Source organism: Syngnathus scovelli, chromosome 6 (genome assembly GCF_024217435.2).
Source record: "Syngnathus scovelli strain Florida chromosome 6, RoL_Ssco_1.2, whole genome shotgun sequence".
Taxonomy (NCBI): Eukaryota; Metazoa; Chordata; class Actinopteri; order Syngnathiformes; family Syngnathidae; genus Syngnathus; species Syngnathus scovelli.
In genome coordinates, this window is record NC_090852.1 from 7,995,957 (window position 1) to 8,278,177 (window position 282,221).

A 282,221-nucleotide genomic window follows, 5' to 3' on the forward strand; every position below is an offset into this window, starting at 1 on the left:
TCAACAGGCGGCGCGATCGCTCCTCTTCTTCCATCGCCATCTCCTTCAGGGCCTCCTCCTCTTCGCCTGCTCTGGCTCCTCCATCTGTTTCAATTATGGGGACTGTGGGGCGGAGCAAAGAGCTCGATAGCACGTGCACGACGATGCAGGTGTGCCTCCGGTAAGAAAAACAAGAGCTGTGTGTCTCTCCGGTGGAGCTGCGCCGTTGGATCTGGACGAGTAAGACAAGGCAGCTGCCACGAGTGTTTGCGAGATAGCAATTGGGCCCACCGTGACAGGCAGTCGGCAGCAATCTGCATACGAAACACCCAGATACTTTATCTGCAGCCTTGCTCGCGTTCTGTATCTCTTCTCGCCTTTTCCAGCTTTCCCTCATACGTGCTTGACTTCCAATCCCTCATCAGTGCATTGTTGTTCGAGGGTGTTTGTCACCTACTCTGTTCATTGGATTAGTGGAAAATGCATTGGCAAGAGCTTTGTTCTGGTGTTACAGTATTGCCAATTAGGAGGCACACTGGTAAGAGCAGGAGAAAATTTGCTATTTTGCTTTTTAGCCAACCTAAGCATCATGTTTACGTTCTTACGCAAGCATACTGATGAAAAGTCTCCCAACAAATTAATTTGCACAGTAGCGTAAGAGCATACATTTTCATGGCCTACAAGTGTTTTATATGCATATTTACTGTAGTTAAAAGTTTACAATAACAAGGTCAGTCCATAGATGGCCGCTTTCTAATGCACAGATGTTAGAGGCAACTTGAACAAGTGAATCAAAACAGCAGAGCCGATCGAGCCACATAAATAATCTCTCAGATTGATTGACGTATGCTTGGATATTGTTGCCTATGCAGTCCTACTGGGAGGTCTAAATGTTAAAATTGTGGCATATAGAGACACAATCTTTTATTTACAGTCTTTTGAGCAAATTGTGTGCATTCTTTTAATAATAGCCATCCATTTGATTTACCGTAATTGCCGGACTATAAAACGCACCGGATTATAAACCGCACCAGCTAAAATTCAGGGATATTTCAGTTTTTTTCTTACATAAGCCTCACCGGACTACAAGACGCACATGCACACGAGTTTTTTACAAAGAAAGACAGTACATAGAAAGCCTTTTTAACGTTTTAATAACATACTTGAACATGTCTTTCTAAACATTGCCTGTGACGCAGCAGTAGTACCGCAGCAACGCGGAAGTGTGCACGCGAGTTATTAGCAAAGAAAGACTGGGCACAGAATTTTTTTTTAAAGCTTTAATAACATACCTTAACATTTCTTTCCAAACCCTGCCTGCAACGCGGCAGTAATACCGCAGCAACACGGAAGTAACACAGCAAAGTCACTGAGACGCGGCGGTAACACAGCAGCAACACAGCGGCAACACGGTAGCACAGCACTAACAGGGCTGGTTAAAAAAAAACATACCAGTAAAAGTAAAAAAAGAGCCGTCTTCATCTTCCTCCTGTGCACTGAAACCATCGAAGTCTTCCTCCTTAGTGTCCGATTGGAATAGCGTTAGATATCCTTCGCCTCACACTTTCTCAGTCTCTCTTTCGTCGTCGGTTTTATGCATTTCTTCAAGTGTGAAGAGGTTCTGTTCATGCTAATCTTATTCATGCACGAAGCGCTAAATTACATTAAACAAGCGAGCGACACGTATAGCTTAAAAGCGGCATCATATGCATTTCTTTTGTCCCCCATAATGATGGTTTGTGTTTAAAAGCTTCCTGTCTTTGTGTGAATGCGTGTGTGTGCGTGATGCGCGAAATGTAAACACAAACTAGCACGTCTTCTTCGGCGCATTATCTCTTCTTCGTCTGTCTCGCTCTTGCTTCCTGCTAGAGCGCCCCCTGGAGACCGGAGGCTGTAAAAATCCATAAGTACGCCACGCCGCCGTTTAAGGTTCAAAGTAACCTTCTGAACAAAATGCATTAAACGTTCACATTCATTACAACTTGTTTTTGGTGAGCAAAATGTCAGAACAATTGAATTTAAATGCTGATTGATTGGGTTTTAATACAATGCAGATGCTCCAAACAGCGCCACTGCTTTGTGTAATCTCTGAGTGACATGGCAGAGTAAGAGAAAGGGTTTAGAGCACAGGTGTCAAACTCAAGGCCCGGGGGCCAGATACGGCCCGCCACATCATTTTATGTGGCCCGCGAAGACAAATTGTGCATCAAATTCGTGTGTCATTACTAGAATTGCAAATTGTCTTCACTTTTAATAATATCTTTTTTTAAAATATTTGACCAGTTTTTACTCGTCTGATTTGAAAACGAGTTATTTGTCAGTTTGTTTTGTAGCTTTTACTGTATATAATAGTGTTAAGAGTAAAAGTGATCAAGTCAAAACAAAAATCACGAAAAAAATCTTATATAAGCCGCACCTGTATAAGCCGCAGGGTCCAAAATTTTGAAAAAAAAATCGCGGCTTATAGTCCGGAAATTACGGTAGTTTTAAAACCCCAGTTCGACATTAATCACAATTGTCTAATTCTGAATAGTTAGTCACAGCAGTTGAATAAATATTATGAGTGATTACTTTGTCTCAATGTAATCATTCTTTGTTTTCTAAACATATTTATGACAACAAACTCAGGGCCAAGTGAGAGTAACTATAATTCAGGAATGTAATTTAACATGAAAAAAAAAACTCAGCAAGGTCTATCTTTCGATTTGAGCATAAGAATTCATTGAAATATCTCTTCATACGGCAAATAGTCTTTGCTGGTGTTTTGCTCAAGTAGCAAAGTGCAAATTGAGACGATACCTCATTTTGTAGCCCCTTCCTCTGCAATGATAACAAGATTGTGCAACTATGCAAACACCCAAATGGAATCACGGAGGAATGATGTGCTTAACTCTTTGCCCTCATCAAGTAAAACAAATCATTCTGTCGCATTCCAAGAAACTCATTTAAGTATATGTCGAACATGAGCCATCTTTTGCTACCGGTACCGACCGCAAGCAGTCACGGAGGTGCTGAATAAGACTACGTGTGTTCGATCGCCCAGACAACCAAAAGGGCCCGCGTTGACCCGTTGCTCAAACAAAAACAGCCGACCTCTTCATTTGTGATCCGACCTTATCTCAGCTGGTTCCCTTGTGCCAAGGCGCTCCAGAAATGAATGACACGAGCGCATGGAAAGCAATTGAACCAGTGCAAAGGCGCTTTTGACATAGGCTGCAGTGCTAATGACGTTCCCTCAAGCACAGAGGAAATATGGAATGAGGAACACTAATGACTTTTACTTCTCTAGCCACTCACAAGCCTGCAGACAGCTTGTTAAATATCACAGTGGAGGCAAACACCATACGAAATGTCTGGCAATTAAAGGCTAGGCTCTTAATAAATAAAAATCCAAAACTGTCCATTACTTGTTTGAAGGAAACATCTACATTAACAATTTTATAGCTTTTTAGTTGTAAATATACATTCATAAAAGGTGGCTATTTTACTTCCCAAACGGCACACCTTTGGGGTACAAAAGAACATCATGTCCTGTATGATGCAGCGGACTTTTTAAGCTACCCATCTCCCAAACTAATATCTGTCACTGCTAACGGCAGAAGGTGGGGTAGTTGGCTTTATTAGAATACCTTCCTGTGAGAATCCCCCCATGATTAAGAAGATTACCTCGCCCCAGCAACAAAGATGCAGTGTGTGAAGACAAGATAGCACGTGTATTGTGCAACTGTCATTAAACCTTTATTTGCGCTGAAAGTAATTTCAGCCATGAAATAATGTTTACAATTATTGCCACACATATATAATATTTGTTTTTTATTTTTTTCAAAAGAAGGAATTTGGTCGAGGGCCTCAATAAAAAGAGAAGAACATTATTTTCTTTTGGACGCATTTTCTGTTAAAATGGAAGCGGAAAAAATCCATTCAGCAAGAAACATGAAGATACGCTTGATTGTCTTTGGTGATGAGACAGAGCTTGCCTTGAGTTTGCCGGGGCCTGAGGATTACCCAGATGACCATAAGACGAATACATATGACAGTAAGAAAGGAAAGGTTCTTTTGCTGTGAGGGGGCTGCACTCCTCGACTACAATGTCATTGCGACAGCTGCCTTGGTATAATTATAGTCTTTTTGTAATGGGCTTGAGCAATTTTGTTAATTCACATCCGCGGTGCTATTTGAACCAGTTTTTGGGGATGGAAGTCCAAGCAAAAGTGGTACTTAAGTCACAAAGGTCACATTGGCTGTGCTCTGAGGTGTTGAGTGTCTCCACCCGTCACTTCAGCCCACCCACCAATGCAGCCATCGCGGAAATGACAGTGGTGACTTTGCCTCTGGCTTTGCTTTGCTCTCCGCTTGGTTGTCACCTTTTTCCCTCTCGTTTTTGTGATCCAGATTATTTTTTGTCCCCTTTATCCAGTTTCTATTATACTTTGTGATTGACCATCCCTGTTATCCTCCTATGGCAAGGTCTACAACGGAATGTCCAAACTTATTCCTCCGAGGGCCACACACAGCAATATCAAACACTAAAATGGCCATGTTGACATTCTTAATTTATCAAACAGGCTAAAACATCATGTATTTACACTCCCGTTCAAAAGTTTAGGGTCACTTTATGTGGTAACCAATTATTCTGGCTACAAACGTCTGGTTTTTGATGCAATATCTACATAGGTGATATTGCATTAAAAAACAGACATCCATTCCATTATGTTTGCAAATTGTGTTAGAAGGCTAATGGATGATTAGAAAACGCTTGAAAACCCTTGTGCAATTATGTTACTTTTCATGAAAAACACTACATTGTCTGGGCGACCCCAAACTTTTGTACGGTAGTGTATATCCTGCTCTGAAATTAAGAGACTACTGCAAAATTAGAGAGCTTTGTGAGCAAGAGTGCCAGGATGAGTCAGCCGTACTAAATCCTGTTTTGTTCATATAAAAGCCACATCGGACTATAAACTGCAAGTGTTTTAATGCTTTAATAATTAATTTAATGTAAGAGAATATGCACAATTTATACAATATCATCAAAATAATGAAAAGTCCATAGATTAGCCGCGCTGGACTGTAAATCGCAGGCTTCAAAGCTTGTTCAACAAGTAGCAGTTTATAGTCTGGAAAATACGGCATATGGATTGGATGTTATAAATGGCTCACGGGCAGGACTTTATGGAGTCCTGGTCATGTTAGAAGTGCTCTAGATGAATACACATGGATAAGTTCCAATCAATATTTCAAACACACCCTGTATTAACATGATGTATAGTATCACTTTTGGTAGATGAGGGATGCTTGCTTGCAGGTCATCTCACATGGAGATCAATAAACACAAGCGAATAAATGGAATGTATTATTTTGCCATGTACTGTAATTCCCATGCGATCGCGTCAGGGGATCGCCATGACATCATAGACAACTGCCGTCAAGGGTCGGGCTTGCGTTCTCCATCAAATAACATGCAATCAAAAAGGAAATGCAATAGCTTTTCTATTAGTTGGGTAGCATTATAGCATGGTTTGAATACGCTATGGGAGTACTTCTCTTCCTTGTCCAACATGTTTAAAATACAGCGAGCATAATTTATTATGGTCATAACAGCTTAGCCTTATTATAGTTTTTTATTTTTATTTATTTATTCATTTATTTTTATAAATGAATCACAGTTCACACAATAATTTAGGTAGGATTTCGCACAAAATGTCCAAACACTTGATTTACTATAACAAAAAATATTTTGCCTTAGGTAATTTGTGTTTTCATGATTGAACTTTATGAAATTATTCTACCCTGAGTTCAGCTGCTTTGTCATTATTGCAAAATACTACAGAGGGTTTTTGAAGCAGTGTACTTCACACTACTTGACTATAACCAGCAGAAGTTCCATTGACTCTCAATCTTCTGTCATCATGCACTTATTCCTGGCTAAATTCCTCTGCACAATATAACACTGGAATTGAAATACAAGTTTAAAAAAATCAAAGAGAGGGATTCAACCAGTCCATTAATATATTACAAAAAATGAACTGACAAATTGTGCCGCAAACCCTGTAGTGGGGGGGACACTCGTTGATTCCAGCAGGGCATCTATGCAATTAAAGCAAAAAACAATATCAGCCTTGACTTGTAAATATGATTTCTCGTTTACTCTCGCTGATATCACAAGTTGTACAAATGTTAACTTTTCTATTATGTTCATCACAAATTCATTTATTCCAAATATCTGGAGTGGTTAAATCTCATGTGGCTCCATTATAATCAACGTGAGTGCCATTGGTTGTCAATGTGTGGATGGAGGGCCAACTCTCAGCCACAACCTGCTGTTTAGATGCAAGAACTCATTAGCATCCACGTGGTTGGCCTTGCCGATAGAAGATGACACAGTTGGACATTGATTGAAAATGTGCAATTTACGTGCCGCTGAGGTATTGAACAAGTTCTCTCTGTTATAAACACACACTTTTGTCTGCGGTTTCAAGCGAACACCATGTTTCTCTTTCACCAAAATGGCCTCCAGAGAATGCTTGTGACAGGGCTAAGTTGAAGGTTGGAACCAGCTGCTGATGGCTCTGGCAGACACTGTGCCTGTTGTGATACCAATGTGACATTAGACAGATGTTGATCCAAATATAGAAATACTACAATGGTACTAATTAAGAGTGGGAAACATTTCACTCTAGAAGCTTAATGAATACTAACTATTTACAAAAGTTAGGGAGACTGGGCTTTCAGATCAATTTGTAGATCTTAAAATGCACCCTAACTTCATCCATCCATCCATCCATCCATCCATCCATCCATCCATCCATCCATCCATCCATCCATCCATCCATCCATCCATCCATCCATCCATCCATCCATCCATCCATCCATCCATCCATCCATCCATCCATCCATCCATCCATCCACCCAGTCACCCACCCACCCATCCATCCATCCATCCATCCATCCATCCATCCATCCATCCATCCATCCATCCATCCATCCATCCATCCATCCATCCATCCATCCATCCATCCATCCATCTTCTTTCGCTTATCCGGGGTCGGGTTGCGGGGGCAGCAGCTTCAGGAGGGACTCCCAGACTTCCCTCTCCCCAGCCACTTCATCCAGCTCATCCCGGGGGATCCCAAGACGTTCCCAGGCCAGCTGAGAGACATAGTCTCTCCAGCGCGTTCTGGGTCGTCCCCGGGGTCTCCTACCGGCGGGACATGCCCGGAACACCTCCCCAGGGAGGCGTCCAGGAGGCATCCTGATGAGATGCCCGAGCCACCTCATCTGGCTCCTCTCAACGTGGAGGAGTAGCGACTCTACTCCGAGTCTCTCCCGGATGACCGAGCTTCTCACCCTATCTCTAAGGGAGAGCCCGGACATCCTGCGGAGAAAACTCATTTCGGCCGCTTGTATCCGGGATCTCGTTGTTTCGGTCACGACCCATAGCTCGTGACCATAGGTGGAGGGTAGGAGCGTAAATCGACCGGTAAATCGAGAGCTTTGCCTTTTGGCTCAGCTCTCTCTTTACCACGACGGACCGGTACAGAGTCCGCATTACTGCCGACGCTGCACCGATCCGCCTGTCGATCTCGCGCTCCATCCTCCCCTCACTCGTGAACAAGAGCTCAAGATACTTAAACTCCTCCACTTAGGGCAGGACCTCATCCCCAATCCGGAGAGGGCATTCCACCCTTTTCCGATTGAGGACCATGGACTCGGATTTGGAGGTGCTGACCCTCATCCCGACCGCTTCACACTCGGCTGCGAACCGCTCCAGTGAGAGCTGGAGATCACGGCCTGAAGAAGCCAACAGCACCACGTCGTCTGCAAAAAGCAGAGACGCAATGCTGAAGTCCCCAAACCGGACCCCCTCAACGCCTCGGCTTCGCCTAGAAATTTTGTTCATAAAAATTATGAACAGAATCGGTGACAAAGGGCAGCCTTGGCGGAGTCCAACCCTCACTGGGAAGGAATCCGACTTACTGTCGGAAATGCGGACCAAACTCTGGCATTGGTGATACAGGGACCGAACCGCCCTTATCAGTTGGCTCGGCACCCTGTACTCCCGAAGCACCCTCCACAGAACCTCCCGAGGGACACAGTCGAACGCCTTCTCCAAGTCCACAAAACACGTGGACTGGTTGGACGAACTCCCATGCACCCTCGAGGATCCTGCTGAGGGTGTAGAGTTAGGGTGTAGAGTTAGGGTGCACCCTAACTTTTACAGGTGAACTTACTGTATTTTCCGCACTATAAGGCGCATCGGATTATAAGGCACACCTTCAATGAATGGCCCATTTTAAAACTTTGCCCATATATAAATCCATATATTTGGACACGCCTGCTGTAGTGGCTCAATATTGGTCCATATATAAGGCGCACCGGATTATAAGGCACACTGTCGGCTTTTGAGAAAATTGGAGGTTTTAGGTGCGCCTTATAGTGCGGAAAATATGGTATTTGAACCTTCTCCAAACTTTTGAATGCACGTTTCCCACTTTTTGGATTTTCAGCACTTTCCGTATAACATGCAAGAGCTGAATGGCAAAATTTACAAGTTTTTAATCCATGAAAATTTTCGTGGATGTCAGTGACGCTTGCAATTTGGATGCTGTCACGTCTTGTCCCCAGCCGTTCCACTATGTGTCGGTTGTCTTGGTTTCTGTTTGTGTGCTCGCCCCTCCCCTCCTGTGTGCCCATGATCAGTTTGATTATACCTACCTGCCTCTTGTTACCTGTTGTGTATATAAGTCCTGTCTGCCCCTCACCCCTCGTTGGATCATTGTTGTTTTGTTGTCGTGTCGTCCTCATGTCCTTTTGGTTCCTGTCGGTTTCAAGTATGTTTTGGTTGGGAAGTCATGTCAGTTTACCGAGTCTGTATTTTGAGTTCCGCCAATAAACCCTGGTCCAAGCTGCACTTGGTCGCCATTTCCATCCGTTCGTGACAGAATGATCCAACCATCACAGCGACCAGCGCTTGGACCTTCCTCCATCGGCTCCCGCTGCGACGCCCGATCCACGTCCGTCGTCCGAGCATGTTCCAGCGCCATGGGCTTCGCAGCCGCCATCGGATCTTGCTCCAGCGACGCCGGACTCAGGGCCGCCATCGGAGTTCCTCCCGGCACCATCGCCTCCGCGACCGTCATCGGACTTCACTGCCGCGACGCCGGACCCGCGGCCGCTATCGGAATGCCTCCCGGCGCCATCCCAGCGTTGCAGGACCTGCGGGCGTCGCCAGATTTCAAGCCAGCTGCGCCGGACCCGCGATCGTCCCTGGCCCCACTCCTACTGCTGTGGCGCGTGGTGGCTCATGCTGCTGCCACAGCTCCGCCTTCCGATTGCCGCTGATTGCGGTCTGGACTTTCAAATGCCGCCGATTGCGGCGCTGACTTTCGTATGCCGCTGATTGCGGTTCTGTTTCCCCGAGTCGCCGCAGAGTGCGGTTGTGTTTCCCCGAGTTTCCGCCGATTGCGGTTCTGTCCTCGAGTTTCCGCCGATTGTGGTTCTGCTCCTGAGTTGCTGCCCGAGTGCGGTTTTGTCCCTCAAGTTGCCGCCCGAGTGATTTTCTGTTCCCCAAGTTGCCGCCCGAGTGCGGTTCTGTTCCCCAAGTTGCCGCCCGAGTGCAGTTCTGTTCCCCAAGTTGCCGCCCGAGTGCGGTTCTGTTCCCCAAGTTGCCGCCCGAGTGCGGTTCTGTCCCCTGAGTTGCTGCCGATTGCGGTTCAGGTCCCCGGTGTGCCGCGATTGTGGCCCTTGGGCCCCTGAACGCCGCCGAGTGCAGTTCTGTCCCCCAAGTTGCTGCCGATTGCGGTTCAGGTCCCTAGTGTGTGCCGCAATTGTGGCCCTGGGCCCCTGAACGCTGCCGAGTGCAGTTCTGTCCCTCAAGTTGCTGCCGATTGCGGTTCAGGTCCCCCAGTGTATGCTGCGATTGTGGTCCTGGGTCCCTGAACGCCGCCGAGTGCAGTTCTGTCCCCTGAGTTGCCGCCGAGCACGGTTCATGTCCCCGAGTTGCCGCCGAGCGCGGTTCATGTCCCCGAGTTGCCGCAGAGCGCGGTTCATGTCCCTAGAGTTGCCGCCGAGCGTGGTTAGGACTTTGCCATGGCCAGTGAGGTCGCTTGAACCGGTGCGCTTACCTCCCCGCCCCCCTTTCGCCACGTGGGGGTTTCTGTCTTTTTGGGACGTCGGGAGCCGTCGCTTGTGGGGGTGGTTCTGTCACGTCTTGTCCCCAGCCGTTCCACTATGTGTCGGTTGTCTTGGTTTCTGTCTGTGTGCTCGCCCCTCCCCTCCTGTGTGCCCATGATCAGTTTGATTATTCCCACCTGCCTCTTGTTACCTGTTGTATATATAAGTCCTGTCTGTCCCTCACCCCTCGTTGGATCATTGTTGTTTTGTTGTCGTGTCGTCTTCATGTCCTTTTGGTTCCTGTCGGTTTCAAGTATGTTTTGGTTGGGAAGTCATGTCAGTTTACCGAGTCTGTATTTTGAGTTCCGCCAATAAACCCTGGTCCAAGCTGCACTTGGTCGCCATTTCCATCCGTTTGTGACAGATACATCTCTGTTGCAACCTGCTGATGACACGCAGCTTCGATCCATGAATGGACCAAAATATTTGGCGGTTGATTAGAATTGGTATTTTAACAGTCACCTTCATCATGATAATCGATCGATACAGTTCCTCCACGTGTCATCGGCAGGTTGCAACGGACTTGAAGAGTCTCCGAGAGGTGAGAATTGGATGTCCTTGACTGTTACTGTTGGTCTTACCTGCATCATTCACTTACCAAGAAAAATAAGTGATCCTAAAAAGAACAGATTGGAGCATTTGAGAATCCTTTAGCTACTATTGCATTTAGTGCTGGTAAATTCTTGTTTAATTTTAAATACTCTCTGATTATGTTACCACACTGTGCCCAATGTAAAACCAAACAGGATAATAAAAACAACAACCAATGAACCTAAAGCTAAACTAGTCATTACACCTTACAAACGATTGCAAAGATGCTCATCTCAGGTGGAAAAAAAAAGGTAAAGTTTGACTACACTATGTTCTGGGACACAGCAATCACGCAGCGGGTGACGGTGCGGTACAGCCAGTCAGCCAGCCTCTAATGGAAATGAGCAAAATTCAGCCGTCATGCATAAAGGCACTCCATCACACACATACCAAAGCAGACAAACATATTGCTGTGCCACATTGCGCTGTTACATATTGGAGAAGATGACAGGATGGAGTGGATAACTGCAGTCTGTGAAGCACAAGATGGTGTGCGGTTGCCGTGCAACTTGAGCCAAATGTGAGCAAACAATATGTCATCTTTCGTGTAGTGCAAGCAAGTTCAACACTGATCACGATTCAGCCATTGGGCAATATAAAGTGAGAAAACTGAGAATCTCATTACTTCTTTTCTGGCCTTTCAGTTAAATTTGTGGGTGAGGGAAATGCTATGTGTCTGTTGTTATGTAGATGCAGGTCGGTGATATTAGTGAAGCTTGGCTGTTTGTCAGATAGTAGTGGGGTACCTGGACTTTTGAGTGCACCAACTTTAGAATTTTCCAAGCTGTTATCTGTTATCTGGCGTCTCGTGCGGTTTTTTTGAATGTCGAATTTTTTTGGGGCCAATTTAGTCATAGATCAAACTTGTAATGGAACAGAACTCAACCTGAGTCCACAGCTACCCAGCAAGTTGGTTAACAACCCTATGAGTCAGGAAAACAGCCCCTTTTTTAGTTTTGCAGGGAAACTGGACATGCACATTTCAAATTGATGGGAGTCCCAAAACACCTCATTGTTAATGGGGAATGTGATGAACACAGATAATCTGTCTGGGGAGCATATAAATGGAGATCTTAGTTGCACTACCCACAAAATAATCTTGCCTTTGTTTCCTTTCAGTTCTGAATGTTTATGTAAAAAAACAACAACATCCTTCTAACACTCTTCAGAACTAAATTTCCAATCCCCATTTCTATTAGGTCCTATTGTCAACTTAGTCACCAGCCAGAGAGAACAAACATGCAAAAAAATTGCATTATATTTTCACGTTTTTTAAGGACAAAAAAATATATTTGTCGTGCCATTGAGAGGAGCTAAGACGAAGAGCCGAACACCAAGACTTAAATGTTCAGTGACAGAGTCCACAAAATTTGCTGAAATACACCGTATGATAATGTTTTAAACATCTAAGTTTTATTTGAGATTCCAGTATATTCCACAAGTGCCCTTTGTGAAAAGATCAACTTATTTCCATACAAACTGCACAGAGGGTTTCAACTCATTATCGGTTGCAGTGAATATGTTCTGTACTCAACAATGACAACTTTATTCATATTCAAGTCCACAATTCAAAACGCTAACAATTGCAATTTGACAACCAATTCTCCAATCTCACTTTATGCCCAAATTGCCCGCTCGGCTCGGGGGTGATTAGCTTGCCGTGCAATAGCACTTTATGTGCTAGTCTTTGTGTGAAACAGAGAGGGGACTCGTCCTCACGGAGTCGCCGTGCCCCTTCCTCGATTGAAACTATGAAAAAAGAAAAAAAAAACGGATTGCATTCGGGTGGTTTCCCAGACCTCATTAGGTTACACATCAAAATTCGGGCCAAGATTCTCTCAGGCTATGGCCACCATACGCAATTATAACGGCTGCTGTCGGTGAGAGGATACACAAGGTTCCCTTGCAAAACAAATAGTCTGAGGGAACTGTGAGAGGTTTTTTTTTGTGTGTAGGTCACAGTGTCTTTTATGAAGTATTGTCTGCCGCTCTGCTTGTGTCCACTCAGTATTCCCAATGGTGATAGTTGCTAAGTGACAGTTTATTTAGACAGCAAGGTCAAAGAATAGTAAAACCTGTTTTGTTTTGACTTTCCTAAGGCCTCAGAAAGGACTTGTAATGTTACATTTTGCAAATTTTGATTGTCTGATTGAATTCTAAGTAACTATGCCTTTTTAGAAATAAATGGAAGTTCCTCATGTGTACTGTATTGTATGTGCTGGTTATAGTCATACAGGCTGTGGTAATCTGGAAACGTGAATCATGCTCTAATGATCTTGATTTAATGATCCTGTCACAATTTAATAAGAAAATCAACATTCTCGAGCCACAGCAAAGTGTTGAAACAGCTTCACTCTGAGCTTAATCAAAATTCATCTCATTGTATACAAATAATGAAGCATCCTTCAAATGAATGTCACCGATTCATGATTCCTGCAATACTAGTAATTTCTCCTGCTTGTTGATAGTTGAAGCATGAGCCATCAAACAATGCACCGTAAATCCTTCATTATCTCAGGCTCATTTTCCATTTGAGTTTGATGGTTTTTAATTGTTATCCATGAACCCCCCCCTCCCCGCAACTTTGAGACAGGCATAGGTGAAAACAGGAAATGGCGCAGTTGAGCACGAGTGGGAAAAGAGGAAATTAAGAAAGAACGAGTGTCAATTGTGGTGCAGTGAAAGTGGTTTTGGCAGGAAACCGAAGTTACCATAGCGACGAGAGAAACCTCTGCAGCAAACAAGAGGCGAGAGAAGGGGGGGGGGGGGGGGCAGTGTGGACCTTGAGGTTTTGTGTCCCTCTGTGTTCTCGTGTTGTGCTGAGACATGTTCTGTGCAAGTGTAAAATGACTTTAAATGTTGTGGTTTGGTGTTTTTCACCTACTCCGGGTTCTTTAGAGGAGAGAAGTCAGGTTAATCAAAGCACTATTAAGCTCATCAGTGCTTTGCGTCAATGGATGAGAGCCCCAGTTGAAAGGATATGAAACGGCACAACATTAATTTACATGAAGGTGCTGTGTGTTATTTCGACAGTGATTGTAGCTTCCGATGCCCCGAACTGGAAGAGGATTTTTTGTTTTTTTGGAATCAGCTGTGCGTGAGGCATATGATATACTGTATGCAATGGCTGCATAGAATTTAACATATATAAATAGATTTTTTTTTTTTTTTTATTCTAATGTGACTTTACTGATGATATCGCCATTAACTATAATTTTAATGGTCAAGTCAAGTTCATATGTAGAGCCATGAATCACAAAAGTCTCAAAGGACTTCACAAGCCGACTGATTATAAATATTAGCAACGCTGTAAATCCCCAACCCAGTAGATTGTAAATTCTTGTAAACCGAGGATAAGGATAACCTAATTTTTCATGGCTAAACGCTTCGGGTAATTGGTCACATGGTGTTTCCCCTTTCGTTTCCCTTAACTGGATAGTTGTTAGGATAAACACATCCAACAGTTTTTCCGTACAGAGGGAGTTATCAATTGACACATATCCTATTTTAAGGCGACGTTCAAAGTCAAAGCAAGAAGAGCAAAAGTATCTCATTAAAAAATACTAAAAGATTGTACGCTAACAACAAACATATTTACAAACCAAAGACGAATCCGTAGGTATAAAATAATCTGTCCCGACCACGACATAAAACATATATCTTGCTATTTGGAACGCTAACCAGATTGCTTCCACCACATACATAACAAAAATAAAAATAAACATTGCAAGTGTAGTGAGCAAGTTGAGCAACAACTAAGTATGAGCTTTATTTTGGTTTACCGTCTGCTATTGTCATTTATCTACAAGTTTAACACCACTATTAAGATCAGTTCCCAGACAAATGAGCCGGTGAGAAACTTAACAAGCGGGTTTGTCAACAGTGTTTTAACGGGCTTTAATGGACAAATGGGAGTCATTGATCTCTGCCTAGTTATCCACACATATTCCCCCGCTGAAGTCTTTCTCGCTTATCCCCTTGTGAAGTCGGCATGCAACAACGTTCCTTGGCAGTCGCCATCACTCTTTGCATGATCTGGGATGTTTTGGCACCTGACCGAATCTGGTGGGCATTGTAGTGTGTGCCGGGCTTTGTGCTGCATCATCTGGTCCCATGTGGAAAAGAGATTAACAATTTTGCAGCCCCCCCCAACACCACCACCACACACAATAATTGGCATTTCTCTCCACTACTCTCTTCCTAAGCGTTTGTCACCATCGCAACAAGTCAAACAAAATCCCACAGAGGAGACACACACATCTCCTCACAAAACTGTGTGAGTATTTGAACATGGTTTAGAAGTCAAACTTTTGACGCTCATGCAAACACTGAGATGTCCCTCAAATTTACATCTTGCCAGCTGGTATTCATTGTACGTCTCAAACAAACAATCTGGGTACATCATTTCGAAAAAAAAAACCCAACCTAAAATTGATCAGAAAAAAAATTCATTTTTGTCTCCAAGGTTACAGGCAGACACTCTCTTTTCTCGTCTTCCCACGGGAGTAAATCAACACTGTTATTTCCCATAGGCTGAAACAGAACCTCTTCATTCTGACACTGTCCACTTTTCTTGATCTTTTGTCATTACACTGATGTCATCTGGATGATGCAAGCAATACAAATACTATAGTGCTCTTCAATGGAAATGACCTTGAATCCTAAGCACGCATGTATGTTGTAGCTGTGCACGATTAATCTTGAAAATTTACATCTGCAAAAAAAAAAAAATCTAAATCAAAACACAGACACTCGTACACTGTGAGACTGAGAACATAAGTTTCTGTGTGCTGTCGGTTAACGTTAGCTTCTCTTTCATTAGCAAGCGTTTGTTTTTATGTCAATTAACAAAGCAAGGGTTTAGCTGAATGAGGCCAATGAGGACACGCAGTATTTACCCTGCTGGTTGAAAGCTCTGAACAAAACGTTCATTTGCCCACAAAAGCACATTTCCATGAAATGAGCCCTTTTTTTTCTTCCACATTGAAGATTTGATACATATTGGGAAAGGCGGGACACTGTGACACAAACGTAAAACCACTAACACAAGCGCAGGATTCAACAAAAGAAAATTTGAAGATTTACAGCTTCATTCAAATTGGATTAATTTTGGTTTTACCCTTGAATAAAATAATGCTAGTGTAAAAAAAACATTTTTTCTAGAGTTTCTTGAAACATGCCACCTACTTTTTAGGCACACACAAACAATACCGAAAGTGTATACAATACAAAACAAAAACTTTATGAAAACGCACAACTCGCGTTATGTTTTGTCACCTCCGTCACCATAAGTTATAATAATAGATGTAATCACAGTGGTCTTTTTGCGGCTGATGATGAGTGCACTCCATTTTCATTTTCGGCATCATCATCATTATCTATTTTCCCTAATCTACCTCATAGTGATACGTACATTCTGAAGATATTTAACCCACTCAAAAAAGGATCCTGACAAAATCCTGTGCCTGCTTTTGGTGTCAAAGTTAATCTCCATTGGCTTCACTCCCTCCCGTGAGCTATGATCACCTTTTGCCATCTAACAAAAGAGGCATAATTATTTGAAATTACCCCCAGTTAAAATTCTTGTCAGGTAGGACTCTTGAGGGGTTCCTGCTCTTCTTTATTGGCTTGGGGAGCACCGTTGTCATTTCCATGATGCCCTTTAACATGAGATTATAGGTTAAGTGCAATCTGTATCTGTAGGGAAACACAGCAAATAGAGCGGCTGGTGTGGTGGTGAAGGTGGATGTTGTCAACATACAGTGGAAACTCTAAACTTGACCACAGACTATTGAGTGATTTTTAATTAATCCGAGGGTTGCATGTTGTCCTGAACTTTTTCTACATGCTTGCATGAAATTCTTTATGGCAGACCAGAGACTGAAACCGGTCGAGTTTGATCGCAGGTGTTCCAGTTTTGGGTCACGGTGGTTTGTTTTTCCGCCTCTGTTCGATTGCTGTTTCTGTGTTATGCATGACTGGACCATGAGCTCCACAGTTCCACTTATCTATGTTGCTACCGCCCAGTAAACACACATGCGTACACACAAAACAAAGTCGTCCAATTTATTAACACCACCAGCTGTTTCAACCACCAAACTGGTTGCTATTGGCAACTCTGCAGTGTACATGAGACACAAAGAAACTGTAATATTTAATCAGATAGGTTATGAGAGATGTAATTACTTGGAAAATAATTTGTTTTTTCAACTAGTTATTTCTATTAAACTAACAGAGAGGTTGAAATCATCGCAACATTGAGGTTAGTTGCTTGTCACATTAGTTTGCTTGTCACAAATTAATAAACCTGAAATTCCTGACAATGCTGCTCAGCAAGCTGTTTGGCCAAAATGTTCCCTCCTGTGGTCTTAGTTTCGTAAACCTTTATTAACTACAGGGAGTCCACCCACGTTTTATCACGTTGAAACTACGGTGACAGTGAATAAGGCTATAAATCTGCATTCAAGCTGTTTTGTCAATTGATCTCTAGTGATTTTCCAGTTCGGTCAAATTCAGCACCATTGTGCGGTGTGCGGTGGGTCTTAGTCACCGCAGTGGCTTGAAAGCTACTACTAAATAAAGATGAAGTGAGGTGACGTCATGGTCATTTGAACATTGACATTCTCCCCAGCGTGCAATGATTCGCGACTTTATGTTGGTGGTGAACAAGCCATTTGTGTGCTCTCTCTCTGGGTGTCATTTATCGGCTTGTGTGTTCAATCCAGCACTGTACACACATTCCAGCCTGGCAGCATGGATGTGGGAACAGTTGGATTAACAGAGGAGGACACTGGGGTTTGTCTAAAGCCAGGAGATGTGATTGCATTATGCGTGCCACTCTGTCCAAATCTGCTGTTCTTTTGCTTTGGACATTACTCCGTTCACCATTTAATGTCAATAAAATAAAATAAAATAAAATAAAATAAAATAAAATAAAATAAAATAAAATAAAATAAAATAAAATAAAATAAAATAAAATAAAATAAAATAAAAGCCACCCATCTCATTCAACCTCTTAACTTCACCCATGGTCGTCTTAATTCTTGATCGTTGGATCAAGCGTGTCATGAAAATGTTATTATTGTTATTGTTTTTTTTTTATAAACAATTCAGCTGCTTTAAGTGCATTTTGGTTGTTCTATTCGCTCTGCTCTGATTAGTCTTATATTAAATGTAATTTGTCTCCTTTCTCATAACCAAATAAGTGATGAGGGGCATAACACTTCTTAATCTTGCTTACTGTCTAACTGGAGAAGCAAACCTTCGCCTCACACACATTACTGGTAATGTCAAACAGTTTCTTTGTGCGTGGGTATACTGAATTTCTCCTTCTCACTTGTGAGCATTACTAATGGCTATAATATCTGTAATGAACAACTGAATATTTTGTGGTAAAATCTCTGACTTATTTTTCCCTTGACATTTTCAGTGTGTACCTCACTTACATGTAAATTGCTTTGCGAAGAAAAGACTTCCTAATGTTTTTAGTTTGTTTTTCTGCCCTGTGTTCAGTGTGTCTTGTTTCTATTGTATTCTAATTCTTCCTGTTTCTATTGAGCCCTCATAAAATTATCCTTGTCCTTACTCATTCGGTTCAAGTGCAGTCACTCTCCAACCGTATACAGGTACTGGCTGCTCGATAGCAATTATTCTATTTCATTTATATGCAATGATGGGATCACTCTATGATTTTGTTAGGTTGATGCAGATGTCCTTGCATTAGTGTGTCTGTATAATTAAATATTTAGCGGAAAGGCATCTCATTAAGTATACTTAAGAACATATAATGTGCACATAAGTGTTCAAATGCTGTGATTTTTTTAAAATACAAACAAATGACACCAAGACAAATAAATAGCATGACCCCCCCCCCCCCAAAAAAAAAATAAAAATAAAATATAGACAAAATAAACAACGAAGCTCGTGGTGGCCTAAACATTTTACAGTCATATGAAGAAGGAAATTCAATTGAAACGACTTAATTCAGAGAACGCAGCAGAAGGCAGCGGCCTCTTAAGACACCAAACAACAAGAAGAAAAGAAAAGGGCTGGATAGGAAAAGTCCAAGGATATGAAAAACAAGCAGACACTTTAGCCTAAAACTAAATAGCCAGGAAGTAATTTGTATCCAGTAGCCCTTATCTTAAATAAGAGTCCAAACAGCGAGCTCTGGCCTTTCTGAAAGGGCTTTCCAAAGCATGCTGGGAAACAGTCCAGCCAAAGTCTTGAGAGATGGCGACACAGAGGATGAACTGAATGGGAGGGGGGTCCGTCTGCCAAGGCGACACAGAGGACGACATCAATCCTCATCTGTTTGCGTTAGTGCTCCCTTCGGCCTGAACGCACGTGAACGTCGCTTTGCCACATCACACAGCCGCTGATGAGGCAAGCGTTGCCAAGATGGCAGCCACGCACAGGTCTCTATGAAAGCCCTCTCAGTGCTCAGCAGTTCAAATCCAGTTAGCAAGCATTGAACACTGAGCATTTCAATCTTTTTCACTAACAGTGAACCCTCCCACATAACCGTGGTTCATCGTTTGCGCCACTGCTATAAATCTTTTCACCATGATGATGACACCTTTTAAAAAGAATCAGAAGGTCAAGCAGTCATTAACAGCATCTGGTCAGTAGTCAACCATCTGTGTGTTGTCTGATTAGTGAGGCATTTCAGGCCGAGGGCACAAAAAACTTTACTGATTGACTGTAATTGTTTTATTATTCCGCATAGTATAACTCACCTCATATTTACCTGATTGCACTGTACCTACTGCTCAGTATTCTTTTTACTTTGCACTTTACTGCTTTTTGCACTTCTGGTTGGATGTCAAAGTTCTTTTCGCTGTACTGTACTTGTGCTGTACATTGACAATACATTTGAATCTAATCTAATCTAATCTAATCTAACCTAATCTAATTGTTAAAAATTTGACATCCAGTATAGCCCCACTTCAATGCAAGTGATTGGAACAATGTGGGTCCCAACATTCCAAGACGCTGGTCAACTTCATATCCTGGGTCAAGCTCCAAGAATTACGCACTCTGGTGATTTTAGTTGGAAAACAAACAAACTAGTCGACTCAAGCGATTTTTGCAATTTTGAAAGTTAGTTTGCTAACATTGTTTGCTATTTTATGCTCAATCTGTCGTGGTGCTCACTCAATGTTCTAGTGAAAGGTAATTACAAAACATGCCACATGAGCAGCACTCATTGTCAATTGTAGGAGGTACAACATAATTAAGCAAAAAAGCAGCAAAGGTACCAAATTCAAGTAACCCAAACCCAAGTTCCCCAAGGTCACTCATGCTTGGCACACATTTTGGGTTTGTGTATACAGATATTAGTATCATTACTCTTGCTATCCCACTTTGTTATTTCAATGTCATGGACACTAAAAATAAATGTATTCAGCCCTGTAAACACACTCACACACGCATGGTTGCACACCAGCGCCAGTGTACGCCGACACACACTTTAGCAAGAGCCATGATTTTCGATTTCCGTAGTGTCAGAGTTAATTTTTCATAAAGAAAAGCCTTGAAAGTGAAGTAGGATCTTTTTTCTTCACTCTCCTGGAAACACTTTGCACTCATTTTCCCCTCCAGCACTCATCTTGATACAGTCCAATGCACTAAGAGGTTTTTTTTTTTTTTTTTTGCAGGCTTGTACATTAGAGTAATACTAACTGAAAATCGGAAAGACGTGACCAGTGATGAATGTACAAGTTTCACATCACTCTATTACCATGACCAAATTTAGCATGATTAGTATTATGACAATATTACTGAAAGAAAAAAAACACACGATTTGAAAACATTGCATGTTTTAATTTGAATCGGAAATATTTGCCAACATTTGCAACCCTAAGATATTTTTTACTAAAAAAATTAAATAGCAACAAGGGTTAAGATATTTTCATTTTTAAATTTGCCCTATAAATACTTGCGCAATACGGTTTTTACCATGCTTTGTAAATTATAGCTATGATGTTTCCCCAAATTTTTCAATTTCTCCTGAACCTGCTACTCTTTTCATAAAATATTACAAAATATAATACTATATTACATAATTGTATTATTAAATTATTATGGAGAAAACCTGATGTGCTAGCAAGAGAATAAAAATGAGGTGCAAATCAGTGCAAAAATCCAATCCGGAAAAGTGTAGGTACTTGAATTTCCGATCAAAGCATTCAGTAATAATTTGTTGACCAGTGTTATATTCTTATTGCATGATTGCTAGATTTGAAGTTGGTGTTAAAGTATTTAAGGACTTTTCATCAACCCAAGAAATTTATTGAGGGTTTATCCTCTTCTGATTAAACTGAAACACACTTAATCTGAACAAAAGAAATTTTAAACTTATTCCTTAGCACCTGTTCTCACTCTCAAAGTGTGAAGAGATGGGAGAATATTATACAACATCCTTTTGAGGAAATGAAAAAAAAAACTCTTTTACACATCTCCAAATAAAAGGCACAGTATGCTCACTCCCAATTACATTTTTACTGAAAAACTGACTCATTACACATTGTGTATTTAAAGACCAAAATGTTCAACCAAACTACAGGGTATAATTTCTCCAAACAGTCTTGTATCCAAATGCTTGGATCTAAAATGGAACGCCAATGACGATCTAGCAAAAAATTAGCATAGACATTATGTTAATAAACCTTCAAACAACTTTTACTCAGACACAAGTGGTTGCTCTAAATCAGCAATAAATCTATTTAGAATTAGCACACATTTATAATGTTATATGCATTTTTACTGGTGATGCTCAACGCATTGCATTGTTGGTGTTTCGAACACAAACAGTTCATCAACATATTAACGACATCCGTTACAGCTGTGACTAACTCCATCTGGAATGATACAGTATTATAATGAGCTTTACAAACATCAATGTAATTAAGCGAAACATTATTATAACAGTGTCAAAATGATAGCCAGATGTCAGAGGGTTTCTGAACATATTGGCGCGTCCTGTCACAGGGTGCCAAAGCTGATTAAGAAAATAATGCATTCCACATCATTACTTCTCCCTCAGCTCAGTACAGTGTTACATGTACGACAGTTTCTCGCGTCTTTACGGTGGGGTCAAGGTTTTAACGTTCTAAGCCAGTCGCTTTCAGATGCCAGCAGCTTTGAGAAAGAATCTCACGAGCCTCGTCCGAGTTTTTGCGGGATTTTATTAGCGCTTGTAAACTGACAGGTGGATGTCTTTACTGCTCAATTACTCCTGAATTTGCCAAAATACGACTTTAAACCGCACTGTTTGTATTATACTATACTTGAGAGCTTCCCTGATGGTACAACTCAAATCAAAATTCTCTATTGAAATGAACTGAAATGACATTAATCCATCCTTACAGTATGTAAGCATTATTTCATTTATTTATTTCCACTTTATATTTGCTTAAATTGATATAATCCAGCTATGGGTAATTATGTACTATATTTTTGGTGGGCCAGTTTTTGCAGCTCAAAATTGCGAGGATTCACTGTATACAGTAAGGCACCGAGTACCTTTCGTGTTTGCTAGTTCCCCCAGTGGGCTCCAGTTCACATTTGCCATTCTCTGTGTGCAGTCCTTGTTATCGTATTCCTATGGAAGCTATTAGCATTTGACGTCCACACAGACACACTCACACACAGACCAAAGTGTGCTGCAGCATGGTGGATCAAGTGGCTCACTCAGCATTCATCTCCTCTTCATTTTACTTGTGACTCTCCCAAGCCTGAGACACAAGATGGAAACTCAATCTTACGTTTTTTTTTTTTTTTTTTTTTGATAAAGCATTGGAAGATACTTTCTGGATAGAAAGTTGCTTTGCTCATTTGTGTGGAAGCGGGATGCTACTTGACATCTGTCAGTGCACATATGATGGACACGAGCGCAGCCAGGCTGCAGAAGCTTTGCCGGAAAAATCAACCACAGCCTGTAAGGATTCCGTGCCACTGACAATCATCAGTCAACATTACCTTGAATAAGATGGATAGCTAGATTAGCTGAGTGGTGATGGTCTCCCTGAAACTGTGGTAGATTAAATGGTCTATTTGCTGCCTTTGGCCTGCTGTTATGGTGCAAGTAAAATTGTAAAGTGTATTAAAGGAGATGCGAATGGTTAATTTGATCTTATATTGAAAGTTAAGCAGGGCCAGACCTGGGAACTGGAAATTCCAACCTCATATACTTTAAATAACGAGGGGTAGAGAAGGAAATCGCTCTATTAGAAATAAAAAGGCAAAGGTAATTCTATTGGCACCATGAAGCAAAAATCATTAGTATTTGCATGGGCAATTACGGGAGACATATGGGGTCTTCAAGTATTTTGCTAATAAGCCAAGTGTGGTTATCAATTTCAAGGATGTATAACATCTTTGTTTTCGAAGATCTCTGGATTTGGGGGAGGCGTTAAGGTTATTGTACAATGAAAGTGACAGTTTCATGGACAAGCCATGACAGGTTTTAGTTTTCCGAGTTCTCTATTTTTTTTTTTTGTGAAAGCAAAAGTGAGTACCTGGAAAAATGTTGGTGGTTATGTGTAGGTCTATACTGAGTAACAACAAATTAATTTACATGGTCAATCCATGATTATCTGAAATGAAAATGATATTGCAACATCCCGAATATTCCTCACATATTTTGAGCAATCTCTGGTCACTGAAGATAGCATAAGATGGGCCCCATTCAAAAGAGGCCTCCCACTGTGTAGTGTTAATGCTGCCGGTCAAGTGGGGGGCAGTGACATGTTGAACCGCATTCAAGCTGAGGTTCAAGAGTTCATACTTGGCGGTTTATATCTCCTGCTATAATATCAATCAGGCACTACCAGGAAAATCTACATTGTGGTGACATGGCTCAAATACAATCAATCAAAGCTTCGATGTGATACAGTCGCCTAATAACATTATTTTAATCTATTTATAGTCTTGTGGCGCGTGTCAGCAATGAGGCCAGCCTGTGATCCTATTACGTCTTTACCTCTCATGGTAGGAGAGGCGTTAACCTTCTCAAAGGCTACACTCTGACACTACAAATAACCAGATGAGCTTTTCCTACTCATTGACGACCCGTTCATCCATTCAGATTGAAGCACGGTACGTGTTGCAATTCTTGGTGTAGACATGCACAGTTGCGAGATAGATGGTAGATGATGTCCTTAAGGTGGCATACTCGACTTTTGTGTAGCTGACTTGAGATTTAAGACTTGCTGTGTTTGTTGTTGTAAACAACCACCAGAAGAACCAGAGGTGACAGTATGTTCAAGTCATAAAAAGTATTTCCCAAGTTACTCTGGTTACAAGAGGTTCAAATGTAAGTAAGTCACATTTACAAATCGCTGGCGTAGTGCCGAAACCTCTTCAGTCACATTTTGCTGAATTTCATATTTTTCCAAAAATGTTTCCTTTTGGTCAGTCCACACGTGTTATTTTCTCAAATTATAGACGAAGCTGAAGTGTGGAAAATGGCGTAGTGTATTTTACGATGCATTGTTAATGATTGACTCAGTATAAGCACGTATCATTAAAGCTATCTGTACCTTAATTAGTTACATATACTAGCACATTCACAATCCAGTCTCTATATTGTCTATTATTATGATTATTATTATGATGAATCTTGCCAGTTCGCCAGTCCCACACAAAGGACAACCTTTCTTAAAAAAAATTAAAAAATAAAATAAAGACACTTTCTTGAGAATGCTATCAACTGGCAAGACCTTTTGAGACATGTTGTCAATTCCAGTCCCCTGAATAACAAAGTCAAAGTAAAGTTAAACCTTGCACAAGATTTAGCCAAGCCTAAAATTCTTAACCCAAGTCAAGTCATGTGACTCAAGTCCCCATCTCTGACTGAACTTCCTGGTTGTTTGACATATTTACCCGCACCTTGGTTAGTTAAATCTCTGGCAGAGTGTCCCAGTATTGAATCGCTGGTGGGAATAGTAAATGTCAATATATCTTGGATAATCAGACTTGTGTGATTGAGACTCTTTTTAGATTGATTTCATGTAATGGGTAAGACTGGACTTTGTTCATGACAGTTCCAGCTGTACCTTTTGAAACAAATTGCAGGCAATTACTTCCTGCTTTTGCTTCGTGTTCGCAATTTCCAAACATAAGATTCCAAACAAATAAATACAATAATACAAGCTTCTCGTTGTGTTCTCCATACTCATGCCAAATAAGCAAGTGAGCTTCCTGGCATCATTGATCGTGACCCATACACAAACTCCTCAAGTGAACTTGATTGCCAGCTGCGCTCTTCGTCATCCGTGCATGAATGAGCAGGAACTGCTACGTTTTACGGCGCTGCTGAAAGGCAAAACGTGCATTTAGGGATGAGCATAAAATCTCATAAAAGTTGCCATTTGCTAGTTAAGGCATGACAGGTGCAAGCGGTCGGCTGCCTTCACTGTGCGTGATGAGGCTCGTCACCCGAGGAAGCGCCACTTATAGCTCTTCATAAGCGAGATGCAACCATGCAAATCAGGTGTGATGGGTCATTGATACGTGGGACAATCGCTAAGACCTTTGATAGTAGCATGCAACATGCTCACGCCAGTCACACTTTGATTTTAATGAGAGAGCAAAAATATACTCTGATTGTGGGTGATGCCTTGACTTTTTAGTCGTCACTAGACAGTCTTGCATACCCCACGAGAGAAAAAAAAGCACGAAAACAGCCAAAGAAAATTTTGGCATTCATCCTTTAAACGCTGAGTGAAAGTCTGCTGACTGGCTAACTGCCATGAAGTTGGTCTGCTTCCAAATTCTAGAGGTCTTTAAATGTTATGGTGCGCTGTATCTATATATATTTTTTAAACATCAATCCATCTTTTATATAGCACTCCAACCATATTGACTAAAAATAATTGGACAATATATCTATTGACATGATGCCAGGTGATGATATGAGGGTAACAAAGCCACAAGTGCTATTTCCACCCAAAGCATTTTCAAGTGTGGAGAGACGCATGGAGAGGATGGATAACACTTCCTTTTATTTTAATAGTCTGTCTCTGCCGGATATACAGGCACGGTTCCAAGTTTAAAATGAGAAAGTGCGAGCTTGTGTAGATACCCAGTTGGAAATGGCTCAGACATGTGTGCATGCTGCTTCCTGCTTGATATCATCACTTGCCATTCACTCCATTTTTCAAAACCAGTGCAAGCATCCGTTGAAGCATACAGTAAACTGAAACAGAGTAATAATGTCAGAGCCCATGAAATGTAAGTGTACCACTCGTAGGGGCCCTCATCTTGTCTTGTGGCTTGGCATCCTAGTCAACGCTTTACATACTAGCAATGCTGAGATTAGCCTTAATAAGAAGAATAGTCAATGAAAACCCATTATAATGTAAAATGACACATTCATTAGTTTAATCTGTCATTAACTGGTGACCTGTCCATCCTCTAACTCCAATTTTATTTCTGGCATTTTGGAGGTGAGTGCATGCAGGTGGAAGTTTGTCACATGTTGAAATATATTGAATTTAGGCAAGCAAGAGATGAGCAAATGACATGTTCCTTTCGGGATCCTGATTGTGACCTGGGAGTACATTGCCCTCTTAAAGTAAATGGAACAGTGAGGAAAATTATTTTTCATTGAAGACTGAAAACAAAAGGTTAATCTGAGACAAGAGATCAATACTTACAGTATATTTTTACTTACACATGTGTCGACAGCTAAAGTAAAGGGATTGGCTTTGCCATAATGATACTTTTGCGGGGAGTGTGAGTTCAAAATCAATAAAACAATATAAATTTCCCATAGGATTAATATAAAACATGCTTTAAAAAAATGCTGTTTGACTTCATTATATTGAACAAAACATGGCCAGTTTTCAGAAAATGGATGATTGATTTTTTTTCCGACAGTGTTTTTGTTCTTGTTCTTCTACTTGAACATGACGTTGATTACTAAGGTCTATAAGCAACCCTCACAACCAAATGAATGACATAAATAAGATGTGTTTGGTTTAGATGGCTAAATGTGCAAAGAATATTACATTTTAACAAGGACATATCTAGAGTAGTTGTTGGGGATAAGGGAAAAGTTATTGTTGGCTCACAGTATTGACATTGTTGAGGGAGAAATGAGCGGAGATGCCTGGCTGACTTATTATTACTGACTCTGTACAAGGCACCTATGGGAACCACTGTGTGTATTGGTTCAGCTTGATTTGCATTCATTTCCTATCTTTGGGCCACGTTTTCAAAGAGAAAGCTGTTTGTTTTTAGCTTCAAGAATCTTTAAACAATATTAGGACTTTCTTTTGTGGGGTTCGTAATGTATTTTGTCTATATAGTCTTAAAAATGCGGACAAGATGGTGTTAAGGCACTCTTGAAATCATTGTTTATCATTATTCCAACAAGCAAATATTGCTTCTTGGGGGGCTGCAAAATGCCTGAACAAAATGCAAGGGACATGTCCCTGATGAACACAATTCCCCAAAGTTAAATCAGGAGTGCTCTCTGGAAAGCCCAAGACAAAGTACAGCCAGGGTGAGTGGGTGTCTCGTCTTGTCTTGATCTGTTTACGTTTTTGTATCGGCATTGGCTTTAGATGCTGTACTCGGAAGAGATATCAAAGTTTTTATTTGTGTCATAAACTTCCCTCGTGAAAAATATGATGGTGGCAGCAGGTTGTTGTGGATAAGCGCATGTGGCTCACAGTTGAGAAGTTCTAGTCTTGGATCTCTTTGTGTAGTTTGCATGCGCTTGGGTGGGTTGTCCCAAGTACGCCGGCTGCCTCCCTTCATTCAAAAATGTGTATTTTATATTGTGATTTGCTGGTGAACAGCCCAGCTCAGTAAGGACTCACCCTATAGAAAAGGGGAGTATGGAAGATGCAATGGCCATTAATCTAAATGGGTTGCATAAGCAGATGGGAGGTAGTGTAGAGAGAGTGTTCGAGGTATGTTGATGATGGAGGCTCGTGCATAATAACTCTGGCCGCTGGTCAAGAAAATGACAATGCTTTGGATTGGAACTGCCAAAAACAGGAAGGCTCTATTATCATCCGCAGAGCGACACTCGGGTGTTTTAGAGCAACACGCCAGCCAATTTAGCACACGAGCAACTGTTCAAGAAAGATGAGCTCTTTTCATTGTATTTAAGTATCTGAAAAATGTGAAATGAGTTCACGGTGAATTGACAAAGTCCTCGATCCACCCTGGTACCGTGTTGCCATGGCGTTAGCTGTCTTTGCCAACTATGGACTTGGCAGCCACTATAAGTGAATTAGAATTTGATATTAACATTGTTTTCAGGGCAGCCACTGCAAGTGAATTTGATACTAACATTGTTTTCAGGGCAGGTCAGCCCCAATGTTTCTGTCTGTTGTTAAGAGCGTGTTGTCCTCATTATATCACCCCGAAGAAGCTAACGCCTTTATGCAGTAAACGTCTGGCTCAGTGGCTGCTCCGACGCCATTGCGAGGTCATTGCTTTTATTCGAGCCTCATTGCAAGCTGTCTGTCTATTGAAATGGCTTGCACTTTGCTTTCTCTCTCTCATTACACAGTCACTTTTATCTGCTCGTCCACTTTTTCCCATAGACCCTTTGTTGCATTTATTTCTCTTGAGACGGGAATCAGATTTTCCTCCGTTGGCTCTTAGATTGAAAGAGGGCAATTTCAAATGCAGTGCGTGTACATTTTCGGTCATTCACTTGGGCTTGCATACAAATGTATACACAAGGGCACCTTTTACATCCCTCTGGAAGCTTGGGGTGTCATTATTGTAGAAGAAGTGATAACATCATATTCATGCCTTCTTTAGAGATTTTGATCTGACTTTCAAATACCCAGGTGTATTTTAATGAATTGCAGCATCACTAATGTATTAAAAGAAGGTTCTGAAACATTCAACACCAAGCAACACCTCAAAAAAATACTTTTCAAGTGCCCCCAGTGAATAACATTAAAGTTGGCCTGATTAATCTTCCAAAATTTGAGGTTTTTTTTCCGTTTATTCTTATTTGAAATGATTGTAATCCACAATAACGTTAGAGACAAACTCTAGTTAAATAATAAATTAAAATATATAGCACATGAAAGTTAAACAGAAAATTCAAGATTTCAAAAGTTCCATGCAACACCTCAAAAAAATACTTTTCAAGTGCCCCCAGTGAATAACATTAAAGTTGGCCTGATTAATCTTACAAAATTTGAGTTTTTTTCCCGTTTATTCTTATTTGAAATTATTGTAATCCACAATAACGTTAGACACAAACTCTAGTCAAATAATAAGTTAAAATATATAGCACATGAAAGTTAAACAGAAAATTCAAGATTTCAAAAGTTTCATTACAAATCCATTGTGGTGATGCTGACAATATGAATTGACTCCATGCCCGAACATTTATGGACTTAACTGTATAGAGCTAAAAAAAAAAAAAAAAGGTGAAATTGAGATATTAGTGATAACCTCATATTTTTAATCAGGAATTCAAATGAACTCAAAGGAAAAGACAAGTATCCTGGCCGCATGCCGTCGGCCTTTCCATTCAGCCTGTGTGTGAGGGGAGGGGGGGGGGTTGTTCTGACACTAGTTTCTCAAATTGATATTGGATGTACATGTAAAAGGGAAAATGAACGACTGTTCCTCACTGCTCCCAGTGTTCACCCAGGAATTATAGTTGGAGGCCTTGTTATCCCTCAACCGAGGTGGCTACAGAGAAGTGACAATAATGGATGGATGACAATAAGACACGGAGGCGGCGGTGGTCGGAGATGTGTAATCGAGAAGTACATTTATAAGAGCTTTGTGTCCCCGTATAACTATATTTCTGCTCCATTGGCGCAAATGCTGTTTCCTTTATAATGTCAGAGCCCATGAAATGTGACAGACAATGTACCACTCGTAGAGGCCCTCATCTTGTCTTGTGGCTTGGCATCTTAGTCAAGGCGCTTTTGATAATAAAGTTATTTTTAAGGAGGAATATTTTCCCAAACATCATAAAGCATCCACTGCTTTGGGCCGTATGACAGCATGACCGGAGCGACGTAATAGGTAATACATCAACTCTGCTGTGTGTGTGTGTGTGTGTGTGTGTGTGTGTGTGTGGTGTGTGTGTGTGTGTGTGTGTGTGCGTGTGTGTGTGTGTGCGTGTGTGTGTGTGTGTGGCATGGGTGAGAGAGGGACTGAGAAAGCCAGAGCGTGTGAAACCTGCATTTATTGACAAATTTTGCAGCCCGTGTAACAGTGCTTATCTTATCATTGCGCCGACAGTGTTGTAAAAACGATTTTCTCACAGGAGCTGATCGGCAGCCTGTCATTTGGCTGCCCCCCAAGCCGTAGTTTGGAGACCACTCATCAAAACATGTGCTGACAAGTCACCAAGCCACAAATAGATAGAGATGTTTTTAAATATATACCCAGTGACGTCTCTGCGGGTAGATGGTGTAGTAAGTGCCTCTAGTTTACATCAGCCCACATCTGGGCTCTCCACAAGCACGCTGTGCCAAACAGCAGCAAAAATGATCCTGCCAGTGTTTCAGAATAGAAACTCCGTAACCATCCCAGCCTTCTCAGGTGTTAGCAGATGTTTCTTTTTATCTTTTTAACCAGCTAAACCGGCACACACTCGCAGTGACAGTCTCTAATTAGCGGCTATTCAAACACAACAAACGCAGCCCAAATGGCAGTTGAGCACATTTTCTAACGTAAAGTGTGGTTTGCTATTGATGTGAGTCCAAGGAGAAATTTCTCCTTACTTAATTTAGATTTTCAGCGAAGCTTTGTAATATGCTGTCCGATGATCTGCTGGGCTTTGCTGAGGATATGTTCTAATTCTGAATCTGAAACAGGAAATGTATAGAAAGGCTCGGTCCTTATTTTTTGCATTTTTTTATTTTTATTTTGTGCAGCTAAAAGCCCATTTACAATTTGTAAGGTATATGACACTCATTGTGTTTTAATACCAATTGTTTTCATTTGCTAGCGTTCCTGTGCTTTGTCTATATGGAGTTTGAATTTGTTTTTTTTTGTTGTTTTTTTTAGCCCAATCAGAATTCGGTCTCTTTGTGTTATCATGTCAACCTGGCTTTCAGAATCAGTTTTGTTGCCTCCTCTAACTTGAACTATATTAACAAGAGGACTTATTTAAGGCTTACTCAACCAATCAGATTTCAACTTCATCCGCACAGGGCGAGTACCTTGATGATGTTGACATTTTTTTGTCATCTGATTAGATGATCAGAGTAAAGCCAAATTCAACCAACAAAACCCGTCTGGGGTCATCTGCACTCATAATACATTAAATAAGATATTAATTAAGAATGTTAATGTAATGAAAAAGCTTTTGTCATTATTATTCATCAATATTGATTCTGAACTGCTCCAGATGCGTGCGTGCATGCTGTTATACTGCATTTTCTGATGGTCTTGATTGGTTTTGTGATTGCAATGTGAAAATGGTGGTATCAAAAGGCGCATCAAGTAAAACCCCCAGCAAAGGCCCGGGTGCCAAAGGCACGGCTCACGTTGATGAAACTATTATATTCCATGGACCCTTGCATTGTGCTCTCCTTGCACAAATGACCGATCAATAGCCCTAAAATGCCAGGAGTAGATGACTTTGCAAAAGCTTATGTCACCATTTAACAGGTATCAAAGAAGCTGATCTTGATGTAATAACGAGTAGCCTATCTTGATTCCACTGTGTTTGCTATGCTAATAAGGGACACAAGCCCTTTTATTGTTACCGCTCCTCTCATTAGTGTGGCAATGCCCCTGCTGCAAACTATGGTAATTATTTTCCTCAATTTTGTACGGATGCTATAAAAGGCGGGACTCTTTGTGCTGTTTTAAGACAGTAACAGAGGAAACAGTGAAATATTTACACAGGGAGAGGTTTGCAAATCATAGCGTCAAAATTGGAGGCAGATGTAATGAATGGAAATAGACTTCAAAAACGCTCCTCTGTTTCCTTCTTAGCGTTCACCAGTGTCTGGTGTGTCCTTGTTCTCATTGTGATTGATCAGCCTCATCTTCAGCCGTAATTTGATCAGAGATTTTATGCTGATTTATCTTTTCATCTAATTACTTGCTCATCACTTGTGTGGCCCTTAGAGCCCGGCGGTGGATTTGTCAGGAGATTGTGCGGCTCTTCATGTTAAACCAGCTTCTATTATCTGATAGATGAGGAAGATCACTTCTGGAGTCAGAGTGAGACGCGCTTACAAACAACAAGTAAGACCTGTATTGTATATGTATATACAAGGTCAAATGAGGGCTGCCATAGTGAAGTGGCATATAAAAATGCAGCATCAAGAGCTAAGGCACACTAGCTTGGGTCTGCAACAGGGTGAAGGTGACGGCGCTTGCTGCACTGACGTCAATCAACCATTGCAAAATTAAAACTAAAAAAAGAAAAAGAAAACCAACAAAATATATAGTATATAATGCAAAATAAGAGTAAAAAAAATACAAAAAAAGGATTAAAAATTAAAATATACATACAAAAAAAGAATGTAGAACTAACTAACTAAATAAATGAATAAAAATATATATACGTATTTTGTAATTATTTCTTTGCGTTTTCACTTTTATTTATTTTTGTTTTGTTCCTCCATACCCACACAGGACAAATTCTCAGCATAATCTTTTGGAGACATCCAAGATTCAGGTCTTTGCTAACTTTGACTTAGAAAAAATAAATACAGACGATAATCTGTAAATTTGTGTATCTTAATTTACTTGGCTGACACATTTATTAACTTCTCTGCTGAGAGACTCATCGATCATTAATAGTCATTTGCATCAAAGAGCCAGCTGCTACGCAGTCGATTGTTCTGTGCATTTGCACTTTTTTTTTGCACAAACAGTAGGAATTTAGCATTTACAATTTATTCATGAGCCACACATGCATTTTTTCACTTTGATTGTAAGCATTTCACTCTTTCTTTTCACTTGCTAATTGCCGCTGTTGCTTCATACATGCAAGCCCTGTGTGCGTGTGTGTAAGCCACATGCTGCGTCAGAGCATGCGAATGGGATAGAAAATGTGGTTTTAGGATGGTGGTTCGGTTTCTGTAGCGTATTGATTTCAAAAGCTTTCAGTGCGTGGCTAATTTTTCATATGAGGTGTGTGCATGTGGCCCCGGGATTGAGGTGTGTAGTATAGCTAATCTTTGTACCAATTATATAAGTGTGTGTGACTGTGTGTGTGTTTAAGAAGTGTATGCATGTTTTCACACACAAGCCGGAGGATTTTCAAGTCTAATAGCACTTTTTTTTTTTTTAAACAGCTGGATGGGCATATTTTGTTGTGCTTGGTGATGCATGCACGCTTCTGGAGTGGATTGAATACACAAAATGGCAGTAAAGCAACACAATCAAATAACACTCAATAAAACTTATATTGAAAGAGCTTGTGGGATTTTAGCTCAGTGAGCATCTGAAGGATTAACTATGCAAATGTTCTTTGTTTTTTGTTTGTCTTTGTGTGTGAGTATCTTTTTTTTAGTAGGTGGAGGGGAACTGAGGCCGTGGAAGACTGAAGTGTTCTGATAACCAGAGAACCAAAAATTAAAATGGCTAGCTGCACAGTACAATATAAGACATTATTTTTTATGCCATGCTAATATAATGCATAAATGGCCAATAATTGGCACGATACTGGAAGCTTGCAAATAAATGGCATCTTTTTGCCATGCATTACTCTCGATTAAGTGTCTGCCAGTACAAATTTATCAAAATCCTGATGGAGCTTGCTTTTTTCCAAACGAATGGGATATATTTCAGCCACGAAAAACTTTAAGGAGATACATTTTTGTGGCTTGACCATGTAGAAATATGCAGCCATAAGAAAGTTGCTGTACAAATTCGCATTTATTTTTATCAAGGCGTGGTTTCCTGCATTCAGTGCTTTCGAGACAAGGGCTTTTTTTTTTCATGATTTTGAAGCCACATTATATTTTAGACCTTCAAATTTGGCTGGATTGTTAACGACACTCTTCTACAATGGGCCTTAAATTTACTAGACATTTATTTTCATATTTATTTCCAGAGTATTGCATTGGAGCTTTCCTGTAAAGTGATGATATTTAAAATCTTGAGTAATTGAGCATGCAGTTTAATGGTTTACATTCATTGGTGCCCCATTACTTTATTGTGTTGCGGACAACATACGATAACAAAGTATAAATATTCATAATATTCTACCCTAATTGTCAGTGCCATTCGTCAAATTACTGCTGCTGAACTATATTTAAAGCTGAGCTCGTCTGGGGAGCCATAAGCCACCAATTTACCATAAACAAAAGAAGCCACACTATAGCCACATTGTCCCTTGATTTTTAATGCCTCTCCGCCTGTCAAATCAATTACCAAATTCACGCTCAATGAGAAGGGATGTAGCACCAAAAAAAAAAAAAAGTCTATGTAGGAGCACGGGAAAGAGAAAAATGTGTCCCTGGAGGATCGGCGTTGGTGTATGGCCGTGACATTTGCTTTACAAGGTCTCGAGAAGCATGAAGCATACTGTTGCAGGTTATCACATTTACTCCTGCTTTTCAAGCTCTGTGGTTGGCTACCCGTGAGGGACTGACACTTCACCTCCACGAGTTGCCGTTTCACTCCATCTGAACATCAGAGGTTGTGAGTCTGGCTCTCCAGCAACTGGATCCATGCTCGCGCAGCTTTGTATGCCTCTAAATTATTCACTTGGCTTTAGCTGTGCCGGAGTGTAAAAGATGGGGTGAGACGAAGGTACGCTGAAGCTACGAGATAATAGGAGGTGAAGCGTGGAAGATGATTAATCTTGTGATTCCACTCTCCGCTCGCTTATTTTCCCAGGTGCAGTGAATAAGACTTAAAAAAAATTATTGATTATATAGAGGAATTACATCGTGATTGTTTTGGTTTTGTTTGGATCAGGTTTGAATTTTGTGTGATTTTAACCTGAGATCTCAACATAGGCTAAATATGGTGTCCAATCTGAGACAAAACGGTCAAAATATTTTTTTTCTGCGGTGTCCTTGGTTATGTAATTAGATATTTAGGATTTGAGACGGTAAAAGCGCAAAATGGTGAGTAATGACTGTAATTTAGTTAAACCTGTCAGTGAGGCGAGTACGGCTATTTTACGTTAAATAGTTTCACAGAGAAGATATGAAGGTTATGAAGTACAAACAGTATAGTTTTTTGCATTTTTTGTTTTCATCATTGCGGCGTTTTATTTTTGGTCCATATTTGTAATTTATAGTGACTCAACATGAGAACCAAATGAAAAACTGTAAAGCTGAGAGATGGTGCAAAGTCAGTTGCCTGTATGCGACAACCGTTTGGAATGTCTTGAAGAAGCGGGAAACCACTGCAATGGTGTACTAAAAAACACATGTCGAACATATTTTAGCAAAAAATAAATAAATACACAGCTGTACTGTGGATTCAAATGGATGTCTGATGCTTCAAACCGATATGTGCTTTTAAATTTTGTCTCGAGTGACGATCTCCCCCTAATTCCTGATTTAGCAGCATGATGCAATATGGATGAAACAATCCATTCAGGGAATTTCTGTTCATTAAAAAGTGTCGATTGACTCATTTTTGCTTCTGAAGGCCTTGCACTGTATTTGCCACACACAAAGAAACTTTAATTGAGACGGAAAGGAAGGGTGAATACAAATAATTTAGAATAGAAAGATTGGTTGATAAGAAAATCATTCTGGCCTTATGGCAGACTCCAAGCTGGAGTGTTATGCTAATGCATCATGCACTGTTCTTCATCGACATTCAGCTCAGTGCACAACGTTCAAATCTCTCTATATTGCAGTGAAAGTAGCCTTTCAACTACGGGGAAAATAACATTCTCCTTTGCAAAGGATATGACATATTCATATCCAAGTAAATCCAACGAAAAATGTCACTTTCTCATTGTTGAATAAGAAACACTGAAATAGAAATAATGATCGTCCACAGGTCACTGTCACTGATGTCAGCAGTGTATCGATTCAATTTGCTTTTTCGCCTCGTTATCAGGTTGGTTAAACATTAACACAAGTTAATCAACTCCAGCGGACCTAGAAAAACATTCCCAAAATGTTCCACATTTTGGACATTTGACTTCCTTCTTGTTTTTACGTAGCTCATCATAAGTGTGCGACTCCAATTCTGGCTGTGATCTTCTTTGTGTGGTGTTTGCTTTGGTTTTCCACTGCACGTACTAAAACATGCATGTTAATTTAATTGAAGACTTCAAATTGTACATTTGTGGGATTGATTGTATGTGCCCTGTGATTAGCTCCTCAGATTACTTGCTCCCCTAATTAGAACACAAAACAGATAGATTGGATAAGTGGATGATTCTTGTTAATTTGTCAAGTGTGTTGAGGATTCACTTTTGATTCGTAATGGTAAACATTGTTTTCCGCCATACTAAACAATTGTGAGTTTATTTCTTCTAATATGTGGATCAATACAATCTTCTTCTAATAATAATAAGGGGTGCAGTAGACAAGGTAACGTTCTGGTATTAGAATTATAGGTACAAAGCAAAACTCAACCTTTCATATGAATTTTCAACCACTTAAATGAGACAAATTAAAACTCGGTGCCCTGTTCAAAGCAGCTAGTTTTAGAAACTGTCGTGTTCTACCTCATGCGGATAAACCATGTCTTACCCCACCCTACTGTGGGATGTGCCAAGGCGAGTGTGGCGTTGCGTTACCATGACGACTAGTGAGAGTGAATTCTGGCAGAAACATGGCAGCCGAAGAAATTGCATTGAATGCTTGAGTCTCGAACAACTTGGAGAGTTTTGGATCATTACTGCTTTGTTCTTTTCTCATCCTGACATGTAGGTGGATTATTTTCTGGTGGCTATGCTACCCTGTAGCTTTAGTGTAATAGTGTGTGTTTATGTGGCAGTTTGCAGATCGCTGATAGCACTCTGCACCCAACAAGAGTCTTTGAAAATGATTGTGCCTCTGTTTAGTTTTTCTTTGAACAAGAAAAAAAGGACAGATTTTTGCTTGTGGCTGCAAGTGTTTTCCAAATGGGGGCAAACACCGTGCAACTTGCTTCAAGACATATTTCCTGGCATAGGAAGCTCACTAAAATGGTTTTGGATTTCACACTTGATGGGTGGGCAGAAACCTTTTCATCATGACATCATTTTTGGATGGCATTAGTCTTCATTTGCTGGTAAACAAACACATGACCAAGATCATTTGAGTGCGTGGCTTGACTGATGATTTTAGTCTTCTTCTCTGCTGCCGTAGTTTAAATGTCTGAAGTTTCAGAGGAAGGAAAGATTTTCCATGTGTAGAATGCTCAAAAGAGAAAGGCAGAAACAGTTCCATTATCTTCATTCAATACTGATTAGACCTTGTGGAAATAAGATAACACGAGCAATGAGAGAGTGAATATTCATAAACAGTCTAGCGATCTTGCTATATTTATGACATCCACTTGATTTTATCAGCCTCACCAATTTTTTTTTCCCCAAGTACCCTGTAAAAAATGTGGTTGTCACCTACAATCTTCCAGCTGGAAGTACCCTGGTTCCAATTGTTTACATCTTGTTAGATGTGTTTTGAAAGTCAAAAGGCAAAATAACTTGTAACTGTGGCTGTCAAGCAGTGGAGGACGATAACTTCCCGTCTCCACCATCCAATTGTTGAACAGCAGCAATGTTCGACTCTTGACAAACTCTTGACAGGAATTTATTGTGGCTTGAGATGTGATGTGAAAATACACAGAAACTTTGATTGCTACAGTGCACAGCCAATTTTCAGTTTTGTCAGCTACAACCTGTTCCTCCAAATTGGGCAGGTTCGTACTTGGAAACACAACGGCAAGCCGTGTGGCGCAACTGTGCTGAAATTATGTCGACCACGTCTTCTGTAATTTATATTTTACATATCTTTGCCATCTTTTCTGTGCACTCCGTCCAAGCACATTATGCTGTGTAGCAGCAGTTGGATTACTTCACTGTTGATGCATACAGTATGTTAAAAATTCCAACCAATCAGATTGTTCTTGTCCTGAGGCTGCAGGGACAGCGTGGACAGCGACAGCGAATACTTTGGAGCACAGCACTGACTTAAGATCACACGTAATAATTCAAGAACCTGCCAGAAATGTTGTATGGCCCATTTTCCTCCCATCAGAATCTCACTTGTTCAAATTGCAAGGTTTCAAGTAATACTCAAAGCCTTAAATTGTTTATTTTACACTACATGGAGTTCATGTCCTGATCTCTTCTCGTGAATGTTCCCTTTGGTGTCTTAATAATAAACAATTCTAATGAAACAGCATTATTTTATTTCACAAAGACATGTCCAGTTTTGATAAAACTGGTGCCATTCAATTGTCATTGTCCAGGGGTTGCTTTGCAAACTAATGCCAATTAAAATCACAATGTCTTCAACTCTCTGTGATGAGGAAAATGTATTACATTTGTTCAATCGCTAGCATGGCCTTTGGAGGACTTCATGAAAACCCCAAAGATTGCAGGGATTTCTTTATGTCCTCTCAGAATCTTTGCGTGTTGGTTTGGGCTCCTCTTCAGTGCTTGTGCAGTTCTGATCCGTTTGTGTTTTCCCCCTCTGTCTCCCTTCTGTTGCTTCCCCTCTTCACCCCTCCCTGGCTCTTCTCCCCTTTCTTCTTTTTTTTTTTTTTTGTTTCCCAGATGAGAGATGCATGATCCAAGAGGTGTGTGTGTTCCGGCAGTGTTTGTGTGTATCAGTGTGTGAATGTGAGAGAAAGAGAGCGAGACATAGTCCAAGTCCCTAACACAGAGCATGCCTCTGCGTCCGGCAGCCGGCAAGCATGAGCTACCCAGCCCTCCTCGGCAGGACCACCACCACCAGCAGCAGCAGCAGCAGCAGGAGCAGCAGCAGCAGCGCGCGCGCACACAACGGCGCGTGCACACACCACCGTGCGCGCACTCCTCTTACGCACACACCGCAAACGGCAGCCAGGGAGCCAGCACCGACAGCGGCGGCAGCTCCCTGGAAGAGGACAACAGCAGCGCCAGTAACGGTGACAACGGCAGCGGTGTTCCCGTTCCCGTCTCGCCGGCTTTCCTACCCGGTGCCACTGCACCCATGGAGGAGCCCACGGGCAACACGGTCGTGATCCGCATTGGAATTCCAGACCTGCAACAGACGGTAAGAGACACAGTGGAGAGGAGACTGCATGGCCTCTCCCCTCTCTATGAATATACTTTTTTGCTTCATTCATCTACTAGTTTTCTTACTTTCTTTCTTCTATACCTTCCTTCTTCATCACTCTGGTTCTTTTCCTCCCTGGGAATATTCATCACGCCCCCTAATAAATCAAGCTCTTCATAAACTGGGCTGGAGCTGACTTTGACAATTGGGCACTTAACCCTTACGCAGTGTTCATTCTTTTATGCGCATGTTCCGAGGCAAGTTTGACCAGGTCCAAGAATATCTTCATAATGATTCTCTAAATCAAATCGTACTGCTCTATTCAAATTGTGTTAAAAGCTTGTCTGATGTTAATATAATGGATGATCTTTTCTTAATCTATTTAAAAAAAAAAAAAAAAAACACCACTGGTGATTGTCTCACACTTGTATCAAGGCATGGACCCTCTGACCTCTGTATGACTTGTCTTCCTCATGTATCCTGTGCTGTGCGACTCTTTCACCGTCTCGGGATATCCCCATGACGTGTCAATGACCAACAGGTCCATGTGTCTGCGGCAACTTGTGCATGTGGTGGAAACGGACTGTTGCATTTGAACACCATCCCTCAAAAATGCACGCACATGACTTGATCCTGATAGCATTTCAAGATTCCCCCTTAACCATTTAAAGACGAACCGGTGCATGTTTCTGCCGAATGTGAAAATGTGGTGGGAACACAGACAGTTCTCTCTACTGTTTCAAGATTATTTGTGAACAATGTTCCCCCTTTGTCGTAAAAAAATACACATTTGTGGCATGGGTAGTTTTAGTTTTGAGATTCCTACAATTTTAGTTGTTTTAACACACACTGCTAAATCCATTTAAGTGAACGTGGTCAGACCTGGGGGCGGCACTGTGGCGCACTGGTTCGCACGTCCACCTCATAATTAGGAGGGTACAAGTTCGATTCCACCTGTGTGGAGTTTGCATGTTCTCCCCGTGCCAGCGTGGGTTTTCTCCGGGCATTCCAGTTTCCTCCCACATCCCCAAAGCATGCTTGGTAGGCCGATTGAGCACTCCAAATTGCCCGTTGGTGTGAGTGCAAATGGTTGTTCGTCTCTGTGTGCCCTGCGATTGGTTGACAACTGGTTCAGGGTGTCCCCGCCTACTGCCCGGTGACTGCTGGGGTAGGCTCCAGCATGCCCGTGACCCCCGTGGGGACAAGTAGTATAGAAAATTATTGGATGGATGATGGATGGATGGTCAGACTTGACCCTTGAATAAAAACATTTGTCGCACCTGTACAAAATAATGACATTTCTAAACTTTCATTTTAGTTTAAGCAGTATAGAAGATGGATGGATGTATTAAATGTCAAGTTCTCAAATTTTAGGGTAAAAGAATGACATTTTGGGTCCTTAATTAAATTTGCTGTCAGATGTCAAAAGGAGTGAAATTTGCCCCAGACGGTCGGTATATAACGGTTAAAGCAGGAGCTGGAAGTGAGGAAAGGCAAGGGGGTGGGTACAGAGAAGAGACAGAGGTGGTTGTGAAAAGGTAGTTATGACCCAACTGGGAAACTTTCCATTCTTCTCCATAAAATAGTTCAATCCATTAGTCTGTGGCATTGATTACATCCACAGAATCCAGTAAATGCATGCACGGCCTCTTTTCGTCTCAAAATGCACAGCCAAGCACATCTTTTTGTAATATAAAAGCAGGAAGTGTCACATCGACTCGTCCATTTCCATTTTTTTAGCAAAATGGCAAGTAGGTATTTATTTGATACCTATAGCTCCCAACATCAGTCGCAGATCTCATTTGTTATTCAGATGAATTTTTGCGCGAACTCGATGGCTAAATCTTAAAATACGATCGCTGTCTGGTTGAGATGAACTCAATTCACTTCACAATAAGCAGCAGTTTGGAAAATATTGAAAAAGTCATCAAAAAAGAGACTTTAACCAGTTTTTTTTAACCACTTCCAGGAGAAGTTTGCTGTCAGACCAAACATAAAACTAAGACAACTACACGTTGTGTATTTAAAAACATCACGCAACTAGCGTAAAGCATCGATAGTCAGTAGGTGTTAAAACCACTGTAAAGCAATGGTAAATTAAACAAGATTCAAGATTCAAGAGTTTTTTATTCGCCATGTTTGAGCGTGCCAAACACAAAAGGTGAAGCAACACATGTAGACAGTTAATATTTTGATGCTCATAAGCATATAATCTTTCTCCTTTTTTTCATCTTTGTGAGTCATTGCGAATTCATGTGAGATGTCTCTTCTTTATTTTTTGTTTATTTCTTCATTACTTGTTTATTATTTCTATTTCATCGTGTTTGTACTCTGTTTTTATAATGGTCAATATTGTGAGTGCTCTTTGGTTTATTATAAAAGGTTGGGTTTCTATGAAAAAGGAAACTCATAGTTCATTTTATAATGGATAATTAGACCTGGATGAGATTGACACCTGATTTAACCTGTATGTTTGCCATATTTGTTTTGCTTGTTTCAAACATAATGACCTAAAACATAATCCAATGTTATCTGCCACAAAACAGTGGTGACCCGTTCTTGTCCTGATCTGTCCTCCTAAAAAGAAAAGAAGTCAGTGCTCTGAAGATAACTCAACTACCTCTTTTGAAGGACATCACTTGTGGGGACGCTTGTTAAAAAAAATACGGCATTGCAAATCATTGGCTTCACACTGTTGAAAGTACAGGGAGTTCTTGGTTTATGATCGAAGCATGTTCCTTTCGAGTGCGATGAAACCGAACAATGCGAATAATAATTAAATTGCAAATAATTGAGGCTCGAAAAAAAAAAACACTAAGGGAGAATTCACAAATGTCTAAGTGAATCAGTACGCTGTAAATATTTGTATGAAAACTAGTTTATTGCATGCCGTTCTTACTAAATCGATTTGTATGTAAACACTTAATCATTTATGCAAAACAATCATCATAAAATGAACACGTGTTGTATTCTTTAGATCTAAAGTTACATTGTGCATAAAACAAAAGTTTTTCACGCGACCTAACATATCAAAATGTCGTACTTATGTCACTAGTCCTTTTGCTACTACACACGAGCAAACTGCTGGACAAATACCTGGTGACATTTCCCGGTGTAACGATACAACACACACATACACACAAATGCACACGCTTACTATTTGTCCATTCTAATGGGCCCTTGTCATCTGTCCTCGACTCACCTTCCCTCACATTTCCTCGGGAGACCTTTATCCGCTAATGGTGGTGCAAAATGCAGATGAAGCCTTTTACAGGGTGTCGCTTTGCAGTCTTTCCTCTGTTGTCTGTTGTTTTTATTCTGTCGTCCCATCCGTTAATTATTATTGACTATCCATCCATGGTGAGCATCTTTTGTGAAATGTGTGCTAAGCATATGAAAGTAGCAGCAGTAGTAGTTGAGGAGAAAGCAGAGAATTCCCCAAAGGTGCTGCGGAATCGCCGTCTGTGAACCAAAAAAACATTTTTCTCTCGTGATGGCTGGCTCACACATACAGTACACACACAAACGCACACAGTGTTCAAACTCACACACATCTACACACACATCTACGGGTAGTACTGAGGAGCTTGGCTTCAAGATTTTGATCTCTTTTTCCTTGCTTCATGCAAAGTGATAGCATTTTATGTCAGTTCAAGGTCTAATAGCCGTGTACACCATGGCTTACTGCCATGTGTCCTCCAGAGGGTGTGTGAGATTAAATAAATATTTTCACAAAATACAAAGGTTAAATTTGGGCAGCTTCTCACTAAATTCTAATTCTTAACCAAAAGACAGGGCTTTTTTGGAAGTGTTTTTTTTTCCTCATTGTGTGTAGGGTTCCAAAGGCATGGACCATTTGTGGTACATTATTTTTTATTTATCTATTTATTTACAATGAATCAATTAACCATCCATCCATCCATCCATCCATCCATCCATCCATCCATCCATCCATCCATCCATCCAGCCATCCATCCATCCATCCATCCATCCATCCATCCATCCATCCATCCATCCATCCATCCATCCATCCATCCATCCATCCATCCATCCATCCATCCATCCATCCATCCATCCATCCATCCATCCATCCATCCATCCATCCATCCATCCATCCATCCATCCTTCAACAGACATGTGCTTCCAATACTTTTCGTCTTTGTACTAGCCCCAAACCACACAACTCACTCTTCCAACCACCAATCACAGAGACTTTCATGGATTTTATAAAACTCCTGCAATAATCCATGTAACAGAGATGTAGGTTTGCAACGATATAACATTGAAAAGCTTTCTTTCTTTCTGTTATTATTTAAAAATCACATGTAGTTTATCATGTTGTAGTGCGTAGCGAATGCAGTCGCATTACGCAAATTGCTCTTTATAAGTTCCGACGGTCTGCCAGACAACAAAGGCATTGTATCTGATGTGATTGAACGAGCCAATGTCTGAATGCGATTAGATGAACAATTCAGGAGGGCGGGTGAGAGTGAAAGAGTTAAATTTTGGCGCCAAGCGAGTCGACAGCTGGAAACAAATATCAATGATGTCATCGATTACACCGAGTCAACTTGATTTTTATCAACTACAAAAAATCTTACTCTCAACACTAATAAAGTGAGCAGCAGAAGACAAAAGCATCGCTTCTTTCTTCATGCAGTCACACTGTAAACAACTGGTGTGCACCAAGCACACTTTAGACTACCGTTGGAAAGAAGTTCTCAAGGAGGCTTACGTGTCTCCCGCTGCATTTCAAGCACAGATCAGCATAAGCGACCTGCGAGGACAACACCGGGGACCCTTTTGTCTTTTCAGCAGGAAGCAAGAAAACCTCCTGCAGGGTTAAGCTTCAAGTCCAAAGTGGCTTAGTTGAAACTCTGGTTCTTCACTGACGATCACATAAAATGCTGGCTCAAGTATGATATCAAAGCAGGAAGTACTTAACTCCTAAGCATTCCCGTAGGACAGCGCTCACTCTCGCTGTTCTGTGTTCAGGAGTCGAATGTGATCAAAGCCATTGTCATATTTCTAGTAGTAATGCAACATTACAGGACTCTCATTACTTGTCCATTTTTGGAGAGTCCACCATAACTGGGTTGTGTTCATTGTCTTATTCAGTGTACCCATGTCTGAGATTAGCAGCTTAAGATAAGACTTGTACATTTAGGTATGGCCGTCTCTGTCAATTGTTTTTGGAATTGATTATCTTTGATCATTGCATATTTATTATATATTCCATTATATTCCCACAAATAATCAAGTGATAGGGTGGTTTTAAAATGATCATGAGGAGTTAGAATGCAATATAGTGGAGTTGTATGTAGACTGGAATTGTCTGTCAAAATGCCTTAAAATTGGGGGGAAAATTTTGTGTCGAGCTATTTTTGTGGTCGACTCGAAAATAGCTTGCGTTTATTGAGTTGTTCTACTTTTTTTATACCTTCAGTGTAATTAAAAATTTAGTTTTCATTCGAAACACTTATTGTGTGCACTTGAACATTTTAGCTATCAAATTTGTACTCAGGGTTAGTTTTGGACTCTTTCAGTTTTTTATTTCATTTTGACATTTGAAATAAGTTGCCTTCAATAATTTTTCAGAATTTTTTTTCTAAAATGCTTCTATCTGGTTTTGTTTTTTGTTGTAGTTATTGTTTTTTTTAAGATGATTCAAATCCCTTTTGGATTTTTGCTTGTGCTTGAATTGCTTTTCTTATATTTATGTATGGCTTCCTCCCACAGTCCTAAAACATCCACGTTGGGTAAATTAAGTTGACCATGAGTGTTATTGTGAGTATGAGAGGTTTTCTATTTTCGTTTGTCCTGGATTGACCAGCGACCGAAGTCATTTGCAACTTTAATGAGGACAAACACTATCGAAAAGATTGATGGATGAATGCACATTTTTGCTTGGGCATTGAATATGAAATAATTCATTTATGAAAAGACCATAACCCTTTCTCTAGACCGTTTAAATGTTTGAACCTGAATAGAAGCATTTGTGTTTTTGTCGTATTAGCAATTAATAGCATCCCGTTCAGACCTTTGGGCAGATTATTTGCAAAACGATTGTTGCCGTATTTCTTTCTTTATTTTTTTAATAGCTGGGTATTCTCATTCATCATCTCCAAGTCCACCAAAAACTCAATTTCTATGATTGGGCCAAAAAAAGACAGCTTTCCAATTCTGTTAATGGCTGCTATTCATCTTTCAACAGAGCCAAGTGAGACACTGACATAAACAGTCTGGCCCAGCGCTCACGAACCGCACGCATCTGTATTCTCCATTTGCGCCTCGTCTTGCCTCTTTAGCAAGCTCACTTTCATCATTCACACACTTTGCTTCATTAGTTTGTTTAAATGAACCACACCCTGTACGTCCTGAGGTGAATCCCCACATCTTCTTTCCAAATTCTTCAATTGTTACTGCTTTAAAAGAGCCAAAGCCACTTTTGTGAAAGCGGGTACTATAATATTTTAGTTTGTGTTTGCAGTCGTTGCGTAGCTGGGTGTTCCACTGATGTGGGATAATGCAATCATTGTGGATTAAGAGCAATATTTCGGAATGTACAGTAAGTAAAGGCAGAAATTAACACACATTCTTACGTTATGTGACTGCTCCATCTCCAGCGCTCGATTTTTTGCTTCCTTGGAAAAAATGTATTGATATGCTAATATTAGTTCATCCTGTGGCTTCCATTTTGCTTTATCTACATATGGATAGCCAGTCAAGAAAGGAGATTGTAGTTGACCTCCATCCATTTTGTTAAAATTTCTTGTTGAATGTTTTGTGTATGGTTTGGTTTTCATGGTGTCCCATTGAAGTAGACTCCCCCATTTCCCCCCAAAATATTGGAAAGTGTTTCGGAGTTTGATACTACTTGTGTGTTGTCACATTCTCAACATAGGCCACAGACTGTGTGGGCAGATGTATTCAGTACTGCAGTCGGCCTTGTTGTGATCACATAACAATAATGAGCCAGTCAACCCATTTTGTTTACCAAACGGATTTGCGGAATTTGAGATATATGGTATTAAAACGTTGGGAAAGTAGTCTCACAAAAATGAATGGATAGACCATGCATCTATCATTACTTGTTTTTAATCCCACTGGAAGCCAGTGCGAAATATTTTGTTTCGAAATCGGGGCTTTAACAGAATACGCAAGCTAAGCAAACGGAGAGCTCAGCAGAGATACATGACTGATCACTCACTCGCTTTACAAAGAGACAAGAGAGAAATTGATTTCTTTTTCTTTTTTTTTTTTTTTTTTTTAGGACATTCTGCCTGGAAACATGTTTTCCGGTGGGCATCATTGCTGTGTGTTTTGCGTCTTTGATGTCACTTTTAGCAGATGGTGGTTCTTATGTGACTGCATCACTGCACTACAGCAGACTTCGGACTATAGCCTGTCCTCCTGAGATCCCAACATTCCTGATTTTTTTTTTTTTTTTTTTTTTAAATCTTGGCAGCGTTGTTGAGATTTTGTGCTGCAGTGGGCAAATTATCATCTTGTGCGCAGGTCTGATTGATTATGCAGTGGGAGAGGTCTTGGAGTTCATAATTGAACCAGATTTAATATGGTTGCGATAAAACTCAAACCAAATTCTGAAAGAAGTTAATCTTTGACAGTTCAATCTAAATTCCTCTTCTTTGCATGTATAAAGATACTCTTTTATGTAATTCCCTTGATTTAACCAGTCAGGCGCGATTTATCTGTTGTCTCTAATGAGGTTCCTTAAAGATTATCTTCTGGTGTGAGGTGTGAAGATTGCCTGTGAGGTGTGAATCCCTCACCACTCAATAATTCATGATTCGATTATGATTCATCTTGAATGCGAACACTTTGCTCTGGTGCTGTGTTGTCATATTGTTATTGTCACGTGTGTAGTCGCTTCACATTTGAAGTCCTTTGTGAGAGTACCCCGCATCACATGCGTATTTGTAGCACATCTGCGTGTTAGTTTTGAGCTTCATTCTCACTATAAGACCCTCCCGCATGTTCCTCCCCTCTCAGGGAAGAGTTGACTGTAGCGTAACATCCCTTTCCAAGTGTCCTTATCTCACTCGTACCGCATCCCTCCTCTCCCCGAGCATCTGTTCTTGGGCCCTCCCAAAGAGTGGTGAAGCAGAAAGGGAAGAGTCACGTTTTTGAAATGGGATTTTTGCCTCAAGGCAACTTAAAAAGGCTACAAAGTTGATCCGTTTAAGGCAAATATTTAGATAAGTAATTAGGGCAAATACTTAAGGGTCGGCAAATGTTATCGAGGGTTTATGTTTTAAGATAATCAGGCTAAATTCAAATCAATGTCAGCAAAGGCCGGATTATCGGACGTGTCTGAAAGAGCATCATGAGCGATTATTTTATAGTTTGGGGTATGTTAATGTGATTTTCCCCCTCCCCCCCCTTTTCCTCAATTTGATCTGAAAACCGTCTTGGTGAGGTTCGTAAATGTTAAACTTGTGCAATAGTTAAGTTTGCAGATCCTTAAGTGTGTGGTCAACAATGAGTTGGGCTGAGCCATGGCTTTTGGGAATATATAGAGTATTGACACATTTTAATATACAATGCATATAAGGTTGTAATGTTACAACAGAATAGGATGGCATTCGTCAGACCTGCTAAATTTTCGTGTAAATCACTTTGCACACTATGGCAGGAGTATAGTATTGCTGGTGTCTCGTGAAATCCTTGTACTTTCAAGATCATCACTTTTCGGGAGACAACGCCAAAGAGGTCTCAGCCCGATGGATTTGTTTTTTGTAATTCAGTAATATGTTTGTTTTGTATAGTATCTTCCACTGACAATCGGAGTTCCATTACTTGAAACTCGAGTTGCCGCTCGTGGTGCTCTCCGAGATGTTTGATGGTGACAGTATTGCAAAACCCTTTTTTAAATAGAGTGCTCTCGACCACTACTTTACTTGTCGCCAACAGCACATGCGATCTGTTAGTAAACACTCAATTTACTGCCCACGGTTTGGGATCTTAGTAAAAGACTGCAATCTTAGTAGATCATTCGCAACACACCCACCACTAGCACGCAAGAGTGAACAAGTAATTTATCGCCCACTATTTATAACAAATCAGGCCTTTTAAGAGCAGTAAGAACACACTTGCCAATTTGTTCCTCTTCATGTGTGGGGTCTCTTGCATTTGAAAAAAATCGGTATGCGCATTCATCACTCGTGATTATTTGATTGATCTGTTCACTGGCTACTTTACAAGCACAAGCTTTTCAAACATCCCTCTTCGGTTTCTTGTTTTCCTCCATCTCCCGTTACATAACTATTTCCCCAGAGAGGCTTTGACGTTGATGGAAACGTTAATATTGGTCCAATCGCAGAAAGCTTGTGTATGTCTGGTAAAGACACCTTGTGTGCATGGTCAGCATCACTCTTTGTTGTACTATAATATTGACAACCTCAAATAGGAGAGAACACTTGATGGTAATGTATGATTTTCTTTCCTGGATGATGATGTGGTCTCCACTGGGAGATGGAGTCATCTCATGAGAAATGTATGATGAAATTGCATGGTAAATGCAAGAAAAATATTTTTCTTTAGTAGATGTTTCGACATTGCCCGTTGGTTCTCCTGTGCAATGTATTTGTGGATTTCCTCATTCAGAAATGAACTCTGTATTTAATGTCTAAATGGAGCTTACTCGTTCATCTGAATTAAATTAATGTATGCGTGGTATGACATAAAAAAAAAAACATAATACGCCGCTTGCAAAAAGTTAGGAATACTAGACCTTGGGGTGAAATTTATCTCATGAATGTCAAAGGTACCGTAAGCTTTATTTGAAGTAATAAGGTGTGAGTAGAATGCCGACGTGCAGTCACAGCGGGTTGGCCGTGTCAGATCTACTGGTGGTAAATCGTCTGGACCTGGAACTAAGTTGCTGCCTAATTATTTGAAACACTTGCTTACAAAGTATGCAGCCAGTTGATGCGTCTTTTGCATTGTGACACAGAGGTCTGTCACGATATATATTGCATTAACATGCCCATGTGACCTTGACAACCATGACCTGAGCCTCCAAGGAACAGTGGCGTTACCGCCAATGTTAATACTGACACAACAGGTGTCCTGGTTGCTCCAGCAATATTACACACTTATGCTTCTCACCTTCATCCTGTCCGTGATGGCTGAGGAGGGTTTAAAGTCCACCCTCAGCATTTTTGTTTTAAAGTATATGTTCAAGTGATGTTTTTCAAGGTGTCTGATTCTCTGTGCTAGACCATTAATCTAAGTTAATTGAATCAATGCAGTTTCCACCACCTTGTCTCAGGGGTGCGTTGCCACAGCTCAGATGTTAACCCTTTGGGGAAGTCAGCCAGAGAGGGAGTGCAACTGTGCACCTTTTAATTTAAGTCAGGCATGTTTGTTCATGTTTGTTAAAGCGATGCGATTTCTCAGTGAACTGTTCAGCTCGACTGCAGTGTACGAGTGCCAGAAGGGGTCTGGCTGCATTATTGTTCTTCTGCGAGATGATTGTGCAGATGACGGTGATGAGCACAAATGTACGCCATGCTGTGCTATATTAATTTGTCTGTAGCCAGATGTGTCCTCATGACATTATCAAAGTTTCTTCTTGGAGTCATGTGATCAAAGGAGAACATCATGACAGCTGTAGAAAGTGTTGCGAGTTGTAATTTGTACAATTTGTGATGCTGGTCCAACTTCCATTTGATCTACTTTAAACACATTTGGAGAATATATATGAAGAAGATATACACGTCTTTTCTTTTCTAAGCGCTTGGATTCCAGTTGATGAACATTGTCCACGGCAATAAATGAGTTGGCAAATATATTGATCAGAATTTATGTAAGGTTTATGTAATAAATTATCCAAATGAAGAACAAAATTGGTAGCATTCTATTCTATTCTATTCTATTCTATTCTATTCTATTCTATTCTCTCTCTCTCTCTCTCTCTCTCTCTCTCTCTCTCTCTCTCTCTCTCTCTCTCTCTCTCTCTCTCTCTCTCTCTATATATATATATATATATATATATATATATATATATATATATATATATATATATATATATATATATATATATAATTTTTTTTTTTCTCTCTCTATCAAGTGTTTTCAGATATGGAGTTACTTTATATCATATTGTAGTGCTTAATCTATCATCTAATATGCTGTTATTTGCAGCAAAAAAGCTGTCACTTTGTCTTCCTGTTGGACTCCAGCCTGAAAAAAAATGCAGTTAGCGTGTCCACGAGCCATTTCATAGCCATATGTAAAAATCACAACAGCAAAAGGAGTGTCCTGGAATGTTCCCTTCAGGAAACTAGTTTCTGTCCTTTCTCAGTCACACACTCCCAAGACTTCATTTTCACATAACTCATGTGGCCAAGATTGAGTCATGGCAGTGCGTTAGAGTCATTACCCTCCATCATCTGAACATCCTTATCTTCTTTCTTTACTTCTTCTGTCTTCCACCCGTTGGGGCCCCTCTTTCAGTACCTCCAGTGACTTTGCAGATACTGCAGCGGCAACCTCCATGTATCACCCTTGATTGCGCAAGTAGACAACAATGCGTCCTAATTAGCGGGTGCGTGTTGCGAATTCAAAGTACTCCTGACATAATTACATGTCATTGCGGATTTGTTTCCATTTAGGTACAACCCTGAGCACTTAGCACTCACGTGCGGGCCTGTGATGCGTATGTCCCACCGAAGTAACCCCATTAAATTTACTGTACAGCCTGGAGAAAGATAATTCTAGTATGCTTGTTCTTTTAATTAGTATGCTTTGGATACTATTCCCACCTCAAGGCCACATTTTTTTTTTTTTTTTAATGGAAGCGTTGAAAGTGCAGATTGTAATGTGATCAGATTATCTCCATAACATCTATAAGCAACCTTTAAAATGATTGTCCCATTTTTTGTGCTGTTCAAATATGTGGTAAATTCAGGTTATCATGAATAATCTCATTGTGATATCACACTTCCTGGTGGCAGAAGATGGAGCGTTCATTTAGTAAACAGAGACTACTGTATGTAGTGAGGCTTGAGTGATGATTCGCTGAACACCTAATGATTGAACGATTGAACGCCCACCCCATAGTAGGTTTGGATTATGTATCAGTATCTATTGAAGCACAAGAATATGGGAAACTTTGTCAAGGATGAAGCTGCTTTCCACAAAGAAAGGAATAAAGGCAATAAAATAGAGAGTGTGGATCTGCATGGTAAAATTATAGATATAGTCAAGTCTAACTGTAAAACATCATCAAAGTTTCAAGTGCTTTGCATTGTCATTAGCTGTTTCAATAAAAGATGTGGTGAAGTTGCCATAGTTATCGCAATGATTGAGGAACTGGCTGATTAATCGATTTTTCTGTTGTTTGGATTAATGGCACAGAGGTGTGCTCTTTTGCATCTAAAATAGATAGCGTGCTGTAGAGCTGACGTTAGCTCGCAGGCTAGCTAAGAAGCAATAACAAAATTATACTCATTTATGGATTTTTGGATTGGCAAACTGTGACTCAGTGGTGGTAATTGGACTGCAAATAGTGATTAGAAGCATTAAGGTAGCAATTGCCGGACATTGCTCAGTCAGTATGATATGGTCATTATCATTATGGCTAATCTGATGGTAAAGCAATGATCCATTCAGTATCAAACATCATTCTATCCTGTGGAGAGCCTGTTGCCAAATGATTTGGAGTCGACCTGATTCTGAGTCAGTGTTTTGGTTTTAGCAAAGCAGCTTCTTTGTTGCACTCTAGTCATGCTTTGCTAAATTAGTTCTTCCAACCCACTCAAGCATTTGATCCAGATATATGGGAAAATGTCTTCCACACACCCAATGATGGAGATTTTGTTATATGGCTACTTTGCTTCTAGCCAGACTTGCAAGCTTCACTGTGCAACTATTTATCATGTTCAATCCGTTTAGCCTCCTTTATCACAGGTTCCGCTGGGTTAAATCTGAATTTTGAAAAAGAAACTGAAAAAAAAACTCTTTGGCAAATGTTTGCCAATGCAACCCAAACACTACAGCCGATGGTCACCACAAAAGTGATACATCCCATTATACATTTATACAATTGTTCCAAAAAAATCCTCCCAGAAATCCATGAATAGGGGAATGTGCAAAAATGTGGTGGTTCACTATACTGGAATAACAATTTTCAAAATTGCTTTCGAATTGCATAGCTATTATTCTGTTGTATGAATAGCAGCAAGTGGCTACACAAGTTTACCTGGACCTTCTGCCATTGTGTGGAAAAGCATATAATTGTTATAGTATATGTCGCTGCCATAGTATATATTATTAGTAGGAAATGCATTTTCAACATTGGTTGATTTTGTGCAGCAGATCTGATAATCTTTGGCTGTGAATCCCTGAATTAGAGGATCAGTACCCGCTTCTCCGCTAAAGTATCTGCCATTCCTTGACCTGCAGTTTATCACCTCCTCTCCCATCCAATCATCTTTCAACGTAGCCCCAAATTGAGGAGACTAGCAGGCCTTTGATATAAAAAAAATTAAATGATGAGAAGAAATGAAGTGTAGAAGAGCTGGGAGGAAGACTGAAGAAGAAGGCAATGTCACAGTCGGGTGACTCTCCCCCAGAGTGTGAACTAGTCTGACACGTCGGGACACTGATTAATACGCGGAGCACGCTGCGCGGTGAGCTGAGCATGTAAACAATGCCGTGGCAGCGGGAGGAAAGCAAGGGAGTGAGTCAGCATTGCTCGTCAAACATCGCTACGCTGGGCAAGGCTGTCCAAGTGGAGAAGACACGTTCTTTCAAGTGTAATTGAACACCTTATAAACACAAAATGAAAACGGGTCTGCCCACTCATCGTATTCTTTAATGTGAACTTGTACTGTGATTGCACTGCATATTTGGATCATGTCTGTCATGATATCAGGAGGAGAACCACGGGAATGTCTCTCGGACACTGTGAAACCAACGAGGAGTCTGGCATTCTGGCGGTTGTCTCTAATTACTTCAAAGACAAACTGACTCAAGAGTTTGTCTGATTGGTTTGTCAATTTGAACCGTTTATCCTGAGTCTCCCCCCCCCCCCCCCCCCCCCCCCCCACACACACACACACACACAAAAAAAAAACAGGCTTGGTTTGAGAATGCCATTTTAGGGTCATGCCATTTCGAAGCCTCCATAAGAATACTTCACTTGCATGTCAGTCTGTTTCCTTTAAAGTTCATCATGCGTTATCTGGTGGGAAAACTGACAGTGAGTGACTGACGCTGCCCTGTGGTTCCGACAGAAATGCATGAAATTCAACGTGGACGCTTCCATCTGGCGCTCCAAGCAGCGGATCTTGTGCACACTCAACCAGAGCCTAAAGGACGTGCTCAACTATGGCTTGTTCCAGCCGGCATACAATGGCAAGGCTGGCAAGTTTCTGGATGAGGAGCGACAGCTGAGGGAATACCCCTTCCCATCCATCGCCCCCGTACCTTATCTGGAGGTAGGCCACCGATCATGTTTATGGATGACACGTTACAGGCGGGCTGAGTGGTTGTGAATGATCAGCAGTGTCAAAAGTGACATCCTGGAAATATATGCGGTATATGAGGGTAACACTTGATTGTTAGCAGAGATGGAGAGCAAAGATGAAGGCTAATTAACACAAGACTTACTGAAAGATAAAAATACATTGAATAGAAAGAGAAATGACAGGATAAGAAGAACATGAAAGAAATTCATGACTTAAAAAAAAATGAGACCAAGTTAATCATTTTGAACCATTTTTCCTTAATGTTTGTAACCGTGGAAATGGTAAAAAGCCTACTAGAACATCTGAACTTCTTTTAGGGATTTATCAGGCGCTTTTATAATTGTAGCAGGTATGTGCTGACGTTTGAATGTGACTGATAATTCTGAACACAGAGCACAAATCAAAGAGGGTGTGCACACCTCTGCAACCATATTATCTAAATTGTTACATTTTAACTTCTACTATTGAGAAGATTTTGCACTCTGCATCAACCACGAGATGGCCATGGACCGTTCCCGGTGGAAGAAAGCCATATCGAGAATCCAGTCCAACCCAGCGGCGCCTGGAAAGCGGACGTTTAAACCAATGATGATGATGATGATGATGACTATTGAGAAGGTTTTATTTTCTAAATTGAATTGAGTCCATCACAACGGGAAACTTAGCGAGTATAACGACGTGTCACGACTGCGGAATAAAAACGTCACATGCTTTTCTGATCTCCCTGCAGCTTTTTACAACCAGGGGCTAAATCAAGATGAATATCACGCCCTCATCTTTTGAGATATGGCGCCGATGTGTAATTATTCACTCATCATTATCGTTCACTATCATTGTTGCTGATAGTGGTCTGATCTTACATTGTAAATTAGGGACTATAAGTGTGAAGGTTTCTTGTCCCTGAATCAGTAATTATCTCTCAATCCATCAATCAGTAATTAATCACATTATTGAGATTCTTTCTATCTTTATAGAATGTGGGTGTGTGTATTTTTATTTATTTTTAATTATTTTGTATTTATTATTATTTTATTTTTATTTTTGAGTTTGTATTTGCGTCAATTAACGTGGCAGCACCCAGCTGTATGAGGAAATATTTTTACACTGTTGATTCATGCAAAATGAATGATAGATGGCTGGATGTAGAAAAGTGAGTGGCATAAAATTATCAAGACATCCAATACATGTATCGTTTATTTACATTTATCGTTGCGTCACATTTCTACATCAGTTTTCCTTTAATTGTTGTGTGTGCAAAAAGCATCCATTCAAGCCTCACAGCTGCCACTGTGTGTTTTACGAGTGTTAAAGTGTTGTCGTGCTGTGTCATTGATTGACCCACACTTACTTCCCCGAGGCGGCGTGCTGACTGACAGGATGAGATCAGTTCAACACCATTTGTTCCATGGAGTATTTTGCTGGTGTTGACTGGTGGTGTAAAAGACGTGAAGGCCGGATTTGCGCGACAGGTTCAAGTGCACAATTCCTATTTAATGGCTATCTCACAAAAGTGAGTAACACCCTCATGTAAATACTTTATCCCACCTTTTCATGGGTCAACATTGAAGAAATAGCACACAGTTTACAGCTTGCATACGTGTCAATATACTGATCCCTTAAAATAACTCAACACGCAGCCATTCGTTTTTAAACTGCTGGCAACCAAAGTGTGTAAAGCCCGACATAAAAATGTATTTATTTTTTTAACGCCACCATTATTATACAGACCTTAACTTTAAACTACGGTCTTGTTATAGTTTTCTTTATTCTAATTTCTAAAAAGAAGCCATGAAAAGATTGTGCACAGTTTGAACAATAATGCTGCAAAACACTTTAAATGTAAATTATTTATTTATTTAATTAAGTGATTATTTTTGCGTATCGCTTGAGGGAGCTTTCGTATCTCCAGTGTATTGATGCTTTTGCAGTAATTGTTTCGGAGGGTATTTATTTGTCTTGGTTAGTTATGTGTATGGCACCCAATTGGTGTATTTTGTTGACATTGAAGCTAACATCCACGCTGTTGTTCATTATTGTATTAAGTCACCTCTGTTTGCATTTCAGTTCCGCTACAAAAGACGTGTATACACTCAGTCCTACCTGGATGAGAAACAGCTATCCAAGCTCCACACAAAGGTAAGAGCCCACTGCTGTAAAGTCATTGTTGGTGTTGGAATCATTGCATCCTGCCTGGGGTGGTGGCACCGTGCTTTGTCGCTATTATTCTTTATCTGTAACTGGGACCTTAGACAACAACAACAGTAACTAAATGTTAGGAAAAGCCTCCTAAAACATCACAGTTTGAGATTGGTATATTGTGAACACACTTCCTCAGTTACAATGGGGTGTGCACACTTGTGCAACTCCATTATCTCAATTGTCTATTTCTTTTTTCTCTCAAACTGATTTTTAAAAATTGAGTTGTTCAACTTAGAGGCTACATTAACAGTGAAGAAATTATTTATCTTGGTCCCTCATGTTTTATCCCACATAAAGACACCATTTGAACAGGGGTCTGTTGACTTTTTATATCCATTGTATCGATGCATTTACATTGCATTTGCAATGACAGAGATCGCCATAAGTATCAGACTTTTATCCATATTTGGAAGGGGTGGGGGGTGATACCGATTTGTTTTTCTCTACTCACTGTATTCACATTGTGGCACAAAATTACAGCGTAAATGCAGCCTAAAACACATCAGTGCGCATCAGAGATATTTTTTTCTGTTAAAAAAACGATAGTTAAAGTTCAGTGTGCCCCTGAGTATATTCATTTGTACTTAAGCAGTGTTCTTCATTAACTTGACTTTAGGCAGAGTGAGCTCCCCCACCCCCACAGAGAATTGTTTGAATGTTTATGAACAGACACAGCAGGCGAGACCATTTTAGTAAAATTATTATTTATTTTTCTAGCAACAAGAAGGCAACAGAAGTCAAGGCGGGACAGATGGTCAGAAATATCTGCTCACTGGGGTCAACTAGTGGACAGATATTGAACTCCATACAAGAATGCAGAAAAGGGATTAACTTCAGTTCTTCAACTAAATCTGTTGCTAATATTTTTTTTTTCTGCCTATAGCTTCTTCGATTTGCATTGAATTCAGTTTAAAGCAACTTTGAGAAACTCATTTACTGTCTTCAATGTTTATATTCGGCAACTGAAGTTGTGAACCGCTGTAATTTTCCACTTCATTCTTTCTTTACTTTCTTTCCACCAAAAGCTATTTTTCCCCTCTACTGTTTTTTTTTTTTTTTTTTTTTTACCAGAATCCAGTGTTTTGGGTGAAACTAACCCATGTTCCACCAATGATTACTACAGAATGCAAAGAAGTATAAATTCTTTTTTTATTCTGTCTTTAGGTAGGTTTTAATTCTGTCTTTAGGTAGATTCAGCAACAGAACACATTTTTCTTTGGGTACAGTAAATTAGTTAAGACACTCGGGATTTTTTTTCACCATTATGGAAAAAAAACCTCACATCTTTTTTTTAGCATTTTGACACTATGCAATTAGTGATGACACAAGTTGTGAGCAGCTACGTTTCATGTAAAACTCACTCATGAATTTTTCATAGAAACTGTATTTTTTTTCCATCGGTAATACATTCAGTAGCACAAACGTACTTTGAAAAACAGCAGGAAAAGTAGCACTTCTCAACATTCATTCCCTAATGGAAAAGATCAGCGCCCCAGGCCAATTACATTCGTGTGGCAGCGAGTGGGATATTTCACTAAGTACATTATTTAAATGCTTTCCAGGAAAGTTAAGTTCATTTATGGGCCCATTTTTTATCCATCACTGGATAATGTATGTTTTTGTAGCAACTACAGAATGAATGGGCTATGTAGAAAATGTGCACATTCAAAGCTGACCTTATGTGTTGGCAGCTGGGAAGTTACAACGCGTGAGGCGTGACCGTGTGAGGTTTCTGGAGAGAGCTGTGGCAGCATTGTGTGGAGTTGTGGATAAACAGACCAGAAAGACAGACCAGAAAAATGCTTTAGCAGTGCATTGGACCGTCTTTCTCCCACCACTCAGTCCCCCCCACGTGTGCGTTTGTGTGTGTTTGCAGAGATAGTTTAAGTGTCCAATAAAGTTACTTGTATTTCAAGCTATTCTCAATACTATTCATTTATTAATAATGTCTAAAAATAACAAACTACGTGGGGATAGACCAATTTGTAAAACAAAATTCAATTGACCATATTTGGACATCCAGTTTCCGCTTTGCAGTGATGTGAAATTGTTATCCTTATTTGGATAAGGATTTATTCATAGTGAAAGGCATTATAGAAAAACATGAATGGCTGAAGAAAAATAGTCAATGTGAAACATCTATGGCAAGATCCGTCCAAGCTTTTGGGATGTGTCATGAAAGACTTTTACTTTTATTGAGCAAATGATATGCAGTACCATAATCAATTGCTGGATGCCCGCTGGCACGGCGTGAACATCTATCCAGAGTGGCCGAGAATGCAACCAGCGTGTGGGCATTCACCGTCCGAGCATTTAGCCTACTTTGCCATCATGGAGTTAATTCGCCGCGGGACAAAGTTCAAAATGAGGTCATAATTAATAGGATTTTTCTTTCCCCTCCATACCCTCCTCACCCTTCCTGCTGTCCTGATTAGCCAGCAGGACAATAACATGGAATATTAGCGCAACATAAATGGGCATTCTGTTTATATGCTAAGCTTACATAAAAGTGGGCGGCGCAGAGAGTAGAACGTAGAAAGCCGTTTAGTAACGCACTATTTGGCAACGTGGTCATGACACCACGCCACCCCTTCAGCCTTCAACCCTACTACGCACTCTAATATTATTATTTCCACCGCTTGCAATAATTAGCAGCATCACAGCGTAAACAAACATTGTAGCTGTGCCAAGTCCTCAAGAATGCACAAAAGGCAATATTCTAATTGAATATCCTCATATTTCACTCACGCTGTTCCGCCCACTCTTGAATGTTCTAAGAGCTTCATTGTGCCTCTGAATGAAAATTCCCACATTGTTTGCATCATAAGAGGCAATGTTTTAGCGAATGCACACAATACACAAACACATAGTATGGGATCCCTCTCTTAACACACAACCGTTGTTAGTGTATGGTAATAAAAAGAGGTGGGCACGTCAATCTGTCTGTCAGCATGCCGTCATTATTAGGCCCAGTCCGTCCTTTGTCGCAACAGACAATCAACGTTGAGAGATTACTTCCTACATCACACACAGGCGCCGCACAAGTAGACACATAGCCAAATAAATAAATAAATGAATAAATAAATAAATAAATTACAAATATGAAAAAAAGACACGCACATGTGGTGATTGGAGAAATAAAAATAATTTGGAACAATGTCATTGCTGTCAGTGGGACGTAAAACTGTGATTTACTCATTCATTTTTTTAGTACCAATAAGTACATTCTTGACGCCGATTAGCTGTCGCCGATAACTCCGATGGACTGGGCCGGCCTGATTGTATCAAACAATAGTTTTGCCTATGAATGTGAATTTACACATTTATTACTGTCTTTGGGTCCAAACCTCCTATGTCACAATTTGGCATGGGTCAATATTAAATTTTGATGGTATGATAATCGAAAGCAAAAATATTATCAATGGGAAAATTTACAGTACGTGTAAGTGAATTGTTTTTGAACACATTAGGTGAATTTTGGATAAGTTGTTGGTGCTCACTGAGGACCCATCCTTGACGACTTGCAGGTTTGCTTCCAAATTGGGTGAGGGTCAGCTAAGGAATTTTCTTTCAAAGGTATCACTGTATCTCATGCAATCCCTCCCTCTTGTGCCACTCTCAGCTTTGCCTCCCTCTCACCCAGATCTCTCCAGCATCCCGTACTCTTCCCCCTCACCCCCTCATCTCCCCGCCTGTGCAGCGCATGCGTTCATGCCGGGGTGAGCTTGTGTGTGTGTTTTCGTGTGTGAGTGAGACCATGTGAATGTCCATGTGCTACTTTGACAAGCCCAGTGAGAGAGCGGGCAGCGAGACGGGAACAGGTCCGCGGCAGGATCGGGAGGACGCGGCGGACATGTGGAAAGCGTTCGGGCTCAGGGAGCGCAGATGACCCACGGGGTTGCGTGTGTGTCGCCGAGTGTGTGCGAAATGGGTTCTGCTCTGGGCCGAACACGAGCAAGCGAGAAAAAGGAAAGGAGAACCAAAGAAGCCAGGAAGGCCAAAGTCAATAGCAAGGTAGCCCAATCATCTTTCTCTTTAATCTCCGTTCTGCATGCTGACTTTTCATACACTTTCTGTCAGTGATTATTTGCAGAAACTCTCCAAGCATCCCAGCTACCTGTCAAGCTGCTCTCTCACTTGCTCCCTCCCTCATCTTGGCTTGCCTTCTGCTGTTATGCTCTGCTGCATGTTGGCTGTGCGAGTAGTTGGTGCAGTCTTGTCTGAAAGCCTGCCAGAATGCTAATGCACCTCTGCCGGTTCACTTTGCCAACCACGGCTGTGGATCACTGTGGATTTGTCTCGTGTGTTAATAACAAGTGCGGATCGGCGCCGGTTGTTTGTGAGCAGACATGTTGGCACAGGGAGGGTCCCTCGGGGGGTTCCAAACGTTGTCACAACTGCTGGCTTGAGTGTGTGAAATTCCGGCCGTTGATGTCACATTTGTGCAAGAGTGTGAGCTGAATTGCTCACCTCACACCATTCACAGCCCAACAGTCTGTCTAGATGCCTTGAAATACCAGAAACTAAGTTGCTTTTTATCTTTTTTTTTGCTTTGGCTTGAGAGCAAAACTTTGAAATGCGCGGTACCTCTCATGGAACGTGGGATGCAAAAGGATGATTGCCCAAGTACAGTTCAGTTGTATTTAACATTTCAGTACATTGCGATCTTTACGAGCTGGTTGTTTTTTAACTTTTATTTGGGGTTGTTTTTTTTTATTTAACTTTTATGAGCAATAGATTTTTAATTGAATCATTATTGAAGTTGTTTTATTTATTTTTCTTAAAATATTAGAATATTGTGTATAGTGTCCGAGATCCAACACCCACAAAGAATTTTGGTGCTTTTTTTCAGGGGTCGTACTAGAGCCAACTCTGCCTCGTTTGCAAACACATGGTGGGAAAGATGAAATGCATTCACGGGCCGCATATGGACCATGCGACCTAGCTTGCTCACCATAGCTATACATACAAGTAAACATCAATCCATTCAATAAAACTAATCAATACTTTCCTGGTTCACTTCTAAAGCACAACATTTGCCTTGCATTCTTTGAACTATTTACCCAGTGGTACTTGACTCTGAGAGTGTTATGGCACCACAAGAGCTTATGTCCTGTTTAAACACTTCAGTTGGGTGAAGATTGGTACGTGTGTACTGTGTCTGTGTGTATGTATGTGAGAGTACAAAGAGGAAATTGATTGTTTGTTCACCACGCTCTGGAATCAGGCCATACGGAAAATAAGGCCTTGGGTGCTTAATGATACACCCCAGTCACATCTACAAAGTAAATTTGTGCGATAACAGCAGTGACACCATTTGAAACCAAACTAGTGTTGTGGTACGGCTGATTATCATAACAGTACACAGCCCATGATTACGAGGGATGTGCTGCGGATCCACCTACGATCACTGAAAGTCTGCAATATCGGGAGGAAAGAGTTCAAATTGATTAAAAATAGTTCTACCTTTTCTGCGTGCTTTAATACGTTATTTATTTAAATACACAGTTTAAAGTTTGACATGGGATAAGTTTTCACGTGGGATAACCACGTTCCCATTGAAATAAATCGAAAATCGCAAATGCCATTAGTCCATTCCAGCCTCCCCAAAACATCAACGTAATAGAACTCGATGATGTACAAAATAATGTACTTCGTAAAATAAACTTACAGGAATGACATTATGAAATTAAATATAAAGAATGAAACAGTTTTGGGCACATTCTTTTTTCGATTTTGTGGACCTTGTTCTGCTCCTTCTGCTTTAAAAAACCCTTGTCACCAGGGGGCAGTATAGTACAGACATGCATATACACATGGAGACGTCACAAGTTCCTCCTCAGTAAACCATCATTCTTTGCAGAGTTCCCCAACGTTGGTTAAAAAACTTCTGGATAATAATTATAATATTCTAATATTTTAATGCATACTGTTATCACAGTATAGCTTAGCATAAAAAAAAGACATCACTCGGCCACAAATATAAAATAATCACACAAAAAACAGTAAATATGCGATTAACCAACTGTGCCTTGCTGTATTTGTAGTTTCCTTTCTGTTTCGTAACCTTGATACAACTTTACCGTCATATACCGAGGACCCTTGTTGTGTATAGTCAGTCATAAATGTATCAATCCACTGATCCATCATCACTCATCCAGGCCGCTATAGGACTTGAAGCTTGGCCTTGAAAGTCCTCCGCCTTGTTGCCTAACTTGGTCTCACATAATTCACATCATAAAGCTCTGGGCACATCGGCCCACTCGCATGAGACTTTCTGGGTCAGGAAGTTTGAATAGATGGCCGTGGAATGAGATGCCATAGGCGCACACAAAGCACAATGGAGTTCTAATAATCATCAGTCTGAATAAATAGACGACACACATCGCTCCTCTTTTAGCCGGCAGTTTTTGTCGTCTGCCCTCTTGTGTTCTCCGTTTGTCGCCCGCAGCCCCCCTCGTAGCCCAGGTCCAAATATAGTGGATCATAGATTTTCCGGCCATTGTGTTGCCTCTGCTGCACTGCACCCAATGTTGTTCTCGTTCTTCTTCTGTGCTGGTGCAGCAAAAATAGGCTGCGTTCACCCTATGAAAGTATTGTCCGATTAATCACGCAACCTCTCGTCCACATTTAACACATTTATATGCCATTCATTTCTTATGGATACTGCCAATTTCCACTAATAATTAGCAGTAGACCCAAAACACCAGTTTCTGACCAAAACATGGAGAAAATAAAAATATTAGTTTGTGAAAATAATCATTTATTTAGCTGTCAGGGCTTTTAGCACAGTGGCCCTCACACTCTCGTGAGTTTCAAGCCCATAGGATGCTGCAGGATCATCACTGTTACATATACAACCCAAAAATAACGTGCCATGAGCAATATTGACCCACTGCATGTCTCACACTGAAGATCTGTGACATTTTTTTACATTAATTACATTAATTAAAAAAACTATTTATTCATCACTTTATTTATCTAGTTAACATTTTTGTTGTATGGGATGTTGCTCTGTGTGTGCTAAGTAGCAGTTAAAGGTTTATAATTACTTCAAATTAAGTTTTGTCTCTTGTGTGTGGGGTGGGGTGTATGTGTGTGTGAATTTGGGAAAACATCTGACCAATCCTGAATCAGCATTCTCCTTTCTGTTGATTGTGATGACACCATGCATTCTCCTCATCCCTGCTGCCTGCGTTCTAATGCATTCAAAAAACTGTTGTCATATTTAATGGGAGGACAATAGTTGTATTTTTTTTATTATTAGTCCAGGTAGTTAGTTAGTTAGTTAGTTAATGAATGTTATAAAATATATTACATTAGAACTTTTAAAATGCAGTAATGGCATAATTATCATAATTTGTACCTAATTAAATAATTATATTCAAAATACACATATCAGCTCCACCCTTCAGTGTAATGCTTCAATTGCATAACCTCATCCAACTGAATGTTGCACACCTTATATTCATCACGTTCATATTTCTTCCGTTGAGGTCTCTTTGGCCAAATGAGCCTGGATGCAATTGGAAGGACACAACAAAGCTGTCCTACCATTGTGGCCGCTCGGGTGGGTGGAATTAGTTGAGAGTGGAGCGGAATGTGTGCTTTTGGAGGGGGGCACATACAGTAAGCTGGGTGTGTGTGTTTGTGTGTTGGTGGCGCTGGGTGGCAAAGAGGCTCTGTGCTTTGTTGTGGCCTTTAATCAAGCCAACACTGCTAGCTAAAAGGAGACTACCTCCTGGCTTGCCAGAAATACAGCAAAAATAATATTCCTATCTATCCTGTACATATACATAATACATAGCACCTTTTGAAAAGTATTACCCGGGAGGCATCGTGATGCTGCATTCGGAAAGGGCTTCAAGGAGCAACGCCACTGAGGTTAGACGCTACACTTATGCAATCGTGCACTGTGCTGCTAAACTTATTGTTCTGCTTTTTTCTCCCTTTTGGTTTGGCTGTTCTATGCTTTCTTATATTTTCATGAATGAAAAATAGGCATATTGGTCCCAAGTTATACGGCCGTTTTAAAAAGCCACCATCACCACTCAAACTTTCCCCTAGCGGTATTGGCCATTTTTTGTTGTTTTTATTTTTTTGTTTTGTTTTGTTGAGTCATCAATGCAGGCAAAGTGTCCACTCAACCTTCTCATTAGTGGTATGTTGTCAGTCAGTGAGCCAGACAAGTTTTCCTCTTGTAGAGATGAAGTGTGCCTTTAAGGGTCGTGGCGAGTCAGATTGACCACTTAGTTCGGTGTGTCTACTCCTTGTGCGGTTGTCATATTGTATGTGTATACCATTCAGTATACATCAGTAACTACGGCTCTCTTGCCCAATTGTGTGAGAGCGAGAGAACGAGAAAGAGAAACACACACACACACAGAGCGAAAGTAAAGGTGCACATTTTGAAGCGACTCTTTATATCGGGCAGCCTAAGGCACATCTGCTCATCTTGAAATGCCACATCTGTGAGGTGAATGGTTTATTTTGAGGAAGGAAACGCACTCGCTTTATACAGATTTGTGAGTAATATTGGAGAGAAATAAGCCTTTTGTGTATACATTCATAAGTCATTGATGTTTAAGTATAAACAAGTGTTGAATTCATAATTTCATTCAGTATATTGAGTCCAAACCAGACACATATGATATTGCTTGAAATGTAACACTTATGGCTAATGATGGATGCGGTTGCTATAGTAACACCACTCGTTTTTATTTTTTTTATTTTTTATTTTTTACGCTGTGGGGATGTTTTCTTTCTGTGCTCATGAATATTACATCCAGTGTGTTCATCTTAAGTGCAATGAATTATGAATCTGCGTGTGCCCGCGCGAGTATTTCTGTCTGTGTGCGTACTCAATGTATGTGAATGAGGTGTTGCTTCCTGTGGTTGTCTATGACATGTTGTTCAAAGCTTTTAGTCATTACAAAAAATAAAAAAGAAAAGAAAAAGTAACCCTCCCCCCAAAAATTATTTCTTTGGCTGCACAATGAGTAAAAGGATAAAGATTTTTCCTCACAAAGTAAATCCTATTCATCGGGACAAAGTCCCTAAGCTGTCATAGAGTCTAGTTGGTCTCTTCTGTACCAGGGAGCTTTACAATACAATCCTGTTAGATGAGGATTGTGGCGATTATAGAAATTCACTATCTCAGGCCAGCTACATACAACATAGAGAGAGAAAGTGAGAGTGCAAGCGTCATAGAACAGATCTAGTTGAGTGTGTGTGTGTGTGTGTGTGTGTGTGTGTGTGTGTGTGTGTGTGTGTGTGTGTGTGTGTGTGTGTGTGTGTGTGTGTCTGTGTCTGTGTTTAATGAGAGTTCTAATCACACAGTTAACTGCGTAATTAATAGGATCCTTATTGGGCAGCGTACTGATTGCAATTTAGGCTGCCTCCTTGTTTTGCATTTATTTAGTGAATCATTTTAAGTAACAATGGACAATCATAGTATAGTATTGTGTGGGTTTTCTCCGCATTTGCAAGCCTTGTTGCTGGATGAGCGTGTGCTCACACCATGCAGAGAAATGATGAATAGCAAGGAGGTGGGACAGCCATAGTGCGTACCTGGGTTTGAAGCCGGCGTGGCCATTTTTGTGTCTAGTTGGCCTGCATGTCTGTGTATGAGCGTCTGGCTGTGTGTGGTGGCCTACAGCAGCTACAACAGCTTCTTCCAGTGTTGTCATTTTGGGTTTGGGATATTCTTGGTACCATGGCATACATTTAATTTGGATAATTTGTGGTGATATTATTTGCTTCATGATGTCAACTGTATTGAACACCTAGAGTCCAGCACACACTCTATGCAATGATTTTGATTGTGTGGATCCCCTCTCAGAACTTTGAGGGCATATTTTTCCCAAAAACTTTTTTGTCAGATGGTTGTTGTGTAATCACAGTTGTGTAATCTTGCTGGCTTGACAGCAGGCCTTTTGTGTATTGGTGGGCTCACACTCAAATCCCGAGCTCTTCTACCCCAAATGTTTAGTCTGTCTCTCTGCGTCTCGAAGCAGCGCGTGCATCTTCCTGCGCTCACATTTTGGCCGAACGCCTTGTACTAGCACACATTCATGTTAAGACATTTTTGTCAGGTCCCAGGGTGGCACAAAAAGTTTAAATTTTGCAAAAACTTGTTATACCTGGGGCTGATGTACCCTGAAAGTTTTTTCGCCCATGTATGACAACAAAAAGCCCATTTGTTATAATCAGTAGAAATGATGACGGCCATTTTCAACGTTCTTTCTTTGAAGCGATTTACCTGATCCATCATTATTTTTTCGACTAACTTTCCTTGTCCAAATTGGGGCGGTAGAGAGGCCAAAATCATACTTAAAATCACTCAGCCTGCTGTGGCAATCGTTCCAACTCGGTGAAATGGCATGCAAGCATTTGTTGACTAGTGGTGCAGTCAAAAGTTTTTGCCACCCTGATGTACTGAGTTGTATCTGTGACATCATGGTGAAAAGGTCTATACGAGCATCCTCGCCAATGACTACTCATCCGTGCTGGCAAGCTGCGAGGCACCAGAGGCGAAGCGGCCGTCCTGATAATGAGTGTCAATATAGGCCAGTGCGAGTGTTTGACACACTTAGCGTATGTACAGCACACGTACGTGACGCATGAATGCACAGGCCTGTATTTAACTGCCAACTGAGTAGGAAAAAAAAATAATAATAAATGGCTGCAAAGGAAGCCGATAAGCTGCACTGGTAGTTGCGTCCGAACAACCAGCATCATGAAGTGCTTTAATGGGGTCTCTTTCTAGGTTAGGTGAGCTCTCGATGTTTTCAACTGAAGTGAGGATATTTTTTTTTTTTTTTTTTTTTTTTTTATGATCTGCATTTACACAATGCAAAGCACCATAGATGTGTTTTGATTGATTGATAGAACTTTATTCATCCCACAGCGGGGAAATTCACTTGTCACAGCAGCGCATATGAGTGCAAGAATAATACAAGTGCCACAATAAAACAAGTGCCAAATTTTCAAAAAAGGGTAAATAACAGACAAGTAAAATGTTAAGTAAAATGATTGGTAATAGCACTTTTATATTCCTTTAAACAACAGATGCTTGAGCACACATGTAGACAGTTACCAACAATACTCAAAGGTATATATTCTTCATCCTCTGCAAAAAGTCTTAAAGGGCATTGAATCAGTGAAACTAAAAACAAGAACTTATGTCTTCAATCAGTTCTTCAAAGGCTAATAGTGTTAACATATAATAAGTAGGATTTTATGAGTGAAAAGTATAAAATAAATCACGCTGCACTCAAATTAGCATGCCTCTGAATTTTTAGTGTTGTTGTTTTATTCATATGCTTATTATACCAATTAAAACCCTTCAATTAAAACTCTCAATTAGGTCTCAAACCATGCACTCTCAACTCTCAATTGGGTCTTCTCAACCAAACATCCCCCATAAAAATAGTACATACATATGTAGACCTCAGGGTTTCTTATTTGTCTTCATAGGATATTTTTGGTGCGATATTTGAGCCAACCCATTTGCAACCATCTGTGCAAAATTGTGTCGCAGGGACCAAAATAAACTATCAAAGCCAGCCCTAATCAAAAGGTGCAATTGAAAGGTAGTTTTGGGAAGCAGGTGGCTACATTTTAAAGGGGTGCTATTATGTAAGATGGGCTGTAGTAGTGTATATACAAATAATTGTGTCTCGGGGTAGAGCTGCCACCTCAAGGAAATGTGCAAGCTGCCAGTTTTCCAAAATGCATCTGTGAGCAAACCTTTTCAAATTGATTTGGAATGTAAACAATCCCACTCGGCCCACATCATGGAAGACCGGCCGGGTGAAGAGTCACTATTTTCGAGTGTCAAAGCTAAGCTGTGCTACAATGTTAAACCCTTAAAAAGGCTGGGTTAGTATTTAACAAAGTTTAACCCTTTTCCTTTGTATTTTATTTTATTAAATAGTTTTCTTCCATATATATTTTATTTCATTTTATTACTTGGCTCCATCATGCATATGTTTTATGCATATTCATATTTTTCGCAGCCTTCAAAGTTTGAAATTGTAATAAAATGCAAACTGCTGCATGACATTTTTGTTGTTGTTAAAGAAAATGCCGTATTCCACAACTTTTATCAAGAATAAGTTCCTGATTTGAAAATAATATGAAGATGTGCATCAGCTAGTGGCAATTTATTTATTATTGTTGACCACCCACAAAGATCACACTGAATAAATGAGTACAGCAAAGTACAGTGATGCATTAGTTGTGTTCACATGGCCCGCATTGAGACTGACGATGTCTATATCATAATGCCGCTCCAGTGCCTCATAAGTCTCTGTCCTTGCTTTGTTCACTTGCGGTGTTTGTAAGTGATGTGCAGGTGCAGCTGTAATTCACTGGCGATGTTTGCTAATGCTTTGTTTTGACCGCTTCTTGAATGCATATGCCACGTATATTGCCCCTCATAATGTGGCGTTTAAAAAAAAATGCTGACTCGGCATACCTCCCGTCTTTAAGCCTGCAGACATTATATACTAGTTGTCAGTTGGCTCAGTCGCCACTCCTCTGGTTTGAATGAGATGAGGCCCTGTATACTGAAAATAACTAAATAGTCTTCTTAAGTTTACCCATTATAGAGAAGAGTGTGGTTAACTATCTGAATCCATCACATTAAGTATATAAAATGAAAATTGTGAAAAACCGAGCAGTTGTCTCCGCTGTCTAATGTGCGAAAACTATGCCTTACTTAACTGTAAAATGTCAAATACTATTACTGCAACCTGGAAACATGGAGACTACTTTTGTCCAGCATCTTTCTAAATGATTTTTTACTATATGACCCAGTGTGATACCTCAAAGCTTTGGGTGACATACTAGAAAAGGGAGACGAGTTGGTTGTCAGGCTGTCCACAACCCACAAAAGTCATAGCTCAAAACCTTTTGTAAACCTGCGGACCTCCTTGCACTGCATTCACAAAGACCGCCATAGTTGCGAATCCTCCACTTGCGAGCTGTCTTTATATCCCATTGCCATAACAACTGCATCTGCCAACATCTGATGATCAGCAGGGGGGGGGGGGGGGGGGGGGGGGGGGGGGGGCGGTGTAGACAGAAAAAAGCTACAGAGTATTTTGCTCACTCGCCTGGAGATGGTGAGAGTAGCAGGTTGTGGCGTCAGTTTGTGGCGGTGTATCAGCGAACAGTTCCGGGGGTCATGTAATGGGGAGCCTGAGCGGGGTACAGGCATGTAGAGGCAGGCAGGTGGGACTCGAAGTGAAGACAAATGCAGCTTGGAATTGAGGCGAGGAAGAGCATACAATACAGTGTATGATGCTGCACAAGGTGAGCGCCTTATCGATTGTTACTCATTGTAAGTGTGAATATGTGTTGCAATGTTACATAATGGCTGCAAGCTTCTTGACTACATTAGTTGTGAAAGTTCATTTACCGGTAAATATAAAATAGTATTTGTTCAGTCACAGAAGCACGACAGCGTAGCAGTCTGATTTTGGAGTAGTGGTTATCAAGTCTGCCTCACAGTCAGGAGATCTGAGTTCAAATCTCTATTGGAAGCTTTATTTCCAGCTGCTTTATCTTCTTACCTCATTCCAAAACCTTGTTCATACTACATTAGCCCCATTTGGAAAGCTTCCTTTGTGAGTTTGCATTTATAATGAATGTCAAACAGAGTGGGGTTGCTTGTATTTGTTGATGAGCTCTTCATGCTTGCTGATTGAAATGCCTTTTGCAACATCCATCCATCCATTCATCCATCCATCCATCCATCCATCCATCCATCCATCCATCCATCCATCCATCCATCCATCCATCCATCCATCCATCCATCCATCCATCCATCCATCCATCCATCCATCCATCCATCCATCCAATAATTTATTTTCTTGTAAGGTCTGTGAATCGGCCATGTTGCGTTGCATCATGGACGTATTGGTCATTTCCCAGGGGGTTCATCTGTCCCTATTTCTGTGGACTTTATATTTTGTTAGCCGAGTGCTGCACTTGTGTGAACTACTTGACTTTGTTTAATGTTCAGTGAGCCCTTTTATTAGTTATCTACGGTATTTCACATTGTTTTATGTTTTTTCAACTATAGCTAAAAGAGTGATCAAATTCCTTTTAATTTTGTCATGTGAAAATCTTTCATAATACAACTTTTTTAATATTAATGGTCAATAATATTAGTCAATCTCGAGTCTTTCGTGAGCCTACGCTACTATGCATGTTTCTGAAATGTGAGAGAAAGCTGGAGTAAAACCCCCACAACTAACATACAGTGCTGCCCATTTTCAACATAAGAAGAGTAAATAAAACTTTATTGCCATGTCAACTCTCCAGACCTTTTTTTCCCTTGCAGTTGTCTTTGTCTCAAGCTTATCTACGGCCGCATGCTCCATTTGTTTGATGTGATGACAGAAGAGACATAAACTCTTCACGCGCCGCCAAAGAGCAGCGCGGTGAATTAAGCTCTCATCTTGCCACTGCATTATTAAACGGCGTCAGCCACATCAGTCTGCCGTGGGCCAATCACAGCTGTCTCTTCCTTCTCTGCCTCCACAACCCCTTCTCCCTGCTCGTTCCCTTGTCTCCCTCCATTAGGCCAACCTGAAGAAGTTCATGGAGTATGTGCAGCAGAGGAGCATTGAAAAGGTGTCCCGGTTTCTGGAAAAAGGCTTGGACCCCAATTTCCACGATCCTGACACAGGAGGTGAGGAAGTTGGAAGGATAAAGTCAATAATGTGCACTTCGTTTGTGTCATTTTCTTGAATTTTCTACACATCTGCCCCTTCACTCCATTGTTGTATTTTTAACAACAAATTGGATTAGGAATCAGATGGTTTTTGAGAAATTGTGAAAAGCACTGGGTGCCCTTGCTCTAAAAACAAAACTCCATTCACTTCAATCAAAATGAAGCAAATTAACAAAATGTGCCTACATTTATGACTATCACATGTCACAATATGACAGAATTTGCAGGTTTTTAAGAGCATCTTAATAAAAAAAAGAAACGGTCAAAAATTTCAATCATTCAGTTTAGCAAATGACGCCACGAGTAAAGATGACTTGATCTTTTTCCTAATCTTCTCATATTTATTCTGAATGTTTGTCCATCCCTAATAGAAATTTGCATGCTCGGTGACCTGCAAGTCTCCCAGCGGGAACGGGAGAAAAGTTTCTGTTGACGCCAACAGGAAGTCGTTAATCTTGCAGCTATTAATCTGTCTCACACGGGCAGTTTTGCGTTATTGTGGCTCCTTGTTTCTTCGACGACCACAGTACAGTTCATTTGTGTTTTGTCTTTAAGGTCAATGCATTTGCATTTAATCTTTTAAGACGTGTTTTGTTTTATAACATTTATCTAGGTACATTTGTCAGTTAACATTTACGGTTTAAATGAATTATACTTATTATTATCATTATCATATCCTGCATTTAAGATCAGTGTTCTAACTATGCTTAATGTTAATATATAATATTCTATTGGGAGTCAAACCTTGATCTTGTTTTTGGTGACTACTGAGGTCTCCTGTACAATTCCAGTTCAGCGCTTTAGAACTAACGGCCTTTACTATAAAGGCCATAAAGTGTTTTCTAGTAAGCCAAAAAATAGGTCATTTTTTTTTAAATGTGTCTACTGAGGAATGAAGTGACATAGATGTTGTTATTTTTAAGTGCGTCCTTGTGCTTGCATGGTGTAGAATGTCCTCTGACGCTGGCGGTCCAGCTGGAGGGATGCGCAGAACTCATCAAGGTGCTGAAGAGCGGCGGCGCTCACCTGGACTTCAGAACAAAGGACGGTATCACTTCCCTGCACAAGGCAGTGCGCAGCAAGAACCACACGGCGCTCATCGTGAGTGTTTTTGCGCGTATATTTGTCTGTCCCAGATTTTAAAGCTGAATGTCAGGAAAACAGTAAATGATGAACAATGAACACACGCTGCTGTTGGCCACAGCTCAGTCTAGGCACTCACACACAGATTGGCTAACATTACACATGTATTGCTTAACCATTTTTGTTCCATTGCTTAAATGATTCTAAATTCGCAAATGCTGCTAATACATCGCCCATCAGTGGCACTTCGCATTATAATTTAGTATTAATCGTCAGTTTTTAAGGCAATGTTGTTTGGTTGTTTTAAATACTAAATGTATAATATTCTGTTATATGTTTAGTTTGACAGTAAACTTCAGCTTGAACAAGCATTAAACAGCTCAAAACCTCTGTTTGCCAAAGTGCGGCTGATTACATCGCCCATATCTCAAGCTCGGAAGACAAAGCAAAAAAAAAATCATCCTAATCATGGCGCTTTCCTTGAAAAGTGTGTTTTAATCAACCGAAATGTGTTTGACTCAGTTTTTATTTCTATCTGGAAGGGGTAAAACTATCCATTTAAAAAGTAGCCCCCGCTATGAACTGTCACTCTATTGGCAGCAGAAATGGTGACTCATCTCTTTCATTCATTTCTCCACAACAATATACTCGCTGGGCCAATTTGGCAGATCAGAGGTTTGTGAGCAGGCAATCTCCTCCGCTGGAGTATACTTGAGCAATTTTTCTTTGAATGATGTGACATTTACTGAAGGCTCTCTCTCTTACGGCTTCCGTCTATGCTGACTCAGATCACACGCATGACTCATGTTATTGATTTCCACAAATGTTGCTCCTACAACAATAGGTTATCTAATCTGTGTTTATTATTTTGTGCACAACATATGGACAAGCTTTTGTCCCTGGGGTTTCCATTGTTTCGTTTTACGTCACGAATGACCGATTTCCAAAGTAATTTAAAATAAATAATAGAAATCAATAGAGCCAAAACTAAATGTGGCCCTCCAAAATTTCCCCAACCTGATTACACCTGAATTATGTCAGTTGAATGATTTTATAAGTCGATGATCACCAAATTGGTGACAAAAAAGCTGTTATTGTACCTTTAGGGGGTAAAGAATTTTTTTTTTTTCCTGCCAGTGAATATATAACTGAATGAACTTCACCATTAAATAGCAACAGGCTACTTTGTTGGATATGATAGGTTATACGGAAAAAGAAGTAAATGTGAAAAATATTGGTTGAACTCAAAATTTCATATCCTTCAACATAATTTTAAGATGAAAAATTCAACTTTCACACATTTCACACATTTATTTCACAACATAGAAACACAAATTTACGGAAGGCCTACTGCTTTCCCAACCATTTTTTTCCTCTTTACCCTTCAGACGCTGTTAGACTTGGGCGCATCTCCTGACTACAAGGACAGTCGGGGGCTAACTCCCCTCTACCACAGCTCTATGGTGGGGGGGGATCCTTACTGCTGTGAGCTGCTGCTTCACGACCATGCGCAGGTCGGCTGCGTGGACGAGAACGGCTGGCAGGAGATTCACCAGGTGACATATCGTGCCAGTTGAGAAAGGGACAATACATCTTCTCCATTCATGTAAACATTTTGGAAATGCCAGAAACAAAAATCATTGTGACTTATCATTTATTCAGTAATTTCGGAGCTTCTGGGTCATTTCAGCCCACTCTGACAATTAGTGCTTGACCCTCCCAAAGCAGTTTTTGCCCCAACTTTTGAACGCAATGTTAGACAGGATGGGCAGGGATATTTAAATCCCACACACTGTGGTTTTTGTTTGGTTGCTCTTCTGTAACTAAAGACTGTTCCAATTCCATCACTTCAAACTTGATTTTGCGCGCGCGGTGTTTTCTTAAAATTTCTATAATGATGGTTTCAAAGTTATCTAAAGCGTAAAATATGTTGGTCTCCACCACTTTTGTACCTAATGCCAATTTTGCTCAAATCTGTACTTACCACCCATTATTTGGGATCTTAGTAATTCAGGTCAAATTTGGCTTATTTGTAACTTTGCCACTTTGATTTCATCCTGTACCTGCAGTCCTGCCGCTATGGCCACGTGCAGCATCTGGAACATCTTCTGTTTTACGGAGCGGACATGAGCGCCCAAAACGCTTCTGGGAACACGGCCCTGCATGTGTGTGCACTCTACAACCAGGTATCGCTTTTTATCATTTACAACACTCCGCTACTATCTTGCAGTTTATCAACCGTGCCTCCGTGATATTGGTTCCTTTTTGTGTTTTTTTTGTTGTTGTAAATAGTAAGTTTTAAGGGTTTTTATAGTAACTTATGCTCCTTTACTTGAACATACTCACAAGTGGAAAGTAGAACCACAGCGTATGCACATTTCATTCATTTATTGAATGTTGGGAGAACCGTGAAACACAAGCACACTCATAACTCACACGGATGAAGGAATTATCGATACATGCGGTATCGTTACACCTGAATCAAAAGTCGATATCATGATAAATGCTACCATTTTCTGACATGTTACAGCTTGACTACACAAAACATTAATATCGTAGTATGTGTAATATCGTATAGTATGTGAAAAGATAGCCTTCCATATTGATAAAACAGTATCAAATCTCAATATGGTATATCTGTCACACCATCATCACATCGTCAATACCTGTCAGGATACATTACATTACATTGCATCAGATTGAAACATCGATATCACAATGTAATATTTCTCACTCCGTCACCATACAGCATTGACCCATCAGCATCAAACACCAGAGTTTCTGTCTTCTGTAATACGATCAGTACATCAGCATTCAAATTCTTCATTCTGATACAGCAGCATCAAAGATTGATACTCTGCCGGATTGTGATGTATCCTATCATAGTTTGTCATGATACGATAACCATGCACAAATGAGTGCCAGTTAGTCACGATGTCTTATTTTGGTTGTTTTTGTTTTTTTCATTCAGAGGAAATCATACAGGGAAATCCAAATCATAGAAAAATGCAATAATGCATGCCCAGGAAGTTAATGAGCCTTTGCGCAATGACTTACCCAAGAACCAGTGAAGTGAAAATAAACATTGATTCTGCTCGCTGACATGTCAGTGAATGCTGTGTCGTGATGTGCTTATGATACATCATCGACCACCCCCTTCTGTTGTGTTGCGGGTCAAATTGACCCATGTTCATTCATTCTTATAAAAATGGTCTTCTTGTCTTCTTCTTTTCATTCTTGAAAAATAGTATTGATGTACTGTCGTTTCATTTGTATTCTGGCCGTCATCTTATTGACTTGAGTAAAAAGAAGTTTAGGCTCTTTGTGTGTCCTCCATTAGAGAAAAGTCCCCGTTCTTCTCCCCGTGGAGGCGCAACACAGAGATGAGCAGATTGATCTGTAAAAGTTCAAGTCCGCAATCACGTTTCCGAATAGGCAGGCGCAATCTATCTGAGATCAATACATCCGTAGTCGGACACGCAGGAGGATGCCAAACTGTGAAAGATGAGCAATGTCCTACATGTGTAGCAACAGGAGGACTTTTTGATTGGTGGCGATCACAGGGTGACACTGTCTACTCACGTAAACTCGATGGATGTTCAAGATCTTGTCTGGCGAGAGAGGGGGTCTGCTAGTGCCGTCCGTCTCTGAGCTCTACAGACAACACAAAAAAAGTCACGCATAGGCACACTCCACTGCAATGGATATGTTTTTGCGACTTCAACAAATCTTTTTGTGAAGGCACAAAAGACACCTGGCAACATTTCCCAGGTTATGGTTTGTCAAGCTTAAAATACATTATTTCCACATTACAGGTACTTCAAATGTAGTCAAACGTGTCAGTTCCACATATGAATATGATCGTTCCACTTACTAGTCACTGTCACCTTGCATAGAAATAAACAGATGGACTAGAAATAATGAAGAAAAAGTCGCATAATGAATTGGCTTCTGCATCATCCGATGTACAAATATGGATGCGACAGCAAGCATCTGTCTTTTAAAACATGACTGGTCAGCAAGTGACTATCACGTCACGCCATGCTGAAGATATCATGGAATAGTATTGCAAGTGATTCACTGCAGGAAGACTGATGGTGCAGGCGCTAATTGGCTTCTCCAAGTCTCTTTGTGCCGAGTCTTTGTAAACAAAAAGGAAAAGGTTTTTTTTGAGTTGGCACCATGGTGTCCAAAATATGCATGCACACCTAAATGACAACCACAATGTTAAATGTATTTTGTATTATATGGACTTAGAATAATTTTGTAGAGTTAATTTACTTGCGCTTCACCTTTTGCAGAACCCTGTTTTTGGGCATCAATGTGGAGGAGTTAGATTTCCTCTCAGACATACAAAGCATGCACACGCTGGAGGATGTTTTTGGATCAATCTTACAAGGTCATAGCTCAGTTAGCTCCAGAGTTGCTTTTAATCTGCTACGGGCGATTTTCTTTCAACTTTTCTGAAGGTTTGTAAAACTGGTTGGTGTCCACTTATATTTACATCTCTCATTCTTTAACGGAGATCATCTAATATTTGTGTTTCTTAAGCTATATGACAGGATTTTACAACTGGGTTTGAGAAAACATCGTGGAGTATGCGGCATTAGCACTTGAACCCAATCTTTTTTCAAAAATATGGCTATATATGGAGAAGAAGAATCTTTTCAAATGTGCAGGATATTTAGTTCAGTTTGTTTTAATACTTTATTACTTATATTATTTTCTTGGGTTTTGTTTGTTTTTGCTTATTTTTGTCATTGTATATTTAATGTATAATTTTGTTTATTCATATTTTTATTATTGAGTATTTGTTTCATAGTTTTCTTATTTTGTTCACATTTAGTATTTCTGTTTGTGTAATTTGATTTCATTTGTTATTTTTCATTTATTTTATCTTTGTTTCAGTATTTGTATTTTTATATTTATATATTTATATGTATTTATATATTTATATTTGATTATTTTTATGTTTTATTTATACTTTTTTTTTGTTTCATGACGTTTATTATTCGTATCCATACATATTTTTTTCTGTTATTTCCTGATTTTTTTTTTTTTTAATCAATCAAATTATGTTGGAGATGGACATTTGAACATTTAAGCTTTTTATATTTTATGTCATTTCTCAATTTATTCAGTCATTTCTAAATGTTTGAATGCCCTGTAATGTCACTCAGTGAGCTTGGTGCCTCTGCACTTGCTTGGAAAAAAGCTTGTCCTGTTCATTCTGTGCTCCGAGTTAAATTACATATCGATCTCCCACCACCAACCCTCAACCCCAAAGCCGAACAGCCAGGTCCCTCCCTGCACGTGTGGGCCAGTAGATGTGTCCATCAATCTACTTACTAGTGGATTTTACCTTGCCTTAGGGCTCTGTGTACAGTTACACTAAGTACATGGCAGTGAGTTGGAAAAGAAAGACAGCTTGGCCTTCCGCACACTTGAAGATAATAATAAAAAAAGAAAACATGTTGCCACCCTATTGAAAAATACAAGCCATGCTTTTACAGTTATTTTTCCTTCTTTATTTTCCTCGTGGCCCTGCAGTAGATTAATGAGCAGTAATTCTTATGTATGAGGCACAATAGCAGTTACTGTGCAGTAATTCTTGGTCTTTCATTCTTATTATTAAGACTGTTTTATGTAATTGTGCAAATTAAAGTAATACATACATATGTCTCCCTTAAAGGACAAAAATAAGGGATTTGGCAAAGCTTCCAATTGTGCTGGTGAATCCAACGTGTACGCTACATACTGGCGGTTGCTGTCTTTGTTCAAAAAAGTACATTGTGTTAACAAATAAGTCATTTTTTCACCAAATTCCACATACAGCCAGGATGAGGATTTTGCGCTGAACATACCCTTGGGCTTTTCCCTCTTTATACGCTTCCTTTTTGTTTCTGCAAGAGCTCCTGTATTGATCCCTTCTTTTCTTGAGTGTTTCTCTTTCTATCCAGCCAGACGATAGTGCTATTTGTAAAAGGTGACATTTAAAAGTCTGCAGCCATGCGACCTCCAGCACGCCTGTCTAATAGGCAGACCAATTAAAAGTTGAGGGAAATAGCGCCTGTTCACCCGAGTGCATGATTTTGGCTGCTCAAATCACATAAGTGTCTGTGTTGTCATTCAGGACAGCTGTGCTCGGGTTCTGCTCTTTCGGGGGGCCAACAAGGAGATCAAGAACTACAACAGTCAGACTGCCTTTCAGGTATGACACTTCTGCTTAAATGGGGTACATGCATACAAGTTTTTTAACATTTTAAAAGTGCTAACATTGGTTGGTATAATTCCAATCAACGTCAGTAAAGGCTCACTTTTCGGGATGTCTCTAATAGACCATCCTGAGAATATTGAACAATGTTATTGTTTATGATTGCTCGACTTTTTCTAAGCAGATTGGTGGAGGAAAAAAAAAATCATAAGACACATATTGAGTAAATATAATAAAGTAAATATAGAACACGTTTAATTATGGATTGTCACATTTTCTGTGCACGCTGAAGAAAAATCATTCACAGCCCACATCCCAGGATAATCACTCAGGATTATCTTTCAGGCACATCTGACAATTGGGCCTTAGCTGACTGAAGAGACTTTCACATCGCATTAGTCATAGCGAGCAATAAGCATATCCATACTGCTAATTAATCACGTGAACCCTGCAATGAATGTTCTCTACTGTTGAACTCAACAATACGCTATAATATGTCTGTCGTCGCCCTCCAGGTGGCTATTATAGCAGGGAACTTTGATCTGGCTGAAATCATAAAGGTCCACAAAGCATCAGATGTTGGTGAGTAAGTGACTCATATTTTGCCAAAACGTCCTCCAGGTTTTAAGGTTGTGACGGTTTCAGATGGAAAGATGTTAGGAGGGGAAGTATAAAGAGACACGGAGTAAAAAGCCAAGGAGATGAAGAACATAAGATTAAAGAGATACAGAAAAGGTTTCGGGGGGGTACTGGGTCCCCCATCCAACCCGTGCTGAGCTGATCTGGCAGCTGCTACATGTAGGGAAACTATGCCATCTAGTGTGCATAATCCTATGCCTATACAGTACACACTCTACTGCACAACACAGCAATACCATGCATATATTACACTTTGTGCATTTTCCAATGCAACAAAATGGAAATTTGACTCATCCTGATAAAGGCGTTAACATTAATAGTAAATCATTAAAACAGTCCAGCTTAGTGACATTGAACCACATAATAACATATAAATTTAATTTCTTTATGTCCCTTAATGTCTCCCAATGTCCTATACAGCCACCATGGCCCAGGTGGTCCTACAATGTCCTCTATTGCGTCCTATTTTGTTCGACAGTGTCGCATCGTGTCACTTCTTGTCTAATAATGGCTCATAATTTCCTTTATTGTGTCTCATCCTCTCCCACAACATACCCCATTAAGGCTGTTAAGGTCTTATCATGTCTCATTTTGTCATATTCCGTCCCTCTGTGTCCCATTGGCTCCCTACGTGTTACGTTGTGTCCAATTGGGCCGCACAATGTCCCTTCTTATGTCCAATTTTGTCCCAAGAGTACAGTATTAGGTCTCATCACATCCGGTTTTATCCTATAGTTTGTGATATTGTCCCATTTCTCCCACAGTGTCTCATAGCCCCCCCACATCCACAGTGTCACATGTCCCGTTATAGCACATATGTCCCGTTATAGCCAATGTCCCCCATTAGGTCCCATTCTATTATTTGTTTTAAATGGGGATGTTATGGGACACAATTTCTATTGCTTTGAAATGAATGATTAAGTTCAACCTCAAGTTGAGTTTTGTGTCATTTCAGTGCCTTTCCGAGAGACGCCCTCCTACACCAACCGTCGCCGAGTGACGGGCCCCACCCCGTCCCCCCGCTCACTGCTGCGCTCGGCAAGCGACAACAACCTCAACGGGAACGACGGTGCCCACGCATTCCGGCAGATGCCTCGAGAGTCTCGCGGACGCCAGCAGGGTCATTCCCCTGTGCCGTCGCTGCGTAGTCTGCCTGCCTTCGGACAGCAGCAGGGAGGTAGCCTTGGGGAGGTAAGACAGTATACTGTGCTTCTGTTCTATTTTTTTTAACTACACAAAAAAGAAAATGACCCAACAGTCTTATATGAATGATTGGACAACTTGAATGCACAGATTGATAATTGCTATTGAAATCAACTGCACGAGGTTTTGCATTGTCAACTTCATGTGATCAACTCCAGAACACAATCAAGGCCCGAGGTCACTTTGATGTCAGTTTTACTTGACAGCAGAGGTCAGTATAATGCTAAACGCAGGCCCTCAGATGAATGAAATGTATTCTTCGTCCACCAACGCAATATTAATCAGGATACTGTGTTTACAATTGTAGATGGGTAGATGCATGGCTAGCTGAATGGATGGCTTGATTTTTATAAGCTCAAATTTATTTAATGTGAATATGCACTCCTTTGCTGATGTCCAGAGTCGTCATGGTGACTTCCCCGACAGCAGCCTTCAGAGCACGGGCAGCTCCAGGTCCTCTCATTCCCGCTCGCCTTCCTTGCATCACTCACATGATGACGACAGACCGGTACCCAGACGTTCCCACAGCCACGGCTATCCCCATGGACATCGGGGAAGACTCAGGTCTGTGATACATACTTTGGCTTTCAGGCTGAGAGCTGTGTGTACATGTAGATGCGACAAACTATTCATCCTTTGAAAACACCTGGCAGGCAATCGCCCTTCCTCCCTGTCAATCAAACGCTAGCGCTTGTTGGGAGTGAGAGCAAAAGGCAGACCGGATTTGGTCGGTCTTATCATGTTAGCCGAATCCTGGCCTAATTGGCCTTCTGCATACGTAGAGTTAAGACCTTCCTCCTTGTGCGCATTACCCTTTAAAGAATTACAGAGTGAGGTGAATGCATAAAGGTGCATAAAAGCATAAATGCATAAAAGCTGCTGGTTTGTGCCAGCTGCTCTTTATGGGCCACATGCGCACCCTTGAATATTTTCCCTCAATAATACGAGGATCGTTTACTGACCTTCTGTTTATGGCTCAGTTTGTATCGGACGGTTGACCTGTGCGATATGTTTTATTCATATTGTGCTAAAACATGCCAGAAAGGTTGGTTATGAGGTGAGCACAAAGTTTCTTGGGAACAACAATCATGCATCCAGGGTTAATTGGACTCATTAACCCTCAAAGAAATCCCAACATGTGTACATGTGATTATGAACTACTACATTGCTACTTTTGATTCATATATATACTGCATTATGTCTCAGAGGATAATTGTTTTCTCATTAGCCATCCATTTTCTGTACTGCTGATTGTCACAAGGTTCACCGGTGTGCGGGAGTCTACACTGTCGCCAGACAGTTTTTTTTCCCATGAAAATGTTTTTTTTTCAACTTTTGAAGACTCCCGGCACCACTTTCCTTTTAGTGATATAAGTATCTGTACTTCTACTCAAGTACTAAGCGTGAGTATTTTTCCCACCTTTGAAAACACGTCAGCTGAGACAAAGCTGTTGTGCATGCTGATAAACTTCTGCATGAATGCCATTTTGTGACATTTTCACATTCAACTTCGGGTCATAGCCACTCGCACCGGGGCGGCAATATTGACTTGTTATCTGCGTGTTAACCTGTCGAGTGGCCTCGCCAATCCAATCAAGCGCATTATCCTCCTCGTGTGATAGGAGTAATTTATTTGTAAGTGTTAAGTCAATTCTGATGCGCTTTCGAGGCCAAAATGGCAAAGGAGCCTTTTTGGTCATGCCCGCATCATGCTTGACAGACATTAGCGTCCTCAGCTTTTTTTATTCATCTACTCCAGTACTGTATGAATGGGGAATAACAATCAAATGTAATCTTGCTCCTCTAAATGTTGTATCATTGGTGTTGATGCTCACTGGTTCCCATCCCCAATGCTGTTCAGTGCAGAAACCAAGTAATTGTCCTTGGTTACTCCCCTGCAAATACCGTATTTTCTGGACTATAAGGCGCACCGGACTACAAGGCGCACCTTCAATGAATGGCCCATTTTAAAACTTTGTCCTTATATAAGGTGCACCGGACTATAAAGCGCACCATTAATGCATCATGTCAGATTTGTAATCCAAATCAAATCATTCTCCATTTTATCTTTTTTATTTCAACTTTAGACTCAACAAATTACTTTATAATCACAAAATAATAATCCATAGTATTTTTGATTCATGATTCATAGTCTTCAGCGGGCCACTTATGATTGATTTCATGACACAATGCTTCGGGCCAGTTTAGATATAGGAATTTGGTCCATATATAAGGCGTACCAAACTATAAGGCGCACTGTCGGCTTTTGAGAAAATTGTAGGTTTTTAGCTGAAAATTGTAGGTTTTTAGCTGCGCCTTATAGTCCGGAAAATACGAAAAGTTTACATATGAATGTTAAAACACCTGTTACCTGCTACGCAGTTACCTCTAAAATTCCACAATGCATTTCACACGCGGAAGGCAGTAGGTAGAAAAGAAGCTCTCACCAAGGAATCGTGTCTTTGTGCATCCTCGTGTCCCCTGCCTCTCATTCCCCCTTTTCTCTCTGCTTGGTGTTGTTCCACACTGCCTTTCAAACATTAGCATGCGAGAGTCGTTCCCTTTGGTCGCCCGCTACCATCAGCCCCCATAGTAATTGGAAAGCCGTCAGCAAGCTGTTGTTGCTTGTAGATGGGGATGGAGAGAGAAAGGTTTGTGTGTGTGGAGAGGGAAGTCATGGATAAGAATAGAGTTGAGGCGGAAGGGAGCAATCAAGTAAATGAAAGTTATAATGTGAGTGATACAATTTGATGGGGCCAACACACTGAGAAAAGGAAGACACACGTGCTCAAAATACATCAGTGCAATATACTGCATTGTTCTGGGTCAATATCAGTGAGAGGGCTGGTCCTCTAAAGAGATTTTTGAATGAAAATAAACGGACATTTTAGTTAGTTAACACATTTTCCCCATTGAAAAGAATGGACATTAAACGCCTTTATTAACTGTACAAGCAGTGTGTGAAGTAACATTTTCAACTTTGATACATGAATATATAATTCATCCTTTGTAAAAAACAAAAAATGTTAAAAGCAGCATTGTGGCAGAAGGGAGGAACACGTCTTTATTCCATGACTGTTTGCCAACAACTGTGGCCAGAGAGAAGTCATGAAAGATACAAAGAGAGTGTGACATCACAAAGGACAAATACATCACCTTAACTCGTGAGAGGCTTGGTACTGAGGTCCGCCACAGCATCGGTAATTTCGCAGAAAAGCAAAGGCCGGCAGCTCTGCCACTGTTGGAGTGGTCACAGTCAACATTCAGCGTGGCCAGACAAAGCAGCTCCTTTCATTCATTTTCAAAGCGGCACTCTGAAGTGTACAAAAATGCCACCCAAGCACCCTTGATCATGTTTGAATGAAATCTGGAAAAAGAAACAGTCCATTAAAAAGATTATCCATGATAACAGTTTAAGCAAACAGAACGGCAGAAGCACAATTTTGTGCAGCATGACTGCAACCAAAAAAACGGCACGTTTTTCTTCTGTTCTATTTCATTGAATTCACATGGCTAATATTGTAGTTACTTATGATAGTACTCAAGTAATTTACTTCGTTTAATGGGCCACTAAATTGAAATTGAATTTCAGCAATCTTTGTGACTTCATTATTCTTCAGTCAAACACTAACATTTATACAGGGAATTGCTACGTGCATTAGTGTTCATTTGTGTGTGTGTACCGTAATTTCCGGACTATAAGTCGCGCTTTTTTTCATAGTTTGGGTGGGGGGGCGACTTATACTCAGGAGCGACTTATATATGTTTTATTTCACAAATTTTTACTTGAGCATTAAGACATCACTTACTTACAAGTATAGTTGACCACTTCCCATGTTATTTTTAGTATAGTTGATCACTTCACATGCTTTTATATCTTTATCTTGATTCAAAACATAAAAAAATGGAGAAAACATCAAATAAAGCTATTAACACTTTAAAGCACCATATCCAAGTCCACTGTCTGCTGTATGTACACTTGCTCTATTTTTGCTCCTCTTATATTTATTATTATTATTTATTATTATTTGGCCTGTTCTCAGCTCTTTGTTTGTGTTTGTCACGTTAGCATACCTATCGTTTAGCCTGTTGTTGCTATTTAATGAATTGGAGTGACACCGATGGTTTTATAAACATGTTATTCATGTAATAGTTGTCCTTAATCACTCTATATGTTACGTCAGGCCCGTTCTCAGCTCTTTGTTTGTATTTGTCACGTTAGCATACCTATCGTTTAGCCTGTTGTTGCTATTGTTTAGCCTGTTGTTGCTCGTTCATGACTGTTTTTGGTGTGGGATTTTGTCGAATAAATTGCCCCCCAAAATGCGACTTATACTCCGGAGCGACTTATATATGTTTTTTTCACTTTTTGGGGCATTTTATGGCTGGTGCGACTTATACTCCGGAGCGACTTATAGTCCGGAAAATACGGTATATATATATATATATATATATATATATATATATATATATATATATATATATATGTATGTATGTATGTATGTATGTATGTATGTATGTATGTATGTATGTATGTATGTATGTATGTATGTATGTATGTAGGTAGGTAGGTAGGTAGGTAGGTAGGTAGGTAGGTAGGTAGGCAGGCAGGCAGGCAGGCAGGCAGGCAGGCAGGCAGGCAGGCAGGCAGGCAGGCAGGCAGGCAGGCAGGCAGGCAGGCAGGCAGGCAGGCAGGCAGGCAGACAGACAGACAGACAGACAGACAGACAGACAGACAGACAGACAGACAGACAGACAGACAGGAAGACAGAAAGAAAGAAAGAAAGAAAGAAAGAAAGAAAGAAAGAAAGAAAGAAAGAAAGAAAGAAAGAAGCCGCGAGGTGTGGTATTGTCCCACCCCGCCTCATTTTGAGCCAATCTTGCTTGTTGTTTTCGGGTGCATTTTAATTCCATTAGCATGGAGAGCTTTACACATTTATGTTGTGGAGTATTAAATGTGTTTGAGCCCGAGAGGCGAAGCGAGAGCAAGAGGAGCAGGATGTCGAGAGCACGTGGCTAGACTTGTGGCGACGGAGGAGGGATGAATGAAAACTAGGTGGAGCTCTGCCACTGCTGTAGTTTGCCAGCTTTCACCTTGCATGTGAAGAGATGCTGAGTGGAGGAATGAACGCCAGGGAAGGAGGGGAGGAGCAACAGTTCAACCACATGGGCTTGAGCTGTTCACCCCCCCCCCCCCTTACCCGGTTGCACAAGCCAATATTTACACATACACACATATATACACGCGCACAAACACTCGAGATCAATTGTGTGCATTGGGAACACTAGTGCAATATGTCGGAGGGGGTTGCGTGTGTAAGGGTAGCATGCTCATAGAGGGGCTTGTGCGAGCGGTCAAAGGGGAGGGAGGGGTGCAACACAACAACAGAAGCAGCGGCAGTAGTAGCAGCAGGATTGACCGAGTGTGTAAAGGAGTGGTGGAAGGAGAGGAGGAAGGGGGGAGGAAGGACGGAAGGCGGAGGGGTTCCCGAAGAGAAAGGGAGCAGAAATCCACACGCTCCCCCCCCCCCCTCGACAGGAGGGATCCGTCGGTGTCGAGATTCGTAGTCCCACCTGCCATCGGGGAGACATGCTGGATACGCATCCCTCCTCTCCGCAGGGGGCTTCTGCCAAGTTGGGATGACTAAGAAGGAATTCCAATGGGATATATCTACCTGACACTCTTGCTTTTGCTTCGGATGTCACTGGATCCTCTCCCGTGGAACGGCTATCGTTTGAACGCAGACCTTTTATGAATCTCTCCCTGTCCTCCGCAAAGATCAGGGGCCGTCGCCCGCCGGCGGCCCCGCGGACCGTCATGTCCGTGACCACGGGCTTTGGCTATCAGCTGCCGGGGATCACCACGGTAACCTATGTGTTTGTTTACAGCCCTGGCTCGGTGCAGCGAGACCCCAGCCCACCTCATCACACACCGCCGGCGCTAATGAGCGCCCGCGGGCCCAAGCGGAAACTCTACAGCGCCGTCCCGGGTCGCACCTTCATCGTGGTCAAGCCTTACACGCCGCAAGGGGAGGGGGAGATACAACTCAATCGGGGAGAGAGGGTCAAAGGTAAGATTCCCTCAACTGCACTGTTTCTCGACCGTTGTTGACATAAGGAAAAATACTATGGTGGACCGACAAACAAAAATTGCAAGAAAAAATTAATTACAATCTAGTAGCAGAGCATTTAATTATTCTGCCCGTCACTATATGTCCCTGACATGGATGGATGAAAACATTTGAACTTTTTCCTCTACAGAGACCAGCAATATGCAATGTTTCTGTATGGGAATTTTATATCTCAGACATTTCTATTTCTTTCTGTGTTTTATTTTCAAAATAAAGTCAAGCCAAATCAAAATAAGAACAGTATTTATAGTACATAAAATAATCTTTTCAACAATTTGCGTAAAATTAGGCAATTTCCTGAGGCAAACCTGATCTCTCACTGCATCCTGTTTGAGAATTGCTGCTGTACTGTTTTCTGTGTGTGTGTGAGGGTGTGTTTGTGTGTGTGTGTGTGTGTGTGTGTGTGTGCGTGTGTGTGTATGTGTGCGTGCGTGCGTGTGTGTGTGTGTGTGTGTGTGTGTGTGTGTGTGTGTGTGTGTGTGTGTGCGTGTGTGTGTGTGTGTGTGTGTGTGTGTGTGTGTGTGTGTGTGTGTGTGTGTGTGTGTGTGTGTGTGTGTGTGTATGTTCCCATCACTACATCAGACTCAATTAAGTGCACAGCTAAAATGGACAAACACTATTAGAATGCCACTTAGTAGAGTGAAGACCAAACTTGAGCTGTTCCTTAAAGGGATTTGTATGTTAGGATGCAACAGATTCAAGACAACAGGACTGTACCATTTTCTCTCTGGGGCGGGATAGAAAAAAGTGTGAATAAGTTCCTCGAGCAACGTGGAGTGTCGTATTTGTGTTTGGCCGTTTCTATCTTAGCATGCTGCTGCTGCAAGGTCATTGGATTGTAACATTTTTTATTCTGGGGGTGGGATAAACTGTTCTTTAATCAGTCAAACAGCAGAAGCTCAAAATAATTTTCTCAAATGACAGAGTGTTAAATTGAACTAGTAAGGCTGAGCCATTTTTCATTCTCAAGTGGAATTAAATGTCCCGTTGTCAGTCAAACACTGAAAGGGAAAAATAAATACTTGAACAAAACTGCATACAAATTTGTGAAGATTTGTTTGTCTATTGTATTTGTACTGATCCGACTGATGTAAGACAACAGGACCAAACGTACCATTTTTTTGTATACAAGCGGAAAGGAAATGTTTAAATCATGTCACATTTTTTTGTTTTGTTTTTTTTATTAGCATGTTACCATGAATCAGTAGCAATGTTGTGTGCTAATCTTTCCACATTTGTTGGTGTGCAAAAGACATAACAATAACGTTCATGTGAATGTGAAATACCACCTAACCCAGTGTCCAAATGGTACTGTCCTATTTGTCATTAAGAAATCGTCAGTGCCACGACTGCACAAAATAAAAATTGTCATTCTTCCCGTACAGCATAGTGCTATGTAGCTTTCTGCCTCGTATTGCGCTCCACTCATGCTACAAATGTTGTATTTATTTTTTTCTGCTTTGTACAGAGCTGCAATGGCTCAGCTTTTCATCTGTATGTATGTGTGTGCGTGTTTTTTGTCTCCATCCATGCCTCACTCAAGACTTTGACTGTAATGATGTAGAAGGTAAACACCATTCTGTTCTTCTCCACGTTTTCCTCCCGTGTCACTCCTCCTTGTGCACCGTGTAGTACACCCGTGTAACTGCCCTGTTTGAATCACCACAAGTGTGTTTGCTGTCGGGATGGGCATGGCACTATAGCAAGCAAGCAAGAATAATCAGTTTTCTATCCAAGCCAGGGGCTTCACGATTTGGCAGAAATCAGGAGTGTTTGAGGATAATTCTGACGCAACATTTTAGCTACCTGTAAGCAAGGATCAGCAACATACTGTACGTGTTTGATATGGTAGGATTGGGGCAGGAGATAATGGCAGCATTCTTATCTCTTTGTTTACTTTAACATCTGTGACTTTAGAGGAGAATGATCATTCCTTAAACTGCAGTCCAAAAACTCATTTTGGAATTTTCTTGTCTAAGGCGAGTGCATGCAAATTCAAACAGGTCTTGTCAAATTCCTCTTGTCCGGTAGTGCTCTCCCACTTGAGCATGCAACCTTTTTCTTCCCCATCCCGTCACCTTTACATGGGCATACCCCAGCTCCACTCTAGAGTCCCCACACCCCCACTTTGCATCCATCATGGTGGTTCATACCCACATTAGCTTAATGAAAACACTTCAGAGAGTTGCTGCACTCTGGTTGCGATCACTCACACTTTCTTTACATATGCCAGGAAGCTTAGAATGAAAGTATTTGGTCTCATATATGATCCTATAAAGACACCATACGGTTACAAAAGGTATCCTTTCTGGCTCGATATCCTTCTGCACACCTTAGCCAGTGGATATTCTTCCATATGCTCTCACATGTTCCTAATGTAGTCTTTTGTCTACTTTATAGTAACAATGTTGTCATTTGCATTCTTATTACTGATACAAATGGCAAACAAGCCAGACCTGTTACGCATAACGAAACCCAATTATAGAACATAAGCGTAAAACCATGACAAATACAAATGATGTGTCAGGTCGTTCTGAAGGCAGATGAGGATTCAAGGGCAGCCTCGTGGATAGCGGTTAGCCCATCAGAGTTAGAGTCAAAAGGTGCTCGGTTTGAATCTCATACTGAGCATACTGTATGCTGTTTTTGGAGTGAAACTTTATCTTCTTGAGAGACCCACCAAATGAATGGAAAGGTCTCGCCTCCATTCCTCTTTGATAGTTAATGTTTGCATCGACTCGCTTTGGTGTGCATACATTGGCCTCCAGGAAGCTGTATAAAGCAATTCGGATATGTTCTATTTATGTTGTTTTGTGTCCTGTGTTAGCATAAGCTAGCAGAAGCCAGACTTGTGTGGCTGCTCCAAATAAACAACTTTTGATTTTGAGAAAATTCAGCTAGAAAATTGAGGAAACTCATATTATGAATATATGTTTTGTCTGTATGTGATCAGTCCAGGGTGTACTCCATGTCTTGCCCAAAGTCATTTGGGATAAGATTCGGCTCACCCGAAACCTGAGTGGACGATTACTAAAGAAAATAGATGGATCAGCCATCCAGTTACTTTTCTTGTCAGCGCAGACCAATCCTTCATCCCTAATCCACTAATGGAAAAATGTGTTCTCCTGTGTTGTTCTATGCAAGGAATGGATTCACAAATGCTTCCATAGGCACGTGGCTGCCAGGATCTTGGTGGGCCATCGCGGCTAAACCATCTGGTTCTGTTCTGCAACACTGGCTGTCACATTGCGTGCCATTTGCCAGCGCCTATGTTATCTTGGGGACGTAAACATTTGAATGGTTGTTTGAGTTAAAGTTAAACTAGCAGTACCTAATAATTTGGTTTCTAAACAACAGCTGGTACATCATCTTATGATGAAGGGGGAATATTGTTTGTTTCATTGTGACGCCAAATTAAGCACTTAACGCTGATAGTTATTGACTTTTTTATTGTTTGTGTACAGATGGTTGGTTTTTCTAGAGAATTACTGAAATTAAACAACCAAGTTTATCTTTTGTGAGCTGTCGCCCTTCTGACTTTTGCCGGATTGTGATATAATAGTCCAGCTAATTTACGTAGTACAGCCTCCACACTAAAATTCTCATATAGGAACTCCTCATCACAAAGGCAAAAGATAATCAGAGACGTAGTGTTGGATGCACAGCTTACCGTCGCTGGTATTATTCTCATGTGCAGCACATATTCAGTTGTTCACCAAAATCGATGATGTTTGTGTTTTGTGTGTCACCACATGCATGGAATCGCTCCACTAATTGAAAAGTCTAATCTGGTGGCAAGGTGACAAAGTGCTTCCTCCTCGAGTGAAAATGCACTTCATGCTCTGACTGTCTTAATGCTAGATCTTTCTTTTTTTTTTTTTTTTTTTTTCCATACCTCGGGCGAGTTGACGCTCGCCTTGTCGCACTCCATAGCTCTCCCTGTCATCATGGTAATGGAAGCCGTATTCGGTACTGGTCTCCAGTTGAGGGGGGTCGGGTTAGCAGTGGCTCATTTGCACTAAAAAAAAGTATTAGGGGAAGCTTGTGCTATAATTGTTGATCCTCGAGGTGTTTTGTTTTTTGTTTGTCACAGAAATGTTATTACGACACGTGCAATTTTAAATTGCAAGAAAGAAACACATCGCCATTAATATTCGGGAGCCACCATCGACAAAAGTTGGGAAAAAAATGTTCCCTTGTAGCTTATTTATTGCATTCAATGAGTCTTAAGCAGAGAATGACCAGTCCCCCTTGAGCCATCAGAGAAGCTATTTTAAAGACGTACGACCCTGTCTTTACTACATAATTCATTTCGTCACATCTGTATTCATAAATGGATGGACTCGTTAATAGTAATAGTGCTAATTTGCGACAGAGGGCGAAAAGAAGTCAAGCTGACTTAAAAGCGAAGAAAGAAGACAGCATCCTGTTTCATGGGACAGCATAAGTGAGCCTGATTAAAGCCAGAATTTCTGATACTGCTCTTGTATTGGGCCTCATTGAAGCGTACAGGTGTACCTAATGAAATGTCCGGCGGGTGTGTATAAAATATTGACACAATGGACTGGTTGTACCTTGAAGCTAACTGTCATATTACTTTGCATTACAAACATGACAGTGATTCATTGAAGTATAATTAGTGTGTTAACAACCTCACAGGCCACCACACACGCACACACACACACCCTCATCTGTGTGTTCTCGTTAACATCTTTGTTAATCACTATAGCTTTGCCAGAGGAGCATCCTTATGATGAGATCACAATAGGTAACTCTAATTAGAATGGTGTAGTATGTTGGATGTGCATGTAGACCTTTTGCTCCCAATCATAGAGTCTTGGAGACATAGTGGTGGTGGTAGTAGTAGTGTCGATTGAACTAAATTTACGGAATTTCGTTTTGAGCTCCATGAACAAATTCCACTCATGTATGGTTTTGTTTGTTTTTGTACACTTTTATAGTGAAGGACGACGGTTCGGATTTGGCCAGTAAACATATCAGTAATAGAGTAGATCCCACCATACATAACTGTATGTGTTGTAGAAAGTTTAGTCAATGTTGCTGTCAAACAAAAGGCAGATGTGTCAGTTTTCTTGAAGGATCTGCAGAAAATTTGCAGAAAACTGCGTTTTATTTGACAATGACGGTAGTTTGAATGTTGCACAAAGTAATCATTCTTTTTTTCTTATATTCCAAAGATGACCATCTGGACTCGGATGGTAACTAACACATTTCTTTCCAGTCATCACTGTGTCTTAGCAAAATATCACAGTATGTTATTTAAATACCTGAAGAATCCTGCAAAAACTATTTTGAAGTTTTCAGTGAACAGCATCTGCATTTCCCCAAAAATTAACATGGTTAAATAAGTTATTGATTAACGGCATTTGGGAGTTCATTTCAAAAAGTGAATATCTGCATATACTCTATCTACGTTTCACTTTTTGAACTGATGCCTTTTTCTTGCTAGTCTAATTTATTGAGCTGCACCTGTACTAAAATTGTACATTTGTTGTATTCACTCATGCCCTAAAGCTGACACTGTGTTTAATGAGGAGGACGAGCATCCCATTTTCATCGATGACGGTGAAGGTAAAAGTGCATTGTTGAATTGAACTGAGGATGACAAAGTGCTCTAGAAGAAGTCAATTGTGCTGCCCCTGTTAACGATGTGTGTGCCTTAGGCTACAGTATGTTGTTAATAGCTCTGGATGGTGAATAAATAAATGAAAAGCTCATTCGAGCTGAAAAAAATGAAGGTAATTCCATATTTTTCCCCATCCCTCCTGTTAATGGATGATTCACATCCAACATATTCAGCCAGAGTAGTCTCCTTTAAGTGTTCATAGTTTGTACATAGTTTTCCTATATTCTTAAAGCTTCTCTCCTCCATCAAGATGAGTGACTCACTTGGAAAGGCTCCTCCAGTGATTGAAGGCTGAGTTTGAGATGAGTGTATGTAGTTACTCTTTGTCCACAAAGACACACACGCAACGTGCTTGCCTTCCGCCGTTCAGCAGGGTCGTCCGCATCCAGCTCTTTTAAGCGTACAGTCTCCGGGTAATGAGCTTGGCTCGCTTTTGTGCATTCATTGACCATCGCTGGAGCACACGCGAGCATGTACTACGACGCAACACTGTATCTTTTTGTGTGTGTATGTGTGTGTTTGCGCACCTTCTATTTATGTGTGCACAAATGCATTCCCCTTTTGCACATCCTCACAATAACCTCGTTCTCCGATTCTCTCTCTCTATTGATCTAATCTCATGGTCCAAATGACCATCTCTTCTAAAAGGCACTCACTGTCGCCAGGGTAACCGCAGTAATCACCACAAACTGGCTAACCTGGTTTTGCAGTCAATGTTTTTTTTTTTTTTTTTGTATGCAGTGGTCTGTGATGTTAGTGGAAGAGCTCAGGCACCTCTTTTGTGCTGTGTTCGTATTAGCATTGCTAACATCACAGTTCTGGCTTGTACATACCCTGTCACATATGCAATGAAAGGTAAAAGTAGAGTGAATGTCGGCTTATTTGGGAATCACCATTTGCAAACTCAACCACTCATTTTGTTCTATTTTATTTTATTTTATTTTATTTAACAGCAAAGGTTTGTGACTTGAGGCAAACTTCTCAAGAGGGTGCAGAAAAAAGTACGGAGTGCTGTTGGTAGTGGTAGAAGTTGCGAATCAGCTGTTACAGACTAGCTCCTCAACGTAAGGCTGGAAAAAAACAAACTTAAAAGACTTTTAACCCACAACAGAGAAGAGAAACTGGGACTAACCTTTTAAAGACATCCGACAATCGATTTCGCTAACTTAGATCAGAAGGTGCAGGTTGTTCTACCGTTCTAGTTCTACACTGCTTAAACATTTCTGATTGGAAATATTGAACCTGTTTGAACAATTTATGATTGCAGGACCAAAGGTTGCCACCCATTTTTTTTCTGAAGTCAACATGGTAATCACACAGAGTTCTTTCTCTTCCTCGGCAAAGTGTCACATAGTACCTTCATCAGCTTGTGAGCCTTCTCTCTCTCTCTCTCTCTCTCTCTCTCTCTCTCTCTCTCTCTCTCTCTCTCTCTCTCTCTCTCTCTCTCTCTCTCTCTCTCTCTCTCTCTCTCACTCTCGCACACATGCACACACATACACATCACATGCAGCTCTCCACCCAACGCCATTATAAATCTTGCAGACAGCCGTGAAAACGAAAAGCAGCGCAAGCAACGTTGCGATTAGACATTCACAAACATGATTAATGGGCTTGTTTTGGGCTCCCACTATGTGCGGAATATTAACGTCGTCTTGGTTTCCGCTACGACCGGCAACACAGATTTTTGATTCCATTTGCTCGCTCGTTTTACCGCCTCTTGGATGACTGAGAATAAACATAGCATCTGTAGCCATTGGTTAATGTTGCAATACAGCCAGGGAAAGGCTAAAAGCTATTTTTGTTGTTGTTGTTGTGGCTGTCATCACATATGATTGCACATACTGTACAATTTGCACTGTAGAATGCTTTCCTGCTTTCTGGCCCATGTTAAAAGCCAGTGGACTATGGAAATGAATTATACATGATGTTATTTGGAGCATGCAAGTTGTTGTTTAGACACCAATGCATGTATGGCGTTATCAAGCAACGGGCTCAAAGGTGCTCATTGCGGACAAATCCATTGATTTTCTCTTTTGCCATGGTTGTGTGATACTTTGTGAGGTGGCTCGATTTTTTGCTGTTTAGTGTCAGCTGGCAAATTAGCGATAGCCTGGGTGCTAATCGTGGCATTAGATAGCAGAGGTCCTCGCTTTGTGTTCCTATGGTGAGGACATAACTCGGAACAATCTGACATCATATAATTGCTAATTTTTGAATAGATATTTTGTTATGCAATGTGTGTGCGTGTGTGTGTGATCAATATGCAAAGCATACAAATACCCTGTATGGGCAGTTCCTCTACAATTTTTAAATTGCAGCAAAACGTCTAAGTGTTTGATTTTTTTTAAAAATCATAGCTTCTGTTAATCAAAAGTCAATTTAATTCTGTGACTTTCAAAGCATATTTCTTCGTACAAGGAAAAAAGAAACAAATGGTTGATGCTCAGAACCATCTGGTCAGTGCGGCGGCCCTGTCGTGCTCTCAACGGAGCATCCTTGGCTCCATCTGTATTAGCTCATGGTTATGCATGATGCTCTCCCTCTTCATGTTTATTACCTCTGCATTTGCTATTTTGGCTGTTAAGTTAAGACGCTTGTAGGGTTGGCGGGGTGGCCGCTGCACATTTGAAAAAAAAAAAAAAAATGTGTGATGGAAGCTGGGGTTTTAATTTCTGTCACAGTTAAGTGCTAGTCTAAAAAACAGAAAGACACGGCAAAGTGTGCGTGAGGGCAGAATAGAAAGACAGGTGGTGCAATCTGCAGGGAGCAACAAAGTGTGTGGGAGGAACTTTGCTCCCTGCGGACACTCTGATTGGACAGCAAGATGGTCAACTGCGACTTCTGCGACCTTGCCTGAAGGGTTTCGAGAGTGTCTCTACATTTATGCCAAATATAATGGGAAAAAAATACTACAGTTATGTGGCTGTCGATATACTAGAAGACAATCAGCTTGGAGACATTGCAATGTCTGTGAAACTGAGAAAGTATGTAAGAGCGCTTTAGACACAAATCTGTTAATATCCTTAACTTTTTAAATATGACACAGCAAAACTAGATAAAATTCATTGCATGATGTTAAATTGACTTATTTTCATGCACCTTAAAACATAATGTTCATTATCTTTGCACTACTTGTTTTTTGGTGAGGTTGAAACGACGACTTTGAAAAAACATCATGGTAGGAACTGGGAATGGTTTGCAATGATCTATTTTAGCATCCCTATAGTTGTGTTACATTCAATTCTGCTCTTTCGCTCACTCAGCTTGTACTAGCTTCCGGCAATAACAGTAGCGCAAATACTGTCGTCACAGACATTATCAATCGGCATACTCCTCCCACGACTGTGATGAGAGAAGGCCTCGACAGCTTTGTTCTTATTTGCTTCTAAAGCAAGGAACGATGTTATAAAAGTAAGTCAGCCGCCTGTGAGGGAGGAGGAGACAAGCAGAGGAATCCCTCTGAGTCATTCTTTGAGTTTTCCTCCGTGTGTAACACTCACACCCTCCTCTGCTTTTCCTCTTTCTTTCTTTTTTTTCTTGCTCTGACTTGGATCGTCACTCACCAAAAGCTTTTTGTCGCCGCCATCGCCTGCTTTTGATTTATTTACCTGTCTGCTCCTCATCCTCCTCTCTGCAGAGCTCGGATGAGGCTGCTCCACCTTCTTCATTCTCTCCTAGTGGTGGGAAGCAACAGAATGCAAATGTCTCATTAATGGATTTCTGTTCTTTTTTACTCATGCTCATTTATTATTTTCTACTGCTCTGTGTCTATAAAATGTTCCAACAAAAACACATAAGCTTAGTTGAGATCAGGTCTTAGTTTCACCCAAGTATCTGTACTTCTACTTTTGTCATCTATGTTCTCACCAGCAGCATGGAGGCCTCTCAGTAGAACATTAAGATGTATTCACACATTTATAACTAATTACTGATTGACGTTCTCTCACTCTTCATATGTCTGGTTCTGTCCCATTAATACGTGACTCTGCTCTGCTCTGTGTGTGTGCGTTTAATAAAGAGAGCAGGCAAGCAAATCAAATAACAGCCCCATTCTGCTTATTGGATTTCGCTCTCCTCACTCAAGGCTCGCGCACACTTTGTTTCACACGCGCATGAGGCGACATAGGATCAGCCATGTACAGCTAATTGAGAGCAGCCTGACTCAACAACTCCTGTTCCCACACAGCGGTGAATGACACAGGTGGTATCCACTGGCGGAGTTACAAGGGGGGCTTTGGATGCACCACCCCCTGAAATATGCTTGGAAACCCCATTTGCCAGGTCAGATAATTGACATTTTTCCCACATTCCCCCAATGCCCTGTGGGGAACATAAGAGTAAATATTTATCAGCTTTTTATTTAAAGAATTTTTGGGGTTTGTAAAAAAAAAAAAAAAGTTTGTTTTGTTTCGCGGACCCCTGAGATACCCAAACGTATTCTTCAAAGGGCCGGAAATGGGACAGTTGCATTGTGGGCTGCGATGATCACGCATTTGCACGCCTTTGTACTGTGTGACAGGCGCAAATGGAAAGGGTTTGACTCTTGCTTATTGTACTATTGGAAAAAGAACTAATTCATGCGAGGCAATTACTCTGGCATTGTGTGAGTGTGTGTGTGTGTGTGTGTGTGTGTGTGTGTACAAGTAGATGTGCATTTACAGGAACAAAGATGCTGATCCTGCTGGGAATAAATGAGTGATTCAGCCTGATGCGATAGGCAAAATTGAAATGAGCTCCGCCAGTTTAAAACGAAATAAAATCACACTTGGTCACTCACTCACACATGCACACACGCAACACACACACACAATGGGGATGCATCGAAGCTTGCAGCAAGATAGGGCGTGTGATTTATAAATAGCTGCACAACCTCACACAAGTGCTATTTCTGAACCTGCAGAGTCGTGACTGACTTAAACAAGGGCAAAACTCAAAGTAACAACTTGGCACACACAGAGGAAAACCTCCAAACGTTTCATCACACCCGACGGAGATCCACATCTTTTTTCTTTCCCTCTTTTTCAGCTTGTGTCTGTCTTAATCGCATATGACATCTCCCTTTGTCACGGCGCTATTGAAGCTTCAGTCACATTTCAAATCCTTTGTTTCATTCTCGGGGGGATTTTCTCTTTTTTGCCATCGCTGCTATTTCTATTCACGCTTCCTTATTGCCATTAACTGTACTGTGAGACGCCTCACTCTTTGTCAGTCCATAAAGCCTTGAAAATACACATTCCGAGTATACGTGTACATGTCAGTAGAAGCCGTGACACTGCATAGACTCAGTGACTCAGTTTATATGTTGGCGTATTTGTGATTATGTAGCTCCGTGTGTGTGTGTGTGTGGTGTTTACGCTGGCCCAGTTCACCTGTGGGATGGTGATTATGAGTCAGAAAAGCAGACCATGATGCGCTTGACCTCTCCATGCAGACCTCCGAGCAAGCCTAGTGTCTGCTGAGATGTTGATTGGCTTCCATGGCAAGCTGTTGTTGTTTACACAGTACAGTGCTGGGAGGTCATAACCAGGAAAGCCATCTATGCGTGAACACAAGGCAACATTTTGGGGGAAATAACATTTTGTACGTGTCCCCTGTACATGCTAGTCTTATTCATATTTTGTTGCTGCAATAAATATTTAGCAGATGGGTTCAACTTTTCAGCAACCTCTGGGCACTGCAGTTATATCCTGTACCACTCTTGAGTGGAATTGACCACAATTCAATTGAAATTGACATCGCAGTGTCCTCAGGCTCACATTGTGACGATCATGTGACCAAAGCCAGAAAATGAATGGGTGGAATAATCTGCTTCATTTTTAGTCCACAAAAAAATGCTTTTTAAAAAATACTCAAACAAGAGTACAAAGTATATTGGATTAGATCTGATAAGCACAATTCAGCCAAAACGTGATGTCATTAAATACAATAAGGCAAATCTCTGCTTTGGACCCAAAATGGCCCCTGTGTTGTACTTTGGACATCCCTGTTCCAAATCCTGCCAGGATGCATTTGTGAGGTTACAAATCTGCGTTTATACGAAAAAATCTGCCTGGTAATGTTACAACATTGGTAGCCCGCACCAGGAATCGATTGAGGGCAGGCCCATAGAGGGACTAAGGGGTCGTTGGTGAGGATCAATTGGAGGTTTCACCTTCGCTGTCACTGCTGTCAACGAGAAGTGGTGAGAACATTCAAGAGCCGTCTCTGAACATTTACTCGCCTGATCGTTGACAATTGTGCAGAAGTAACACAAGTGTGTACTAGCGAGAGATTCAAGCTTTTGAAAAGGAGGGAGAAAGGGGTTTTCCCGGGAGACTGGCACGGTAAACTTGTGCTAAGATGAGATCACAGAGGGCGGATGAGCCGGTGCTGACTGGCGTCTCTTATATTTTTTCACTTGGTGGTCGATACGCAACATGGTGTGCTTCCCGACGGTTCTCCATTGATAGAATTGAGGATAGCCACACTGTGCTCGCCAGGCACAACATTTCAAATAATCACTCTTTAAGTGGTAAAAATGTTTTCATTTTACGCATTAAGCATTTTAACCTCTAAGCGTGATGGTAGATTTTGTCATTTAAAACAGGATACACTCCAGACACATCTTATGACGTCACTAATTGAGTGCTTTGTGTGACTGTCTCGGGTTGCATCACCACGCCGGAGGAAATATACTGCATCATTTAACAACCTGTCTAGCGGCCGGTTGCAACATCATACTGCCGTATCCTAGCAACCGGCTGGAAGGAGCACACACTCAGTAAAAAGCTTCACTTCCAGCTGGTGTGTGTGTGTGTGTGTGTGTGTGTGTGTGTGTGTGTGTGCGTGTGTGTGTGTGTGTGTGTGTGTGTGTGTGTGTGTGTGTGTGTGTGTGTGTGTGTGTGTGTGTGTGCGTGTGTGTGCGTGTATGTCCGCGTGTGTGCGTGTGTGTGCGTGTGTGTCCGCGTGTGTGCGCGTGTATGTGTGTATTAGCTCGACGGGATAATGGATGAATGTTGTAGAAACGAGCGAGCCGGCTGAGTCCTGCGGGAACGATCAATATCTGCTCTACATTTATCTCTAATTACCGCAGCGCAAGTTCTCTCTTTCTCCTTTTGACTTTCTTAACTCTGCCTGTTTCTGTTTTTTTGACATCGTTTTTGTGCACATCATACACTTCAGCGCTGATAGTTCCATTAGTTGCAGAGCCTTCCCGCACCTTGGAGTGCTGTGTTTAATCATTAGGAGCGGGTCAGCAAACTCCCTCGAAAAATTCACTTGCAATTCGGTGCAAGATTTGTCTCTGTGCTGTCTTGCCTCATTGCACCAGTGTGTCCACACAGGATGAGTCTTTACATACACCTGCACAATCTAGTGAGTTGTCATGCAAGAATATTAGGGTCACAATGAAATGATTAAAACATTATACGTAAATAAAGTCAGGATATAGTTATCTCCCCTCGATCTGAATCACCCCCACAGTATAACTGAAATACTCTCAAGGCATATTTTCATAACATTTACTGCCTAAACTTTTTTAATGCCTTTAAACACACTTTTAAACAATGGATACAACAACAAGAGCAATGGATAACTCTTGCACGGAATGATAAATATTGTCCAGTGTAATAGTGTACCGATCCCTCTTTGTTCTTCGATCTCATATTTCCCAAACTGACAAACTCAATAATCATTGCCCAAAGATGAACGTTATAAAATGAACCTACAGTCATTGTTTTCTGTTGACATAAAAAGCAGGATTTAAGAGGATTTTACAGTCAATCATTTTCAAGAAAATACAGGCTGTGCTGAAATATACAGTACTTCCCTTTTTTTTTTTTATTATTCTTTCAGATTAACATGGTCTCTCTAAATAAGTGTGCTCCCTTCTAGTGGTCAACAATAGATTAAATTGTACAATAAAATGTGAAGGCGTAAAATAAATGTATTATGAATAAAGCCATGATACATAAGCAGACTCAATGAAATTGTAATACTGTATTATGAAAATAAGGTTGTAATATTAGAATAAAGTTGCTAATTTGCCCAAAATAAAAGTTATATCATTCATTCATTCATTCATTCATTCATTCATTCATTCATTCATTCATTTATTCATTCCTACATTCTTCTATTTATTTATTTATTTATTTATTTCATACATACTTTACTTTATATGCTTATGATGTAAACTGTCCATCCAGTCACAGACAATGGTGATATGTTCAAACCTATCACTTGCCTCCCCCACCAAGAGGAATGCGTAATTCCTATGTGAGTTATAATATGTCTTTTGTCCTTTCCTGTCCTTTGTCGCTTTTCCACGAGGAGTGCTCGGCCTTCTCTCTTCGGCGACGTTGACCATTCTTGTTTTATGAACGCACGCGTGCTAATTTATACCGCGTCTTTCTTCCCGGCAGTGCTAAGCATCGGAGAAGGAGGCTTTTGGGAAGGCAACGTCAAAGGGAGGACAGGCTGGTTTCCTGCCGACTGCGTGGAAGAAGTTCAGATGAGGCAGTTTGACCCTCGGCTAGGTAAGGCACGCCTACGAATACTCAATTGTGAATACATTAAAGGGGCACAATTAGTCTTTATTTCACACTAGTATCAGTACTTCTATTTAAGTAAATACAGTGAATGCATTTACCACCTTTGCTAATGGTAAGGATGAAAAGGAGTCATAGTATCTGAGTAGCAATATTCACAGTAAAAGTGTTTTTTTTAGAGGGAGGATTGCCATTTCCCCTGTTGTTGGGTGTAGAGCGATGAGAAAAGGGCAGAATCCCTAAATACTCCATTTAAATGCATTGTTAGTTCGGAAAGGATTTGAGGGTAGCGAAGGCAGAAGGAAAAAGAAAGAAAAGCAGAAAGCAGCGAGATGTATAGTGGTGACAACTCTACAGGACAGCAAAGAGATTTAGCCAAGCATAGCTTTCTAAAGAGGGAGTCGGGAACTTTTTTTTCCCACTCACTCATCAGTGTATATGACGTTGTATTTGACTTCACATTCAGAATCTTTCAATGTGTCCAGGTAATAGGATGAATAAATTGATCTCATGTGAATGGGTAGAATTGTGTTTTCCTCCATGAATGCTTTGTAATCATTTTTTTTCTTTGGAGTACTACACAGTGACATTCCAAAGATGTAAACGTTAGAGAAATTGATGCCAATTTTGACATAAATGAAACTGATATTACGAAAGACGTTGTAAATACTTTGCACGGTTGAGTCTCATTTATTATGAGCTTTCTGTTCAACAGAACAACAGAGATGAAAGTATTGAAGTAACTGTTACGCATTATCTATGCAAATTTCTGTTAGCCCATCTATGACGTTTCACATTATGTTAGCATTAAGTTTACAAACATTCGTTAGATTAATTTGACATGGTTTCGTTTAACAGTTTAAATGTACGCTTATTTTCCTTTTGTTTTATATGTCAGCGATTTGCATCTCATCTTTTCGTTGCTTCACAGGGCTTTCATGCATGAAGAGGTATTGTCTGCCATTACTTGACAGTGAGAGTCTGTATATTACAGATTTTCATCTGATTAATTTGAATTGATTGTATAATTAAATACTTCCACAACCTTACTCTATCCCATTTTAGTATTAGTGCAGGGTGCAGTACCAAATGATAGAAATGGAATGTCGGTGTAATCTTTTTACTAAATATCAGGCTAATTTGTGAGGAACACTGGGGCGTGGATAAATTAATCTCTTCCCCCGACTCATCAACTTCAGTCTACACACACACACATGCGCGGCTTTTGTTTACCCGAAGCTAAGCATTGAGGCGTCATTGACAGCGAGGCCAATACATCTCAGATTAGTGAAGCATGCAAGACGGCACCATCTACAATTGAGTTGCAGCCGTGTTCTTGCCTTTTTTTTTTCTTTTTCCCTCTCTGCCCTCTTATCAGTCATCCCTCTGAGGGCTCCATCACTCTACTCTCAAAATGGACCCTGGAAAGTCCCAAAAAAAAGTAAAGATTGCCTCGGCGCAAGGTGGCAGCTGCTGGTGAGTCGGCGGCCGTTTATCTTGACGCAGGTGAAAAATGATGGTCACAACGTTGCAGGGAGAAAAAGGACGAAAGAAGGTGTGACAGAGCTGATGGGGAACATGAGGCTGCAAAGCAAAAGCTATTGATTAAAGTCATTAGGAATGATGCAGGGCTGAGATTGTTTTGAGTCACATGTCGTCTTTCTGGAACTTTCAGAGGACCCTTGTGGTTAGGATAATACCTTATTGATCCCAGGAAATATGGATCATTGCTCTTGGGCAATGGGAGCTATTTTCTAATTTTATTATGGGGTAACTGATTGGTGCCAAAAGTAAGTCATCTTGGGGGGCGGGGCTAAGCAATTGAAAGCTTCAGGTACGTTGGCATCAATTTCTACAGCATTAAAGATGTATCTGGTTAGATGACTAGTGCTCAGGGATTTCTGTAGTAATTTGTATGTGTGTGTGTAATTGTGTGTTATGCAATGACTGTTATTTCATAAACGTGCTTATTTCTGTAGATCAATGGCCCTAGTGCAAAGTGCAAAATAATCTTAGATCTTAGTGTGCGCAAAGATGAAGTTTACTTTATTTGGGTAATTTCGTAGATAGGCGCAGTTAGAAATGGGCATTTGCGCCATTGTGGGCGTGAGCAAGTCTAAATGGCCCCCCTCAATCCCAACACAAGAGATGCGTGGTCTACATAGCAAAAGCCTAACAGACTCACTGGAGTTGGTCCAGGATATCGTCCACTTAACTATAGTTGGTACCAATTTACTGGTACTAGTACCACATATTGAATGTCACTCACTGATTGATGGGATTCCTGATGATTAATAAAAATAGACCAATATATAGATCATCTCAGTATTTCACTTTTCTTCTTGTGGGTCTGTACCGATTCGATTAGTTGTAAAAGTAAATTCATACAGTGAAAAACTGCACGCAATTGATTCCCCTCTACAAGAACATCTTCATTAAGAGCACAAAGAAAAGAATAGCCACCAAATAGCCACAGGAAAAAAATGTCTATAGGTGAATAAGTGGACAGTGTTGTGGAGGATTAGTCTGCTTTAAATTACACTGATCTTAAATGGTTGTAAGTGGCCATACCCTCAATACATGCATTCCATCTCACTCTCTCTCTGTCACACACAAACACACATGCACTCACGTATGAGGCTGTTTACATGTGCTAATGGAGGAGATAATGATGTGAGCCCTTCTTTGCCTTTCTAATGACATTACTCAAGGACCGTGAGATGCTCATTTTCACCAATAACTCTCTTGTTAATCCCATGTCTGCAATTGATTGGGATTTTACCCACCCTAAAACGTGCCCCTCATCCCAATGTCACCCAGAGGTGGCAAAAGCACTCAGTACCTGAGTGGAAAATAGATACTTGAATAAATAAACGTGTATGCAAAAAAAAAAAAAAAACAACACCTGTGGCCATTTAAAGGCGCTTATTTCTCCGCGATAGAAAAAGCTATATGGTCGATTGGGCGCTGGTTTCGTTTTAAGAGGCACCTGCTTCTCATTGACCGGCGTGCTCTTGACTGACTCACAGCTGCATGAATCAGCTCTGTCGTTCCCAGTCGGTGCTATTTTTAGTGCAGCCATTAAGAAGTTTGGAAATGTGTCTGCACACCCTCGGAATGCTTAAACACCCGCGTGGCTGCGGCAGTGTGGATGGAGGGAGAGAGACAGAGAGCGATGATGCAATGCACTCGTGAGGGAACACCTGCTGAAAACACTCGCCGGCCATAAAATTAGATACGCGGAAGTTGTGATTCGGTTGAGAATGTATTATTATTATGTTGCCATATTTGACTCAGGTATAGAGGTTTTAAGGGGTAAGGTTTAGGTTTAATAGTAAAAAAAAAAAAAAAAAAAACTTATTCAGGCACCTCTACTATATGTAAAGTTTAGGGCAGAATGGCCATTAATTCAATGAAAGCATTTCAAGCAACTTCAGAAATGTGCTTAACATAATATAGCATTTATTATTATAAGATTAGAATCAATGTAATCATAATTTCCATTCTATAGATAAGGCATCACAAAAATATGGACATTTCTGGGACTCATTTGAAATATTCTTTTTAGTCTTTAATTATGTAAACATGTTTCTCAGGAATTACTTTATGAACAGCATCTGCATATATGCAGTATTTTGCAGAAATAACCGTTTGAAATATTTCATTATATTTTAGACTCATGCTGTAATTCTATTATTATTACTATTATGTGCAAAGAGCACATCACTGTATTAAACGGAGTGCTGTTAAACTTAAAAAAAAGCATTTAATCTTTAATATGTTAAATGAACACTGAAAAGGTGTGTGTCATTCTTGCCTTCCCCTCTCTATTCATTTTCCTCTCTTGTCATGTTATCAGACAAGTCCAGTCTTTGCCCTTCACACTTAAAATGTCATGTTAACACATCTGACATTAAGGCCTTTTGTGTGTGCACACCCTCAGTATGCCTGTCACCATTCTTATCCCCTCTCTGCCGCTTCTTGCAGAGACACCAAATATCTGTTTGCTGTCCCCTCAAAAAGACATGCATGAAACTTGCATTCAGCTGCAAATTTTGGTTGCAAAAGCAACTGGTGGCTGTAAAAATGGAGAAACACACTACACTGATGGTCTCTGTATGGTGTGTAGCGTCAACACACACATTAGCGTAGCCAACTAATCCATCTTATTATTAGAAAGGGGTGCCAGGCGCAGACTGTAAAGCACAGTTTGGAAGACGCGTCTGGTATTAAAGTTCAGCTGAGTCGGCAATATCGGACCGGCAGCTCAAGAAGCGCCCCCTTTTCCAAGTCTGTGTGTGCATGTAAGTGGCTGCGAGCATTTCTGTATCAGTATGTATGTGTGTCGAATACAAACTGCTTTTCATCAGAAGTCAGTCAGGTGCAATGCGAGGCATCTCTAACGCAAGCCATATCACATGGTAATAGACGGCGGCGGCATGATGGCAGGAATGAATCACCGCCAAGCTGCTCCGCTAAAGAAGAAGACGTATCGCATTTGACAAGGGAGCCTGATTGGAGGACAGCAGGTCACTTGCACGTAAACGCACTTGTCTTCTAGGCATACGCCAGCGTGCGAGTCCCAGGGCACGCTTCACTGTAAATCGCCTTCATTACTGTCCTTCATACTTTTTTCATATACTTTATACATTCAATGCCTGAAGCTTGATGTCTGCCAAATTGGCAAACACGCTAGCTTCAAAAATCACTGTGTTCATCATAACACAGAGTATTGCCAAATCGAAATGTCCCATGACATGTAATAAAGAGCTTTCCAATTAATTCTTTCTCATTTTTGTTGCTCACCGGAATTGAATAGCCGCCCGCCAAGAGTCTCCTCAGTCTGGGCTCAGCCATGCCTTCTGTTTCTGCAATCTCAGATTGGTTAGTTTTAGTCACAAAGGCAAGAAATTAATTAAATTAATTCATTACATCTAGTAAATGGATGGATACATGAATTAAATTGATTCATTGATTAAACATTACATTAAAGGCATATGATGAGGGCAGAGAAGGCAGATTTTCCCGCCGAAATATTTCAATCACATTCTATATTACTGGAAAGTCCACTTTTCAGTTTTCAGCTGTCATCTGGCAGTTTTAACTCAAATCATTGCTTACAAATACAGAAAAAAAAATCAGCCCAGCGACGAGAAAGTCACTCATAAATAAATATTTTTATTTCAGTCAATTTTGTATCACGAGTTTAGGGTGACTTCAAAGTTGTTTTTATTACTCTCAAATATCAAAAATAGGTCAAATGTGACCTGAGATTTATTGAAGGCTTGAGATGTGTTAACATTATCGTCACAGTAAGAAGCGTTTATCATTGAGCCACTGACTTGGTGTTAGTCAGCGGGCTTCGCAGGGTTCGGCAAGCTTGGACAAAACCCTCTTGTTGTTGTGAGTGCATTTGTACTGAATTATTCAAGGCTCCCTCCACTTTGACAAGAGCCGAGGTATTTTCACTCCATGACGACACTCGGGTGGTAACGAGGAGCTCTCCAAAGGCTCTTTGAGCCAACCCACCAAAATCTGAATGAGCAAGAAAGGGAGCGAGGGAGAGAAAGAGAGAGAGAAAATGGAAATGAGAAGCGGTTGTTTGCTGGAGGCTGAAAGAGTCTGACACACTTTCGGCTGTTCGTGAAGGAAAAATGTGGGAAAGGCGAGCGTGGAAGGCCGGCATCTCGCAAGGTTCATCTCAGGGGACCAACCCCTGCGTCAAAAAATGAACTGCTGGTGTCCGAGCTGCCTGTGGTGTGTAGCAGGATGGACTGGGTGATGACGATGGTGAAGGCGGAGCAAGCCGGCATGTTATGGCGTGATTTTTATTGGGGTAAGTCCAGTGGTGGGACGTAACCAAGAACAAATATGTTGTTACTAAGTCGATTTTTCGCTAGTCACTCGTTGTCACTAGCTCCTGGCAAATTGATGGCCTGGTGCTAAGTTCATGGAGCAGGTTGCCTAGTGACTAAATTTTCGACTGTTTGAATCTTGACTGTTTTAATTTGCTATTGCTGCTGGTCTTGCTCGTACGACCAGCCAGACCAGTACAAAACCACAACAAAACCATATGCGTAACCCCAAACAAAACAAGTGTTTCTCATCGTTTTTAGTTCCTGACATCTACTGCTAACAAACATTATGACAAGGTTTCTATTTTTACAACGCCAAATCCTTGTGTGGTCCAAAAAGGACTTTGTCCAAATCACGGACTCTGTGATCACGACATCTGTTTTTTTCCAGGAAGGAACCAACCTGAACCAACAAGCTATTTTGTCATTTAGCTGTCAGGACTGTTTGACAGGAAGCCTCTCTTCTCTCTCAATGAGATGTCTCTGACTGGTAGACAACACCTCACCTCCACCTTCACTCTTTACCCTGAACACTGTGACTAAAAGTGATGTGCACTTTGGAGGATTTCTGCTGACTTTCTCCACTTGCTGTCCCTTCTCTCACCCTCTACTATTGTCAGCAGGCTAACTTTATCCTGAACTAAGCAGGACTTTTGGTTCAAAAAATCTTCTTGTCAACAGTTTAGGGTTAGACGAACAAATTGGTTTCATAGGGATTTGTTTTGAGGAAGTGGGGGCCAGACCGATTTTTTTACATCTAAATCGATTTGAGAAACCCCACACATGACAACGAAAAAAAAATTGTCTTTTCTTACTACTCTTTTTGATATCTTCACACCCACAATCATGAGTCTCCTCCCCAAACCAGAGTCTCTCATCGAACCATGACTGACCTGTGAGAGGCAGCAAGGATTTACCCTTGCAATTGTTAAACTGGTTTAGCATTTGTGATTGTTGGCTATAACTATATTCTGAGTAGATAGGGAGAGAAAAAAACTCTCATAACACACCCCACACTACCAGACAACCAAATAGGATAATGTTCTCGAGGCATCTGACAAGCATGTCTTTCCTGACTTTGGTCAGAAAGAAGACAGAATTCTCAAATCGGACCTGATTATCAGCATGTTTGTCCACTGCTTGAGGCCCTAATTTACCTAGTTTAAGAGGTTAACATTCCCAGCATGAGCGGGGAAAATCAAATGAGTCAGGGTGTGGGAGGAAAGTCAATGACTCGATAAGTGTGCAATTGTGCGTGTCTGTGTGTGTATGTTTGTCTGCAGCTCTTATCTATCGGCGGCAAGACAGTGTAGGTTAATTCCCATTTCAGCAAGGTTCAGAGAATGGCTGTGTGTGTGTGCTGTGTTTGACCTTGAGAAAAGGGCACCGAAGATGTTGGTGTGTCCAGGAGCGCATCGTCCATAAGAGTTGCCCGTCGCTGTAACGCTTGCAAAACGACCCCTGGGTGCCTTGCAATGACTTTTGTGCTAAACAGGCTACGTAGTGATACGTTGTCATCCTGTTTGCCGAAACATCATCAACTGTAGCACAGATAACAGGGCTAAGTTTGGTCTGTTTGTGTATTATTTGACAGGCTTATTATCAAACACCTTTTCTGCCTGCCTTCTGTCCCGGTTGATTTCTATTCACCCATCCTTACCTGCTTCTTTCTGTGGTTTAAAGCTGCTTTTCTGCTTGGCTTTCTTATCTTCAACCTTCAACATGATTTACTACTTCCCTTTCTGACCACCTACTTTCCTACTTTCCTTCCTTCCTTTATTCTTCATTCCTTCATTCCTTCATTTTTTCCTTCCTATTTTGCATCCTTTCTTCCTTTTCTCAGAACTACTTTCCTGCCTTCCTTTCTTTTGTACCAGTTCAGTATTGCATTAAAATCAACATTTTGTTATTAATTTCTTTGCCAATATTCACGGTGCCTGTAAACATTCATTTCAAAAGTGCATATATAGTTTTGCTCGACCCTGGTGACTGTAAGTGTGAGCGAGAGGTCTTTTTAATATAAATCTTGTCCATCTTCACACATCAAACAGACGTTAAAGCAGTTGCTAAGTGTATACCGTATTCTCTGAGGGGTTAAACTGGAAATACAAGTGACAGCCGACACAAGAATAAATATTCTAAATGCTACAGTACAGTGACCGGGAGGTGACGGATGATGTGTCAGACTTGAGCGCAAAATGGAAAAATTTGTTGGCATGGGCAGGTTATATTTAGTCTCACATACATCCACACGTACATGCGCACACTCAGGCACGCTTGCACACACACACACGCACGCACACGCACACACACACACACACACACACACACACACACACACGCACGTGCACACACGCGCGCACACACACACACAGAATCAAATAGACCGAATGTGAACTAAAATCCACTTGCATAGTAGAAAACAAGGCAGATGAAATAAGAATGAATTGGAAAAAAAAATATGGTTTTGTAAAATATTCAAAGCATGTTCGTAAGTCACTTCGATTATGTAGAGTTTGAACATTAATACTATAAAAATTGTTACCTAATAATGTAGTAGTGATGCAAATATGATCAATTCCAATTGGATTGAAACATTTGAAAAACCATAGTTCTAGAAAAAAAATGAACTTAACAAATATACCGTACTACATCTGAAAAAGTGAGGTGGTTTAACATTTAATTCTTTCACATTTGGCTGTATTGAAAATTCCTTTGACTGGGCAAGCCATGCAATAAGTAACAATTGAACATGTCATACAAATGTAGAAAGCAACTAACAATAAAGATGAAAATAATCAGAACCAATATTCTGATGCTGTGAAAGTTTTTTTTTTTTTTATTGTTATATGTATATTGCCAACTCTATGGAAATATTAGAGTATCAAAATCATGAATGACAGCAACATATCATCTTTGGTAACAGTCGAGCTGTTGTTTTAAGGAGTAGGATTAACATTTTAACACATCATCTAAGTCTAATGTATGACCATTCATGATAATGAAAATCCTTGTATCATTGTGGTGGTGTTTTGTTTTTCAGAGACTCGAGAAGACCGCACCAAAAGACTGTTCAGACACTACACTGTGGGATCCTATGACAACTTCACCTCATACAGGTACAGCCTTGCTCACGTGTGCTAAAATTTTGTTCATTTAGACCGGGTCAGTGCCGCTGGAAAGAAAAATCTGTTGTGGAATTGGCTGCCACCTAAAGGCAACAAGCCGCCACAGCACTGGTGGAATTTGAACTCGCTCGGTCCCCCACAACAGTACACTGGATCTGAAGCAGTGTTGAGTTGATTTGCTTTAATTTATTAAGCCTCCTCTAATGTTCTTTGTCAAACTGCCCTACTTTAAAGTCATAAAAACAAAAATACAGATTTTTTTTTCTGAACGTTGTATTCAAATTTGCTGTGGTGGTATATAAAGGCAACGTCATTAGAATGCAAATATACTATGTGGGCATAACTTTCTATGAATTTGTCCAAGCTGTCATCGCTTGAGCTGCCAATATTACAAACATTTCGTTTTGTATTTATTGCTTTTAGCTTGCAGGTAATTTCAATGGAAAAGCGACAGTTTTAATATGACTCTGCCACACAGACATTGTTTCGATAGCTTTCCCTGCCTTTCAATGAAATGTCAGCTTTTCATTTATTTCTTCCCTGCTTTTTGAGTTTCTAAATGTCATTTGTGTCGCCGGAGCTCCGGGTTTTATGGACTTGCATGGTACACTTGACAGTCGACAACCATAAGCATCCAATATGTAAACGTGGCCGTTGTCAAGGCACAGAAAGTCTGACACTGAAATCTAAATTACATGTTAGGGACCAAAAGAAGCACATCCTAAAGGGCAGATGTAGATTTTTTTTTTTTTCTGGTACACTGGACTTGAACATTTCTTAGTTAAATGAGGTTAGTGACAGTTCATTAATCGTATTCAACCAAAAATTGTCATAAGTAGACATCCCAGCAAAACTGAAAAGCTTCACATCTCAACAGTTTTATTTTCTTTCATTTTAAAATGAATTCTGAAATACCCATTTTATGGTTGTAATACAAACTAAAAAGTACTAGAATTAGATGAAAAATAATTTTGTTTTTATAGCTAATACTAAAACTAATTTTTAAAACTCAACTTAACTAAAGCAAAACATTTTTAGAAAAAAAATAATCTAACAGACCCGCTCCAAAAAATAATTAAAACGAACTATAAAAAAAATCACAATTGAAATAAAAGCTAATTATTAAAAAGAAAATCCAAAACTCTTAACCCCGCGAAGCTGCAGCGTTTTGAGCAAACTGAGGATGTTTTAGGAGAACTGGTGGACTTTAAAGTCAGTTGTACAGCCACTTTATTATATGCTCTCAAAAAGATGTCATTGGTATTTAAACAAGGGTGTGCAGGCTTATATTCCATTGTTGATGGAGATGTTTCTCTGTCTTACTCTTTAAAAGTGAAACATCTTCACTAACCATCAAAAATCCAGTCACCCCAATTCAAACCTTGCGCATAATCTGTTTTTTGCTGGTCGGACAACATTCTTACATTTTTGCTTCATTCTGATCAATTAAATACAAGTCCCGGAACTGTGAGTTTTGTATGACTTACTACAGAACGCCTTTGGCTTCTTGCAGAAAGGTTTGTTTCCGATCAGCCATTTGCACCAGCGCAAACTCTGTGTTCTCTCGGTAAGTCTTGAGTGCCAAGTGATGTGTTGCTAAGCTAACAGGAGAGCGAGCGCAATCATTGGGTGATTTTACGCGCTGCTGCAAAAACGTTACCAAGCCATGTGTGTTTGGTTTGCATTCAAGTGTATTTGATGTTAAGCGTTTGATAGAAGAAACAAAGGACAAATATTTCAAAGGTCACTGTGTCTAGGTAGGCTTGTCATTCTTTTTCTGATGACTCTTCTACTCCCAACATTTAAAAATATGTACTCGAAATCTGAATTTTCTATCCCCTACCCTGTCCTCAAAAACTGGACGGGGTCTGGAATGGTTAATAGAATCTGGCTTACCTGGGTTTGATCACGTGACAGTCGCAAACTTTGGCGCTGATTTCTGTTGACAGCAGCGGGGCGTGCTGCATAAAATGTCAGCCAGTCGTGAATGGTGGAATACGGGTCGCTTAATCATCTTAATAAATAATCCACGAATGAAATATAATTCAGATTGCCATGTTCAGACTACTGGGAGTACATAGAACCTCTTATTGCAAAGACAATTTTTGACTCCACTTGTGCTTTAAGTCTGCATTTCTCCATCAAATGTGAACAACTGGAATGAGACAGCGATGAATTTACGCTTTCATTAGCGTCATGTCTCTAGTGTGTGTCACTTCAGAGGCAGAAGATTGATCCATTCTTAAAATGCTTCTGAGCTGCTCGTGTGTGTGTGTGTGCGTGCATGAAAATAGGAACACTCTTTTTCCAGAATCATACTGACTTTTCTCATCTATTCTCTCCCCAGTGATTACATCATAGAGGAGAAGAATGCCGTCTTACAGAAGAGAGAAAATGAGGGCTTTGGGTTTGTACTGCGTGGAGCAAAAGGTGAGCATTATTCTTATCATTTTGGATTTTAGAGTTATTTCCTGGCCAGGACATAGGGTGGCATGGTGGCCCTGCGATTAACGCGTCCTGCCTCTTAGTTCTCAGGCTGTGACTTTGAATCCAGGCTCTGACTTTCCTGCATGGTTTGCATTTTGGTAGAAACCCCACACAAGCACTGTGCCATCCTGCAAAAACCACACGAGAGTTTTGAAGAACCTTTTCACTAGTCGACTGTGCTGCCAATGAATCTATCGTATGAGTCAGTAGCAGCTTTGGTCAACATGTTGGTGTATTCAGATGCACTCTGTGTGTGTGTGTGTGTGTGTGTGTGTGTGTGTGTGTGTGTGTGTGTGTGTGTGTGTGTGTGTGTGTGTGTGTGTGTGTGTGTGTGTGTGTGTGTGTGTGTGTGTGTGTGTGTGTGTGTGTGTGTGTGTGTGTGTGTGTGTGTGTGTGTGTGTCAGCTGCCAACTCGCTGTGCCATCTGCTGCTCACACATGGCACTCCAATTTAGCAGACACTGCTCCTCTTGCTTTTTCTTATGTTTACTCGCCTCCTCCCTCGCTCCTTCTTTTCATCTTGCTTGACAACCTCTCCATCCATCATTGTCTCCACCTTTTCCACCAGTATGGCGAGAGTAGCTAATTATTTTCTTTAGTGTGATTATCTTTTACTCTTTTAGCACATGTTCCCCCAGCCGTCCCCACCCAATCCCCATTTTGGGAGGGGTGGGGGGAGTGTCAGGGTGGTGCGCTTACCCTGGCAGGAACCTACTTTTATTTGTCACTGTTACCACCGTTACTTGCTCACTACCTGTGGAGCTGTATTTTACTGTCCATTGAAAGACACACGCACGCACACACACACGCACGTACAAACAAAAGTCGTCTAAATTTGCACAGGTAAAGTAGATTCGAGATACAAGGCAATAATGACTTAGTACCGTAATTTTCGGACTATAAGTCGTGTTTTTTTTTTTCCATAGTTTGGGTGGGGGGGCGACTTATACTCAGGAGCGAATTGTATGTGAATTATTTTGCAAATTTTTAAAATTCAAAAATCCGTGATGTAGTGAAACCGTGATAAACGAACCGCGATGTAGCAAGGGATTACAGTCATTTGACCTGCAAGTGACGTCAGCAGCGCGGCGGTTGTTTACATAAGGACAAAGGATTCTATCACGGGATGACGAAGGGCCCCACGTTTGAAGGATTTAATGATTTGTATTGACACAAGGTTTGAAAAACGCATTTATGTTATAGTTATTTGATATATTTCATTTCGTGTAGCAACTTGTATATGTTTTTATCATTACAGTTCAGTAGTTGTTGGCTCATTGAATTCTTGTTTTGTTAAATAAAGAGCCGTTTACCAAACCTACGTGTTTCCTGGTACTTTGTTAACGCTACAATATAGTTGTATACTAGATCTGTGCGGCGCGCACGCGGCGTTGTTGACATAAAGGACGAGGAATTTGATCGATGGATTTAATGATTAGGAGTGACACAGATGGTTTGATAATATTGTTGTTATATGATAGTTATTTGAAATATACTTTATATATCTTTATATGGGTCTGTGGAATAATTAGAAATGCAACTTACGAGTCCGATGTCAGCGGCGCATATGTGGCGCATACGCGGCATTGTTTACATAAAGGACGATCGATGGATTCAATGAATTGGGGTGACACAGATGGTTTGATAAACGTGTTATTTATGTAATACTTATTTGAATAACTCTGAATGTTACTCAGGCCCGTTCTCAGCTCCTCGTTTGTGTATATGTCACGTTAGCATACCATATCGTTTAGCCTGTTGTTGCTGGTTCATGTCTGTTCTTGGTGTTGGATTTTGACAAATAAATTTGCCCCAAAAGTGCGACTTATACTCCGGTGCGACTTGTATATGTTTTTTTTCACTGTATTGTGCATTTTATGGCTGGTGGGACTTATACTCCGGTGCGACTTATAGTCAGAAAATTACGGTAGGTCAAACGTGCGCCTCTTTCGTCAATTCCACGTTTCATTTTCATGGACTGAACATTGGGAAGTGTTCCAAAATTGCAGTTTTTAAAAAGTACTCAAGTCAATAAGTATCTCAAAAGATTGGAAATCAATTTCTCTTTGTCGTTTTATTATTATACACATAACTGTTATGTTAGACCCCACTGGCTGCTAATTGGTCTATTGCAGTACGTTCAAGTAGCGTAATTAGGCACACATACCAAAATTATTCACATCTGTGGTAATAATGTCATGAGTGGCGTAGCGTAATGGTCGATATCACTGGAAAGCTGAAAACATTCCTTTTTCGATTATGCCAAATGCTTAGCAATGTGACCACTAAATCCTCTTATTTACTGGCTTAGCCGAGACCCCCATCGAAGAGTTCACGCCGACCCCAGCGTTCCCCGCTTTGCAATATCTGGAGTCTGTCGACATGGAGGGGGTGGCTTGGAGGGCTGGACTGAGGACGGGAGACTTTCTCATCGAGGTAATTGCGCTCACACACACAAAATTTACACCTTGACTTAAAAAAAAAAAAAGTCACATTTTGACTCCTGTGTGAAAAGTAGAAACTCAATGGAAATGCCCTTGGTCCACTCAAGGCTCCTCTTCAAAAAATAAATAGAGAAATAGTAAAGTTAAAACATCATTAAAAAAATATAAAGACCTTTTTGGCTTTTTTTGGTTCATTTCCAGTAGACATTGTGCTGCTATTTGTGCTGTGTGCGCCATGGCCTCCAAGTTCAAGTTTCTATGGATTCCCGCTAATCTTCTTCAGCAAATTGACTAAAAATCCTTCCTGGGGTTCAAAAGGAGGTCGTATGATTCGTACTTAAGGTGCAACAAAAAAACTGGTTGAATCGGAAAATCAGTTTGGATTTAAAAGGTGCAAGTGGATCAAATAGAACCAAATGGAATTGTTATGTTGGGATATGTATGGACTTGTTGGAGCGATATATATGACGGAAATGCCAACTTTACAGTAAATTGAGGCACTCACTCGTAAGTCAAGCTCCCACTGTCTCTTGATTCGTCTTGTACATTAAAGACAGCAACTTAAAAATTTTCTGCCACCCGTTAGGTGAACGGCGTGAACGTGGTGAAGGTCGGCCACAAGCAAGTGGTGTCGTTGATCCGGCAAGGAGGGAACCGGCTGTTGATGAAGGTGGTCTCTGTCACCCGTAAGCCAGAGTCGGAGGAAGTTGTCCGCAAGAAAGGTAAACGCCGCCAAATATTGGGAGAGGAAACACAAATCAATTGACATTTGTGGGAGATGACTTTGAAAAACTCTGTGTAGTTGCACGCACCTCAGCTGCCATAAACTCTCCAAAATGGACAATTGGGGGAGATGCTAATCTGATCGCCGACTACTGCTGAGCATGGCACTAATCCATTCATTGCCTACAATTACGGCTGTTTTTCAGATGGATTTCAGACTTTACCACACACCTCTTGCTCTGTAATGAAATGCACATGAAAAATACAAAGTCTCCCCGCACCTCTACATCCTTGGTGCTTCTTGCCACTGTTGTCATGGCGACTACACCACACGTTTGAAATTAAGCATTGCATTATAGCAACAGGCTCTCTCTGCCTCTCGGACTGGTTTCGCTCTCGCTCTCTCTCTCGCTCTCTCTCTCGCTCTCTCTCTCTCTCTCTCTCTCTCTCTCTCTCTCTCTCTCTCTCTCTCTCTCTCTCTCTCTCTCTCTCTCTCTCTCCCTCTCTCACCTCCGTCTCCACTATGCTGCAGCATGAGCACGACCCACACACATACAGAACCGATGAATACCAGGACTGTGGACTTACAACAAGTGCCACATGAAGGATAAAAGGATTTGATGCTTCTTCAGTGAAGGACACGAATGTTTTGCACTGAGTTTTTGGGGAGACTGCAACACTGAGTGTTTGAAGAAGGATTACCAAACTTCTTCAAGGGAGGAGGAGTGATGTCTGGTGCATATCGTTCTCCTTAGCTGATTGTCCTCTCTCCATCTGTCAGCACAGACGACGTTTTGTCCTCCAAGGGGTTGTTTTCTTAAAAGGTTGCACATGAAAAAACAGGGATAAAGTCGTTCACACCAGCAGATGTGAATGCTGACGGACTAACTGAGCGCACCCAGGATCGCTTCTGCAAATGGGCAAAATTGCTGAGCAGTTCATTTTGCATGAGCTGTGAGAGGTTGATGCGAATACACTAGATGAGTTTAACATACACAATGTGATCATCAAATTTTCTCCCAAAGTAGTAAGTTATTTTGAGAGTTTTAAACAAAACAAAACATGGCTTTTATGTACTTGCTCTTTCCTCAAAATTATTAGAGCCAAGCGTCTCTATTCTATAACTCAGTTTTATGTTAGTTTAATTTTCCACACCAATTCTTCCAATTCCATCACTGGAAACTTTGTTTTGTGCTTGCTGTGCTCTCACAAATTTCCCATGAAGAAAAAGAGCAGATCTACTAAAAGCTCAAGACAGTTGTAAATCAGGACCCAAGTCAACGAGGACCCGCTTGCGTGCCCGAGCTGCTGTTTTGTTGCGTTTCAAATAGTGGACCACGGTTTCCCTCGATTCAATGTTATGTGCGGGAGCGACAGAGAAGGAACACCTCCCAACTAACCGAGCCTCGCGATGAAGAAGTCGGGCTCCCTGCTTAGCACTTCGTCCAAATTGGATCCGATCAAAACAAAGGCGACAGCGGCATGGGCCGGCCGTCTGCGGGAAGCCCGGAGGGCACTGAGCCGCAAAGCCAAAGAGTTTTCATCACGGTCTTCAACACCATCATGGTCCTCCTCAACGCCGTGCCTTTTCTCCACAGCACCGCCACCCCCCAAAAGAGCCCCCAGCACCACGCTTACGCTGCGCTCCAAGTCCATGACGGCCGAGCTGGAAGAATTGGGTGAGTGTTGGCGGTTTTGGCCATGCCCTCTCCACGCTGGCATTCTCTGTGGAAAGCTGTTTGAACATTTGTTCGATATGCTTCTTGTGCACCTTGAGGTCTTTAGTGGAGAGCAGTTGTGAAAAAAAAAAACAGTTCTACTAAGACACAGTATTTCACTAGAGCGCCCTAGTCGTTTTACTGTTCTGATGATTTGTCTTACTATATTCAAAGAGTGAAGTAGTCCGTGGATATCGTACAAATGCTCAAAAGGCTTTCCATACTGCTCCTTTTTCCACTTTCCTTTTTTCCACTAACCTTGACAATAGTTACTTCTCTCTTGGCATGTCCTTGTGCTTTTTTTTCTCTTCTGCTGACGCTTTCATTGTCTACCAAGCTTCTGCTCGGAGGAGAAGAGGAGGTGAGATGCAGAGGTTTTATCACTTCTCTGGGCAGGGAAACATATTTACACTATAAGCGACTGTAACAACAGATGTTTAAATATTAATAGTGTGTTTAAATGTAGGAAATTTTAAAAGAAACTATTTGAATCATTCATTTCAAATGTACTGAACACAAAAGCTACATTGAAATTGTACTTAAGGTTTCAACACAGAATCCTATAAAATTAAAGTGTTGTACTTAAAAAATCAAATTGAACTGTGCTTGACAAATTTATTATATCGGATTAAAAACCTATAATAATAATAATCAAGCCACTACCGTTATACCTAGTAATTTGAAGCTTTAATTAAGTGATTATTTCCTATAACACAAGAGGGAGCTCATGTACCACATTTGGCAAATCACTGCATTACAAATTAAAATGCCATTCGTCATAGATCATAATTTTTCATCATTATTCTCTATTATGTTTAGCAAGTTTAAAAATATGGTGACAGTGCCTCCTCGTGTGTCTCATTGCTTTCTTACTTACTTTGTTCCGGTTCGTTTACCTTCTCAACAGAGAGACTTGACGAGATGCTGGCGTCGCAGGAGTCTATGTTGCGTTCTCAGCCTCCGGAGCCAGATTACAGAGCAGCCACCGTCAAACAGCGCCCCACCAGCAGAAGAATAACACCAGCAGAGATCAGTGTGAGTGCACATATTCAAAGATCAGTACTTCGCTCGAAAAAACACATAACGATTCACATTTGAATGTTTTGTGGGGCGTCTGGCTGCAGTCACTGTTTGAGCGACAAGGGATGACTCTACATGGAGGTTTTCATCCAGCCATGGAGAGAGATCATATGGCACTACCTAAGGGGATGGCCAGGACCAAGTCATTTGGTAAAACAATCACCTATTCTGTTACTGCACTATCCATTCGAGCACACATAAGGCTAAACTCACTATTGCGTAGTGCTAACCAGTAAAAATGAGCAAACAGATAGTGTCAAATTCACCAAGCTCAAGCAGATGGTGGCATGCTATGATGCCATGAAGAGAAATTGTCCCCCCTCTATGCCAATGAGCTTCATTGAAAAACACAGTCTAATTTACTAACACTAGGGCTAAAAGCCTCAAATAATACTGAGGGCGCTGACAATAGCTTACAGGATCTTAAGCATGAAATTCTGTGGTTTGGTTGGACGGTTTTGTTTTTAAATGTAATCCCCAAATATAAATAGACTCTTGTATACTATTTATGGTAGACTCTTTAGTTTATTGTGTTATGATAGACGGGGATACAGTTTTAATCCTCCAAGTATCACTATTTGCTGTGTGAGTCACTTAATTCATGTTTGAAGGGTTGAATTATTCACACAAAGATTTTAAAGGCATTTTTTTTTTTTTTAAATGTGTTAAAATGATAAGCTGTTGACTGTGCAAGGTGACAGTTTCGCACCTAACAGGATTAAAGTGTGAAGTAGCCATGGACCTGCTGGGTCGTTTTAACAAAAGACCTGTTTTTCTGAGTTTACTGTAATCATCATCCTTAAATGTGGCGTGCCCTGCAGGTGCCACTGAAGAGGCTCGGCTATCTTCCCTGGAAGATGAGAACCACTTCCCCCGCAGTTCCTCCATGACAGACAGCCTCCGAGACCACCCGCAGCCTCATCCCATCCCACCTCCCCCACAAACAGCACCTCCTCCGCCTCCCTATTACCTGGACACGGGACCTCCCCCAGCTTTCTGCCCACCGCCGCCTCCGTCGCGGACTCAGAGTCAGGGTCACGAATCCGGGGGGCACTCCAGCTTTAAGCCCTCCTCCCTGGACCTGCCATACGAGGCTGCTCATCGGCAGGCCGCGCAGATGGAGAGACAGAAGAAAGCCCGCTCCATGATCATCCTGCAGGACTCTTCCCATTTACCCGTGGAGCCTACAGAAATCTCCCGACCTTCTGCTGCCACTCCACCTGAGCGAATAAAACGGAAGGGGCGGATTATTGACAACCCCTACGCCAATGTGGGCCAATTCAGTATTGGACTATACACACCTACCAAGCCTCAAAGGAAGAAGAGCCCCCTGGTGAAGCAATTACAGGTAAGTGGTATTTATATTTCTCTATGAGTTAAACTGATGACAAAGAGCCTCTCACTTTTTTTCCATAATAGTTCTCTTGCCAGACAGACTTCCATGCAGGCTTTGTGGGTTTAGTTCCCACTCAGAGATGATGTGATTGTGACTTGACAGGTTTTTTTTTTGTGTGTCTCGTGCAAAAATGTACCGTAATTATAACTGTAGCAAGGTGTGGTTGCAGCCATAGGAAAGGAACTCTTGTAATGTAAATAACTTTATAAATAAATATACTGTATATCTGTTATTCTAGGTAGAGGATGCACAAGAAAAAGGGAATTTGGTCTTAGCAGCCGCCCACTCGCGGGAGAGCTCACCCTCAGGACAACCCCCGCACGGCCACACGCGCACCAGCCGTGCAGACTACTACCAGCAGCAGCTGATGGCTGAGCGGGAGCGTTTACGGGCCCAGGGTGAGGCCATGTTTCAGGGTAAGGGCCCCTTTGCCGCCGCCATAGCCGGAGCAGTGAAAGACCGTGAACGTCGCCTGGAGGAACGGCGACGATCTACTGTCTTTCTCTCCGTCGGCACAATGGAGGGGGCATCCTCCGCCGGTTCGGAGATCCCCTCTCTGCCTCAGTCTCATTCCATCGATGAGCGGATACTCACCAGAGAGCTTGGCCAGCTGCCACCTCCTGCCTTGGCCTTGAGCCCTTCACCTAGCGGGACCACCTTTATCCATCCACTGACAGGAAAGCCCTTGGACCCCAACTCCCCACTGGCTCTTGCGCTGGCCGCAAGGGAGAGGGCGCTGACCTCCCAGAGCCAATCCCCAACTAGCAGCCCAGAGCCATGGACTAAACAGGAACGGGTGGGGCAGGGCATAATATTCCTTGACACTCAGACCAAAGAGTCCCCTCATGGAGAGGGGCCACCCACATCTTCTCCTTTTACATCTCAAAGCTCCAAGGGAGTAGGGTCTGGCCTTGGATCCACCCCAGCTTCTGTTTTAGTCCCTCAGCCCACCAAACTCCCTTGGTCACCATCTATTGTACCGTTCCACCAGGAGATGGAGACCAGGATTGAGGAGCGGAAAGAGGACAAGACGCTAGAAGATAAGAAGAGCATGTTGATCAGTATTATGGACACGTCGCAGCAGAAAACAGCAGGGTTGATTATGGTCCATGCGACCAGTAATGGCCAGGCTGGTGGCGAGGGTCCAGAGCTAGAACAGACAAGTGTCCCGACATCCAAAGAGCCGAGCAAGACTTTAAGTCCAAGGACTAAGTCCCCGAGCCCCACAGTCCCTTTACCGCAGCTTCAAAGTCAGCGTGCTGCCAGTCCAGCTCTAGAGAAGGCTCTGGTTCAGGGAAGCTCGGAGGAGGACGCAGATCCATACACGGTGACGTTGCCCCCCGCCATGCTGTCCTCCAGCGACGAGGAAACACGAGAGGAGCTGCGGAAAATCGGTTTTGTCCCACCACCTGATGAGTTTGCGAACGGGCTACTGGCACAGGCTCAGGCAAAGGGTATTTTACTCTCCCCAACCAAACCTTCTATCCCTTCCCCCACTACCCCGCCAACACCCACTCCCCAAACACCCTCAACCCCAATCACCCCAACCGTAACCCTCACCCAGCCTCAGCCTCCATCACAGCTTCCGCCTCCACCCAGCGCTCCTCTCAGTGCAGCAGCTGTCTCAGGAAAACCCTCGGAGCCCCCACCAGTGAGCGAGTCCGGCTCTGCAGCAGATTCGGGTGTGGAGGAGGCTGACACGCGCAGCTCCAGCGAGCGGGAGAGAGACCACCACCTCGAGACCACCAGCACTGTCTCCACAGTTTCCAGCATGTCCACGCTCTCCTCAGAAAGCGGCGAACCAGCCGACACACACACCACACACACTTCCTATGCCGACGGGCAGACTTTTGTGCTCGACAAGCCGCCAGTGCCTCCGAAGCCCCGACTCAAGTCCCACATAGGAGGCAGTAAAGGCCCCGTCACCTTCAGGGACCCTCTGCTGAAGCAGAGTTCTGACAGTGAGCTGCTATCCCAGCAACAGGCCGCAGCGCTGGCTGCGGCGCTTGCCGGAGGTGCCGGGCTGCCCCCCGGTGGCTCGGCCTCTGTGACCGGACTAGCACCCACAAAGCCGCGCTACCTCTTCCAGCGGCGGTCCAAGCTATGGGGGGACCCGGTGGAGCCTCGCGGACCAGGGGTGGGGCTCGGTATTGGGAGTTTGGGCAACCTCGGTGGGCTGGGACTAGGGCTGGGTGCCGATGAGGGGGCGAAACCCTCTGTAATGGGGGAGCTCAGTTCGCGACTTCAGCAGCTAAATAAAGACACGCGGTCATTGGGGGAGGAACCACTTGGAGCATCACTCGATCCTGGGAGGAAGTCTCCTGTAGCAGGTGCCAGGTAAGAGTACGGTTAAACTCAAGGAAACCATAGTCAAAAGCAGAGCACAATCACTCCTTAGTGAAACGCAATGTTTGCTATGTGTGAAGCTCAGAGGAGTTTTCCCAACAACTACTGTTGGTGTGTTTGCGTGTTAGGGGAATCACCCTATGCCTGAGAGTGCTTTTTATTTCTACAGATGTGAGGACACTGGAGAGAGTAAATCCTAAGGTTGTAGAACACTAGGGTAAACTTTTTTTGTTTTTTAAATACTGTTTCCTAACCAGCTTGTCAACTAATCCTATTGAAGACTATTCCCTTATACACTTATAGCTCCATTAGTTTCCTTTTGTTAAGTACTGTATTTCCTCACATAGCGGCCTCCTTTCTAACAGACGCCGTTCCTCGATGAATTGCCAATTGTGTCATCCACCAACTAAAGTCTGTTCATGTTGTAACTGTTACCTCGATTTTGGGCGAAACGACAGCTGAATCATTTGTTGTTGTGTAATGTTTTGTGGTTAAATATGACTGAAATTTTGTAATCAAGTAAAAGAGCGCAGTCGAGTCGTTACGCACCTCTGGCTGCTATATGAGGAAATAAGGTACATTGGTTACCTTGTTTGCATCATTTGATTATGTCTTTTAACTAGTACTTTGTACTCAGTTATCTAGCTTTAGTCAGTAACAATAGCACTCTTGTTTCTATAGTGACAGAAATGCGTTTTATAGCACATACAAGTTAGTATTATGTCTGCTTGATGCAAACAAGGAAACCGGCCTTCAGGTGTGTGTGTGCATACCTGAGAGCTTCTCGTCAAACACACACACACACACACATGCACTCGCACAGATAGACTGTGACCCGCAGGATCCCCTTCCTTTCCCCCACTTTCCCTATGCTCCACCCAAAGTCGTTGTTCAAATAATACATCGAGTGATACGTCGACAGCTCCGTGGGCTCGTCACTGATAAACGCAAGATAAGAGCAAAAGCTGCCTTATCGCTGACACTCTTATCAGTAATACCCTCCAAGGATGTATCTTCAGATGTATTTGAACATGACTGAATTAATAGTGTGTCATGTCTCTGGTGAAAAGCCTTCTCACGGTCTTTGCATCGACTCACCAATCAAATTTTGACCTTGTCGAAATGGCACACAGTCGAGCGTCTATTTAATTAACTCGAGAGTTCCCTGGTGGTTATATCATTTCACCACCACCATGGAATATCTGTGAATCGTTCAGATGCTGTCACATCATCATCTCATTTCAAAATCAAGGATGAACTCATTATTACTATAAATCTGTGAAGATTCTCAGACATCTAGCTCATGGTAATCTGAAAAAGTCAAATGGGACTCGGTTGTTAAAGATGTGTTACCTTTAATCCAAAAGACTTCTGAGGTTTGAAATCCTGTGTCAAGCTCCCTCTATTATGTCACTCGGGCGACATAAACAGAAAAAACAAAAAAGCTGGTGACACTATACCGATTTGGGATCGATTGCTGCCTCGATTAAACTTTTGGAGAGAAAGGCAATTTATTTGTTGAAAGAACCATAAAGCTCCAAACCGCAGTAAAGCAATACAACTCACTCCCATTATATAGTTGATACTTTTTGGTGTCGTTATCGCTATAAATTAAATTATTATTATTGTTTTGAGACACCTGTCCACACTTTTTCTTCTATTTTGGTAAAACTAGGGTATACACTTTGATATGTGCGTTCAAATCAAGCTAATTTGCGTAGTCCACAGGTTTTTGTGAATGGTGTAGAGAGCAAATATTACGCTGGAAGCACCAGTAGAGAGGATCGGCTTATGACAAAGACCATCATGCGCACCGTTATTTCGTCCTCACTGGCCGTGTGTCTGCCCTCTCCCACTCCCACTCGCTCAGCCGCTCAAAAACAACACACACATGCTTCCACATACCGTCCCGTGTCACGCCTCCACCCTGTGCTCCATGCTTTTGGGTGCTTGTCATGTTTCGATTCAGTTCGTCTGTCCCTGACTGTCCACGGTAACGGAAAAAATGCACTCAAGCGAAGTGAGTAGTTGTCCTGCTACAAATTGTCAAATGTACAAGTAAAATACATTCTCAAAAGTCTCGGGACAATCTCCTATTTTCTTTTATACATTTCAGCTTGAATGCAACAAGAGTAAAAACATCTGCAAAAAAGTTAAGGGATACATGTTCGTTTTTTCCCCCGTGGGTGTATCAGTGTGTTTTTCTTTATGCAGTTGTTTGAAATTGTGAACCGTGTGCTCATTCCTCTCTCATGTGGCCCGCAAGTCAGACTGACTGATGCTTGAGCCTACTCTGCTGTCATTGTCATGTTTCCCGAACGTACGCACACATCATACTAAAGAATCGAAAGTTAGATTATTTTCTAAGAAAATATTGCACTCCCATTTTTAATCTGTTTAGTAATAGCAAATTAACCATTCGTGGATTCTGATTTAAAAAATGATGAATGGGAAATAATTATTTTACTGATACATTACTTTTTATTGAATTAGTTACAATAAATCAGTGAACCAAACACTAAATTAGGTGTAAGAATAAAACTAATGAAAAAATATTAAATGCATGTAAACTAAGTTAATTTTAAGCAAACGTATTTTCTGATTTACATTTTAATTCATTCATTCTATACACTGAGTCAATTGTAAGAATACAAACATCAAATTGAATGGAATAATCAAGAATAACAGATTTCTTAATGCTTTGTGGGCTGGATTAAAGTCATAGTTAAATTCACCCAAACATAGCAAACACCTCACTTGTACTATAACAACAATCATAAACATGCTTCTGTGACACACACACAACTCACAACACACACGTGTAGCATGTCAAAGACAGCAGGCGAAGGACCCGAGGCCGTCAACACGTCTGCTTAGCGGGCCGCGTCCCATGCGAGTGATGCTAACATTCTCTCCCATTGCTCTCTCTTTGCTCGCCTTGCATGTTCCGCCCCTGCTGCCCTGATCTGATTGGTGTAGAACTGACTGTGCGCCCAGGAGGGCAGGACCACTGTGTAAGTGCGCATGGAGCTCATCTCATGTCAATCCCCTTTGCCGTCTGAGCTTCTTCGTCTTTTTTTGTTTTGTTTAGTTGTTTATGTCTTGGTTCAATTGCACCTCTTGTCGCAGTGTTTCCCAAACTCATTGAGCCAAAACACTTACTGTATTTCATGTGACAAAAATCACAGCACACCACTAAGCAAAAATAGCCTAAAAAGTATATACACTGAAATAATGTGTGAAATCGGGGACGAATAAATAAATAATGATAATAATAATAATAATAAATAAATGTGTAACTGGACACCTGATGAACACACAGTGGTTGGGAATGACTGCCTTGAATCTCATCATATTGCTGCTGTCCAATGAAAGAGATGTATTCTCCAATCAATCATAGCCTACTTTTTTTTTTCAAAGAGGAGATACATGATTTTCATCAGCAAGTAAGGCTTTGCAAACAACATGCATGCAAGAAACGACATCAACACACGTAGTATGTCCTCCCTGCTCCTCCCTGCCCGCAACAAACCAGACGAACGTTTTCTGTAACTGCAAATTATTCAACTCCAGTCTTGCCATTTTCCACAATAATTTGCAGCATGATAGTTGCTAATCAGTGGTAATGTAACATTAAGGCCAGATTTGAAAAAGGAGGTTTCCCTCTGCTGTATATTTAATAGCTGGAGTGGGTGAATGGTTGAGTGACATGACACATTTAGTAATTACATGCATTGCTATTCTACATTTCAGGAAAGGGGGAGATTTTGAAGAATTGCGATTAGAAGAATTTCCAGATTTACCAGTTGTGAATTTAGTGAATCCATGCATCACAACTTCACTAGTGCATCCTTAAAATATTCACAAGACATGTATTTCTTTTTTCACGGAGGGTAAAAAAAAAGAGATAGTCTATTAGAGTCTTTGTTATGTTGATTCATCTTGGCTTTTCGGACAGTTTTGTTCCTACAGGATTTTTCACCTCACTCTTAAGTGGTGTGGCGAACCTAGTGAGCAGTTCTTTCCGTCAGGTTAAAGCTCAAGACTGAACTCAATCGCTTTGAAGAATTGCTCTGATTTTGTGGCAGTTGTTGACCTCTACCTTTGCACGAACCTCAACTTCTGGCGCCAAGTTTAAGTTTGCACCAAGTGGTACAATTTGTTCTGATTGAATAAAGCTCTTTCTGAGTTCTTCAAAAAACGGAGGATGAGGGTATTTGCAAGTAGTGAATCAAAAACAGACTGTATTTTGTCACACCCATTTTACACATTTGGAGACTTCATCTGACTGAATAACTTGGGCATTTTTAAACATCGGTGAAGGTACAGACCTTCAGCAGAGGTTTGCCCTGGTCTCGCTCCACCGTGCATAAGCGTCACTAAAACCCCACTGAAGGAGTAACTGAGGTTAGGCTCAGATATTTTGGGGGGTAAAAAAAAAAATGAAGCTATCAAGACCGCTTGGTGGAAATTCAGCCTGTTTCCATTCTGACCTGACCTCAAGCACCTCTGCTTTTATGTCTGCTTCTGCTCATCTCATTCAGACTTTTCAGCAGTCTAGGTGAACTCCACACCATTTCTCAGAGAAGCTATGGCACCACGTACACCATCCGCCCCGGCAGCCGCTATCCCGTCATGCGACGCACCCCCAGCCCGGGCTCCCCCGACCGGGGCGACCCTCTTGCACGCTTCTCGGGCTACTCGCCGACCACGCCCCCTCCGACCATCCTCAAATCATCCAGCCTCAGCCTACCGCAGGAGCCCAAGGAGGTCCGCTTCGTAATGCGGAGCTCCAGCGCCCGCTCTCGCTCCCGTTCGTCTTCACCGTCGCCCTCGCACTCGCCTGGTTTGGGCTCGCCGCTGCTGGCACTCAGGCCCTTCCACCAGAAGCCCCTGCACCTTTGGAACAAGTACGATGTGGGCGACTGGTTGGAGAGCATCAACCTGGGCGAGCACCGCGCCGGCTTCCAGGAGCACGAGATCGAGGGTTCCCACCTGCCGGCGCTAACCAAGGACGACTTCGCCGAGCTTGGCGTGACGAGGGTGGGCCACCGCATGAACATCGAGCGGGCGCTCAAGCAGCTGCTGGAGAGCTGACCCCAGCCCTGAGACTACACCCACAATGGCGGTTGAGTGGATGGAAAGGCAACAGCTCCTCTTTAAACCAGGCGGCGCCGATGTATGGCGTCATGCGCCGAAAAGGAGGAGCCAGAAGCTTCATCCTTCACATTCCGGTGGAGATGACGTCTCCATGTTGTTGGGCTGTACCACAGGTTAAGCCTTGTGTCATTTTCAATTGGCAATCAAAAATCAAAACTGAAAGAGTGACGGATTTGTTTTTTCATTTCACACAGAAAATGCAAAAACAATTCGTGTTTTAATTGTTTGCTCAAATCAAAAATCAAAATTTTGAAAATGAACCAAAAGACTGAATTTGATTTTTGTATTTAATCAGTCAGGTTTTTATGACAAGTGTGGCAATGCGCTGCCACACTCATTACAGATAAGCACAATCCTTCAACAAGTAATAAAATGGATACACATTCTGTAATTAAAGCAAAATTACTTGCAAATCAGGAAGAAAATTTCCTACAATATACAGTTGTGACAAAACTAACCAATTCAGGTAAAAAAATAAAAAAGTAACAATTCACTCCTTGGTTTTGCTTAAATTATTTCACATATTTCTAATTTCATACAATTTCTGCAGGGCATTTTTGCTTGATGAAATATGATTGTGATCAGGACTGATTGAAGATGCGCAACTTATCTTTACTAATGCGCTGTACCAAAAATATTATTACATAAACCTGACCAATTAAATATTCAAATAAAATTCAGTCCTGTGGCCTTTTTTTTTTTTTTTTTTTTGGGGGGGGGGGGGGAAGTTTCCTGTTTTTGATCAGAAGTTAAAATTGAGTAAAGAAAATTCACACTTTTTTTTTTCCTAAATAAGCTGAACAATCACAGAGTCACCTTTTACTTCTGGGGATTTCTAATTGCCAATTAAAAACAGAAAAAAAGGAATGATACATGGATTGCCCTCCTCCCCTCTCTACCTCTTACCCCACCATCCACCAGGCCAAGCCTTTTTGTGGTTTTCAAGTAAAGGAGGAACGAGTTCTCGCTCCAATTAAGAAAAAAAAGCTCAGTTGCCTTTCAACAATATTTGTACAGAGATCGACGACAGCGGCGGCGAACACAATGGACTACCACAACGTGTCTGCTCAATATCTGCTGTTGTTTTTGAAGAAAGCCCCAACAAGAGCAGCTTCACAGACCACAGGAGGAGCCTTGCTATACCCAGACTGTGCTATCCATTCCTTTTGAAGAATGTTTAACCAACACTCGTGGCTTTTTTCATAATCAATTTTTTGGGGGTTTTCCAAAGGGAATCTTTCATATGTACAGTGGATATAAAAAGTCTACTCACCCCTGATTGAATGCCAAGTTTTTCTAATGTATAAAAAAATAATAATAATAATCAGACCAAGATAAATTCATTCAAAACTTTCCACCATTAATATGACTTATAACCTGTACAACAGAATTGTTAGAATAAATACAGAAGGTACTGGAACTTTATTTGCGGTAAGTTGACGTGTGCCGAAACTTTTGTTAAATTCTGAATACAGCCACATCGGCAGTTACTTTAAGAAGGTATCCATATGTGTGTAACCACATTATCTCAGATGTTTATTTTTACTTACTTCCCTTCCCCCGATCCCCCTCCCCCCCCCCCCCCCCCCCCCCCCCCTATTGAGTTGTACAGGTTACAGGTCTATTTAATGGTAGAAAAGGTTTTTGAAATAATGTCTCCTCTTTTTATATCTCAAAAATCCGGCATTTGAACCGGTGGGTGTAGACTTTTTATTATCGGTATTATATAACAATATAAATATATTTCTAATGATAGCTTTCAATTTTGGAAAGGAGAAAATGAATCTGCACCTGTGTACGGTTTTTATGATAGAAAACAAAGCGGAATCTATTCCGATAGTTTAACTAATTTCTTCAACTTATACACTATATACGTATTTGAAGGAGGGAAAACGTGTATTAATATGGACATAATTTTTTTTGTCGAGAGTTCATCTCTTTATGTGCACATTTTCCTCAAACTGTAGCATGACGAGTTGCATCATGTCTTTTGTTTTATTATTAATATTCTTTTCTTACGGTCTTCCTTCACACTAAAGGGCATCCCAAAATGTGAGGCAAAAATCCTGCTGTACGAGACAGCAAATCCAAACAAAAGGCTCTTCTACCTCTCAGCAATGGAAGGTTGGAGCACTGGGTACAATAATTAGCTTCGGTGCTCACAATGGGATTGTTATTACCAGCGTGCTCTTCGTCACCTTTTTGCACCACAATTGATTTGAAATGTAACATAATCGAAGCAATGTCGCTGAAGAGGGTTGACAGGTATAAATCAATTAAGGCACGGCGGCCATTTTAAGCTGAGTACCAACATTTTAAAAAGCTCAATTGTATCAGTATTTGTACGCGTGTACTGCATAAACCTACGGGTTTGTGCTATTTTCTAAATCAAAGGGACCAAGAATGCTATTGATCGAGGGATACTCTATCTCAGGGGTGCCAAACTCGTTTTTTTCGCGGCCCGCATTGCAGTCATAGCTTCTTTTGGAGGGCCATTATGACTGTCAACCCAAATAAATGTATGAGCACCTCATATTATATACAGTAAAAGCTACAAAACAAACTGACAAATAACTCATTTTCAAATCAGATGAGTAAAAACTGGTCAAATATAAAAAAAAAAAAAAAGAGATTAAAAGTGAAGACAATTTGCAATTCTAGTAATGACACACAGATTTGATGCACAATTTGTCTTCGCGGACCACATAAAATGATGTGGCAGGCCGTATCTGGCCCCCGGGCCTTGAGTTTGACACCTGTCCTCTATCTGATTCAAAATGACATTGGCATTAGAACGACATTATAGCAGTGCAAGTAAATTTAATATAAGAAAGTTTATTGACGCTTTTGTGTTTTACACAATTTTACGTTCAGTATTCCATTCCTTGTGATTTGGAACAGTGGCAAGGCCTAATGTTCTCGACGCGCTCCAGTAAAACTTCCATCGCTGAGATGGTCAATGCCGGCATTCACACCAGCCACATTTTCCAATCAAAGCTCAATGAGCCAAACGCAAGACTGCGGGGATGGGAATATCTCTGGAAAGTCTTTATGATCAACACGGCGGGCTTGAAGCATCGCAACTCGTCCATATGTATCGCTGCTATCCACTTAGTAAGCAGAACACCGTGGCAAACTGTGAAGAGCGACGAGAGCCAGGTTGTCCACAGAGACAAGGTTACAATCTCGCCAAGGAAAAGTGAGCTCATTTTTTTGTGCGCCCACTCGAACAACATCTAAAGAAGTTCTTTGGGTTTTTTTTTCCTCGAGTCAAAAAATAAAAATAAAATAGCGTTGGTGGGATGTAAGAGTAGCTAGCGCTCACTGTGACCTCACTCACACACTTTGAACTGCTTGTTTTTTTTTCCTCTTTTCTCACTGTGGCTAGATTTTTGTAGTGTGTGGAACATAATGATACAAAAAACACGCAAAAGTCATGTTTAATTCATTCTAAACATACAATACTTGTAAAATATATTTTAAAAATTGAAAAAATGTATTTTAAATCAGAAGCAATGTATATAGGATAGATTTCTTATAAATTTTTGGAAGACAAAAAATATCTATACATAGGTCTATATAGATATATATATAGATATATAGATATATATATATGTGAATGTTTGGCATACAGTATATGCATAATTAACCACCTGTGGAAAAGGTGAGCAGATTTTATTCTTTCTATGATCTTTTGAATTATGAACTTTAGGGGATGATTTGCACAAAACATAAAAGGTGACAAGGTGCTAACATAGAAGCCACCCATCATCCAAGTGCGTGCATCTGGTCCCCCCCCCCCCCCCCCCCAACCCAACACCTCCCTTGGACCCTCCAAACCGCAACGTTATGTGTGTGTTTGTATGAGAGTGTAAATGTTTGCTTGATGATTTATATCCATCTTTACAATGAGTCCACAAGAGCCTTACTGTATTACCATCAAAGATACCTACAATATATGACTTGGAGACATTTGCTCAAAAGCACACATGATCAAGTGCGCTATATGGACAAAAGTACTGGAATGATCGGACGAGGATCTTTAAATGACTTCGATTTGATGCATTTTGTTTTTTTGTTGCCGCTTAAAATGCCACATTTGGCATAGTTGTTGAGCATTTTCTCAGTAGCGTTTAGCTTTTTGGCATCAGTAATTTGAAATTTGAATATGGGCTGAACTAAATGTTCTCAGTGAACAAAATTACATTGGTTTTATGTTGAAAAAAAAAATATCAAAATTGAATCAATCAATGAAATAATCCCTCTTGTACTATGTCTTAATGGAGGCTCTCTTGTCTCTGCTTGGGAATCTGTAGCCCCTTGCTTAGTCATAATGCCCAATAGTCGCCTGCTGTTGTCACGGTGGTGGAAGCTATTCAAATGTGACAAATGGCACCTCCAGACCGGTGACAGTCCAGAAAACCCATCCAAACATCCTGTTATGAACTTTGCCTTGAGTTTTGGAACACAAAAAAAAAAAAAAAAATCCCCAAATTATCCAAAATATTACAAGGTACTTCTCAAGACTTTTGTCCAAATTGTGTGCCTGTGTGTATTTGGAACAAACATCCTCACAGTCAATTCTGAATTGCAAACATAATTTCCACCTTTTAACTGATCAATTTCACTTTGTTGACCACTTTCACTTCCCGTGTGCCCTTTACGACACCAACGCTTTGAGTTGATCCGTTATGGGACAAATACGAAAAGCAAAATGTGCCAAAAAAAAAAAAAAAGAGCAACTTTATAGTGTATATTTGTCATTAGAACTCTCCCAGTTGCAGCATTTTTGGAGCTGTTCAGACTCAATAAAATGGTGCCATCTCCTGAAAATCTTGAGAAATGCATTTGACATTTCACTTCTTGACCACCACACAGGTCATGCAGTCAAGACTCGACTGTGTCGGTCATTTACAATAAGTACAGAGGCAGGCTTAAATAAAGTCTGTGTGTGTGTGTGTGTGTGTGTGTGTGTGTGTGTGTGTGTGTGTGTGTGTGTGTGTGTGTGTGTGTGTGTGTGTGTGTGTGTGCGTGCGTGCGTGCGTGCGTGCGTGTGTGTGTGTGTGTGTGTGCGTGCGTGTGTGTGTGTGTGTGCGTGCGTGCGTGTGTGTGCGTGCGTGTGCGTGCGTGCGTGCGTGTGTGTGCGTGCGTGCGTGCGTGTGTGTGAGAGACATAAGTCCGAGCCTCTACATTTTAAGCTTTGTTTTTTTTCCCCATTTTGACTTTGTGGCGAAAGTATGGCAGTTTATAAACACACAATTATTTTGAGAAGACAGTTGTGACACATCATTTGGGGCTAATGAGTGGAAGTGAGGGGGGTTATCGTCGTGTTTCAATCAACAAAGCACAATCCACACGGCGAAGATGCGCTGTGAACTTTTTAAAAAGCCTGTCTGGTAACCCACTGAGCTTATCATGGAAGGGTTTTCATTTTCTTTTCACTGTTGTTGTTTTTCCTTTCCTTGTTTGCACTGAAGTTTTTCAATGGTGGATCCCTTGCAACGTCTCAGCCTTGTCGCGTGGCGCTGCTGATAATACATCATTCAGCCCCAATGCAACAATAAAACCAATAAGTGGACATACGGCGAATTGAGGCAGCGAAGGTTACAGATGTTGCAGGGTATAGTGCCACCGCAGAGATACATTTATTATATTATGTAATACATTTATAATTAAAACATGAACTGCTAAGTCAGTGCCTTGGTACATTTATTCACAATTTACAACACTTACACAACTTATTGACATTGTTGAAATAAAAATTACATTCTTTGTTTTCCAGTATGAAAATGACATTGTTGATGATTTGAGTAAACTGCTGCTAGCAAACAGGCTGTGCAACCTGAAACTAATGTAGCCAAAACAACACCCGGAACAAGGAAGCGGAAGTGGTTCATGGTACATGGTGACATGTACTGTGTTGCTCAGGAGTGGAAAATATCTGGAAAATACCATGGGAATTTAGAAAATAAAGTATTCGCCACAGGTACAGTGCTGCTTTGAGATAGGAGTTGTCCTTTGGCCAATTGGCTTGAGCTGGTGATGGAGACACTGACACTATAGCCCGCCTCAAGTTTCATATGAAGGGTTAGGGTCTTCTGAATTTCTGGTTTATTCCCATAAATCCTCCTTAATTCCCATGGAACCTTTCCAATTTTGAAAATTCCTTACATTTTGCAATTCTAGTAACATGACTGTGACTGTTTTCCAGCTCTTGATAACATTCAAACTATTATTCAGATATGAAGCTGGTAAACAACACACTGTTTCAATTCTTCCAGCAGGTAACCTGGATACAAATTGCAAGAGGTCCTCGGTTTACTAAGGTCCCAAACATGCGCAATTTCAAGGGTATGTATGGCACACAATGAACTTGTTTGCACAGAGGTGTAAAAATACATGACGTGAGATTGCAATCTCAGCTACCACCGTATTTGCTGCATTCGCGTAGGCTAGTGACTGACAATAGCGGGTTACGACATAAGCACGGAACTACGTCTTAAATCGAGGACCCGAGTCTACCAACAATACATAAGCGCAAGTCTAGCAGAGGTCATGATACTGCTTCAGGACAGAGGATGATGGTTACGTGAGGACTTTGGTCAGGGCAACTCTGGGCTCTCCTCCCTATTGACGTCACCGCCCTCCGCATTCGAATGCACTTCATTCTTCTCAAGCTCAAACTTCTACAAAAGATACAATATCATCATTGTGTTGAAATACAAGTAAATAATTCTTTATGCATGTTTTGTTTTTTCTTATTAAGATATTTGTTAAGATGTTGGCTTCATACTACTAGCAGTGGAAAGCATCAACTTGCCTCCAGTTCTTGCATGACTTCATCCATGAAGTCGCTAGGGTTTTGCTTGTATTCCACGGCTCGCTTGATCATCTCCCGGAACATCTGTCGGGACAAGTTAGAAATCAAAGCAGCCAACGCTCATGCCGGCCGAGTGGAGCAGCTAGGACTATAGCCAATTGGGAAAAAGCAAATGGGACCACATCCACCTGCATTAAAAAAGACAAGACCTCATACCTTAACGACGTTAGTGCCATCGGCAGCAGATACAAAGTAAAAAGGGAGTCCTTTCTTTTTGGCAAAGTTGAAACTTCGCTGGGTCACCTTCATGTCAGCTGCAGATGGGAACGTACCGGTGAGGTCATCGAGCTGTCATTGTCATTGTTAGTTACGCGGAGCTGGCAAACAATGGAGACCCACCATCGATCTTGTTGGCCACCACACAGCAGGGGATCTCGGGTCTGTACTCTCTCAGCTCCTTGTACCAGTTGGCCAGGTTCTTGTAAGTGATCTTCCTCTGGATGTCAAAAACCTTACGCGTGAAACAAGAGAAGAGAGTTTAGGGTGCAAATCCGGCCCAGGTGTGCAGGTAATGTTTTAAGTAATATTTTAACAACATACTAATGTATGCTCCTCTATGATGAATGCATGTGTCTTACCATGATGCAAGCGTGTGCTTTGTGAAAGTATGAGGGGTGCATGTTATGAAACCTCTCCTGGCCAGCCGTATCCCAGAAATCTGTTGATCAAGTCAACGTTAACTGCAACTTGCTGAGACCAAAAAGTGTGTGTGGGTGTGTATGTGTGTGTGTGCTACAACATACCCACAGCCACAGTTCTGTTGGCCAGAGTGGCTGTGTGCTTGTAGAGTGTCAACGCGTACGTTGACAACTGTTGAGGATGACTGAAGGAGGAATTAAGGAATTATGAAATGCCGCTTTTCCCAACTGAATGGGACCAAATCAGCTTGGCTCATTTTTGGAGGGAAGTGGCCCGTGTAAAGCAAAGTGGAAACTGTAGACTACACTGCACAGGACAGAGAACTTACACTTAACTATAGATTGTGAGTGCTATGACTTCTACATCTGGGTCATGGTAATCAGCAAAGGCTAAATTGAGGCAATGGGAGCTCTTTGTTTATTTGTTTCTTCTCTTCTTCTCTAAAACATCCAAAATAACTAGGAGATTATGCAAATTGGCTAACGATATAGTTATGTAAATGGTCTTGCCCATTTCCATATGTGTTGTGACAGTTATAGCTACAAAAGGGGGTACAGCTACAGGAAATATCAATGCCTATGGTATATATCACAAGGCAATGTAATGTGCATGCTGTCCTTGTATGCTATAGTGGTTGTACCTCCATGAAGGATACTATTCGTCCAGGAGAAATCTCTCCATCAGCCTGAAGAAGAAATATTTCAGAGTAACAAGTTCACAACGACACATTTTTGTTTGTTTTTCTGACAACATACTTGGATTTGCCGACTGCACTGTCGCCCAGACAGATGATCTTCACTTGTTCGTCCGCGTCGTACTTCTTTTGGTCCAGCTCGGGAATGTTGTTGTCATCATCGTCGGCAGCCATTTCCTCTCCTCCTCCTCTTCCTCCTTGTGTGCGCTTTTACCTCCACTTCGATTTAAGACGATTTCGACATTGCGAAATAGCTTCCCAAGCTAGCGAAGAGTGGTGGCTCACCCTGTCCACCGACTGGCTAGCAGAGACTGAGCGGGCGGTGTTATATTTCGCCTGTGTACATTTGACTTGTTAGTCAAGTTAGTCTTTAGCTCAAATGAAATCAGTCTGATAACGACGGCATCTGAGGACACTTTTTTAAATAAAACGAGCGGATTTTGTATGTAATTGTGCAGTTTGACTTGCTAACTGGCTCGCCCCGAGTAACCGAATTCAGTTACCATGGATATTGAGTTACGTTTGCCACTATTTATCATGTATATATATACATATATATGTATATTGATTTTGTAAAGTAGTCGATGTGAAAATGGCACACGTCTATTACCTTTCCGTTCGTAAATTTACAAATCTGTGCTGGCGGCGGTTTGTGTTTCTACGCAACGGGGACGCCTAAAGGACCCCTCCTCCTTTGATTTGGGAGTCTGTGCTAGTGCCTGATAGAATGTCCTTTGACATACTCCATATAGGGCAGGGGTGTCAAATAGTGATGTGCATTCCAGTGATTTTAAGTGAACTGGACTTTTAGAATCAGTTCACTCAAAAGAGTCGTTCAAACGAATCGTTCAACGATTTTTTTTCTGTGAACGAGAGGGAACGAATCACTTCCTAAAGTGATTCGTTCTTTTTCAGTTCATATGACTTCAACCAGTAGGTGTCGGTAATGCACATTGAAGCTGGTGCCACCTCGTCGTAAAACAAAACGAAGAATAAAATGACGTAGCTTCCCGTTCACGAACGAGTCGTGAATTGCATTTCCCGTTCACCAACTGAACGGATTTCTGAGTGAACGAGTCAGTGAGTGAGTGATTTGCATTTCCAGTTCATCGCGAGAACGGATCAGCGAGGGAACGTATCCTGACTTTCCCGTTCGCGAACGAGTCAATGGGTGAACTGCCTTCCCGTGCATCAACGGATCAGTCAGTGAACTATGTAAACCAGAATGTAAATTTACGATTTGCCAAGGAAAGAAAGAACCACTCACTGAAACATCATTTCTTTTATGCGCGTTTTCTCCAAGTTAACGGCTAACTTTATTGCATGAAGGGATGCGCCGTTATGCAAAAACGGGGAGATTATGCTTCTCTTTGGGTAATCTTGATTTCATAACACTTAAAATAACGTGTATGCATATACACGCTTAAATATTGTTATCCAATATGTCTATTGCAATTTCACATTGGATTGCTGGTTTGAAATTTACTTTTATTGTTATTATTACTATTATTTATTATGTTTTTTTTTTTTAAATAAACATTTATGTTAAAACTTGTCTGGTGTTTTATTCCTTGTTTTTATATTCGCCAATTAAAACATAAAAATCAGACATTTGGTTAACTGCTTTATATGACAATATGCATGTGTCCCCCAAAATAACAAATGTCGGCATAACGGATTTTTTTCAACCTTTTATTCAAACACAAACACATTCGTTATAATAGCACCATCAACTACAATCCAACAAATACAAAATTAAAACATCAATGTCGGCATAACGTGTGTCGGCTGGCATAGCAGCAACACTGTCTGTCACTCACTCGTGAATCTTCGCGAACGAACCTGAAAATGGCGGTGTACCGAATAGAGTGTCCAAATGACGTCACAGATCAAACAGCCAATCAGAAAGTGGGGGTGAGGGCGGGTGTGGCACTTTTCACTTTCATTTAAGATTTGACCATGATTTTTCCCTAATGAATTGGCCTGTTATTAGGAACACCTGAAAATGGCGGTGGACCTAGTGGAGTGTCCAAGTGACGTCACAGATCAAACAGCCAATCAGAAAGTGGGGGTGAGGGTGGATGTGGCACTTTTCACTTTCCGTGAAGCTTTGACCATGATTTTTCCCTAATGAAGTGGCCTGTCATTAGGTACACCTGAAAATGGCGGTGTACCTAAAGGAGTGTCTGAATGACGTCACAGATCAAACAGCCAATCAGGAGGTGGGGGTGAGGGCGGGTGTGGCACTTTTAACTTTCACTTAAACTTTTTTCCTAATGAAGTGGCCTGTGATTAGGATCGGAACCTCGCTTTGTATAGGTGTACGCACATGCAAACAAATGCAAGTATTTATGTATAAATACATAAGGTGGCCCCGTCTGCACTCTTTTGTACAAGTGATGTGCATTCCAATTCTTTGAAGTGAACTGAATCTTTAGAATGGTCAAAGCTTAAATGAAAGTGAAAAGTGCCACACTCGCCCTCACCCCCACTTTCTGATTGGCTGTTTGATCTGTGACGTCACTCGGACACTCTGTTAGGTACACCGCCATTTTTAGGTGTACCTAATCACAGGCCACTTTATTAGGGAAAAATCATGGTCAAAGCTTCACAGAAAGTGAAAAGTGCCACACCCGCCCTCACCCCCACTTTCTGATTGGCTGGTTGATCTGTGACGTCACTCAGACACTCCATTAGGTACACCGCCATTTTCAAGTGTACCTAATAACAGGCCACTTTATTAGGGAAATACCATGCTCAAAGTTCACAGGTGTCAAGCTGTAGTCCTCGGGGCCGCATTCCAACATGTTTTCCAAGATTCCCTCGTTAAGTGCACCTGTGTGAAAAGTTTTAGCTCCTGCAGAACGTGAAAATGAACAAAATCTTTTCACGCAGGTGTGTTTAACGAGGGTAACTTGGAAAACATATTGGAATGCTGCCCCTCGAGGACTGGAGGTCGACACCCCTGGTTTAAGTGAAAAGTGCCACACCCGCCCACACCTCCACTTTCTGATTGGCTGTTTGATCTGTGACGTCATTTGGACACTCATTAGGTACACTGTCATTTTCAAGTGTACCTAATAACAGGGCACTTTATGAGGGAAATATCATGGTCAAAGGTCATAGGTGTCAAGCCCTAGTCCTCGGGGCCGCATTCCAACATGTTTTCCAAGATTCCCTCGTTAAGTGCACCTGTGTGCAAAGTTGGGCTCCTGCAGAATTTGAAAATCTTTTCACGCAGGTGTGTTTAATAAGGGTAACTTGGAAAACATATTGGAACGCGGCCCCTCGAAGACTGGAGGTCGACACCCCTGTTTTCAAGTCAAGTCAAGTCAAGTCAAGTTTATTTGTATAGCCCTGAATCACAAACAGTCTCAAAGGGCTTCACATAGCCAAAATTGACAATTATTCTCAAAGCATCCCCTGATCATAAGCTCCCAAAAGGGCAAGGAAAAACTCAAAAAAACCCTGCCAGGGGAAAATGAGAAACCTTGAGAAAGGACCACAGATGGAAGGATCCCCCTTTCAGGATCACCAGGTTGTAATGGATGCAGAGAGTGCACAAGTAATACATAATATGAAAATCAATGAAAAAAAATGGATGTCGGAGGTGCCCTCGATTGTCCTGGCAGTGTCCTCAAGGGGGCCGAGCCGCAGCTCCCCCATCCCGAACTGGTCCCCGAGAATCCAGCCAGCCGCTATCAGCTTTTGAGCCACCTAACCCCCTCCCCAGCCGGGGAGGAGGTGGGCAGAGAGAACAGAATAAACTCCGGCCAAATCGGCCATCACAAGTTAGTTAAAGGCCATCTCATAGAAATGTGTCTTTAAACGTTTTAAGTGAAAAGTGCCACACCCGCCCTCACCGCCACTTTCTGATTGGCTGTTTGATCTGTGGCGTAACTCGGACACTCCATTAGGTACACCGCCATTTTCAGGTGTTCCTAATAACAGGCCAATTCATTAGGGAAAAATCATGGTCAAAGCTTAAATGAAAGTGCCACACCCACCCTCACCCCCACTTTCTGATTGGCTGTTTGATCTGTGACGTCATTCAAACGCTCTATTGGGTACACCGCCAAAATGTTCGGTTTCCATTTTCCCATCATTCAGCATTACAGTATTCAATTTTACATGTTGTTGAACAACATTCTTCACCTTGTTTGAAGTAAAATATTTACTTGTCAGTCTGTTTTATTTTATACTGGGGTATTTTCATCAGTTTTTTCATATATCTAAATGTTGTTTATGCAGTTAATTAAAAAAGTGGAGCTAAACGACTCTGGGTCACTGATAACTAGAATGGATTGCTTTGTCAATCCAGGATTTCAAAAACAAAAAACAAAAACAAAAAACACAAATGCACAAAATATTTGCCCTATACTTTTTATTTCAAAATATTGTAGAGCAGAGATACACAAAGGTACACATTTAAAATGATAGTGTGGCATGTTATTTTCTTTCTCAAAATAGAAGGGGTTTCATGTATGTAAGACAAAAATAAACAATTTCATTAGAATTTCATTAGAAAACATTTGCACATCTGTTAATCAATTCTGAGTTGTGCATGAATTTTCTTCAAGCACTCCTACTTTCTCCCACATTCCAGAAACATCATGTTAGGTTCACAGACAAATCTTAATTGTCCATACTGGGGGGCGTAAGTGCACCTTTTTTTTTTTTGTCTATATACTGTATGCCCTGCAATTGGCTGGCAACCAATCCAGGATGTCGCTGGCCTCTCTCCCAAAGTTATTGGAGATAGACTCTAGCTCACCCGACACCAGCACTCGAGAAAAATAAATGACAATTATGGTACAACAAATGACACCAGCACTCGAGAAAAATAAATGACAATTATGGTACAACAAATGACATAATCAAGTTATCTATCCTGTGTTTACTAATATTATGTGACTCAACATGATGCTGAGTCTAAAGCAGAAGGTGCATGTCATCTTTCAATTGACCCCTGAGTTTCATTCCCACTAGCGGCCTTTTACCACTTTTGTCAGTGTGAAGTTAAACGAGCTTTAAAGACTTTTGACAACGATCCACGTCCGTAAGAGGGATTAGGGTGTTTTCTGAATGAAGTCTTCCAAAACTGAACGCTGGAGCTTTTGAGTGTGTAGAGTTGACCTAGAACAAATAAGGTCTTTAGTCGAAGAATCTATCAATTACTTCAATGTAAAATATAAGTGACTCAATCAATCAATCAATCAAGATATTAAAAGTGACTCCATCCATCCATCCATCCATCCATCCATCCATCCATCCATCCATCCATCCATCCATCCATCCATCCATCCATCCATCCATCCATCCATCCATCCATCCATCCATCCATCCATCCATCCATCCATCCATCCATCCATCCATCCATCCATCCATCCATCCATCCATCCATCCATCCATCCATCCATCCATCCATCCATCCATCCATCCATCCAACCTTCTCAGGGCAATAGACTCCAGGTGCTGGCGTCTTTGTAAAGCTTGTAGGCAGGAAGTTACGTCCTGGCATGCTGTACTGGGGAGGTTTGGTCAGATAAGTTTTGGGATCCACAGCTTGATAGGCCGCAGGGCCTGGAGTCTGCAGGAGGATGTATCAATTAAACTAGGACGAATTTAGATTAAAAAAAAAAAAGGTCTTGCATATGTCTACCTTTGACAAATCATTAAAAAAGTTGCCAACGTTGCTGCGACCACTCATTGTGTGTGAGGGCACGGCGGGAATGTTCACAGTTTTGGATCCCAGGACAGGAGGCAGCATGTTGGATGCTGGGCCTGCAGTGACAGGCAGAATATGAAGTATGACATACATAGACCATTATCAGTAATAAAGGTCAGCGGCGAATGGATGATCAAGAGAAGATGCTGGGTCGCAGCCCCTCCATGTGTGGAGGTGACTTGAAGACAAAAAGTGAGCTATAGCATCTATGTCCTATAAGAGAGACAATTTGGTAAAATACTAAAACATGTCCAGGCAAGTCAAGCTATGCTAACTCACTGCTGGAGTTATTATTCATCTATTTCAACTTTTATGTCTCATCACAACTCTGAAATTGTAAAGCAATTCTTTATTTGCAATTCTACCTAGCTGCCTCTGATTGTTACTGTATCTGTCAGAATGTTACCGGGTGTGGTCTGGTTGCTTAGCACTGCTTGTTTCCACCGAGTAGACAACGTATACGCAGGTGAAGAACGAAATGTGACCTTGGCTGCATTTGCAATGTGGTAGCAGTCTAAAAAAAGACAGGAAAAAGATGCATTTGCTTCAATCTCGTTTACTAGACATCGTCTCCACAGTCCGATATTCATTTGTTTTTCTTACTGGGCCCAGGGATTTCGTCACGTGCCCAATCCTTACGACGTCTGCCAAATGAAAATGCCGGTGTTCCATCGCGGCCAGTTTTGGTGATGTTGGAGGGAATAAAATGGGCAGGTCCAGGTGAGACGTGCTCTTTGGTCAAGTGACAGGTATGGCCAAAAGTGTAACTTGGCGCTTTGCTTTTTGTCGGATCGTGGTTATTAGCGCCTTCAGATGAAAATGGAAGGTACAGATGTTAGCACTCATTGTAACAATATCAGCAAAATCTTAGCAGTAGTAGATTGACCTCACGTGAGTGTGCAATTTTTGTTAGAAGGCTGCATACCATTTTTATATAACGAATATATATATATCCATCCATCCATCCATTTTCTGAACCGCTTAGTCCCCACGGGGGTCGCGGGCATGCTGGAGCCTATCCCAGCCGTCATCGGGCAGTAGGCGGGGGACAGCCTGAACTGGTTGCCAGCCAATCGCAGGGCACACAGAGACAGACAAGCAATCGCACTCACACTCACACCTAGGGACAATTTGGAGTCTTCAATCGGCCTACCAAGCATGTTTTTGGAATGTGGGAGGAAACCGGAGTGCCCGGAGAAAACCCACGCGGGCCCGGGGAGAACATGCAAACTCCACACAGGGAGGGCCGGAGGTGGAATCGAACCCGCACTCTCCTAACTGTGAGGCGGACGTGCTACCCAGTGCGCCACCGAGCCGCCTATATATATATATATATATATATATATATATATATATATATATATATATATATATATATATATATATTTATTTATTTTTATTTTTTTCAACAGCAGCAAGCAAAGTGTAGTTTTAGCCTGATCTGCTGTGACTGACCAGCCTGCATTTTGGGGCGTGGCTCGCAAATTTACATGCAATTCAAATTTGCACTTGCTGAACGGCTTTAGGACCCTGCTGAAATCTTATAATTTGCATGTTTTCAACACAACACCGATTGGTTTGCATTAAGACGTAGGCGACGACTTGAGAAAAATATATGACTTGAGTCATACCTGTGAGTGAAGGAAGTGCATAGAGTGCTCTTTTGGTCCCCACCACCCCACCAACTTTAGGGTTTTCGTCAGGCATGACCTACATGAACAAGACATGAGTTGATAGTTTCCTTTCTATTGGACAACTCAAATGGAATTAAATACAAATTTATTCAATCTAAAGTCTCTTCATCTGGTGTCTTTATTTAGGAGTGGCATTTATGAATAGCTTTCCATACTGTACTTTTTACAAGCCGATTACTCCAATAACTTGTATTGCCTCAAATTATGAAAATATGATAGACTGCTCAACAACTAGTAAAATAATTTAAAACAACTCTTAATTTGGCGAATACAGGTATACACCATAAAACACAGGTGTCAAACTCAAGGCCCGGGGGCCAGATATGGCCCGCGAAGACAAATTGTGCATCAAGTTCGTGTGTCGTTACTGGAATTGCAAATTGTCTTCACTTTTAATGTTTTTTTTCTTTTTTTTAAATATTTGACCAGTTTTTACTCGTCTGATTTGAAAACGAGTTATTTGTCAGTTTGTTTCGCAGCTTTTACTGTATATAATATGAGGAGCTCATAATGGCCCTCCGAAAGAAGCTATAACTACAATGCGGCCCGTGAAAAAAATGAGTTTGACACCCCTGTTCTATGGCATAGAACATTGGTACATGCAACTAACCTGTTACGGCTCTCTTGGGACTTCCGGTAAAATTGGAACACGTCGAATGCAATCACATGCTAACCAAATTGATTGCTTTTCTGAAGTAAATGCATCCTGACGTCGGCCCTTGCGTTTGACATCATTAGAGGCCAAATATGATGATGTATTTTGGATTAGGGTGGCGTGCGAGCGAAACACACCGCACATGCTATGAGTAGCAATGACGTAATGACATCAACTCCCAGGCCAAGCAGGCAACTGGGGACGAGGGGCTACTTTTACTCAAAACATCCAGCAGATGACGCTGTGATAGCAAAAAAAAAAAACCCAAAAACGTTACGTGCAATGACTCATTTTCATTTTTAAATGTTTGACTGTGTTCTTGTGTCTATCGCCGCCATTGGTTTGTATTAAACTGTAGAAGTAGCAGTAGGAGACTATGACTCAATTCTGCTGACGTATGTCCTCCCCTGGCATGTACCTGTCAGAGCTGTACTAAAATGACGTCAGCAACGTGGACTCATTTGAAAAAGTTTTTACTCCGCATTCTTCACATGATTCACCTGTAAATTACATTATACTGTAGATACACATATACTATATACATAGTGTTTCCATTTATTTGTACATTGCAATATACAGAATGTACTTGATTTTGGCACTCATTACAAATACAGTGCAGTACAATTAATGCCAAAATGATTTGAGAGCCAGACAAAACTTAGAATTTCACCAACTTTTTATTGTGAAATGGATGTTTTTAAAAAAAAAAAAAAAAAAAAGTGGCCATTTGCCATTTTTGCTCATTTTGCACATCTTGTGCACCATTCTGAAGTGTAGTAGTAAAGTGCTTTTAAAACATCACCTGTACCATTATTAAGAATGAGTGAACAATTCAGGACCAAAAAACATTACACTGTTGATGGATGTTTACCGAACAGCAACTGTACAGTACTGTACTGTACCAAAATAATTAAGAAAAATAATTACTTTCGCTGTTATTCTTTTTATTAAAAAAATATTGTAGAACACAATGTAGTAAATTTCCCTAACACTAATGAAATCACAAGTGCGACCTGCTGGATGCATATGTGGGAGATTTAACAAGTCTTATTTGAGGAGCCACAGTAGGATGTGATGGAAAGGACATTTCTCACCTGTTTGCTATTGTGAACAACATTCACAATAGCAAATCACATGCTAACCAAACTAAATGCTTGACAAGACAAAATATTGCAAACGCTGAACTGTGAAATCCAATCAACAAATCTCATCTGCTGATTTTGGCCTCTTTGCTTCATCTGATGTCACAGTGTTGAAATCCCCCAGCTCAAAGAAAGGACAATGTCTGTTGGTATCTGTCTGCATCCATGATGGGGCATACGGTGTATTGCGAGTGACGCAGTCCAAAGGTGAAGGCTGGCGCTTTGGAATGTGTGGTGGTGACCTGGACAATGTAAGAACATTTAGCTCCTGCTTTCTCCTACAAAAATTGACTACTTGTATACAAATCTCTGGACAAAGTAAGAACATTTAGCTTCTGGTTTCTCCTTCAAAAAATGGACCACTTGTGTACAAATTATGTCTGCCTGCCTCTATCAAGTGTGAAATGAAAGGAAAATAAACTAAAGTAGCTATATATGGTAAAATGCTTTCTGCATGCGCCATTAATTTGCAGTCTGGACATGGATGAGATCTACTGTTAGAGAGCGTCAATGTCTACAGAAATTACCAGTAACACCCAGAAGTCAATATTTGTTCTAAGTTGCATATTTGAACAAAGAATGTATGAGGGTTGGAAAGTAGCTGCTGGTTTCATTCCATGCCCAAGCTGTGCCACTAGTGCAATGGTAAAAATAAAATTTGGTAAACAGTGTATTAAGACACATGGGAACTGTTCTTTGTGGAGGGGAAATGCATAATTGGCCCCAGTAGGAAGCAAGACCTTCCCCACCTTCTCAGGACGGTAGACTCCAGGTGCTGGCGTCCTCGTAGCACCTTGAGGCATGAACTTGCGCCCTGGCATGCTGTACTGAGGAGATTTGTTTAGGTAAATTTGAGGGTCCACAGCTTGATAGGCTGCAGGGCCTGGAGACTGAAAGATAAAGTACAAAAAACAATGTTAAAGGGACTGTTTGCCATTTGAAGAACAACCTATCAGCGATAGAAGGCATTTGGCGTACAATAGCAGGCACACACAGTAGTAGCCGGTTATCAGCACACTCTCAAAAGACTGACTTCAGGAGCTTTGCTGAAACTAATTTGCCACAACAGAGTAGAAGACTATCAAACAGAAGGAGAGCAAAGGGAAACTGAATTAGGGAAATAGGGATTTTCGATACCATTACTTTCTCCTTCTGACACCAGTATAAGATTTTTGCCAGACATTTGCCAGACATTTGCCTCACAGTGGGATATGAGCTTTACGAATTAAACCAATAATGTTCGCATCAGCATTCTAAATGACAATGCACATCAAAAATTGCATCTTAATGAGCATATGACCACTAAGATGGATCCGTCAGCCATGCATGCCATTTAGTTTCTGATAGAAAATGGCCATAACAGGGCACCCTGATATTAGTGACTTGTATCGTCCGCCATCGTGAGTTATTGGACACCGATATCGACCCAATGTGATATGTGGAATAAATATTCGCCCATCCCTAATCAGAAGAGATTCTGAATGAGCAAAACGTCTGATAGACAGGTACGTTCACCACATCTTTTTGATTTTTAATTCATTGTATGTGGCAATTGTAGTTATTGTTGGTTTGTTTACAGACCTAATGCTAGCTTAGCACTGTATTGCTAGTCCACTGTTTTGTTGAAGATGGATACGTGTTCCGAGGTTTGCAGTAAGTTTGTATGCATGTGAAAGACAGTCGCCATGTGTGGGGGTGTTTTTTTTTTTTTTTTCTTCTTCTTTTTAAAGTCCACTTTCCAGACTCCGCTGGGTAGGACTGGATTTGTGGGGGTGTGATTGAGTGAATTTAATTGTGATTGGCTGTGTCGCTCGGTGAGCCTGAAGTGTTTTAGACAATATTTCTACCTTTGTGTAGTCTTCCATGAAGTTGCCATTTTTACTGCGACCGTAGAGCGAGTGTGCGGGTGCTGCGCGCATATTGACAGTTTTGGGTCCAAACACAGGAGGTAGAGTGTTGGATGCTGGACCTGCAGGGACAAAACTGTTAAGCAGCGGGCCAAATTTAATTATCACCCCAGCCTTCTGATCAAATTCAGAAAAAACATGCTTCTTGGATATCTCTGAAATCTCTGAAAGATTATCCTGAGCAATTATCCTGTGATGGAGCCATGAGTGATTTGAGATTTTTTTCTCTCACTCTGCTCGGAAAATGTTCAAAGGCAATATTCATGAATATCAAACCTGTTCAATATTAATGATGGAAAATCTTTACTGTATGTGTGTGTGGTCAAGTTGGGCAAAACCATCTCAAGAAGTAATTTTATTCATCAAGTTTGATTACATAAGCAGTGAACCTCATCTGAGAATGTCTGACGATTCTTTTGGAGAGTTGTAGAAGTACAGAACTGTAGACAGTTTTTTTCTTTGCTAACCCAAAAGAAGTGTAAGAAATGTCAAAAAGAGAAATGTTACCGGGAGTAGTCTGGTTGCTCTGTACAACATGTTTTCCTCTCCCGGACAACGTATAGGAAGGGGAAGAGTGATAAGTGACCTTGTCTGAACTCTCAGGGTGGTAATGATCTGAAAAAAAAAAAAACAGCAAGAAAACATGTCATCATTTCCAACGTGGCCGAGCTGCGCTGTAAAAAAAAAAAGAAAAGAAAGAAATGTGCGTTATGCTCACTGGGTGCAGGCACTTGGGTGCGCGCTAATTCCTTGGGGCGACTGCCAAATGAAAACGCTGGAGTTCCATCACGACCCGTTTTGGTGATGTTGGAGGGGATGAGGTGTTTAGGTCCGGGCGAGATTTCTTGCGAGCTTATGTCATAGGTGGCCCGAAAGCTGAAACTGGGCGCTTTGTATTTTGTCGGATCATGTAGTGATGAACCTGGATGAAGGGCAAAAAAAAAAAAAAAAAAACCTTATGTTACCACAAATCTTAAGACTGGTAGCATAGAATAAAAAAAAAAAAATTCTACCTGTGAGTGAAGGCAGTGCATACTTGGGCCCTGGGCTACTATAGAGGGCAGCTATCGGCCCTCGAGGTCTGTGGGGCCTCCATGATCCAACCCAAGGCTCTTCATCAGGCATTATCTGTAACAAATACTTAAAGTTTGCTTTTCATTCAATGGGCAGTGTGAAAACCACCAGAGGGCCTCCACTTTCACAATTTACCAATACTAATGGAGTGGTCCAGGTACGTCCTGGACTGGTTGCCAGTCATTGGCAGGGCACAACCGGTGATATAAAAAGTCTGCACACCCCTTGTCAAATGCCAGGTTTTTGAGATATGTAAAATAAATGAGACCAAGATAAATAATTTCACTTACCTTGTAGTTGTATGTAAATAAGTACAACTTAATTTAATTTTATGAGGAGAAATAAATCAAAGCATGCATACCCTCCTAATAAATGGGATGTGGTAACTTTGTGTATATTTTATATTTGACTTATTGAAATTAAGGATTTGTCAGGGGGACATTTACTTAAAAATCCATGACAAGATACTTTGCAGAAAACTCATGCAAGCATGGGGAGAACATACAAACTCCACACAGCATTATTACAACCAAGAATGAGGGAGAGATGGTCACGACTAGTCCACCCTGCTACCTGCCTGTACGTCACCCATCTGTAAATATTACACTAAAACTCTTAGCTGCGCCTGTTACTCAATAACAAAAAAATGTCTCCTAGGAAGGAATGTATATTCTAAGGTTCAGTATTGATTCCGTTATTTCTGAAGGGGGCCGGGTGGATTCAAAATGTTGGTTGAAATAGTTTACCTTTCGCAAATCCCGATCCTCATTTCAGTCTTCCTCTGATCCGGAAATCAGTGCGTTCATTGAACTACAACACAAATTGTTTCGAGCCAGCCCACTTCACTATGGCAATGTTGCCACGGAGACGACTGCACATGCTGACCGTGTTGTGTTCAAAACCTCCATGCAAGTGAAGGAATTTACATTACTAGACATTTTATTTAAGAATTCGCAACGTACAATTTTAAAAACCCGTTTTCCTGACGCATCATACGCTCTCTAGTTATTACGTATGTATTTCGAGCCCACAAACTGTCCCTAGCTGTTAATTTAAAAGGTAATTTTTTAACCCACACGACTGACCTGTCAGGACGGCCTTAGATTTTCTTGTCGAAGTTTCTTGCGTTGGACAAAAAGAGCTATCCAGCACTTTAGCATCCTGACGCCGCCCCCGCGTCCCGGCTGGGAGATGACATCATTACAGCCTGAATGTGATGACGTGTCACCCAGCGGCCCATTTGTACTCAGGTGGCGTGTGCGAGAAACACAGCACACAAGTGCTTATGCACAAAATGGTTGTGTTGGTTTGACAGTGCGACGCTAATTACAACCCGACCGGTGGTGACGTCACAGATTGAGGCGCTCAAACAACTCTTCAGTTGGCACCTCGTCTAAAAGTTAGAACAAATATGGAAATGTGGCATTTTGTCAGGTGGAGTTCGCACAATGGACTCACGAAAAAGTGGATCAGAAGTTTAATTGGAGACAAGGCGGGTGGGCGGCGCACGCAGATAAATACTAGCGAGATTGCTTTACTTGCGTCTTTTTAAAGTTAAAGGTAAAAGTTAAGATAAGTTAAGTTTGACCGACTGGCACTCCATTATAGCATCGCCAATTATTTTATGTTTTATGTGACAAATGATCACTAAACTGGTGTTTAAGGCGACACTTCTGGATTACCAGCGGATGGCGCTCGTTGTCTCATAAACAAAAACATTGAAACCGCGTCAATGTAAAATTCATTATTTTATCCGAGATTTTTTCCCCAAATCTGGAGGCTTAAACTTTTAATTACATTTTTGAGAAAGTCTCAATAACGTTTACAAACAGTTGCTGCACTTGTGATCACATTTCTCCACTCGTAATATGTAATAAACACAGAAGCAATCCTTATTTTACACTCAATGTTTTCTTTTAAATAATACTCATTTGGTTGGTCAGTTGTTTCACCCAAATGGTCCACTTTTAACTTATCAAGAAATCATTTGGAAATCCCATACTTTTTCCTGTTCACAGGGTAATTTAATCTTGTTATAAAAGCACCACTATCACACCAACAAGTTTATTTTCCTATTTGTGGTCAAAAGAAAAAAAAAAAACTTTGTCGGAATGATCGAATTGACAATTGGTCCACTTCAAAGTGTAGCGTCCCAGCTCCAGGCCCACCGGATTTAACAATTGTTGAGAAAGTTCTCCCTCAAATGGGTCCTAATGAGATTTAGTAAACGTGCAAGGCTTTCAATTTCCTCTTGAGGTCGCTGTTGAATAAAAAAGGCAATTGGCGAGTTGTCAGGCTTTGCTCACTTAGAACATTGCACTGTTTATTCGCTTACCTTTGTCAGTGCTCGTATCAGTCGCTGCAGCACGGCATCTTCTCTATGCGGACACAGGCTGGTCACTTTGTTGATACAGCTCAGCAGACAATAGATGGTGTGCCTCTGTGACTGGAAGGACAATAGGATTGCTAGCAACTCTTGGCACCAGAAATTGCTGGATTTGAAAATGCAGTTGGATCAGACCACTTTGTGGAGTGAGCTCCATCCCCTGCAGAATCTGACCAGGTCAAAGACTCTCTTTTCCTCAGTAATGTTTGCTTGCAATACATTACGATTAATCGAATACTAGTTCTAAATTCAACATTTATTTATTACATAGGCCAGAGTGATAATGATTGATAATTTATAAAAAAGAGAAATAAAAAGCACTAAGTGGAACAAACAAAGTGATTGATAATTTATAAAAAAAAATAAAAATAAAAAGCACTAAGTGGAACACATTCACGATTGATATTTATTACAACAGAAGTGAAGAGAATTATCACTCATGACCACCATGTCCAAGAAAGGAAGTGCTGCATTGGGGCCCCCTTTCTGTTTTGTTTAAAACAAAAAAAAAAAAAAAAAAAAAAAAAAAAAACGATATTATTGCCTCTCAAAAGAGTATCTGGCCCAAAAACGACCTGATCTCTTGAGCTACACCTATTCAAGAGACGAAAGAATGGGTAGCTTAGTAGCTAGTTAGCCTATTTCTGTGATTAAGATTGATTAAGTATTATAATGAGTACAAAGGAATATCAAGATTATTGGATACCTTACCTTCTTGAGCACACAAAAAGGCTTCCTGTTAGGTTCCACACAACTCAATCTTACTATATCCTCGCCACCAAGAACGGGATCCTGTGTCAAGATGGATCAAATAAATATGTTGGAGCATCGGATTGGATGACTGTTAAATATCAACATTTGCTTGAAGTCCACTGACTGACTTTTAGCTTCTCAAGCCAGGTCCAAAGCAGGCACGTGAGAACCTGAGGATTCGTCTCGGTCATCAAAAGAGCCCAGCCACATTCACTGCTATTCAGCTCCTCCTGTTAGGAAGGTGAGTGACTTGACTTTGGAATGTTGTATAAAAATGGGAGATGTACCTGTAGGAGAGACGACCGCTGTAGAATGGATTCTTCTGGTGGACTTTGGTCTGCCATTGCCTTGGCAATGGCACGAGCCACCGAGGTCGGGCGCACGTTGTGTGTGCTTCTGCACAACTATTGAGGAATAATCTTGAGTCGGAGCATTCATCACGCAATTTGTAATCTTAAATACTCGGTCTTGCTTTTACCTCAATGTTGGAACTGTACTTGGATTGATCCTTTTTGACCGTAGACTTAAACATCCTACCAGAGCTTTTGCTCGGCTGCTTAGCGCGTGTTTGAGCACGGTTGTTGGTGGTGAGGTGTAATGAAGTTGGGGTAGTCTTGGAGCTCACTGGTCTCAGTTCAGATCCTATGGCATCCTTTGCAAGCCAGGGACTCATCTCCAGATCCTATAAGACAAGATACAATAGCATGACAGTTTGCTTTTCCTATTAGAAACAATACAAATTAAAGCAGTCAGAGGCTAACATATGATATAGTGGAGGCAAAGCGGTACAACAAGGCCTCAGAGATCGTCACTTCACGACAATCCCGGTAATTTAAGCGATGAAACCTTCACCCATCCTGAGTGTACAGTTTTTTTTCTTATGATAGATGGTGCTATACTGTAATGAGCAGTCAAGAAGGAGACCTAGCTGTGTATCACCTTCATGCATGTGTCAGTTCTATTTCCTGAACTATGGTCATTCTCCTCTTTGCCATCTGTAGTGGGTAAAGTCACAAAAAAGCCAATTGAAGCAAAATGCACTTGTTCATCTTAAGACGCTCACTGACCTAGAGTCTCCCTTGATATGGTGATTTGGATTTTTGAGTGTGTGACATTTTTTAATATTTACCGCCATCATGCTGAGGTCAGAGTCACTGTAGCTGCGTTTGTCCCGAAGCAAGTCCCTGTTTCTCTCTGAGAATCCTAGCTGCCCATCCCAGGAGGAAACAGAGCCCACCCGTGCAATGTTGTGATCTTGGCGCAGCAAGGGCAGGAACTGTTTGGACACCAGGGTCTCCCTCACCACTCTGGTCAAAATCCTCAGTTCTGATCTCTTCTCCAGTTCAGCATGTATCTCCGGAGCTGCGGGTAGTCCCATCGACAAACAGGAGATGTGCATGCACAAAAGGTACACCACCTAATGAGATTGCAAGAGGGGGATCAGTGATGCTGTACTGTTAGTGACACAGATAACGATCAAGTCCACACCTTGGGTATGTATCTGAGCGTGCGAGCCTCTTGGCCGTGCAGCAGGAGCGCTTGGCGGTTGAGGTAGTGCTGCAGGGTGACGGGGGATCCATGTCGCAGGCTGGGGTCTGGGTACTGAACCAGCTGCGCGCTGAGGAGCCGAGCAAAGTCGAATATTTGGCTGATCTGCGCCCGGGTTTGGATGGAGCGAGGCCTCTTGATGCGGACATAATGGACGGCCTCGCTGGGACTGATGCGCAAAGTGTAGATTAAATAGCAGGCTATCAGGACACCTGTGGAGCAGTCATAGTACAAAGTTGTGCGTTGTGTGCCGTCACGCTTGCTGGGTTACTTCTGATGGAACCCAAACCTGTTCTGCCCAGGCCTGCATGGCAGTGCACAGCAACCCTGCCTTCCCCCACCGCGAAGGCCAGCACCTTTACCCCATCTATTATGTTGACCAGGGGAGACACGCAGAAGTCTGGCATCCCAAAGTTGTAGAAGAAAACTGCAAAATAAACACACGTGCTTATAAAATCCTTTGGATGGTCTAGTGAAGAGAATCATTGGCCTCAACACCCGGTAATTGATGAGATCCAATTCAGTCGCAGTACAAAAATCACTCCGAGAACTACAAATGGATGAAATGTTGGTGTTCCCTTGGAACTGTAAGAGTCTGCACTTCTGGGAAGACTTTTCTAAGACGTGGCTCTAGGGAAATCTTGTCCCACAAAGAAGTACAAAACTGTTGCAAATTCCCATGAGTATATAAGGTGTTAAGAATGCGAGTCTGTCTTAATGTCTCAGCCCTGTGACAGGAAATCTGTTGTGGCCGTGCCACGTTCCCTGGCTCTAAATCAGTGGTACTTAACCTGAGTCGGTCTCAGGGGTTCAGCAGAGCCTCCAATGCGGAGGTCCGAACACACCTGATTCATCGTGTAAATTCGTTAACAGCAGAACTCACACTGATTTGCAGGTATGTAATTTGTTGCGAGTTCATGCATTGTGTTGGTTTTGTTCTTTGAACAAGGTGATGTTTGTGCACGGCTCATTTTGTGCACCAGTAAAAAAACATCTATGCCTTGACTTTGAAAAAAAAAATAAAAAATTAAAGAGGGGTTCGGTGAATGTGCATATGAAACTGGTGGTGTTCCGTACCTTCAACAAGGTTAAGAACCACTGCTCTAAATCATCTGGAATAGGCTCCAGCTCACCCTCCACTCTCAACAGGGTAAGCAGTGTAGAAAATGGATGGATGGACATATTGGCTATCGTTGGTTGTTTACACAAGAGTATCGAGACATAGCTAACATACAATACTGAAATTAACTATTTGGTGGTATACTCTACTATACAGTATCTCACTGTCATTCTCCATAAAGGTCTGGGGTGAGTATGTGAAGCCACTTTTGGGGTCCAGGGGGGGTCCACAGTGAGCATGCTCTCCTGGCATTTGCATGTTTATGATGGATCTAATGTTTAATCTAGGGAATAAGTCATATATGAGAAGAACACAATGCCACCAACCACAACTGTTGTGGACTTCAGAATTAAATTCAAGACAATACCGTTGGAATTGCTCAATGATGTCATACTTGTCAATCAAGAGTTTGGATGGTCGTGCCATGGCAATGATGTCATCAGTCACCCTGGAATTTCAGGAAAGAGTGCATTGTAAATAATCAAGCACCCCAAGGTCCTCATTAGTCAGGAGACCATGAAATAGTCCTACCATGATGAGAATACACCTCGGATGACCTGCTGGTTTGCTTTCCAACACTCTGGTCCCTCATAACGGCAGTCCACGCCCCCGCAGGCCAGCAGACACAGAAGCTTGGGCGGGATCACCCTTACCAGGTTCTCCCGGGCTTGGGAGTAAGCAGGTTGCGGAACTGGAACATGGTTCTGCATCCTACACCGGGCAGGAGGTGTAGCACCCCCACCCAATATCAGACTGTACTACACAATTGTCGTTTGTCAATTTAACTCAGAACTTACCTTTGCAAACGTGTTGGACAGAGGTACGATAATTCCCATTAATTGTAGTTTGTACAATTAATTGTAGTTTGTACAAAAGCACACCATGTAAAGGTGCAAAAAAGTGAAACAGAACACACTTGTTCAACACCGACCCATTCGACTGCTTGCTGACAGGCACAGACCTGATCCATCATTGCTAAGCCAGATTAGCTGTCATAAATGCATTACGCCAATTAAATAGTGCTTGTACATTCACATGCAAACACCGTGTATCTCAATTGACCCAAAAAGCCTCACGCATTGTTAGTTTTTGTGATAATACTCAAACGGCACACATTAAATGTTATGGTTCTACTTAAATTCTAATAGGTCTTTCTATTATTTTGTTAATACAGTACTAGAAACTCCTCATTGAGATGCATTGCAGTTAGATACAAACTAACCTATTTGTAATCGGGCAAATAATAAATTAACTTCATCTTCAATTGGCTCTCAGAAAAGATGTTTATTTCTTAGGCAAGAATTAGGTAACGAGAATTAAAACATCGCACTAAATATTAAGTATTTGCTAGCAAACATTACAAGCAAAAGAAACAATTATTGTCATGCAGATCATTTTTACAAAGAGTACACAATGAATCCTTTTATGTATTTAAACAGTTGTTAGATCTAACAATCTTGCTAGCCTTGACAAAATGTTACGAGCAGACTTTTGGTCAGGAAAACAGGGCACCCAGAAAAACAGTACAAAGAAGTATTTTGTATTTTTAAAGTCACAACAACATTCTTCGGTAGGTATAAGCATAAAGCATGAAAAGAAAGGCACAATGTTCCTTTTTGGATCCATTCAGTGGGAGGCAATGCTGTGGAAGAACACTTCAAAAACAAATCCTGGTCAGTCGCCACTGATCAGAACGTAAGAAACGCCAACCTAATATCAGACTGGAATTGCATCATTTTCATGATGACACTCACAGATTGCTGGTCAGACAATAGAATGAAACTTGGACAATTCGACAACACCTTCCGCCCCTGTCATAAAACATTTAAAAAAAAAAAATTAAAAAAAATACTGGCCACCAGCCATGTCCTCCGCAGCTGGAGGACCAAACGTTGAATGTCCGTGTGAAAGTTCAGGCTTTCATCCTTATGGTTGGCCCGCATCTACTTGGACAGCTCCGCAGAAAGCCAGTCCAGTCCGTCGTACAAGCCGTTGCCCTGGATGGCACAGGTCGGCTGAAGGTGCCACTGTAAACGGCGAGCAGTTAAATGACATGCAATCTGGGGTTGCTTTCTTATGGATCAAGGTGGCGTTGCTAGTTAACTTACCTCTTTGTTCCGCAGCTTGTTGAGAGCTAATTTTTCGGTGAGCTCGTTAATAGACAGGGCGTTGGGGAGGTCCTGTTTGTTGGCAAACACCAGCAACACGGCATCCTTCAACTCTTGCTCGCCCAACTAGAAGCACAAATACCAGTCTTGAACTTTGTGCTTTCCGGTATTGTCAATTTCAGATTTTTTTTTTTTTTTTTTTCAAAACTGGTCTCAATAATGAAAATAATATTAACCACAATTACTTTGGTGTTAAATAAAACTCAACATTCTTCAAAAGATTCTTTAGTTTTGGATAAAAACAAGAAAATAATTAAACAAAAAAATATTAAGACAAACACATTTCTTTGAGTTATTCTGTTCATTTGCTTCACCAATAACCTTGTTCTTGGCATGTGCTGGCTTGTGAAAGAACATCTTGTAACCTCGGACAGACTGCATTTAAATTTAGTCCAGAGATAATGTTCCATTCTGACAATCACAGACAATATCAGAGAGCTATTATTACCATTTAAGCACCAATAATACCCACCATCTTCGAGAGCTCCTCTGCAGCCTCAGCCACTCTTTCTCGGTCATTGCTGTCCACAACAAAAATGAGGCCCTGCAAGACGAAAGCAAAACCGATGCTTATGACTCCACAGAAACAACATGAGATTGTGATGGACTGTTATTTGGTGTGATAGCTCAGACTTGATGTGTATCTTAAAGATCATTATAGACTAATATTTTTGTCATTTACTTATTCTTATACAATATTGGGGGGGGGGGGGCTGATTAATTTCATTTACATTCATTTTAATGAGTAAAGACTATTTAAGATACAAATGTTTTGAGTTACCAGCATTGTCAGAATAAATTAAACTCTCATCACGAGTCATGAGCTCTACAGAAAACTCCTAATTGTCCATTGGAGCCAATGTGCTTGTGACTGGTTGTTTGCCCATTTGTGCTCTAGAATTGACAGGCAACCAATCTCACTGGAATATGTTCCAGCTCATCCACCACCTTAATGAGGGGATCAGTAAACAGTTTTAAGAACGCAGTGAGGGCAAGAGCAGCCCTATGGACAGGTGTGTGTTTTGTTGCAGAGACCAAGACTCGCCATTTCAGTTTGGTCCAACAGCTCGTACCTGTGTGTTCTGGAAGTAATGTCGCCACAGAGGCCTGATCTTGTCCTGGCCACCCACATCCCACACGGTGAAACTGATATTTTTGTATTCCACCGTCTCCACATTGAAACCTGACCACGAGGATAGAAAATTAATAAAGACACTTAACACAAAATAACCAACAGGCACAACAGGTTGTTAAAGATGTTTTATTACCTATAGTTGGGATGGTAGTTACTATTTCGCCAAGCTTCAGCTTGTACAAGATGGTAGTTTTTCCAGCTGCATCCAGACCAACTATGGAAGAACATTGTGAAGTGACAAGTTACAACAGCTCGATATCGACCTGACAGTTGTTACATCATAGAACAACCCAAGCTAGCAGAACATGCAGATAGGCTTCAGATAACAGGAAGGCTATATATTTACTATAAAAAAAAACAAAAAACAACAACAACAAAAAAACAAAAACAAATGAAACAATCTGTTAGGCCGTGAGCGCACCCTGACACAATGGGGTTTGGTGAAAACGGCTGAAGTTGGACAGGTAGTGTCCCTAATGTTGAAAAAGTCGATGGAATATCACGATTGCGTCAAACTATTCTACTTCCTCGAGAGAGCAAAAAGGACTGACAAATTCCCTTTGAAAACAAAATATACTCGTTTACAACCGGTTATTTTTGCAACACTACGTCAAACTCGCATGATCGTGGTGATCTACAACTTGAGCACTGCTAGCAGAGCTCCTCTGACAATAGCGTTTACTGAGCAGCGAAGCTAACCATCAACCAGTACTTTTTCAACTCACCCATTAAAATCCTCATTTGTTTTTTGCCAAAAAGTCGATCAAACACTGAAGATAAGGTCAGCCCCATAACTGCTAGGTGGTGTATGATTCCTCCGCAAATACCCTAATCTTAAAACAAAACACAAAGGTGTAAGCAATATTCGATATTATTTCGGCGAATCCCCGTACCGACTGCCACGTCCGGGCCAACGTGGAATGCGTCACGTCAGCATCATTGTCTTCTTCTACGGCTTTTATTTGCAGCTGGCAAAAGAGCTTACTAGTTCATTTCCGCCACTAACCGGACTGGAGTGTGACATGAACGAGTGGGGGGATTTAAATAAAATTATGATTTGTTCACTGTTATTGGTGTGTCTGACCTGATTTTATTATTGGAATGATGCAGATCAATTTTCATTTGAAAATGATGAAAGAACATAGATTGTGCCTGAAGTGGGAGAACCAGAAACGTGTACATATTTTATTAGGTTAGACAAACTCATATTCTTTCGCATGTTCATATATGTCTAAATCCTCTTATTATTTTATATAAACGTAACTGCTCAATCAGAACACGGATACAGCACCCTGAGCTTTGTGGCCTCCCAATACACATGGGCACAGACGGCGGACACAACAAACACACACACACACGCACACACACACGCACGCACACACACACACACACACGCACGCACACACACACACACACATACACACGCACACACACACACACAACCATTCATGGCCACAATCATTCCTAAGGACTATTTGGAGTGGTCAATGCATGTTTTTGGAATGTGGGAGGAAACCAGGGTACCTGGAGAAAACCCACACATGCACGGGGAGGACATGCAAACTCCACAGAGGAAGCTAGAATCAAACCCGCACCTCTGAACTGTGAGGCAGACGTGCTAAACAATGGTCCACTGTGCCGCCAGGATTTAATTGAATAAAAATATGCTTTGAGTTGAAAGTCGTTTTATTTACAGCAGTGAGGTATGGGGCACACACACAATACAGGACATTTTTAAATTATCTAATTATAATTGACGCCAAAGGTGGAAATGTCTTTAGTGGTAGTTTGGAATAATGATCCTGTATTGTTAGAGCTTGATTATTTGGAAGTTTTAAATTACACAATATAACACTGATAACACAGAAAATTGACCTATTAGTGCTTATTCTCATTCCTAAAGCTGCAATTCTACAAGCGTGTACACTATGATTATTTATTGGCTGTATGTTTTCTCAGTGATTTCAACCACAGTTTTATTGTTCAGTTTCCTCTGGTTTTCAGAAAGACGCTTGAAAAACAATGCTTTTACTATTATTATCATAAAAATGATAATTATTTTTGGTGTTCTTATATTAAATAATGAGAAATAGACTCATAAATGTTGGAAATGAGTGTGTTGGAAGACAGACACAAACATATTTTGATGCAGACAGGTTCCTTTATTTCTGAAAGTGATGACATTACAAATTTGCTGTCAATATAAGAGAAGGAAAAGGGAGTTGATAGAAAACCCACATACAATGGCACCACTAAAGTTTGATATTATTTCACTGAGTCATCACAATAATCGAACACCATTGTGACAAAACCCAGGCTGTTAAGATGAGTAATCAGTGGAGTATATCTCTGATGCAAACATACACATTGAGGTCTGTGCAGCTCGCAGTTTGCCAAAGTCCATCTTTAAGAAAAAAAAAGTGCAAGTTATTACAGCATTGTGTTCGTAGCCAACTTTGATCACTGTGTTTACTTACCGGTCTCATCAATTTCCACACAGTTACCAGTCGATGAGTTTGGCTCTGAACCTGCTGTGTCAAAGTTAAGGAAATCTTCATCTGAGCCATCAGTCCATATGTAGTCAGAAGTCTGGAATACAACAAAAAAGTTGAATAAGGGACACAAATCTGAATGGTATTTGTTTGCCTTAATGCAATACGTTTTGATTGAACAATATTTGAATCAAACAGTAACACGTAAACTGCTGCTTCGATTTGAGATAGTGTGGAGGTCAAGATTGCGTGATTACAAAGAACGTTGATGAATTTTAAGTGTACTATATTGAAAGAAAAATGTTTCGTTTTTATAATGTTACATTGATTGTTTTGCAGTTGAATTCAAGTCCTGCCAGTGCATATTTGACAAATGGTGGAACAACATTTGTTCCAACGTGTTTTCTTGTCATTAATTGCTCAACTCTATATGTCGTTTAATCTGGTGACAAGACAAGAGTCGGGAGAACACTTTCATTCTCCATTTGTCAAAAATACTTTCACTGAACACAAGTGACTGGATTCAATCAGAATGTTTGTCCTGGTCAATATCTTACCAAAATTGCATCATGGAGTCCAATCCAGCCCTCCGTCGCCTCACCATTCGCTCGAATCACTTCAACAATAAATGCATTTTCCAAGTCATTGTGGATGGAGGCCAGATTTCCACCAAGAATGTTGCAGACGCTCTGAAGGAAAAAGAGAATCAGAAGTTAATTTCACTCATCTAGATCTGTCAGACAGTTTGCAAGGTATATATTGACTCTGGACCAAATTGTTCAGTCCGTAGAAGGATCACTATTCGTAATAAAGCGACATCACAACTATTTTCTTGCAAACCTCTGCATCAGCAAAAGACCTCGGTTCATCTTCGTAAATGTAACATTTACAGTCCAACTGAGTCCAGCCTCGAGGGCAGCTATTGGCTGCAGCACAATGGTTGTTTTGGGAGCAAAATAAGACATTTTTAGCAATTCTGGTGACAATAGTAGCAATAATAATAATAATAATAATAATAATAATAATAATAATAATAGTTCATTTGCAATATGATTCAGATTAACCAACCTATTTTTGGAGTCAATTTGGCAGATTCCTTTGAAGAAGAAAGGCACATTGTTAGAATCTGACTGCCGAACATTTACAGACAAATATACTGCAGCTATACATTAAGCACCATAAAAAATGTGTTCAAAAATGACAAGATTAGAACTTACGACTCCACTGAACAGTCCACTGATTCCACAAACGAGGAACAACAGGTGAAGAGCAAATGCCATCTGGAATAGGGAAAGAAAAAAAAAACAAGCAAATATTTCTGTCAATATATACTATGTCAGTTTTTCATTTGCATCTAACTATGTGGAAAATGGAAAAATGCAGTTAAAGTTTCAGCAGTAGGATAGGAAATTGTGTGAAGTTACCTTTGCAGTCGTGATGCTTGATACTGACAAGTAACACCAGGCGCTTTATATATGGTCGGTTGACAGTTTTGGAATGTGTAAGGCGTGTATGACGGCAGTGTCACCCATGTCAAACAAACAAAACAAGATTATGAGTTCCTGTTAGTCAAAAATGCAGCAACTCAATTAAGCAGAAGAAGCTGTTTTGCAATCAAGCCATAAAACTGCTGAGTGAAAAATTGGGCTGTTTTTAACTCAGCATTAATTAGGATGTACAGGTTAAAAGTTAGTCACTGGCAACCCAAATAGAGCACTAAGAAATACTACCTCCAAAAATCTTGGTAAAATGTACAACCACAACTGGGTCGCTAAAAATTTGTACGGGATACCACTGAGCCACGTTTTAAAAAATCTCAATCATTTCTTATTAAAGTAAGAAACTTTTGGCCCTACTTTGCTGCAAGAGTCGCTACACTTGAAGAAAAACAAAAAACAGTGTGAACCGAGTCTTTTAACTTGGTTTTCATCTTACTTGATTGATGTTTTAGGTAAGAGGTTTTAAAATAAGCTTATCCAGATAGGCAGCTTTTTTCGCCTTAGTGCACGTCAAGTATGAAAAGCGCGAACCGGTGAGACTGGTTTCAGGACTAATCTTAAACTTAAATGCAAAATACATTTATATAAAAAATTGTCAGTACATTTAATATCTCTGAAGCACTTTCAGTCAAACTGCTACAGTGGCAAGTGCTGTACATATGAGGGAAAACAAGTACAAATTAAGATAGGTAAAACTGCAAAAAATGGTTTCAAAAATATATACGTATGACAAAGTAAAAACAATGTTATGGATAAAAACAAGATACATGCTACAATAAATCTGCATCTTTGGTTTTACAAATGTTTTCATTTCAAAGCCCTAAACTGAGCAGAGTTGTCTAACCTCACGAGGTAGTACAGTCCACAAAGTTGGTACTTGACTGTAAAAGGCTTATTCTCTGAGCAACTTCATACTGAGTTTTTGAGCTTCTCCCCTCCAAGTGCACAGATGGCATGAGAACATAATGTCGGCAAGTTCCTTTAAGAATCAACTTGAGAACAGCTCAAATATGAACAGGACTCAGGTAAAATGGTCATAACTCCACAAGTAATGCCCCAGTAAAAATCTGAGCTGCTGCATTTTAGACCAACTGAAGACCTCCAAAGTGTTTTTTTCTGCTAAAGTGCTGCAATAAATCTAGCCTTACATTCTCCATACTGAGAAGATTGGTATGATCTTAGTTTTGTACAGGTGCCCTGTGAATGAAATGTGCCTATGAATGAAATTTTCCTCACCTTGCCTTGATGTTTGCATTTTTATTGATATGTTCAAAGAAACTGTGAAATGATCCAAATTAGGACTCAAGTTTTAAAGGTCCAAGTACTACTTGGTTAGTAAACAGCCAGAATCTCACAGCACCCAGGACTGCTGTAAGTAGTATTTTGGTTTACCCTAGCACCGTCCCACACAGGAGGTAAAAGAAAAGAAATGAAAAAAACATACTGTTATTACCTCTAAACTTATTACCTCAAAACATGTTCTAGAAAAGCTAAAAGTGAGAGGCCGGCACGACAATAACCCGTAAGAATAGCATGTCCCCAAAATGAAAAGAAGCAAAGAAATATGGTGGATGCCAAGGTAGTACTGGCAGCACTTCCCCAGTGACCATATCCACCATAAAGGTGTTTTTTGTTGCCTGATTTAAATGAGGATTTAAATTCAAATGAGTTTCATTGAATTAATTAGAAATTAATGACAACAGATATATATCCATGGGGAGCACGTCTCATGCTTTGAGAGGCAATTTTTTTGTTACTGTGATGCGATGTGTCAGGTAGCCCAAACAATATGGATGGATAAATGTGTAGCTAAATTCAAACTTTACCCTTTAGATTTCACTTTACTCCAGTTATTGTTAAAGACAAATACAAGTAAAAAGTGATGTCAAAATGAACCCTGGGAACAGGCCACAGTTGACAAGCACAAGCACAATAATTATCATAGCTGAGATAATTCAAGTGGATCGCCCGCATAACGATCAAACAACAAATTGACGTTACAGCTTTCAGTTCTTTTGACTGGCCCTATGGAATTCTTATGACAATGGCTTTACCGGCAATTATGAAAGCTCCTGAGTGCGTCATCAAATAATTGCACTTAGTCAGTCTTTAGTTGTTAGTATGAACAAAAAAAATAAAAAAAATTAAAAAATATATATTTATTTATTTATACGTACATACGTACATACATACATACATACATACATACATACATACATACATACACACACACACACACACACACGCGGACACACATATATGTATATATATATATATATATATATATATATATATATAAAAAAACACAAATCTAGATTTGCACAATTTCCTGACCACCCTTTTGTCAAGTACTAAATCGGTGTTACTGTATTAACTTATTTTGGTGGTCAAGCTAAATAGATTTAAAAAATTAAAAAATTAAAAACTTGGTGACACACAGGAACCCGTTGTTACCTTATAATTAAGGCAAACGTTATAATTAAGGTAAATCCATCATAATAACTTCCTCCCGTGACGATGATGGATGCTTTCACAAAAGACAGTGATGTATCTCTGGTGGCTATCCAAAATATCTGGCTTGTCAGTTTCACAGTAAGTGCTTGCCAGTGTTCATTTTGACAGCACATATTTGATTGAAAGGACATTGATACATGCACACGCTGGACAGAAATCAAGTGCCAAGAATACTTTTTTCTACAACGGCAACAGAAGATAGACACATTTAATTAATTCATGATAATGAAACGTTGCATGGTGTAGTTCTTTAAATAATTTTGGCCCTTTCAGTCCTCCATAGCACGCATTGTGTGTGTGTGTGTGCGCGCGTGCCAGTGTGTGATAAAAAAATATATTTTGTCAGATTTTTGGCAGTGTTGACGCACCACAGCATAATACTGCCTTCCACAGTTACTGTATCAATTACACCTCGAAGGAGGTAAAACAAAACAAAACAAAACAAAAAAAAACACTAAATCCTTCAGCATTACCTTTAATGCCTATATATGATTCTCAGTGACCAGGCCAAAAATAGTCCCATGAGAAAAATGAGAAACTCCCTGTGATGACAGGTGTTCTGCATAAACATCCCCTAGTTGTACTATGTTCATTTTGTTTTCGCTTGTCGATTATTTTTACTGGTTCTTTTATCACAAACAAGATATTTAGGTTGCATTACCTGACATGTTTCGGCTTGTACTTCGGCCTTGATGAACACTCTGATGAAGGTGGAAGTACATGCCAAAACATGTCAGGTAATGCAACCTAAATATCTTGTTTGTAATAAAAGAACCAGTAAAAATAATAAACATCCCCTCTCACGATCGTGTGCCCAGAAAGTCAAAACCCAAAGCAGAGCTACAACATGATAAGCGCAAACACTTGGATTTGCATCTGCTGTTTGTTTGTCACAATGTAATCAATCTTGAGTGTGTTTCATTATCAATAGAAACATACAGTATCGTTATGAAACTGATATCACATTAGATATTGCAGTCGGAGTTTGGAGGGCAAGGTCAAGCGACTGGAGTGCTCAAGAATTTGCAATGTGGTGAAAACGTTATTGTGTTACAAAGTTGAACCAACAAACCTCACAGTGAATATTTGACAAATGTTAATATCTGTGTTCTTCTTTCATACAGTATCTAACTCTACACCTCCGTGCTTTCATCTGGTGATAAAACGGAGTCCAGAGGGCTTATTTGGCAAAAGGTCTTCTAAATGGACAGCATTTATATAGCGCTTTTATTTACACCACGTGGTGCACAAAGGGTTTTATCACATTCACCCATGGGAGGCTGCTACCATGCAAGGTGCTGCCAGGTCTACACTGGGAGCAAATCGTGATTCAGTGTCTTGCTCAATGACACTTCGACATGGTCACTAGGGTTGAGCGTCGATCCTACAACCTCAGAGATGAGAGGCGAACACTCTACCGCTGAGCCACGCCTCCCGAGTTTACTTTAACTGAAATAAAAGTGACAGAATTCAGCCAGGAGCCACTGAGCTCCGTCTGACTTAAATACGAGCAGCGTAGGATGTTTGCTGCTCAGTGATGGTGTGCTTGTGGGTGTGATTGGTTATTGGTCTCGTTGTGCCCAGAGACTGACCGATGACCAGTTCAGGGTGTGATCTCCCATTCGCCCAATGTTGGCTGGGATAGATTCAAGCACCCCCCGTTACCCTGAACAGGATGAGCGGTATTGAAAATGGATGGATGGATGATTCAGTCAAAAACTTTTCTGTCAGTTAATGTTTTACCTGAACTGCATCGTGGAGTCCAATCCAGAAAATCGGGAAAAATTCAAAATCCACCCTAATCAAAATAAATTCAATAACTGTATCATTGCCTGCAATGTATACGCATGAAAATCAAAGGTGTGGTGGGGATGATGGGTACGGTTAGAGGAATTTTAAACATACATACTAATGAAGCCTCAATGTGACAGGTTGTTTTTCTGGTGGAATGAGGAGTACTCAAAATGCATCAAAGCAGGGGGAACCACGCCAAGAGTGCTCACTAATCATTTACTTCCCAAAACCAAAAGACAAATAAGACACTCATATCAAGATTTGAAATGGTAAACAAAACCCAAGATAAACCACAGCATGACTTGGGGATGTAGCAACAAAACCCGAAGCAACAAACACAATGAGTTGGCTGTTGGTTGTTCTAAGTAGTTCTAAACTGATTCTTGACTTGAAACAAAATGCAAACCATTACAAGATGCTCTTATCTACACATGTAGCAATATTAAAAAAAGCGGCACTAAACAATAGCAGTGTTGTGTCCTTTACAAATGACTTCTTAAAATGAACATCATCATCATGAACATTTGTGAGAGTATGCACTGAATGAAATGAATTGACTGACTGGTTTGTCAAGAGCATTAGCTGCAAGACAAAGCCTCCTAGTTAAACAACAGGGCACACAATGTGACAAGCACATGTCAACCATTTTGTCAGAAGACGATCCAACAGGATCAGTTGCATGCCAACCAATAATTGTCTCCATTGTCAAAGGTTGTTCATTCTATCTGTCTCCGAGCCGATGGAAAATTGTGATGGGTGTGTCATTATTTATGAGGTAAATGTTCCTAAGCCTGGTAGCTCGGTGGTGCACTGGTTAGTACGTCTGCCTCACAGTTAGGAGGGTGAGAGTTCGATTCCACCTCCGACCCGCTCTGTGTGGAGTTTGCATGTTCTCCCCGTGCCTGCGTGGGTTTTCTCCGGGCACTCCAGTTTCCTCCAACATCCCAAAAATGTGCTTGGTAGGCTGATTGAGCACTCCAAATTGCCCCTAGGTGTGAGTCCCCACAGGGACATGGAGCTCAGCAGTCATCGGGCAGTAGGCGGGGGACACCCACAACTGGTTGCCAGCCAATCGCAGGGTACACAGAGACAAACAACCATCCACACTCACACCAATGGGCAATTTGGTATAAATGTCATCCCCCAAAAAGCCCTTAAATCCATAGATTTTTTAGTAGCACCAATATTAATGCTGATATCATTTTTATGTACAGATCTATTACATATCTAGGTGCCAATATTCAGCTCACTCAAGTGTCTCTACAATTGTCTACATTTTAAATTTAAGTCGTTTTTGCAAAAGCAACATTAAAGAGGTTTGTTTGTGTTCGACACATTCTTGGCAATAAATTTAAACATCCTAAGTTTATCAAAGAAGACCGTCTTTAGCAGTGGTTTGCATTGTGGTCATCTGTGTCCATACAGTGTTGTTATGTTATCTCTTTATTAATTTTTTTTTTTAAATCTTGTGTTAAGCAATATACACAGTAAGTTTGTAAGTACGTAAGGAGTGCGTAAAAAAGACAAACATGCATATTTTGATGCAGACAGATTCGTTTATGTACTTGACACATTTGACTACACATTTGTTGTCAGCAATAGTTAAAGGAATAGGAAAGAAAAAAAAAGTTGAGAATAAACCCAAAAAATACAGACACCAAAAAAGATTGATATTGCCTCATCATGATTTCAGGAACAGATCATGGTAAAATGAGTAATTATTAGTGGAAACGGTGTGCCTCCTGGATGCAAACATATTCGTCTTGGACTGCACAGTCAGCCGTTTCCCAAAGTCCAGCTGCAAGAAAGATGGAAATGAATACATGTTAATTACAGCATTGAATTCTTATCAATCTCACAGATTTGGTCACTGATTTTACTTACTCGTCTCATCCATCCGTACACAGACCCCATTAGCGTTATTGGGCTCCCCTGTAGCAAAGTTGCGGAAATTCTCAACTGTGCCATCAGTCCAAATGTAGTCACCATCCTGAAAGACAAAGTTACATTTCAAGTTAAACATGACGACAGCACTTTGCATGTGTTGTTTGTTTGTCACAAGGCAATCCATACATTGTGTTTCAATGGTATTAGAAACACACTGTCATTATGAAACTGAGTCAAGCTAGAGTTTGAGGACAGAGTTTGGAGTACAGGGTCAGTTTAATTGTTGTTAAATATCAATTTTTTTCTGAAAGATAATTTGATTGAATGTAAAGTTGGATTTATCCACCAAACTATCCATATTTGATATGGTCAAATTTTAAGCAGAGACGGATGACATTGTGGTTTTTCAGCCTCATGAGATCCTAACCCTGCATTGCCAAAGACTCTCAACTTGACACCTCCTTACTTTACGATGGTGACGATAAGATGGAGTCTGTTGGACTAAGTGATGAAAATATTTCTACTGAACACAAGAGAACGTTTGAACTGGTCAGTCTTTTACCATAATTGAATCATGAAGTCCAATCCAGGCAAAGTTAGGAGTGTCAGGATCGGTATCCTCTGCAGCAATCAATTGTTGAACAATTGCGTTTTCCAGGGCATTATGAATGGAGACCAGATTTCCACCAAGAATATTGCACACGGCCTGCAGGGGTGGAGGGCTGATGGATGAACACGTTCAAGATACACCAGGAATATTTTAATATTTAAATAAAATATTTAGCCACAATGTCCAATTACCAGACGGATGGTAAGAGCAGTAAATTATTGTCATCCATACCTCTCCATCTGCAAAGGTCCTTACTTCGTCTTGGTAAATGTAACAGGAACAGTCCAACTGAGTCCAGCCTGCAGGGCAGGTGACGTCGGCATTACCTTTTTTTTTTCCAGAGGAAAAGGAGGCATGTCAATCAAATCAGGAAAGCTACTTGTTATCTAACTAGAAAACGTATTAATGAGTCACAACTACAAACCTTTTGCAGGGAAAGACCACTATGAAGAAGAAAAAATCATGGTTAAGACAAGACTGAACATTGGCACAAATGAAGACACCAATACACCAAAGACCATCGTAAATTGTTGAAGTCAGCGAACGACACTTACGACCCCAGTCAGCAGTCCACTGATACCACAAAGGAGGAACAACGAGCGTAGAGCAAATGCCATCTGTATAATATTGAAAAAAATGTCCTATTTCTAGCAATAAAAATTGGCAGATCATTTTTTTTTTTACCTTGTGAATCAAGAAATTAGTAAATGTTAAAGAGCCTCATGAAACTGAGTTTGAAAAGTTACCTTTGCAGTTGTGATGTTTGATACTGACGATGCCAATGGCGATCCCTTTTATATGTTCGGTTGGCTATCATGGAATGTTCAATGTGTCACAGAAACCTATAGACTAAAGCAAAACCCGTTTATTATCGTTAATCTTTCACACAGATCTTACATACAGATCTTTCAAACATAAATGGATCTTAAGTAAACTGAAACCGTAAAGACTAAACCCCACAATTAGTATGTAAAAACATGTCATCCAAACCAAAACTCGTTTATTATTGTTATTCTTTCATTGATAAACAGGTTTTGGAGAGCAAAGCCAACTCAAACATGGCTGCATCGGTTTACCAGCAAAACTAGAGCTTTGACCTTGCGTTGATACTGACGGAATGCGCACCTCTGGTTAAAATTGTGAAATACAAATTCTAAACAAATTCTAAACAAATTCTAAACAAATCCATCCATCCATCCATCCATCCATCCATCCATCCATCCATCCATCCATCCATCCATCCATCCATCCATCCATCCATCCATCCATCATCTGTACTGCTAGTCCCCAAGTTTTTTCAATTTTAGGTTTTAAGCAATAGACTCAGTTTAAAAAATACATGTAAAAATGACAAACAAATAAATTTTGATGCTGGAAAAAAAGCCTTCATTTAATATAGAAATGCTGTCAGTAACATTTGAAGGAATAGAGAAGAAAAGCAGATTTGAGCGTAAACCTAAAACTACAACGACACCACTTAAGTTTCTCTCTTTGAGTCATGATTATGGAAATTCATTGTGACAGAAGGCAGACGATGGTAAAACCAGCGATTAGTTGAACAAACGATGCACATTCTTGATGCAAACATATGTTTGAAGATCTGTACAGTTTGCACTTGTCCAAAGTCCAGCTGGAAGAAATATGGAAATGTTTTTGTATTGCAGGACTGTGTCCTTAGCAAACTTTAATCGTTTCACCTACCAGTCTCATCCATCAGTACACAGTCACCATTACTGCTATTGGGCTCCCCTGTACCAAAGTTGCGGAAATTCTCAACTGTGCCATCAGTCCAAATGTAGTCACCATCCTGAAAGACAAAGTTACATTTCAAGTTAAACATGACGACAGCACTTTGCATGTGCTGTTTGTTTGTCACAAGGCAATCCATACATTGTGTTTCAATGGTATTAGAAACACACTGTCATTATGAAACTGAGTCAAGCTAGAGTTTGAGGTCAGAGTTTGGAGCACAGGGTCAGTTTAATTGTTGTTAAATATCAATTTTTTTCTGAAAAATAATTTGATTGAATGTAAAGTTGGATTTAAGCACCAAACTATCCATATTTGATATAGTCAAATTTTAAGCAGAGACGGCTGACATTGTGGTTTTTCAGCCTCATGAGATCCTAACCCTGCATTGCCAAAGACTCTTAACGTGACACCTCCTTACTTTACGATGGTGACGATAAGATGGAGTCTGTTGGACTAAGTGACGAAAATATTTCTACTGAACACAAGAGAAAGTTTGAACTGGTTAGTCTTTTACCACAATTGAATCATGAAGTCCAATCCAAGTAAGGTTGGCTGCAGCAATCAGTTGTTGAACAACTGCGTTTTCCAGGTCATTATGAATGGAGACCAGATTTCCACCAAGAATGTTGCACACGGCCTGCGGGGTGGAGGGCGGATGGATGAACACGTTCAAGATACGCCAGGCATATTTTAACTCAGAGCCACAATGTCCAATCACCAGACGGATGGTAAGAGCAGTAAACTATTGTCATCCATACCTCTCCATCTGCAAAGTTCCTTGCTTCGTTTTGGTAAATGTAACATGAACAGTCCAACTGAGTCCAATCTGCAGGGCAGGTGACGCCTGCAGTACATTTTTTTTTCCAGAGCAAAAGGAGGTACGTCAATCAAATCAGCAAAACTGCTTGTTATCTAACTAGAAAAAGTATTTGTGAGTCACAACTACCAACCTATTGCAGGGAAAGACCACTTTGAAGAAGAAAAGCACATGGTTAAAATAAGACTGAATATTGGAACAATTGAAGACACCAATACATCAAAGACCATTGTAAATTGTTGAAGTCAGCGGGTGAGATTTTCACTTACGAGTCCAGTCAGGAGTCCACTGATCTCACAAAGGAGGAACAACGAGCGCAGAGCAAATGCCATCTGTATAATATTGAAAAACGATTCATATTTTTTCGCAGTAAAAATCAGCAGTTCATTTTCATTTGAATCAAGAAAGCAGTGGACACTCGGGAATCTATCTATCTATCTATCTATCTATCTATCTATCTATCTATCTATCTATCTATCTATCTATCTATCTATCTATCTATCTATCTAGTTGCATGAAATTTAGTTAGAAAAGTAGGATGTAATGTTACCTTTGCAGTTGCGATGCTTGATGCTGAGAATGACGATGAAGATTTGTTTTATATGGTGGATTGGTAGAAATAGAATGTTCATTGTGTCACATGGCACAAGAAACTAAACAAATTCACCAAAAAGAGAACAAAGAACATTTATTTTTACTATTCTGTCATTGACAAACAGGTTTTGGACCGTAGTCACTGATCTTTGGAACAATTGAGTGGAATTTATGTGAATAAGAATGCGTAAATCTGACGTGGCCTACTCACAGCAGAGTGGGTTGTAGGTTTGTACCCAGGCTCTAGCCTTCGTTTTTGAAGATTGAATCTTTAGGGGCTTAGAGGGAGGTTCTGCAGCTTTTCTAACTCTAAGACCATCAAGCACAGGCAGATGCCCCTTAATATTTTTGGATGCTTCAACTATCAGAGATTGTCCACAAGGGGATGATGTGAATACCTACCCATCTAATGGAGGATGGTTGCTGTGGTATATGGTTTTTGCTGCTTCGCTGGTCTCCAAAAAACACTCGGTGATCGGTGGCTGTTTCCCGACGAATAAGCACTTCAGAGACCCACGGCTGATTGGGAAAAGATTTTATTCAACCGATGTCAGAGTGAAGTCTTTCCAAAAAGTTGAGTAGCCCCAAGGCATGGATGTAAAAGCCCAAGAGAGAGAGCGAGCGAGAGCGAGCGAGCCCGCGCTAGAGCGAGCCCCCCCTGGAACGAGCCCCCCCTCTTGTCAGGCCCGTAGCTTTTATACCTGACAAGAAGCTGATGTCACGGCTTTGGGTAACAGCTGTAGTTTTCAATCTACTAGTTTACTTCAGTCCTAAAAAGGAGATCTTGACCAGCGCTGTTGGTGATGGACGACAACAGCCACTTTACCTTATTATAGGATTGCACACATTGCTGCAACTGAATTCTCCCTGGTCACGGACAACTGGCCCTTCTATCTTCTACTAAGTACTTATACACTACTGAAACTAAAGCTTCTCTCTACAGCGAAAATAGTTTGATAGTCTTACTGCTACAAGTGGATCATCTAGTGCAACATACAGATACGCATAAAGTTCAAAATTCACTTCATTGCCCAGGGCACCTTCCCTATTGGTTCCAACTTTTGCATGCTCTTGCCTTTGAGCCGCATTCTCTGTGCTCGGAGCATCATAATCTATGGACCCCTGACATTTATAAAAACAACTGCTTTACCCTATCAGACGATACCAGATTCATCTCCTTAGGGCCATTCAACTTCAAAACTTGTGACTAATCAATCTGATCAAGTTTCCTTGACAAGATTACATCTGGCTTTTGCTCAAAATCTTGAACTGAAAAATTGTGAAAGAGTTCCCGGCCTCAAGATTTAGGTGTAATCCTAAATATTCCATAGGTTTTTGTTCTAGCTCTAGGAACAATTAGATGACCAGTGGCAAAGGACCTCAGGATATCAGATAGCCCATTGAGACATTTAAAAACTAGTAAAAGAACCTTAAAATAGTTGCAGAAACAAAAATGTTGGTGGTGAGTTTCTGGCAAGTTCTCTTCAAAGCAAATGGCCCTATTCCTATTGTTCAACTTGATGCTTCCTCCTGGAGAGACCTTTTCAACAATAATTTTTGCGAGGCTTTGTCAGTAGTTCCTCATGGTTGATTAATTACACTTCAAAAATAAATGTGCATTTTTTTTTATCACCTTGCCACAACTCAAACCAGAAAAATGAACCAATCTCACTCTGAAAAAAACAATTTTGGTTTTCCCCATCTAAGTTTGTATAAAGAACCAGTATCTGACAGCAAAGAACTTTTAATAAAGCCAAAGTAAAATCTAACTTTATCACTTTCAAATATTGCTTTCAAATATTACTAGCATAAGTTTTAAATGATCTTCAAATAATTGTTCATGTGGCGACATGGTGGGCACCGGTTAGCACGTTCGTCTCATAGTTAGGAGAGTGCGAGTTCGATTCCACCTCTGGCCCTCCCTGTTTGGAGTTTGCATGTTCTCCCCGTACCTGCGTGGGTTTTCGCTGGTCACTCCGGTTTCCTCCCACATCCCAAAAACATACTTGGTAGGCCGATTGCCTGCCTGTCAAGAGAAATTGTATTCAATAAAGAAGAGAGGGGGGGATAGAGAAAGCGACAGACAGAGAGACAGAGAGAGAGACAGACCATGCCCGGAACACCTCCCCAGGGAGGCGTCCAGGAAGCATCCTGATGAGATGCCCGAGCCACCTCATTTGGCTCCTCTCAACGTGGAGGAGCAGTGGCTCTACTCCGAGTCTCTCCCGGATGACCGAGCTTCTCACCCTATCTCTAAGGGAGAGCCCGAACACCCTGCGGAGGAAACTCATTTCGGCCGGCAGTATCCGGGATCTCGTTCTTTCAGTCACAACCCATAGCTTGTGACCATAGGTGAGGGTAGGAGTGTAGATTGACCGGTTAATCGAGAGCTTTGCCTTTTCTCTCTCTTCACCACGATGGACTGGTACAAAGTCCGCATTACAGCCAACGCTGCACCGATCCGCCTGTCGATCTCACGCTCCATCCTGCCCTCGCTCCTGAACAAGACCCCAAGATATTTGAACTCCTCCACTTGGGGCAGGATGTCCACGCAATGTTGTAGAGGCGTGTCACCCAGGACAGCCCCACAACATCCAGAGCCTTTAAGAACTTAGGGCAGATCTCATCCACCCCTGGGGCCTTGCCTCAGAGGAGTTTTTTAACTACCTCAGTGACTTTGACCCCAGAGATTAAAGAGTCCAGCTAGGAGTCTCCGGTCCCTGCTTCCACAATGGAAGGTGTGTTGGTGGAATTGAGGAGTTCTTCGAAGTATTCTCCCCACCGACTCACGACATCCCGAGTCGAGCTCAGCAGCACGTCATCTCCACTGTAAATAGCTTTGACGGTGCACTGCTTTCCACTCCTGAGATGCCGGATGGTGAACCAGAATAAGTATACCCACACCTGCTCGACGCCTCTCACCGTGGGTAACTCCAGAGTGGAAGAGAGTCCAGCCCCTCTCGAGAGGGCTTGTACCAGAACCCAAACTGTGTGTGGAGGCAAGACATAGACTATGACTAGTTGGAACTTTTTTGCCTCGCACACCAGCTCGGCCTCTTTTCCAGCCCGAGACGAAAGCATTGATAGCTGTTTGTTACACTCGATACAAATCATTCAAATTCCAAATATTAGCATCATACATAACCATAAATTTTTGATGTTGGCTATTTTGAAAGTAAATGTGTAAATGCACTAATGTACAAATATTAGCATCATACATAACCAGAAATTTTTTATGTTGACTATTTTAAAATTAATGTGTTACATAATATCTGTGAAGACTCTCATGAAATTGCTGTGTGATAAATATCTGTGAAAACACGAAAAATATTTGGATGAAAGTTTTGGGACGGGACTCGATAAGCAAGACTGCTTCCACCCGTTCCGTTTTCGGCAAGTACGAAACGAACTCTAAGCTTTGTAAAGAAAGTGTGACTTTGATGATGTCTGTGTACAAGCTGAAATAAACAAAAAAAAAAAAAAGAGAGGTGACATTCCATGTCCCAAGAACCCGCTTCTGCAGCCGGGGTCTGGACCGCCAAGGTACCTTTGTCCGCCGCCCAGCTCTCTTTGCACCAGACCCCTTTGGCCCTTCCCACTGGTGGTGAGCCTATGGAAATAGGTTATTATTCTGTTTTTGTTATTTGAATAAAAGCACAGTTTAATTCAAGTTGACTTGGATTTAAATAATGATGCAACACAGAAGCAAAGGCCATTTTTGGTTGATATGTTTGGTTTGCTGCGGCTAGTCACTCCTTCCAGGCAGAGATGTTTCACTTAACGAAAACTTTTTTGACTGAACAAAACTTTAAACTTAACAAAATGTTTTTTTGCATGGGTCTGCGTTCAAAATTCATTTGTCTTCTTATTTCCAGCTTGGAGGTACTCTGTGCTGGGAAACCCAACAAGTATTTTTCATGTCATCCACCCTGTTTGTTTTTACTTGACAGGTCAATTGCCAGTAATTACTCACCAATGAGGAAGTATACATAATTTGGTAAGTCATGTGATTAAAAAGCCAACCAAACAAGGTAGGAAAACAATGAGTACTCGCTTGAATCTCTTTGCCAAGAATAGCAACGTTAATTTTGTTTAGCAACATGGGTTTCTCCCAGCTAGTCCGGTTTCCTCCCACATTCCAAAGACATGCATGTTAGGCCGATTGAACACAACATATTGGATCGTAGGTGAGAGTGTGAGTCAAGGTGTCCTCCACCTACTGCCTAAAGTCAGCTGGGATAGGCTCCAGCATGCCCACGACTCTTGTGATGGCTGGATGGATGGATGGATGGATGGATGGATGGATGGATGGATGGATGGATGGATGGATGGATGGATGGATGGATGGATGGATGGATGGATGGATGGATGGATGGTTAAAGGTTAATCAAGCAGATACATGACAATGCTGCAACCCTGATTAAAACAGGAAGTCAACCTCAAAAATGTCTTTACAATATGTTGTATGTGTCTCTAAGATGAGGACGTTGATGGATTTGCGTATGAATACCAATTAACAATAATGTGAGTACAGTACAGTGCAGTAAAGTGCATGGTTAAATAGTACAATAAAGTACAACTGAACTCACTGTCTTGCCCCTGTGATTTAAAAAATTTTTTTTTTACGATAAGTCATGGAATGCATGCGCCTTATAATGCGGTTTAAGTACAGAAAAGCCCCCGCAATTGAGTCTGCGACTTTTAACTCAAAGCGCCTCATGATGCGGAAAATACGGTACTATTGTGTTTGCGGAATATGAGTAAAGTGACAAAATTCACCCTTTTTATCCATCTCTGGGAGGGGGGGCATTTTGCCAATTGCTGTCGACTGAAAATGACGTCACAGTTCCCCACCTAAGCAACAGTGCTGTCATTTTCTGTCAACAGCAAGTGGCAAAATGGCTGCACCTTGAGTAAATGAATAAAAATGGGTGAATTTTGCCGCTTTACGCATATTCCACAAACACACTTGTAATCAGAACAAACATTAATCAGTGTTTCAAGTTGAGTTGAACTGCAGAGAACAAGATTACAAAGAAATAGAAATAAGAAAGGATGTCGATTTTGTTTGAACTGCATGTACAGCTTGATGTCGTCTATGTCAGAATGCGGAACATGAAGATTTCAGATTTAAAAGCAGACATCTCCATAGAAGATGAAAACAACATTTAAAAGTACTGTGAAAATGGCATGTGGGAACAAGGCTGACAGTATACAGACAATCTGAGTCAGACAAGAGATAATTGAGCTGGCTCGGTCGCATACCAACAAAACCAACAATTATCTTCACTGAAAGAAAACAGTTCCTTCTTATCACTTTGACCTGATGGAAAATGTGTGTGTGCTAATATAATTGAGGCAAAAGTCCCTGAGCGTCATCCAATACCAGTAATTAATCTGTTACTCCAATTCACCTCCTGTTGTGATCATTGTGCCAAATTTAGCGAATGAAGACTCAGGTCAAGAAGGGGACATTTCTGGTAAATGTCTGATGATCTAATGTAAAGTTATGCTGGGGAATTTGTGAAACGTTTGTAAATTAGTAACTTTCTATGGGAATTAACTGGAAATGGGGGTGGGGGGGGGGGGGGCTGTTAATCTAAACAAACTTTATACAATATATATACAATATTTTTTGTCATAAGCGAACAGCCGTGAATAGTGACGTTTAATTTTTGCAACTAAAACAGTATTTTTAATTATAGCTCAAATATAACTGCCCCATAAAACAAAACATTTATCAAAGACTGTGTTATGAAAATAGTTTTTCACTTATTTTTCACATGTTTTAAGTTTTAATAATAACAGACAACTTATAACTCCTGTTTAAGATGTTCAGGAGGCAAACATATGATTACACTCATGTAAATTTAAGGTATTTCATACAGTTTGTTCAATGTGATCTGACTTCAGATATGAATGAAAGGCAGAATTTGTGTTTTTAGAGTTGTTCACATCTGTCTGAGTGGCTTATATTTGGTTATTTTGTCATTTGAACAATAAAGACAATTGTGACAATGAAAATTGTTTTATAACAGTATGTATTTGCATGAAACATTTGTAGTTAGAAAATGTCCGAAAAAAAAGTATTGGCCCCCGGGCCCCTTCACTTTATCAAACCTGGCCCTCCTTGCAAAAAGTTTGCACACCCCTGGTGTACGACGAACTGCCGGAAATTGCTGGTTGTTGTGCATTTCGAAAACAAACAAGGAAGCACTCGCCTTCAATTGATATCACAGTTAGATTACAGTTAAAACTCTGCCATGCAAATTGTAAGCCATTTATCAGTAATACAATACAGTAAGCTGGTGGCTTCTCTGTGCCCGGGCTCATCTGAGACGGTCTGACTCACCCCTTAAAATAAATAATAAAAAGACAGCAATTCTCACGGAGATACCAGCTAACTAATTGCAGATACCAGAAGACGATTTTCTCATAATTAAACACAAAGACAAAAGGACGGGCGCAGCCTGATGGAATGAAGTTAGTGAAACAGGTTTAGTTGTGATGCAACAAAATCACTTTAATTGTTAGCTATGACCAGTTCCCAAGTTTCATTTCAACAGCACTTTTTAATTGAGCTTCTAGCTGTGGTGTTTTACGATATATTTAGTATACTCACAATTATATTACCTATAATCTATAGGCTTGTCGTTTCAGTTGGCTACATTTTCAGCTGTTTTTAGTCAATTAGTTGCAGTAAACAAAACAAGGATAACAAACGTTACAAAGAAAGGAACAAAACAGACCACAATAACAACAGTAATAAGATTAGTAAATTCGCTTACTCCCCAATCCTACCCACTTCCTCTACCTTCACATATGACATGATTGCAAACAGTGACCCGATAAATGTTCACAATTAAAGCCAAAATATGATATGTAAAATAATGAATGCATGTTCATAGTTGTCTCAATTCAACTTTTTTATGCACTTCCAATAATTTACAGTGGTAAAGTTTTTTATGTTAAGTTGGGTTGTTGGCATGGGCTGAATGTATCTATCAAATAAACTTGATAAACATCTAACCCGTCTAAGAATAGATTAATGACACACTAAGGTGTTTTCTGATTTGCATATGATTTTGAGATGACTAAAGTGACTCTTTTGTTCAAAATTTGGCAAAGACAGGACAGCAAAAATAATGACTTCTGTTTTTTTTCTTTTTTGTCATGACCTGACTTACATTATGTACAAAACTGTGCTAATTATGAAATGAGCTGTGTCATGACTTGGACCTGATTTGGCACAATCAACATTCTGCCAACATAAAAGGCATCGTTGTTGGTGTCCGAGGCATCGAGCATCACAACTGCAAAAGTGACTTTAGATGTCATCTCACAACTGCAAAGGTAACTTTCGATATCAATTTTCAAACTCACTTTCACATGCATTTTCAGCATATATTCCATTTTTTGTTTTACATGCTGATGTAAATGTATGGCTGATATTTATTGTTCGTATTTTTATTTCATTGCACAGATGACATTTGCTCTTCGCTTCTCGTTCCTCCTCTGTGCGATCAGTGGACCCTTGACTGGAGCCGTAAGTCAAAAGCTGACTCAAATAAACTTTTTTTTTTGCTTTTGACAAACTGGTGTCTTCATTTGTGTCAATGTCCTGCATTCTAATTATTATCAATGTGCTATTCTTCTTCACAGTGGTCATTAGGAAAGATTACAGTCCAAGGTTGGTAGCCTTCACTCAATTACTTTTTCAAATGAACAATTTCTTAGCTTCGTCATTCGTCGTTTTCTTTCTGTTGCAGATAATAGCTGTCCCAAAGACTGGACTCGGTTGGACTGTAATTGTTACATCTACCAAAGTGATGCGAGGAGCTTTGCAGATGCAGAGGTATGTAAGAAAATACTTGTGATGTAGTTGCCAAGTCGAAATCTTACCTGTGTGATGGTCTGAATCAACTTCGTACTCCCTCTTTCCATCAGAGCGTCTGCAACATTCTTGGTGGCAACCTTGTTTCCATCCACAATGACCTGGAAAATGCGTTTGTTTTGGAGTTGGCTAAAGCGGCCGGTAATACCGCGGAATTCTGGATTGGACTACATGACAATATTCTGGTAAAATATGGACCAGCATTGTATGATTGAAATCCTCTCGCTTGTATTCAGTCCAAGTATTTTTGTCATCAAAATTGAATGTGCCCTTCAGACTCAATCTTGACACCAGTTAAAGGGATAATATATTGATTTGAGAACTTCCTGAAAGGTGCTCTCCTCTCACAATGTACTCAACTAGCTGGAAAATAACATTTAGTGATCGATCCCCTGGGAGGGCTTGAGTTCAACTTTATAAAACTATCAATTTCTCTTTCAGGATAACTTGTGATTTTTTTCCCCAATAGTCCACTCACCAACCTTGTCCACCACAATTCAATTCAGTTCAATTCAAAGTTTCTTCAGTTTCTTGATGGTACTATGCTTCAAATCAAGACGGATCATGACCAACAAACAGCAGATGCAAATCCAAGCAGTTGTTATCTTCACGTGTCTGATTCAAATGTAATTTGTCTTCCAGGGTGACGACTACATCTGGACTGATGGCTCAATTAATGATTTCCAGGGCTTTGATGGGACTCCTACTTCTTCAACTGAAAACTGTGTAGAGTACGACGTGCCTTGTAAGTAAAATCAGTAATTAAACTTATTAAAAAAAAAAAGGTTTTTACTTAAACATATCTCTCTTACAGCTGAATTTTGGCAAACTGAGGACTGCCCAGAAGAAAATGCATATGTTTGCATCAGAGATGTGTTCCACTAATCGCTCCTTACCATCTTGTTTTCAGTCATAATTAAGTTGGCTAATCATGAATTTCTAATCAAGTCTTTGTTGCTTCTTGAGAGTGCTTAATCATAATTGAATAAGATATTGGAATGTCAATGTGCATCTTTCTGGTAAATAAAGGGATCATTCTGCATCAAAACGTCTCCTGTCTTTTTATTCACTTCTTCATCCTGTACGTCTATTGCCACTGGTTTGTGTGTTCATCTTGTGGTGTACATGCACTGATGGTGTGGCCATGGACAGAAACCTAATTTATTTCCATGAATCTTGATGACAAACATTCACATGCACAGCCACACCTAGACAATTTAGTGTTCTGGAGTAACCGGACAAAACCTCCGCGGGCATGAGGATAACATGCAAACATCGTGTCGACATTTTTAAAAACAAAACGAAAAATTTAGAGACAGCAATAAAAGCTTACTAAAATGACTAGAAGGGCGCACCGTGCAAGAAGAGATATTTTTAAAATGCTTTAAAAGCACTCAATCTACTATAAGACTCTAGTCTAAATACTAAATAAATCAAGGACCAGCAGATTCGCTAAAAGCTTTTACCCTCCTGCAGTAGTCACACTAAATGCTGCTAAAAAAATGATCATTTGCTTTAACGAGCTGAAAGACAGCGGTGAGCAGAAGAACAGCTGTCATCTACATGTTACTTTTACGTGTCTACATTTTAACTGTGCAATATGGGGGTGTGCAATTACATGTCTTTTTTTAACAAAAATATGGGGGGGTGCCATTATGTACATGTCACTTGTTTGTGTATGTTTTTTTTTGTGTGGTTTTTAGTTTGTAAAGACTTTTAGCTTGTATTTTTATTTATTTATTTTATTCTAGCAGATGCACTGATCGGTTGGCACTTTTAAATTTCGTTGTACATGTGACAATGACAATAAAGATCTACTCTATTCTATTCTATTCTATTCTATTCTATTCTATTCTATTCTATTCTATTCTATTCTGATGCTAATTACCAAGCACTACCCAAATTCCAATACTCATAATTCATGCACTCGAAGGCATGTGATTATCTTGCTATCTAACTTAGTAAGTCTGTAAGTTTAACATCTATTAATTATATACAAAATAGTACATGTTTATGAAATTCATTTGGGATATTTCATTTATGTGTGGTGCCTCACCTGTGATAGCAGCTCAACTGAATTCACTGTTGTTGGAGACTGGTATTGCCTTCACAAAAATTTGCACTCACAGCTTTTAGTCATACTTGACATTAAAACACTTCCAACCCAAACAGTTTCTCAGACTCACGTATGTGAACAGCACAATTTTGCGTCCAATTTTATTCACATAGAAAGATTTAACCATATGAATAAGATGAGTTAGGTTGGTTATTCTTGTCACTCAGCACAATTGTCTGGATTGTCACGATTTCCTCCATTGCACAAATCTTGGAGGCAAACATATGTGTTTTGGGTTGTACAGTCTTCATCCTGCCAAAGTCCTTCTGTAAGAAATAAATCTTGAAGTATGACAGAATAATAGTTTCACCATAGTTTAATCACAGATTTTACTTACCATCATTTATTTCTACACAATCACCAGAGTCATTGGGTTCCAAATTATTGGAATCAAAGTTCCGGAAATTATCAAATGAGCCATCAGTCCATATAAAGTCATCATCCTGAGAGACAGAGTCATCATTTGTATGAGTCACGTGTAAAGAAATAATAAATGCTTGAATTTGCATCTGGTGTTTTGAGACGTCATGGAGAGATTTCTTTAGGGCCGACTCGCCCGGCGAGTTTACCGCGCGCTCGAGCGCTTTAGTATTTGGTATTGAGTATACTTGTATGCTGCAATTTATGATATGATTGAATAAATAATAAATAAAACTAACACAAATTCATGTTGAACCTCTATTGATACCAGTTGTGGCATTAACCACATGATAACATGCCAACGTAAACACAAACAGGGTGTCCCATAGAGTTGTATGTACGTATACATGCTTTTGCAGTCGAGAACTAATTATCCAGGTTTTTTTCCCTTGCAGGTTAAGCCCAGCAGAATTGATGAAGACAGCCCAAGGTGCATAAAAAAATGGAGAATGTACCCTTGAACGCCTAACTCTTCATCTGTTTCCTTTAAACTACTGAGAAGATTGAGTCTAGAGGACGCACTCAATTTGTCAATGACAAAATGCTTGGGCCTAAAAAAGTGACAGGGGTTAAATCTAATATTTTCATTGGTCAATGTTTTACCTGAATTGCATCATGGAGTCCAATCCAGGCTTTTGTTGCACTGTCCTCGACAAGCAGTTGACGAATGATCGCATTTTCCGCATTGTTGCGGATAGAGGCAAGGTTAGCATCTAAATCAATGCAAGCAGCCTGTATGGTAAAAGAGCAACATTTTGATTTAATTCCTTCAAAACTGTCAGGCGTGCAAAGGGTTCTAACTAATTTTCACAAGACTTTATCTCAACTCTTGTGGAAAAGTCCCCCATACCTCTGCATCTACAAAACTCGCTGCAGTGTCTTGGTAAAGGAAACAATAACAGTCCACCTGAATCCAGTCTGAGCTAGGACAGTTAATGTCTGAAACACAATTGTTGTTTTAGGCAGAAATTGATACATGTCAATAAGATCTGGCGTCAACATTGACGTAGCTAAAAATTGGTTGAGTAAAAAAAGGATCGAGTCACAACTACCAACTTTTCCAATGGTGTACAGGTAAAGGCCACTGCACAGAAAGAAATAACAAAGAGAAAACCAGATTGCAGAACACTGACATAAATCAAGACACCAATATATCATAGTAACCAATATAGCAGAATGAATGTTCATTTGAATAAAATCGTGAGATTTTTACTTACAACTCCAGTCAATAGTCCATTGATGCCACAAAGGAGGAACAACAAGTGAACAGCAAATGCCATCTGCAGTAATAGAAACATACATCATACTTCTAACAATTAATATCTAATATAAATATGTATATCTCTTTGAGCCTGTGAAAAAAAATTGTTAGTGTTGAAAAGGTATTTCTAGTCATAGAAAAATACTTTCATTTCTAAGAATTAATACCTGCTTAAAATTTGAGTTAATGTTGAAAAAGTCACATGAAACAACACCAGAAGTAGAAGTTGGCTGTCTTTACCTTTGCAATTGGGATGCTTAAAACCTGAGCGAAAGAAGACGAACAGCTTTTATATACGATGACTTGACAGTCTGGAATGTGTAGACTATGTCAGTGTCATATAAGAAGAGTTCCCACCACAGGAAACTTTAATTCAAGTATGTAACAAAACACAACAGCCTGTTTCACTGCTTTTCTGTTTTTGCAGGCTTGGAACTGACAACATGAGAGAAAGGCATTTTTTTATTTTAAGTTAAGTTGGAATATACATTAACGACCATGTCTGGCTGGTAAGAAGTTGAAAATGTACAAATCTTGTTCGTTTTTTTCGTCCAAAGTGAATTCATAAGTCATAGGAGCGAGTGTTTTGTGTGTTTGCCTGCCTGCTAATGGAGCTGTAACAAGACTTGAGATTTTAGTCGACAACATTTTCCGTATGTTTTGCATTGCTGTCAAAAATAGCGCTGAACACGGCATGTCTGACAAACTCAAGCACACAAATTATCCAAAAGAAGGCAATTGAACCGGATCAGTTACATACCATGCACACAAGTAGAATTGTCTTCACTCTTACCTCTAACATTCCAGCCAATCATGACGTTTTAAGCTGAGTGATGTGACATTGGCTAAAATGTAAAAGTCCTTGAGCGTTCTCTTATAACTGTAATTACCGTTTTTTTGTTCTGTTGTTGAGAATTCCGCTAACAAACAAAAAAAAAGCTAATCCTAGGAGCTTTTTCCTTTCTTTCTTTATTATCCAAGATAAAATAACTGATCTGAACTAGCTGTACATTCCAAATTCTGTTTCTGACCTTGTGGAGCTGGTTTTCATCATCAATCGTGAATATAATCTACAAATGGTGTCACATATTTGAGTATGTTGCAATATGAATACATTTTTGAAATGCAAGGCAATGCAAGTTTATTTGAATATATTTGAAACCTTTTGAAAGGCCAATGTGAAAAGTGGTAAAAAAAAAAAAAAACAGCAGATAAAACCCACAAGTGATAAACATAGAGTTTAAAAAACATCAGAGCCGGAGTTTTTCATTTTATAATTGCTTTGCATGTTGATTTAAGAATGATTCTTTCAGTTTTTCTCGTAAATGAAGACACAAGACCGTTTTTTTAAAACATCGTTTTTTTTTTTTAAGGTGTTTCCAACTCTTGATCCATCTACTCCCTTTAAATTTGGAGTCTTCCTCTTCAAAGGTCTCTGCCAGCCATTTACACAGAAGTGAATTATTGAATTATTACAGGTCAAACTACCCTTACTCACTCGGGTAGGTGGGGCTGCTTCATTGCCCCCAAGGAAAGTGGGTAGTAGCAGGGTGATTCAGCATAAATTGTATTGGGTTAAGCATTTCAAATGAAAATACAGTAGAACCCAGAACTTAGCGTCGTGTTCCAGGGTTATACCATACATTCGCAACAGATGCTTGTCTTTTTCAAAATGAATAAAGGGGTTTCTGGGCCTGACCAAGGGACGAGACAATTTTTTTTAATTTAATAACGACTGAGCAGAAAGCGAAGAGGAAAAATTATGATGGTAAAGCCCAAAAAAACCCAAAAAAACACCGCATTTGATATTTGCTTCATTGATTATTGATCATAGCTATGGACAGTCCGGATAGCTAGGATCTCCGCCATGGCACACATCCATGATGCAAACATATGGGTTGGTGTTTGTGCAGGGATCATCCTGCCAAAGTCCATCTATAAGGAATAAATGTTTAAGTACATTGTATTAACCCAATTTAATCACAGATTGAACTCACCATCTGCCTGAATCGCTACACATTGAGTGTCGCCATTCGGCTCCAAATTGTCAAAGTTGGTGAAATCCACAATTGATCCATCAGTCCATAAAAAGTCATTATTCTGGAAGAAAAAGTCACAATTGAATGAGTCCATGTAAGCGTATATAAGCATTAAGCATTATTTGAATATAAATCTACTGTTTTTCCACAATCTTGATCGTATTTCACCATCATTTAAATCATAATACAGCGATTGTTTTTCTCTTAAATAGAATTCATCCTGAAATTAAACTCGATAGGATGTATTAAAGAAGTTGAACGTAACGTAAACCACCAGGTGGAGGTAGATGCGTTTTAATGTTTTGTCCTTTCATAGCTCCACACCTTGCTGGTGACAAGATCGTGTCAGAAGTGGACATTCATTTCTTTTGAGGCAAAAATACTTTGGTTGAACACAAGTGGCAGGATTCAATCACAATGTTTTTACTGGTTAAGATTTTACCGCAATTGTATCATGGAGCCCAATCCAGCCAAGTGTCTCTCCACCATCATCAATCAGTTGTTTTACGATTTTATTTTCCAGGTCATTGTGAATGGACACCAGATTTCCACCTTTCATTATGCAGTCTTTCTAATGGAAAAAGAGAATGCCAAGTTGATTTCACTCATTGAGATCCATTAGTCGGCAATCAAATGGATCACTGATACTAAAGAATTGTATTTGTACTTTTTGGTAAAAGTCTTTCGTACCTCCGCGTCTACAAAGGTTTCTGGGCCAACGTTGAATATGTAACAATGACAGTCCAACTGAGTCCAACCAGAAGGACATTTAATATCTGCAACACAATTGTTTTAGCGAGAAAATGAGACATGTCAACAAAATCAGAGGTCAATCTTGACAAAACTCAGAAATTATTCATTTGAAAAGGTTCATCGAGTCACAACTACCAACTTTTCCAGTGAAGAGGGAATGACCACTGTGAAGAAGAAAAGCACATTTTGTAAAATCAGACTGCGTTGACATTGGCATCCAACATATGTTTATATTGAAGTCAGTGAGTAAGATGCTTTTTTTTAACTTACAACTCCAGACAACAGTCCACTCATCCCACAAAGGAGAAACAACGAGCAACGAGCAAATGCCATCTGTGCCATGATAGAAATATACCTAACATCGTTAACATGTACACATGAAACAAAAGTGCATCCAATGTGGAAAGGTTTCCATAAAATACAGTTTGAAAAGTAGGACGTAAATTTACCTTTGCAGTCAAGCGACAGTTTAATAATGAAGACGATGACGGTCATTGCTTTTATATGTTCGGTTGGCAGTCTCGGAATGTTGAGTGTGTGAGATTGTGGCAAAGTCACATGATACATCATACCAGTTCCCAGGGCAAGGAAATAAATTAAGCTTTTAACCATACCAGAAAAAAACAATGAACCTTACTGACGAGGTGTTTGACAAACAGGTTTTGAACAAAATGCGTGACTAGGAAGACAACTTGGCGACAGAAGAAATATAATAGCTTCTTTGCCGCGTTTGATAGTGTGTGAACTTGTTATGCTAACCTGGTTGCAAATTTAAAACCAAAACATGCCAAAACAACTCATCTAGATAAGATAGACTTTGTGCCACAAAGCAGCTTTGACCTACATTTTCATACATGAAAGATGTGTATGAACATGAAAATGTTCAATATTTACAAAAATAACAGGGAAAATGTTTTTTTTCTGACTAAACCTAGACTAAAATGTTGGCAGTTTTTGTCAAAAACAATAATGTTTTCTTGGTCTGAAGTAAAGACTAGAATTTTCAATTTATAGTCGACTAAAACTTGACTGAATGAAAATGCGGATGAGATTGACTAAATGGGATGAAAACTAGCTAATCACCTGTCAAGGTAAGGTGGAAACAGGTTTCTTTCCAGCTTCCCAACTCTGCCAATGATTGTGCAGGTTGCCGCTGACAGACAGAAAAAAATTAAATATCATCAGCAGGTACATTTTGGACAATCTGCTGAATTTCATGTTGAATCCCATTGCCAGGAAAGGGTTGAGACAGGAGCAGCAATGAAGAACAGCCGGGGAGTTTTGTAAGATGGCATTTAAAAATTGAGTCTTTGGACGCTGTTGTTGTCTGACTGGTACGGCATGGTGCAATTAGCTGACGTACATAACATTGCTCAAAAATAGTCTCTGGATGCTTGACTTATTGTTTGTCTTGGACTGCTCCATCTGCAGTAGTTATCACAGCTGCGCCGCCCTGAGATTGTGCAAAACTGAGACAAGATTATTATTATTATTATTTATTTTTTTTGCATAAAAGTGATTTTTAAAAATAAAATTGCTCTATTGTGTTTTGCTGTACACCAGATGTTTTTCTTGGCGACAAGGCTGAAGAAACTCTATCGCTATTGTGTAAAGCGAAGCCATTCATTTTCTCTCATCCAATTGTTTGCTGTTGTCTTTTTAAACTCGGTGATTTATTTGGGTGTGATACTTTGTTCCTCATTCTTGAGAAATTGCACTTGGTGTGCAACTTTGCTATCAGGTTTTCCCCCATGATGTCCTACCAGAAACAGATGAACTAATTATTTGTTGACGCCCAGAAACATTCTAACCAGTTTGACTGTCGGTACAGTCTCACTTTGTCTAGTTTGATTGCTTGAGACTTGATGTCAGTGTTACATTAAGACCACTCAGAGCCTGGGACTTACATTTTTTGAAATCAAAACCACACACATACCTAAAGACTGCAGTTCACTGGCTCGTGATTGTACTTAGAGATGGTGCGAATGAATGTTGAACATCTAATAACAAAATATTTCATTGATTTGCAAATTAATAAAAATGTCCGCTGGTAGATCAAGGTTGGTATTTTTACAAGCGCATGAGGTCTTCACATTATCCCCATCATATGAGGCTTCAAGGAAACAAATAGTGAGCCACAAAGTAGTTTGCACAGCACAAATATGTCGTCAATAAGGCACATTAAGTTATCGCCTTCCTCACTATTTTTTATTCATTACTACTTATCACCCTGAATTATTTTTTGATGTAATATTTTTTTTGCAATCCTGATTTTACCACAGCATTAACGTAGATTAGTGCTAGACCATTGCAAGTTATACGTACATACGTACACATTCCAAATTACAAAAATATTTATTCGTTAGTCTCCACATTGAGTTACAGGTAACTGAGTTTAGTCCATTAGCTGTTTGGCAAACACGTTCTTTGGGTTTTTGTTTTTTTGTTTTCTCTGATGTGTCATGTGACTTTGACACGATTTGACACATTCAACATTCCAAGACTGGCGATATAAAAGGTGTCGTCGTCCACAGCACTAAGGCACCCGTACAACTGCAAAGGTAACTTAACACAACTTTACATTGCACTCTGCAAACTCAATATCATGTCAAGTCTTGGCATTTAGTCAATTTTTGTGTTTTATGTAATAAGTGTAACATTGCTAATATTCATTGTTAGAAACATGTTTTTCAATTATTAGAAACATGTTTTTCAATTATTGCACAGATGGCATTTGCTGTTCGCTTGTTGTTCCTCCTTTGTGTGATCAATGGACTGTTGAGTGGAGGCGTAAGTCAAAATCTTAACCGCTTACATAACTGTAAAACATAAATATTAAACTTATATTTACGGTGATGTTTGCTGTGTTTCTGTTTTGCTGTTTGATTTTAACAATATGCTTTTGTTCATTGCAGCATTCGTTCTTGTTCAATTATTGGAAAGGTTGGTTGGTATAATCAAAAGATAAATGAACTATTGATTCGTTTTGTTGACATCCACACCAGATTTAACTGACCTATCTTATTTTGTTTTTGCTTTCCTCAAGAAAAAATTGTCATTAATAACTGTCCCAAAGGGTGGACTCAGTTCAATTGTGAGTGCTACATTTTCCAAGCGGAAGGGAGGGAATTTCTTGATGCAGAGGTATGGAAGAAAATAGTTGTGATATAGTTCCCAACCAGTTTACTGCTATTTCAATCAGTGATCCATCGATCCGTTGATCCAAAGTGAAAATGTCTTCCTAACTTTCTGGTGGATCTGAATGAGTGAAATCAAGTGTTCACTTTCTTTCTCCATCAGAGTGTCTGTCAAGTTCTCGGTGGGAATCTAGTCTCAATCGAAACTGCCCTGGAAAATATATTTGTTCAAGGACTTATACCAGAGGGGGTTACTTCAGCCTGGATTGGATACAATGACCAAGATGGGGTAAAACATTGACAAAACATTAAAGTTCTGATTGAATCCTGTCACTTCTTTTCAAATTGATACAATTATTTGATTTGAAATTTGATGACTTGATTGATGGATTTGAATCCATTTGGAATTACAGTAATAAATACTGTCATGCTACAAAATGTTACTTAATATGTATTCATATCTTTTGAGTATGGCTAGTTTTGTGTAGAATCACTCAAATTGATTGTGTGTCCTCAACTCTTAAAGTATATCTCAATTAAATGTGATTTTGTCTTCCAGGGTGGTGACTATGAATGGACTGATGGAACAACACCTCCTTTTTTAAACTTTGATCCACCACCATCAACATCACCACTTACTAGTGGTGAATGTACCGTAATTAATGAGGATGGTAAGTAAAATCAATGAATAAACACAGTTTGCTGAGAATTACACATATGTATACACATCCAGGTTTTTTTTTTCTTACAGATGGTGTTTGGATGACTGTACCGTGCACAGACACGGAACCATATGTTTGCAAGAAACCAGTTGTCCATTAACCCTGATCACTTGTCTTCTCATCCTATTTTCTGTCACAATTAAGTTTCTTTGCCTCAACAAGATTAAACTCTTCTGGCGTCTTTGTGTTTCTGGGGTGACTATCAAATGTGATATTTTTTCTTCTATTTCATCAATGCTCAATCATTATCAACAACAAATTAAAATCTCAAACTGCTTGTCTCTAATAAATCAAAGAATCCTTGAGAATCAAAATGCAACAGAAGCGACAGCTTGGGAAATGTTTTTGATTTTTGAATTGTAAAGTATTTTAAAAACCCATTATTAATTTCAATAAAGTACAAGAAAAGAACCTGAAACGTTAGAATAACATACACGCACACACACGCGCGCGCACGCACACACACACACACACACACACACACACACACACACACACACACACACACACACACACACACACACACACAGGGGGAGTGAAAGCAGCGTCATGTGACTTGTTTCACTTTGCGTTTGTGTGCAGGTGTTCATTGACCAAAGCACACATTTTCCATAAAGGCTACCATGGAGGAATGTTCTTTTGTGTGTCTAACTAAATGTGACTTTTACTTGAACTGATTTATCAAGAATGGGCCTCAATGGTACACTTACTGCTTATCAGGTAGGACTTTCCGTATATCATTTTTTAGGCATATAGAATGTAGAGCCAGACATGGGAAACCAGCATGAAATGCCTATTTTTGTTTTGCAGATTGATGTTCTCTCAACTGTATATTTGGTCTCATTAGTTCCCAGGTGATTCATTTCTGCATCTTTTAGCTATCAGATTTTATGATTATAAATATCATATCCACTTTATAATATAGATCACATTTGCTCAAATTACTATATGCGATCAATAGATGGTATTGCGAGAGTGGATTAGTGTGATGATAACCGTCAAACCTGCATCGCAATCATTACATGTAATTACATATATTAATTGGGCTGGACTGACCCTTAATGGAGAAAGTGAGACATGGATATGGAATACGTGTCATGGTAAATAAATATAAATGGCAATTAAACACAATCGATGAGCTTCATCCAAAGGTGGATGACAATTTCATAAATACGTATGTATTGGATATCTACCAATATGAGCGCAGCTTAAACACCAAGATGGAAGAGGCATTTGGAAGCAGATTCAACATTTAAAAGCTAATGATGATAGTGACTGAATTAAAATGTATATTATTACAGATGAAGGTAAATAAACAAAGGTAATAATAAGGTAGTAATAATAATAATAATAAGTAAGGTCAATAAATGTTTTAAAGCAGGCAGTTCGTTAACATTAAATAGATACAGTATTTTGTGTTTTCTCGGCCTAGTCTGTGCATGCAATTTGTTTTGTGTTCCATCAGCAGGATATCTTTCCCTTCTTAAAATAATGGCATCAGTCTCATTTGATCCGCCCAAATTATTTATTTATTTATTATTTTGTAAACATCACCTAATGACGCTGGTCACTTTGGCTATAATCGGCTACATCCTTTATTTAATGTAATTCTACCCCTGAAATAATATTTATATTATAATCAGTTGTTCATTTCATCAAAATGTATCGTATGTTATGTAATATGCTTCAACTTTGGCACTCCTATTGTATGATAACGACCAATCAAAAATGTCAGTCCAACTAAATCACAAGTCAAATATACCCAACTCTATTTACAGCCCAACAGCAGCTGTAACGCAATAAAGACTGAACTTAGAACACACAATAAACTGGTGATGATGATAGTAGGTGATGAAGTTAATGTATTGATTTGCTTTCGCTGCATTGAATCTTTCATATGAAATAGAATAAAAGCACTTTTGGAGACACAAATACAGGATAATGATGCGTGTGTGTGTTTGCATGTTTGTGTCTTAATGTCATCTGCAGCGTGATTGGCAGCTGTTCTGTGCTGGTGGTTTCCATGGTCAGATGGAGGCATCTGAAAGAACAGGTTTGGTTGTTAGATAGATAGATAGATAGATAGATAGATAGATAGATAGATAGATAGATAGATAGATAGATAGATAGATAGATAGATAGATAGATAGATAGATAGATAGATAGATAGATAGATAGATAGATAGATAGATAGATAGAATTAAAGCATGGTGTTTGTGCATTTAGGTACACCTTTTAGTTCAGCTGTCCCTGGCAGACCTTGCAGCTGCTCTGATCCTGATGTTCACCAGTGCCATCAACAAAGTCGGTGCCAACAACAGTGTAACCATTTGCCTATACAGCCTGCCTCTGTCACTGGTGAGAAACAACAGCCTTTACTACCTAAAATCATATTTCACTCTCCAAGTACGACCATCTTGAGCAACATTAAAATACAGGAATCTGACTATGACTGGCTATTATTCCAAATAATCCTGCGACACAATTTGTAGAAATTTCTCGGCGGTTGAGGGTATTGTTGAGAGGATCATGGATACTTTGAATTCTATAGATTAGCAACATGATGGTGGAATGAGTTCGTCTAGTCAGGCTCTTTCAATATGCAAATAGGGAAAGTATGTGTGTGCGTGCGGTGTGTGTATGTGAGCTGTGTGCTGTGTGCGTGTGTGCGTGTGTGTGTGCGTGTGTGTGCGTGCGTGTGCGTGCGTGTGTGTGCGTGTGTGTAACTTACAGTATAGGAGTGAAAACATCTTTTTGTCTTTAAAGCAGAAGTGGGACTTGTTGTTTTATAGCTTGCAAGTTTCCCCTACCACTGGAAAGTATCATTTATATTTAGAGCAGTATAGTAGGGTTATTTAAAAAAATAATGACAATTAAAAATATATATTTTGTTACATTTGGCAATGGTATTTTGTTGGAAAAATAAATAATAGGTAAACATGACAACCAGGTACAGCTTATGCAATACACACAAATGCAAAATACATATTGTGGTGTTAAAAGGTTTCTTCTGCCTTGAACATTCCTGGCTTTTTACTAACAGATTCCACGTGCATGAAGTTGAGTGCAAAGAGACAAATTGTCATCAAACACGTGTGTTGTAAATCTGAGGGACACTCATTAAAAAGATGGCATCGTTTTCACGAGAACATGTACTTAGACTTCATGTGTTACATAACAACATAAACAGACAGTGGGCAATCATTAACCAAAGAGGCACTGTCAGAAAATCACATTGATGTTGAACGCTGTGGTAGATGTGCTGAGTTGCTAAACACTAACCATGTGTCATGTCCAATGCAGTTTTCCCTTGACTCATGAGTTTCTCACCTTGCGTGATTTTCTAAGTTACGAGCTAGTCGTCAAATGAGTAATGATCACAGATCGGAGTACAAGACGTCTATAAGATGTAGACAATTGGGCTCTCACAATTTCAAATCGATCGTTATCTTAGTGTAGTAAATTGCGACTCACGGAGGTTAGGGTTACATTTGATGGTATTTTTTTTCAGATGGATTTGTTGGTTCTGACAACAGATTGAGTAGCACTCAGATACAATATTTATGATCAAGGAAATGTGCATGTGGTGCTTCTCCCAGGCTTGTGGCGTTTTTGCTGTGGAGACAGAAAATAATGAAATAAAAAATAACACCACAATACTCGAGAACTGAATGGCTTACGTGTCAGTACCGACACGCGATCCAATGCTTGAGGGAGCCCTGCTCTACGCGATGCAGCCTCTGCTGATGTCGACGGTACCAGCATGTATTACGTATTACTCCAAGCTACACCTAGGCTGTGTTTTAAAATGGGCTGTAGTTGTATAGGGCTATTCTATCTTTGGTACTCAAGGTGCTTCACACTGCTTCCTCATTCACCTGCTGATGACAGACAGGAGCCAATAGGGGTTCACAAAGGATAAGCATTGAAACCCCAACATCTGGGATAGAAGAGGACCATTCTACCGCCAAGCCAAGCCGCCACTATATCTAAGTTGTATTTTTCCTTTTCTCCCAGACATTTTACCTGATCTCATTCCTGCTGGTGGCAGTGTACGCATGGAAGTCCAAAAACTCCATCAAAGGTTGGCGAACGACAGCCACTGAGGATGAGGGGAAGCAGGTGTGGTATCAACACGCACATTGTTGGCTGTATTTCTAAACAGGGATGTTTAAATAATGCACATTTGCCTCACAGAGTGGCTTCAGAAGTAGACTTTTATCTTTACCAGTGTACACGTTTGTTTGGTGAGTATCTCTTTTGAATCCTTTTTCAAAGAGAAGAGGGTAAATGATGTGGATAATGGCATTTATCTCTTCATTAGGTTGATCCCCGGTGCCGTTTACTTGGCGTACGTGCTAACACCTTTCATCCAAGCCACTCCTTTGATTCCTGACCCCCGAAGCACCAGTATCCAGGACAATGCTAAATACTGCACCAGGTCATCATCAAATTTGGAATTTTACGCAGACATGACAATGTTTTCTCACCTCTTTTGTTGTCTTGTTTTTATCCTCAGTTGTATTTTGTTCATGCACATCTGGATTGATTCCTGCTCGGATGTTGTGAGTATCAAAACTGTTTTTAGTCCTTGAATCAACATTTTGATGATGAATCTAAACTTCACAAGATCTGAACAAGACCAAATGTTGCCATGTCTGTTAGTAGACTACAAGAGTACCAGGAGCAATGCCCGAAAAGACGTCAGATATCGGCCGTTTTGTCATTTTAGCCTTCATTTGGCCATTTTCAGGGGCCCCTTAAAGAAAAACTTGTCAGAGACATCTTGTCCTTGACAATTCAACACCAGAAACCGCTTTCAAATTAGCATCAAATTTGGTAAACATATTTATCATGAGTGCGTTCGCAAAAAAGAAGCAATTCCCAAAAAGTCACATAAAGTCTGCCATTTTGTGTAAAAATTTTAAGCTCACTACGGCTATTTCCAGGAGCTTGGAAATAGGTATTGTCAGGCTTTTTTTTTTATAACTGTCCCCTGAGACTGTATGTTTAGCAACATGAAAATTTGATAGAAATAAACAAAACTGTACCAAGAAGAAAACATAACATAGGAAACCTGCCATTTTATGCTTATTCGAAGAAGTCTTACAGGAAGTCTGCCATTTTTGTACAAAGGAGTCATTTTACAGTGATTTTGGCCATTTCCAAGTAAATCAAGAGACTTTGTCCCTGTATGGTCAAATTTGAAGCAGTAAGCCCAGAACATTGCTAAGCTAAGTCGAGCGATCCACCCTTTGACCTCTTTTTGGATGTAGGGCAATACAGACTTCTATTTAATTTTGTTGCACCTTGTCGCGATTATGCTTCTGAACCAGGCTATATAGACAGACAACAGTAAATTGAGAAAACTGCCCAACTGGCAGATATTATAACAAGGTTCCTGACGCTGTGATTGCTTTATGTATGAGTTTCATCAAGATTCACAAATCCTTACCCTAAACTTTTTCTTCTTCCAAGGAGATAATCCATGATACTTTTATGCGAGTCTTTATCTTCCTGGTGGTGATCCCTGTGATGCTGTTATGCTCTGTAGGTTGCCACCATCAATAAAAGTGTCTTTCAGGTTATTAAAACATTTATTTTGACACTGTGGTTTTGTTTTAACCAATGAAAGGTTATTTACCATAAGGTGGGAAAGTGGCATGAAGAGCACCAGCAGGCGGCCCTTTTCCCAGTGGAAGGTGACGGACTCTCTGGCAGGAGATTGAAAAGTTCCTTCACCACAGCCAGGAACATGGTCATGGTCATTTTGTTCTGCTGGGCACCAGGTATACAATACTCACGCATGCACACAGGCTGAGTCTTTTTTCCGGGGCCTTGAACGTGACATTTAATATGACACCGTGATGTATATTGGTTGCGTTTAAAAAATATGTGAATATTATCAAGGTGGACGAAAAAAATAACAAATGAACCAGTATATGCTGAACTACTTGACTTACCTTTGATGAGGAAAAAACTGCAGTTGCAATAAGCAAAAGTAATTTGTAGAGCAAAAACCAGAAAAAAAGCATAACAACAGATAAAATCACTTGCACGTACATGTAAAAGTAACTTCAAGCTTGAAAGATATGAAATGAAATGAACTCTAAAATGTCACGCTAATCTTGAAATAATGCTGTAAGTGAACAGAGGGACCAGAAATAAGATGATAAAAATGCTTTTAAAAAAAACATACAATTGTCTAATTAGTTCTTAAAGTGACATTTACAAATACTCCAGTAAAACAAAAACAAAAAAATGAAAATACTTTGATCAAAAACATGCAACCTTTTTTATGTTTGGATTTATTGTGGATCGTTTTTTTGTGTGCGGAACACGTTTTGTGCTGACCTATGAATTATCTCCTTGGAATGAAAACGATCCTAATGAAAATCAAATGTTTCCAGCCCTCCTTGTCATATTGTTGTCAACGTTGGTGCTGTGGGCAGATGTTGAGCAGCAGAGCCTGTTCATCGCCTACACAATACAGGTGTCATTCATAACTGAGAAATATGCTCTGTTCTTAAAGGGAACCGTGAGTTCATCCCAGGCTGTGCTTCATTTCAGGCCGCCAGTGTGTCCTTACAAGGCTTCCTCAACAGTTTGGCGTACGCATGGGGACGCCCCAACTTTACCCAGGCCGTCATAGGGGAGAGCACACCCCTGGTGACGTACAGACACATGGCCTTCTTCGACGAGTCGCTAAGTTGCGACATCAGGCATGACAACAAAACATTCTTCAGATAAAATGCAACTCTGGCTGGACGCAATTGAAGAACAGATGGAGAATGAACAAAGACTGATGCCATGTTGTCGCATTGAAACTGCTGAGATACTACAGTACAGCGGGATCAAAATCGGATTTATACTTGTGCTTACTTAAATGAAATAAAAAAGTCACAGTGGTACCTCCCTGACATACGTTGGAACCAGCCTTGACTTTTTGATATTGTTTTGAGAGACATAATCCAAGGTGTGAGAACTTTATGAAAACTGGTTCCCAATAAGTAGACTGGCATGAATTGTTGTTTTGTTTGCCTGCCTGACAACAAAAACTATGATTAATCAATGAAAAATTTATTATCAATGAAGAGTGAGAAAGAGTCCCAGGAATTGTTGTATTCTTGTATTGTTTTGTGTTTGCCTGGCGCTTGACAAAAAGTATAATTTGTTCGAAGAGAATATGGTGCAGGAGTGAGAAGTATGCCCCCGTTACAAAAAAAAAAACATGTTCAAAACCAAGTCAACATGATATTTAAATCAAACCTTCCCGCAGCAGGCTCTGAATAAAAATAGTTCACTCAGCCCTGTGGAACAATTTTAAGAAGCGGTCTTCCGGATTGGTGAATGATACTATATAATGTTGCCGACTTAGTATGTAACGTGCATGCTTCCTCAGGGCGGAACCTCATCTGTGCTGAATAGAATTAGGCACCATATAGCAGCAATTTGGATGACATGCCCAGCATTTAAGAGGAATTCTTGTCACCGTTCTCAGTGTGAGGATCAAGACTGCAAAGGTAACTTCACATTTTATCCTTGCAAACCGAACTTTTTCAGCTTTCATTCGATTATTGCTTTATTTGAAGAGATGTGCTGTAAACGTAAGGCTAATATTTTATGTTGGAAATGTGAAATATTCCTCTTTTATTGCAGATGGCATTTGCTCTTCGCTTAACGTTTCTCCTCTGTGGGATCAGTGGACTGTTGACTGGAGTCGTAAGTCAAAATCTCAATCACTGACTTACATTAAAGTTCAGTATTGTGTTGTATGATTTTAGGGCCGCAACCATTAATTATTTTACAAATGGATTTCTATCGATTAATCTATTACTTTAAAAGAATTGTTGTTTTTTATATGTTTTAATATCCATCCTTTTATTCAAAAATATGGCTTTATGGCAAATTAGTGTGTCAAAGATGGATTTGAATTTTAATCTCCAAAAATGAATTTGAATCTTCATTCTTTGATTAAAAAACAGTACTAGATTGTGACAAACTGACAGTGCAGAAGATATTCACTTCATTATATAATAAGCATTGTCCAATCAAGGACAATGTTTTAATATCCATCCTTTTATTCAAAAATATGGCTTTATGGCAAATTAGTGTGTCAAAGATGGATTTGAATTTTAATCTCCAAAAATGAATTTGAATCTTCATTCTTTGATTAAAAAACAGTACTAGATTGTGACAAACTGACAGTGCAGAAGATATTCACTTCATTATATAATAAGCATTGTCCAATCAAGGAATATAATTAAAAAAACTAAATATAAGAACAGTCCATGGTTGACGAAAGGCTTAAGAAATGCCTGTAAAAAGAAACATTTACTCTATAGGAACTTCATAAAACAGGGAACAGAAGGCGCTAAAGATAAATATAAGAAATATAAGAATACATTAACCAATATTATAAGATTAAGTAAAGGAATATTACAAGAAAAAATTAGAGGATAGCAAAAATAATATTAAGGGGATATGGACTCTCCTAAACCACATTATTAGAGAAGGTACCGAACAACACAAATCTCTTATAGTATCTTATCAAACAGCAATCATCATGTATAGGGCAAAAGCAAAACAACTACCAGAAAATATCCAAAACCTATTGAGGAATCGGGAGGGAGGTTATAAGTTAAGGGGGAATCACAACTTCAAAATCTTAAACATAAGAACAACCTTAAGTTTCTGTATCACTATAACCGGGGTCAAACTATGGAACAATCTAAGTGAGGAACTCAAGCAAAGTCCAAATATCCACCAGTTTAAAAGAATGTACAAAAATATGTTGTTTAGTGGGTACAAAGGCTAAAAGTGCCAAAGTAAAGTAAAAATGAAACAGAAAAATAAGTGTGAAAGTGTGTCTACTTGTGTTCTGTTGTAGAATTACAGTATATGTTGAATCATTGGTTTATGGATAAAGTGAGAAAGCGGTAGGAATCTAAAAAGCTATGCTTCCTCCTACTCCTTTTTGAGCATTCTTTATTGATTTATTATGTATTATTATTATGTATTATTATTATTATTATTTATTTATTTATTTAATTTTTCTGTTTGTTGGTTTATTTTTTGTTTGTTTGTTGTATGGACTTATATGTGGCACTTTAGAGTGTTATTTGTTTTTTTTGTTTTTTGTTTTGGATGTTCGAAATAAAGATATCAATTAATCAATCAATCAATCAATCAATCAATCAATGTACAAACATCAAATGTTTACGAGTCCATTACTAGTTTGGTTCCTAGCATGTCAGAAAATTGGCAACAATCTTGATCATCATTTAAAATTTTAAATTTAGCAAATTCACCTGATAATCAATTGGTTATCAAAAACAGTATTGATTCCTTTGATAATCAATTACTAGTTGTCAATTAGTTGGTCAACAAATTTCTTCCAAAATTACTGTCTTCATTTGTGCCACTGGTCTGCAGTCTGATTTTACTAATGTGCTTTTGTTCTTCTTCACAGTGGTCATTCCCAAAGTTTAGGAGCACAGGTTAGCAGTGCACGCTCAGTACTTGATATTTTCTCAATATCCCCTAAAACAACAATTGTTTTGCATCTTCACTGGTTTCTTTTATATCAAACAAATTGTTTTAGGTTCATTACCTGACATGTTTCGGCGGTTTCTTCCGCCTTCATCAGAGTGTCACTGATGTGATAGTGATGCGTCTTTATCAGCTGATGGATGAAGGCGTGGCTCACCTGTCAGATTTGACAGGTGAGTCACGCCCTCTGCTGTCCATTCACCTCTCCAGAATGCTGTTCTTTGTTTTCTTCAGTGCGGATGACTCTGGCCTTTTCCCGGTCCATGATGTGGTTTTCTCTTTTACAGTGATCGGTTATGGCTGACTTGTAGTGTTCCTGTTCTGGAATTACGGAACGCATCAAAAGAGCCATGAAAAAATACAACATAACCACACCTATCAAACCACATACAACACTCCGTCAAATACTGGTCGACCCAAAAGACAAAGTTAACCCGGAAAACAAATGCAATTCTATATACGAAATTCCATGCAAATCATGCAATAAATCATACATCGGGGAGACAGGGAGGAACTTCATCACAACAAAAATAGAACATAAGAAGGAGTGTGAGAAGGAGACAGCAACAAGGCAAACGAGCAATAAAACTACAAGCAGAACAGGAACACTACAAGTCAGCCATAACCGATCACTGTAAAAGAGAAAACCACATCATGGACTGGGAAAAGGGCAGAGTCATCCGCACTGAAGAAAACAAACATCAGCGTTGGATCAGGGAGGCCACTGAGATCCGCAAGCGGGGCCCGAGGACCATCAACAGGGATGAGGGAGCCGATATGCTCTCTACAACCTGGAACAGCATTCTGGAGAGGTGAATGGACAGCAGAGGCCGTGACTCACCTGTCAAATCTGACAGGTGAGCCACGCCTTCATCCATCCATCCATCCATCCATCTTCTTCCGCTTATCCGGGGTCGGGTCGCGGGGGCAGCAGCTTTAGGAGGGACTCCCAGACTTCCCTCTCCCCAGCCACTTCATCCAGCTCATCCCGGGGGATCCCAAGGCGTTCCCAGGCCAGCTGAGAGACATAGTCTCTCCAGCGCGTCCTGGGTCGTCCCCGGGGTCTCCTACCGGTGGGACATGCCCGGAACACCTCCCCAGGGAGGCGTTCAGGAGGCATCCTGATAAGATGCCCGAGCCACCTCATCTGGCTCCTCTCAACGTGGAGGAGTAGCGACTCTACTCCGAGTCTTTTCCGATCGAGGAAACGCCTTCATCCATCAGCTGATAAAGACGCGTCACTATCACATCGGTGACACTCTGATGAAGGCGGAAGAAACCGCCGAAACATGTCAGGTAATGAACTTAAAACAATTTGTTTGATATAAAAGAAACCAGTGAAGTGATTGAAAAAAGGAAAAACAAGGTGAACTTAGTACAATCAATAATTGTTTTGCAGCTAATGACTGCCCCAAAGGCTGGACTCAGTTGGACTGTCACTGTTACATCTACCAAGATGATGAGAGGACCTTTGCAGATGCAGAGGTACGTCAAAAAAGTATTTGTTATGGAGTTGCCAACCAGCAATGAGTAATCCATTTAGATGTTGGGCTCAAAATAACTCTTGCCAATTGTCTGGCTAACCCTAACCCTAGCAAGTGAATACAAAGTTTTACTCTTTTGTTCATCAGAGCGTCTGCAACATTCTTGGTGGCAATCTTGTTTCCATCCACAACACCCTGGAGAATGCCTTTGTTCTGGAACTGATTCGAGCGGGTGGGAACACTGACTTTGCTTGGATTGGACTTACTGATGCAATTGAGGTGAAACAATCATCAGTGTTTATTACCAGAAAGAATAATGGTGCCTTCCTGTTTTTGTTTATTTCAGCTCATCCATTATCACCATTCATTACAGTTTCATTTCATGCACTGTTATCACCTGACTTGACAAAATGGGTAACGGGTTGAAGAAATTCTGGTTACGGAGAAGGCCATCCAGGTTCCGCAGGCTGGGGCAGGCCCAGAAGTAGGACCAATTATCTACAAACTGCTCTTATCCCTGCTCTCTACAGAAACTAGCCAGCCACCAATTAAGCAAGAATAATCTGCTAAACCTTTCATCATTGGTTAGCTTCAATATCGGGTGCTCTGGCTCCAGGAAAACACATTACTGTGGCTGGATTCTGGAGCTTAATTTTGCAAGTGATGGGGTCACCTATGACTAAGGTGCTCTCGAGAGCCTGTAGACCGAGGTGGATTGTTACGGCTTCGTGTCTTAACAAGCTGCTCGCAGTTAGCAAGCCGCTGCTTCAAAAATAAAAATAACAGCCTCAAGAAAAAAAAAAAAAAACATTGGGCGAGGGGAAGTGGGGAAAAGAATGTAGCTCGCTTTTCCGGCGCCTCTGTGACCCAGAAACGGAAGTACTGAAATGTGTCGGGTGGTGATGTCAATTGAAAAACCAAACAGAAGATGCAAATGCTCTGTGGTTGTCTTTATGTGGGACTTGGTATTCCAGGAAGACGACTTCATATGGACTGACGGCTCAGAGCAAGAGTTCTTTAACTTTGATGATAATGCAGAGTCCAGTGCCGCTAGTAACTGTGTTGCGATCGATGAGGATGGTATGTAAATGTTAGAAAATGTGATCAAAATCAATGATTCGAGTGTTTTTCTTCAAATAGAATGCTGTTAAACTTGAATTTCTTACTTCTTGCAGATGGACTTTGGTATGATGAAGACTGCACAGATGACGAGCCGTATGTTTGCATTAGAGAGTTGTTCTCATTCATACATCATTAACTTATGAGATTTGCTGATGACTCATTGAGATCATTGAGATAATTTCGTATCAAAACTTGGTGACTCTTTTTCTGGGTTTACTGTCCACCCCACTCTTCCCGTTTCTCAACAACGCTCAATTTCTATTGACAGCAGATTCGGAATGTCAAAGAGCATCTCGGGTAAATAAAGGGATGTGTCTGCATAAAGGTTTCGGTCTTTTTTTTCTACTCTCCATTGCAAACCTTCTGAGTCCATTGCTGAAAACCTTGAGATTAAAGAAATGTATCACAACAATGCATGGTCATTCGATACCATGAATCCAAGAACTATTAAATGCCACTCCAGTTGAGTCCAATCACCTTCACCCTGCCTCACAAAAGTGTAGTATGGTACTAGTCAGTTTAAGGATTATACCGCAAGTCACTAGTCATTCAACACATTCAAGATGACTATGACAGTCATTGAAACACATTCAAGATGACTATGTCATGACAAACAAACAGCAAAAGCAAACCCACTGCTGTTTGGCGCCTCCGTGACATCAGTGTGTTTCTCAACATGTCATTAAGAGTAAGAGCAAGTTAATTGTTCATTCCGGACATGGGTGTGTCATTAAGAGTAAGACCAAATGAACTGATACCTGGTGCATGCATGTGATGTCGTCGCGCAGAGTCTTAAAGTATGATTTCAAAGTTGGGTTGAATAAGACGTAGGACTGAAATAGGCTAGCGGCAGGAATGGAAACAGCGGCACATTAAAGATTGCACCACCCAAGTGTCACGGATCGGAATGGAGCAGGGCGACCAAATGCAGCTTGGACCAGGGTTTGTTGAAGGGAAAAGGTAGTTGGAAGGGAGGATAAGGGAAACAAGCAAACAGAACCGGCAAACTGACATACCGTATTTTCCGGACTATAAGTCGCTCCGGAGTATAAGTCGCACCAGCCATAAAATGCCCCAAAAAGTGAAAAAAAACATATATAAGTCGCTCCGGAGTATAAGTCGCATTTTGGGGGCAATTTATTCGACAAAATCCCACACCAAAAACAGTCATGAACGAGCAACAACAGGCTAAACGATAGCAACAACAGGCTAAACGATAGGTATGCTAACGTGACAAACACAAACAAAGAGCTGAGAACGGGCCTGACGTAACATATAGAGTGATTAAGGACAACTATTACATGAATAACATGTTTATAAAACCATCAGTGTCACTCCAATTCATTAAATAGCAACAACAGGCTAAACGATAGGTATGCTAACGTGACAAACTCAAAGAAAGAGCTGAGAACGGGCCTGACGTAACATATAGAGTGATTAAGGACAACTATTACATGAATAACATGTTTATAAAACCATCGGTGTCACTCCAATTCATTAAATAGCAACAACAGGCTAAACGATAGGTATGCTAACTTGACAAACACAAACAAAGAGCTGAGAACGGGCCTGACGTAACATATAGAGTGATTAAGGACAACTATTACATGAATAACATGTTTATAAAACCATCGGTGTCACTCCAATTCATTAAATCCATCGATCGATCTTTGTCAACAATGGGTGCGCACGGCTGAGGGCGCTTGCGCTTCAAAATATTCCACAGGCTCATATAACGATAGATAAACTATATTTTAAATAACTATAATACAAGCCAATAATATTATCAAACCATCCGTGCACTTTAATTCCATTAAATCCATCGATCAAATTCCTCGTCCTTTGTCAACATCGCCGCGCGTGCGCCCTGACGTCACCCTCGTCTTTATTCCACAGATCTACTATATAACTATATTGTAGCATTAACAAAGTACAAGGATAGACGTAGGTTTGGTAAACGGCTCTTTATTAAACAAAACAAACTTCCAAGCGTGTGGCGGCGTGGTCTTCCAGACAGACCGGGCGTGCGTAATGGCCATGTCCGAGCCCCGCGCACCGTTCGCGGACAACCACTCGGCCGATCGTCGGCCCCCGACTCAGTAGAGACCGGGCGTGCGTAAAAGCCATAATAGTTTTTCAAACCTTCTATGTCACTCCAAATCCTTAATTCCTTCAAACTCTTTGTCCTCCGTGTCACTTAGAAATGATCACCGCTAATGATGCCGGTCGTCCTTGTGTGGGCACGTTTGTATGTAAACAACCGGCGCGCCGCGCTACTGACGTCACTTGAAATAGTAATCCATTGGTACATCACGGTTCTCCAAACTTTCTTTCTGCTGCTCGATTACTGTTTTCAGCTGCATATTTTACAACTTGAAGTTTGTAACCTGTAAAATATGAGTTTCTTTTTGGTGCCATTTTTCTTAAGCCCACCCAGTTGATGAGTCACGGCCAACGGTAAAATTTAGAGCGCCCTCATCCAGTTTCGTCTGAAAATATAATTTTTTTTGGTTGTTTTATCAAAGTCAAAGTCTGCTTTATCGTCGATATATTTTTTTTATATACTAAGACACACAAAGAGATTGAAATTACATTTCCTCTATCCCTCGGTGAGATAGTACACATATGCATACAAGCAACACAAAAAAAACCAAGAAGGCACTAACAATGAATAAATAAGAGTATTGAATAAATGATAAATAAACAAATAATAATAAATAATAATAATAAATATAAGAGGAGCAAAAATGGAGCAAGTGTACATACAGCAGACAGTGGACTTGGATATGGTGCTTTAAAGTGTTAATTGCTTTATTTGATGTTTTCTCTATTTTTTATGTTTTGAATATGTTCAAGATAAAGAAATAAAAGCATGTGAAGTGATCAACTATACTAAAAATAACATGGGAAGTGGTCAACTATACTTGTAAGTGATGTCTTAATGATCAAGTAAAAATTTGTGAAAAAAAAACATATATAAGTCGCTCTTGAGTATAAGTCGCCCCCCCATCCAAACTATGAAAAAAACCGCGACTTATAGTCCGGAAATTACGGTAACTTAACGGCCTAACAAATATCAACAGGACTGACCGACAGGGCTGGCAAACAAAAATAGAACTGACAGAGACGTGGGACAAGAAATAATCCGACAAGGGTGACACGCAGACAGGACTTAAATACCCGACAGGTAACGAGAGACAGGTGACTGTGATTAGTACATAGATTGTGAGTAGACACAGGAAGGGAGGGGCGAGTACACAGACACGGACAGAAATAATGACAACCTACACATAATAAAACAATCGGGGACGAGTCGTGACACCAAGACTTTCATAAGCCCAATTTAAAACACCGGTTCAATGCAGGGTTACAAATTTGGGACAAAAGGTGTCATTTGTTGTTCTAAGAGAATATGGTCCAGGAGTGTGAAGTATGAACCCAACTCCCCCAAAAAACATGTTCAAAACCATGTCAAAATGATATATGAAGGAAGGATATTTAATTCAACTCTTCCCGCAGCATGTTCTGAATAAAGATAGCTCACTCAGCCCTTTTTTTTGCAAGAAATTATTGAGTCTCATGGTCTAATCAATTGTGTCATATCGGACCACAAAGGAAACCATTTTGAGAAGGGGTCTTCCCGATGACAAAGCTGCAAGTGATGCAGATTGGGCTCTTAAATGACATGATGTATTTGATAAATAAGTGTTCTGAAATCACTGACTGTCAATTGCTTTGAGGGTTCCATCCATCCATCCATGCATCCATGCATCCATCTGTCCGTCCATCCATCCATCACACGGGGCAGTAGTTGGGGGACACCCTGAACTGGTTGCCAGCCAATCGCAGGGCACACAGAGTGCCTGGAGAAAACCCACGCAGACACAGGGAGAATAATGCTAACGCCACACAGGGAGGGCCGGAGGTGGAATCGAACCCGCACTCTCCGAACTGTGAGGCGGACGTGGTACACACCGTTTGTTTAATGATACATAATGATGCATTCCGACTTGGTAAGTAATGTGCCTGCTTCCTCATCTGTGTTAGGTGTGGTTCAAATTGATTTGGCACCATAAACAGCAATTTGGATGGCAAAATAGAAACTTTGGGGTAATTGTGACAAGCCCCATTTGGATGGCAAATACTTATAGTCCGAAAAATACGGTAAGTGTTCTGCGCTCAGTGACTGTCGTACTTTCAATTCCTCTATGTTTCAGGCTTTTAACACACAAATCTTTACAAGCTTTACGATTGTCTCACCATTGGTGAATGATACTCTCTAATGTTGCATTGCGACTTGGCATGGAACGTGCATGCTTCCTCAGGGCGGAACCTCATCTGTGCTGAATTTAATTGGGCATCACATAGCAGCAATTTGAAAGGCAAACCTAGCATATAAAAATATTTTTTGTCACTGTTCTCAGTGAGAAGCATCAAGACTGCAAAGGTAACTTCACATTTTATTCTTGCAAACCGAACTTTTTCAGCTTTCATCCGATTATTGCTTTATTTGAAGAGATGTGCTGTAAATGTAAGGCTAATATTTTATGTTGGAAAGGTGAAATATTCCTCTTTTATTGCAGATGGCATTTGCTCTTCGCTTAACGTTTCTCCTCTGTGGGATCAGTGGACTGTTGACTGGAGTCGTAAGTCAAAATCTCAATCACTGACTTAAATTAACGTTCAGTATTGTATTTTATGCATTTTAGGGCCGCAACTATTAATTATTTTACAAATGGATTTCTGTCGAATAATCTATTACTTAAAAAGAAATGTTTTTTATGTTTTAATATCCATCCTTTTATTCAAAAATAGGGCCATATGGCAAATTAATGTGTCAATTAAAAGATGAGTTTGAATTTTTATCTCCAAAGACAAATTTGAATCTTCATTCTTTGATTAAAAAACAGTACATTGTGACAAAGTACAAATGTACAAACAAAATTTTTACGATCTCAATCGTAAATCAACTTTAAATCTCATTCACTAACTTAATTAGTTAAATTAATGTTCAGTATTGTGTTTTGTGCATTTTAGGGCTGCAGCTATTAATTATTTTTAAAATCTATGTCTGTCCATTGTGTCTTTTATGTGTTCTTTTAATTCTTAGGATGTCAGAAAATTTGTTTTCCAAAGTAAAAGCGGATGAAAATGCCTCGTTTTGAAAAAAGAAAAAATAAATAAATAAAAATATATATATGTACCAGCTCTTGTCGAGTAAAACACAAATCTGAGAATATTTACAAAAACATTCTTAAAGTCTGAGGAGTCGAAAATTGTCAGGCGCGGAGCAGGGAGAGGACTCGAATGCAGAGTTTCCAAAGTCCAAAGATGTGTTTATTTTCTCCAATGGCAGTAGTAACAAAAAGCGCCTCAATATGAGGGAAAAAAGGGGGAAACTAAGGCGCCTCGAACCGAGGGAGAAAAAGGGGAAATCAAAGCGCCTCGAACGGAGGGAAATACTATAACGAAGATAACTATGTAACCAAGTTAACATAGGTGATCAAAGTCGTTCAAACAAGGCTTCTACGTGGAACTCGGGGGTTTCGTGAACGCTAGTGTTCTTAGCAAGGCAAGTCGCACTGGCACTGGACACAGGGAAAGGCGCGGGTTATATGGACACAGAAGGAGGGGCACACAGGTGAAGACAGTTGGTCATTGGCACAGGTGCACACACTTGGAATCAGGGAGTCACGTGACCGGACGCACAGGGGAAGGACAAACCGACTGGAACGAGAGGAAAATTACACAATAAAACAGGAAGTGACCAGGACAACACATGACAGCATGACAGAAAAATTTTCAATAAAACAAGTTCTTAGTGGTTATTCGATTATGAGAGAATGTATTGATTAATTTGATAACCGATTATTTTGCAATTATTTGCTAAACCTTTGCACTACTAATATTGGTGTCTTCATTTGTGTCACTGTTCTATAGTCTGATTTTGTGCTTTTGTTCTTCTTCATAGTGGTCTTTCCCAAAGGTCCAGAGCTAAGGTTAGCAGTGCAAGCTCAATACTTGTCAATTCCTCTTAAAACAGCAATTGTTTTGCAGATACAGATTGCCCCAAAGGCTGGACTCGCTTGGACTGTCACTGTTACATCTACCAAGATGATGAGAGGACCTTTGCAGATGCAGAGGTACGGCAAAAAAAATATTTTATCAAATGTCTAGCGAATCGGAACAAGTAAAAAAAACATATGACTTTTTTATTCATCAGAGTGTCTGCAACATTCTTGGTGGCAATCTTGTTTCCATCCACAACGCCCTGGAAAATGCCTTTGTTCTGGAACTGATTCGAGCGGGCGGTAACACTCACCCCACTTGAATTGGACTCACTGATGGAATTGAGGTGAAAGATTGAACAGAACAAATGTTTTGACTAAATCCTGTCACTTGTGTACAGTAGAACTATGTTCACCACATATAAAACAAATTAGTATAATCGACTCAATCTAGTCACTTTCTTAAATGAACCAGATGTAGATTTAAGGTTTGTATTCCGGGAAGATCACTTCATATGGACTGATGGCTCAAAGTGGGATTTCTTTCCTTTTGCGCCTTCAGAGCCCAATAACTCTGGTGACTGCATTGAGTTATTTGAAATTAGTAAGTAAATGTCAGAAAATCAAATCAAAATCAGTGATTAAATTTGGCTAAGAATTTAATGCTTTAAAATGTTATCTCTTACTTCTTACAGGTGGACTTTGGGATGATACAGGCTCCGCAAGACCATTTCCGTTTGTTTGCATTAGAGATTTGGTCCCTTATAGCCATTAAACAACCCTCTAATCCTCCTGTCTTCTGTTGCGATTGAGCTGATCGTCACTGTTAGAGATTTGCTCACTCCAACTTATTTTGCAAGAACCACACAGGAGACAAGTAAGTCCTTTTGGACACCTGCAGGTGGAGAGTCCATTCGTCGCTGTGCGTGCAGCGATGATCGAAATGGAGGTCTGACTCAGGCCTCTTGCAGGACCATTTTTATTGAGAGAAACAGAGTGGGGGTGAGAGTGGGGGTCAGAGTTGACAAATGGCCGAAGCCCCTGGCTGATCAAAGCACAGCAGGGGGTCCTTCACGATGTTGTGTAAACAAAACAACTTTGATTGCTTCCTCTGCAGCTAGTCAATCAGTTCAAAACATCTTAGCACTTTGTTCTACTACTTTTGTTAAGACAGGACAGGCGAGGGTAATTATTACAGGTTACATTCCAACATAATCCTACGATAAAGATAACCTGGAAAACCCTAACATCTCCCTCCTGTTTTATCATATGATTATGTCACCCCAAACAACAAAGACAAGTAAGAAAAAAAAACATATATATATGTATAATGAAGAAAGAAGAATAGTAAAAATAAAAACAACAAACAATGATAGCAACACTTTCCAGTGAAATTGAGGCATTACCTCAACACCCCAGATCAAACTTATTGTGTAAGCGAAAAACCTGCTGGCCAGATGTTATTAGCAGGAAAATTCTTACACGGCCCCGTTGCCACAGGCGACCAGAAAGCTATCAATAAAAAATAAAAAGAAAAACACAGAAACTGTACATCATTGTATCCATCACTTGTGAAGCATTTTCGATGGTCAAATCAACAAGTTTCCGTAATACATGCTCAACAGAACAGCATCTACGCAATCCACGTCTCATTATCATTATCACAACTGTCACGTCTAAGAAGTTGTATATGTGCCCGTGTTTTCGTCAGCTGATGATGTTCTAGTCTGTAGGTGAGGTCTGTCACACACACCGGCGCACACACTCGTGTCCAGTTGGCAGGCAGCATCGGACAACTCCTGTGACCACAAAACCATGATCCGTACTGAACAGGCACGTGCACTCATAGGATGCAGGTGAGGCAGTGCCTCTGAACTTCTGAATGAAGTAGGTCCCGTCCGATGGTGCAGCCATGTTGGTAGTAGAGCCCTTACACCTTGAAAACGGCTCTCTCATCCTGGCACACAGCGGTGATGTCCAAAGCTCCCATCCAGTTTTCTCCTGGAGAGCAGTCGTCGTTAATGCATTTGTGGGTCCTGCAACCTTGGGTGCAACATGTGTAGTCAGCAAGACTTGGAATGGTCCCTCCTGTCGTGGCTGGCCCAGTTCCTTCCTTTGATGACCTCGATGTAGACCCAGTCTCCTGGATTGATGGGGTTGTCGACCTGTGAGGAGGAAAGATCAAGCGGCAGTAAATTTGTCTTTGACACAGTTTGAGCGTCCTGATCATATAATCTGCCAAGGACTGCTCTTCATCTGTTGTTTGCAACTCTCGTAGTCAATTGTAGTGCCCATTTAACTGGCAAATAGGAGTGTTTGCGGGAAGAGTTTGAACACTTCCTAATGATTCCCTTTAACCAAAAACTATTTATGACAGGGGCGTTCCCATTTATTGCCTCCTGGTTTAAAAGAGATTGTCTTACCCATGCCTTCTTTCTCCTCACACGCTCGCACCCACACAGGGTGTGAACACACACACACACACACACACACACACACACACACACACACACACACACACACACACACACACACACACACACACACACACACACGCGCACCCACGCAGACAAAGAGATTCTAACCCATCTCTCATGTAGCTTCTCTTGATAGAATCTCCTATTGGTAACTGTATAGCAGACGTTTTAGCATATAATCCCATACTCTGCTCTCTCACTTCTACTTTTCTATGTCGGTGCAATCGTAGGTGGCCCCTATTGCAGTCATTGTCTTGTTAACTGTTGCCTTGTGACTCCTATGCATGATTGTGTGAATGTCAAAAATTGAACGTACCTAACTTTCTAACCATCCAACCTCCACTGTGGTATAAAAACCCTTACTATTGTATTGAGTAGGTACATTGAGCAACCTAGCTTCCTCCTGACTGCCAAATGTCCTGTTCTAAAATTTATATAACTCGACCTCTACGTCTTAAGCTTGATGAGCCAAAATATAAGATCTTGCTCTTGTTTCCTACCGTTTTAGCCTATTTGTTTTATCCAAATCCGTTCAATCTCTGATTATAATGCTTTTCTCTGGAGCCCTATGTATTTTTCAAATTTTTATTTATTTATTTATCAAATCTCCTCAGTTCTGTCAAACTCAGTTCACAATGAACCTCCCTTCCACTTTGAACCAAGCTTCACCAAATTTGGGAACGCCGTAGCAAGGAGTGCGATTTGGTCGTCGGACACTCCAAGTCCATTTCTTTTTGCCGCACTTCACCCTCTCACGTTGGTGTTCTTTGGCTGTTGCTTCAGAGCGACCCCATCCATCACTCTTGAATGAGTCCATTGTTCAAATGAGTCAATTTTCATCATTGTGAGTTCCTCCGCTTTTCACTGTCTTTTCTCGTCCCCGAGGATGTTGTATTTCCTCTGGAGTGTACTTGTCCTCCTCCAAGCACAACAGCAGTCTTTTCTTGTCCTTCGCCAAAGGTCAAAGGTGCTTCAGAGCCAGGCACCATTTTGTGGTTGTTCACGGCTGCAGGCGAAGTCTTGGATTGGGTTTCAGGGACTCTGACACTGAGAATGACAGGCTGGGACATCAAACTTGTAAGACTATCTCCAAATGTAGCTGCTTCCATCAATTTGCTAGTAATGTTTGTTTACCAAACTTCAAATTCTTCTAATAACAGCGGTCTCGTTTTTATATCGTAAATCCTGCAACTCATCCTATTTTTGAGCTACATTTTATCTATAGTTCCAATTTGATCGGACAGTATGTTGTCTTCAGTATCATTATTGAAAATCAACTCATCGAGGTCTGCTTTCCACATCAAGCCCTGATCTGTATGTCTTGACCTCTCACATGTTATTGTCATGCTTGCTCAAAAATGTGACTTAGAGTATGGTGCTGTGAATTCTCAATCTCCCCAATGAAATTGAATCCCACCTCGTAGTTCTTATCGTTCTCATGTTCCTGTTAGCCTGCAATTGTCCAAATCAAAAATGTTTTCTTTTAACTGTCTTTCTTTTGAACCTCTAAATCTCTCGTGTTGCTAACCTATCTACACCAGAACAAAAAAATTACCACAATATAACACCAAATGTATTTGAAAATTCATTGTCATAAAGTGTTGTATTATTACTATCTTCCACTATCTGTCCTACTCACTCCCCCCCTTTTGAGGCTTGGCAACGCCCATGCCTCACACCTTGACAAACTTTTTGGGAGAATGCGTTCTTTACTACATACGATTCCATCATTTAATTTGACTTTCTTTCCAAAACGCTTCTCAATTTCTCAGTTCACACATCTTCTACATGTGTCACTGGTTCTCCAGTTTTTTTCTCTAGTTAATTATCAATCCAAAAGCTACGTGTTTCTTTCTAACATTCAACCTGCTCAAAATCATTCTTTCATCAAAGTCGCTCTACTAATTTTCCATAGTAGTCGCCAACAACTTCAACCATTCAACCTGTAATTTCTTTTCATTCAGGCTATCATTCATCAATGTTCATTTGCATCTCACACGCAGTCTCCAAAAAGGAGTCTTTCTATCACATTGGTCCCAATTCATCCAAGCTCACCACACAACATTCATATATCATTTTCAACTCAGGTTTCCTGGTAGAACAATCCACCAATTTAAAAAAACTTAACTAAAACAAACAACTGGCAAATTAATCTGAATTTTTTCTTTTTTTTTAAATTTGAAGAACTCAATCTTTTAGAATTTTGTATAATCTTATAACACAACCAATCAATTATTCCTATTAAATGTAGCATTGCAAAATCTTAAATTCACAATTTAGCTTCTTCCAATTCTTGAAAGCATGTTCTGTCATTTTTTTTTTTTCTTCGAATTTCTCATGTGGGCTCGACACTTTACATGCACTAGTGTGGATTAGTTTCTGCTTGCAAACAGATTTCTCTCTTTTTCCTCTCATTTTTATCTTTCAAAATCATTTCTGTTCTGTGGTGCTAATTGGATAGACCACAGTCTAGCAAATTTTTTTTATACTAAAACTTTAGCCAATGTTCATCATTTTAACATATACGCACACACATGCACAGCTCTCGCATGCAAAAGGTAGTTCCCAGCACCAATGATTCGTCACAGGCTGGCCATTTCCTGTGGTCGATCATGAGCTGGTCCCTCCCATGCACACGAGGACAGCACATTCTAATTTTATTTATTTATCTTCTAGAAGCAAGTTGCATTTCTTTACCACTTGATTTGCATATTTTAACTTCAGTGTAACACAATTTGAGCTCTAGTCATTTGTAATTTGGGCATACAAACAGCATTGTCATACTTCTTGGATGGACAGGACTTCTAATAATCTAAAAACAATTCTAATAATCTGACAATGACATGTTTTGCTGTCATATGGGCATCTATTCTTTCTTTCTCTGTATGAGCATAAGCGGTCAAAGAGGAGGAAGCTTGTCATGCTAAAAATTTGGCTTTTTCTCTGCTCCTTCCTCCACCCTTTGATTGATATTGTTTTGCAAAACGACACTCTCGTGCGAAGTGTCCTCGTCTCCCACAGTTCCAACAGTTGTCAGAATCTCGTGGGGGTTTTGAATTATATGGCGGCCTGCGACCTTGTTGGCCTCTACCTCTCCCTCTGCCTAGCTGGGACCCTTGGAAGAAGACTGTTGTATCTTCATCTAGTTCATCATCATCATTATCTAGATGAAATACATCATAACTTTTGCCTTTTTTGATCACTTTTTCAGCATGTCTGGCCCATTGCATAGTTGATGTCACACTTGCAACATCCAGTTCCACCAAATGTTTCCTCACCCAGTTGCCTATTTCAGGGCGGAAATTAGTGAGGAGCGCATTTTTAAGCTGTTGTTGATAAGCACTCTCAGCTGTATCATTGAATGGGATGCCACTATGCACCCTGAATTCTTTTTCAAATCTCAATTGAATGGCGGCCTCATCACTTTTCAACTTTCTATCTTTTGTCTTTTGGATCTGTTCTCTTCTTTCTTGTGAAGCTTTCAACCACATTTTAGCACAATCCAATTCACTCTCTTTTCTTTTCTTTTTCAGTCCATTTTTCTTTCTATCCACACTCTCTTCTAAAACATCAACTACTATCTTCCACACTTCAACTCTCAACTTCCCTTCTACTCCATACTTTTTCTTCCACTTCGGCATATATTGCATACAATTAAGAAATCTACTCGCCATGTACTTCTCATCTCCGTCAAGAGGTAGAGATTTACCGTTTTTATTTCCCATCTTAATTCTAGTAGTTTTAGGTTTTACAATCTCTGTCTCAAAAATATTATTATTATTATTATTACTATTATTACTTATTTATTTCTTTGAGGATCCTCAATGCAGGTTTAAATTGACCTTTCAACAAATTACTAGCCTGTATTATTGCCGTGGATCAACGCTAGAACTGCTTTTTAGTCAATTTATCCTACCAGTCACACACTCAATCACACAAACTCCAGCGCTTTTTTTTAGGCCTCATGGCTAGGACAAACCAAAGCCGTATCTCATAGCTCGGACAAACCAAAGCCGTATCTCATGGCTCGGGTAAACCAAAGCCGAATCTCATAGCTCGGACAAACCAAAGCCGAATCTCATAGCTCGGACAAACCAAAGCCGAATCTCATAGCTCGGACAAACCAAAGCCGAATCTCATAGCTCGGACAAACCAAAGCCGTATCTTTAGCGCTTTAACTTACTTGTCCCCTGGTTCGTTGCACCGCCGGATCCCGTCAATCCACCTCTGTCAGACGAAGGCAGACCTAAGATGCTGGCCCAGCGAAGAATTCTCTTCCCAGGACTTTCTTTTCCAGGTCCTCCTAATGGACGCTGGCTTGTCGACAATGCAGCACGTCCTCCTTCGCCGGTCAGATGGTGGGTATGAGGATCCCGGGTTTCGGCACCAAAATGTTAGAGATTTGCTCACTCCAACTTATTTTGCAAGAACCACACAGGAGACAAGTAAGTCCTTTTGGACACCTGCAGGTGGAGAGTCCATTCGTCGCTGTGCGTGCAGCGATGATCGAAATGGAGGTCTGACTCAGGCCTCTTGCAGGACCATTTTTATTGAGAGAAACAGAGTGGGGGTGAGAGTGGGGGTCAGAGTTGACAAATGGCCGAAGCCCCTGGCTGATCAAAGCACAGCAGGGGGTCCTTCACGATGTTGTGTAAACAAAACAACTTTGATTGCTTCCTCTGCAGCTAGTCAATCAGTTCAAAACATCTTAGCACTTTGTTCTACTACTTTTGTTAAGACAGGACAGGCGAGGGTAATTATTACAGGTTACATTCCAACATAATCCTACGATAAAGATAACCTGGAAAACCCTAACAGTCACGACTCAATAAAATGATACATTACCAAAAAATGGTGGCTCTTACTGGGTTTACTATCCACTCTACAAGGGATTAGTCAGAAGAATACCGTATTTTTTCGGACTAAAAGTCGCTCCGGAATGTAGGTCGCATTAGCCATAAAATGCACAATAACGTAAAAAAAAAACCATATATAAGTCACTCCGGAGTACAAGTCGCATTTTGGGGGAAATTTATTCGACAAAATCCAACACCAAGAACAGACATGAATGAGCAACAACAGGCTAAACGATATGTATGCTAACGTGACATAAACACAAAGGAAGAGCTGAGAACGGGCCTGACGTAACATTCAGAGTTATTCAAATAACTATTACATAAATAACACGTTCATAAAACCATCTGTGTCACTCCAATTCATTAAATCCATCGATCGTCCTTTATGGAAACGATGCCGCGTATGCGCCGCGCCACTGACGTCTAAATAATCAAAATATTCCACAGACCCATATAACGATATATAAAGTATATATCAAATAACTATTATATAAACAACAATATTACCAAACCATCTGTGTCACTCAAAATCATTAAATCCATCGATCAAATTCCTCGTCCTTTGTCAACAACGCCGCGCGTGCGCCCTGACGTCAGCCTCGTCGTTATTCCACAGATCTAGTATAGAACTATATTGTAGCCCCCCAGTCCCCCCAGTCCCAATGATCATCGTCACACACACATCTGGGTGTGGTGAAATTTGTCCTCTGCATTTAACCCATCCCCATGTGATTTTAATCCATCCCCTGGGGGAGAGGGGAGCAGTGAGCAGCAGCGGTGCTGCGCTCGGGAATCATTTGGTGATCTAACCCCCCAATTCCAACCCTTAATGCTGAGTGCCAAGCAGGGAGGCAATGGGTCCCATTTTTATAGTCTTTGGTATGACCCGGCCGGGGTTTGAACCCACAACCTTCCAGTCTCAGGGCGGACACTCTACTACTAGGCCACTGAGCTGGTGCAAAGCGTTAACAAAGTACAAGGACCCAAGTACCGGCGTCGACTTCCAGGCGTGTGGCGCCGTGGACTTCCATCCCCGGAGGTGGCACTTCCAGCCATGGAGGTAGAAGAGAGCTCCATAGAATAGGACCGGGCGTGCGTAAAAGCCATGTCCGAGCCCCATCCACCGTCCCCGGAAAGGCACCCTGCCGAGCACCGGCCCCCGACTTCCATCCACGGAGGTGAAACAGAGCTCCGTAGAGTAAGACCGGGCGTGCGTAAAAACCATGTCCGGGCCCCATCCACCATCCCCGGGCAGCCACCCGGCCGAGCGCTGGCCCCCGACTTCCATCCACGGAGGTGAAAGAGAGCTCCGTAGAGTAAGACCGGGCGTGCGTAAAAGCCATGTCCGAGCCCCATCCACGATCCCTGGACAGCCACCCGGCCGAGCACCGGCCCCCGACTTCCATCCACGGAGGTGAAAGAGAGCTCCGTAGAGTAGGACCGGGCGTGCGTAAAAGCCATAATAGTTTTTCAAACCTCCTATGTCACTCCAAATCATTAAATCCTTCAAACTCTTCGTCCTCCGTGTCACTTACAAACAAAGCCGCTAATGATGCCGGTAGTACGTGGGGCCCTTCATCATCTTCGTCATCCCGTGATCGGATCTTTGTTCTTTATGTAAACAACCGCCGCGCCGCGCCACTGAAATTCAAATTACAGTGATCCCTTGCTACATCGCGGTTCGTTTATCGCAGTTTAACTTTTTTTTTTTGAATTTTGAAAATTTGTGAAAAAAATTCACATATAAGTCGCTCCTCAGTATAAGTCGCCCCCCCACCCAAACTATGAACAAAACTGCGACTTATAGTCCAAAAATTATGGTACTCAACCAGCTTCTAGCTGACAAGATGGCGGCGCGTGCACACGCAGCGGCCACTCTCTGTCCCGTTCGGTGTTTTGTGAGTGTTTACTGAGTGTTTGTTCGGCAGTTTTTTGTGTGTTCGTCTCGTGTGATACGTCGTGCTACTAGTGCGGCGGGCATGTTCTGCTCAACATCGGCGGAAGTGGGTTTTATGGCGTTCTGGACTTTGGTGCGGAGAGATTAAGGGCACTCGGACTGCTTCGTCATGGAGCGACGCCGGACTGGCCTGCTCTTCCTCCCCCGGTTGGACTGCGTCGTGAGCTCGGACTGCTCTGTCCTGGAGCATTGTTGGGATGCGTCGGCAGCGGGGCTGCGAGGCAGCGGAAGAGGTGCCAGCGCGGAGATGTCGGGCCAGGCTTGCGGCCAACCCAGCTCGCCCAGCCGTGCCTTCCATTCTCCTGGCGTACGTTCGTTCGCGGGACGACAAGATGGGTTGCGTTCGCCTGATAGGATCCACGAACCGGACAGTGCGTGCCTGCTGTGTGCTCGTGTTCACAGTGGCCTGGTTGACTGTCATCTTACCAGACTCTGCTGTGCATCGCAAACGGCTAGCGTGCTATCACGCTTATTGTTCATTGATGTTGACTTCTTGTGTTATTTTTCCTGTGTTGTTTACTTGCATGTGCGTTGTGAACTCTGTCTTGTCACCCTGGGATAGTGAGAAACGTAATTTCGATCTCTTTGTGTGTCTTGACATGCGGAGGAATTGACAATAAAGGAGACTTTGACTTTGACTTTGAGTAGTTAGATATGCAAAAGATTCAAGAAAAAAATACATGAATAAAAAGATAATAAAGGTTTGATTCCGTTTCCAGAGTTTGCATGTCCCCGTGCATTTGTGGGTTTTCTCTGGGTACTCCGGTTTCCTCCCATATTCCAAACAACATGCATCGTAGGGCCAATTGACCGCTCCAAATTGACCATAGGTGTGAGTGTTTACGTGAGCCCTGCAAATGGCTGACGACTGGTTCAGGGTGTTCACTGCCTGGGACAGGCTCCAGCGTGCCCATGGCTCTCGTGAGAAGCGGTTCAGAAGACAAATTTTCTGTACCGCTTTGTCCCCACGGGGTCGCGGACGTGCCTATCCCAGCAGTCATTGGGCGGGGGACACCCTGAACCGGTTGCCAGCCAATCGCAGGGCACACAAAGATGAACAACCATCCGCACCCGCACTCGCACTCACACCTAGGGGAAATTTGGAGTGCTCAATCGGCCTACCAAGATTGTTTTCCTACATACTTTGGTCGTGTTACAAAATGTAACCTGTTTGTCACCTCTGTGACATGGGTGTGGTTCATGACATGTACTGTTTAGAGTGATGTCAAGTTAATTGTTCATTCCTCAGTTGATTCTTGTCTGCTCACATGTCTTTAAAATTTGGAGTGCTCAATCGGCCTACCAAGGATGTTTTCCTACATACTTTGGTCGTGTTACAAAATGTAACCTGTTTGTCACCTCTGTGACATGGGTGTGGTTCATGACATGTACTGTCTTTAGAGTGATGTCAAGTTAATTGTTCATTCCTCAGTTGATTCTTGTCTGCTCACATGTCTTTAAAAGTCTTTCTCCACAGTTTGGTGTATGTGTTGGGACACCCCAATTGGCCGTGCTGGGGGACAGCACACCTCTGAGTTATGAGCAGATGTAGCACCACTCACGCACACAAACATAACTGTCCACAAATACAGGGAAAGAAGCCTTTTTCACCCATTTTAGGTGGGTCTCGATTTTATGCCTGAGATTTGCAAAGGCTCCCTGGATGCAACCACAAATTAACAACGAGTGTGCGATGCAGATTGTATTTTCAGGTGAAAAAGATTTCTCGTACAAGGCGCATGTCATCATCACTGCCTTGGTTTTCAGTCAAATGCTGCCTCTCAGTCTTTTCTGTCTGTTGTTTTGTGTCCTCCTCTTCCTCTTCCTCATGAGTGCTCCTGGTGTATGGAATAGTCTCCATCTCAGCAACATCCAAGTCTGTTTCTGAGACACAGGTCTCTTGACATGGTGGCTTCCCCTCCTCTAAAGACACCAGCTTCCCTGTCTTCTTTGTTGGAGAGTCACTTTTTCCAGCAGCATCCTTCAGCTTGGACTGAACCTGTCATAAAGGGTCAGGTAAGACACCAAGTATGTTTTTGTCAATTTTACCAATTCTAAAGTTAATAATGCTTCTTATTGGAGGTAGATCCCAGACCGGATGCCAATCAAGCACATATACTGTATGAATGGAACCAAGACTCAAACAGAGAATCTTGATATAATAATGAAAGGCAGCTGTTGATATTTTGTGCATTTATTTAGCTGTCTTTAATACATACATACATACATACATACATACATACATACATACATACATACATACATACATGCATACATGCATGCATGCATGCATGCATGCATGCATACATGCATACATACATACATACATACATACATACATTTAAAATGATCATATAATATTTGATCAAACGTCCATGCTTTTCCTTTTCCTGTTTACCTTGTGCTGATGCATATTTGGTTTATCATTAATACAATGACATATACCAGTGTACATATCCATAACTTTAAACGTAACTTTCTTTCATAACCTCATCTCCAAATGATCTTATCCAATGAGCCAGTTGTTGTTGTTTTTTTTTTAATCAAATATGGCCCTTGAACATAAAAACCAAAACAAAAAAAAACTTTTGCCGCAATGTGTTGATATATCTAAATAAAGGAAAAAGAGGAAACGACGTCACCTGCTGGTCGGATAGGGAAGTTATATGCTGGTCGCCAAGATATGCAATAGCTGCTTCAAGCAGCTCTTTCTCGTTCATGCAGTAATGAACTGCCCTAAAATAAACACACGCAAAACAATCAACAATTTAAAAAAAGGACGGGGTTTTGATTCATGCTCAATTTTGACTCGATGACTTCGGATACCGCGCAGCTTTCTTCTTCCTTGTGGTCTTCAGTGACTGTTTGTCCTTCCCCCTGTTGTCCTTTTTGGACATCCACAACGGCAAAGCGCGGCGTCGCTCCAACATGTTGCCGTCGTTGTCGTCCATTTCTGTTGTCTATGCGACAGCATTTGCTCATTTTGGGTTAGGGATTATTTTTAATATTTATTTCCATGAGTAAAGGCAGTAGAAAAACAAACGCATGCCACCACAAAGGAAGTGACGGATGCGGAAGTGTTTTCAAACGTCATTCCCATAGTCTGAGCCGTCGCAGTATTGGAGTGGTTATCGCACCCCCTTCAAGCAGTAAAAGTCAAACCAAAGAAACTATAATATATAGTGCTGCAGTTTGACATAGCATTTTTGCAGCAGTCGTGGTGAGAGATTTTCTTAAAATGTAAAGTGCAATATAAATATAATTTATTATTATTATTAATGTGAAAAGGGAGACAATTAAATGGCAACACTTCAGTGTATACAATGGTTGCCTTTTGGAGCAGCCAAAGATAAATTTAATAAACTTTATTTAGATGCAAACTTAACACCTTGATGAACGATAACTATGTAAATTCGTGCAGTTACAGCAGTTTTGGGCAAAAAAAAAAAAAAAAATACCCTTTTACATATTTACACACAATTCCATATTTGTTGATGTATCACAGCAAGCAATTTAAAAGTATGCATTGTAAAAACCTTGGGAGATGACTGTTTTATACATTATATATTTGGATTATCTGTACTGTTGTCACACTGTTATACTGTGTGAGCGTATATGGTCTGGTAAATTCACCTTTCGGCTTAACGGCTTCATCACTACAAGGTTACTTTACTGGCTACGGGAGGGGAGGTCGCAGCATCAATAGATAATTTTCAGAAAATTGTTCCCGCCATTTGATGTTACTTTGGTAACTTTATAAAGGCATACAATGTACAGTAAGTACAATTAGTGGTAGGATTAATCTTGGGTTGCAATCTGTGCTGTGTAATTAAAACTGCAAAGTCTAGCACACACACGCACCAACACAAACACGCACTATTAGTTCAGCATTTGATTATTTGTATATAAGTAGTTTTCCATTTTATTGCCTGTTTACGACTTATATTCACCTAAATTTTTATCATGAAGAGAGACTCTTCATGATACAAACTGTGACTTTTTTGCTCCAAAGCGCTCAGTCACTCAGGCTTTTTAATCACACCGCTAAAGCCCCTTGCGACAAGTGCTTAGGCCTTGATTGCAAAGAGCAGCTTTGGCAATTGGACTAAATTAAAGAGTGAAGAAGGGAAAAGGGAACACAACACGGTCCAATAAAACTCTTGATGCCATAACTGAAATATTGAACTCCTTCTCTTGTAAATGTGTCACAACCACTGACCTAAATATTCCCATCGTTGACCCTTTTTGGCACCCAACACTAGTTAGTGAATGACATAGTTTACATATAATATTACTCCAAATTAACACTAGCACATTGTCCTAATACTAAAAACCAGTTTAAATGAAATATGAATGTGAACATTTAAAAGAAGCCCCACACAGGGCTGCTCATCCTTCTCCAGGCTTGCTGCCACATGCACAGATCAGCCTGGACTATAAGAAGATTTTGTTTTTTTTCTGCCACCCCAAACTTGTGGGTCAAACATGATCAGGGGGAAAAAAATCATCTAAATCATGATTCCTTGCTGCCAAATCAACCGTTACAACTTTCTGATACAAAAGAAGATGTTGACATACTTTATTTCATGTTGTTTTATATTACATTGTGTGTTAAATGTTGCTCATTCGGCATCCATTGCAGCTCGGTTGTCCCCCCCATCTGCGGTCCCTTCTCAAGATTTCTCATCTACCCGATCTGTGTTTGTGGAATATTTCCTTGCCTTCATGTGGATTATGATCAGGGTATGTTGAGAATATTTGTCAACTGTGGGCATGTGAAGCCCTTTGAGACGTGATTAAGTGCTATATAAATAAACAGGACTGACTTGACATACGTACATGGGGCATGTTAAAGCGGAAATCAACTTGTAATGATTTGTTCTGTGTAGCCCACTTGGTTGAAACACCGTGTTCAGATTAATGTTTCATTTGCGGAATATGTATTAAACAGGCAAAGTTAGTATTAGCTAACATGTCTGCTAATATACTGCAATTTCACTTTATAAAACATTTTATTTCTTTGCATTACATTCCTATCACTTTTGTTTCATACAATAAAGTGCGATTTTTCTTCATTAAAAATGCCAGAAAAATGTTTTGTGAGAGACTGGAATACATTCAGGGCAAAATTGATTTGACCTGTAAATAAATAGAGTAATGAGCTTGGTCATTGAGCTGTATATTGAAAGGCATTGTTGAGTGACCCGATTTGAACTGGACAAGCTGTAGGTCAAAAGTTCAAACAAAAGAGTCACTTTCTCATAGCTTCCTCCCAACTGGTTGCAAGCAGTCTAATCTTTCCGCTTGTCTTCTGGAGCTTAACTCCACTTTTGATTACGGGTTTCAGCCATTGACCATCTGGCCCACAAACACTGGTGATTGGCCATATGGCTCGAGGCACAAAGATTTAGGAAGTCGGGCGTGCTTTAATTTAAACGGGGTGTCTCTGTTAGGCTTTCAGGATGAGTGATTTGATGATTTGTTGATCACACCAGTAAAAAACACCAAAAGAAGGTCTAATGAAAGAAAAACTTGGTATAATGTTGTACATGTAACCGTTGGCGAAATTGACCTTGTGCAAATTGTCCACAATAAACACAAATGATTGCAGTACATGTTTTCTGTTGTATTAAAAATAAACAGCCTCTAAATATGGAGAATTAACTGTTTTTCATCAAATGAAAATGAGGTGTCATGGAACGCGTTTGACTTTAAATTGTGAACATGATACGCGAGACACGTTGTTGTGTCGTCCACACACAAGCGGCTTTGAACAATGCACCGCGTTTCCCACAGCCACACAAGGATTTTGTCTCACTTTTGATCTCTTAGTTCATCAGCGTCTGCTTTCTAGGCACCTGATTACATCACACCCAGCAGGCAAGACACCATCGGGGGGTTGCCGTGGAGACGGCACTGGTCCTTAATGCCTCTCGGCTTACTCTTGTTTTGAACTTTGCGTACTTTCGCTCATGTTAAGAGTAGATTTCCCGCGTTGGCAGCTGCAGTGTCACAGCTGGCATTCATACAAAATCTATTTAGAAGTCTCACACGCTTTGTCTTTGCATCTCCAATGTCATCCAGCTCTCATCAGTTACAACAAGTTGCTTTTTAACACAATAATGATACATCACTATGTGAGGTCCTATTATCACACTGATAACAAATTCCTCATTTTCTGCCCTGGTGTCTGTTGCTCACAAAAATCATCAAAAGGTCGAATAAGATAATGTCCAAGTACAGTATTGGTCTTGTGGCACATGCGCGATGATCACTCTCTCCCTCAAGCTCCAATTCGGTCTTGTCTTAAGCCCCTCTTGTGCCCCCCCCTCCCCCCCCCTTGCTCTTCATCTCCAAACTGATGTGCTGATTCAGTATCTCGATTTGTGATGTGCAAGCTTCAGATCCTCCCAGCAGGGATCGCGTTTACTGGTATCGGGAACTATTAGGAGGAAAACTTGTCTTCATCATTCACGCATCAAAGACATTGATGTCACCATGTCGATTGTCGCTCTGGTTTTTGCATAAAAGCCACCAAAACTCCCAGCAGAGAGGATGAATGTAGGTAAGATATTAATTATTTGTACTTTTTTGTTCAATTACATTCGGGCAGTTTCTAAGTAGCTTCTTCCAGCTTCTCATTTGCATAAACGTGTTAGCCCTGAGCTCAGGATTTATGTATTAAATTACAGCAGTATTGTGTTTTCCCCCCAAATTTTCTGGTGCCTTTTCTTATTGCTAATGTTAAAACAGTAAAGTCAATGATATAATCTATTAATGCACTGAAAAAAGGAACAAGACTGTACTGTAAGATTAAACAAAATAAAAAGAAAAGGAATTCAATTTTTTTATATGACAATGAAAACAGCATGTTAGAGATTTGCTCACTCCAACTTATTTTGCAAGAACCACACGGGAGACAAGTAAGTCCTTTTAGACACCTGCAGGTGGAGAGTCCATTCGTCGCTGTGCGTACAGCGATGTTCGAATGGAGGTCTGACTCTCGGCTCCTGCAAGAGCATTTTTATTAAGAGAAACAGGGTGGGGGTAAGAGTGGACTGAATAGAGAAAGCCCTTGACCTCTAGTCAAAACATAGCAAGGGGTGTTTTACGACTTTGTGTAGGATGGGACAAGCTAGGTTATTTATCACAGGTTGCATTCCAACATAAGCATAAAACTAATCTAAAAAAAAGGGAACCAAAAACAATGAGGGTGAAAACTAGCTGCAGTTGGCATGTTAGGTTCACTGAAGACTCTAAATTAAGTCATCTGGGATAGGCTTCAGTTTACCTGTGACCTTTACTAGTGTCACGACTCGCATCTGGTCAGTCCATTATGTGTAGGTTGTCATTAGTTCTGTCAGTGTGTGTGCTCGCCCCTCCCTTCCTGTGTCAACTCTCAATCTATGTACTAATCACAGTGATCTGCCTCTCGTTACCTGACGCGTATATAAGTCCTGTCTGCGTCTCATACCCCTGTTGGATTGTTCTCGTCTCGTCTGTTGTCGTCGTTCTTGTCTTTATCTTGTCTTTATCTTGTCTTTTTGTTCAGTTCTTCTCATCCCTAGTCGAGCTTCTTATAGTCTGTTTTTTGAGTTCTCCAGTAAACCCTGGTCCAAGCTGCATTTGGTCGCCCAGCTCCATTTCCTTCGATGACAACGAGGACAATAGAAAACAAATAGATAGCTCATAAGGCAAAAATAGACAACTGAGTGAGACTTGAGCGAGCAGATGGCACAAGTGTTGCGTTTTTTATTCCTCCCTCCAGATCAAGACAACAAGTAGAGACAGACAAATCGATCTAAGTGCTGTCTGGTGGGATATTATTCTTTGTTTGTCCTCATAGACTGTCTCTGACCTTCCTTTACAGTCTGGATGCTTCTTTTTTTCATCGAGGAGGGATTTCCTCGGGCTCAGAAGACTGCGGGTAAGGTTGAAATCCGCTTCTATTGGTGAATAGAGATGTACATTATCTTACACATGTCAAGATTCTGTCTTTTTATATAATGTATATTGTTGCTCCCAGGGAAATGCTGTAGGCCCCTTGATAACATGAAAAAGTTATCGAAATGTCTGCAAAGCGAACCCAGTAGCTCATTATGAACCGCCTCTGGAGCAGGGTTTCATCTCAAGACTCAAAATTTGCAAATGCGTTCCTGGCCAACTCAGTCTAATTCAGTGACTTGTGTGAAAAAAAATAAAAGTACCTAGCATTGATACCACTAGTACTTTTGATTCATAAAATGTCTTCCAAATACAATGACAGATAATTTTTAAAAAGACCTATTTATCCCAAGATAGAATTTTTCCGTGTAATTAATTGATGTTAATGACAATTTTCTATACTCATTTACAATTTCCATTCCCTGATTGTAAAACTTTCATGAAAAGGCAGCTATTGAATCAAGACCGAGCACTTGCTCTGCTAAAGACTGGCGCTTGTCACAGTATGTATATCCAACCTTTACTCGTGTCTTATGCTCTTTGTTGTTGTGCAGATGGTGCTTCTTCCAAAGGGCTCAAACCGTCTCAGTGGCCACTTCGTTCTCGCCACTGCGGGAATTGGATACGACACACAGACGGTGGCAGCTTTAGCTCCCCAAACTACCCTAACACCTACCCTCCCAACAAGGAGTGCCTGTATGTGCTAGAAGGTAAAGTCGGGTCACCCCCTGTGCACAACCAAAGTTAAAATACATTTGTGCAACCACTTCGCACTCGTTTATTTTTACTTCACTCTAAAACTCACTTTTGTTCAATTAAGTTGTACATTATAGGTCACATTAAAGTTGGAAAAAGTTTCGCAATAATTAATCTTTGTTTCATTTTTTATGACATTTGAGCAGGGGTGTGTAAACTTTTTATACCCTCTTTGTCACTGAAGCTTAAAATAACTGGAAACAGGTTCCATTCCATTTCTACTCACTCTACCCCAGCGCTCCCCCGCCAGAGAATCGAACTGCAGTTTGATGAGTCCTTCTACATCGAGGCATCCTTCGAGTGTCGCTTCGACCACATCGAGGTGCGCGATGGCCCCTTCAGTTTCTCGCCGCTCATCAACCGTTTCTGCGGTGCCACCTGCCCAGGCCTGGTCCTGTCCAGTGGCCGCTTCATGTGGATCCGCTTCTTCAGCGACGATGAACTGGAGGGGATCGGTTTCCAGGTCCGCTACAGCTTCACGTCAGGTGATCACTTTTATTAGCCATTTCACTTGTTGATTTTAGTGTTACTCCGAAAGTTTTGTTATCCATGCTTTTTCTTCTGCCACATTGCTCAACCGATTTTAAATCTGTTAAAAAAAATAGTACTTTCTACTTTTCAACATTTCAGTAATTCAGTTCATCCCACAGCATTTCAACTAAGTGTCAATTTTTCAGCATTCATATTGAATTTCTAAGCATGATCTTTTCTTCTTCTACAAGACCCGGAGTTCCATCTGCATGTGGGAGGACTCCTAAACCCCATCCCAGGTAGCTTATCAATGATTTATCCTTGAAATAAATCAGATTGCTGAGACTCCTACCCCTCCAGATTGTCAGTTTGAGCTGTCCGGGGCTGACGGCCTGATTCGATCCAGCCAAGTGGAAGAGGAGTACAAGGTCAATCCCGACCAGGCAGTGGACTGTATCTGGACCATACGTGCCCCGACTAACAACAAGGTGCAAGCCCTAGCTGCCTTTTAATGGTTCGCTATTCACAAATTAAAGAGGACGATGATGGATTACGAATTTGAGTTCCTCCGTGTTGTCATTACACGTAGATTTACCTGAGATTTCTGGAGTACCAGATGGAGAACTCCAATGAGTGCAAGAAGAACTTTGTGGCTATTTATGATGGAAGCAACGCCATTGAGGATCTCAAGGTCATTCACCAACATGGTTTAAAATCGTGGATGGATGTTTTCACCACAATGCGTGTAAACAGAACCTCATATATCAGGTTTGAATAATGATTATAGTTCTTAGTTTGAATCTGGCCATGCTGAGCGTCACAGCCGAACAGTGCCAAATTGTCACATAGTGTATGGGGTTCTGTAACCATTTGTTTCCAAGAAGATCACCAGGTGTTCTTGCTTTTCTGTTGCAGTTTAATCTTTGAGAGAAAATATTATCTTGCTATGTTGGTTGTAGGCCAAGTTTTGCAGCACAGTGGCCAACGACGTCATGCTGGACACGGGCGTAGGCGTGGTGAGGATGTGGGCGGACGAGAGCAGCAGACTGAGTCGCTTTCGGATGTTGTTCACCTCTTTTGCTGACCGTGAGCTGACAACATTTTTTAGTCATGACGTAATGATGAGCTTCATGACATGATGGTTTGAAACAAATGTTTAGAAAGTCTGAGTTCAAACCATCATCTCATCAACCCGTTGTGTGAAGAATGAAACCATTCACAGATATATTATTCCGATTCGTTGTGTGTACTGCTTTATTTTGGCTAATTGTTAGCACAGATGACACACTGGTATGATTCCTGCCTCAGACAGATTGCAGTCCAACTTTTTCATCTAATTCTATTCATTTGTATTTAATAAATATGTTCTTGTGACGTTGTCAAGGCAAGTGCGAGAGCAGTTGGGACGTTAATTTCGGTCGACTGTAAGGGTGACATTACCCAACATGACGGCCCCCTAAGACGGATGAAAATTGATGAATTATTAGAAATCTTATTGCACAAATACACTTTAATGAGAGCACGCTGTTTTGACTAGTGCTGGCACTTAAAGTGTATCCCCCCCAACAAAAAATATATTTTCTGTGTGTGTTGCAGCCCCATGTGTGGGCGGCGCATTCTTCTGTCACAGTAACATGTGCATCAACACTTCACTGGTGTGCAATGGTATACAAAACTGTGTCTTTCCCTGGGATGAAAGCAACTGCAAAGGTAAGACTTTGGATTTTTATTTCTTGACAAGTTATTCTTTTCATAATTTGAGCCTATAAAATGCGCTGTCCTTCTATTTTATTAGTGCAGATAGTAAGTCAACTGGTAGACAAGTTGTTGAAGTTATATCTAAAGTCATATCTAATCTATTTAGTAATTATACTTTTTCAGTTTTTACTAACTACAGTTCTGTTTATTTCTTATTTTTGTGTAATTACTATTAATTCTAGCCTCTATCAATGAGTGTTTCCCACATTTGTATTTTTACAGGCAAAAATGTTGTGTCCAATTATGAGGCTTTTTTGTTTATTTTTTTGTATTATTTATACACAGTGAAATGCTTTTTTATTGATGCCATATGCCAGAAGTTCATCTTTTCTCTGCCAGACATAGAATATCCTGCCAACAGTGTTGGGAATCAGTTACGTTTTATTTTATTTTTTTTTACCCCAAAAGTAAAATAAATCTTTATCATTTTCATCAGGAGCACCATGGAACTCTGACAAGAATGGCATTTTCACCCAGTCTATTATTATTTATTATTATTGCGCACTGATCTTAATTAATGTGAGGAAGGTGACCAGTTCTTTAGATTCTGCCCTAGGTTCCTTTGTGATCTGCTGGAGGAGCCATCGCTGTGCATTTGCTGTAATTTCTGTAGGCCGGTTGTTCACCACTGTTCCTCTTTCTCCTTTTGTAGATAATGGAAATTATATTTCGTTGATCTTAACTATTAAATGGAGAAAGCATGCAAATAAAAATAAAAAAATTGAAGAGGCATGATACTTTTTCAAAGCAGTGCACCCGTTCACTGTATGTTATTCCATTGTGCTAATGTCCCTCGTGAAGTGACCATTGAGAATAATGCGCGTTTTTGTCGTACAGAGAAAAAGCAGAAAGGAATCTTCCAGCACATGACGAGGACTCACAGCACGGTGATCTGCGTATCCACGGGAGTCGTGATGCTGCTCCTTGTAGTCTCCATCTTGGTACAGATCAAGCAGCCACGCAAGAAGGTGATCACATGACCACATTTTGCTGACTGACTTACAAAGATGTCCTCATACTCAAATACTGACTGTATGAGTATTGCATTTTAGGTTTTGGTACGCAAGAATAACTTGTTCCAGCATGGGGACTACCACTCGCCATTTGAGCCTCCACACTATGAACTCTTGACCCTCAGAGAAAAGGTAAGTGTGTTAAACGCCAGACTGAGATTATTGCTGATATTTTTAGGGCGTGGAATTAATAAGAATTACTGTAAGCAATCGCAATTCCTTGTCAGAGCTATTCCTTATAGATAATTTTTTCATTCCTGGATTCATTATAGATATGGTAGATACATTATAGATGAACTACACAACACGGTAGTTTGGCAAATGCTGAGCAATTATTCAGAGAGAGGCAAAATGCTTGCTTTAAGCTGTTTGTTGTACATTCTTAGTTAAAGTTGAAATATAAAACAAAGGTTAAAACACACTTAACCGAACATAAATGCCTAACTTCAGAAAGTCTGCTATCTTAATGCTAACAGAGTAAGAAAAACAACATAGGCTAAATAAACTAGCGTCAATGTCGGTGTTTTAAATAACACACATTTAAACAAAAATGGCAGTCACATGTACAGAGCCAATATATCAATGCTCCGATTAATTGATTCTCAGTGGAAAAAATGAATATTATTACAGCTCAGTGATTTAGTTGAGAAGGTCTTCATGTATTAAAGTATGTCTCTTATCATGCACACCAAAAGGCACATAATGTTAATCGACACTGAAGCATGAAATCATGACACAAACTGTTTAATTCTTAACTTTTTACACACGTCTTTTGTGAAAGACAATGTTGTAAAGTGCTTTTTATTCATCTATTCAGTTTTGAAAATAATACAGTAATAATCAGACAATTGAAAACGAGACATACTGTCGAGTGCTATTTGTTTCATCAAAAACCAATGTACATTATTCGTTGATGATTTACTCAACTGTACCACTGTGCAATGTTCTTACATTACAAAAGCTCAAAAACTCGAGTGATGTTTGTTTCATAGAAGCTGTCGCGGGATCTGGGAGATCTATCGGAGGAGCTTCAGTCCCTGCAGCCTTTGAGAAGGTCATCTTCAGGTTCGCGCTGTGTTCATGAGCATCACTGTGGCTCTCAGGCCTCACTCAATTCCATCAAAGGCTCTCTTGGTGCAGCCCACGGCTCTTCAGAGCTCACCTCGATTCGAGGGGACGTCCGGAGGGCTCCGCCTCCTCTGCACGAGTCCGCTGGCAACCTGCGCAAGAAGAGCTGGCCAAGTGTTAAAGCGGCTGCCGGCCTCCAGCCACAATACAGCTTGGCGGAGAGACACCATCGAGTCATGGAGGACCACTATGACGACCAGGAGGCGGGGGACGGAGCTGACTACGACGTGTACATACACAGGACCGCCAATAGGAGGTGTCGCTATGAGATAGCCCAACAAAGATCTTTATCCATGGACTTTTAACACTACATGTCAGCCTTCATTTTGATGCTTCTATTATATATTAAGTATGCAAGAGATTTATTGCATTAGCCTGGTTTATATGCAATTCTTTTAATCATTTCAATTAAAAATCTTCCTGATTGAAGATCTCCGGTCAACTGTTTATGCGTGACCTGAATCAGAACAGCTGTTAATACAGCCTTGAGACATGCACAGATCAATGAGAACATCATGTGACATATTTCAAGATGGAGGTCAGTTGTCTATTATGGCACAACAGGTGAGATTTGTTTTGAGACATTGAAGTATAAAAACAAGTAAACAAACTCTCCCAACTCAACTCTCCATAGGATGTAAACAATGTCAATCAACAGTGTTGTACCTGGACGTGTTCAATGAACGGAAGTTCATGAACTCGTTCGTATTTTGGACGAAGGTGAACTATATGTCGCACATTTTTGCTTCATGAACGCTTTTGTGAACATGCTCATCCTGGGGCCAATGAATGGTTTTCAATGTGAGTTCATTTTCATTCAAGGATGCCAGGTTTTCTCTTCTTCAACTTCGGCTTGATTAGGTGGAGTAAACAATTTGGCGCGTGCGTCATCAAAACAAGGCGTGTGCTTGGAACAAATGTCACACACATGCCCATCCACATGCGTCATCAAAACAAGGTATGTGGTTGGAACATAGATGTGTCTCACGCCTGCCCATCCACATGCTAGGAACCAAACTAGTAATGGACTCATAATTTGTGTTTCTACATTTTCTGCACTGTCAGTTTGACAAAAGGTCCTATTTTTGAATAAAAGGATGGATATTAAAACGTAAAAAAATCAAAATCCGTTTTAAGTGATAGATTAATCAACAGAAATGAACAATTAAGAATTTATCATTTTTTAAATAATTAATAGTTGCAGCCCTAAAATGCGGTGTCAATGTCAGTGATTTTGGCTTACGACTCCAGTCAACAGTCCACTGATCCCACAGAGAAGAAATATTAAGAGAAGAGCAAATGCCATCTGCAATAAAAGAACAATGTTTCATATTTCCAACATAAAATATCAGCCATACATTTACAGAACATCTCTTCAAATAAAGCAAGAATCAGATGAAAGCTGAAAAGTTCGTTTTGCAAGGATAAGATGTAAAGTTAGCTTTGCAGTCTTGATGCCTCACACTGAGAACGGTGACAAGAATTCCTCTTAAATGCTGGGTATGTCATCCAAATTGCTGCTATATGGTACCTAATTGTACTCAGCACAGATGAGGTTCCGCCCTGAGGAAGCATGCACGTTCCATTCCAAGTCGGAATGCTATATTAGTATATAGTTTAGTTAGTTAGTTAGTTAGTTAGTTAGTTAGTTAGTTAGTTAGTTAGTTAGTTAGTTAGTTAGTTTATTGTTTAGCACATATTACAGCAATAATAGTGCAAGGAGGGAGACGAAGCCTAGGGCTTATAGAGAGCTCCACTCCTGTTATATATACACAACAAAGTGCTGTGTAGTCAAATGTCACTCATGTGTTTGAAAAATATAAATAAATAAAAGCATAACAAGCCAAATATTAATTCATCATATTTATATATGCATATATACAAATATGTATATATACATACAGAAACAGATACACTATACAAAATAAGAAACAAGCGAAACAAAATAAACACTTAGTGATGTTTAAGCAATCAAAGAGACACCAGGTAGGAATAACTAAAAGGGAACAGAAGAAACAGAAAATAACAAAACAAGGAAGAATCAGAGTATAAATTGTGGTTTAAGTTGATGTTCTTAGTATGGATATAGTATCATTCACCAATTGTGAGACAATCGTAAAGCTTGTAAAAGCCTAAAACATAGAGCAATTGAAAGCACGACAGTCACTGAGTGCAGAAGAATTATGTATGTATGTATGTATGTATGTATGTATGTATGTATGTATGTATGTATGTATGTATGTATGTATGTATGTATGTATGTATGGATGTATGGATGGATGTATGGATGGATGTATGTATTTGTATTTTATTAATGTAATTTAAATTGCCTAATCTACATCGATTGGAGCTTCGTCATCCAGATGACCCTTTCTTAAAATTGTTCCACTTGTGTAAAAAGGGCTGAGTGAACTATCTTTATTCAGAGCCTGCTGCAGGAAGGTTTGATTTAAATGACCTTCCTTCATATATCCTGTTGCAGCCAGTCAAACGGAAAACGACATGACAATTGGTAGGAGTCTCTCTCTCTCATTCAGCAATTTAATGTTGTTTTGACTCAAGGCTTGTCTCATCAGACCTTAACCGAAAAACATATGTATAAACTTACCTTAATGTCACAGGTGGTTGCGCAAAAAGTCCAAAGTCTGTTAGAATGAGAACAATTGCAGCTAGCTGTCAAATACCAGCTATCTATTTCCTACTACATTTATCCCGGATTGGTCCCTAATTTCAATCTCAGAGCACAAATGGACAACTAACTATTGGACACGTATTGTCTGTTTCATTCATACCTAGTTTAAAGTTAATCAGCCTAACATCCTTTTTTTTCCAGAATGTGGGAGGAAACCGCAGTACCTGGTGCCAACAGTAAGAATATACTTAAATGAGTAGCGAGCCGACAGCAACAATCAAAACTTTGTGTTACATGGAACCAGACACGACAATGCTGAAAAATATACCATTTGAATTAATAAATGCCAACACATACACCATTAACAAGCAAAACAGTATATGTCGAAAGTGATGAAAGGGTCGAGATATTTGGTCCAGGAGCTCTCACACAGTCAGCAGCATCCTGTAGCTTCACTTGTCTGGAGCGAGAAATAGGACAGTCTTAAACATGATTTATAACACTGAAATGACGCAATTCTCATTTCTTCCTCTCAAGTGGCACGATTAGATGTCAAATAGAGAGAAAACATAACTGACATTCTTACCATTGTACAACTTTATGATCTTTTTAGGGAGTTTTTGGTGTGCTCCTTTATGGATGGGAGTCAGGATGACATCTGGATGGAGGAATAATTTTGATGTTGATAAATGATAAAAGAAAAAATAGCATGACAAAATTGAAAGCAGTTACCACATTTGCCTTACAGTTATGATATTTTGGCTTTGCATCTTAACTTTGTGGCGTTTGCATGTTTGCTTATCCCAATAAAATGTTTGACACAGGCCGCAACGCCATTTAGAAGAAAAAAAAAGTGGGCGGGGCTTCCCGGACAACGCCATATAGAAGAAAGCAAAAAGTCGGCGGGGCTTCTCGGACAACTACTATTCCAATAAATTAGATTTGTTTTCTAGTTACACAAACACACAAAGGAAATATTTAACAACTAAAATAGTAACGGTGAATATAGATGGTTTTATTTCAGTAGCAAAAAGTGGTTTGCTCCACTTTCAACTCCATGCCAAGGTCTGATTAGTGAGCATGTCACATCAACAAACCTCAAGTAAACACTGCACACATTTCATTTAATTAAAAAAAAAAAAGGGCAGTTTTGGACACCCGAGGAGTTGAGGAAAGGCTTACTTTTTAAATTCAAACACGGAATCCTGGCTCTTGCGAGGGTTCTCTGCGGCGTTCTCACCGAGTCCCTCTCAGGTCCCATGTTGGTCGGGTCCCCCACTACATTCTCTCCCTTCAACAGAGAGCGGCGGTGGGGAGCCTTGAAGCGCTCTGTCGCCTCGAGAAGGACCTTGTGGATTTCGCACATCTGACAACAGGATTCCAGGACGTATGCAAAAGTGCGACTGGTCACTCTCTCGAAAGGTATTACGCAAACTGAGGGAGTGAAACAAAGTCAGTAAAACGAGAAGGGAAATTATGATCTTGTTTATTATGAAGACAACACATCAATGGTTTTGTGGCACACGCTGTTTGATTTCTTACCCGCGCATCTTTCATTGTTGCGGGATTCTTCCTCTTGTCTTCTCTCCTTAAATATGTCGCTGTCCTGCAACTCTGAACAACGCAACATTTAAAAACATGAAAAATGGTGTAGATACTTGAGACATATGTATTTCATTCTCTATGGCTTACTTTTTGCATCACTGAATTTAATAACTCTGGGTACTTGATCTTGCTCTGGAGAGTTCAATGGCGGCCTTATAAAAAAACAAAGACATTAAATAACTGAAGAAAATGAGAATTTTTCATTTTCTATTGGATATACCTGGATTGTGCAAGTATATCTAATTGAGGTGTGAATTACAGGGAGTCATCGATTTAGAATTAGAACAATCTTCATCTACACGACGTATCTTATTATGTTTTCATATAAATATAACATCACTACAGTATCAGTAATTATGACAGTGTGCAGCGGATTCAGACACACACATTTGGAATTTTGTCATGATCAGAGGACTCCCTGTCAAATGCAAGACATCCCCCACCTGTCTTTTGTATGTGTATCACGGCCATCATGTCGCAGCTGTCCTGGGAACTGGTTGAGGAATCCAGTACCGTTACATAATGAACATGACACATTTCGCCTGCTGCTTTCCGCCATATCTTTCCCAGCACATGGTTTTGCACTCTTGACGCATCTGCCTCCTGCTTCTATTTTCTCCGTCGTGTTGGCTACCTTGGAGGAATCCAGCATTTTAAGGACACCAAGAGTCTTGGGGTTGAGTGACTGGCAACCTTCTTGCAACAGCTGTGAGGTTGCAGGAAAAGAAACTGGACCAGACTCTTCAGCGACTTCTGTGTCAAGCTTCTCATCTTCCTCTTGCTTTGGACCAGGGATTCCCAATGATGTAACTTCATAGACAGACAAACAGATTCCACAAATCAACAACCAATTCTTTTGTTAAGATCTCGTTTGATGAAGCTGTTTTCATGCCACAGGACTTACTAGCCTGTTTGCAGGTCTGCAATATGAACGTTGCAAACTTCCTGACCTCCTTGTCCGCATCTTCAGCGAGCAGTGTGATAATGAGCGGAAGGCCTCCACACTGCACCAGTTGGGACTGGTGTTCCTCTGTAGACATGCGAAGAAAACAGGCTACTCCATCGTGTTTTACCAAACTCCATTGTTTCCACGTCCACTTAAGTTCTCACCAGAGGCTTCAGTGAAATGGCCCAGCAATATGAGCACTGCCAGTCTGTCCTCACAGTTGAGGTGTGGGCAAGTCAGCAGGGTAACAAGATGATCCACGACACTATAGTGGGCCAAACCTGCAGTCAGGTTTGCTGCATGGGAGCAAGAAGCAAATGAAATGTTATTATCAATGGCAAAAAGTTATTAGATAGGTTCATCCTCACCGTTGTTAGCGATACAAGCAGACACAGTCTTGATTATTATTATTATAAGCTGGCGAGACGACAGGTTTGTGTCAGATTCAGAAGCCAGACGGACCAGCATGCAAATAAGGGTTTCTAACAGCCCGGTGGCAGCAAAGTTCCTTTGAACGCCTTCTGGAAACATTAAGCGCATACATGTTGGATAACATACGGTGCTTTAATTTGACAGCATAGAATGGTGACGTGATTTACCGTTGTTGGAAACTGTCATCGCTATGAAGAAGCAAAGGTATCGAAACACCTCGAAGCCAGGCAAAGGAATCTGCCGAAGCCACATTTTTATGTGGGGAAAGGATGACACACAGACTTGCTGAGCCTTCTCTGGAAAACAAAAAGTTGGCAGAATTCTTCAACCAAACGTCATGGCAATAATTAGCAATTAAATATTTCATTGCATACCATTCTGAGGGTTATTGACACAGCCACAGAGAGCATTTGACACTGATACCCATAGACAAACGTGAGCAGAGTTGGCGGTAGATTCAGGGAACATGTTACTAAAGTGATACACACACAAACATTTACGTAAAAAATAAAATTGCTTGATTTCTGTGCAAGTACAACACTGATTCATTTGCACCGACCTGAAGAGGTTCAGCAGAATGTCTATGCAGCCAGTGGTCTGGGCTAAAGTCTGCCCTGCCTCTGGAAATAGAATAGTTTTGATGAGGTTTAGTCGACATTCATGTATCTCCTTTTTTCTAAATTGTGTGAGCAGCTTTGGTCTTACTGTTGTTGGCTACCAACACTGACAGTAAATAGACAGAGACACTCTTCTGCTTGAGTGAGGTATTTTTTTCCTTCATATATGCGCAGAGGTCCAGAAACATCTCCCTTTGGCACAGATTATTCTTGCAGTACACTTCAAGGGGCGAAACACATGAATGGGATTTGTACTGTATGTTGTTCAATCGTATTTCTGTTGTTTCATCTTAGTGGATGCAGTTAGCATATTCATACAACACCATCTAATTAAAATTATGCCACTGTAAATTATTGAGCACTTAGTACGTACCATTGGCTTCTGCTAATGTGCCGAGTGTAAAGAGTGCAGTCTGCTTCACATTTGGATGAACCGCATCGGATTTTAAGAGATTGCACACAAACATCACTCCTCCCATTTCTCTCAGCAAGTCCACATTGTGCTCTGAAATCATTCATGCTCAATGTGAAACACTAACTAAGAAGGAATGTAGCAACTTGAGTTTTTTTTAACAACGGGAATGACCAAAGGATGCACTAGTCATTTAAACATAAATAATGTAAACCAAGCTACATTATAGAAGATAAAAACAACTAAACTAATAAGACAACAAATGAGAGCAGATTTTTTGTATGTTTCATGATTTGTCAGGTTTAACCAAGAATGATTTATTGCCTCACCTCAAAAGCAGGGAAAAGTATTTGTAAATTATCACATGACGGTTAATTGTTACCTTTTTTCTCACATATGGAGTTGATAGAGACAAGGGCTTTCTTTTGCTGTTCAGGACAGTCCATCTGGAACTTGACACATTCCAGCAGCAAACGGAGATCTGTCTTGGTAGCTGACATCACAACCGCAAAAAAACATACGTAGCAACTTCTGTTAACGATTCCCAACATAATTGTACCCTGAGGGATCATTGGTGTGCTGAGCATGTCCAACGTATATACATATATATGTTTATCCATGGCAGTGTCCGGGTGAAAGACAGAAAAATTACAGTAATCCCTCGCTATAACACAGGTTTTACAGCCTTGCTGCTTCACGGAACTTTTTTTTTCACAGTGCGTTGTGTTATGGTTTCAGAACAAAAAGACACAACAGGCCACAGCGGCACAGTCAGAGGTGCAGTGAAATACGCGTGAGTCACAATTTGCGGATTTCACTTATCGCGGGTGGTTTTTGGAACCAATTATCCGCGATAAACGAGGGATTCGTGTACACGTCTGACTCACTGTTGCGGCTGCTGGTGTAAATCACTGCATCATCTGTGTTCTTCTGAGCTGTTTCTGTGGTTTCAACTCCTAAGTGATGCATTACTTGCCAAGACATAAAGTAAATGAATATATTTACCATCACATCACAAATGCTCACATTTACCTACCTTAGTCTAGTTTAAAGGTATACGTTACTTGTGTGTGATATGGACTAGAAATTGAATCAAAATGTCTACCTCGACTGTATAAGTGTTGTTGTTGTTTTTTTGGTGGGGGAGTAATTAACGTTAAACTAATGATTTGGGACTCGACTTCCTTCACCTAGCTGCACACGCGAATAAAATAAAAAATGGCGTCTGAGGACTTTATTTATTTATTTATTTATTTTTATCTTCATTTAATCCACGGTGATTACTCAATCATCCACTTATTAATTGTGCTATTTTCTTACAGTCAATATTTAGTATTTTAAATATTTCTTCATAGAACAAAATTCAACAATTTCCGCCCGGAATACACGTCATCCGTGACGATCATTTTACGTCATAGTCACGTGCCTTAGCTGTTCTTGACACCCCTCTGTTCACGACTTTACTCAACCCCCTTGTGTGTGTTTTAATACGTGAAAACTTATTTATTTGCGCCGTATTTTGTAATTCATATAACGACGCTCTGGTTTGAGTTTTAAATAATACAAAAGTCGTGATTACGCTGAAGTAGCACGCGACGCTAACGTTAGCCCGTGTAACCTATATAGATAACAAAACAAATATGAGTTCACCTTTCGGCTAATTTCGTTGCGCGTACCTAACGTTCCCCTTTTGCTATCTATACGCAGGCAAACTATTGGTTAAGTTAACAATTGTTTTAACGTTATAAGAAATGTTGAGGCGTTCGTACGCCAGCATCATTGAACGAGCGTCAAGAAGAGGCAGCGACATCCCAAATGCACTACAGGTTCTTATTTCGTCTTTCTGACTCAATACTCAATTGTTCATTTTAACGAGGGATATTTTGGGGGGTGTCTCCTCAGTATCGCCCTCCCGCAGTGTTCCCCAAGCAAGCACACCAGCATCGTCACTCTTCGTCCTGTTGGAATCTGTCGATCAGAAGTGAGCACAAGTTGTGCACATGTGTTCCGTTGACTACCCAAAGTGGACGTCAGCTGTCAACACATCAGGATTTTGACTTTCAGCTCAGTCGAATGCAGATCGACAGTATACTTCGAGCAAATGAGCAGGTAACACTGGAGATACACTGGGGATCAACTCTGCTGTCACCTTGACTCCCAGATACTGCTCTACTTACTGATTTGTCTAATTGACATGACATCGTTTTTTATTTTTGTTCATTTATCGCCTAGAAAGCTTGTTTTTAAATTCAGATAATTCTTTTAATTGGCATGAATCTGTTAGCAGAGACTGTTTTGATGCATTTGATAATGTTGAGGAAAAAGTACTGTGAATTGCTGAATTTCCATTCCAGCCTTTTTCACCTGTGTTGCAGAGTGTGATTGTGCCAGAGTTTGATGTCCAAGGGCTCAGCCTTGTGCGAAAGTTTGAGAGCAACTATTTAGCCGCCAATACGCCCAATGAAGACCGCCGCAGCGCAGCCACCTGTTTGCAGGTATTTTATTTCCGTGCCACTTTGAATTCCTGTTGTCTTATTAAATGGTGGACACCTCTCCAACAGTGCGACTTGTCTGTACATTGTAGTTTGACACGTGAGGATATTCTTGGTCTGGGTAAAAATTGGCCCGGAACATACGATGTCTAAAGGTTAATTAAGTGGCTCGGTTAAAATCTGTGTTGATCCAACCTTTAAGGGTTTGCTATCAAAAACATTAAGCAACTTTAAACCTTACAATTGTCTGCCTGACCTTTTTCGTTTTGAGAGGTAGGGAAAAAATTAACTCACCCAACTACAGGATTTTCACATAAGAGTCATTGCTAACTTTGATCCAAACGGAGGGAAATAGCTGAGATATGTCTAGATTGTCTTCATTTGTGCACCTCGCTTAAGTTGTAAGGAGGGAATGCCTCTCCCTAGGCAAAGGGCACACTCTTTGGCATCTTCGATGGCCATGGTGGCTGGGCTTGCGCGCAGGCGGTCAGTGAGCGCCTTCTGTACTACATCACCATCGCCATGATGCCCAGGGGCAGTCTGGAGGAGCTGGAGACATGCATGGAACGCGGCAGGCCCGTCCCGCCCGTCTTGCGCTGGTATAAGCACCACACCGACTTTAATTACCGCGACTCGGCTTCACTCTACGTCCACCACCTCCGAGTCTTCTGGCAGGAGCTTCTGGACAGCCACGAACATGAGGAAGGCATGTGGTATGTGCTCAATGTCTCCTAAACACAAATACTAGATTACAAACCTTAATTGATTGAGAGCGAGAGAGAGAGAGAGAGAGAGAGAGAGAGAGAGAGAGAGAGAGAGAGAGAGAGAGAGAGAGAGAGAGAGAGAGAGAGAGAGAGAGAGAGAGAGAGAGAGAGAGAGAGAGAGAGAGAGAGAGAGAGAGAGAGAGAGAGAGAGAGAGATACAGTAGATACAGATATGACATCCAGACAGGAGGTATTGTCTTTTTTGCCCCCAGCCCTTCAGATGCCCTGCATTATGCCTTCAAGCGTCTGGATGCCGACATCTCCTTAGAGGCTCAAGTTCCTCTGTCCAATGACTTGATGAAAAGCACTGCCATCCAGGTAGGGTCCTAATATTTATAGGTTTGGTCACAGTATGGCCCATGGCTGACATAGTGGGCAGCCTGCGCCACTCTTGTTTTAAATACCTTCTGGTATTTACATTTTCAAGACTTGTAAATCTGGTTGCATTCATTTTGCAGTTTTTTTCCCCTTAAATTGATCATTTTTCACGTATATTTCATTGTACATTTTTGAACATATCATAACAGAAAACCTAATTAAGTCTATGCACTGTAAAAATGAATGTGCCACCATTGTGCTGGGCTAATGTATCATTGCTTCCAGGTTGCCTTCGCCGGGTCTACAGCCTGTGTTGCTCACGTCGGCCCAAAGGGCATCCATGTGGCGAACGCTGGCGACTGCAGAGCAGTGTTGGGTGTTCAGGAAGCCGACGGCACATGGACCGCTGTGCCTCTTTCTCAGGACCACAATTGCCAGAACCAGGCTGAGCTAGAGCGCATCAGGGCCCAACACCCACCCTCAGAAAGGCAGACTGTGGTCACAGATGACAGAATTTTAGGGGTGAGTGATGATTTTTGGGAGGGGGGTACTTCCAGAGTTGCTTGTGCTTAAAGAACTGCCATCGTTTTGAGTAACACAATAGCCATTTTCTTCATTAAGAAATGGAAAAGAAAATAGAGTACAATATAATTATTTTGAGCTTTGCATACATTAATTTACTACTATTATTTTGAGCACACTTTTAGTTTACCAAAGCATAGTCAGTGTTGCCAAATTAGCAATTGAGTAAAGTGGACTTGGTCCATCACTTGTGCCATTGCTATTTTGCAATTTTTTATGGTTTCACATTCTTGAACATAGCATGGCGGAAAGCAGATATGTCCATTTTTTCCATTTCAAAAGCAGTCTTTAATCAGTTTAAAACTTTTTCCCTCTGAGTGATGTGTGCTTCTAAGTCAGAAAGATTTTTGAAAAGATTTTCTTCCCTTTGGTATCAAACCTAACAGCAGAAAAGTAAAAGCTTGTTTGGTGAAGGAGAAAAATAACTAAAACTGGTAATTAGATTTTTCTGAATAAAATAATTTCGCATCATCAGGTTTTGATGCCCTCGCGAGCATTTGGGGATGTGAGGTTCAAGTGGAGCCATGAGTTGCAACGGAGCATCCTAGCTAGCCTGGAATCCGACGTCCACCCCGACTCGCTCAACCTCTACCACTACACGCTACCCAACTACCTGACGCCACCGTACCTCGATGCGACTCCGGAGGTCACATACCACAAAGTGAGGCCACAGGACCGCTTCCTGATCCTGGCCACCGATGGCCTGTGGGACGAGCTGAGGAGCCAGGACGCCGTGCGGCTGGTTGGCGAGCACCTGAGCGGCCTTCACCTGCAGGTGTGCATGCTCACAAGATGGATGCCTTTAGATAAGCTTTTCCAGCCGCCGATATGAACAACCAAAAAAGATTCTAATTTCTAAAATCAAGCATATTAATCAGTGATGCCTCCATTGTTTGAACAACAAAACGCAAACTTCCCTAAATGTCATCCCCCAGTCTCCCATCTCTCAGTCGGAACGTCAGCTGAAGTTGGGCCAGCTGCATCAGCTCCTTCTCAAGCGCCAGGCCCGCGCCTCACCCGCCTCTGACGCTAACGCTGCCACGCACCTCATCCGGCACGCCCTGGGCACCGGTGAGTACGGCGAGCTGTGCCACGAGAAGCTGGCGTCCATGCTGGCCCTGCCGCAGGACCTGGCTCGCATGTACCGTGACGACATCACGGCCATCGTGGTGTATCTGAACACGCAGATTGATTGATGGGTGACGTGATGTTTTCAACAGAAGGACACTTGAATTCTAAGACTGGTTCGATCAAATTGTATTAATTTATCTTTTGTCTTCATTTTGGAGCACATCTTTCATTTTTAGATGAGATGTTTTTTGGTCCAATCAGATTTCAGCCTCCGGGTCATTCAAGAGTTGGCAAAAACAATTAAAATAGCATTTCTATAAAGTTATTATTTAAAATATACTATATATATTTTAAAAAAGACCATTCATTGAATATTATTCTTCCTCAAGAAAATGTATCTAGCTCAACCATCAACAGTGCATTTTTTTAAATGAGATATTTAATTAGTCATATACTGTATTTAGCACAGCTCTTTGAGATAGGTAGGCCACAGAAACACATTTAAAAATATTTTTGAATAAATCGCTTTCAATTAAAGTTCCATTTATTTTATTACAATTTTAATTTTATTATTACTGTACATAGTAGCAGGATTGCAAGGGTTACAAATTGCTGCTGATGTTTTGCTCAAGATGAAATGCTGGCTGATATGCTAACTAGTCAAGCACAAACTTAGCTATGTCGTGAAAAAAAAAAAAGATAAATAAAGTATGTAAGTTTCTGATTATATGAGTAACAGGGTTGTGTTTCTTTGACACACTCTGTTAGGGCTGAAAATATTCAACAGACAATCAAAATCAAAGGATAGCTAGCCTATGTGATTAAGTCGTTTCATGTAGCTCACTTGTTTACGCTTTATTTAAATTGCCAGAAAGGTTCGAGTTAATGGGATTGAGTGTACAAATACGTTGAGACACAATGTCAGATCTTAAGGTTTAAATGTATGTATGTGATGAAGCAAAAATATTTTCATATCGATTTAATTCATGCATTTAATATTGAAGACCCTGGGACCAAATGCACAAGCTGCTACTGGTATTGATACTTTACACACTTTGTTTCAGAATGTATCATATCAGGTCAAGCTCAGATAATGTGAAGAAGTGGCCAGATTACATTTTACAAATGGACATTAAATGATTTTTTTCTACTGTAGCTATATGGGGCTTTTTTATTTGCAGCGTGTCACATGTTGAGAACAATGCGCACAATGATAGTTTTGATTGGCTGTTTTTCTTCGATCGTGAATCTCATTTTTGTGGTGGCAAAACTGTGACTCAGTCGACAATCCATGTTTTACACTTGAATGTAAATATTCTCTCCTCTGTGTCACTGTATAATTTGACTTTACAGTCAATGAAGGGAAGAATAAAATTTGTATATGATGTAAAGATGTGTTGTGTGCTGGTCTGTTGACAGTTTCTTAAAAATGTGGTCACTTTTTATTTGTGAATTCTGGAGAGGTTATCCCCTATGAAAATATAAAGCAAAACTACTCAGTGGAAAGAAAAAAAACAGAGAGGAAACAGCGTTTGCAGAAATGTCAACACTTAATGGCAAACAATACAGAAAGCAAACACTCTTCCTAAGCTCAAGCCTCATAAAACAAGCTAAAACATCCAGGGACATTAACCATCCAAAATAAGTAACAATAGAAAAAAGTCACATTACTAAAAATATTCAGGCATATTTTTCCAAGCCACTAAGGTCTTACCTTTAAAAAGACATAGAATATGAAGTGAAAGTAAAAAAAAAAAAAACAGTGGAATCATTTCCTCTTTGGTGTACTTTAACCCTGCTTACCTTAACCTGCTGAGAAGTGAACTTTGAACTTGGGCCTGCTTCGCAGTCTTGAGAAGCAACCGAGTGAGTCTTCAGATTTCTTATTGAAGGTATGCATTCAGCAGAATGAAAATCTTTGAAGTTACTTTCGGATTGCAAACCGTGAGTGGCTGCGGCTGACCTGAACTGAAAACAATGGCAAAAACGCTTCAGTGCTTGAGCTTCTGCCACTTGGAAGTTATGTTGAAAAGCTTACCATGCTACATACATGGTCTTGACGTTTCTGGTCTGCATAGCAGATGAGTGAGAACATGTTCCAAGAGGGTCTGTACCAGGTGTACTTCAAAGAGCGCCCACAGACGAGGCTCACTGAGCAGCAGAACTTGCACCACGCCAGGATTCATCGTTGGTTCTCTTCAGTGGTCAACACCAGGCTGCTGGTCAGCGGGGTGAGTCGCTCCTGATTTGTGGTGCAACAAATCAAAACGAATATGATGATACGATTAAAGAAAAAAAGTATTTCTCATTCTCGTAGTACTGAGTGACTGTTTTGCTCACCACTTTCATTAATCTACTTTTCATCACGTGATCATGTAAAACAAGCAGTAGGCCACATCCCAGGCAGATGCATTTGATTTCCAAAATGCCTCCATTGTCCTACTGGACCATTGTTGTTTGCACATAGGTGGTGCAGTTCTTGAGCGGTGCCGTCTGCGTGTTGACCGTCGTGTGCCATGCATGCGTGAGCTACGACTGCTCCGTTGCCATGACGATGCCGGTGTGGTCCAGCATCCTTGTGAGTCCGCGTCAGATCATGCTAACCGCATGACACACATGAACAATCTAGTTTGTTGCTGTTGTTACAGTTCATGGCTGCTGGATGTGTGGCAGTAGAAGTTCAGAGGAAGGCCAATAAACTCAAGGCAAGCGTTTGATTAAAACAATACGACCTCTATCATATCATAAACAACCCTGTGTTGATTTACGTGTTTAATTTGTTCCAAGCTCATAACTCAATTTACTTATTAATCATATGAATTCAAATATTTAAAAAGTAGTGCACTTTAGCCATTTCCAACAGGAAAAGGTTTAACATTGTATCCGGAATCAATTTGATAAGTTCATTATTTTTCATGTGTATTTAACATGTTTAAAAACACATTTTGCCACTTGCTGTTGTCTGCAAATGACATCACGCGCTAATGGCTCGGGTACCGACCAATCACCTGGTTTCTGATGCTGGTCATGTCACATTTGCATCGCCGAAAATGTTTTTTCAATCTGTTCTATAATAACCTTGCTCTACACAGATCATTATCCTTTTGAGTGTGCACGTCCTCTGCTTGCTGATTGGTTCTAGCCTGCTGTTAGGGTACTGCATCTCGTCTCAGCGGCCACCTACGCTCAATACAAGAAAACAAGTGAGTCCCTATATGTCTTGAGCTATGACTGTGCTGTATTGTAAAAGTCAACGTACTGTTCACTACTTCCTCTTCTCAGCTTGTCGGCTCATACCTGGCTAAGGGCAGTGCAGTAGCGTTCACTTTGCTGTGTCTGATACTGTCCCTCTATATCGTCTTGCTGTCGTGGAGAGGCCTCCAGCGCTACGGGAGTACGACAGCCCATGTTCGTGGGTATGACCGTGTCTCACAGGTCAGCTGTTTCCTTGTGTCACTTCTGGTCCGAGAAGCAAAATATGACTCATCATTGTCGAAACAACAGGAACCAGATGGAGACACTGGGCCTTTACTGGAGCACGTGGACTCAGTGTGATGTTCGATCTGTCCGTCCGTCCGACCATCCAGCCTATCTCAAGTTATTGTCTTTGCACATTTTGTGTTTTGTTTTTCAATAAGTCACTTTCTAATATTGTGCACATAATACAGTAATATTATAATTAAGTAGACTATAACGAATTTAACAACCTGTGCATCATTGAAAAAAACAAACAAACAAAAAAAAACATCAGCATTTTGGGCTAAAAAATTTGATTAATCAGAATTGGGGGTTTTTCCCTCTTAGATTATTGTTGATAAAACAGTTTAAAAGGATTTCAATTTTTATTTTATTTCAATTTATTTTGTATTTTTGCTGCTCTGGCTCTTATAATACATAAAAATCATTGAGGATTTTGTTAAAAAAAAAAAAAAAAAACAACAACAATGCACCAAACACAACAATTGTCGAGCAAACTGTTATATACTTGTTTTTTGGTAAACTTTTTAGCTGCTTGCAAATCTCCTCCTTAATGCATAGGACCATACTCGGAAAAACAAATGTTGACATCTTCCTGATAAACCAGTCTGAATACATACTTTAGAGTTACATATGTTACATACTATGTTTCCTATGTGGATATTCCATTGTCATTTCAATTAAATATGGTGAGAGTAAAATGAAAAGTATACGTTTTTTTTGTTTTTTAAACATTTTTTGCCAAGTGTCGGAACTGCTATATGCTATGAATGTAACTTTAAAGTGGCCAAAACTTATGACTTGTTTTTTTTTTGGCAGTGACTCACTTCAGTCCAAAACCTGTATTGCAAAGAAATAACAGCAGTGATGGAGCCTCCTTCATAGTTTGTCGACAAATTATACTTCTCTTGTGTCATGTGACTTTGACAACCTACACATTCAACATTCCAATTCTGTCAAGTGAATGTATATTATGCTGCTCGTCGTCTTTCTCAATCAGACGCATTTTGACTGCAAAGGTAACTTCGCACAATTTTCCTTCCTGATTTTGAAACTCAATTCCATGTGGGGGTTTTTTTTTGCACTGTTATTCTTTTCGCCCCCACATGATAAGATTTAAATGTAACACTGATATTTTATGGTTAGAAACATGCCGTGTTTTTCTTTCATTTCACAGATGGCCTTTTCTCTTCGCTCCTTGAGTCTCCTTTGTGTGATCTGCGGATTGCTGACTGGAGGTGTAAGTCCTAATCTAACACACTGATTGAAATTAAACACGATGATGTATTTCTGTCGTCATTGTTCTGCAGTCTAATTCTAAAAATGTGCTTCTTATTTTTTACAGTCGTCTTTCATTGTACTCCATAAGCGAAGTAAGTAGTTACAGTATATAACTCAATGAACAATTTCTTAGTTTTGTTACAACTGATTTGACTGACATGTTTTATTTTCTTCCTGAATCGACAATTATGTCGCAGTAAATAATTGTCCGCCAGGCTGGAGTCAGTTCAACTGTAACTGTTACATCTACCAAGATGAAGGAAGGACCTTTAGCGATGCACAGGTATGGAAAGAAATCCTTGTACTGTAGTTCTTAACCAGTTTTCCGTTCTTACAATCAGAGAAGTCCTCTTGCCTGTTGATTCAACATTTTGGCTGAGAGCCAAATCTGCGTATCTGGCGGATCTAAATAAGTGAAATCAAATGTGTTTCTCTTTTTGTATCAGGCAGTCTGCACCATTCTCGGTGGGAATTTGGTTTCCATCCAGAATGACCTGGAAAATATATTCGTTCAGGAATTGGCCATAGCGGGTGGTAATACTGACGTAGTCTGGATCGGACTCAATGATACAGCGACGGTAAAATATTCATCCATACATTTCTGATTGAATCCCATCACTTATGTTTGGCAGTGGCATTTTTGCCACATAGAAATGGAAGGTGTCCTTCAGAATCAATCTTGCCACCATGTTGTAGGAAAGAGTTGTCGAGGTGTGCCTCATCCGCATTGCAAGGTTGGGACATTTGAAACTAGTAGAACACGTCCATCTAGGTTGACGTTACACATCACACAAGCGGAATGAGCACTTCAGTTCAACTTTGTGAATAAATCCACTTTAAAGTAACTTATACAGACTTATTAACACTTCAGTCACCTGCAAACCCAAACTCCAAGTTGACTCATAATATTGTAGGATTCAAAGAACATAATCTAGATGGCGACCAACCAACAGGAAATTCATTTCCAAGCAGTTGTAATCTTGACACTTAACTCATTCATATACTTATGTGACTTGTTTTCTAGCCTGATACCTACGTATGGACTGATGAATCAAGCAATAGTTTTCTTAACTTTGACACTACAAATAGCGAGCCAGACAGCGCCACTGGTGACTGCGTAGTGCTTGATGAGGATGGTAAGTAAACTCAGTGATCAAAGTTTGCCAAGAACATAATATTGCTATACTTAGACATTTATTTCTTTAAGATGGACTTTGGCAAACTGCGAGCTGCACGGATGAGGAGCCATACATTTGCATCAGACAGACACATGAAATGTCTTAGATGCAATGTGGCAAATGACAAACTGAACACTATCATCTCAGCCTCTACTCTACTACTTATTCAAGTTAAATGTTTTCTATAAATGTTGCCTTTCATACTTAAAATTGTCTGTTCATCCAATCTCTCCCGCTGTGACACGCAATAAGACCAACAGATGACGCCATTGCAACAGAGGCGTAAAAGGCTCATAGAAGTACAACGTATATGTACTATAGTATAATCTTTCTTTTACTTTTTATTTTGCGATGTTAGAATTCAATTTTATTTTGTCAAGTGCTTGCATACAACAGAATTATCTGGATGAATCATTGAGTAAATCCAACACAATTTTTTGGGTGCACCCACTAAGAAAAATACACAACTGATGACATCGTTCCGACACACCGTGGACGGCTCCTAAACACAAGATTTCACTTGGCCCATATGGCAATACCATATACACACACGGACTCACACAAAACCCAAACTTAAACATGAGTGAATAAAAAAAAAATAAAAAATTCAAGGAGGCTACTTTCTCACGCCAAGTATGTCTAACTTTCCAGCTGGTGACGGGAGCAACTCAGAACAGGAAGACAAAAATAGTAAACATTAGAACAGTGGTTCTTCACCTTGTTGGCGGTACCGAACCCCACCAGTTTTGTTTGCGTATTTACCAAACCCCTCTTTGGTGAAAAATGAAAAAAAAAAATTCAAGACAATGTTTTCACTGGTGCACAAAATGAGTTGTGCTTGAACATCCCATTGTTCAAAGAACAAAACCAACACAATGAATGAACTCAAAACAAATTACTACATACCTGCAAATCAGCATTACTTCTGCTGTTGCCTTTGCGAGGCTAGTTCAGATATGCATCATCATGAATTTACACGATAAATCAGGTGTATTAGGTCCTCTGCAGAAGAGGCTCTGCCTAACCCCTGAGACTGACTCACTGAACCCTTAGGGTTCAATCAAACCCAGGTTAAGAACCACTGCGGATAAAAACAAAAACACACTTCCATTAGTACATTCATTAATTATTCACAAGTGGATAATTAAATTAAACTCAAATAATGCAAATACATCTGTGTCATGAAGTGATTGGGGCTGGGCGACCAAATGCAGCTTGGACCAGGGTTTATTGAAGGACCCAAAATATAGACTAGAGGATCAACTTGGGACAAGACTAAAACAGAACAGACTGGAGACTGGAAACAAGAAGACATGGGACGAGAACAATCCGACGGGGCGTGACACGCAGACAGGACTTAAATGCAAGACAGGTAACGAGAGGCAGGTGACGGCAATTACATAGATTGTGAGCAGACACAGGAGGGGAGGGGCGACACGAACAGAAACAATGGCAGCATTTAATTAAACAAGGAAACGAACGGAGACGGATCGTGACAGTACCAAAAAGGTGTCCAAAAGGGGCGGGAGGCAATGGGGTGGTGGTCACACGTCACACGCCGCCGAAGGCCGACTGGGTGACGGCCGCTGGATCCACGCCGCCGGATCCACGCCGCCGGAACTAGTGACAGCCGCCGCATCCGCGCCGTCGGAACTGGTTCGGGGGTGGCCCAGCTCCGTGGCGACCATTAGGCAGTTGTGGGAACCGGCAACGGTAGGTCCAAGAGCTGGTCGCTGAATTGGTCGGATTGTTCTGTCATGAAGTGAATGGAGCTGGGCGACCAAAATGCAGCTTGGACCAGGGTTCATTGAACGAACTCAAAAGACAGACTATAGATGCTCGACTAGGGACCAGAACAACGGAACAGAAAGACGAAACAAGACGAGAACAGACAAGCAACTAGAATAACAAGAAGACATGAGACGCAGACAGGACTTAAATGGAAGACAGGTAACGAGAGGCAGGTGATGGCAATTACATAGATTGTGAGCAGACACAGGAGGGGCGGGGGGACGCGAACAGAAACCATGGCAACATTAAAACAAGGAAACGAACGGAGACAGATCGTGACAATCTGACAGGAGCCTTGCAAACATTCATCAATAATTTATTTGTGTTCATCTCCTGAACCAGCGACAGCGTCTCTGAAATTTTTTTTCCACCACTTTTCCAACGGCACGCTTTTTGAAAAATGTAAAGTTACTATACAAATTTGTATTAGAAAAGAATAAATTAACTGTGGAATTCAGTTATCATCATTGTTAATGTTCTTTTTTTTATATATAATCAATTCCACACTTGTTTTCCTACAGCACATCGAAAGTATTCATGTTAACATTTACATGCTCTATTTCTTTGCTTGTGTTAAAATCAACTCGTACTGGACTGACTCTATGGGGCAATGGTATCATGTCAACTTGTGTAGCACCGGGATAGAAAAACAACAACAACAGTGAGGAGAACATTGTTGAAAAGCGTGAATATTAAAAAATCCTAAGAAAACAATGTCAAGCCTCTTTAAGAGCATTAAAAAAACAAGTGAGTAGAAATTGTCTTGGCATGGCTTGACACAAGATTAACAGGAGAAGGAGGCTGCACTGAACCACACCAGACTCTGACGTTTCCACAAGGGTCAGTAAAGGATACACTATGTTGAGGATGGGGGTATCTTTCATCTTCAGTGGCATGCGCAAAAAATGGTGCATTGGAATGCGACGTTTGCACATATTTTGAGTTTGGGACCCTAATGGTAGCATGTAGATGTTGGCGTGAGACTGAAAGTGAGGTAAATAAGCACAGATCGAGACTTGACGCAACAAAAGTCATGTGGTTGGTCGGTTGTGCAAAATATAACACGAGGCTGGCTGGCGGTCGGTCCTGAGAGTTGTGCTTTTCTAACCCTGTCCCATTGTATGTGGTGACGTACGGGAAAATTCCTTCACTATGCACATACCGATAATCTGACCAGACCTTTGTGATTATTAACGTCGGTCAAGGCCTTATTAAAAGATGCCTCTAAACAATTATCCTGTGGTGTCAGGTCACAGGGTGTAAAAACAATCAGACCAAATGTGAGTATTTTTACTCCCCTCCGATCAAAGTCAACAAAGGCCTGATTATCGGGTGTCTCTAAACGATTATCCTGATTGATAATCCTGTGGTGCAGACTGTGTAAAGCACTGCACACATGCTGATAATCGTACCAAGTTGAGCGTTTTCATTCCTTCCATTTCAAGCCATAATTGCTTGATTATCAGTAGTCTGGCAATGATCATCCTGACCGATTATCTCGTGTGATGTGGGATAAGCGGGGTACGCACATCCCAACAGTTAGACCTAATTTGAGTATTTTTCCTCCATTGCACACCTTTCTGATCAAAGTCAACAAAGGTCCAGATATTGTCAGTTATTTCTGAACGATTATCCTGAGGGATAACCTGTGTTGGTGGGCCCAGAGAGGTACATACAAGCTGTCAATCGGACCAAATTCGAGCATTTCAACTGCATTTTAGTAGTTTCAGGAAAAAATCATCGGATGTGCTTAAAAGTCGATCCTGAGGGTTATCCCGTGATGAGAAGTATGTTAAGAGTGATTTTTCTTCCCTGATCAGACCAGAAAACAATCAAGGCCAACTATTGTAAATATTAAAAAAGTGCGTTGGTAAATGGGTGTACCGCACACATACTGACAGCCGGACCAAATATGAGCATTTCCCCCACTTCCAATCAATGCTAGAAAATACCTTTTTGACGAGTAATGAATGGAAGTCTGCAGTTACCTATGAGTTACCAGCTAAACTTAGTTTGTTCTTTTGTATTTCCATGCTGCCTCCCACAGGTGAGTGTTGGTACTGCAACACATGGTTGCGTGCATGTCATACTATGTTGGTCATTTGGAGAACAGTTCTCACACTGTAAAAGGATATTTATCCTTGTCATGTGTGCGTTAGCTCCCTCACATGTTAAAAACGGGTAATGATGTTAAAAATTTGTGTGTGTACCTGGCTTTATGGCTTTTCTTTAGTCCTGATGACAAGTCTGTGAGTGGAGGTGACATTGTGCTTTCTGAACTTTGGCTAATCTGTGTGGCTGCTATTTTTCAAGGCCACCAGTGACCACATTATGGTTGGCACCCCCAAAAAACTAAGCATTGTAGCACCCATGAATACAAGTGTTCTGACCCTCACTGTTTGTGTGTGTGCACGTGTGTACAGGCACTATATGGACACAAGTCTTGGGACACACCTCGGATGGGTTGAAGGCCATTAGTTTAGTAAGTAGTAGTAAGTAAATTTACTAAGTGGTGGTTCAAATAGATGATTTTGCAGTCATTTTCATTAGATTCCCACAAAGGATCTAGTGACGGACATGTGACTATTCCAACAGAATAAAATGGTTGTAGTGAATGGATGTTTTAATTGTTGCTTTATTTCCCCTCCAGAGAAGAAAAAATCCAGACTGTTTTTAAATTCATGAGGATTAAGTTAAATCTTGTCATGAATAATTCATAACACTATGAGATTAATCGTATTTATTTCAGAAAAAAAAATATTAGTTTCATGTAAATTAAATTATATTTTTTCAAGAAAAGTTAATATTTCCAAATTAAAATTATACTTTGTCTAGAGAAAATTATAGCACAACACTGGAATAGTTTTTTTTGACAATATTCTGAGATTAAATGTTGCAATGCAACATTGCAGTAGTATTTTTAATGTAAAAATATTAATCTTATTTTAAGATGATTTTTTTTTTGAAATATTACAAGATTAGAGTTGTATTGCAAGAGATAAAATTATAATCTCATGAAAATTAAATTATATTTTTCCAAGAAAACACTATTGAGTAAAAAAAGAACAGTCAAACTTTTCGCCAGTTAAGTAGTGGTTCAAATAGATGATGTGGAGAAGCTACTACATCCTGTATTTGTAATGGCCGTATGTCCCAATACTTTTGTTCACATGCCATGTGCCAATTAGCAAGAGCTGCTTTGCTCTGCAAAGATCCCAAACTGAAGAGTGTCCAGGCGGGATGACATCCAAGTGACGAGGGTCTCATTCATGGTAAATTTCTGGAATATTTCCGGTGAATTTCCATGGGAATTAACTTGCAATTGTTGACTTTAATAGAATAGCTATCACATTAATGCAGAAATAGAAACATTTTAGTTTTACCACAAGCAGACGTCCATTCAAAATGCCTTAGGTAACTGTCCTTGCTCACTTGCGTCACAGTTTACAGTACTGTGTTGCTCCACTTTTTTCTACTTCACTTGAGTGGCGGCGGATCGACAATTCATTCATTCGTAATTGCAATTATTTTGGCCTGCTGCACAATGCAAAAGAATAAAGACATTTTCCAATTTCATTGTGTGACAGTTCAAAACGGTTGTCTTAGTTAAAACGATGCAAAATAAAATTTTATTACCAAATAGTACAGGAGCCAATTTTCAATGTTGTAACTTTCTGGTTTATTCCTGTTAATTCCCATGGAAACTTTGCAACCATGAAAATTCTCTTAATTTTGCAACCATCGGAGCGACGGATAGGAAATGATGAGCGTGAGCTCAGAACGGAAGGCAAAAGCATCAACTTTGCAAATCCTCTGCACATGACACAGTCGGCAGTCTCTCTTTCGAGAACAAATCCAACACTGTTCGTTATTGCTGAAGTCCAGATTGCGTTCTATCCTCGATGACCTGTGACCAGTCCATCCAGCCTGTGGGTTAAAACCTGGTAAGGGAATTTTTGTCATAAATCTTTGCCAGATTGTTTTTTTTTTCCTTCTTCTTAAGAAAAGTCGTCTTCTCCATGTTTGATAATAAATATGCAAGGGAAAAATAAAAGATGAATGGAAATACTGAAACCCAACACACTTGTATGGGTTTTTAGGACTGGTGGCTCAAAACCAGCAGGAATCCTCTGGGTCAGGGGGAACAACTTGAAACACACAAGACTGGGCTCTCTTGGACATCCACTGGGCCCCGTAGCTCACGTCCCGAGTGGAGAGGGGGGTGCGGTGCCATGGAGGGAGGGCCACGTACAGCTGTTGTGAGTAGGGATGCGGTGAAAAGGGGGAGGAGGCCTTTTCGGGAAGGTCTCACACCAGAGTTCCAGGTTTGGCCTTGTCGCGTCTGTACCACTGCACATCCGCCAGCTCAGAACAGGAAGGGCCGCCCAGGAAGCAGCTGTCAGTGAACGACCTGCCGAAAGGAGGAAATGGGCATCAGAAAAACAACACAACGGGGGTTAGATGTTCTCAGTGGATTTGGGCCAAAATGAGCCGGCTGCCATGGCCAACGGGGACAAAACCTCACCAAAAAACTTTTTAATGCCATTGTGATCAAATAAACACTGCTTCATGCTAGGGAACGGGACGTTATGACACCTGGAATGATCTGTGATGTGAAAAGGTCTACGGTCTCCTTTACAGCGGACACCTCTTTGTTAGTGAGTCAACATAAAGCGTGAGAAATTTGAAAGCAGATTAGTGAATAAGTACAGGTTGAAGCCAGAAAGAGAGAAGCGCTACTACCACCACAAAGAATGCATAGCTGGGGTTGGGAGTTCTTGGACTAGGGACAGTACCTCTAGACACCAGAGCTGGGCTGAAGAGGAGACCGACAGAGGTCCTCAGTGGGAGAGCTGTCAGCTGTGCCTCTAAAGCAGAAGACAGCACGCACACACACACGCACACACAACCCACACACACACACAAGGGAAGCTGTGTTAGTGTAGAGCAGGGAGAGCCGTGAGGAGGAGCAAAGTTAGGCTGCAGAGTGAATCAAATTGTGAAGCCAAAGAGCAGCAATGCGAGACAAAGGAGTAGCAGCGTGAAACATGCCGAGCGCGTCCCGGGGGTCTCACCCGCTCTGCCAGTTCAGGATGTGCTGCGGACTGCAGGGGGGCGTGGCTGCATGCTCGCTGGAGGGCGTCATACTCCTCTGGCTGTGTGGGGACGCGACTATCAGGGGAAAATAAGCCTCGGTTAGGAACATTGATAACACTGGCACATATTTAACACTTAGCTCCACATCGCTCATCATCACGCGTACATCAGCCACCATTAAGTCACAGACACTAGAATTGAACTTAAGGATGGTGAACAAAAATAACTTGTGCGCGCCTTTTATGTTAAATAAAAGCAAATAAATAAAAATCCTTTCTTATTCGATAACACACAGAAACAACGGGATAATCAGTAAAATATTCGGTTTGAAAAATATTTGATAGCTGTAGCACTCGTTCACTTTATTCAGAGAAGCAGCAATTAATTGACAACAAATCGATTATCAAATTGATTGGCAATTATTTTGGTAATTGATTGACAAAAACCCCCACAAAAGAACGTGTAGTCTTTAATTAACCCAAGAAATATGTTTTTGGAAAGTAGAAGGAAGCCGGAGAGTGTACCTGACGAAAAGTCAGGCAACCGGCATACTGTTATTGTACTTATGAAATGAGCACGAGTAAAGGATGAGCACCTGGTGAGCCTTTGGCGAGCGTTCCCACCCTGCTGCCCCGCCCGTGTCCTAGCGTGCCTTGCTGTGACCCTGTTTCAGATGAGGTGGACCCCGAATGGGAGTGACTCCTCTCCTTCAGGCTCCCGGACGACCTCTGGTACCAGCAGCGCAGCTCTTCCGAAACGGCCGCCCTCCCGCCTCCTCCGCTGCTCCCCTCTCGCCCCAGCGATGGAGTCCGTACGATTTGCGAGCGGGACGGCGTGAGTCGCCCGCCGCCCTCGCCGCCCTCCTCCCCTCCCCAGGCCTCCTTGTAGAGTCCCCCGGCCGTGTAGGAGCTGGAGGTCTTGAACTGGGCCTTCACGCTGTAGTGGCCCTCCTGGTCGCTCTCCAGGCTGCGCACCACCACCGGGTTGGGGCTGCCCTCCACGTACAGCGGGTACTCTTTGATGCGGTACTGGGAGGACGGCTGGCTCTGGCTATGGAGGTAGACGCCGTGGTGTCCACCGCCGATACCGCCGCCGCCCGAACCGCTAACTGAGCCGTTCTTAGCTGCCAGGTTTGGCATAGAGCCAGAGTTGGACGACCCCAGGTGACCAGCAGACCTGAAGGGAATACGTGGATCAATCACAGAGAAGGGAAAAGCTACAAAAAGAACTTTCCCAACATCTAGAAAGCTGTTTGAGCATGTATATAGTCTGTCCCCTTGGTAGCCTTCCATTCGTCTTACCTGTGTCGCTGCCGCTGCCTGGCTTTGGAGGGAGAGTCCTCCCCGAGGGTTGAGTAGTTGGGGTTGCTACTGGGCGCCAAAGTCCCGCCGGCGGGGTAGAAGTGCTCGGAGCTGCTCTGGCTGGTGCAGGAGGAACAGTCGTCCAGCGGGTCGGAGCCATTGGAACTGCGTGTTGGGCCCAGGAAAAAGTCCGGGCTTCCCAGTGTGCCCAGGGCGTGCGGGTGCGTATCTGGGTCCGATATCAGGAGCTTTCCCTGGGATTCCAGACTGGAGCTGCGGTTCCTAAAGTGCTGAGCGAGACTGTGCAGACGTGTGGGACTGATGTCCACTGACCTGTGGGGCACAAAAACAACACTTTGGGTTAATATTTGGGATTCTTAGACATTACAGAAAAAACAGATGTCAAAGACCCCCCATCATCAAAACACCGATTACCATGTGTTCCACAAGGTTCCATCACGTCAGATCTTTTAATTGGCCCAAAGAGACAGAGGTTAAGTTGTCAAGAACAGACCTGGTGGAATGCACATAGTGTGGCGTCCGGGTCCTCAGGTCCGGTGTGGACGGCATGCTGGACTGAGAGTTCCACTGAGGGAGGCTCCTGATGGGGCTGCTTTGCAGAGAGTTGCTACCTCCTGCTTCTGTGCTGCCAGAGCTCGGGAATCTTCTGTGACTATCGAGAAAAGGTATTATTTGAATAAATTGTATACAAAATACTTTAACAGGCATCGTCATCTGGGGTCCCATGCCGTGACCTTTTTCTTTTGGAAAATATGTGCCTTGGTTTAAGGGTTGCAAAGAGTCCTAGCTCCTACCTCGAGTGAGACGAGCGCTTCTTGACTTTTTCATACGGCTCATCAAGCGATGACTCGCTCCACATTTTGGGCTTGATGGGCGATTTGTCGTAGTCGGCGCGGCCGAAGTGCAGGTGCCGCAACCCGTCTAGGGACTGCGGGGGCGGGGGACGACTGTGAGATGGCGGGCGCGGGGGGAGACCTTTGTGGGGTGACGCCATTGGTGAGAAGTTGGGGGTCCCGGTCAGTTGGGAGTCTTCATCGTCCAGGACCAGAGCATCGGACAGCGAGCTGTCTTCAGAGCCCAGGTTGGCCTCTACAGCACGACCCAAGAAGAACAGGGGGTGCACAGAGTAAGCCAAAATGTGACAGTAAAGATTTTGACACATTTATTGGATTTTCTTATGTCATTTTTAATGACAAATAGGTTATGGCATATTTTTGTTCAACATTTTATCATATTTTGTCACTTTATTGCTGAAGTTAAAAAACAAAACATGTTTGTTTTCCTCATTATTTTTCATTTGGTTGGTCATCTGATTTGGTTAATGATTTTTCAAACAAAAGTTTTGTTCTTTTGGCTTTTCAGTTGAGCCGTTTTTATGGTCATATATTTGCCAGCTTTTTATGAATAACAATCCTGTACAATTTAAGAAAACATTTTAAAAAGCATTTGTTATTGTCATTTTTCTCATATAATGTTCCATGGTCAGAACGTGCCGTTAAGCGACGCTTAGTAGTGTCCAGGGTTTTGACTTTGTGATTTCGTCAGATTTTTTTCTGGATATTTATTATTTCTTTTGCAGCACTTAAAAGCCACAACACGATAAAATACTATCATGGGACCACAAATACTGATGGTACCTTCAATTATAAGCGACGCCCTCTGCGTAGGTTTCTTGCCAGAGCGAATCCGATATTCATTGATGGAATTCTCGATCTCTTGTAGCTTCTTAAGCGCGTTGAGATAAGATGTCTTCCTCTGCTTCTTCAGCTTCTTGCTGCTCACGTGTGGGTCACTGGCCAGGCGCCGGGCGGCCTCGGTAATCTGCGACTGAATGGCGAACTCCCGCTCCAACCGCTCCAGTTCTTCTTCCTGGGACGAGCATATGTAAGGATATGATGACAACACCGGCAAGATTAGCTAGTTACATATTTGTGATCCAAACACAACAAGCTTAGTTTGCAGACGCCGTAATTCTCCCTTACTCTACGTATATAATGGCTGCCAGAGAAAGCAAGGTGCAGATTTTCACACCGCTGAATTGTCTCTATAGAAACATGAGGCCCTCCAATAATAACAAGGCTGTCTTTCTCCTCATTTCTGCTGGGATTTGTCAAGCAGGGATCACCAAGTCAAACATCTCAATTCTACTTTAAGCTAAATATAGTATCAAAGGTAATGCAACTAGGTGTATTTGGCAGCCAAAATGAAATAAAAAAAGTTGAAAAAGCACACCGCTTGCTGTAATTCTTGATCCTTTGGGTATTTTGACAAAACAGTTAAAGTGTGTTATGAATTGCCCCAAATCTTCATAATATGGAAATCATTCACCTCCCCCTTCGGAAGAATCTTCTGCTCATCCAGTTTGAAGGCAGTACCAATCTTTCGCCTCACTGTGGGCGCTTCCTCGCCTGGGTCGAGAGGGTATTCCTTGGGAAGTTTTCCTGTCAGCTCCTGCAGATCGAAAGTAAAATGAGGCTCGAAATGAAGATTCAGAAGAGAAGGGATTTTTTTTTCAAAGTCTTAGCATACAGCCTCTCTGATACAGATGTTCTTGAGCTCCTCAAGCCTCTGCCTCAGCGTTTCCTCCAGAGCTTCCTGGCGGGCCCTCAGCGCAGCCAACATGTCCTTCTTGGCTGTTTGGGAGCTGTCTGATTCCTGAGAGCCTGCAAAACAATCCGAGCTGTTGAGTGTCAAGAGCGTGTTGGTATCCTGCTGTTTGCAGTTGTGGGGTCTTGGCTGACCGGGAGAAATAAGGAGAGATTGTCCATGCACCTGCACAAGCCTGCCAGGATGTTTACAGGGAAGTGAGTGGAACATTTTGATAAGGAAGTTGTTTGTTTCAAGGAAAAAGGGGGGGGCAGTGCAGAGGACAAAGTTGGTGACGCACGTTCTCTGGGGGGGCCAGAGATGGTGCCAGTCTTGTTTGTAACACGCCTTTATATTTAAGACAATCTGCTCACACACACACGAACACACGCGCGCACACACACACACACACACACGAACACACACACGAACACACACGCACGCACGCTGTCGCCCTCTCCTTGGGAAGACAGAAACAACGCAAGAAAGACTCACCCGCTGAGAAAGCTGTGGCAGAAAGAAAAACACATGACTTTAATTCACTCAAGGTTGGATTGTTGGCTATTCTTACAATGGCTTTTTAAGACACAATGTGAAGCAATGGTCTTCAGGATGGTAGACTGGCCTACTATAAAGAGAACAGTGTCTGTTGTTGGCATGGCAACCATGCATCACCTACTTTGGTCTGTAATGTTATTAAAACTAACTGGACCGTAGCGTTGGGCTCATGTTACTGTTTTGCTCCAAAGCAGAGATTCTGCTGTATTCATTGGAGGGACTTCTCAGGTTCTGATCGAGTCACTTTGTAGAGAGAACCATAGATAAATAAACATATGCACTTGTGCTGTGGAAATTATTATACTTATTATGGAAGTGTCTTTTACTTATGTTCATAAGTCTATGATAATGGCACCGAAGGCACTAAAGCATTAAACATCAATTAATGTGTATAATGGTTATAAACTAACAAATTGTTGCAAGTGGTCACCGTGGACCTGAGATTGAGGGCAGCAAAATGGAGACTGTAAAATACTGCAATGTCCAGTAGCCAGGTCTAAAATAATGTGCGTGTTCTTTGACCAATAGCGAGAAGAAGATAGCAGAGCCAGTAAAGTATGGAAGAAGCGAATATCACATTCAAGAGGAAGAGGTGGGAGACAGACAGACGCTCTGCTCTGTATTGTGCTAATTATTGCGTCACACAACACACTTGTTCAGAACATGTCCGCATTGTTTAAAAATGCCATTGAAAAATTGACCTGATGAACTTCACATTCCCATAAACTCTAAATTTAGAGCTCTGGAGCTCAAGTGTGTGCCAGACGCAGGGCGGTAAATACAGAAAGGCACATTAACATGCAATCACAGCTCAGCTAGCGAACGTCACGCCATTCAACAGCATTGTTGTGTTGTCCGTTTTTGAGGACATACCTTGCACAACAGCTTCATTAAACCATACATTGCTTTGGGAACTAAACTCGTTGCCAAGACATGGATATGTATCCACTGGGGGTTTAGCTCCACGTGGGGTCATTGTTTACTTCATATAACTGTTTATGCCTTCAACTTTTGAGCAAACATAGAACAGGAAACAATCGAGTGGCTGCTGTCACGAACATTTCTCGCTATCTGATAGCGATAATATCAGCTGCTCATCGTAATATCACAATTATCGATCACATTTATATAATCATGCAGCCTTATGTAGTGCAATGGCTGTAATAATAATAATAATAACAATGATAAATAATAACTAATAGTTTAATAAATAAAAACACACAACTCGTGACCTGGCCCACCTGTCCAATTTAAATACGGCCCCTTGAGAACAGAACAGAACAGTTTGTGTGTGTGAGAACATGCACAAAGGATGGCGTCTCTATGAAGTCAGCTGTTTCTGTCCATCCAGCTGTCAACCAACGCCCTGTTCCAATGCCACCACCCAAGAATGCGCTTGCCTATCAATCTTTCACTTTTACAGTCCCCCGCCCGGCCCCGAAACACACACACTTGCACGTACATATAGTGTATGCATGTATGTACTAACCTGAAGAGAGCAGACTGCCACTGCTCCCACTGATAATCTTGCCTTTGCTGCCCATGTTGGCCAGTTTGGAGATTTTCAGCGTTCCTGTTTCAGTGAGGTCGATGGCAATCTCGCTCAGACTGCGTGCAGCGTGGATCTTAGACTGGACACACACAAACGTGTGAGAAGCGAGGATGTCATCATCAAGAGCTGGCAGGTTCTCAACTGTCATGTCTGATTGTGACTGCGAGAAGATCGCTGACCTTGCTCTGCTTGCGGTCTAGATAGAACTGGTGTTGGCTTATGGCCATGGCCCAGATGGACTTGATGAGGGCCGGACAGGCATACCAGGTGTGCACTGCGATGCCACTGTGGCCAAACGTTCTGCGTGTCACCGACGCCCTACAGTAGAAGCGGACACAAGGCCTCTTTATATGCACTGAATGCAAAAAAATGACTTTGTTGCAGAACACAGATGCAATCGTGACAATCTGCAATGTAGAGACAAAACTGTAAAAAACTATCGGTTGATTGACAATTGAGCACAGTGATTCTTGAAGTTTGCTGCGGGCTCACAGTGAGAACTGGAAAAAGTAGATACAGAATGTTCCACAAGAATATTTGCAGTATAAGTGAACAGCGGCAGGCAAACGCTGTAAGAGTGCCACTTTACCAGCACTGAAAGGCTTCTCCGGGACTTGCAAGAAGATGAGGCACGTATTAGCCACACACGACGCTGGTGTGTTTGCTCATCCTTATTTAAACACACACTCACGGCCAGCTCACCCTAATGACAGCTCCTCTCAAAGAAAACACCGCTGCTCACCATTTCACCCTGTCCCTGACTGTTTCTCCTCCCCCACGCAACACCGCACATATGGAGCCATGTTAAATAAATATAGGCACAAAAGCAGCCCGCTCACACAGATGTTAAGTCCTTCGCTGGGTCACCTTGTCAAGACCCTTTGACGCGTGTGTTTGCTGACTATAAGATATTACTTTTTTTTAAAATTGAGGTACATAACTGTACTGTCAGTTCATTCAATAATGCCATAACTGCTTCTGTTTTGGATCATGGGCTTGAAAAAGTCAAGAGTATCACATTGAATCTCCATGCATGTTCCATAACACTACACTAAAAGTGACTTAAGTAATTCACTGCCATCGACACTTAGGGTTTGTCAACAGGAATCCAACTATTCACTACCATCAATGATCAAATCCATTTTTCATTGAGTAAGCATGGAAGATATATCTCAGAATAAAAAGTCTTTAAAGCGGTGTAAGGATGGACTGATCTGTCTAGATGGTGGGGTATCTTTTTGGATTCGAGTAGCAGATGAAGATTAGGAGGGGGATTTTGGCTTGTCCCATCAACAGCTTGGGAAACAAATGCCTCACCCTCAAACAAAGTAATTATATGTATGGTGAAAATTATCATGTCGTGGTAGGTCACAAACAAGTATTTGCTGCGGTTATTTATGTCAGGGAGTGAATGATGACAGCCATGTAAAAAAGCCACTGATGTTAAACTCAAGCAATGCGGTGAGTCAGAATCGCTCATATGTGTTACAATTGTGGAGAAAATCACTATTCTGATCATTTCAAGTACTCTAAAACAAATGGCAATATAGGATATTCCGCTTTGAAAACATCTGGAAGTGAATGAGTTAATTATTATATGCAACATCGTTAACATTCATACATAGGCAACACTTCAAGCTTCCTTTACGCCAAACGATATGAAAGTTGCCGTGTAGACTTACGCACTCGCTATTGTTCCAACCCAAGACAATGCTGAAAACTTTACAGTATGTTTCTAGTAAGTAATAAGGATGGAAAAGAAACATGACTTGCGGCAATGGGACTGGAACCCAACAACAATAAGATTCACTGTTATTCAATAATAATAAACTCATCAATACATTTTGAACAAGCATGGAATGTCGACCTTAACCAGATGTGCATGCAGTATAATCAAATTGCCTTCACATTCCAACGATCAATCTGTTGTAGAAATTTACCTCCTGGGGTCATGAACTTCCACTGAGAACTTCTTCTCTCTGAAATAGAGATTCTCCAACTGACGCCATTGGAACACCTGAGGTATGAGGAGACAAAACACGGCCCGACAATGAGTCCACGCAACTTTGAAGGGAATCCTTTTCTCTGGAAGTGCCGCAAAGAGGAGGAGGAAAAAAAAAAGCTCACAGCGTTTGATTATCGCACGCTATATCCAAAGCCGAAAAACGTATTCCTCAGCATGTGTGCCGTTACATCCTCCGTGACTTGCTTCACCGATTGTAGGCATGTGTGGTTGTGTGAGGGAAAGTGTGTAAAGTTTCCTCTACTCCTGATACTTGACTTGGAGGAAGGGGAGGGGGGGCTTTTAGGGCTCCTGACCCCTCCTCCTTCTCAAAGGGACTGTGCTTCCTGCTCTGCGGTCGGGGAGGAGAGTATGTGTGTGTGTAAGTAAAAAGAGTCCAGGGGAGGAGTGATGAAGCGTTCTGTGACCCCCCCCCCCTCCCCAATTGAAATGCCCTCGCTTTGTTTTATCGGAGCTCAGTGCACACATAAACACACACTGTCTAAGTCTGGTTCTAGTTAAGGGGAGAGAGCAAGAGAGAGAGCGAGAGCGAGAGAGCTGATGAAAGGGGAGAGTTGCCCCGACACAAGCAAATGCACACGAGACAAAATATTTAGGGAGAAAGTGAAAAGAACAACAAAAAAAAAGCAAACTATAAAACGTGGTGATGCGAGGACCCCGCAGGAGAGATATTGTACACAACTATAAGACGGATGTGCTAACCACTTGTCCATCGTGCCGCACGACATTTCTTGAACGCTTATTTTCTTTGTATAATTTGGATTCTGTATTTTGACCATCTGAAGCATTTTGTGAGTCTTTGAAAAGTGCAATATGAATACAATTTACTGATTTACTTTTAGAAAAAAACAACATCTGTATTCATTTTGGTCATGATTGTGATGTGAAAAACTGCACAATGTTCATAGCGTTTCATCTCAAGTCTTGTGGAAGGAAAGCGTGTGCCTTTATCAGACTTCTTGCTCAATGGCGTGTGAAGCGCTAATGTAGCATGGTGCTAAATATAGCAGGTGGGGGCAGATAGTGAGGGACTGTATGAGTTGGCCAGAATAATGATGATAAGAGACATTTACAATTGTGTTCAGACACGACATGTTTGCACTTTCTAGCTGATTTTAGTTAATAAAAAAAAGAAGTCTGCCAAAGCTAGGGTACTGCAGAGCCTGGGATTCATGCACATGTATGCAATAAATAATAAATCCGACACACTGAAATACACACATCACTGCACAAACATTCACATGCAGATGCCAAACTGGTAGACAATCGGGCGCTCGTTTCCTGAGCACGCCACAAAATAAAGGTCAGATCTGATAGAGAGTAAAGGCCTTTCTTTGGTATGGTGGAGAAGAATAGCTTTTTAAAATAGCATTGGGAGGGGTATTATTCTTTTCTGCATCTGGACCGCAATGCAATGAGCATGTGGGTGGGGTTCTGGCGTATCCAGCCGTCGTCAAGGCAAAGCCCATACACTTTTTCCTGTTGTTTGTATGGGACTGTGCCATTTTGGAGGGATGACATATCTGGAAAAACTAATGGGAACCGGCTGGATGTCTGGATGCGTCTGCATGCTCCAGTGAGTGGGTGGGTATGCTCAGAAATGAAATCATCTGATATGCTCGAAATCAGTCGGTCGACAGACCTGTCTGTCTAATGATGTCGTAGAACCTCCCATGCTGTGAGATTCAGGTGCGTGTGTGGTCTGCGGTAAGCTGAGGTACTTTCACATCCCTAAATAACAAGGTCTTATACAGTTACCATAAAAAGCAATTAAAAAACCACGAGCTGCCTATTACACGGTATAGTCACTTAGTAGCTTACAGATGATCATTTCACACAGTAATTATTTTAACTGTGGGAAAAAAAAGAGGAAAGTTACTCCAAAATAGCTCACAATTAAGTGTTGTGTGTTTTTCTAACAGAATCCGCCTTTTGCTGGCAAGCAAGTGATGACAGCGAGAGTCAGTGATTACTGCAGCTACTATGCTTGACTGAGAATTCGTTCTTACTCTCTTTTACTGAAGCGTATATTTTCCCGCTATAGACGGCACAGCCTGTTTTCACCAATACAAAGACTTTTCTACATATACAATATTCCTGCTAAAAAGCAAGATCTTTTCTACACATACAATATTCCTACTAAAAAGCAAGTTTAGCTTTCTGGTGAATCATTACTGACAAACAGGAAAGCTTCAGCAGACGGGATGTTTTTGTTAGGATGGCGAGTTCATAGCTCAGTTCCTGTGAGTTTGTGCAAATTTGTTCGTGTGTGTGTGTGTGTGTGTGTGTGTGTGGGCGGCGGGGGCGTGGGGGGTGCTTTAGAGTGTGTTGATGGCTGTTCAACAAGTAGGGATGGTGATAAACCCATTAACACCTTGTGAGAAGAGGCAAAACGCCAGTGAGCAAGGCCCGAAACAAGGCCTCAGGGGGACTATAAGAGTGCAAGAAAGGCTTTCACATGTAATACTGCATGACACCACTGATTAGGTGGAGAGAGAGAGAGAGAGAGAGAGGGAGAAAAAGAGAGAACGCCTGATATGCTAAACATATCCAGACAGTAGTATCTGTGAAGCACCGTCACTGTTCCCTAATATAATGAGCTGACTCACGGTCGGGTGGAAAAATGAATCGTGACTATTTAGTCACACAGGAAGACTGCGAGACGACTTTAAAAATAGCTAAATTATTGGAATTATTCAGTTGAAGATGAAAAACAGTTTAGTGCTAATTGATGCCTGGTGCTTTCGGTAAATTTTTGTTAACTTCTCGCGGCATCCGTCTACCCATGTTTCTATTTTGCAGTGTAAGTTCAATAGACCTGGGCTTGCAAATATGATTTTAAAATGATTAATTATAATTTTAGGGCACTAATATTTGTGTGTGGTAGACTTGCGATTATTTTCCTCTGTCCTACATGTGACAAAACAGTAGCATAAAATATGTATAGCAAATTTAAAAGGACAAACAAAATAAACATATTTGTGGAATAGTTGGATTAAGTCTGGGTTGAATGGGGTCAATTAACAAAAATTGCATCTTTTAATAACACATAAAACAATACAAGAGAATGCAAAGTTATAAATTTGTTTTATAAAGTGTAATGACTCCATATACTGTAGTGCCATATTTGTGGCTCTCTTTGCCCACATGCACTGGGGATCAGGGTTGCTCTTGAAGGTCATAACTCACCTTTCTGGGTTTGACTTTGTCCTGATGGTCATACTGAAATATGCCTTTATAGCTCAGACCCAGCCACCATGGGATCCCCTGCTTATCCTGTGAGAAAATGACAATCAAAACATCATCTGAGTGTGGATGCTTTGACAGCAAGAAAAATTGGACAACCAAAAGCCCAGATCGCCTTAAGCGCCATTATGACTCCAAACTGCCTGCTTAAAAATTCAGAATGAAAAACAACACATGTGAAGAGAGGGTGGTGTGGAAAAAAGAAGGCACGGTTGTAAAACTGTACCTTTACGGCGTAGTAATGTACTCCATATGTGGGTAGGGACTCCACAATGCTCATGTAGCTGTGAGGACGAGGAAAGGACCATACACGTGAGACTTGTTGCCAAATGGGCTAATCGCGCAAAAGTGGCGCTAACACTCACTTTACAATAGCTTGTCCTCTGGACTGCCCGTTGAGCTTCTTGTAGTGCTCGATGACCCGCTCCTCACTGTGAAAGGAGATGAAAAGCTTTTGAAAATGAAGAAAAAAGGAAAATTAAGAGAAAAGGAAGACAAAGAGATTTGATTGTCACCAGTAGGCCAGGGACGGGTGCTCTTTTAGGGCCTGAGTGGGCAGAGCAGGGAGCTTCTTTAGGTCAGACCTGGTTGCCTCATTACTATATGGGGAGATAGACCACAAGGCATGGTCAAGACATCTTTTTTGGTTCATAAAGCTTTGAAGTGGCATCAATGAACTGTAGCGAGAGGACTGTATTACGTTACACTGAAAGGACATTAAATCAAGTAAGAAGACATTAAAGAGTGACAGCGGATGCTCTGTGCTGCAGACACAGAGGAAAGAGTCAAGTAACAGGAAGCCAGAGAGCAATAAAGAAATGTATTAAAGAGATATTGGAAAGCAAGAAAAGATGGAAGAGAGGAAAACACAGAAGAGGCACGGCTCCAAACAGACTTGGCTTTGGATGGAGGTTTCAGACCGCCGTTGGCAGGAGGTCACGAAAACCACGCAGTAATCCGTAAATTTATCTGCCAAACCCCGAGAGGATTGGGGAAAGCCCTGGGAACACGGCCGTCTAGCGAATGTCTGCCTGCTTCTTTGACGTATCGACGCATTTTTTTGTGTGTGTCATATGTTACCTTTTATATTCTCTGGGATCATGCAGGTTTTTCCCAAGCCCTTCTCTCAAGCCCTTCAAGATCAATTTTCATGCTTTTACAACTGTGTTAAATTACATATTTACGGTTAGGGGAAGGAAACCACTTGGGTTTTATGTGATTTCTCCATTTAACAATTAAATTGTTTGGTGAGGTTGCTACTGTATTTGTTGTGAAAGAAGGAGTCATATGTAAAGTAGGTTTTATTCATACTGCGCCGATTCACAACAGATCTGATCTACTTTAACCATTGAGCAGATTAAAAAAAAAAAAATCCTCATAAATGTATCGTAGCCGACAGACGGAATCTTCACATGTTCGAAAGCACTACTTTTCAGGAAATTTAAGAAAAAACAAACAAAACATCATCTTGCTCGAGTTACCTAACACCTCAATGTTCAAGTTATACGGCAAAAGATGAACTGCATCATTTCAAGAAAACATGAAACTGACCACATTTGAACATATGAGGTTGCTGCCTGAGAGTAACAATTTAAAAAAAAAAAAAAAAAAAAAAACCTTAACCCAAAATGAGCAAACACTTGGGGACGTATAACAACAGTCTCTAGGAAGAAACCTTGAACAGAATGAGGCATCTGCCCATTGGCTGAGAAACAGCACGGTAGAATTACAGGGAAATGTTGCATATGGCTTTTGGGATGGTGTGAGGAGGGTCGGGACTCAGAGTTTATAGGTAGAACAGTATGTGAGTGTAGGGCGGGGGGGAGCGGGCAGGAATGTCACCAGAGTTTGTCACATTCCAACTCGACTTGCTTGACTGAAAGAAATGAGGTCAGACGGTGAGGCTGCTGCAGTGTGTCAATGTTGCTGGGGCAAAGTGATGAAGGGTGACACACTTTGAGGGCGACGTCACACATGCAAAGAATCATGTATGTGTGTGTGTGTGTGTGTGTGTGTGTGTGTGTGTGTGTGTGTGTTTCATGACTAACGTGGTTGTATACTGTATGCCACAAAAAAAAAAAACTTTACGAGACATTTCCATTTTGCAGATCAGATTCTAATCATGTGAACGACTTTCGACAAGATGTTGGAATGTGTCTGTGGAACATTTGTGAGGTCACAAGCTTCACAGTCTAGTTTGTTTCATGAGGTTGAGGTTCAAGGCTCTCAAGAAATTCTATGCCAAAGTCATCCCATTCCTTCCAGAGACAATTTCACCCTCATTAACTGGACATACACAGTACAAAACTGTATATGATTATGTATAATTTCCTCTCGCTTCAGTATAAGTTTACACTGCATGGTAAAGTGACAATTTATTTGTTTTTTGCTCTTGAGGGCGAAAATTTGAATATGCATCATGGCAGCAAAAAGAAGGAACATGGAATCTGATATTGTCATATCCAGAGTCATCTTAGCTAACATACTTATTGTGTACTTGACATTGCCTGGCGATGGAACATGTGATTTATCGACATGCAGGTTAGATGTCTGAACACGTGATTTGTTTGGCTTGTTTAAACAAAGCCACACTCTTATACTGTGTTATTCAGCCATAGATGCAGTGAGCCTCACTAACATGCTAATGATCACGCTGAGGTAAGAATGACTCCAATGCTGCTTGAATGAAATAAAAGTGTGTTACTGTGAAGCAGCAACAAGAAGAGAGAGGTCCTACCTGGTGAAATCACTTTTGGCCTCCTGCAAAATGATAACGGGAATTATGAGTTTAGCATGCACCATAAAACATCGCATTGCAATCACTGCCATCATCTTTTGAGGCTTATGGTAGCTTGTGAATGAAAGTGCTCATTACGCATTTTTTTTTTTTTTACCGCGTGTTCAAAAAGATTGAAAGGGCACCAGCGTACACTACTTACATAAAAACGTATGTACGCATATACATGCAAGTATACTTGTAAAGGGCGCGACTATGTGAACCAAAAGCGTCACCCAGCTGCTGGGTTACATTAGAAGTGGCTGAGGGCAGTCAGGAATGTCGATGGCCGCCAACAAAGACATTGGAGGCTTTTTAGGATTTCAACTTGGAAGCATCATTACACCATCTCTGACATAGGGACAAGCGCATTACATAATGTCAGTTTAATCCTCGCCAATTAGCATCAAACGCTTGTGACCACATCGTGGAACGAGGACCGTTTCCTTGGATCAGATCAAGTGTGCCGTTTGAGGAAAATGTGGCCGGGGAGACGGGGAAGCACTTTGTCTTACTTGAAGAATATAGGAAGCCAGTTCAAAGACGACATCGCTGTCCACTTCAATGAGCTCCTACGAGAGGAAAGAGACACATGAAGAACATGATCGAAATGAGACACGTTGCCAAACTGGGGTGGGGAGCTGCTGAAATGTCTCTGATGTTCATGTCTTGCCACAAGACTGCCTGATAATTCTTTTCATCCGCCTTCAAACTGCTGCCATCTCTCATTTCGTGACCCCCATCGTGTGGATGGGGCTGGGAGATTAGGGGGAGGGGATTTGGGATGCTATCAAGCGTACTGATTATTCTTAACATACGCTTAAAGTGTTTACTTACACCTTTGGAGGCATTAAACATGAAAGCTGAGATTTGGAAAGCGAGGAGAACTCTTTTGCCTGTCTCTGTTTACAATATCCAATGTATATAATGGGTGGATGTGAATACTGGGTCAAGTATGCCAGGAATGCTCTCTTTCCTATCCAACTCTTAATTGGTTTGGTGAGATCAGACGGCCCCGATGAAACGTGAGACATAGTACTGTGCTCGTACCACCCACCGCGTTTCCCCCTTCAAACACAAATGTGTCATTTTGTAATGAACGCCAAACACAGAGTTTGGACGGAAATGGACCTGTTTTTTATTAGCATGAAAAGTAGATATCAATGACCGTGAGAACAAAAACAGCTGCTCGTATTTGATCCATTGAAGAGTTCGATTTTATAGTGGAAGGCTGCCATCATTTTGCAAGATGGTTGCCCCCTTCTGGACACTACACCACATGGCAGCATCAAAAGTGGAGTGAAACTGCGAAGGAATTGTATTTAAAATAAGTTGAATGCGTTTGAATTGAATATTTAAGTATTGATTAATTTTAAACATTGATTAAGGTATAATTTCTATCTTTTATGTGCAATTATTTAATAGAATTTATTTTAGGCGGTGCTTCCTGTGAAACGTTTGAGAACCACTGACCTATTTTGCATATTTGGCAATCATTTTCTACACTGGCCAGGGCTGTTCTCATAATTTCAGTAAAGACAATATGGCAAAGATACCCCAAATTTACCACAATAATAACTGCACTTTAGCTATTTATACAAAAATATATTTTTTTCCCTTTTTTAACAGTAAACAGTATACATCCATCATGGCTGCCATTTTTGAATTTCAATTGGTTAGCACTTTTTTCTCAGTTCCACAGGGTCTGCTCAATTTCATGCTTGTATTATCAAGTAAATGGTTGATTTGCTTATCTGCTCTACTAACAACATTGAGCAGATGGCTGTTAATGGTTCATTTGTTGAAATCATTCGTCATTTGCAGGACCAGATCCTACTATTTTTGTTTGAGATAAAATCTGTACAAGCAAAAGCAACATGGACGTTATCTACTGTCATCTTAAAAAAATGTTAGGGGAACCACTTTTGAAGCAAATATTGTACAGTAATCTAGTCATGAACAAAAAGTACGGTAAACTGATTTACCTTGTAGATGATGGACTTGGCATTGAGAAAAAACAGCTCAATGGTGGCATTGTCTTTCAAGTATGATATACTCTCTATGTAGAACCTGAATGTGAAGGAAGCAAAAAACATTAAGTCATTTCCTACAGAGCAAATGCGTGTATGTAAGTAAATCTCTGGAGAAAACAGCACACAACTGATTGACTGTCCATTTGCACTCTTTGGAATCAAATGAGATCGGAATGACAAAAGGATGAAAATGCACTATTGGACAGGTTTTCATTTGACATTACATTTCCTATTGCCGAGTCGAGTTGCATTGCTTCACACAGTAAAGCCCTTGTTCTGGATCTCATTTAACCGCTGATGAGTGAGATGACAAAAATGACCACAAGAAGGCACTACAGCCATCTTGATGGTGAGCTTGTGTCTCTCACGTTCCACATTCATAAACCACATCTGCTGTCTCACCTTGTAAGCACCTCACACCACTCACATACGCACACACATACACCCCCACACCACCATCACCACACACACGCTCGCACGCATACACCGCCCCCCCCCACCCCCACCTCCCCCCCCCCCCCCACACACACACACACAAACACACACACTGTGAAGAGCAAAGCACAGTAACCCACTTCTGGCAGGCCACTTGCGAGGCAGAGAAGTAACATAATAACACTTTCTAAATTTAGCTCATGAATGCATGTATGTACGTAGAGCTTTAGGGAAGCTACGATGGCAGTATGTTGGGAAGCTGCTCGTTCTTAGTGCCTACGTTAAAAGATGCTTATCCCTAAATGCATTCCAACAACCTTAAGTTAGGGAAACACAGATTTTGACTATAGCTAGTGAGAGCAAATTGTAAGAGGATCACTGACAAAAGGCCCTTATCGCTTTACCAATTGAGCATTGAGGAAAATGCAAGACTGGGCCAATCAATGACCCCATATGAACATTTTATTAAAGCCACATAGTCTTGATGAGAGGCGTACACAGGGCAGCCTGACATTTATTAAGCATAACTCAAACACAATTCAATTCGTATACTTTAGTTCAGTGAAAACAATTTGCTTGGGTTGGAAATGAATTCAGTGTTGACATTTGATTTGATTGTTGTTCTATCAGTCATGTATCTGCCTGTCCATGCGTGTGTGTGTGAGCATGTGTATAGAAGGTATTGAGGCTGATGATTAGACTGGACAATGGCAGAGAATGAGTAACTGAAACCTTTAACTGGTGTCATAGTTCAGTAGTCATACCGCTCTTTCCACATCCTATCACCTTCATAGATATACCCGACTACAAAATGATAAATGTCATAAATTACGAGTCCTGTCTTTGTAATCTGTGAGTAATAATAAATAGTCACACACAGGGGGACCTCGGTTTTACGACGGTCCTGATGTGAGGTTTTGAGGGTATGAATGAAGGCATGCAACGAACTAATTAGCACAAAGATTTAGGGATGTACTTGAGGCCAAGTCAGTTGAGTTTGATTATCGTTCCCGATCCAATACATAGCCAATGCATAAAGGAAAACCAACTTGGAAAACCTGAGGACAGGACGTCGAAAATGCAAATAAATACAATGCTAACTATCAACACAAAACAATGTAAAATATTTTGTGCAATATTTACAATTTATTGGCACATATTAGCAAATAAAATGCATTCAATTGAAAAATGTCCCTGTGTACATACACCATTGTTTCTCTCCAATTCCTCCGTGAGACCAGAGCGGGCTTTTGCCAAACAATCACCGCATTGTGTCATTATTTTTGGTCCTGTTGTAAATGTCAACCTGGGAACGACTTCTCAGCAGCATTGTTTGGCCCAGTGTACCGCGTTGCTACGCGTGTTGCTAGCCAATGGGGAACTCTCCGGAGGGGAGTTGGGATGGGGTGGGCCAGTGACATTATCCGGATGTGTGTGTACTGGGGAACAAAGAACTCCAGTGGGCCAAAAACACAGCCTGTGCTTTTTACTCAGGGCTATCTGAGGTTCCATGTTTATGTGTGTGTGTGTGTGCGTGCATGTGAGTGAGTGTGTGTGTACTTTGCGGCAGCAGTTCATAGTTTTCTACGAGGAGCATTTTAAATTGGTGAATGACCATATTTTCCTGCTGATGAACTGCAGAGCTGAAAGCCTTTTGAGCAAATGTGCACTCCACGGTATATATACATGCCCATCAGTCTTTGTTGAGGGTTGGGAGATGTTAACGCTTACTTATTCAGAAACACACAGTGCATACATTTGAGGTCAACAAGGCCCGTGATTGGCTGAGGGACCCCCGCTGGGGGTTAACTACCAGGGTCAGACCAATTTGATTGGGGCCGGTAATAACCGACCCTCACACCCCAATGAGCATAGGCAAAATGCACAAACCGCCCATCTTTCTCTCTCTCTCTCTCTCTCACACACACATACAGACACACACATACACATGCACACGTACACACACGCACACACGCTTAAATGGGGGACATCGCAGGGTGCTGGCTGTGGATGAACACTCACCTGACACAGAAGTAGAGAACAATGGGCCCTGATTTCTTGGGGAATTCATGTTCTAATACCCTGCGGTCCAGCTGCAGCCAACTAAAGTGGCCCCTGAGGAGAGCAAAAAAAAAAAGAAGCAATATCATTAACCCTTATTGGGATATGCTGGTGGAAAATAATTACTAATGCTGATGAGTCTGATTGTTTTCCCCTGCTTTGCATCTCCCCTTGAGTGACATAAACAAAGGAGACAATTGCTCGCACGGCAGCTGTCGCATTATTTCCCTTCTCGTAAATCATTTGAGCCTTTACATGACTTTGCATGGACTGTCACAAGGTGTAACTTGTCTTTGTGCAGTAGGTTAACGAACATTAATTCATTGGTGTAGTTGCTTAAACAACTAGATTGGCTAGATTTACACTGCCAGGGTCAAGTGATACTATTCATTATTATTTCTGCACTATTCTACAAAATAATCGCAGACGATAATTAGAAATTTCAACGACAGTAACCCTCGATTAAATCAATGAGTGGAGGAGTCAGCCCATCGCCCAAAAATGCCAATAATGTTGAATATTTGTTTTACATACATATGTATTGGTGTTCTGGTGTTGATGCTCATGGAGTGAACATGCCATTTGGATTTCCGTACACAAAGGAGCTCATCTTCACCAAGAAAAGTGACTTCTTCAGAAAAGTGATTTACACCGCAGTGGAATCCTAAGTGTAACACTTAGGATCAAGACTCACGTTTCGTCTGTGTAAGCAATTCCAAAGTACTCCTTCTCCTTGAGATTGAAGTGAGAGGCCACCAGGTCCAGGAGGTCCTTAGCCATTAACTTGGGCTGCAGAAAGACACATTGAATATCATCAGTAAACGACTGTAGAGCACTGCCACATACACAGCTTTTTTTTCCCAGACTGTACCGGGTTTTACGGCTCCTTAAATTGGCCACAGATCAGATTTTTTTAATCCTGGACGCATGTGTGTGTGTGTGTGTGTAGGTGCGTGTGTGTGTGTGCGTGTGGGTGTATGTATATACACACACACACACGCATTATTTTTTTTCCATTACTGTGTTGCTGGTAATGAAGTTCTGCAAAAAAAACTGCGGTATTTAGAGAGTACCGGGTATTGATTGAATCACGGCAGCTTTCTTTGACAGAATGTGGGGAAGTGCAAAAAATACGTGCAAAAGAGGAGATTAACGACAGGAAGAAAATGGAAGTGCATGGCGCTCGTGGTTACTGCTGACAGTACGGCGACCGTGCCTTTCACTTTGCTCCCGCTCTCCTCTTACCCACACCTCTGCTGCAGAGTCATGCCTCTGGGCCTAAGCGATGTACTGCAGAGGAGGTAGAGGGCTGCGGCCGGGACTAGCTTCCAATCGCCGGCCCAAACGGTTCACGTTGTGGTGTAACGTCCACTTGTGAGTGATGTTTCGTAAAGGCAAAGTGATGACAGCCACCCCCCTTCACTCACTGCCTGGCTAACGGTCTCAGGGATGTTTTAAATCAAGAGTTACGAATGAGGACTGCTGCCTCACTCTGCTGGGCCGTGATGTCTTGAGTGAGAGGATGCACCGCCCTGAGTGAGGTTAACCATGGGTGTGCCTTGCCCGGGCAATACATGCTCCCCTTGCACACAGCCTGATAACACACTCACACTATTAGCTACAGCACTAAAGGGGCGCACCTTCCTAGCAATCTTCCCCCGAGGTCTGCTGCTATCTACTCACAGCACACTTACAACCACAGTGATAGACACAACTGGGAGCTATTTAAAGAAATGCCAGTGATGTCACCTCAACACACATACACACCGGTACACACACACACACACACACACACACACACACACACACACACACACACACACCCATCTCCACTGACCTAGATCACATATAAAAGTGACCGCCTACAGTGAGTGATTTTTCTATTTTCTTTTTCCAGCACAAAAAAGCTCAGGAGAGGAGACAAGCGCAAGAGAGAAAAACACGAGTTGGAATGTGTCTGAGGTTTTCACCTATTGGTTTTGAAATGATAAAAGAACGAGATTTAATAAATAGCTAATTAACCCTATTTTATTATTGTATCATCAAGGAAATAAAGGGTCTCATCGGTTTACAATAGAATAGTCTTTCCTATAAAAACAACGACATATAACTCAAAGTTGTAGATGAAGCCAGAATGCACTATAACATATCACTAATCTATATTTACGTTGTGCAAAACTGAAGCATCAGTTGTACCATATGCTCTTCTTTTTTTTTTTTACAGAATGCAATTAAGCGGAAAATTGCTGCAAGGATGTGACAACTTCGGGGCCCGCTGTAGCATTTAAAGTTGTTCGGCTGTGACAAACAAACAAAACAAAAGGGATGATGAGAGTGTCAGCTTTTGAAGTACCTCAATTACCTTTTCACTAGATGTGAATGCAGTGTACTTTAAGGGTGAACTGTATTTCTTCTACCCTGAACTGGAGCGTCACCTAAAATCAGCAACTGTAAGCGCCCGCGAGAACAAGTAGCATCCATAACCAATGCACAAAAATGTTGGGTCTGGAACTATGCTAGCATTAGCGCTAATGAGTGTTTTCAGCTCTTCTGAAAAGCATGCTGCGGTCTGTTACTACCACCCAGCCATCAACTATTCGGGCCGATAATAGCAATTATCGTGCATCCGTGCAAACCGCAGCAGAACCAGCAGCCAGTGACGGACGGGAACACAATGATAAAGGCCTATGTTGTGAGGGGAGTTGCGAGCAACAGAAGCAATCCGGGGAAGGTTTGCCTTGAGTCTATTGTCTCTACGGTGTTCCAAATACAGCAGCATACATGATGCGCTGAACTATGTAATTGGCTTTGGATCTTTCTACCTGCCATGCTGTACGTCATCTTATCTGTGAGAAGATAAACACCGAAGACTGTACGCGCAACCGTGTTTTGGGAGACAAGACTGACAAGATAGTAAATAGTTTCACACCGACAGTTCTCTGGTAGCACCGGTAATTGTTAACAGTCGAGAGTTACAGGAGAGGGCTGATGTTGAGGCAAATGCTCAAAAGGCATGTCATGTCTTACAAGACTTTAGAATACTACAAGACTGGCTCGAAATGACGACTTTGGATTCAGACATGCTCTTATTTTGGCTGCAAAGCATCTCTCGCTGACATTTCAGTGTATAAGTTGGTAGGAAACCCAGCAAAGGAGCATCGAGCAGACACAGAGGAAGCAAATCCTCCTTGATAGACGCACGACACTGTTACGTAACTTGGCCTCAATGCTCCATTTGCTGCCCATTAGACTACGCCAGTTCAGCCTCAGGGAGTGATAGCCATATGAACGGCATATATTTTATAAGGGTGGTAGTGGGCTACTAGGTTTACAACCTGGCCAATAGGTGTGCTGGCCTTCTGGCACATAGCCGGCAGGCGACGAGGCGTCGCTCCATAAACAAAGCGCAAGAGCAGTCCCTCTCAAAAAGTAAGTGAAAGGCGGTAAAGGAAAGGGAGGGATGGAATAAAAAGCAAACGACCCCTCTGGGATTAAACACCTGGCCAAAGTTACAAGTCGTTGACCTGAATGAGATCAAGATTTCAGAGGCCAGTTGATGCTTTGCAGGAAAGGGAGGACCAAAGCACTGTTAAATAATTAAAAGGACATGAAATGGTCCCGCACAGGCAATGAACTACTTTCTCAACACTTGAAAAAACATTCCACTTCTGCCAGGTTATGGCCTTTCCCTCAAGACAACATTTTCAGAAAGACAACATGATCATTTTTCTCTGCTTCTTATAAGGGTTCAGCAGCCCAATGAATTTGCGCAGTTTTCCAAACAGGCAGTATCTTGACGAATGGATCATAGACGTTTTACATATTTTTATTCATTGATCAGTACAGGCAAAGTGGCACAACCTTCCATTCCTGTTACTGGTGCAAGTGGTCAGTGAGCCCTACAACCTTTACCCTTGTCTGTTCTTCGGGGGAATTTCGAAGGTATTGCATCTAGGTGGAGGACTGTCGTGCAAATCTCCGAATCTGATACCAGCTCATGCCTATTATTGGGTAGATGAATTTAAGCACGGATGGACTGATAGTCGGTTGGATACTTTTGATTGGTGGATAGCTGGAGAGGTGGCTACACACAAATGATAAGCTAAATCGGGGATGTACGGATTAATGGGACGGCTGAATAGGTGGTTGCATAGATTAAAGGGTGGCGGAAAGAATGGATGCACTACGCATGGACGGAGGTGATAAGGTTGCGGCTCAGTTGTGTTTGAAGAGGCAGTGGGATTTGGTGAGGTGTAACAGGAGGCTTTGACTCGGAAAGGAAGCTCAACTGTGAGAGCAAGAAGCGGAAAGCCGAGAGAAGGGGAGAGAGAGATGTCGAGAGGGATAGAAGACGAGGGAATCAGTTCTGGCATCGTAATCGAATCAGAGAGTCACCAGACCTATCCATAAACACTGAATTTCTTTCTCCTCCCTTTCTGTCATTCTCACGTTTGATTATTCCTTAGTTTGGGATAACAGAGTCTTGAGAGTTGAGGGCACCCTATGTATGTATTTGCTTAAATTTTGTTTTTGTTTTACAATGCTCGCTGTGACATTCTGTAGCATGATCACTCAAGAACAGATTGAGATGTTGCTGAGGCACTGCTCAGGGCATCTGTCTGTTTAATGTCTGTGCGGTCAGGTGAGCGTGAGAAAAGTGCAAAGTCACCTACTGCTGACACATTTTACCCAGTCAGCAGAAACTGTGGACCCCTCTGGGGACACTGGTATTACTCCTCTCTTGCTTTGAGCTAAGAATAGGAATAAAAGAACTGGAGAATGAGGAACTGACCTGCACAAGGAGCTCCAGCTTCCTGTCATCCAGGAGGTGGACCTGACATCGCCTCCCCTCCGTCATCTGTAAGACAGAAGATGTATCGGTCAATAATTTGTTGGTTATTTAATCACAGAGAAAAATAAACACATTATCCAATAACAGTCGGTGAACTTTCCTCAATCATAACAAGGTTAGATGGGCGTTCTAAAAACACAATGGCTCAATACACCCATATGATGACGGACCTTTCCAGCAATCCCTCTTTTGAGCAGGAACAGCAGCATCCATCAAAGCATTTAACTACAGCGGCTACAATGAGGGTGGCCGATTGTGACAACGTTTGAATTGTGGTTGCATTGCTTGCTGAATAGAGCTGCCAAGTCCATAAACACACAAGCAGGTGCAACGACAAAATAGTGTGGAAACGCACAACGCAGTATGAGCTAAACAATTTTGCGTGGTAGACAAAGCTGAGACGAGGCTGTCCAAACATGTCGGCACATTTCAAAATTCACACAAGTTAGAGTGGTTTAGTTTTGTGAATATTTTTACGTCTCATCTTTGAGAAAATAGTCCTTATCTGTACTTTGTTATTTTCTCCTGGCTTCTTGGTGTTCACTGAGCTTGTAAATTGACGACTCAGTGGTATTGTCGGGTAGTTGTCATGCAGTTATATAATTCCTGCAGAGTCGTGCTGCTTTTCGCACCTGCGCTCTATTCCGCAGATGTATGCTACAACTGCATGTGTGACTGGGCAAACAAACTCTTGCGTTGCAGCTTATCCCAATGTTGTGTTGGGCTGTTTAGGCTAAGGTGAATTTAGCCCGCCTAAACACAAAGTATTTTTTACCTGGTAGTTTTATTTACCTTTCTTTCCCCAGTTTCACTGGTTTGTATAAAACGCACCAACACAGCATGGCGGGTTAAGTTGCCCTGAAGAGTTTCCACCTTCATGTCACATCAGAGCAAGAGGCTTCTTTAGCTTCTTTCACACTGGCATTTGAAGTGAGCATTTTACTGGTTAGCTTCTGTGAGTATGGAAACTCTGCAGTATTGGAGTGAATATTATTATTTGACTTATTTTCTAGTTTCACTTCGTATGAGAAGCGTAAGAGTTTGAAGTTTAATACCAGCGACTCACCATCTACAATTCTTAGTGCTGAAAGAAACTGGGCTTGCAAAACACTTAGTTATGCCGTGTGAACGCACAACAGCATAATCTCAGCTCTGTAAATGTACTGATGGATCAGTTTACCGTGAACAGAGCCGTGAATACACCACACACTAATTACCCTAACACGTTTAACGCAATTGTCACTGTGCAGCAAGTATTTTATACGTTTTGCCCTCACAAAGGTACACAAACGCACTTTCTCACAGCACCTTGCATAGGGGTGAGTTGTGAGATGAAAATACACCCAAACACCACGCGAACTGTTTCAGCATATGCCGCCTTGCGCTTTACAGCCTCATCTGACCCCACCCACTCGCCACTGACTGATCCCCTGCGGTTTGAGGTTTTAGATGGGGTGCACCTGTGCACACAAACACATTTATTTTCCAAACCTTTTGCTTTCATCTTGAATTCATCGTTTCATGTTTGTACCTAATGCAAGTCATTTTAATTGGTGGCACATCGGAGAGTGACTTTGTCGTCAGTCAGGTATTCTTAAACATTTTGCAGAATGAACAGTTGAAGTTATGCTGTTTTAGCGTGTATTCAATATCCCTGGTATTCAATTTTAGTACAGTAGTAACAGTAATGGTTTTTTTTCACTACTAATGTCACCTTTGGCTACCAAGTAGAAAGCTACTCTGTTGCAATAGTAACCCTAATAGACCTTATTGGGAGCACTTGTAGCCCCCTGGACCAGACTAGTAGGTTTTCATCGCCACTACATATTGTTGACCTACTAGTATGCCAAAGTCATCCTAGTGATGTGCAGAAATGCCATATAGTTGAGAAAAAAATGCTACCAGTAAGAACCGGTTGTTTAGTCTGCTAAATTGTCTTACGGGTGAGGAGAAAGTGTGAGTAAATGGATCTTGCTGGATATCAAGGATCTGGAGCAAATGCTCAAAATGGCTTTAACACAAAACACAGAGTCACCCAGAATAGTGCAAATGCAACAAATCACTGCCTTGGAGGCTCGTTTTATTTTAAGAGCCGGGACAAACACTTTTGGCTTTTGCTTTGTGGCATTGGCCAAACAGTGCTGAGCCTTTTTTTCCCCACGCCAAAAACAATAAAGTCTATGAATAGAGCCAAGTGGATGAAGAAAAAGCAACGTGGAATATTTGAGCCATGCTAGGATGGAAGGATCACAACCAACATATCAAGCAGAGAGGTGCGCATGTAAACACGAGCGGCAGCAGTACAATGCATTTTCAACCTGGCTGAGACCTGATAGTGATGATTAATCAGCATTTTGTTCGTCTGACTGTTTCTGTCAGTGATGCTCAGACGGTGCTGGCAAAGACCCAATTCAAATGTTACCTTCAACGCGCCGCTTTTGGCTCCAACAGGGGAAGAAAAAAAAAAAGACTCGGGGGGAAGAAAAAAAACAGTCCAAGTATTAATCCCTGAAAGCAACGAGTCGTGCGGTTTGCAGACAAGCTTCCAACAGCAGCCGGACCGAAGGAGGAGGAGGAGACACGTCCGCATCCATGTTGGCGGTGACCACTGACCAGTCAATGGAGAATCAGCTCACTCATTGGGCTCTCCTTCCGAGCGTCGTCGTCTCCCTCCCGCCCGCCAGGACGCCGCACGCGCAAAGACCTAGAAGCCTAAACTCGCTTGCTCTCATCCCTCCCTCTCCACTTCCAGAAGACTGATAATGATGAGAGCTTCATCCCTTCTTCCTCCTCCTGTCACCACCGGCGCACACTGCAAGAATGAACGCGGAGCAACGGACCGTACCAAGTGGCAAATAGGGGGAGTGACGGGAAGAACATCAGGCAAAAATGAATTTGCAAACTTGCATTCGAATGTGTCTTCGCTTGATTTCTCTCGTTTGTATTAGTCAAAACGCAGGAATCGTGGAGGACGATATATTGAAGAGAAGGAAGGGTTTGACAGAGTGTCCAAACAGCCACCCCTCCTTCTCGAAAATTCTCATGGGGTTCGCGCGTGCACGGCACTCTCAAAGCTACAGTAACATGTGATGCATTCATTCATTCATTCGTTCATTCATATAACAACCATGAATTCCAGCCCACAAAACACCATAATTTGGGTTAAATGTTTTTAAAAAAAAAAAGTGGTGCATTGCATGAAAATAATAAAACAAATTGTAAAGATGAATAATAATGTATAATTTGTCTGTACTGAACTTTGGCAAGTGGATTCACTCACATTTCTCAGCAAGACCAACCTCGGTTCCCTTAAATCCCAAACAACACAAGTTCTTTATCTTCAGTGACAAACACGTCGCAGTTGACTTGCTTTTTGCAAATTCACAAAGCCTCTGTTTGTTTCTCAAGTTCCAATTGGATTTCTTGTAGGGATGGTCACCTCTGGTTTTAAGTATGGTCTGCAGAGAATTCTGAGAGTCGGTGAGTTTTCAAATCACCCAGCGTTTACGGTGCAACTACAGGTTTCCATTTCCATACGCAAAGAAGGAAAAATCCAGTTGGATTGTTTTGCACTGCCTGCATTTGGCCTTTCTCCATTCCACCGCTTCCTGTCCGCACTCTACCAACACAAATCTCCTTCCTCGGGTTCGCTTCGCCTCAATGATTTTTCTGGCCCTCAGTGCTCATGCTCACGTTCCAGGAAGCCAAATTGGAAGCTTGTGTTCACCTGACGCTGGCCGAGCAGCAGCTGCCAAAACCACAAAGTTGTTAACATAACACAATCAGCTCCAGTTTTTGGTACCAAAAATAGACAGCCTCTGTGTGTATGCGGAGGCATCTCTTTCTTTGTCTACTATTCATAGAGTAATAAAAACTTCCTACAGTATTGTGTACACATTAGTCAGTGTCATTTCAGCTACAAAATAATGCAGTCTTGGATTTACAACCTCCCAGAATAACTACATCAATACAGAATTTGCATGCTGAATCCTGAATTAACCAGGTGCAATTCTGAAAAATGACATTAAAATTATGCAATTCTAGAGTGATGTGTGAATATGAACGTACTAGTATCACATTTCCGCAGTTTGTGGTTCAAATTTTTTTTTCCACCTTCCACAAAGATGCATGTTTGTTTAATTGAGGACTAAATTTTCCATAGATGTGAATGTGAGTATAATTAAAAAAAAACAAAAAATTGTGTTTAAAAATCAGGGTCTTAATGGAAATGAAATGCAAATCAGGGCTAAAGTGCCTGAGAATGGAAAAATAAGTACATTAAATATTAAAGAAACAAGCTTGAATGAGGGCATTTTCAGTAGCGGCATCAAATACATTTGCAAAAACAGCTTATAAATAAACACATACAATCTAACAAGCACTAGAGCAAGCACAATATTATCACTTTACCCTCAATTTGCGAAGCAGTTCTGAATAAACAACGTGATCGGCTCGAATCACATGGGAAAAGTTACAACACTGACATTTGGTCTGTGTATTTCCTGGGCACATTTCAGGCTGTTGTAATAATCATAAAAAAACGCAAGTTATGATAACACGAATGGAACCCCTTCTGCCTCATTCCCAAAAATATGAACTTGCCAAATTGTCACACAGAGACTCATGATAGGGGATGAAGACAGTCTCCAAGTGCCCTCTTCATGGCGGCCAACTTTACATCATCTGCAAGTGGAAATCTTTTTGCAGTTCCTTATAAATGTACTTAGTGCGTAGATCTGCTAGGACTCCAGTGTGTCCATTATGCTTCCGTTATTGAAGACTGTCCCCCTTCCTGTGCAGCTTCAGACGACCGAGTTGTGTTCACTCCCACAACGGTGCAAATGCCCATTTCAAATTGCGCCCATCTACAAAAATAGCTAGAGAAAGACAACTCCACCCATGTTCACAGTGACACTGCACTTTATGCTATACTTGCACAGGGCACAGAAAAAAAAGAGCCTATGGATACAGACAAGCATGCACAGTCACTGTCACGAGGAAGTCAGACAAGTGAGGCACTCATCAATTCAACAATTGCTGCAAGTTCAACACTTAATTTTGCTGAGGTCACATGAGAAGCAACAAGGAGATGTATTCTCTTCTCCCCCCTTCCAAACACACTCTTACCAGATTTTTGTGTTTCTGGATATTTTTGGCCTCTTCCAGACACCGGAAACTGCCTTGTCCAACTTAAACATCTCCAGATGAGTCCTATCCCCGGCTTTAACACAAACACCCGTTTTTTGGCTTTTCCTTTCCTTTCAGTCAAATACATATCTGCCTTCATTGGTTACTTCCTTTGTTTGCCGTCACAAGGCCCCGGTTGTTTGACTGAAGCAAGGGAGGGAAGAGCAAAAGGAGGCTGAAATTGACAAAGACAGATTGAGGGGATATCAGGGAAGAACTGTGAGAGGAAGACCCAGAACACTTTCCCTTCAAGAGTTTCTGAATAAATGTTCATAACGTGAGGAGCGCTACTTACTGATCTAAGCACAAATCATTTTTAACAGACCCAATTTTTAAAATGTGGGAGAACCCCTCAGGGAACTTTGATGTCACTTTCAGTAGACAGCAGAGGGTTGTAAATGAAATGAAAAAATGGCAGCGCCCTGAAGATGCAATAATTCTTATTCCA

General features: G+C 41.0%; 20 protein-coding genes across 65 annotated transcripts in view; 9 read left to right on the top strand and 11 right to left on the bottom strand.

The window, feature by feature from the left end:
* The first annotated feature begins 23,712 nt into the window (after window positions 1–23,712).
* Window positions 23,713–128,725, top strand: shank3a (SH3 and multiple ankyrin repeat domains 3a). 17 transcript variants are annotated; one of them, XR_011086960.1, is made up of 32 exons: window positions 23,713–23,844; window positions 38,393–38,873; window positions 53,141–53,344; window positions 55,439–55,510; window positions 70,169–70,277; window positions 71,269–71,420; window positions 72,791–72,958; window positions 73,472–73,588; window positions 77,536–77,613; window positions 78,132–78,198; window positions 79,211–79,446; window positions 79,859–80,022; window positions 85,348–85,529; window positions 87,133–87,156; window positions 90,319–90,357; window positions 90,788–90,808; window positions 91,125–91,181; window positions 99,636–99,749; window positions 108,660–108,735; window positions 110,258–110,311; window positions 111,092–111,174; window positions 113,542–113,666; window positions 114,261–114,396; window positions 115,996–116,076; window positions 116,453–116,476; window positions 117,023–117,150; window positions 117,240–117,345; window positions 118,017–118,543; window positions 118,830–120,928; window positions 121,107–121,154; window positions 123,917–123,951; window positions 125,482–125,595. XR_011086960.1 is itself a non-coding variant. In XM_068651045.1 (32 exons), the coding sequence occupies exons 2-30, from the start codon at window positions 38,505–38,507 to the stop codon at window positions 121,135–121,137; spliced, it is 5,643 nt and encodes a 1,880-aa protein (XP_068507146.1). In that variant the 5' UTR covers window positions 23,713–23,844; window positions 38,393–38,504; the 3' UTR covers window position 121,138; window positions 123,917–123,951; window positions 125,482–125,576. The 17 variants fall into 17 exon arrangements, 16 of the variants coding, with proteins under 16 accessions (XP_068507146.1, XP_068507142.1, XP_068507145.1 ...); XM_068651045.1 differs by having other exon boundaries at window positions 121,107–121,138; window positions 125,482–125,576; XM_068651041.1 differs by lacking the exon at window positions 121,107–121,154 and having other exon boundaries at window positions 125,482–125,639.
* Window positions 128,726–131,789: 3,064 nt separating this feature from the next.
* Window positions 131,790–135,026, bottom strand: rabl2 (RAB, member of RAS oncogene family-like 2). The gene is made up of 9 exons (XM_049723917.1): window positions 134,921–135,026; window positions 134,372–134,646; window positions 134,272–134,301; window positions 133,721–133,800; window positions 133,556–133,635; window positions 133,317–133,428; window positions 133,134–133,231; window positions 132,918–133,001; window positions 131,790–132,783 (listed from the first exon to the last, which is right to left on the bottom strand). Exons 2-9 carry the CDS (start codon window positions 134,482–134,484, stop codon window positions 132,700–132,702), a joined length of 681 nt encoding a protein of 226 aa, XP_049579874.1. The 5' UTR covers window positions 134,485–134,646; window positions 134,921–135,026; the 3' UTR covers window positions 131,790–132,699.
* A 3,673-nt stretch (window positions 135,027–138,699) lies between these two features.
* On the bottom strand, window positions 138,700–142,615 carry LOC125971042 (ciliary microtubule associated protein 1B-like). Its single transcript, XM_049723914.2, has 7 exons — window positions 142,343–142,615; window positions 141,670–141,748; window positions 140,642–140,845; window positions 140,445–140,552; window positions 139,973–140,094; window positions 139,760–139,900; window positions 138,700–139,446 (listed from the first exon to the last, which is right to left on the bottom strand). Exons 2-7 carry the CDS (start codon window positions 141,743–141,745, stop codon window positions 139,330–139,332), a joined length of 768 nt encoding a protein of 255 aa, XP_049579871.1. The 5' UTR covers window positions 141,746–141,748; window positions 142,343–142,615; the 3' UTR covers window positions 138,700–139,329.
* A 695-nt stretch (window positions 142,616–143,310) lies between these two features.
* LOC125971041 (ciliary microtubule associated protein 1B) lies at window positions 143,311–147,824 on the bottom strand. Of its 2 annotated transcripts, none has more exons than XM_049723911.2 (7): window positions 147,596–147,824; window positions 146,450–146,564; window positions 146,155–146,358; window positions 145,944–146,051; window positions 145,377–145,498; window positions 144,279–144,419; window positions 143,311–143,771 (listed from the first exon to the last, which is right to left on the bottom strand). In XM_049723911.2, the coding sequence occupies exons 2-7, from the start codon at window positions 146,559–146,561 to the stop codon at window positions 143,655–143,657; spliced, it is 804 nt and encodes a 267-aa protein (XP_049579868.1). In that variant the 5' UTR covers window positions 146,562–146,564; window positions 147,596–147,824; the 3' UTR covers window positions 143,311–143,654. The 2 variants fall into 2 exon arrangements, with proteins under 2 accessions (XP_049579868.1, XP_049579869.1); XM_049723912.2 differs by lacking the exon at window positions 147,596–147,824 and adding an exon at window positions 147,257–147,585.
* A 417-nt stretch (window positions 147,825–148,241) lies between these two features.
* Window positions 148,242–153,433, bottom strand: zgc:77752 (uncharacterized protein LOC393862 homolog). 3 transcript variants are annotated; one of them, XM_068650996.1, is made up of 12 exons: window positions 153,115–153,433; window positions 152,849–153,028; window positions 152,482–152,765; window positions 151,487–151,624; window positions 151,138–151,409; window positions 150,779–151,066; window positions 150,128–150,331; window positions 149,937–150,053; window positions 149,778–149,879; window positions 149,608–149,688; window positions 148,846–148,956; window positions 148,242–148,770 (listed from the first exon to the last, which is right to left on the bottom strand). In XM_068650996.1, the coding sequence occupies exons 2-12, from the start codon at window positions 153,025–153,027 to the stop codon at window positions 148,684–148,686; spliced, it is 1,863 nt and encodes a 620-aa protein (XP_068507097.1). In that variant the 5' UTR covers window position 153,028; window positions 153,115–153,433; the 3' UTR covers window positions 148,242–148,683. The 3 variants fall into 3 exon arrangements, with proteins under 3 accessions (XP_068507097.1, XP_068507096.1, XP_068507098.1); XM_068650997.1 differs by having other exon boundaries at window positions 148,245–148,770; window positions 152,482–152,600; window positions 152,685–152,765; window positions 152,849–153,433; XM_068650995.1 differs by having other exon boundaries at window positions 152,849–153,433.
* A 148-nt stretch (window positions 153,434–153,581) lies between these two features.
* On the bottom strand, window positions 153,582–156,555 carry LOC137840357 (ADP-ribosylation factor 4-like). The gene is made up of 6 exons (XM_068651000.1): window positions 156,346–156,555; window positions 155,754–155,834; window positions 155,559–155,668; window positions 154,958–155,029; window positions 154,426–154,551; window positions 153,582–154,344 (listed from the first exon to the last, which is right to left on the bottom strand). The coding sequence occupies exons 1-6, from the start codon at window positions 156,410–156,412 to the stop codon at window positions 154,261–154,263; spliced, it is 540 nt and encodes a 179-aa protein (XP_068507101.1). The 5' UTR covers window positions 156,413–156,555; the 3' UTR covers window positions 153,582–154,260.
* Window positions 156,556–157,761: 1,206 nt separating this feature from the next.
* LOC125971047 (macrophage mannose receptor 1-like) lies at window positions 157,762–167,033 on the bottom strand. The gene is made up of 14 exons (XM_049723920.2): window positions 166,971–167,033; window positions 166,841–166,859; window positions 166,648–166,742; window positions 166,369–166,512; window positions 165,804–165,909; window positions 165,643–165,717; window positions 159,969–160,083; window positions 159,537–159,579; window positions 159,330–159,392; window positions 159,181–159,208; window positions 158,953–159,038; window positions 158,670–158,801; window positions 158,098–158,209; window positions 157,762–158,024 (listed from the first exon to the last, which is right to left on the bottom strand). The coding sequence occupies exons 1-14, from the start codon at window positions 167,031–167,033 to the stop codon at window positions 157,954–157,956; spliced, it is 1,152 nt and encodes a 383-aa protein (XP_049579877.2). The 3' UTR covers window positions 157,762–157,953.
* On the bottom strand, window positions 166,742–182,290 carry LOC125971048 (ladderlectin). 7 transcript variants are annotated; one of them, XR_011086953.1, is made up of 13 exons: window positions 181,227–182,290; window positions 181,066–181,093; window positions 180,860–180,948; window positions 180,613–180,741; window positions 179,927–180,032; window positions 173,127–179,855; window positions 169,536–171,605; window positions 169,255–169,317; window positions 169,119–169,137; window positions 168,927–169,012; window positions 168,683–168,805; window positions 168,118–168,223; window positions 167,776–168,046 (listed from the first exon to the last, which is right to left on the bottom strand). XR_011086953.1 is itself a non-coding variant. In XM_068650999.1 (7 exons), the coding sequence occupies exons 2-7, from the start codon at window positions 169,315–169,317 to the stop codon at window positions 167,249–167,251; spliced, it is 414 nt and encodes a 137-aa protein (XP_068507100.1). In that variant the 5' UTR covers window positions 169,536–169,648; the 3' UTR covers window positions 166,742–167,248. The 7 variants fall into 7 exon arrangements, 2 of the variants coding, with proteins under 2 accessions (XP_068507100.1, XP_068507099.1); XR_011086952.1 differs by having other exon boundaries at window positions 172,502–179,855; XR_011086955.1 differs by having other exon boundaries at window positions 169,536–179,855; window positions 181,227–181,289; window positions 181,511–182,243.
* Window positions 176,788–178,521, top strand: LOC125971055 (galactose-specific lectin nattectin). The gene is made up of 7 exons (XM_049723929.2): window positions 176,788–176,932; window positions 177,063–177,125; window positions 177,242–177,269; window positions 177,349–177,434; window positions 177,527–177,658; window positions 178,116–178,218; window positions 178,288–178,521. Exons 2-7 carry the CDS (start codon window positions 177,063–177,065, stop codon window positions 178,356–178,358), a joined length of 483 nt encoding a protein of 160 aa, XP_049579886.1. The 5' UTR covers window positions 176,788–176,932; the 3' UTR covers window positions 178,359–178,521.
* Window positions 182,291–182,969: 679 nt separating the features above from the next.
* Window positions 182,970–184,598, bottom strand: LOC125971049 (lithostathine-1-beta). 2 transcript variants are annotated; one of them, XM_049723924.2, is made up of 7 exons: window positions 184,512–184,598; window positions 184,333–184,395; window positions 184,202–184,226; window positions 184,000–184,085; window positions 183,752–183,880; window positions 183,268–183,370; window positions 182,970–183,205 (listed from the first exon to the last, which is right to left on the bottom strand). In XM_049723924.2, the coding sequence occupies exons 2-7, from the start codon at window positions 184,393–184,395 to the stop codon at window positions 183,105–183,107; spliced, it is 507 nt and encodes a 168-aa protein (XP_049579881.1). In that variant the 5' UTR covers window positions 184,512–184,598; the 3' UTR covers window positions 182,970–183,104. The 2 variants fall into 2 exon arrangements, with proteins under 2 accessions (XP_049579881.1, XP_049579880.1); XM_049723923.1 differs by lacking the exon at window positions 184,512–184,598 and having other exon boundaries at window positions 184,333–184,417.
* Window positions 184,599–186,551: 1,953 nt separating this feature from the next.
* On the top strand, window positions 186,552–188,102 carry LOC125971052 (snaclec botrocetin subunit alpha). The gene is made up of 7 exons (XM_049723926.1): window positions 186,552–186,623; window positions 186,790–186,852; window positions 186,978–187,005; window positions 187,109–187,206; window positions 187,363–187,488; window positions 187,759–187,870; window positions 187,951–188,102. The coding sequence occupies exons 2-7, from the start codon at window positions 186,790–186,792 to the stop codon at window positions 188,019–188,021; spliced, it is 498 nt and encodes a 165-aa protein (XP_049579883.1). The 5' UTR covers window positions 186,552–186,623; the 3' UTR covers window positions 188,022–188,102.
* A 146-nt stretch (window positions 188,103–188,248) lies between these two features.
* si:dkey-30c15.2 (uncharacterized protein LOC558938 homolog) lies at window positions 188,249–194,853 on the top strand. Of its 3 annotated transcripts, XM_049723899.1 has the most exons (12): window positions 188,249–188,641; window positions 188,732–188,775; window positions 189,911–189,974; window positions 190,148–190,279; window positions 191,939–192,043; window positions 192,119–192,168; window positions 192,246–192,362; window positions 192,441–192,486; window positions 193,400–193,471; window positions 193,557–193,710; window positions 194,332–194,414; window positions 194,492–194,853. In XM_049723899.1, exons 1-12 carry the CDS (start codon window positions 188,609–188,611, stop codon window positions 194,669–194,671), a joined length of 1,080 nt encoding a protein of 359 aa, XP_049579856.1. In that variant the 5' UTR covers window positions 188,249–188,608; the 3' UTR covers window positions 194,672–194,853. The 3 variants fall into 3 exon arrangements, with proteins under 3 accessions (XP_049579856.1, XP_049579855.1, XP_049579859.1); XM_049723898.1 differs by having other exon boundaries at window positions 188,249–188,775; XM_049723902.1 differs by lacking the exon at window positions 193,400–193,471 and having other exon boundaries at window positions 188,249–188,775.
* Window positions 194,854–195,298: 445 nt separating this feature from the next.
* Window positions 195,299–200,812, top strand: LOC125971054 (snaclec purpureotin subunit beta-like). Its single transcript, XM_049723928.2, has 7 exons — window positions 195,299–195,444; window positions 195,581–195,643; window positions 197,394–197,421; window positions 198,873–198,958; window positions 199,105–199,236; window positions 199,932–200,037; window positions 200,133–200,812. Exons 2-7 carry the CDS (start codon window positions 195,581–195,583, stop codon window positions 200,213–200,215), a joined length of 498 nt encoding a protein of 165 aa, XP_049579885.1. The 5' UTR covers window positions 195,299–195,444; the 3' UTR covers window positions 200,216–200,812.
* Window positions 200,813–213,578: 12,766 nt separating this feature from the next.
* si:ch211-127m7.2 (uncharacterized) lies at window positions 213,579–218,470 on the bottom strand. Its single transcript, XM_049723925.2, has 3 exons — window positions 218,204–218,470; window positions 218,020–218,113; window positions 213,579–217,376 (listed from the first exon to the last, which is right to left on the bottom strand). Exons 1-3 carry the CDS (start codon window positions 218,326–218,328, stop codon window positions 217,086–217,088), a joined length of 510 nt encoding a protein of 169 aa, XP_049579882.1. The 5' UTR covers window positions 218,329–218,470; the 3' UTR covers window positions 213,579–217,085.
* Window positions 218,471–221,737: 3,267 nt separating this feature from the next.
* neto2b (neuropilin (NRP) and tolloid (TLL)-like 2b) lies at window positions 221,738–228,876 on the top strand. 3 transcript variants are annotated; one of them, XM_049723895.2, is made up of 13 exons: window positions 221,738–221,942; window positions 223,248–223,304; window positions 223,876–224,031; window positions 224,314–224,562; window positions 224,800–224,847; window positions 224,909–225,036; window positions 225,138–225,239; window positions 225,508–225,634; window positions 226,145–226,258; window positions 227,144–227,274; window positions 227,359–227,451; window positions 228,312–228,384; window positions 228,460–228,876. In XM_049723895.2, the coding sequence occupies exons 1-13, from the start codon at window positions 221,933–221,935 to the stop codon at window positions 228,750–228,752; spliced, it is 1,581 nt and encodes a 526-aa protein (XP_049579852.1). In that variant the 5' UTR covers window positions 221,738–221,932; the 3' UTR covers window positions 228,753–228,876. The 3 variants fall into 3 exon arrangements, with proteins under 3 accessions (XP_049579852.1, XP_049579850.1, XP_049579851.1); XM_049723893.2 differs by having other exon boundaries at window positions 221,740–221,942; window positions 228,312–228,876; XM_049723894.2 differs by having other exon boundaries at window positions 221,740–221,938; window positions 228,312–228,876.
* Window positions 228,877–230,500: 1,624 nt separating this feature from the next.
* terb1 (telomere repeat binding bouquet formation protein 1) lies at window positions 230,501–236,499 on the bottom strand. 3 transcript variants are annotated; one of them, XM_049723888.2, is made up of 17 exons: window positions 236,197–236,499; window positions 235,979–236,062; window positions 235,474–235,584; window positions 235,053–235,184; window positions 234,768–234,899; window positions 234,622–234,682; window positions 234,437–234,534; window positions 234,230–234,358; window positions 233,999–234,151; window positions 233,795–233,926; window positions 233,589–233,714; window positions 233,128–233,494; window positions 232,772–232,836; window positions 232,622–232,693; window positions 232,262–232,513; window positions 231,666–231,737; window positions 230,501–231,539 (listed from the first exon to the last, which is right to left on the bottom strand). In XM_049723888.2, the coding sequence occupies exons 2-17, from the start codon at window positions 236,058–236,060 to the stop codon at window positions 231,532–231,534; spliced, it is 1,992 nt and encodes a 663-aa protein (XP_049579845.1). In that variant the 5' UTR covers window positions 236,061–236,062; window positions 236,197–236,499; the 3' UTR covers window positions 230,501–231,531. The 3 variants fall into 3 exon arrangements, with proteins under 3 accessions (XP_049579845.1, XP_049579846.1, XP_049579843.1); XM_049723889.2 differs by having other exon boundaries at window positions 233,999–234,148; window positions 236,128–236,499; XM_049723886.2 differs by having other exon boundaries at window positions 236,128–236,499.
* Window positions 236,500–236,519: 20 nt separating this feature from the next.
* On the top strand, window positions 236,520–241,709 carry pdp2 (putative pyruvate dehydrogenase phosphatase isoenzyme 2). The gene is made up of 8 exons (XM_049723896.1): window positions 236,520–236,917; window positions 236,994–237,200; window positions 237,467–237,586; window positions 238,010–238,296; window positions 238,560–238,665; window positions 238,951–239,187; window positions 239,723–240,022; window positions 240,183–241,709. The coding sequence occupies exons 1-8, from the start codon at window positions 236,843–236,845 to the stop codon at window positions 240,441–240,443; spliced, it is 1,593 nt and encodes a 530-aa protein (XP_049579853.1). The 5' UTR covers window positions 236,520–236,842; the 3' UTR covers window positions 240,444–241,709.
* A 380-nt stretch (window positions 241,710–242,089) lies between these two features.
* tmem253 (transmembrane protein 253) lies at window positions 242,090–244,502 on the top strand. 2 transcript variants are annotated; one of them, XM_049723919.1, is made up of 7 exons: window positions 242,090–242,210; window positions 242,397–242,549; window positions 242,786–242,896; window positions 242,967–243,023; window positions 243,411–243,521; window positions 243,601–243,753; window positions 243,823–244,502. In XM_049723919.1, exons 2-7 carry the CDS (start codon window positions 242,400–242,402, stop codon window positions 243,871–243,873), a joined length of 633 nt encoding a protein of 210 aa, XP_049579876.1. In that variant the 5' UTR covers window positions 242,090–242,210; window positions 242,397–242,399; the 3' UTR covers window positions 243,874–244,502. The 2 variants fall into 2 exon arrangements, with proteins under 2 accessions (XP_049579876.1, XP_049579875.1); XM_049723918.2 differs by having other exon boundaries at window positions 242,106–242,210; window positions 242,400–242,549.
* A 146-nt stretch (window positions 244,503–244,648) lies between these two features.
* LOC125971053 (snaclec botrocetin subunit beta) lies at window positions 244,649–247,354 on the top strand. Its single transcript, XM_049723927.2, has 7 exons — window positions 244,649–244,814; window positions 244,973–245,035; window positions 245,141–245,168; window positions 245,274–245,359; window positions 245,523–245,654; window positions 246,101–246,212; window positions 246,284–247,354. The coding sequence occupies exons 2-7, from the start codon at window positions 244,973–244,975 to the stop codon at window positions 246,358–246,360; spliced, it is 498 nt and encodes a 165-aa protein (XP_049579884.1). The 5' UTR covers window positions 244,649–244,814; the 3' UTR covers window positions 246,361–247,354.
* A 991-nt stretch (window positions 247,355–248,345) lies between these two features.
* The window catches only part of frmd4a (FERM domain containing 4A), a 92,066-nt gene continuing 58,190 nt past the window's right edge, over window positions 248,346–282,221 (bottom strand). For 6 of the 13 annotated variants that reach the window (XM_049723881.2, XM_049723879.2, XM_049723880.2 and 3 more), the window contains exons 2-24: window positions 276,527–276,592; window positions 272,429–272,523; window positions 271,696–271,788; window positions 269,191–269,275; window positions 267,721–267,777; window positions 267,167–267,189; window positions 264,945–265,028; window positions 264,795–264,860; window positions 264,656–264,713; window positions 264,373–264,459; window positions 261,101–261,177; window positions 259,340–259,481; window positions 259,098–259,239; window positions 257,546–257,557; window positions 256,994–257,127; window positions 256,793–256,915; window positions 256,102–256,333; window positions 255,259–255,553; window positions 254,958–255,116; window positions 254,444–254,776; window positions 253,738–254,318; window positions 253,121–253,217; window positions 248,346–252,456 (exon numbers count right to left, since the gene is read on the bottom strand). In XM_049723881.2, the coding sequence (XP_049579838.1) occupies window positions 252,354–252,456; window positions 253,121–253,217; window positions 253,738–254,318; window positions 254,444–254,776; window positions 254,958–255,116; window positions 255,259–255,553; window positions 256,102–256,333; window positions 256,793–256,915; window positions 256,994–257,127; window positions 257,546–257,557; window positions 259,098–259,239; window positions 259,340–259,481; window positions 261,101–261,177; window positions 264,373–264,459; window positions 264,656–264,713; window positions 264,795–264,860; window positions 264,945–265,028; window positions 267,167–267,189; window positions 267,721–267,777; window positions 269,191–269,275; window positions 271,696–271,788; window positions 272,429–272,523; window positions 276,527–276,592 (3,144 nt within the window). In that variant the 3' untranslated portion in view covers window positions 248,346–252,353. Of the gene's footprint in view, window positions 252,457–252,841; window positions 252,914–253,120; window positions 253,218–253,737; window positions 254,319–254,443; window positions 254,777–254,957; window positions 255,117–255,258; window positions 255,554–256,101; window positions 256,334–256,792; window positions 256,916–256,993; window positions 257,128–257,545; window positions 257,558–259,097; window positions 259,240–259,339; window positions 259,482–261,100; window positions 261,178–264,372; window positions 264,460–264,655; window positions 264,714–264,794; window positions 264,861–264,944; window positions 265,029–267,166; window positions 267,190–267,720; window positions 267,778–269,190; window positions 269,276–271,695; window positions 271,789–272,428; window positions 272,524–276,526; window positions 276,593–279,008; window positions 280,452–282,221 lie in introns of those variants that run through there. The other 7 variants (XM_049723875.2, XM_049723870.2, XM_049723869.2 and 4 more) reach the window with 7 other exon arrangements.

Bases quoted from the DNA above. Each gene is read 5' to 3' on its own strand.
- LOC125971055 (XM_049723929.2), top strand. From the start codon at position 177,063: ATGACATTTGCTCTTCGCTTCTCGTTCCTCCTCTGTGCGATCAGTGGA. The intron at 177,435-177,526 runs GTATGTAAGAAA...TCTTTCCATCAG, and splicing joins GGAGCTTTGCAGATGCAGAG to AGCGTCTGCAACATTCTTGG. The intron at 178,219-178,287 runs GTAAGTAAAATC...TCTCTCTTACAG, and splicing joins TGTAGAGTACGACGTGCCTT to CTGAATTTTGGCAAACTGAG.
- rabl2 (XM_049723917.1), bottom strand. From the start codon at position 134,484: ATGGCTGCCGACGATGATGACAACAACATTCCCGAGCTGGACCAAAAG. The intron at 133,801-134,271 runs GTATCCTTCATG...TTCCTCCTTCAG, and splicing joins AGATTTCTCCTGGACGAATA to TCATCCTCAACAGTTGTCAA. The intron at 132,784-132,917 runs GCAAGTTGATGC...TATCTTTTGTAG, and splicing joins AAGTCATGCAAGAACTGGAG to AAGTTTGAGCTTGAGAAGAA.
- si:ch211-127m7.2 (XM_049723925.2), bottom strand. From the start codon at position 218,328: ATGGACGACAACGACGGCAACATGTTGGAGCGACGCCGCGCTTTGCCG. The intron at 218,114-218,203 runs GTATCCGAAGTC...TGTTTATTTTAG, and splicing joins AGGAAGAAGAAAGCTGCGCG to GGCAGTTCATTACTGCATGA. The intron at 217,377-218,019 runs GTGACGTCGTTT...CCTTTATGACAG, and splicing joins CTTCCCTATCCGACCAGCAG to GTTCAGTCCAAGCTGAAGGA.
- terb1 (XM_049723888.2), bottom strand. From the start codon at position 236,060: ATGCATCACTTAGGAGTTGAAACCACAGAAACAGCTCAGAAGAACACA. The intron at 235,185-235,473 runs GTAACAATTAAC...GAATGATTTCAG, and splicing joins CTCCATATGTGAGAAAAAAG to AGCACAATGTGGACTTGCTG. The intron at 233,715-233,794 runs GTGAGAACTTAA...GCATGTCTACAG, and splicing joins CCATTTCACTGAAGCCTCTG to AGGAACACCAGTCCCAACTG.
- si:dkey-30c15.2 (XM_049723898.1), top strand. From the start codon at position 188,693: ATGGGAAACCAGCATGAAATGCCTATTTTTGTTTTGCAGATTGATGTT. The intron at 192,169-192,245 runs GTGAGTATCTCT...TCTCTTCATTAG, and splicing joins CCAGTGTACACGTTTGTTTG to GTTGATCCCCGGTGCCGTTT. The intron at 192,363-192,440 runs GTCATCATCAAA...TTTTATCCTCAG, and splicing joins AATGCTAAATACTGCACCAG to TTGTATTTTGTTCATGCACA.
- LOC137840357 (XM_068651000.1), bottom strand. From the start codon at position 156,412: ATGGGGCTGACCTTATCTTCAGTGTTTGATCGACTTTTTGGCAAAAAA. The intron at 155,669-155,753 runs GTAATAAAACAT...CCTCGTGGTCAG, and splicing joins AACTACCATCCCAACTATAG to GTTTCAATGTGGAGACGGTG. The intron at 155,030-155,558 runs GTACGAGCTGTT...TTCGTCTTGCAG, and splicing joins ATTACTTCCAGAACACACAG to GGCCTCATTTTTGTTGTGGA.
- pdp2 (XM_049723896.1), top strand. From the start codon at position 236,843: ATGTTGAGGCGTTCGTACGCCAGCATCATTGAACGAGCGTCAAGAAGA. The intron at 236,918-236,993 runs GTTCTTATTTCG...GTGTCTCCTCAG, and splicing joins ACATCCCAAATGCACTACAG to TATCGCCCTCCCGCAGTGTT. The intron at 237,587-238,009 runs GTATTTTATTTC...GCCTCTCCCTAG, and splicing joins GCGCAGCCACCTGTTTGCAG to GCAAAGGGCACACTCTTTGG.
- LOC125971052 (XM_049723926.1), top strand. From the start codon at position 186,790: ATGGCATTTGCTGTTCGCTTGTTGTTCCTCCTTTGTGTGATCAATGGA. The intron at 186,853-186,977 runs GTAAGTCAAAAT...TGTTCATTGCAG, and splicing joins ATGGACTGTTGAGTGGAGGC to CATTCGTTCTTGTTCAATTA. The intron at 187,489-187,758 runs GTAAAACATTGA...TTTGTCTTCCAG, and splicing joins GATACAATGACCAAGATGGG to GGTGGTGACTATGAATGGAC.
- tmem253 (XM_049723919.1), top strand. From the start codon at position 242,400: ATGAGTGAGAACATGTTCCAAGAGGGTCTGTACCAGGTGTACTTCAAA. The intron at 243,024-243,410 runs GCAAGCGTTTGA...TGCTCTACACAG, and splicing joins GGAAGGCCAATAAACTCAAG to ATCATTATCCTTTTGAGTGT. The intron at 243,754-243,822 runs GTCAGCTGTTTC...TCGAAACAACAG, and splicing joins GGTATGACCGTGTCTCACAG to GAACCAGATGGAGACACTGG.
- zgc:77752 (XM_068650996.1), bottom strand. From the start codon at position 153,027: ATGCAGAACCATGTTCCAGTTCCGCAACCTGCTTACTCCCAAGCCCGG. The intron at 150,332-150,778 runs GTAAATATTAAA...CTTGTCTTATAG, and splicing joins CTGACCTCAGCATGATGGCG to GATCTGGAGATGAGTCCCTG. The intron at 148,957-149,607 runs GTAAGGTATCCA...TTGTCCTTCCAG, and splicing joins CTTTTTGTGTGCTCAAGAAG to TCACAGAGGCACACCATCTA.
- LOC125971042 (XM_049723914.2), bottom strand. From the start codon at position 141,745: ATGCCTGACGAAAACCCTAAAGTTGGTGGGGTGGTGGGGACCAAAAGA. The intron at 139,901-139,972 runs GTAGACATATGC...ATCCTCCTGCAG, and splicing joins TTTTTAATGATTTGTCAAAG to ACTCCAGGCCCTGCGGCCTA. The intron at 139,447-139,759 runs GTTGGATGGATG...TATTTGTTCTAG, and splicing joins GAGTCTATTGCCCTGAGAAG to GTCAACTCTACACACTCAAA.
- LOC125971047 (XM_049723920.2), bottom strand. From the start codon at position 167,033: ATGGCATTTGCTCTACGCTCGTTGTTCCTCCTTTGTGGTATCAGTGGA. The intron at 159,580-159,968 runs GTAGGGCCAAAA...CCATATATAAAG, and splicing joins GTAGCGACTCTTGCAGCAAA to CGCCTGGTGTTACTTGTCAG. The intron at 159,039-159,180 runs GTTGGTTAATCT...ATTGTGCTGCAG, and splicing joins CAAATTGACTCCAAAAATAG to CCAATAGCTGCCCTCGAGGC.
- LOC125971053 (XM_049723927.2), top strand. From the start codon at position 244,973: ATGGCCTTTTCTCTTCGCTCCTTGAGTCTCCTTTGTGTGATCTGCGGA. The intron at 245,169-245,273 runs GTAAGTAGTTAC...ATTATGTCGCAG, and splicing joins CATTGTACTCCATAAGCGAA to TAAATAATTGTCCGCCAGGC. The intron at 245,655-246,100 runs GTAAAATATTCA...CTTGTTTTCTAG, and splicing joins GACTCAATGATACAGCGACG to CCTGATACCTACGTATGGAC.
- shank3a (XM_068651031.1), top strand. From the start codon at position 38,505: ATGCCTCTGCGTCCGGCAGCCGGCAAGCATGAGCTACCCAGCCCTCCT. The intron at 71,421-72,790 runs GTGAGTGTTTTT...TTTACCCTTCAG, and splicing joins AGAACCACACGGCGCTCATC to ACGCTGTTAGACTTGGGCGC. The intron at 72,959-73,471 runs GTGACATATCGT...CTGTACCTGCAG, and splicing joins GCTGGCAGGAGATTCACCAG to TCCTGCCGCTATGGCCACGT.
- LOC125971041 (XM_049723911.2), bottom strand. From the start codon at position 146,561: ATGCCTGATGAAGAGCCTTGGGTTGGATCATGGAGGCCCCACAGACCT. The intron at 146,052-146,154 runs GTGAGCATAACG...TTTTTTTTTCAG, and splicing joins CACCCAAGTGCCTGCACCCA to ATCATTACCACCCTGAGAGT. The intron at 144,420-145,376 runs GTAGAAATATTG...TTTATCTTTCAG, and splicing joins TCATGGAAGACTACACAAAG to TCTCCAGGCCCTGCAGCCTA.
- LOC125971054 (XM_049723928.2), top strand. From the start codon at position 195,581: ATGGCATTTGCTCTTCGCTTAACGTTTCTCCTCTGTGGGATCAGTGGA. The intron at 197,422-198,872 runs GTTAGCAGTGCA...ATTGTTTTGCAG, and splicing joins CCCAAAGTTTAGGAGCACAG to CTAATGACTGCCCCAAAGGC. The intron at 198,959-199,104 runs GTACGTCAAAAA...TTTGTTCATCAG, and splicing joins GGACCTTTGCAGATGCAGAG to AGCGTCTGCAACATTCTTGG.
- LOC125971048 (XM_068650998.1), bottom strand. From the start codon at position 169,317: ATGGCATTTGCTCTGCGCTCGTTGTTCCTCCTTTGTGAGATCAGTGGA. The intron at 168,806-168,926 runs GTATGGATGACA...TCCACCCCGCAG, and splicing joins GGAACTTTGCAGATGGAGAG to GCCGTGTGCAACATTCTTGG. The intron at 168,047-168,117 runs GTAGGTGAAACG...TATTTCTTCCAG, and splicing joins TGTACTGATGGATGAGACTG to CTGGACTTTGGACAAGTGCA.
- neto2b (XM_049723893.2), top strand. The intron at 223,305-223,875 runs GTAAGGTTGAAA...GTTGTTGTGCAG, and splicing joins TCGGGCTCAGAAGACTGCGG to ATGGTGCTTCTTCCAAAGGG. The intron at 226,259-227,143 runs GTAAGACTTTGG...TTTGTCGTACAG, and splicing joins GGATGAAAGCAACTGCAAAG to AGAAAAAGCAGAAAGGAATC.
- LOC125971049 (XM_049723923.1), bottom strand. From the start codon at position 184,404: ATGGCACAGATGGCATTTGCTCGTTGCTCGTTGTTTCTCCTTTGTGGG. The intron at 184,086-184,201 runs GTTGGTAGTTGT...ATTGTGTTGCAG, and splicing joins ATTCCCTCTTCACTGGAAAA to ATATTAAATGTCCTTCTGGT. The intron at 183,371-183,751 runs GTAAAATCTTAA...TTTTTCTTCCAG, and splicing joins GGCTCCATGATACAATTGCG to AATAATGACTTTTTATGGAC.